This window comes from Mus musculus, chromosome 13 (assembly GCF_000001635.26).
Source record: "Mus musculus strain C57BL/6J chromosome 13, GRCm38.p6 C57BL/6J".
In the NCBI taxonomy this organism is placed as follows: Eukaryota; Metazoa; Chordata; class Mammalia; order Rodentia; family Muridae; genus Mus; species Mus musculus.
In genome coordinates this window covers 64058017-64345021 of record NC_000079.6, presented here as the reverse complement: position 1 = coordinate 64345021, position 287005 = coordinate 64058017, and the positions used below count along the sequence as shown (strand labels likewise).

Sequence of the window (287005 nt, the reverse complement as noted above, 5' to 3'; positions counted from 1 at the left end):
GGTTTAAGAAAAATGTACACTTTTTTGTGGTTTCCTTTGAAGAGTTTTTGTGAAAAATAAACTATAAAGTGAATTAGCAAAGATAATTCTAATGTCAAGTACTTTGTTGTGTGTCCCTTTATAAGGATATTGTTTAATATAATTCGGTTTAAAATAAGTGTAATATTTCTTTAAAATTGTTTTATTTTATAAGGCTGTGGCTCACTCTCTAGCCCTGGCTAGCCTAGAACTCGATGTATAGACCTAATTGTCCTTGTATTTCTGGCAATCCTCTTGTTTCTCAGAAAGCTGTGGTTAATTTTAACATTTGTATGTGCATCACACCCAGCTAATTCCATAAATTTCTAATTGCCAACCCATATTCAAATTTCTCAGCTTGTTCCCAATGTCTTGACAACTGTTTTTGTTTTGTTTTGTTTTATGTTTTTTCAGTCTGGATTTGGTGAAGGACTACGCGTTGTAGTGGGCTGAAGAACTGAAATTTAGCCCACAAATTTAGTCTGGGGGTATTCAGACAGAGCACCTTGCGACCAGTGGTGAGGGGTTAAAGTCTGAAGGTCACCTCCATAAGGCGAGGAGATTTATGGGAAATGTAGTCTGAAATGCTCCAGGCTTAACCCCACCCCCACCCCCAAAGCTGCAGTCCTGGACTGGGTCTCCTGGATTCCATCCATACCGTCCAAAGCTGTGACAAGGTGTTAGAGACCTGGAGGATGCTCAGCTGGGGTGGAATGGAGTTTGGGGACAGTTTTCTTGAAACCTGGCAGAATCCATAGCGAACTACAGGGCGGGAGCAGGAAGCCCGGGTGTACAAGCTCCAGTTCCCTAGTGTGGGAACGCTGGGGTTGAAGGTGGAAATGAGTGCTCAGGCGGTGGGTGCTATCATGTCTGCCGGACCCAAAACCTGCCTGACTTCATGCTAGGGCTTGCAGGCTCTGGTCGCCTGGAGACCCTGAGCTCCAGAGCCATAAACTCCCAGCAAATTCCGTCTCTGCTCCTCAGTAAGAATCCATTGGTCAGCCAAACACGGGGATTTTAATCATTATTGACCTCGTAGCCTTGTTTTAAAACTTGAGGTTACAAACAACCTTGTGCAGGTTCCTAAGTCCTGATTGACAACTGCTCCTCTGTTTAGAAAACACGCTGTTGTTTGCGCTGGCAGCCTTACATAAACTTCATAGCACTGTGATGTCAGCATTGCTGTCCCCATTAAGGATAACAAGCGAGGCTCAAGTGGGTGGAGGGATGTGCTCAGGCTACAGGCTGATGTTGAGGAAGCGCTGATTCAAGGGTAGGTATGATTCTAACTCTGCACCTGCCTAAAGTGGCATCTCGGTCTTCACAGAGACCGTCAGCTCGCAGGTACGCTTTCTAAAAGAATTGTGGTGTGTCCTGTCAGATCTACCCAGTGCTTTGTAAGCCAGAGTTTGTGATTCTCAAATTAGTTTCCTGATAACCACTGTTGTTTGAGGGTAGTGAGCTGTGAACTGGGAAGCAGGGAACCACCAGCATCAGACTTTTCTCCAGAGGAGAGAGCAGCCTTCTGACCATACACCTCTTTGACAATCAGGAGCAAGTCAGAGTTGCCAGGGTTTTCGATGGTCTGGCTAGGCATCCCAGACTGGCCTCAAACTTGGAATCCTCCACCTCGGTCTTCAAGTGCTTAGATTACAGGTGTGTGCCATTACACCTGGCTTCCATGATCATTACTTCTGATTCATTAAAAGCTTTGCTGAAATTGGACCTGCGAGTATGATTGACTATCTGAAGCAACCTTTCCAGTGAATGCCTCAGGAATCAAAGACTCATTGCACTGGGTGGGCCACCGGCATGATGTTCATATTTTAGCTAGCTGCTTTGATGAATGGTGATCATTGCATGGCTAATCCACAATTTATTCATATATATGTGGGTGATTTCCACCCATAAATATTGAATGTTTTCATTCTCTAAGATTTAACAATATGAAGTAAGTGGTGTTACAGGGTCTCATAAGTGTACAACTCAGGGACAGTGAGATGGCTTTGCTGGTAAGGGCTTTACAACCCAAGCCTGGCAATATGATTTGATCCCCAGAACCCACATGTTGGAATGAGAGACCTACTCCTGAGAGTTGTTCTCTGATATCTTCACCCAGACACACACGATAATAATGATAATGTAATAATAATAATAATAATAATAATAATAATAATAATAATAACAGATGCCAGGTGTGGTAGTGCACTACTTTAATTCCTACACACAGGAAGAATCACATGGATCCCTGTGAGCTCAAGGACAGCTTTGTCTAAATACTGGGTTCCAGGAAAGCCAGAGCTACAAAATAGAACCTGTCTCCAAAATTATTATTATTTAATATTTTAATAAATTATTTAGTATAAGTTTAGCAATAAAACAAAAACCAGTCTGGCTGTTCCTTTTTACTAAATTGCAAAGTGACTATGCCATTTTGCATCCCCAACACTGAAAATTCTAAGGATGCTAAGGCTCTGCATATTTACAGTTGTATATTTGTCTATTTGGTGTTTTTTTTGGTTTTTTGGTTTTTTAGTTTTTTCATTTTTTTTTCCAAGACAGGGTTTCTCTGTATAGCCCTGGCTGTCCTGGAACTCACTTTGTAGACCAGGCTGACCTCAAACTCAGAAATCCGCCTGCCTCTGCCTCCCGAGTGCTGGGATTAAAGGCATGCGCCACCACGCCCAGCTTGTCTATTTGTTTTAAGGCAGATCTCAGGTAACCGACTGAACTCTTGGTCTTCCTGTCTCTCTCTCCCAAGTGCTGCAATTGTAGGCATGTGCTGCCAAACCCAACTGAACTCGCCACTTTTTTGTTAACTTTATTTATCATCATCATCATTATTATTATATATTATTGTTATTATATATCTTATTGTGTGTGTGTATATACATGGTTGGGTGCATCCATATGGGCTTGTAGAGGTCAGAGAACAACTTTCAGGAGTAGATTGTCTCCACAGTGGGTTGCAGGGATCAAACTCAGGGTATAGTATTGTACGGCAAGCACCTTTATCCATTAAACCATCTTGTTGGCCCAAGATCTACACCTTTACTAGCATTCAATAATATCGTTATTTCTTCTTTTTACACTATTTAATCTACTACATTAGGCTTTTTCACAGTATTTCTATTTGGTTTAAATTTGCCTTCCCCTAATATTTAATAATGAGCATGTTTTTACTTGGAGAGAAGTGCCCATTTAACTCCCTCTCCCCCATATCTATTACTGATTTAGAGAACTCTTTGTTCTATAAAATATTCCTTTGGGGATTTGTGACTTCTTTTCTCACGTGTTTTTCTTCATAGACTTCCTTCCTTAGACTATCTCACTATGTCCCCTGATAGGATCCAAAAGGTCTCATTATGTCCTCCCCTCTCACCTCCCTGAGACCAAGGCTTATAGGTATATGCAATTACACCAATTTCTTCTATTCTTGTTTGTTTGAGAGAGACAGGGTCTCACTATACAGCCCTGGTTGGGCTAGAATTCACCAAGTAGACCACTCTGGCCTCGAACTCACAGAGATCTGCCTGCCTCTGCCTCCCAAGTCCTGGAATTAAAGGCATGCACCACTAAGCTGGGTGCCTTTTCAAGTCTTAATAATATCTCCCTCAAATCAAGAGGTGTGGATCAACATAGATTGATTTTTCATCTTTTTTTTTTGCCTTTATGACTATGTTAGTCTGCTCAGATCACAGCATACCACAGACATATGACTTAAACAACAGATAATTACTTAGTCCTTAGTTTTTGAGGCTGGAAATTCAGAGTTGACGTTTTACAAGATTGGTTTCTCTTGGCCTCTCTCCTAGCTGGCATTCAGGCTGCTGCCTCTCCCTGGGTCCTTTCCTCTGTGCTCACAGGGAGTGGAGGAGGAGGAGGAGAAGAAGAAGGAAATAGAGAAAAGGGGAGCACTGTCTGGTGTCTCTCTTATAAAAACACTAGTCCATTCAGCTACCTTGTGGCCTCATTAGCCTTAATTACTCATACTCACAAGCCTATCTACAAATAGAGTCACACAAGGGATAAGGGCTTCAAAATATAAGCCTTATTTATGCACACCTATAATAACAACCCATTCAAAAATAGGCAAGAGTTTTACATTGTCAGTTTTGTAAAGAAGATACACAAATAATGAATCAACTCTTTTAAAAAGAAATGCTCAGAACTGATAACCTTAAAGAAATATAACCCAAACCACATTGAGATGCCACCTCATGTCCATTAGGATTGCTTGTATGAGAAGAAAATATAAAATATCAGCTGCTGTGGGCACCCTGAGGCAGTGCCTACATTAAAGGAAGCTTTCTACAGTACAGCAGCTCCACTCCTCAGCACACATGGTCTCCATCTTAGCAGTTCTAATCACATCTTTAAAATTTTTATAGAGGGGCTAGAGAGATGGCTCAGTAGTTAAGAGCACTGACTGTTCTTCCAGAGGTCCTGAGTTCAATTCCCAGCAACCATATGGTGGCTCACAACCATCTGTAATGAGATCTGATGCCCTCTTCTGGTGTGTCTGAAGACAGCAACACTGTATTCATATTCATAAAATAAATAAATCTTTTTAAAAAATTTTTATAGAGCTTCAAAAGTGCACATTAAATGGGAGCTATACTTTGTATGCAGTGGTGTGTTGTCTGTGTGCACACGTGTGCACATGTTTGTGTGTATGTGTGTTCATGTTTGTGTGATTTCATGCATGCAAGAGTCAGACGTTGATGTCAGCACTAGGACACCTACCTTTGTTTATTTATTTTTAAAAAAATTATTTATTTATTTTATGTATATGAGTACACTATAGCTGTTTTCAGACACACCAGAAGAGGGCATTGGATCCCATTACACATGGTTATGAACCACCCTGTGGTTCCCAGGAATTGAACTCAGGACCTGTGGAAGAGCAGTCAGTGCTCTTAACTGCTGAGCTGTCTCTCCAGCCCTGTTTGTATACTTTTTAGTAGGTCTTAATACTTATGTGTTATGCACTTTACTCTATCAGCCATCTACCCCATCACAGGACTATACTTTGAATTTAAATTTGGTTCTTGTCCTGAGCTAACCATATGTGAAGTGTGCTAAATAATACTCTCTTGTGATGCTGGGAGAAGGCAGAAAGCTGTATCTCCTAGTAAGCCAGAGGATCATGAAGATATACAACAATCACTATACTCTATAGTGGAGTCCACCTAACAAATTATATGAGATACTTGTCACAGTGTTATGTTTTGTTTGAGTTTGATTATTTTACTCCTCTGTCAGCTGATACAAGTATTCTGAAGGATATTTCACGTAGGCTAGGCCCAGGACATGGCTGAGTAGATAAGGGCACTTGCTGCTGAGACCAATTGTCTGAATTCTATCCCTAGACCCATATAATAGAAGGAGAGAGCTGGTTCCTGCAAGTTGGACTCGAACCTCCAAATTCATGCTGTGGTATGCACATGTGCACACAATTATACAGATACACACAATAATATGTAGCTTGTTTAAGCATAATAATAATGTAGGCTAGACTATGATGTTTGCTGGATTGCCAATATTAAGATGAATTTTGGCATACACTATTTCAACTTAATATGGGTTTTTCAGGACATAACCACAAGTCAGTGAGCATCTGTGTGTACCAAAGGAACTGAAAACAAGGATTAAAATAGTTACTTCTGCCCAATGCTTGCACCCACATTGCTTAGCAGAATGTGGGTGGCAGGTGTAATACAAATGACCACCAACGCATAAATAGATTTTTGTTATTGTTTTTGTTTTTTCATGCCAAGGTTTCTCTGTGTAGCCCTGGCTGTCCTGAAACTTGCTTTGTAGACCAGGCTGGCCTCGAACTCAAAGATCGGCCTGCCTCTAACTCCTACATGCTGGGATGTGTATTATGTCTTCCTGGCTATAAGTAGATTTTTTTCCCAGTGGCACATACATATCATGGTGTATCATTGACCCTTAGAAGGAATGATATTCTGACACATGTTGCAGGATATTTGATCACATTATGAACACTGAGGTTGTGTTATTTACTGAAAATACCTGTTTCTAGTTACGATGTGGCTCAGCCCTTACTTAGCACACACCTTTAATCCCAAACAATAAAGGTAAAGTTAGTTTTTTTAGAAGGAAGCACTCATGTTTGGAAGTGATGTCTTTGAAAGTCCATGAATGACTATAAAGGTTTCTTGAGCAGGATAAAATTTATAAACCTTAAGCTTCTCACATAGATAATTTTTTTAAAAATTACTTTCATGTTTGAAATTGAGTGGCTGACAAAGTGATGGATCAGAAAGATTTGATAGGATAGGATATGCCCAACTCTCATGAGAAGAGAGGAGAAAGAAGCTACTTAAGAGAGAGCAGCTTGGGGAGAAGAGAAGGAAGCAGATTTTTTTTTAAAGATTTATGTATTGATTATATGTAAGTACACTGTAGCTGTCTTCAGACACACCAGAAGAGGGCATCAGATCTCATTATGGATGGTTGTGAGCCACCATGTGGTTGCTGGGATTTGAACTCAGGACCTTCAGAAGAGCAGTAGGTACTCTTAATCACTGAGCCATCTCTCCAGCCCAGGAAGCAGATTTTACTGGGAAAGTTTTACAGAATCAGGTTGCAGAGAAAGAACAAACTAGACACTGATAAAGACAAAAAAAAAAAAAAAAGCCAGAGAATGAGAAAGAACCAGATTAAAATAGATTGTTAGAATTAATTTGAGGTCACAGAGAACAATTCAGGAGAGGCCCATAGAGAGAGAAGCCAGGTTGAATCAGTTAGTTTAGAGAGGAGTCTGAGCCAGAAAAGCTCAGTTGAACCAGCTAGCCAGCCAGAGATCAGAAAGGACTAGGAAGTGGTGAGCCTTCTCAGCAGTAAGTCTCAGAGACTGAAGACACTCTAGGCCTAGATCAGACTTTATAGAAGCTCGGAACCTCCAGGAGTAAGCTTAGGTTAGCAGATAGAGGTGTGAGCCTCTGAGAGGACAATTACTACAGGAGAATAGAAGTTACTTTTACAGACACATTCTATACCTCTGCAAGCATGCTAAGTGAAATAAGCCAGACAGAAACAGACAAGCATTGCATGATTCATTGATATGAAGTACCTGAGTCATGCAAATATGCAGTCAAAAGGAATAGAGAGGTCACAGAGGCTACAGGGAAGAGATCATGGGGAATTATTGTTTATATATATTTAACTCGAGAGACAGCTCAGTATTAAGAGCACTGGCTGCTCTTCCAAAGGACATAGTTACTCACAACCACCTGTAACTCCAGTTCCAGGGGGTTCCTAGACCTTCTCCTGGCCTCTATATGCACCAGGTTCTCTGATGGTGCATATACATGCATGCTATCAAACACACACATAAAAATAATAAACCTTAAAAAAAAACAACCCAGAATTATAATCTGACCTAGAACCTGGATCTATGCACAGAAGAATTAAAGCAGACTCACAAAGAGAGCATTGTACCCATATTCACAGCAGCGTTGTGGCTGGAAGGTGGAAACAAATGTCTTTGGATGGACAGATAAGCACAATGTGTGTAGACACTGGAGTGTGACGCACCCTCTAAAAGTAAGAAGATTCTGAGGAGCTTTGAGAACCTTCCTCCAGATGGAATGAGCCAGTCACAGATGAGTCCTGTGTGGTTATGCTGACGTGATGTTGCCACACTCAGAGTCAAGAAAGCTGAAGAGTGGTTGGCGGGGCCTTGGGGGGAAAGAGCAAGAGATAATAACTGTAGATGGTAATCTTGTGCCATTTCAGAGAATTGATTTATTTAATCCTTTGTGTATTGGCAAATTTTCTTCGAGTTGAGGACCAGCTTCAATTTTTAGCACAGGCCTGACACTCTTCGTGGACTGCAAGAAAAGTTGTAATCACACAATTTTTTTTTAAGACAAGTCTTGTGTGTCCTAGGCTCTTCTTGAACTTGTTGTATAGCCAAGGAGAAGTTTCAGCTTTTGAGCCTCCCAGTTCCACCACTGGAGACCTGGGTCAGCAGATAATTCATTTCACACCTGGTTCTTGTGGTGCAGGACATGGAACCCAAGCGTGTCATGCAAGCACTGTACTAACTGAGCTGCCTCCACAGCCCTAGATATAAGATTTTTACGATGAATGCCTATAAAGGTTTTTTTTAATATTTATTTATTTATTATATGTAAGTACATTGTAGCTGTCTTCAGACACTCCAGAAGAGGGCATCAGATTTCGTTATGGACGTTTGTGAGCCACCATGTGGTTGCTGGGATTTGAACTCAGGACCTTTGGAAGAGCAGTCGGCACTCTTAACTGCTGAGCCATCTCACCAGCCCCTATAAAGTTTTCTTAAGCAGGATAAAAATCTATAAGCCATAAGCTTCTCACATAGATAATAGAAAAGTATATGCAATGAAGTATAGGAACATCTGTGGATTAGACAGGAGCAAGGCAGCTTTGGGAAAACAGATAAGCACATTAAAAGTAAGGAAACAAGCTAGGTATGGTGGCACACATCTTTTGTCCCAGCACTCAAGAGGCAAAGGTAGGTGGATCTTTGAGTTTGAGGCTAGCCTGGTCTACACAGAGAAACCCCATCTTAAGAAACCAAGTGGGGGGGGGGGAGAAAAAGAAAACAAAAAAAACTGAGGCAGGAGGATTGACATGTACTTAAAAGCAGCCTTGGCAACAAAGTGAGTTCCAGGCCAGCATGGAATATATAGAGAAAGCCTGTCACAAAAGAAACAAACAAAGGATGAAAAAGATAGCTCAAAGATTAAGAGCCCATACTATTCTTACAAAGGACCCAATTTCAGTTTATAGAACTCACAGCACATGACTCACAATTAGAAACTCTGATGTCTCTGGCATCTGCAGGCACCTTCTCACACACACACACACACACACACACACACACACACACACACACACACACACACACACACAAACTGCACACACTGTTATGATTTGTTTATTCTTAGCCCAGGGAATGGCACTATTAGAACATGTGGCCCTGTTGGAGTAGGTGTGGCCTTGTTGGAGTAGGTGTGTTACTGTGTATGTGGGCTTTAAGACCTTTATCTTAGCTGCCTGTGATGAAGGTGTTGAACTCTCAGCTCCTTCTGCACCATGCCTGCCTGCATGTTGCCCTGATCCACCTTGATGATAATGGACGGTAAGTCAGCCCCAATTAAATGTTGTCCTTTATAAGACCTGCCTTGGTCGTGGTGTCTGTTCACAGCAGTAAAACCCTCACTAAGACACACCCTAAGTAATAAATGAGTGAAAGCTGTTATGAGCCAGGCTTCATGGCTTTCTCTGGGTCCCTGATGAATGGAGAAGGAACACAGTTCTATGTCTAAAACCAGGAACGTGCTTGAGGAAGCTAGTAATGAATGTCCTAGTGCCAAGGGCCTTGGGGGAGCTGCCATTTCATATCCTGGGAACCCAACTCGTCCCCATTCAAGGGTTGTGGTTATCAGTCCCAAGGCTATTTGGTCTGTGATGCACTTGACCTGTGTTGCTTTTGTACAACATTGCTTAATTAGATTCCTGTTGACTTCTTTATCCCATTGTGGATAGTTTTCTGTTAAGTCTGTTCCATCCCCTCTTACCCCCTGCAAACAGATAAGATGCTGTACTTATTAACAGACATGCTGACATGTGTCATCAGGTCATGCAGACCTCCGGATTCCAACTTTCTGACTTCTCTATTTGCTCATCCCCGATTCCTCCCCTCAACAGCATTGCTATTCTGGACCCTTTTTCCTTCAAGTTCAGGTTAAAAAACAAAGCATCCCCCCCCAAAAAAAACCCTCATCTCTTTTTGTACATTTTTTATGTATCGTTTATGTCAAGGATCGGTGACCCACACAAAGACGCTTTCTAAGTTAATTTTGGACCAGACATGGTCAGGCACATTCAGAGTGGCTCAGCCTTATACCTGGTTAGTTCATTTTTATAGGCTTACCTTTATTTTTTTTTTAAATTATGACTAGGTGTGTACATGCCCTGTAGGTATGAGCACATCATACAATTGTCCTTGGAGGCCCAAGGCATCAGATCCTCTGGAGTTGAAGCCACTTCATGTGAGTGGTGGGAACTGAACCCAGATTCACTGCAAGAGCAAAAGCTCTTCTAACTTCTGAGCCATCTCTCCCTGCCTTCACTAAGTTACTTTTAATAACAAACAGTATTTGTGCCTTTAGAATATGTTTGCTAAAATAGTCCCTATCTCATTATCTAGGAAGATATGTGCATCTTTGTTAATTTAATCTAGAAGAGTTTATTTTGGGGCTGGGGAGATAGATGGCTTAGTGGGTAAGAGTACTGACTGCTCTTAGGAAGGTCCTGAGTTCGAATCCCAACAACGACATGGTGTCTCACAACCACCCGTAATGAGATCTGGCACCCTCTTCTGGTGAGTCTGAATATATAATAATAATAAATAAATCTTTGGGCTGGAGCGAGCGGAGTTGACCAGAGCAAGCAGAGGTCCTAAAAATTCAATTCCCAGCAACCACATGAAGGCTCACAACCATCTGTTCAGCTACAGTGTACCATATACATAAATAAATAAGCCGGGCGTGGTGGCTCACGCCTTTGATCCCAGCACTTGGGAGGAGAGGCAGGAGAATTTCTGAGTTCGAGGCCAGCCTGGTTTACAGAGTGAGTTCTGTTTCTCAGGTGAGATCTTTGTTCATTCCCTACGTTGTAATGTATTGAATGTGTGAGGCTTAGAAGAGTCCATGCACTAACTAGAAAAGGAAACGTGGAACCCAAGTCTCTGTAACCTCTGTAACCTTTTCCACCTGAGCCCCAGTTTCTAAATAACAACTCAGAGGTGTTGGTCCACATCTGCTCCACCGTTGGGCACAGCTTCTTGGCGAAGTGGAACAGGGGAGTTTGACTGGGCCTATCCCATACTACTACCAGGGAAGTGCCGGGCTATAGGTGCAGAGACACCACTCAGGGGGATGGGAAGCTGGAGCTGGTTCGGGGATCCCTGAGCCTGCAGTGAGGCCAGGGCTGTGGGGTTCTCTGACCCTTGTCTGGGAGTCATGGAATAGCAGAGAACAGAGTCAGGGTGAGTTGGGGACAGCGTCTAGCCCCGGGGGCGGGGGAAAGGGGAGCTCTGGCTTGTCCCAGTGGTAGTTGTCCTTAGCTTAGAGGAGGCAAGCTTAGTTGTGGTTGTGGCTGGGAGCACAGAGAGGCCTTCTACTGGAGAATTAAGCTGCAGCTCTGAGGTCGAATGCCTTCTCCATGGCTCCCCACAGCGGATCTTGATGAAAGAGATAGTCCATGGTTCTAAACAGTTTACTGGTTATGACAGAAAATGGATGTATAACGTACCATACCCACTTCTGAGATTAAATACCTTTTATTGGGAGGAATGTCTGGGAACGGAAGCTTATTGGCTAAGCCCTCTGGGCCTCTAGGTACCTCATTAGCATGGAGAACTCTGTTTTGGGCTTACAAGACCACAGGACATATTTCTTTTATGTGAGAAGCATGGCATGTGTTTCAGGTCAGGAATCTGGCAGGGAGCAAGGAATCACCTAAATCTCAGGTGCGTGGCCACTTAGTCTCTGGATCTCAAATTGCTCTACCTTACCAAACTTCCCGGCATAGTTTTACCATCCTACACTTATGAGTATAATCATTAACTACATTTGATCTGTGGTGTGGTCTATTTTACAGAGCATAAGGTTTTTGAGGTTCATGTGTGTTTCTGTCTGGCAGTAGTTTATTCTGTTTTGTCAAGGACTCCTTTGCTCAAACATTGAAATTTGTTCTCATCAGTGGGTCGATATTTTTGTTTGTTTGTTTTCCAGCTTGGGGCTATTGTGAATAAAACTTCTGTGAACATTTTGAGACCATGTTTTTAAAAAAAATACATAAAATAATTAAAATGGGAAAATAGATTTATTTATAGCTCAGTCTACCTCTGCATTACCTGTGGCAAGGTTAAAACTGACAGAAAAGCAGCTGGTGAGTGCTTTGAGTTGTCTGTTTTAAGAACACTTAACAGATATAGTTATATATATGATATACATAGCATTATATATATCATTGATAGATATCGATATTTATCATATATACTAAAACTCATAGATGTAAAAGAATTATGTCTCTCTTGCTTTATAAGCAATTCTGACATTAGCTGCAAATTTCTACATGTGTATTAATGACAGACCTTTCATGGGAAATTTGGAAATTCATAGTACCCTACCACATTCCTTTTGTCCTGGTGCCTTCTGATGTACACACTTCTGAAGGGCCAGTTTCCTTCCTAAACACTTTTGTGTTATTTTTGCGTGGCTGTTGCATATAACATGGTAAACCCCTGTTTTTCCCTCAGCGATGTGGACTACACTAACAGCCTCTGGGAAACACTTCCTTCACTGATGACACTGTACTTTCTATCCAACACTTTAGCTCGTATGAGAGGTTCAGTTACTTAACAATCATGTCCCAACAGGTTTGGCACTCTCTGACTCTACATTGGTCAGCTTTTGCTCTATGACTCATATAACTCGCATATTTGAGAAAAGCTCTAATCTGCTCAGGCCTTATCTTGCTTTATGTGAAACAACATGTTCTTTCCTTCTTTAAACCCTCTGTGCTGCACCTGAAAGTCGTCATTTGTTCCGTGGTAATAGGATGGAAAAGGATAAGTGATTTCAAAATTGATGCTAAAATAACCAGATATTCCTATATCTCAAGAAGTCCAGGCTGCCCTTGAACCTGCTATGTAGATAGAAATGACATTGAACTTCTGAGCCTCCAGCCTCCAACCTACCGAGTGCAGGGATTACATCGTTCGGGCTGCTGAGATATCTCAGCAGGTGAAACCACGAGTCATGAGAGCCCGGCAACCCAAGCTCCCATCCCTGGAATCCAGTAAAAAGCCTGATGTGGCATCTGTAACAGTGAGGTGGGAGATAGAGAGGGAGACAGGAGAGTTTCCTGGATGCTCTCCAGCCAGCTATCCTAGATTGCAAAGCTCTGCAGCAGAAACAAGAGAGCCCTGCTTCACCAAGATGGAAGGTGAGCACTGCCTCCTGAGACTTGTCCTCTGACCCCTCACAATGCTGAGGTATGTGGGAACCTGCACACACAAGCACACACACAAAGTCTGCTTTACAAAAGGAAATAATCAGCCAGGTTGGCAACACATACTCCTTAATCCTAGCATTCAGGGTTAGAGACAGGTCGGTCTCTGTGAATTCGAGATCTGACTGGTCTACATAGTGAGTTCCAGGACAGCCAGAGCTACATAGTGAGACCCTGTCTCAAAACAAAACAAAATAATTAGTATTAATTATTAAAGAAATTATGGTCCTTTCATCTAATATATTTAAGGTTTTCATTGAGGTTGTCATTAAGATTATACTCACCTCGGGGGCTGACCAGATGGCTCAGTAGTTAAGAGCGCCGACCGCTCTTCCGAAGGTCCCGAGTTCAAATCCCAGCAACCACATGGCGGCTCACAACCATCTGTAACGAAATCTGATGCCCTCTTCTGGTGTGTCTGAAGACAGCAACAGTGTACTTACATATAATAAATAAATAAATCTTAAAAAAAAAAAGATTATACTCACCTCAACAGCACTTGGTTCTTTTCTTGATAATTGAAACTTATTCTCTCACTGCCATATAAAACACTTGCCATAAAATAACCAAAGTGTGTGTCTGCCTGTGAGTGTGAGTGATGAGGCTGTCGTCAGATTTGGTCAGAGGTTTCCGTTGCATTGCACTGAAGTTCCATTGCAATGTCAGAAGTTGCATGTGTAAGAGTTCTGCAGTCTCTGGGCCGGGCGTGGTGGCGCACGCCTTTAATCCCAGCACTCGGGAGGCAGAGACAGGCGGATTTCTGAGTTCGAGGCCAGCCTGGTCTACAAAGTGAGCTCCAGGACAGCCAGAGCTATAAAGAGAAACCCTGTCTCGAAAAAAACAAAAAAAAAAAAAAGAAAGAAGAGTTCTGCAGTCTCCAAAAGAGGCAGAGTGTGCAGTTAGTGTTCTTATTTGAGTTTGAGCATGCTTTCAGGGGTTTGGTTTGGTTTTATTTTAGTTTTTTTGCTTTTATTTTTGTCTTTATCTTTTTTTCTACTACTACTACTACAACAACAACAACTCTTCCTACTACTACTACGAGTTCTACGAGTAAATAGCTTTTTTATTCTCCTTGAGACAAGGTTTCTCTGTGAAGCCCTAGCTGGCCTGGAATTCCCTCTGTAGACCAGGCGGGCCTCGAACTCACAGAGATCCACCTGTCTCTGCCTCCCAAATCCTGGGATTAAAGGTGCGGGCTATCACTACCCAGCTTTAAAAAGCTTTTATTGTTTTTTTCCAGAAATAGGATCACAGGTGTTATTCTCATATGACGATAGTGAACTCAGTTTTCTAAATATTGTTTCAATGTACAGTTTTGTTCACAATAGTTGTTCCTCTGTGTCTTCTCTTGGCCACCCTGAACTCAAGAGCACTTAGAAACCGTGTTGCATGACTTCCCAGAGAACATGGAGTGTTGCCAACTACATGCCCCCCCCCACAAAAAAAAATTCACACATAGACAGTATAGCCTTCCTTCCTCGAACAATTTTTACTCCAGAATTTTGTCAGTCTCTTGAGTCTGAAAGATCTGGAGGGAACAGCTATACGACAAAACGACAATCCAGACTTCTCCCTGCACAAGCTTCATATTAAAATATTTTGGCAAGGGCCAGCAAGATGGGGCTAGATTGGCTCAGAGGGTAAAAGTATTTGCTGCCGAACTCTTGACACCTTGCATTTGATCGCAGGACCCATATAGAAGGAGAGAGCCTCATTACTAACCTCCACTTGCAGACACTCACATCAAAACACACAACAAAATGCTTTACAGTTTTCTTCATATAAAATGTGGAAAGCATGAAAAATACATAGATTCAATAGGTACATATGTATATGAGATTCCCTAGCCCTATAGGTACACTTGAAATACTTTAGTATACATCACTTAAAAAGTGACTTCAGGGGCTGGTGAGATGGCTCAGCGGTTAAGAGCACTGACCGCTCTTCCAAATCCCAGCAACCACATGGTGGCTCACAACCATCTGTAATGAGATCTTACGCCCTCTTCTGGTGTGTCTGAAGACAACTACAGTGTACTTACATAATAAATAAATAAATCTTTTTTTAAAAAGTGACTTCAATTACCTACATAATCCTAGTACAGTTACAAGTAATAGGAGTCACTATAACTTTTAAAAATATAAGTTTATTGATCCTGGATGCATTTTTCAGCTTGGTCCCTGCAACCAAGATGCTATCCCAGACACACATTGCATTTGCTCTTGTGTTATAAGATATAAACACAGTCTCTGGTGCTCGGCAGAACTTGGGTTTCAGGTATCAAGATAGACTTTCCATAGCACTGTACTATTCCCTAAACCTTCCAAGAACAAACACCAGGATGAGCAGACTGAGCAGAGGCGAAGCATTCTGGGAGATGTAGTCCGAGATAGCTAAGGTTATTCTGCAGCCTTCTGGGAACTACATTCTCACTTAGCTTTGCGCAGGAGCAGGTGTCACCAGGCCTTATGTCTTGCAGTGGAATTGAGATCTCTGGAGGGTGTGGAGCCCGCCCAGGCCAGCTTGGTCACTGGAGAACTGGTCCTGGTGGGAAGATGCTCCCATGCACCCGAGGGTGGGAGGCAGACACTGCAAGACCCGGATCACACAGCTCTCACATGTTTTCTGTCAACAGGGTTCTTCATTTCCAAACCAGATGTGATACTCAGGTAACAAGAAACACCTTGGCTCTCAGAGGAGAAATTCTCAAACTGCATTCACCCAGGTGAGCAGCTAAGCACCAATAAACAGAACTTGATGGTGGTTAGGCTGCTGATAGGGGCAAATACCTTTGTTTTTCAAGGCTTGTGTGAAAATGCTAAAAACACCCAAAGTCCAAATAGTGAGAAATTACTGCTAAAGTTGACTCCATCAAAAATTTAAATTTTGTAATGCTGGTCATGATAGCACACATCTGAAGTGTCATCTACTGGGAAGACTGAGCTGAGAGAATTTGCTTAAGTCCAAGAGTTCAAAGCCAGCCTGGGCAACATAGCAAGACCCTGGCTCAAAAATAAATAAATAAATAAATAAATAAATAAATAAATAAATAAATAAATAAATAACAAAAGTTTTCAAATTAATTTGAAGCTAAATCTCATTATGTAGCTTTGGCTGACCTAAAACTCACTTTGTTACCCAGGCTTTGAACTCACAGAGATCCACTGGCCTCTGCCTCCCAAGTGCTAGGATTAAAAGCATGCATACCACACCTGACCAAAATAATTTTTAAAACTTTGATTATATAAGATAATATTAGAACTTTTGGTGAGGGGCTGATGAGATGGCTCAGTGATTAAGAGCGCCGACTGCTCTTCCTAAAGGTCCCGAGTTCAAATCCCAGCAACCACATGGTGGCTCACAACCATCTGTAACGAAATCTGATGCCCTCTTCTGGAGTGTCTGACGACAGCTACAGTGTACTTACATATAATAAATAAATGAATCTTTTAAAAAAAAAAAAAGAACTTTTGGTGAATAGGCATGGCCCCTATAGAATCATGTGTTTGAATGCTTGGGCCCATAGGGAGTGGCACTATTAGGAGATGTGGCCTTGTTGGAATAGATAGGGCCTTAGTGGAGAAAGTGTTTCACTGTGGAGATGGGCTTTGAGGTCTCATATGCTCAAGCTAGGCTTAGTATAACAGTCTCTCCCTGCAGTTTGTATATCAAGATGTAGAACTCTCAGCTCCTTTTCCAGCACCATGCCTGCCTGTGTTCTGTCATGCTTCCTGCCATGATCATAATGGATTAAACCTTTGAACTGCAAGCCAGCCCCTATTAAATGTTTTCTTTTATAAGAGTTGCCATGGGGGCTAAAGTGGTTAAGATCACTGAATGTTCTTCCAGAGGTCCTGAGTTCAATTCTCAGCAACCACATGGTGGCTCACATCCATCTGTAATGGGATCTGATGCCCTCTTCTGGTGCGTCTGAAGATAGCTACAGTGTACTCATATAAATAAATAAATCTTTGGGCTGGAGAAATGGCTTCAGCAATTAAAAGCACCGACTGCTCTTCCAAAGGTCCTGAGTTCAATTCCCAGCAACCACATGGTGGCTCACAACCATGTGCAATGTGATCTGACACCCTCTTCTGGTATGTCTGAAGACAAAACAACTATAGTGTACGAATATACATAAAATAAATAAATAAATAAATCTTTTAAAAAAAGAGCTGCCATGGTGATGGTGTCTCATCACAGTAATAAAACCCTAACCAAGACATGATTATATTAGGGGGTTTTGTTGCTGTGATAAAACACCATAACAAAAGCAAATTGGAGAGGAAAGGGTTTATCTGGTTTATACTTCCACATTGTAGTCCATTCTTGAAGGAAGTCAGACCAGGCAGGAACCTGGAGGCAGAGGTCATGGAGGCATGCTACTTACTGGTTTGCTCCCCATGGGTTACTCAGCCTGCCCTCCTCTAGAACCCAGGACCACCAGCCAAGGGATAGCACCACTTACAATAGACTGGGCCCTCCCCCATTAATCACTAAACAAGAAGACGCCCCACAGGTTTGCCCACAGCCTGATCTTATGGAGGTATTTTTCCAATTGAGTCTCCATCCTCTCAGATGGCCTCAGCTTGCGTCAAGTTGACATGAAAACGATCCAGCGCAGGCTTGAGAAATGACTCATTGGTAGGAGCGGTTGCCATACATGCATGAGGATCTGAGTAAGAATTCTGAGCACACAAATTACATAGCTAGGCATGGCTGCATGTGCCTGTAACCCTTGCACTGGAGACATGCAGATTCTAGTTCTCTGTTTAGCCAGCCTAATCAAGACGATTAGTTTCAGGCTCATAAGAGACTCTGTCCCAGAGGAATAAACACTGATTAAGGAAGACATCTATATATCACATATACCCCTGACCTCTGCATGTACATACCTGTGCACAAACCGCACACAACAAACATAAATTAAAAAAAATAATAAAAATAACATTAAAGGGACAAAAAAGGCCAGAGTTACAGGGCAGGTGTATAGAGCAAGTAGTGTAGAAGAGGTCAGCTTACTAAAGATGTTGGGAAAGGCAGACAAATTAACAAAAAAGTGAGTAAAAGACTTTGAACAGAGGACCTTTCAAAATGGCAGGTAAGTAAGTCTAAAACTGTACTGACTCTCTTTCTTTTTTGTGGAGCACTAGATTAAAATATACAATGAAATGCAAGTTGAACAAAGAGAAAAGATCGGGCAAGAGTAACCAACGTGCCACTTAAATCCTAGTAAGGCTATGGAGTGCCAGGGACCCGTCTCTACAGACAGATATGCAAACTCAAAACCACTGTGAAATCAGGATGCTGTCCTACATAACCATGTGCTCGCTTTGCTAGCTGTGCACACTACGAAGGTGTAATTATGTTCTCTAGAATGTAAAATAGACTAGAAAGGGGGATGTTGTTCTATACTGGGAAACATTTGGCTAATTAGTAGTGGATCAGAGAAATAGCTCTGAAATAGATCTTAAAAAGGAATTATAGAGCCACATAACATTTTTATAATAATTATAAACATATTAAAACTAAAACCAAGGCTGAGAATGGTGGCACACACTTTTAATCCCAGCACTTGGAAGGCAGAAATAGGTAGATGTCTGTAAGTTAGAGGTCAGCCCAGTTTATAGCTACTGAGTTCCACTTCACCCAAGGCTACATATAGTGAGATCCTATCTCAAGAAAGTAAAAAAAGTAAAATAGAAAATAATTACATAGAATCAAACTATAAGGGAACATGTGTGGTTACATTTATATAAAGTTTAGGAACAGGCAGAACTCAATTATATTTTTAGAAACATATATATTAGTTTATTCATAAAGAATTGGGTTTGGTGGGGTTTTGTTTTTTTGTTTGTTTGTTTGTTTTTGGTTTTTTTGTTGTTGTTGTTGTTGATACAGTGTTTCTCTGTGTAGCCCTGGGTGTCCTGGAACTCACTCTGTAGACGGGTCTGGCCTCAAACTCAGAGATCTGCCTGCCTCTGCCTCTCAAGTGCTGGGATTAAAAGCGTGCGCCACCATTGCCTGGCAACATTTTTTTTTTAAGCAAGCTATGAGCATACTGGTGCCTACATTAATCCCAGCATTTGAGAGGCAGAAGCACGCAAATCTCTGAGTTTGAGGCCAGCCTGGTTTACAGAGTGAGTCCCAGGATATCCGGGTCTATACAGAGAAACCCTGTCTCCAAACAAAAGAAAACAAAACAAAACCCAAAGCAAAAAAGCAGGAAAAAAATGATACTTAGATTACACAGAAAATTCAGACCTTCTTATTTTATTTATGTGTATGTGTGTGTACCTGTGTGGGTTTATGTGCGCATGTATTTTGAGGTGTTTGCAGAGAACAGAGAGCATTGGATCCCCTGAAACTGGAGTTCAGGTGGTTGTGAATGGCCTATACAGATGCTGGGAACCAAGCATGGGCCCTTTGCAAGAGCAGCATGTTCTCTCTAGCTCCTGATTCAGACCTTTCGTAACTGTGTCATATTTGCACAAGGCCTTCCATGATGTGACATTGAAAACTACACCTCTCATGTCATATCAAATGTGGATACTAAAGATGATATGGTTAGATTCATCTCTGTTTTAGTTCTTTTACAATAAATCAGAGATGACAGAATGGAACTACAGACCATACGGAGTTACAAAGATGGGCTTTTTAAAAATTTATTTACTCTTTATTTTATAGTCATTGGCATTTTGCCTGCATGTATGTCTATGTGGGCATATCAGATCTTAGAGTTAAAGACAGCTGTGAGCTGCCATGTGGGTGCTGGGATTTGAACTCTGTTCCTCTGGAAGAGCAGTCAGTGCCCTTAACTGCTGAGCTGTCTCTTCAGTCCCCAAAGGTGGTCTTTTTGTTTTTATCTTATGTGCATTGGTGTTTTGCCTGCATGTCTGTCTGTGTGAGGGTGTCAGATCCCCTAGAACTGGCGCTACAGTCAGTTGTGAGCTGCTATGTGGGTGCTGAGAATGGAAGCCAGGTTCTCTGGAAGAGCAGCCAGTGCTCTTAATCACTGAGCCATCTCTCCAGCCCAGGCTGGCCTTTCTTTTCATCAGAATTTACCATACTTGTTTTTATTTCTGTGAACCACAGCTCAGAGATAAGGGCGAGGTTAAGCAGTAACTTTCTCCTATCAACATAGGAAAGTTGTTGCTGTCAGGCTGTCCATGCAAACGAAATAGAATAAATGGGAAGAATGTCAACAATTTAGTATTTGACCATTATCATCAAAATAATATCTTCTATGATTTCCTTCTCCAAAACAAAAGCCTTTTGTACTGGGCTTGTTTATTTGTTTGTTTATTTATTTATTTATATTTTTTGTTTTTTGAGACTGGGTCTCTCTATGTAATCCTGGCTGTCCTGGAATTCACAGAGATCCTCTTATCTCTGCTTCTCCCAAATTCTGGGATTAAAAATCTGTTCCACCCCACCCAAATGTACTGGGCCTATTTTGTTAATAATATAATTTCCATTTTTTCCTTATTGTTCTAAGGCTTATAGCCTGTGTTATATTCATTCTTTTCTCTACTTCCCTTCTGCCTAAAATAACCACCCCACTCCCAACTTCTATTTACTTTTTTCTGATCACCCTCATATTGTCTTTGGTACTTACTATATGCCACTGCCTATGTAAGGCATTCTTTACTTGCTTCCTCTACTATATTTATATTTACACTATTTGCTTTAATGAAATCTAGGTTAGCAGTATAACATAAACTATATGACTTCAAGCCCCGTCAATAAGAGTGATAAGTTCATAAAATATTTTAAACTTTTTTCAGTTTTAGAAAATTGAAGTCGTAGTGACCTAATTCAGAAGGGAAATAAAATCAAGAACAAATACGTAGAATGGTTCTACTCCTCAGTAATGTAACATTGAACAGAGAGGACGGGTTTCAAGAAAATCATTTATTATTCATAGCACTCCATTTTGTCCAACAAAGATTTCCTGCAAATGTGACTCACAGGCAGTGAGCTTGCAAAATTCTTCTAGATCTGTCATTAATAATACAGACTCTTCAACAGGGGGGAACCAAAGCAGGTTACCGTAATGGATGTGAGAAATTGCCTTTCACAATTAGGTCTGATAGAACTCTGAGGAGAGAGCTATTAAGAATGCAATAAGAGGGCTGGAGAAATGGCTCAGCGGTTAAGAGCACTGACTGCTCTTCCAGAGGTCCTGAGTTCAATTCCCAGCAACCACATGGTGGCTCACAACCATCTGTAATGGGATCTGACACCCTCTTCTGGTGTGTCTGAAGACAGCAGCAATGTAGTTGTATACAATAAATAAATAAATAAATAAATAAATAAATAAATAAATAAATAAATAAATAAATCTTAAAAAAAAAGAATGCAATAAGAGCATGAAAACCCTCAGCTATAAAGATAATCTTCCTGAGCACCCGAAGTTTCAAACATTGGAACAAGATTTCAGTGGTAATGGAACTGGAAAATCTGTGTTCAGGCTGCGGCTGCCACACTTAAGTATTCTCATGAAGAAGAGAAACCCTTTGGCGACTGTGAGTATAGGAAAAACTGATAAGACACTTTCTCTGACCACAGAATTAGCACAGAGAAACATCCTCTTAGTAGTCAGCTCTGGACACTTTGAATATAATGCATGTGGGAATGGCTGCAGGCAGTCACTGTTCCTTTGACCTCAGAAAACTGCCACAGGAGAAAATCTGTTAGAACCTAATAACAGGGCTCATACTGAAGATAAGTCATCCGGAGGTCATGACAATAGGCCCTATCAGACATTACACAAAATACACCAAAGAACTCACAGTGAGATAAAACCCTAACTGTAATGAACTTGTGGGAAAGGACATCCCAGCACTGGGCGTGGTGGCACACGCCTTTAATCCCAGCACTCGGGAGGCAGAGGCAGGCAGATTTCTGAGTTCAAGGCCAGCCTGGTCTACAGAGTGAGTTCCAGGACAGCCAGGGCTACACAGAGAAACCCTGCCTCAAAAAAAAAAAAAAAGGGGACATCCCAACATCACAGAACTCACACAGACGAGAAACCATCTGCATGTAATGACTGTGGAAAGGCTTTCTCCCAGAAGTCAGTACACAGCAGGGAAACCATGTAAATGTAATGGATGTGAGAAAACATTTGTCCAGAAGTCAGCTCTCAGTGGACATCAAAGGATGCACACCGGAGAGAAACCACATGAATGTAGTGGATGTGGGAAACCATTTGTCCAAAAGTCAACCTTCAGAGGACATCAGGGAATCCACACAGGAACAAAAGCCTTTCAATGTACTGTATGTGGAAAACCTTCTGGTCAGAAATCAAACGGGAGAATACATCGAAGAAATTAAGGTGAGGGGTGGGGACTTACCAATGTAAAGAACGTAAAAATTCCTCTGGCAAATGGATCATCTCCTTCAACATCAAAGAATTCACACAGGAGAGGAAACTGTTCAAATGTCATGACCGCGGAAAAAAATTTGCACCGACATCAACCCTCAGGGTACACCAAAGAATGCACACTGGAAAGAAACCATTTTCGTATAATCAACATGGAGAAACATTTGTACGACAGGAAATCCTTAGTGGCCACGAGAGAATTCATACGGGGAGAAATCCTTCCAATGTAATGAATGTGGGAAAACTCTTAGCCAATTAGCTGAAGACTTAGAATCTTAGTCAAACCTTAGAATACATCAGAGAATTCATTATGGGAAGAAATCTTATGAACTCAGTGAATATATTTATTTATTATTATACATAAGTACACTATAGCTGTCTTCAGACACACCAGAAGAGGGTGTCAGATTTCATTATAGGTAGTTGTGAGCCACCATGTGGTTGCTGAGATTTGAACTCAGGACCTCTGGAAGAGCAGTCAGTGCTCTTACCCGCTGAGCCATCTCACCAGCCCCGGTAAGGTCAGTTCTAAAGCTATACCAGAGAATTCAGAGAGAGGATATCTGAGGATAAATCTTTCTTACAAAAGAGTCATCCATTCGACCCATGAAGACTTTGACAGGAAAAAGCTCTTCCAAGTCTGTAAGAAAACAGTTCTTGGTGTCAGTACATGTACAGAAAAAACAGGATTCAGCAGGAGAAACCATATTACTGACTATGAATATTTGAAAAGCTTTGTTCTAAGGCTACCTGCAGAATATATCAAAAGAATTCACAGATGCTTCTGGCTCTATGAAAACTCCTTTTATATGAAACCGTATCTTGTTAGATAAGGCTCACAAATCACAGCCTGGTATTCTGTTCGTAAGTCATAATTTCATTTTTCCTCCAAGCAATAGCAACTCCAGAATTTCCAGTCTCCAGTTTATGTAAGCCTCACTCTGTGACTGACTGCTAGAACCGGGTGCCTACGATTTATGACATAACCAGGCCTGACAAATACAAGATTCCCCTGAGATATGACAGGGCCCTTCAGAATAGAACAAGTATGAGCACCCCAGGGAAGGCGTATCTGATAAAAAGAACTTGCCACAGAAGCCTAATAGCTTGAGTTAGATCTCCAGAAACCACGTAGATGAAGGATATGGTGGCAAGGATCTGTCATCCCAGCATTCCTACTGTGTGTGAGATGGGAGCTGGATAAAGGGAAATCAGCTAAAAGGGTCAGCTACCCTGAGTACATGACCAGGGGAAGAAACAATAGAAATTCTACCTCAATCTAGGTAGAAGGAGAGAGGTGCCCCCTGACCTACAATTGTAGCAGACGACACCTCCGACTCTACCCCTCCCCGATACTAAACAGATGGAAAAGTAGTAAAATGCATCTGGCTTCCAGGTCAACCTTGGATGCCATGTATTAATGCCATTTTTAAAGATGATAAGAAGGAAAAGTGCCTGTATAAATATTGGGAGTAAAACTCTCCATATTTTTAGTAGTTGAACATTTTGTGAGCAAAAGCAAACCTTTATTGTATTTCATTGTTTTGATCTGTTTGTCTCTGTGGTTAGTTTAAATGCTTCTCTGCTAAGAGGCTGAAGACTGCTGTCAAGAATATGTCAGCCAGAGCCGGGCGTGGTGGCACACGCCTTTAATCCCAGAACTTGGGAGGCAGAGGCAGGTGGATTTCTGAGTTCGAGGCCAGCCTGGTCTACAAAGTGAGTTCCAGAACAGCCAAAGCTATACAGAGAAACCCTGCCTCGAAAAACAAAACAAACAAACAAAAGAACATGTCAGCCAGAATGCACAAACTTTATCAGGAGGTTGTTGGGTTAAGAAGTCCCACAAAGGTCATCAGAAAATTCATACAAAGGATATCTGAAGTGGAAATCTCTGGCTTTTGTTCGTTTGGAGACTCGGTTGTGTCACGTGATGTTTTCCAGGAAACTGTCTTAGGAGAGGATGTTTTGCTGAAGCAGGCACTTGGGGGGATGTTTCGCTGAGAACAGACACATAGTGTTTCTCTGGAAGCTGTCTGGAAAAGAGCATGTGATGTTTTGCTGGGGCAGATGCTTGGAAGGGCAGGTAACGTTTGGGAAGGCTATAAATATAGCCCAGCAGACAGCGGATGATGCTGCACAGGCACTGGCTCACCTGGCCTTCCTTGCTGATCGTCGTTTGCTGTGACTTTGTAAAGAGAAATGTACCAAAGAATTTCCAGTGACTTCTTGCCACTTCTGTGTGGGCTCAGGCTGATTGGCAGGAGCCTTTCCGTCTCTCCTGGATAGAGCTGCTGATTCTGACTCATGTGAGCTGAGCTGCTGGTATCCTGACCACAGAGACTGGATTTGCCCCCAAAGAACTATTTCTAAACAGCTCCACATCCTTCTTTGCCCAGTTAACTTTTCCACTACCTCTGGTGGGCTAGAAGGGAGGTTAAACCATTTAACAACCCTTAGTAAAGTAGAGTTTGAAAAATCTAAGCCTACAGATAGCCTTTAAAAAGAACTATTTTGAGTATACTGTGGCTGTCTTCAGACTCACCAGAAGAGGGCATCCTATCCCATTACAGATGGTTGTGAGCCACCATGTGGTTGCTGGGAATTGAACTCTAGACCTCTGGAAGAGCAGTCAGTGCTCTTAAGTGCTGAGCCATCTCTCTAGCCCTACAGAGAACTTTTTGATATAATGAAATAGAAGGTGCCAACAGATTCAGGACTTTGGATGAACCTAAAATATAAGAAATAGATTTTGTTGATTTTTTTTTTTTAGTTGAGTGATAAGCAGTCTGCTTGTCTGGGGTTTCTATACTTTTGGTGAAGTAATTTGTCTAGAAGTACTTCTTTCTCAGGCTCATAGCACTTTCTTATAGCCAACCACAGCTTCTTTAAAAATACAAATTTCAGCTGGGTGTGGTGACGCAAACCTTCAATTCCAGCACTTAGAAGGCAGAGGCAAGTGGATCTCTCTGAGTTTGCGGCCAGCCTGATCTACAAATTGAGTCCAGGACAGCCAGGTCTCTGTTACACAAAGAGACCCTTTCTCAAAAAACCAAACCAAACCAAATCCCTGTACCTAGAGGGAACCGAATGGCCATTAGCACTAACATGGATATTCTGGGTTGGACAGGAACTAAAATGTTTATGATTGTTTTGGATCCAAGCACCCAAGTAACATGTCCAGCCTTTGCAGAGGTAGTGAGCGCCTAGATTTGGATTGTGGGGATTGGGCAGGGTTTCCTGGGGAACACGGAAGCATTCAGATGAATGCTTTAGGCCAATGCAAGATAGTGTGGCTTTCACATACGAATGTAGTGTAAGAATTTATATGCGAGCTGACAAGATGGCTTTGCCGGTGAAGGCCTACTATGCAAACTCAACGACTGAGTAAAATGCCCAATTGCCAGATGGTGGAAGGAGACAAAGACTCCCCCCAGTTGTCATCTTGACCTTCACACATGCACTGTGACAGGGGCATACATATCCATACCTATGCAAAAAAGTAAACAAATATGTAACCTTACACATTACAATGTAAAGTCCTCCCTGCCTGCTTAACATTAGATTGGTCTCAGTGGGTCAGAGAGGGAACAGAGAAGAAATGGTTTCTCTCTGTCTTACATTCCCTTGGCTCCAAGCCTGAGGGTCTAAAGCAGTGCTTCTCACCCTTCCTAATGTTGCCACCCTTTAGTACAGTTCCCCATCTGTGGTGACCCCCAACCATAAAACTTTTTTCATTGCTACTTCATAACTAATTTTGCTACCGTTTTGAATTGTACTATAAATGTCTATGTTCTTCAGTGATCTTAGGTGACCCCTGTGAAAGGGTCATTTTGCCCCCAAAGGGTTACTTCCCACAAGTTGATAATTGCTGGTCTAAATGTACTTAGAGACTAGAGCAAAGCCAGAGGCCGGCCTTCCGGAAGCTTGCTCAGCCATCTGGCAAGGTGCCTCCTCCACTTGGCTGCTCCCCACACCACAGGGTGTTAATGAACCCTCAACTGGAAGAAGATTTCTCTTGAGAAGTGAGCCAAGTGGAAACCACTCTTTTAACCTGTTGAAAGCTACACAGGGATTAGGGAAATGGCTCAGTGGGCTAAAGCACTTGCCAGTTCAGCCCTTGAGACTCTCCTGAAGAAGGACAGCAACCCTCCATGTGAATGACATGGTACATACTCTGACCCTCTGCACAAAGTGATTAATTAATTTAAAAAATTATCCTTGGGACTAGAGCGATGGCTCAGCGGTGAAGAGCACTTGTTCTTGAAAAGAGCTAGAATTCAACTTCTAGCTCTCACATGGTGGCTCACAACTCCATAACTCCAGTTCCAGAGCATATGATACCCGCGTTTGACCTCCAAGGGCACCAGCCATGCATGTAGCGCACAGACATACACACACAGGCAAAAACAAACAAACAAACAAACAAACAAACAAAACCTTATACACAAATAAATCTTGAACCAGGCATAATGGTGCATGTTTTTAATCCCAGCATGAAGGCAGATGGATGTCTGAGTTCAAAGCCAGCCTGGTCTACATAGCAAGTAGACAAGGATGGCCAGTACTACAAAGAGAGACTCTATCTCAAAACAAAACAAAACAAACAAAACAAAAAACAAACAAACAAAACAGTTGGGGGCTGGAGAGATGGCTCAGAGGTTAAGAGCACTGACTGCTCTTCCAGAGGTCCTGAGTTCAATTCCCAGAAACCACATGGTGGCTCACAACCATCTATAATGGGATCTGACACGGTCTTCTGGTGTATCTGATGACATCTATGGTGTACTCATATAAATAATAAACCTTAAAAAATCAAATATTAAAAAGTTTAAAGCTATGCAGATTCTGTTTTTATTTTGGTTTGGTGGCTGGAGATGATAGCATTTTTGTGTATAGTCCCAATCTGCCTTGAACTTTCTGGCCTATAATTCAGGAAGGATCCTCCTGCTTTCAAGTGTTGGGATTACAGATATGCACCACCACACCTGGTCTTATGTAATACCACTTTATCAATTGAGCTGTATCTCCAGCCCCTAGAGAATATATTTTTTTAAAAAAAGAATTATTTAGCCGGATGTGGTGGCGCATGCCTTTAATCCCAGCACTCGGGAGGCAGAGGCAGGCGGATTTCTGAGTTCGAGGCCAGCCTGGTCTACAAAGTGAGTTCCAGGACAGCCAGGGCTATACAGAGAAACCCTGTCTCGAAAAACCAAATTAAAAAAAAAAAAGAATTATTTTATATAAAAAAGTACACTGTAGCTGGCTTCATACACACATCAGATCCAATTACAGATAGTTGTGAGCCACCAAGTGGTTGCTGGGAATTGAACTCAGGACCTCTGGAAGAGCAGTCAATGTGCTCTTAACCACTGAGGCATCTCTCAGCCCTGAGAATATATTCTTTATAAAATTTTCTTTCAGGAGTTTGGGAGATAGTTCAGTTGATAAAGAGCTTGCCATACTAGCATGAAGACTCGAGTTTAATCCCTAGAACCTTCCTAAGAAGATAGGTACATATAATCTCAGTGCTTGGGGCTTGCTAGCTGGCCAATGTAGCCTTCCTGGTGAGTTCCAGATCTCAGAAAGAGAGAGAGAGAGAGAAACCTTGTTTCGAAAAACAAGGTAGATCACTCCTGGGAAATAACACCCAGGATTGACTTCACATGTGCACACACATAGCAAATAAAGTAAAACATGGATATCAAGTCTGTTCTGTAGATCACTTTGTCCCTTGTGATTCATTGTCCCAACACAATCTCTAACCTCGATTCCTAAGTGGAAAGGGTGGAATGTGGTATTGGTTTGTCTTGCCATTTGTTTAACAAGAGCCCAGTGATGCCCATTATGTACCAACTTGTATTTTAGGTGCAGTGGAAGGCAGAGCAGTGACTGAAATAGATCCCCTCAGAAAGGTGTCATATTTTACCGGAGACAGAAATGGTAAGAGCTGAAGAGATGGCTCAGTGGTAAAGAGCACTGACTGACTCTTCCAGAGGTCCTGAGTTCAATTCCTAGCAACCACATGGTGGCTCACAACCATTTGTAATGGGATTGGATACCCTCTTCTGGTGTGTCTGAAGATAGCTAGAGTGTACTCATATAAATAAAATGAATATTTAAAAAATTTTTAAAAAGTGAAATGCAGTTGGGCAGTGGTGGCACACGCCTTTAATCCCAGTACTTGGGAGGCAGAGGCAGGTGAATTTCTGAGTTGGAGGCGAGCCTGGTCTACAGGGTGAGTTCCAGGACAGCCAGGGCTATACAGAGAAACCCTGTCTAGAAAAAAGAGAGAGAGAGAGAGAAAGAAAGAAAGAAAGAAAGAAAGAAAGAAAGAAAGAAAGAAAGAAAGAAAGAAAGAAAGAAAGAAAGAAAGAAAGAAAGAAAGAAAGAAAGAAAGAAAGAAAGGAAGAAAGAAAGAAGGAAGAAAGGAAGAAGAAAGAAAGAAAGAAAGGAAGGAAGAAAGAAAGAAATGCATTAGTAAATTATACAGTTATTCACTGAGGAATAACTGAACCAAGACTTAAGGAGAATGACATCAGCACCTGGTCAGTACCTTCCCAGAAGAGAGGCCATGTGTCAAAGGCTCTGAGGAGGAGCAAGCAGGTGAAATTAGGCAAGTGCAGGATTTCAGTATGGTCAGAGGTCAGCTTCAAGGAAAACAGGAAATGATGTCAGGGGTGACAAGACTAGAGTCCATAAATTCTAGGGATCTCTGGCCTATCTGGATACCAGAAATGTAGAAAGGAACTCGTTTGAATGGGTGCAAAGCAGTAGAGGAGCTACCCTGGTCCCACCAAAATGTAACCAAACAAATAAATGTGCGGTTATAAGTTTTCCACTTATATGTAAACAGTGCCCTCTAGTGGCCTTATCTCTAGTAACACCAACAAAGTTCTCTGTAAAACATTCTATTCTCACACACATGTGTAAAGGTCAGAGGACAACTTCTGGAAGTTGGTTTTCTCCTCCCATTTGGGTCTTTATCAGCTCAGACATCTCGCCAGCCTCTTTGTAAAATATTGCACCTGGCAGTTGTGTGTAAAAAGCTGGTTCTTCATACCATGTTGACTGCTATCTTTTCATTAAGTGAGCCACTCTGGTATGTGAAACAGAACAAGAATTCTTGCAAAAGTACAGTTTTTTATGCCCTCCTTTGTTTGGAGTAATGACACAGAGACGTGGCATATTTAGGAAAATCTTCAGGCACTAACTTGGGCAGATTTCAAGCTATTCTAACCTGACTATGCTGGCCTGACCTACTTCTGAGCCACATAGCCTGTTACCTGCCATCTTACTCCAATTCTCTGTCTTCATTCATGTCCTGATAGAACTCTCCACCTTCTACCTGAGACCCCCTCTCTCTCTTTGTCCAGGCACAGAAATCCCACCTTATCCTCTCTCTCTCCTTCCCAGCTATAGGCTAGTCAGCTCTTTATTTAACCAATCAGGAGTTGATAGAGAACAATGTTTTACAAAATACTGAGTCATTCCAAAGTCTAGACTGCAGTCAGATCTCTGGGTACAGAAATCAGCACATGAATACACAGTGCACATGAGTACAATGCACATGAATCACAGTGCACATGAATCAAGTGCACATGAATACACAGTGCATGAAAACACCCCCAACAAATTCTGATCCATCACATTTTCCACCATGCTGGATTAATTCACATAAACCCATATAATATTTTATCTGACTTCTGAACAGTAAGTTGTGATTTTGTTTTGTCCTAACATGTCAGCTATCTTTGGGAAGACTTCATGATTTGGGGTTATAGAGAACAACACACAGGTCAATGTCTCCTTCAGAGTTAGTGCAACAAGGACAGCACCCAGAGTCCAGACAGTTTCTACTATTACTGTGTTCTTTTCCACCCGAACCCTAGTTCCAGAATAACAGCTCAGATGATTATCATTTATTTTTAAATGCCTAGGCCTTAAGCTCATAGCTCAGTTATCCAGTTTATATTATCCTATGTCTGTCACCTGGCTCGTTACCTCTCCTCAGCTTTATACGTCTGACTTCCTCCGAGTCCACGTAGTGAATCTCTTACACTTAACTCTTCCCCAGAGTTCCTCTCTCTCTGTCAGATGTCCCATCTTCTAATCATGCCTCAGCTTTTTATTGACAAGTGATACTTCCACAGAGTACATGAGATTATCCCTACATTCTACAGTTAAAGTGCTTTGTTTATTAGAAAGAAACTGGGTCAGGACATAGCTCTGCTTACCTACTGCCAAGCCTGACAACCTGGATGCAATCTCTTGTGCCCCACGTGATGGAAGGACAGAACTGACTCCCACAAGTTGTCCTCTGATCTCTACACAGGTAGTGTCACAATGTGCCCACATGCGCACATACAGTAAGTACAATACAAATTCTTAGACAGAGGAATACAGAGCTGACTGAAGTAAAAATGCAAAATTTGTTACCGAGATCAAAGGTTGACTCAAATAGAACCCACCTACAGGATAGAAGCCTTAACTGTGTTAGGAATTCTTTCTTGTATGCACTCTTTGTGCGTGCTTTATTTGTTTCTGTGGTCTCCTTTGAAGAAACAGGCATAGAAGGGACTTACTGCTCTGCCTACAATGACTGGTCCTGATTACTGAGGAGAACAGGGGACTAAGGAAGTGTCTGGAAAACAGGCTGTCCCATAGAATGTTTAAAGACAATGGAAATGAGTTTGGTCACTGTATCGGGTAAAGACCCACAACCAGCTGAAGTGGCTTCTCTGGGAAAAGGGAATACAGAATGGGAAATGTAAGGCGGTGATTACAAATGCCAGGTGCTGGGCCTGGGAGATGGCACTGTAGATAAATGCACTTGCCATGAGTTCAATATTTGGGATCCACACGATGGAAGCAGAGAGCCAACTTCCAAAAGTCCTTCGACTTCCACACACAAGAGGAACTTGTATATACCCACAAAGAGACAACACACACACACACAAAATAAATAAAATGTAATTTAAGTTTTATTTGTTATTTTTTTTTTTTTTGAGACAGGGTTTCTCTGTGTAGTCCTGGCTGTCCTAGACCTGTCTTGTAGACCAGGCTGGCTTCGAATTCAGCCATCTGCCTGCTTCTGCCTCCCAAGTGCTGGAATTAAAGCGTGCACCACCACAGCCTCAGCTATTAATCTAAAAATTTTAATGAACTGTTATTTTTAATTTCTTCCTCCCCACCCACTCCTCCTCTGTCTCTCTCTCTCCATTCCTCTGTCACTCTTTCTGTGTGAGTGCAGATGCCTGCAGAATCCCCAAGAAAGTGTCAAGAGTTACAGGCAGTTATGAACATTTGATGTGGGAACTGAGAATCTAACTTGGGTCCTCTTTCAGAGCAGTAGGCACTCTGAACAGTGCCTACTGTGGGTGCCAGAGTATCAGATACCCTGAGACTAGAGTTGTGAGCTGCTATGTGGATGCTGGAAACTGAACCCCCTGGTTCTCTACCAGATAAGCCAGGGCTGTTAACCCCTGATCTATCTTTCCAGTCCTTCTTCAGCATTTCCTGTGTTACGACTGTAAAGAATATGATTTTTATTGGAAAGTGTTGTAGGCAGTAGAAAGAGGGAGTGCCTCAGCCGCACCTCCCATAGCACTGTCCCCTCCCTTGGTATTCAAACTGGAAGAACGGTTTGGAGTGTTTTCCTTCTGTAGCTCCGTAGCGTCCCTTGTGGCCACGCCTCCGAAGGGTCGGCCCCGCGTGGCCCCGCCTCCAGTCCCCTCCTCACCCTCGTGACCCCGCCTTTCCAGTCTCAGCCCCGCCCCTCCCCCTTAACCCCGCCCCCCGCGGTCGGTGGCTGACCTGAGCGGTCGCCCTCCTCCGCGATGGCCGCGCCGGTGACGCGGCAGGTCAGCGGCTGCGCAGGCCGGGTCCCGAGCCCGGCTGGCTCGGTCACAGAGCGCGGGCAGCCGCTAGCGGCCGCCGTAGCGGAGCTGCCCGTGCTGGACGCGTCTGGGAGACGGGTGACGTTCGGAGCGCTGTTCCGAGAGCGGCGAGCCGTGGTGGTGTTTGTGAGGGTGAGCACGGGTAGGGCGGGAGGGGAAGTGCCTCTCGTTGGCCGCCCAGATCCTGGGCCGCGGCGGGTGCAGCACCTCGCCTGGAACCGACCGCCCGGACCTTCTGGAACCTGGCTGCTACCTTGTTGACGTGCTCTTCTGCATGGTTGCCTTTCAGCATTTCTTGTGTTACGTCTGTAAAGAATATGTCGAAGATCTGGCCAAAATCCCCAAGAGCGTCCTCCGAGTAAGTTTCCCGAGTGAGCAACAGCGGCCGATGCAGTGGGGGTGAGCTGTGGGTGGGTGGCCCCTCCTTCATCCTCTGGGGCTGCTGAGACCCACGGGGGTCTATTTCTGTCCTAATGCGCTCTTTTGCGCCCTCTTGGGATCGGACTACCATAATTTTACCTGGTAAAAATGCCTGTGTCAAAATGTTGCGTAAGAACGCAAAAAATCAAAACACAGACAGCAACTGTGTTTACAACCCAAATAGTAATCCATTATAGGAAAATGTAACGTATATTAAAAGTGCAGCTTTGCGTTTTTCTTCAGTCGCCAGAAGAGCTTTGTAACTGAAGACACTGGGCATTTGTAAAACTAAGATCTATTTTCAGCACACATTTACAGGATGAGTGAGGAAAAAATTAAAAACTTCTGCCTGCCCTTCTATTCCTTTTGTTTATAATACACTGAAGCATCTTTGCGTTGTAAACATTTTTAATATTGTTGGCATAAGTTACTCAGCATAAAGAGAAATGGGTCTCGTGATATTTTCATACATGCCTATTCTGTTATTATATGTGGTCACCCCTTCTTGCTGCTTCCCTCCTCCAGAGCCACACTGGTCATCTTTGTCTTCTTAATATTCCTTTACCCTCTCATTCCCTCATGCATCTAGACCTCATCCTCACAACACCCTTTCTACTCTACATAAATATGTGCATATAAACTTAAGCCTAGTTCTGCATGTGAGAGAAAACAATACTATATTTGTCTGTCTGTGGCTTGTTTGACTTGGCATAATGTCCATTTCCACTCATTTCCTGCAGTTCATAAACATTACCTCATTCTTCATAACTGATTACATTTCCCAGTGTGTGTGTATGTGTGCGTTTATGTGTGTATGTGATGTGGGGGGTTGTTGTTGTTGGGTTGTTTGGGTTTTTTTTGTACATGCATCTGCTGGCAGATACCCACACTGGTTCTGTATTGTGAATAATGAAGCAATAAACATGATGTGTATGTGCTTACAAAGAACATATAAAGATTATTTTATTTATATGAGTACACTGTCACTGTCTTCAGAAACACCAGAAGAGGGCATCCTATCTCATTACAGATGGTTGTGAGCCACTATGTGGTTGCTGGGAACTGAACTCAGGACCTCTGGAATAGCAGTCAGTGTTCTTAACCATTGAGCCATCTCTCCAGCCCTCACAAAGAACATTTAAAGTAGATGGCTTTTGGTGATTTTGGAGTAGCACATTACTAGTAACTGTGTCACTGTGCTGGACAGCACATTTCTAAAAGGATCCCTCTTGCTCATGTCTCCCTGAAATTGTACCCTTTGAGCACGTTTCAGTGTGTTCCACCCCCTTTCTCCCAGCCCGTGGTAGCCACTGTTTTGTTCTCTACTTCCATGAGTTATAATGTTTGACTCCGTATGTATTCCGTGTGAGGTCATCCAGTGTTTGTCTTTCTGTCCCTGGCTTATTTCACTCAGCAGAATGGCCTCCATGTTTTACAGATAACAAAAACAAACAAACCCCTCAGCCAGGCTTGCTGGCCCATGCCTTTAATGCCAGCACTCAGGAAGCAGAGAGAGGCAGGAGTAGCTCTGAAAGTTAGAGAGCAGCCTGGCCTACAAATCAAATCTAGGACCGCCAGGGCTCTTACACAGAGAAACCCTGTTTCGGAAAAACCAGAACCAATTTCTTTTTTATGGTTGGATGCTACTTCTTGGGGTACCACACTTTATGCATTTGTCCACTGATGGACACCTGAGTTGCTTCCTCACCTCAGCTGGTGTTGACGGTGCTACGGTGAACATGGAAGTGTGGGGTTTCTTTGGCGTGCTCATTTTAATTCTTTCGGCTGTGTCACCCACAGTAGCAGTTCTGAATCACGTGGCAGTTCTCTTTAAGTTTTGGAAGAACCCTTGTACTGCCCTGATTGTAGAAGCTGTTCAGTTCATTCTTACCAGCACCGTGTAAAGATCCTCTTTGTTCCATGTCCTCACCGATACTTCCTTCTGTTTGATTAGTAGCATCTCTCCTAGGGTGAAGGAATACCTCATTTCTGTTTTCATGTCTCTAATGATAAGCGATGCTCAACAGTTTGTGTCGAGAGTGTACAAATTTGTGCACGTGGGTGTACAAGTTTGCACATGCATGTGCGTGAAGGCCAGAGGGTAAACCACAAGTGTTGCTCCTCAGGGGCTATTCGTGGTTTTTATGTAACATCTCGCTGGTCTGGAGCTTGCTGATATGAATGGACTGACTGGACGGGGAGCGACAGGATCCACCTGCTTCCTCCTCTGTCTTGCTGGGGTTTTGTGGGGTTTTGCACACACGTGCAGCTGCACTAGCCTTTGTGCATGGATTCTGGGGACAGAACTCAGATCCTCAGCAAGCACTTTACCCCCCCGAACCATCTCCCCAGCCCGAGAATGATTTCACACGGCTTCTGGCTTAGTCCTTGGTTGTTAGAGGTCAAATCTCAGAACCTGAGAGTACTAGACAGGTCCTGATCCCTATCCCATTTTTGGTCCATTTTTAAAAACTGGATTGTCTTCTTGCTGTATTTGAATTTGTAACATAGACTTCATAGGTCTTTTTGACAAGTGCCTACTTTGCATAGGTTTTCTTAGTCCAGTCAGTGGGTTGTGTCTTTTCTCTGTCGTTTTCCTTTGCTATAAGGAATACACAACCTTCTTGGTGTGTTAACTTTCGTTTCTGTGTCTTATTGACTTATATGTGCAAGTGTGGAGGTCAGGCAGCTCGCAGGAGTCAGTTCTCCCCACCACGTGGGTCCCTGAGATGGAACTCAGGTCAGCAGGCACAACAGCACCTTTACTCACCGAGCCAGACCACTGCTACACAAGTGCTACTGAGCTTCCCTCTGCGTTTCCTTCTAATAGTTTTATGTTTGACTCTTAGGCCTTGAAATTCTTACCTAGAGAAAACAAATCATCTGAGTTACTCAAATATCGTAGTATGCATTTCTTTCTACTCAAGCAATTTTGTTTTCTATTCTCTTCGAAGCCTATAGGTGGCATTAGAACAAAATGAAAGAATTGCTTTAGGGAAAGTTCTTTCGAATACACATAGTTTCTAATAATATGTACTTGTCCTTCTTCCTCCCAAAGGAAGCAGATGTCACCCTCATAGTGATTGGACAATCATCATACCATCATATTGAGGTAACTATCTAGCAAACTGAGGGGCCACTGTTTTAAATAGGTTTCAGATACAAAATTACATTTGTTGAGCTGAGTATAGGCTCCTTGGCAGAAAGCTAGGTTGTCCTTATTTGTCTCTCATTTGTTCTCATGAGAAATTCCAATTATTTTATTCTCTTTTTTTAGCCTTTCTGCAAACTGACTGGATATTCTCATGAAATCTATGTTGATCCTGAGAGAGAAATTTACAAAAGATTGGGAATGAAAAGAGGTGAAGAAATTTCCTCCTCTGGTAAGACATGTTTCACTTGTGATATGATTCTCTCAGACACATGTGTCTTCTCATACTAGGAGTTGTACATGGCAAGGCTGTGTTCAATAGTCTTTGTGACAAAATAGTTATCCAAGGGGCTGGTGAGTTGGCTTAATGGTCAAGGGCACGTGCTGCTATTTCAGAGGACCTAGGTTCAGGTCCCAACACCCACACACTGGCTTACAACAACCTGGAACTCCAGTTCTGAGGGATCTGACACCCTCTCCTGGTGTCCAAGGGCTCCTGTACACATGAACACATATACACATACACACCTCTATATGATTTTTTAGATAATAATAAATAATCCAAAGGCTTTTCTGAGATTCAGGCTTCGAACTGTCAGCTCCCTGTAAAATAAATTATTTTTAAAATTTTACACATTTTCAATATACAGTGGTGTAGAGTAAATACTTTCATTTGAGAAAAAAGGAATGATAATGGGTGTCTTAGGGTTTCTTTTGTGGTGATAAACACCATCACCAAACATAACTTGGTGAGGAAAGGGTTTATTTTGTCTTATACTTACACATCACAGTCCGTCAATGAAGCAAGTCGGGGCATGAACTTAAGGCAAGGACCTGGAGGCAGGAAGTGAAACAGGAGCCATAGAGGAGCACTGCTGACTGGCTTGTCCCCATAGCTTGGTCAGCCTGCTTTTCTGTACAGCCTAGGAGCACTCACCCAAAAGTAGTCCCACCCACAATGAGACAGACTTTCCCACACCAATCATCTATTAAGATGTCCTACAGACTTGCTTACAGACCAGTCTTATTGAAGAGGGATTTTCTCAGTCAAGATTCCTTCATCTCAGATATTTTTTTGTGTCAGGTTGATAAAAACTAACCAAGACAGCAAGGAAAGACCAAATTACAGCAGGACTAATACCAAAAGCCAAACTCCATGTCCCTCACCTGGAACTCTTGGTGGAGTCCTGCGCTCCAATAAGCCTAGACAGCCCCACCCATCCATTTCTGCTGTCTGCAGCATGTGTTGCCCTTCTGCTGAGCTGGCTCCACTCTATGTGGGAGGCTTTCTTTAGCAGATGTCCCACAGTCCTGGCGTCTGTAGTATCCTGGGATCCCCATTGCAACATCGTAAGCTTTACCTTCACAGCTCTATGGGGTGGCCTTTCAAGCCACTTGCAGGAATGTGACACTGCTACACATGGCCTGGCCCCAGCAGCTCTGTGGGACATTGGTGCAAGCTGTCACGGTCCCATAACTTCTGCATTTCTCATGTTTACAACCGCCACAGTCAGTGCTGCCCAGTTCTCTGCCAGTTCACATTGCAGGCTGACTCCCTTCTACAGTAGTGATGATGACCTGAGCCTCAGTGGTTGAACCAGGTCCCTAAGCCGTTCTTTTAGGGCAGAGAACCCCTCAGTAGTACTGTCAGCGCGGGCTCTTCTTCAGGTGGACTTATATCTCCTTAAGCCCGAGCCTCCAGTCTTGGGGTCCTGTCCTCCAAGCACCTCACCTCCTTAGCAGTCACATCGTCCTTCTCTGCACAGGACTTGTCTGTAGAATTTGCTCACACCCTCTTTTTTGCTATGTCATGTCTCTGCCCTCCCTCTGACTGCACGGCTGATGGGGAAGAGTGAATTGTAACCATGCACAGCTTGTACTAACGTTACCTGTGTTACCTGTTGTGAGACGGCTTCGGCCTGACAACCTAGTCCATTACCTTTGAGTTCAACCTTGCTTTTTTTTTTTTTTTTTTTTTTTTTTTTCTCCAGGAGGTGGGCATAGTGTAGCCAGATTCTTTGTCAGAGTGTGACACTAATGGTCAGTAGCCCTGTTCCCACTTAAGTCCTGTTCTCCTTTATGCCTCAGGAGCCAGGCTTCCACAGTTTGTGTGTTTCTCCTGGCATTCTGGTCTTCCTGGGTTTTTGTTGTTGTTTTGTTTTTTTCTTTATTTCATTTCAAATGCTATCCCCTTTCCTAGTTTCCTCTCTGAAAATCCCCCCTCCCCCTGCTCCCCAACCCACCCACTCCCGCTTCCTGGCCCTGGCATTCCCCTGTACCGGGGCATATGATCGTCACAAGACCAAGGGCCTCTCCTCCCACTGATGGCCGACTAGGCCATCCTCTGCTACATATGCAGCAGCTAGAGACACAAATCCCACCATATGTTTTCTTTGATTGGTGTTTTAGTCCCAGAGAGCTCTGGGGGTTCTGGTCTTCCTGTTAAGCTCCGATTCTTTAGGAAGTTCCTTATAACCCACAGCAAATAACGTGGGGGCGGGGAGGGGGGCATTGGATGAACAAGCAGCCAGGAGAAAAGTGTTCTCTTTAGTCCTGTTTTTTGTGAAAACAAAAACAATTTCCACAAAGACTTCTAGTATTTATTTTTATATTTAAGGGAAAAGGTTCTAGAAGATATTACAGTATTCACCTCAAAGTTGAAGTGAGAAAATTGGCATTTTGAGAGGACCAGAGAAGCCTTGTATATGCTAGGCAAGCTGTCTGCCACCAGGTGGCACCCTAGCCAACCTTTCATCAGGGCATCTTACTTCCATGATTAATATAAAAACATGGTGAGTTTACATGCTTTTGTGACTCAGTGCCAGTCAGCTTCCCAGTAACAGTTGAAGCAGAGAGCGAGGCTTCTCTTCCTGTACTGTAATGATCCCTTGCAGCTCACTGTATGCCCACTGGACCACGAGTTATAGAGTTCTATGTTATTCAACGTTGCATTGCCCACATTCCCTACTCTTGCTATAACTTCAGTGTGCTTAGTAGACCTTAACAAGCATTAGCAACTCCCAATGGAGGAGCTAGAGAAAGAACCCAAGGAGCTAAAGGGATCTGCAACCCTATAGGTGGAACAACATTATGAACTAACCAGTACCCCGGAGCTCTTGACTCTAGCTGCATATGTATCAAAAGATGGCCTAGTCGGCCATCACTGGAAAGAGAGGCCCATTGGACACGCAAACTTTATATGCCCCAGTACAGGGGAACGCCAGGGCCAAAAAGGGGGAGTGGGTGGGCAGGGGAGTGGGGGTGGGTGGGTATGGGGGACTTTTGGTATAGCATTGGAAATGTAAATGAGCTAAATACCTAATAAAAAATGGAAAAAAAATAAAAAAGAAAAAAAACAAGCATTAGCAATATTTTTATTTATTTTGATATTGGGTCTCACTGTGTATGTAGCTCCAGTCTGGACTTGAACTTGTGGTCCTGCCACATCTGCCTCCTGAGTGCTCACAGCACTAAGCCCAGCTGAGTTAACCTGTCTTTTGTAGACTGAAGTTGCTTTCCAAATACTAGATATGAGAACTCTATTGCAGAGCTTTCTGGGGGCCCGCTTGAGGTTTAATTATAAAGATGGGGAGACATCTGTATAGTACAAGGCAGTCTCTCAGCTAGCTTCTAACCTACCTCTACTTCCCTGCCATTGCATCCCGCTATGCATGTCTCTCTCTTTCTCTCTTCTTCCCTGATTTGTTCCTGACCATGCTTTTGCCTTCTGCCTGTCCTTCTGCTCAATTCTAGCCAGCCTCCAGCTCTTTATTTAAAAGCTATTAGCTATTAGCATAGTGAGAGAGGTTCCATCACTCATTCATTCATACTGAGCCAAACAGCAGCAGGACTACAAAGAGTCCATATCTTAGTGTTGCTTTTGGCTAGTTAGAGGGCAACATGACCATCCATGATTTCTCCCGTGGCAGCTTGCCCTCTTTAGGGGCAGGTGGGAAGGTGACAAACATTTAAATTATAGAAAGCAGGTGATGATCCACAGAAGGGACAACACCTTTGAAAATACATGGCCACACCTACATAACCATGTGATACAGCTTGTATGGGTATAGATCATCCCAACAGAACTCACACTCCAGTCAGTAATTCTCAACAGTTCTTATCTGTGATGCCCACAGTGTAGGATGCTTCACGAGGGACGGTGATAAAGGGCAGCCTCTGCCTTCCCGAGATTTCAGTGCAGCTTAGCAAACTGTGATGCAAGAGAAGCGGAAGGGACGAGTGCCTGTTTGGGGGATGTGGGAGAGGGGTCTAGAGGTAACTGACTTTGGAGATGAAGTCCCAGCTCACCATGAAAGTTACTGGTGGTATCAGGGTGGGAAAGGGGTGCTCTAGACAAAGAGGAATGTACAAAGGCTCTGGGAAATGCCACTCGCTTGAAGACAGGCAGGTACTGGTGTGGGCCACTGGATAGGCTGGACTAGTTCACATTTAACTCGGAGTTTGACTTTATCCTCGGGGAATCCTCAGGGGTTTTGTGGCAGCTAAGTGAAGGAGTCACAGTGTTGTGGAGAAGGAATGAGACCTGGGCAAGCTGAAGCCAGTGATTGTGGCAACGATGTTGTCAGCCAAGGAAGTCTCACTGAGATGGGGCTAGAAGGGGCTCGTGAAGCTGACGTGCCATGGCCTTTTTATTGTTTTTTACGTGTATGAGCATTGGCCTGTAGATATCCTCTTACTCTGCCTCCCTGGTGCTGGGATTAACGGCATGCACCATGGCCACCCAGCAACATTTGATAAAGTAATTTTTTTTTAAATATTTATTTATTTATTATATGTAAGTACACTGCAGCTGTCTTCAGACACACCAGTCAGATCTCCTTAAGGATGGTTGTGAGCCACCATGTGGTTGCTGGGACTTGAACTCAGGACCTTCAGAAGAGCAGTCGGGTGCTCTTACCCGCTGAGCCATCTCACCAGCCCCCGATAAAGTAATTTTTAAGATTTATTTTTATTTTATATGTATGAATATTTTGCCTGTATGTGCCTGTGGGACAATGGAAGACAGAAGAACTGGTAAGGTAGTAGCAAAAATTCAGAGCCCCAACTCTTAATTGAGAACGGCAGGAGTTCACTAGCTCCTGACTAGAATCCTGTCCTGGAGCAGGTGACCACAACACCCTATTAAGATGACCATGACAACTGACCATGTAGCATAGAAACCCAGAGTTCTCCATGAGAACTAGATGGTACCTAGATGGGCCCCAAGGGTTTAGCAAATAAGCTTCCCTTCCCAGGCATTCTTCCTGCAAATTTAATCTTTGTTCACCCTGAGTAAATCTTAAGCATCTTATTTACTTATTTATATATATATATATATATATTTGTTTTGTTTTGTTTTTTTTTGAGACAGGGTTTCTCTGTAGAGCCCTGGCTGTCCTGGAACTCACTTTGTAGACCAGGCTGGCCTCGAACTCAGAAATCCGCCTGCCTCTGCCTCCCAAATGCTGGGATTAAAGGAGTGCGCCACCACGCCTGGCTCAATCTTAAGCATCTTTCTCCACCATGAATAAAGAGTTTGGACAAGCAAGGACTGTCTCTCTCATCACAGAGTGCCTAAGTATCCTGTAGAAGGCCTCTCTCTCCCCACTCCTGGCACTCACCCTGAGCTAAGCTGTCCCCCATCCCCAGTTTATCTGAGCCCTCCCTAGTCTCCCACCCCCTACACCCCCACCTGGTTTTCAACTCTTAGAGGTTCCCAGTGGTGTCTTGAGTATCCAGGAATTTAAGAACCACAGCCCCAGCGTCCCCCCATCGCCCCCCCTGTCTCTCACTAAGAGAAACTTGAGCTGGGGCCCCTATCTTAGGCTATGTTTTGCCTCCCCTAAGTGCCATGTTGGTACCACAGTGGTGAAGGGACATTCAGAACCGCGTGAGCCATGTGCAGTGGCCATGAGGATAGGAAGAGGGAGTTGGATCCCTGGAGCTGGAGGTTTATACTGTTGTGACCTACTTCGGGTCCTGAGAATTAAGCTAGCTCCCCAGCTTCATATTTCTTTAAAGGTTTCTCCTTGTGAGGCAAGTGTAACTCTGAGAGTCATTCTTAGGATACTCACTTAAAAATTAAAGCATTGGCTGCTCGTCTAAGGGACATGGTGTCTTAAACTGTTTATAATCTGGTTCTGGGAACCGGATGGATGCCTTGTGAGCACAGCATGCACGTGGTGCACAGATGTATATGCAGGCAAAATGCCCATACTAGTAAAATAGAATTCAACATTTTAAAAATTTGGGGCTGGATATATGGCTCAGCAGCTGGAAATACTGTTTCCTATTCCAGAGGACCCAGGTTCAAATCCCAGCACCCATATGGTAGATGTCTTAGTCAGGGTTTCTATTCTTGCACAAACATCGTGACCAAGAAGCAAGTTGGGGAGGAAAGGGTTTATTCGGCTTACACTTCCATGTTGCTGTTCATCACCAAAGGAAGTCAGGACTGGAACTCAAGCAGGTCAGGGAGCAGGAGCTGATGCAGAGGCCGTGGAGGGATGTTTCTTACTGGCTTACTTCCTTTGCCTTGCTCAGCTTGCTTTCTTCTTTGTTTGTTTGTTTGTTTGTTTGTTTCGAGACAGGGTTTCTCTGTGTAGCCCTGGCTATCCTGGAACTCACTCTGTAGACCAGGCTGGCCTCGAACTCAGAAATGCGCCTGCCTCTGCCTCCCGAGTGCTGGGATTAAAGGCGTGCACCACCACGCCTGGCGCTTGCTCTCTTATAGAACCCAAGATGGCAACACCCACAAAGGGCCCTCCCCCTCCTTGATCACTAATTGAGAAAATGCCTTACAGCTGGATCTCACGGAGGCATTTCCCCAACTGAAGCTTTTTTCTCTGTGATAACTTCAGCCTGTGTCAAGTTGACACACAAAACTAAGCCAATACAATTGACCCCTTGTCAACTTGACACACAAACACATCACTATTAAGCCTCAACCCTTTCTTTCTTATTCATCCCCAAGATCTAAATAGCTTTAAAAGTCCCAGTCTTTGCAAATTCTTACACATTAAAATTTCAATCCCTTTAAATTATTCAATCTCTTTTAAAATCCAAAGTCTTTTTACAATTAAAAGTCTTTTAACTGTGGGCTCCACTAAAATACTTTCTTCCTTCAAGAGGGAAAAATATCAGGGCATAGTCACAATCAAAAGCAAAATCAAACTCCAACTGTCCAATGTCTGTGATCCACTCATGACCTTCTGGGCTCCTTTAAGGGCTTGGGTCACCTCTCCAGCCCTGCCCTTTGTAGTACACACCTTGTCTTCTAAGCTCCAGCTGCCTGTACTCCACTGCTGCTGCTGTTCTTGGTGGTCATCTCATGGTACTGGCATCTCCAAAACACTGCAACTAGGTTTCACCAATTGCCTCTCATAGGCTCTCTTCATGGTGCCAACCCTCAGCTCCTTTGCATGACCCCTTCAGTCCTGAGCCATCTATTGTAACTGAGGCTGCACATGGCGCTCACAGTGCTGAGCCTCAGCTGCTCTTCATGACCCCTTCATGCCTTCAAACCAGTACCACCTGGGTGACTCTTACACATTACTAAGTCCTGCTGCAGCACTAGGTACAACCTTGGCTATCTCTGGAACACAGCGTCTTTGTGTTCTCAGAAAACACTTTCCAGAAGATTTGACCTCAGTGATGCTGGTCTCCTTCTCCTCCTCCTCCTTCTTTTTAATTTAATTTTATTTGTAATCCATTTTTTTACACTCCGTATTCCATTCCACCCCTCACCTACCACCCTCCAACTGCTCCACATCCCACACCTCCTCCCCGCCACACCTCGTCTCCACATTGATGCACCCACCCTCCACCCCATCTGACCTCTAAACTCCCTGGGGCCTCCAGTCTCTTGAGAGTTAGGTGCATCATCTCTGAATGAACATAGACCTGGAAGTCCTCTACTGTATGTGTGTTGGGGGCCTCGTATCAGCTGGTGTATGCTGTCTGTTTGGTGGTCCAGTTTTTGAAAGATCTCAGGGGATCCAGATTAATTGAGACTGCTGGTTTTCCTATAGGATCACCCTTCTCCTCAAATTCTTTCAGTCTTCCCTAATTCAACAACAGGGGTCAGCTGCTTCTGTCCATTGGTTGGGTGCAAATATCTGCATCTGACTCTTTCAGCTTCTTGTCGGGTCTTTCGGAGGGCAGTCATGATAAGTCCCTTTTTGTGAGCACTCCATAGCATGAGTAATAGTGTCAGGCCTTGGGACCTCCCTTTGACCTGGATCCCACTTTGGGCCTGTCGCTGGGCCTTCTTTTCTTCAGGCTCCTCTCCATTTCCATCCCTGTAATTCTTTCAAACAGAAACAATTCTTTCAGACAGAAACAGAGGTGTGACTGTGGGATGGCAATCTCATCCTTCACATGATGTACTGTCTTCCTGCTGGAAGTGAGCTCTATAAGTTCCCTCTCACTACTGTCAGGCATTTTATCAAAGGTCCCTTCCCTGAGAGTCCTGGGAGCCTCTCACCTCCCAGGTCTCTGGTGCACTCTCAGGGGGGGGGTGGTGGGGGGGTGGGGGGGGCGGGTAGTTCCTCCCCCTAACCTTCTATTTCCTGAGGTTGCCTGTTTACATTCTTTCTGCAGGCCCTCTGGGCTTCAGTCCTTTTCCCTCACCCAATACCAGATAAGGTTCCCCTCCTCCTCATCCACTTTCCCTCCCAAGTCCCTCCCTCCCTCCCTCCCCACTTAATGATTGCTTTCTTCTCTCTCCCAAGTGGGACTGAGACATCCTTACTTGGGCACTTCAGCTTGTTGAGCCTTTTGAATTTTTGAAATCTGTGGGCTGTATCTTATGTAGTCTGTATTGTTTTTTTTTTTTCCTGGTCTCTTCTTAATTACTGCTAATTTCTTAGCTCCAGCTAACCAGCATCAGTAGTCCCAGTAACACAAAGGTTTGTTTTAGTATGTCTGGTATCTTTTTAATCACAGCTGAATCTTCAGCCCCAGCTAACCAAAACCACAGAATCTTCACAATCAAAACATGGCCCTGATAAGAGTCTTTAATCTTCCCTCTGAAATTTCACAAGCCAGGCCTCCATCTTCTGCACTGTTCTCAACATTATCTTCCAAGCTCTTACAGAACATCACACAGAGATCTTAACATTCTAATGGCTCTTCTAGCTCAGAATTCCAAAGTCCTTCCACGGTCCTCCCCAAAACATGGTCAGGTTGTCACAGGAATACCCTCCTATGCTGGTACCAGTTTGTCTTAGTCAGGGTTTCTACTTAGTCAGGGTTTCTATTCCTGCACAAACATCATGACCAACAAGCAGGTTGGGGAGGAAAAGGTTTATTCAGCTTACAATTTCTACATCGCTGTTTATCACCAAAGGAAGTCAGGACTGGCACTCAAGCAAGCCAGTAAGAAACATCCCTCCATGGCCTCTGCATCATCTCCTGCTTCCTGACCTGCTTGAGTTCCAGTCCTGACTTCCTTTGGTGATGAACAGCAATGTGGAAGTGTAAGCTGAATAAACCCTTCCCTCCCCAACTTGCTCTTTGGTCATATGCAGGAATAGAAACCCTGAGACAGTAGCTCACAACTGCCTGCAATCCCTACGTCAGACATCCTCACACACATACAAGCAGGCAAAACATCAATGCACATAAAATGAAATAAAATAAAAACACAAGGCAGAAAAACATTTTTTTTATTTTAAAAAGTTAAAGCACTTAGATATTTTATGCTAAGTCTAAGTGTTAAGTGATTATGTCATGGTTTCATTTCTGTTGCTGTGATAAAAAACATCCTGTGGCATGCAGCTTAAAGGAGTAATTTTACTTGGCTCACAATTCTGGGTTACAGGCCATCACTACAGGAACTCAAGGCAGCAGGAATTGTATGTATGTATGTATGTGTGTGTGTGTGTGTGTGTGTGTGTGTAATGTAGGATCTGTATGATCACGTTACATCCTCAGTCAAGAGCCAGGGCCTTGAATTAACACATGTATGCTTATGCTCAGCCTCCTTTCTCTACCAATAATACAAAATCTCCTAACCAGAGGATGGTGCCACCCACAGTGGGTACACTGATCAAGGTGATTCCCCACAAACTTGTCTACAGGCCAATTTAATGTAGACCAGTTCTTCACTGAGACTCCCTTCCCAGACGATTCTAGATCATGTCAATTTAATTTATTTCAATTCAGTTTAATTGAAAGTTAAAATTAACTATCATAGACTGCTTGGATTCTGTTGAGCCACTCAAGAAAATTCATTGTATCCCAATAGGGTTTATGAGAATCCCACTTTATAGCCAGCCACAGTCTTCTGCTGTGCAGACATGCATGCAGACAAAACACTCATCTACATAAGCTGTAAATAAATATTTGTTAAAATTAAGCAACCCAGGCTTGTGGTTAGTGTCTTTGTTAAGTAGGGCCCCAACATGCGACTTAGCTTCCCGCCTGTCTGACCTGACATTATCTTCTGGGAGAATATATCTCCACTGAGGCTCTGCTTAGTTGGCACAGGTAGCTGGAGTCAAACTGACCAGAAGGATGTCAGGATGGCGCAGTAGGGGAAGGTAAGCTTAGGCCTGAGTGTTTTTCTCTACAGTCATCAGTTTAGAGCTTAAAGTCTGGTGTAAACAAGGCAAGAATAAGAGATAAAATAGTTCTAAAACGAGCAGATACCGAGTTTCTCAGCTCAAATGGAGCAGGAATGTTAGTCACAGAGCAGAATCGTCGTCAGTCATTGTGAAAACAGTAGAAAATGACAGGCATCAAGCAGCACTTGTGAGGCCCGTGCCCTGCCCTCCTGTGGCACTGTCATTTCCAATCCAAGCTTTCCAAGAACTTGGAGGGAGATTTGGGGATCCTGGCCAGGAAGCAGCTACTTTACTCACTGGCTAGAACATCTCCAAGGCTAATGGGAGTGAACCTGGAGGGAGCAGCCTAGTCATAGGCCCAGGAGGAGAAAAAGGTGAAAATCATTAACTGCCTGTGTAGCAGAGTATGTCCTGGAGAGGAGCATGCGGTGAGAAATCAGCAAGTATACATGGGAAGTTAAGATAGAAGGGGTACAAATCTGAGAAATGGGTCACCGATGTCCTTTCTGGCAGATGAGTCAGGTCTGTTGCACTTCTTCCTTTAAGACAGTGTCCTCAGAAGGGACATTACCCCCTTCCAGTATGTTTGTCCTGGAGATGTTTTTGGTTGTCCAGCTCGGCGACCAGTGTTACTCGAATTTAGCTGGTGTAGAAGGCAAGGATGTTGCCAAATGCCTTTCTGTGCAATAGAAAAGGACATCTGAGCCAGTGTGAGTGACAGGTTTGCCAGTGTTGCAAAGAAGGAAAAGGTCAGTGGAAAGTTCAGTGCTGTGATCTCCATTGCAGAGTAAGGAAAGGAGGGCGGGGCACAATAGAGAAGGTTTGCGTGGCTGGAGAGATGGTGGCTTCACCATTAAGAGTTCACGGTGTTCTTGCAAAGGACCCAAGTTCAGTTTGCAATGGGAGACTCACAACTGCCTGTAACTCCACTTCCAGGGGCCTCCAGCGGGCACAGCATGAACATGCAGAACCACACACAAATACACACATAAACACATAATGCAAACATGTTTTAAAGACTGTTTCATATAAGAACTGGCACCATATCTAACTGGAATATAAAATGATAACACCTAAAGACAGTTTTCAATATTTTCAGGACAGAGCCCCCACATAAAGTCCAACCTGCTCTCGGGAAGCCTTCAGAGCCTGTGGCGGGCAGTCACTGGCCCACTTTTTGATTTCCAAGGAGACCCAGCTCAGCAAGGAGGAACCCTCATTTTAGGTCCAGGTGAGCATCAAGGGCAGGTTACTTTCCAGTCCCCCTATCCAAGTCTCAGAGCCACCCACTTGTCTTGCATCCTAGAACAGCGTGGAAGTGGAAGTCTTGGGCTAATGAGGTGGCACGGCACGCTTTGGTAAGAGGCATCCTCATCTTCAGAGGCTTCTGTGTATTGATGTTTGTGTTTGGTGAGGAGTCCCCACATTCCACTCCTGAGGGGCGGACAGCAGGGATTTGAGACCCAGAAAGTAAGCTCGGAGTTACTGATACCTGACTATTATGGTCTTTAAAAAGTGCAACAAGGGGGGGCTGGTGAGATGGCTCAGTGGGTAAGAACACCCAACTGCTCTTCCGAAGGTCTGGAGTTCAAATCCCAGCAACCATATGGTGGCTCACAACCATCCGTAACGAAATCTGACTCCCTCTTCTGGAGTGTCTGAAGACAGCGACAGTGTACTTACATATAATAAATAAATAAAATCTTTAAAAAAAAAAGTGCAACAAGGGTCAAAGAGATGGCTCACTGTTTACAGGCACTGGCTGCTCTGTGGGGTACCGACGTTTAGTTCCCACACCTATATCAGGTGACTCACAACCACATGGAACTTTTGCTCCTTGGGGATCTGACTGCCTCTTCTGGCCTCCTTGGGCACCCATACTCATGTGTAAAAACCTCCCCCCTCACACACACAACCACACATAAAAATACACATAATTAAAAACAAAGTAAATCTTAAAAGTGCTCACTTTGGCAACACATATTCTAAAATTAGCATGGTCCCTGCACAAATGATGGCATACAAATTCACAAAGTATCCCATATTTTTCCTTGGGCGCTCAAAGAAATCTGGAAATTTCCCACGAAGGAGATGGGGGATCCATATGTGCATAGCAATGCCAGTCTCAACAGAGCCATCTGGCCCAAAGGAATAGGAGTGCACGAGAGCAGATCCCTGTACATTTGTCCAGGAAACATAATGAGGGTGAGGATTCACCCAACAAGCTCTGCATGTTGATAACCAGTGCCTCTGTTACCACATTCAAAAATCTTCAAACAGAAAAACAAACCGACAAAAAAGCCAGGCAGTGGTGGCAGCTCATGTCTTTAATTCCCCACAGTTGGGAGGCAGGTAGATCTCTTGAGTTTGAGGCCTGCCAGGGCTACAGCAAAAACTGAAGCAAAATAATAATAATAATAAATGAGAAGATAAATCTACAGACAGTGTAGATGAGAATATGAAATAAGTTACAGAAGTTCAATGGGGCCAGCTAGATAGCGTCCCAGGAAAGGACACTTGCTGTTCACACTTGGAAAGCTGACTCCCTTTTGTAAATGAGAAGAATCCTTAGTTTTACTAACCAAACCAGGAGAACCACACAGTTCAAGCCATTGCCAGTGTGTACCCTTTCCGAAGTGAGAACTGTCACATACCACAGGCATCAACAACTTTATTGACTGTGTCTGAGCCAGAGATGTCTCTAGCTCCATCCTGGTCAGTGGTAAGCTGGCTGTCACCACATTCAAGTTCTGCATAGGCAGATTTTTCGTCATTCTTAATAAACATACCTTCCAAGAATCACTAAGTTAACGCTTCTTTAAGTCCCAGACTGCTGGAAGGAGAGGTCTGACTGAGGGTTTTGGTTCTTTACAGCAGGCACAGCTCTTAGCCATCTCTCACAAATTTAGATCAGCTTAATTTAAAAGATGCCCTTTGGGGCTGAAGTTGTTTATCAGTGGCAGGTACATGCTTCCTGGGCTCAGCACCAATAAGTAAGTAAATAAATGAGCCCGTTTTATGAGTCGTATAAATTTACCCAAATGCCACTCATCTACTTGGAAGCTTGTTTTTGGTGCTGGGGATTGAGCCCACTAGGGCATAGCTGTGTGTACACACCACACACAGTTTAAAGTCCCTTCCCTTCCCTTCCCTTCTCCCTTCCCTTCTCCCTTCCCTTCTCCCTTCCCTTCTCCCTTCCCTTCTCCCTTCCCTTCTCCCTTCCCTTCTCCCTTCCCTTCTCCCTTCCCTTCTCCCTTCCCTTCTCCCTTCCCTTCTCCCTTCCCTTCTCCCTTCCCTTCTCCCTTCCCTTCTCCCTTCCCTTCTCCCTTCCCTTCTCCCTTCCCTTCTCCCTTCCCTTCTCCCTTCCCTTCTCCCTTCCCTTCTCCCTTCCCTTCTCCCTTCCCTTCTCCCTTCCCTTCTCCCTTCCCTTCTCCCTTCCCTTCTCCCTTCCCTTCTCCCTTCCCTTCTCCCTTCCCTTCTTTCTCCCTTCCCTTCTTTCTCCCTTCCCTTCTTTCTCCCTTCCCTTCTCCCTTCCCTTCTCCCTTCCCTTCCCTTCCCTTCCCTTCCCTTCCCTTCCCTTCCCTTCCCTTCCCTTCCCTTCCCTTCCCTTCCCTTCCCTTCCCTTCCCTTCCCTTCCCTTCCCTTCCCTTCCCTTCCCTTCCCTTCCCTTCCCTTCCCTTCCCTTTTTTCTCTTTTCTCTTTTCTCTTTCCTTCCCTTCCCTTCCCTTCCCTTCCCTTCCCTTCCCTTCCCTTCCCTTCCCTTCCCTTCTCCCTTCCCTTCCCTTCCCTTCTCCCTTCCCTTCCCTTCTCCCTTCCCTTCCCTTCCCTTCCCTTCCCTTCCCTTCCCTTCCCTTCCCTTCCCTTCCCTTCCCTTCCCTTCCCTTCCCTTCCCTTCCCTTCCCTTTTTTCTCTTTTCTCTTTTCTCTTCCCTTCCCTTCCCTTCCCTTCCCTTCCCTTCCCTTCCCTTCCCTTCCCTTCCCTTCCCTTCCCTTCCCTTCCCTTCCCTTCCCTTCCCTTCCCTTTTTTCTCTTTTCTCTTTTCTCTTTCCTTTCCTTTCCTTTCCTTTCCTTTCCTTTCCTTTCCTTTCCTTTTCTTTCCTTTTCTTTTCTTTTCTTGTTCATTTATTCATTTATTTCTCCTTATGTATCCCTGGCTGTTCTAGAAATCAGTGTGTAGACCAGGTTGGCCTTAAACTCACAGAGATTCACCTGCCTCTGCCTTTTTGAAAAAGATTTTGTTTTGCTTTGTTTTGCAACATGTTCTTACTTTGCGGCCCTAGTTGACCAGTCACTGGCTCTGCAAAGCAGACTGGCCTCAGACTCACAGATTTGCCTGTCTTTGCCTCCTGAGTACTGTCATCAATCATTTTGCATTTCTTTGTTTATTTAGTATGTATATGGGTGAGCATGCTTGCATGGGGGCAGGACATGTGTGCCTTAGTTCATTGGAATGTCCGAGAACAACTTGCAGGAGTCGGTTCTCTCCTTCCATGATGTGGGTCCTAGGGATCAAACTCAGGTTGTCAAGCTTAGTGGCAAACACCTTTACCCCCTGAGACATCTCATCAACCCATAATCTTTTCACTCTCTGTGGTGCTGGTATTTTGCTGGGGCCTTGTGCACACTCTGTTGGTGCGTCTATCACTGAGCTACATCCCATCTTCCAGTGTCATATTTTTCAATAACTAGTTTGCATCCTCAGACCTGGAAGGAGTGTAGTTGGTTCTTTTGTTTGTTTTGTTTTTTTAAAGATTTTATTTATTTATTATATGTAAGTCCACTGGAGCTGTCTTCAGACACACCAGAAGAGGGCATCAGATCTCGTTATGGATGGTTGTGAGCCACCATGTGGTTGCTGGGATTTGAACTCCGGACCTTTGGAAGAGCAGTGGGTGCTCTTACCCACTGAGCCATCTCACCAGCCCAGTTGTTTTGTTTTTAACTGTGTTTCTCATCTCATGTCACTGAGTCACATGGCTGTTGTTTTTGTTAGGGTTCAATTACTGTGAAAAGACACCATGGCCACTGAACTCTTAGACAGGGAGACATTTAATTGGGGCTGTCAGTTCAGAGGTTTTTCAGCATGACATGCAGGCAGATACGGTGCTGAAGAGGTAGCTGAGAGTTCTACATTAGGATGGGCAGGAAGAGTCTCTGGGCCTCTTCTGAAACCTCAAAGCCCACCCCCATTGACACAATTTCTTCAACAAGGCCACACCTTCTAATCCTTTCAAATAATCCCACTTCCTGTGAGTCTGGGGGGGGGCATTTTTATTGAAATCACCACAGCCAAGTCTTCAGGGGGTGAAGAATTAAACCTGTTACTATAGGTGTTGCCAGTGGATGTAATGCTTGAAGCAATGCCATTTGATCGAAGATTTCAAGCTAAATTTTTGTTTTGAGGATATGGTTGCACACATCTTGAATCCTAACACTTTGGGGGCAGAGACAGGAGGATCTCTTTGAGGTCAAGGACAGCCTGCTCTACATAGTGAGTTGCAGACCTGCCAGGGCTATTTAATAGAGAGATCCCATCTCAAAGCAAACAGAAACTCTGGTTTTGTGTTTAAAGTGGAATTAACAGGACTTAGATGATAAATTATAACTTGAGTGGATATAGGAGGATTGTGCATACTAGGTATTCTGTAGTAATTGGTTTACGCTGTCTCTTAGGTTAGTTATAGAACATCCTATGAAGTCAATGTTTCGCTCCCCTCTCCTTCCCCGTCTCCCCTCTCTCTCTCTCCCTCTTCCCCTCTCTCTCCCCCCCTCCCCCCCCCTTTATTTTGGCAGTGCTAGGGATGACCCAGATCCTCATGAGTGAGGTAGCCCCTAGCCCAGGAGTAAATATTTTGAAGCAAGCAAATTTTTTGAAGTGAGATTTATTAGTACATGTGCTTAGAAAATAAATGCAATTTCCCAGCTGATACATATGTTAGTCCCAGATTCCATCTGTCTGGTTAGATGTTTTATTTAATTCTACTTGATGAAGCTGAATAGAAGGTTAAATTTAGGATGCTGTCCCCTCGGAACTCTAACATATTAAATAGCACTCTTATTCAGACATTGTCTTGTCGTGGTTAATTGCCACGATGCAGAATTACGGTGGCATTGTGTAGGGAACATAAGGGACTCCAGGTAATTAATTTTCCCTCTGGACTATTTAGGAGTTGAAATGCTTCCTTGATCCTTATCAGCTGTAACTCTAAAGACTAGTGTGACGTTTGCCCTCAGCGGTCTGTCCTTGTTCTCTTCCAGGTAACAACATCCACTTTGTGCACCGAGACAGGAATAGGTTGGATCACAAACCCATAAACTCTGTTTTACAGCTTGTGGGGGTTCAGCCTGTGAACTTCATGAGCAGACCTACAGTCATCCACGTGTGACTTTACGTGGCATCTTCCACTTGTGAATGGGCCCTTAAAACGTGAACCAAAATGCCAGGCACCATGGCTTCATAGGGCTATGAAACACAGAACTTATGTGCCTATAGAACTACATGCTGAGGGACATCAGTTGTCAGAAATGGAACAGACAGTTTAAATTTTATAACTTCTATAATTTTATACAAAATATATAAAAGTCAAACATTATAAAACTATCATTGTTAATATCATTTTATGAGTATCCACTCAATAAAAGATTTTTGGCAACTAAAATATAAGAAGGGGGCGCTAGAAAAATCACTCAGTGGTTAAGAGCACTTGCTTCTCTTGCAGAAGACCCAGGACCCAGGTTTGGTTCCTAATACCCACATGGTAGCTTTCAATCATCTGTAACTCCAGTTCCAATGGATCCAACACCTTATAGCCTCTGGTACACATGCATACATATAGGCAAACACTCATACACATAAAACGACAGATCTTTTAAGAAATACATATGTGTGTATAGGGAAGAGAATCGAAGAAGGGGCCAGATATGATGGCACAGGCTTGTAATCCTAGCCCTGAGAAATGGAGACGAGTCAGGCCTGAGCTATATAGAGAGAACCTTTCTGAGAAAAAGTCAGGGCTGGTGAGATGGCTCAGTGGATAAGAGCACTGACTGCTCTTCCAAAGGTCCTGAGTTCAAATCCCAGCAACCACATGGTGGCTTGCAACCACCCATAAGATCTGATGCCCTCTTCTGGTGCATCTGAAGATAGCTACAGTGTACTTACTTATAATAATAAATAATTTTTTTTTAAAAAGAAAAAGTCAGTTAATTGCAGGGAGGAATACATAAAGGGAAAGAAAAGCAGTTCAGGAAAGTTACTCTGTAAACAGTGTAGCCACAGATGTGTATGTACTTGGTTTTTTTTTTTTTTTTTTGGTATGCTTGGAGAAAAAATGGCAAATAAACACAGAACAACTTTATGTGTCTGTGGTGAAAGTTTCGGTTTTTTTTTGGTTTGGTTTTTTTTTTTTTTTGGTTTTTTGAGACAGGGTTTCTCTGTATAGCCCTGGCTGTCCTGGAACTCACTTTGTAGACCAGGCTGGCCTCGAACTCAGAAATCCACCTGCCTCTGCCTCCCAAGTGCTGGGATTAAAGGCGTGCGCCACCACCGCCCGGCAGTTTTGGTATTTCTGCTTGCTTTCCAAGCTCTTTATTTCCCGTGCTCTCTCATAAGCTTGGCTGAGTTGGGGGTGAGTCAGGAAAGAATCTTTAAACATTAAAGTGAAAATGCCTGCCTACATCAACTTCTTTGGAGGTGCAGGTAATTTCTTGCACAGGGGTTATCTCCCAAGTGAGGATTCATGGAACCTCTTACAGACAGCAGATGCCTGCTACCGATTGCCCTAAGCTTGTTTTGGTGGAATAAGTTGAAGGAAATACTACTTGGTTTGGTTTGATTTGATTTGGGGACTGTGCTGGGAATAAAAAACCAAAGTTTTTATGCATGTGAGCACATTCTGTTACACTGAGCTACATCCCCAGCCCTGATCATGTTTTAAATATCTAGGACAAAGGGGACCTAGAATATGTATAACTCTAGATACTTCTCCTAGCAGTTCACATGGATGTGCACGCGCGCGCGCGCACACACACACACACACACATATTCTGCTTTTTAAAGGGCAATATTAAGATTTTTTTAAAAACCTTTGTAATGAAAAGGTATGCTGTGTGATTGATTGGGTATGTTAGCCCACACTCATGATCTCAGCACAGGCAGAGTCAGTAAGACAGGGGTAGATACTGAGTTCCAGGCCAGTCTGGGCTATATATGGTGAAATTGTGTCTCAAAAATAACAAAAAGAAGTGTGCAGCCAAATATGGTGATTCACGAGGAAGCAGAGGCAGGAGGGTCTCGGTGAGTTCCAAGACAGCCAAGGGCTACATAGAGAGACGCTGTCTCAAAAACAGAACAATTAAAGACAAATGTGCATTGGGTTAGGTTGTACAGTAGTAAACATCTGCATTTTCTCACCCCAGATCTGTCTTATTTGGAAAACTATTTTCATATTTTACCTCTCAAAAATCTTACTTTTGTCCCAGAAATTCTCATGAAATGTATCATAAAATCAAACCACTGGTAATCCTTAGTAACTGTAGTACTACTAGGACCTTATACTTTTATATAAAACATATTAAGGCACAAAAATGTATTTCAATGTACTTTTACACGAGTATATACGGACAGTCACGTTTTTAAATAAAAAAATGAATATTTTCAGAATTTAAAATTAAAATTTTTTGTTTGGGTTATTTTGTTTGTTCTGGGTTCTTTGGGATAAGGGAGAAGAGTGTCCATGGAGAGGGGGCTCAGGTACTAAAAGCACACACTCCTCTTATAGAGGTCCAGAGTTTGTTTTCCTGCACCCATATCAGGCCACTCACAAATGCCTAAAACATCAGTTCCAGAGCACCTGGTCTCATCAGCAGGTCACATGGTGTACATATCTGTACTCTGATACACATACGTAGCATAAAGTATAAGGAATAGATGTTAAAGCAGCAGCAAGTACAGACTTTTCTAACATAGGCTGGCCTTGAACACTCAATTCTCCATTCCCAGCCCTCTAAGTGCTGGGATTATAGGCATGTGCTGTCATACCCAGCCTGTTCCTTTCTGAACATAAAAGAAAGAGTAATAGCCAGATTCCTTTTTTTGCCCGTTCTAGCTAAAATTTAATGCCAAGGACCAGCGTCAGCCTGGAGAGAGGTTCCTGAGAGATGGGGTTGTCTGGGAGCAGCAGCGAAACAAACCACTGGAAGTCAAATGGTGGGTTATAAGCTGACAGCCTGTGTTCTGCTCAAACAGCTTCCAGACTGTTCCTACCGAGTTCTGCATTCTCTGGAGATCTCCAGACAGCTCTCCGCTCCAGACAACCTTTTTTTTTTGCAATTCTAAAAACTCTGTACCTCTCATCTCTAGCAGGCCCAAAGCCGAGTCGTTTATTTTATATCAACTCAGTCATCCCCCCAGGTTCTCTTTTGATTATCCCATGAATCAACAACACATGACCCCAGCTCCTTGATTCTTAGAGGGAGACAGCAAGCACAAACACAGACAATAAGCTAGCTGGTTGGGACCCCCAAAACCTCCCTCCCCACACCCTGAAATTGCTGTTACTACCAGCCCCAGGCCTGGATCTAAACTCCCTCTGCCCCAGGCTGACCTTGAACTCAGAAATCTGTCTATCTTTGTAAGCATAAACAAAAAACTTAGCTGGATGAGATATTGTCCTGCGATCACCACTTTCTAAATCTTTTTATCTCCTTCCTTAGTATTTTTCTGACAAGCTCGCTCAAGGTGCAGCTGCCTCTGTTCCTTTAGATCCATGAAGCTCCTTGCACAATTCATATTGCATCCTTATTATTTTTGCATAGTTGAGAAATTACGTATTTTCAAACTCATGTTTTTAGCTTGCTTCCCCACAGCCTTAAGGGCTGTCCTGAAGGTCACAGTGTTCTGCCATTTTGCTGAGACACAGACACAGCCCTGCCTCCTGGACTCAGTGCTGTCTCTGATTATCATGGAGTCATTAATCTTGGCAAAGAAGACATTCCTTGAAGGAGGAATGTGAAAATATGTACACTATTATACAAACCTTATGCTCATAGCAACCATCAACACTCGTGGAGGCCCATGCCCTGCTGGCTCTGTTCCAGGAAGCAGGAAGCATGCCATTCCGACCCTTACATGCCCTTGCCGGACTCAGCAAATTTATATATTTGAAAGTCTAAATAAGTGTTCTTTATGTAGGTTTAGGGAGGTACAGTTCCATAATGACTGTGCAGGTGATTGCCACCCAAACAAATACATGTAATACCAAGGCACTAGTTCTCCTGTGCAAGGATGACACAAATTTGTAACGCATTTCATATTTTTGGTAGAATATACACTAAAAAAAAAAGATGCTAAAAAGGCATTTGAGTAGCTGGGTGTGGTGGCGCGCACCTTTTAATCCCAGCACTCGGGGGCGGGGGTGGGGGGGTGCAGAGGCAGGCGAATTTCTGAGTTCGAGGCCAGCCTGGTCTACAAAGTGAGTTCCAGGGCTACAGGGCTACACAGAGAAACCCTGTCTCGAAAAACCAAAAAAAAAAAAAAAAAAAAAAAAAAAAAAAAAAAAAAAAAAAAAAGGCATTTGCGTGCTTGCTGAGAGTTTCAGATGCTAAGGGGATTAGCATCATGGTTGGGAGCATGGTGGCACATAGACAGGGGTTGGAGCTGAGACTTTTACATCCTGGTTTGCAGAGAGAGACTCTGGGCTTATGAAACCTCAGAGTCCACTCTCAGTGACACAATTCCTCTAACAAGGCCACAGCTCCTAACCCATCTAATTCTTTCAAACACTTCCATTCCCTGGTGACTAAGCATTCAAATATATGAGCCTATGGGGACCATTCTTACTTAAACCACCACAGGTAGTGTGTACCTGTAGTCCCAGTCCAGGTACTTGGGAGACAGCTCACTCATGGGAGCTCAGGACCAGCCTGAGCTTGTGTGTGTGTGTGTGTGTGTGTGTGTGTGCGTGTGTGTTAGTGTTAGTGTTATAAAATTACCTGTAGTACACTAATGCACACTGAACTTCCCAGGAGCAAGTCAAGATTATACTAGAATTGAAATCCTGAAACCCTTTTGGTAGAATATATACTTTAAAAAAAAGGGGGGGGGTGCTAAAAAGGCATTTGCGTGCTTGCTGAGAGTTTCAGATGCTAAGGGGATTAGCATCATGGTTGGGAGCATGGTGGTACATAGACGGGGGTTGTTTCTGTGAAGAACATAGAAATTTGTAGATACAATGCATTTTGTGATGCTCTCTGTGTGCACCAGATCTTACCCATACAGTCTGCACACTGTGTGGAATTGCTATTATAACCATCATCGATAACACACATTTCACAGAGAACATTTTTTTTACAAGACATTCCAGAAGGGCCACAAACAACCAGAGAGCAGGCTAATGACAGTGTGTAAATCTACTGGCACCTGGAAAACAAGAATTCATTCCCGGCTTATGAGAAACCTGTACTTTAGCCAGTTCAAACACCCGAGATGGTAGAGTTAAACTATGACCTGGGGCCTGAGGCCCACAGGCTGCAGCCTTCTTAGAACAGTCAGATCTCTCCAGGGGTCATGACCCCATGAGGGAATTCATTAGGAACTTTTTGCAGTGAACTGCTGTGAGAAGAAAAAAAAATCTCGATAATACAGCAGCAGATTTGTAAAAGCATGGCTAAAAGAAAGAAACATCAAGGTTTCTGCAGTTCCAGCTACTGAGAGTGCTGAGGCAAGAAGACCTCTTGAGCCCACAGGTTGCAGACCAGCCCTAGCTACAGCAGACCTCAGTGAATAAAGGAAATCAAAATGAATCAGGCTGGTCTGTGTACAAATATTTTAATAAATCACAGCACAGGGTTACTACCTACCTCAATGGTTTATATTCCCGGATGAAAGACACACACACAGCCTTTATATTTTAATATGCCTTATCAGCACAATAGCTGGGCCACTGCCTAACCTCAGTGCTGTTAGAATCTACCACCCACCAACTCCAAGTTGCTACTTACTAATCTCTATGTTCCATCTTGGCTGGCTGCTCTTAACTCCAATTAGTCAGCCCTCTGGGCCACATTTTCTTGGCCCAGAGTCCCAGAGCGCTTTCTTTGTTTCTCTACCCCATGGCAGCTCTTGTCTCATCCGTCCTGCACTCTCTTAAGGTATGTTGACTCCGTTTCCTCAAGCTTCCTGAGGTCTCCAGTCCGGGAACCCTATATCCTCCCTCTCCATCTCTCTCCTCCCCAGCTATTGGCTGATGGCATCTTTATTTACTAATCAGAATTAACGGGGGCTGGGGGGGGGGCAGGTTCCCAGAAGGTATGTGCAGACCCTCTCGTGCAAACTAATTTGGGGAACCCAAATTAGCGTTAGAGTACAAGCAGCTACACTGGTCTGTAGCTCAGTAAGAGTTTTTGTCTAGGAAATGTGAGACCCTAGGTTCTTCTTTCCTTCCCACTGGGGGGAAATGTACAACGTTCCAGAGTTCCATCCTTAGAGGCAAAGTAAATTATTTAAAAATAGAAGAATGACTGCCAAGGAGACTGGGGATAGACTAGTAGTCCACACACATTTGCTCTGTACTGCACAGCTGAGATAGACTATATAGATCTGGGAGAGCAACTTTCTAAGAATGTATCATGTCTACTTCAAAATCTAAGTTATTTTAAGCGGTGTGTTCTAGGGCCGGGGCGAGACTCAGTTGTAGAGCTCTTGCCTGGCAGCACAGGCAGATGGATGGATGGATGGATCATTTAAGACATGCACTTGACGTACAAACATTTTGTAAAAGGTAGTCTTCAAGTTAGATTAAAGAATTCATTTTAGCTAGGCATGGTAGCACACACCTTTAATACCAGCATGCAGGAGGCAGGAGGCAGAGGCGGGGGCGGGGGCGGGGGCGGGGGCAGGGGCAGCTAGATTTCTCTGAGTTTGAGGTCAGGCTTTTACATAGTGAGTTCCAGGATACCTAGGTTACATAGTGAGACCATGACTCAAAACAAACAAACAAACCAACCAACAAAAAACAAAACCAAAAAAACAAAACAAAACCAACCAAAACCAAAACAAACCAAACTAAACAAACAAACAAACAAAAATTAGAAATAAATAAATAAGGAAAAAAATACCCTAAACTAAACAACCCAAAACCCCCACAGTTCCTAAGGGGCTAGTTAAGATGACTCAGTGAGGAAAACATGCTAGTCACCATGCCTAAAAACCTGGTTTCAGTACCCAGGACTGACAGTAGAAAGGGGGAGTCAACTTCTGAAAGTTGTTCTCTAACCACCCATAAAACTGTGGTGTGTACAAACACACATGCACATACATACCCTAAATATTTTTTTAAAACACACACACAACCAAAAATGTTTCTTAGAAAATTATCAACGATGTTTTGATTTTAGGCACAGATTCAGACAAAAGGAAACAGACTAAATAATAAAAATGTTTAAAAATAATTATTCTGTTTATACTTAGCTAAGAATTAGTCAATACTAATAGCACTCACTGATCTTCAGAGGACCCATATCCAGTTCCCATACCATGTCAGAAACTCACAAATAAAGGTAACTCCAGCTCCAGAGGACACAGTGCCCTCTTAAGGGCTCTTTGGGAACTGCATGCATATGTGCATATACTCAGACACGCATAGTTTTAAATAAAGTCCCAATAATAAGCCAGGCGTGGTAGTACACACCTGCAATACCAGCACCCAGTACATCTCCAGAGTCCACCTCACACAGAAGCCAGACAAGAGGCTGGAGATGGCAGCAGCTACACTGTTAGAGCTATGAACTGGGGATGACCCAAATGTCTAGCACTAGGAAAATGGATGAGGACATTGTGGGTTATCATGTACACCTGTGAAGAATAAACAAGAAGTGTGCATATCTGAGAGGCTGTGTCTCAGTTACTTTTCTATTGCTGTGAGGAGATATCATGGCCAAGGGAGTTTATGAGAAAAGCATTTAATATGGCTCATGGTTTCAAAGAGAGTCTGCCACTGCCACGGTAGGGTAGGGAGTGTGGCAGCAGACAGACAGGCATGGTGGTATTGGAGCAGTAGTTGAGAGGTCACAAGTTGAAGCGATGTGGCAGAGCCAACTGGAATGGTATGGGCTTTTGAAGCCTCAAAACCTTCACTTAGTGACATACCTCCTCCAATAAGGCCATACCCTCTTCAGTAGGCCACACCTTCTTATCCTTCCCAAACAGTTCCACCAACTGGGGACCAAGTATTCAAATATATGAACTTATGGGGGCCACTACCACACAACACAAGCCCAGAAAACAAAGCAGTTACAGAAAAAAAATCCTTTATATACATACAAACATGGATGCACCTAAACATTAATATATAAGTTGCTATGTGTGTTTGTGTGTGTTGATTTTGTGTGTGTGTGTGTGTGTGTGTGTGTGTGTGTGTGTGTGTGTGTGTGTGTGTGTGTGTGTGTGTGTGTGAGAGAGAGAGAGAGAGAGAGAGAGAGAGAGAGAGAGAGAGGATCTCACTCTGTATCCCTGGCTGGCCTGGAGCTTACTATATGGGTTAGACTGGCTTAAAACTCACAGATCTACCTACCTCTGATTCCCAAGTGCTAAGATTAAATCCCCATGAACTGAGTTCAATTCCTGGGACCCATGTGATGGGATGTGAGAATGAATAATGCAAGTTGTTCTCTGACAGCCCCTCAATGCACACACACACACACACACACACACAGAGGAGAAAGAGAGAGAGAGAGAGAGAGAGAGAGAGAGACTGAAATAATGCACATAACTACACGTTGATATGTACTCACACATAAAAACAAACAAATGTAATTTTAAAATATTGGGTTAGGGAACGGAGCTCAATTGGTAGAGTAGTTAACATCCGCCAATCTCAGATGGATGGTGGTACATCTCTGTAGTTCAAACCCTTGGGAGATGGAGGCAGGAGGATCAAAAGCTCAAAGTCTGAGACCACACTGGGCTACATGAGCCCCTGACTCAGGAAGAAAGTAGGAAACAGGACAATAGAAGCACCAGTTCTCCTTTACATGGTGTCGACGGTGTCACTGGAGCTGGAAAAAGATGGGGACTATAGCCAGTTGAAGCACTCCAAAAGATTTGCTCTGAAGTACTTCAAAGCAACTCCCCAAAGCCACAGTGTGATTAGCCTTGTTCATCACAATGAGGTATTTGATGAAAGCATTTATGGAAGTCAAATGTGTTTCTAGAAAAGAACTTCAAATACTACGCCACTCTTCGTACAGTGACGTAAGAATATAAGTAGGTAGTCGGAGTGCTTTAAAAGATGCTTTAGCAATCATTACAACTTGCTGTTATTTAGTTTTACTCAACTAGCAGTCTGGAATCCATGAGTCACTGACATTTCCAGATCTCAACCCGTCAGGACTTAAAATGCCATACAGGAACACGTTTACTGACTTAATGTCAATAGGGATTAGCTTTTTATTTCCAAGCACTGTGTGGGAACAGGGGCCTGCATTCTCTTCTATCTAGAAGACAAGACAGGGGGATGTCAGCTCAAGAGCAGACTGTGCCGCTTAATGAGACCCTGTCTTAAAGTTGACAACGAGGGTTGGTACTGTACCTCAGTGACTGAGTTCTTGCCTAGCTTGCTTGTGCCTATCGATTTGTTCCCCCAGCACTTCAAATGCATCTACCCACACAAACGATCCATATTTGTTAGGATTTTAGGAAATTAAAATTGAGCTCCAGAGATATATCACCACATTTAAACATAAGCATCTGACACCTTTGCAGGAGAGGGAAAAAATTTATCACTTCCCTACACTGAGAACTGAGTTTGTGGATGGAGAACCCCAGGCTTTTAAATCAAATCACACAAAATCCATTAAAATCCCAGCACTTGGGACAGAGGCAAACAGAGCTCTAGGGAGTACCAGACCATCCAGGGTTGCAGTGATACTGTCTCAAACTAAACAACATACCCCAAAGATGGGGATATAAGTTAGTCGTAGAACATTTAGAACATGGGATCAGCTCATGTACACACACACACACACACACACACACACACACACACACACACACACACGTTTGGCTGAGTGCATTGGTACATGCCCTTAGTTCCAGCACTCAGAAGGCTGAGTCAGGTGGATCTCTGTGATAAAGAAACAATAAGAGGTATCTGTAGAAGGCAATGTGTCTCCTAGAAGGGAATGTAAGGGTGGAGGCAGATGGATCCCTGAAGCTCATTAGCTAGCCAGCCACTGAAACAGATGAACTTCTGATTCGATTCAATAAGAGACTCTGCCTCAAGAAATAAAAGTGGAAGGGCTGGAGATGGCTCAAAACACCAGCTGCTCTTCCAAAAGAACAGGGTTGTATTCTATATGGTAGCTCACAACTATCTGTAAATCCAGTTCCAGAGGATTCAATATCCTCTCCTGATGTCCACAGGCACCAGGCATCCAAGAGGGTCCCAGTCATATATGCAGGCAAAACACACACACACACACACACACACACACACACACACACACACACACACACACACACACATTTAAAAATTAATTAATATAAAAAAAGAAATTAATTGGGGAAAGACATCTGTCAACCTCTGTCCACCACACACTGGCACAGGTGCATGTGTGTAACACACGCACACAAACACAAAGTCAGGCACACACAAGACATGAGTCACTTTCATTAATTTTCAGAAGTAGATTGCCTATGCTAAGGGTTCCTTAACCTTTGGGGTTTTTTCCCCATAACCTCTAACTTTGGATTAAAAGATTCACTGCTCTGCTGGGTGGTGTGGCGCACACCTTTAATCCCAGCACTCGGGAGGCAGAGGCAGGCAGATTTCTGAGTTCGAGGCCAGCCTGGTCTACAAAGTGAGTTCCAGGACAGCCAGGGCTATACAGAGAAACCCTGTCTCAAAGAAAAAGAAAAAAAGAAAAAGAAAGAAAAAGAAAAAGAAAAAGAAAGAAAAGAAAAGAAAAAGAAAGAAAAGAAAAGAAAAGAAAAGAAAAGAAAAGAAAAGAAAAGAAAAGAAAAGAAAAGAAAAGAAAAGAAAAGAAAAGAAAAGATTCATTGCTCATGGGCTGGAGAGATGGCTCAGCAGTTCAGAGCACTGACTGCTCTTCCAGAGGTTCTGAGTTCAATTCTCAGCAACCACATGGTGGCTCACAACCATCTGTAATGGGATCCGATGCTCTCTTCTGGTGTGTCTGAAGACAGCTATATTGTATTCATATACATAAAATAAATCTTTTTTTAAAAAATAGGATTCACTGCTCACATGACTGCATTTAAAAATAGAATACGGGCTGGGGTGGTTCAGCAGTTACGTGTCCAGAGTTCATTTCCTCATTTCCCAGAGCATAGATGGTGGATTACAGCCTCTCAGAGCTCAGGCTCCAAGGGATTCGAGGCCCTCTTCCAGCCTTCGTGAACAAATGGAGACCCAAGGGTGGCTATGATTTCCTCCTCAATAGGAGGCTTTAGCCAGGAAGTGGTTGCACACACCTTTTCTTTTCCTTTTTTTTTCTTTCTTTCTTTCTTTTCTTTTCTTTTCTTTTCTTTTCTTTTCTTTTCTTTTCTTTTTTTTTTTAAGCAGGACCTTTGGAAGTGCAGTTAGTGCTCTTAACTGCTGAGCCATCTCTCCAGCCTGGTGCACGCCTTTAATCCCAGAACTCGGGAGGCAGAGGCAGGTGGATTTCTGAGTTCAAGGCCAGCCTGGTCTACAGAGTGATTTCCAGGACAGCCAGCGCTACACAGGGAAACCCTGTCTTGAACCCCCCCCCCCTCCAAAAAGGGCAGGGGGGGGGTTAATAAAAAAGACACAGAGAAAATCACTGTAATTCAAATTCATAGTTCTCTTCTCAAACTAAAAAGTTTGCATGAATGTTCCTCCTAGCCACAACAGTTGATGAAGAATAAGTTGCTTTAACGTTTCTACAACTTCAGAAGAGACTTGAATCTATGCCTTCAGTTACTTCCTTGTCAATAAGGAGTGAGACAAGAACATCTTTCTTGTTCTGTAATAGTTGGCAAGAAAAATGTGTGAAGTGTGGGTTATAAAGGAGGTGGTTAGCTATCTCTAATTACCTGATTATCTTTGCTGATTAGGACTGTGAAGCTTGTTGTGTCCTGCCCTAGGGGCAGGAGGCCTGGTTTGGCTGCTGCCACAGGCAGCATCAACTTGGATCTCTGCAGCCACTTTTGCAGAGTTCAAGAAAGACTGTAGGAACCCGGTGTGTTTAGAGGACCAGGACTCAGCCAGAATTGCTGATCCAACTCGGTCAGGAGGAGAGCGCCAGAAATAAATTTCAGAAGCCAAAATATTATGCCAGAAGATGCATCTTGACGTGGAGAGCAGCGAGCAAAGCAAGGAGCAGCAATCAGAGGCAGGGAAATGTCTAGAGGACAAGGTCTCCACCGAGGTCTGATATAGGAATCTTGCCCTTGTCTGCATGGAGGGGTTTTTAGCTCATGGTCTGTTGTTGTAACATAGTACCAGAGCTGGGGTACTTTATTTTATTTTATTTATCGAGATAGGGTTTCTCTGTGTAGCTCTGGCTGTCTTGGAACTCACTCTGTAGATCAGGCTGGCCTTGAACTCAGAAATCCGCCTGCCTCTGCCTCCCAAGTGCTGGGATTAAAGGCGTGTACCACCACTGCCGGGCTGAGCTGGGTACTTTAAAACAAACAAACAAACAAAAACCAAAAAAGGTTTGTTTAGCTCACAGTGTTGGAAGTTCACTAGCACTGCGCCAAGCCCAGGGTAGTGGCACATAACTTACCTTAAACCCCAACACTTGAGGCATAGCACCTGTATGGATTGGAGAAGTGGTGAAGGACCTCATGGTAGACAGCTTAACAATGGCTGCAGTGTAAGAGTGGTAAGTGTCACATGCAGAAGAGATGGGGGAAGTACCAACCTCTCCTATAATAACTTAACCCTTTTAGGGGCTAACCTCTTCCAGGAGATCTGCATTAATCCTTATGAGGGTGGTGCCCCCCAGACCTCCTGAATTCCACTAATCTCTTAAAGGTTTCATCATGTCAGTATCCCTGAGGAACACCAAGCTGCCAACATACAAATTTTGGGGTGATATGGTCAAATCATATTTAAACCACAGTGGGTGGTATTTTTAAAAGGCTTATTGGGAGCCCCACATGATATCAAATGCCTTTGATACCAGCACTCAGTAAGGAGAGGCAGATAAAGCTTGAGGTCACCCTGGTCTATATAGTGAATTCCAGGACAGAGCTACATAGAATCTGTCTCAAAACAAAACAAAAAACCAAACCAACCAACAAAAAGAGAGGAGAGAGGGGGGAGAGAGGGAGAGAGAGATTAATTGGTTCTATAACTTATTTTGGGCAGTGGTTACATACCATGTGTGATTTTATAACTCGCTGAACGAATATCTATTGTGTTAGATTTCTATTCCTGTAAGAAAATACCTGAGATAATCAACTTAAAAAGAACAAAGGGTATTTTGGCTTTCAGTGCTTAAGCTTGGTTGGCCCATTGCTTTGGGGCCATTGGTAAGACAATAGATCATGGCAAGAATAAAGTGTAGAATAAAACTGCTTATGTTATAGCCAAGAATAATGAAAGAAGAGTCCCACATCTCACAGTTCCCTATAATCATGCATCCAATTACAGATCCTTTGACACATGGGCCTTCAGAGTACACTCAAAATCCTGTGCAATCTTTGTATTGATCATGTGCTGATTATACTTTTAAAAAATTTTAGAAGCAGGCTGGTTTTTGTAAATTTAAGGGCAGCTTGGTCTACAAAGCAAGTTCTAGGACAGCCAGGGCTATTCTACAGAAAAAAAACCTGTCTCAAAAAGAAAAATGAAAAACAAAAACAAAAACCAGTTACTTTGAGCCAGCATGGTGTTTTCTTCCCAGCACTTGGAAGGCAGAGATAAGCAGATCTCTGTGAGTTTGAGGTCATCCTGGTCTACACAGCAAGTTCCAGGATCCAGGACAATTAGAACTATGTAGTGAGACCCTGTCTCAAAAAAAAAAAAATAATTCTTTTGGATTTTGAGATAATGTCCCTCTCTATATCCAGTTAACCTGGAATTCACAAAGTGGCCCAGGGTGGCCTCAGATTCACAGTGTTTCTCCTACCTCATCTAAGGACTGGGATTAAAAGTGTGTGTCCTTATGACCAGCAGGAACAAGTTTATTTATTAAAAATTTTTAAATGTTTTTATATGCCCTGTTTTTCCTGCACGCATGCATGTCTGTGTGATATTTCAGATCCTCTGGAACAGGTACAGGTAGTAGTGAGCTGCCATATAAAAATTTTAACCTGGGACATCTGGAAGATCAGTCAGTATGCATAACACAGGGCCATCTCTCTAGCCCCCAGGGGGCCAGTTTGTTTTTAACAGATACAGAATACCACCAGCCCCTGACAATATTTCTATATAAAAGAAATACATTCTCCAATTTGGAACCTTTACAGCAAGTAGCGTGTTGGAATTGTATATGTGTGTGTGTGTTCATGTAGGGACACCTGTTAGGCGTCTCCCACTGATTAAGCTAGACTGTTGCCACTCCACACTAGAAACCCTCCTGTTTTTGTGTCCCCAGTGCTGGGATTATGCATACTTACTCAGTTTTTTACATGGGCACTAGGACTCTAGATCAGGTCCTCATTGTTACAGGGTCGACACACTACCCACTGAGCCACCTGGAAGCCAGCCAAGCCAGAACTCTTCTGTTTTAAAAAAAGATTAATTTTATTTCTGTGCACTGGTGGGTAGTTGCGTGTGAATGCAGGTGTAGCCAGATCCCCAAGCTGGAGTTACAGGCAGTTGTGACCAGCCTGACCTGGGTACTAGAAACCAAACCGAGGTATTCCACGGTAGCAGCATTCACCGGTAATTGCTCAGCCATCTCTCCAGCCCCAGCCTGAACTTCTTGATTCTCAGCTTCGGAGAGATGTCAGTCATATTCCAGAGTGAGGGGCTTCTCCTTCTCGGGCCCCCATGCTTTCAAAGGCTACAATTCTATGATCAGTGACCAAACAATGAACAATAATGTACTCAATGCACGCAAACTCAGGTTCTTTCCCAAAGAGCCAAATTCTCAGAACTCAGAGGTCAGCTTGCTGAGGAGAGAAATCAGACAATTCAAAGGAAATGTCACACATATACACAATGAAAATCAGCTAATGTATTTTCCGCCACTATCTAAACATGACAGGAAAACAAAACATAAAGAGAGTTTGAGGTTACATTTACTTATTTCTTTAGTATGTGTGGAGGGGATGTGTGTCAAAGACAGCTTGTAGGAACTGGTTCTCGTCCAGTGAGTAGATTCCTGAGGATTAAACTCAGATTGTCATAGCTGCTGGCTAGTGCCTTTCCCCCTGTGCCACCTGACTGGCCTTTTTGGTTTTTGTTGTTTGTTTTGAGGCTGGATCTGGTTGTTGCCTTGGCTAGCTTCCAACTCCTTCGGTAGCAGAGGGTGACCATGAAGTCCTGTTCCCCTAGCCTCCACTTTCAAGTACAGATATTACAGGCAGTGTGGCCACACCCAAGTGAATATGTTTAGCACATGGACTTCTAGTTCCCAAGACATGTCTGAATACTTAGGAGTAATAAAAAGCCTTGCTTTAAAAATATTACTTCAGCAGGATCATAACTATGCATCTGCAAAATAGGAAAATGCGTACACGGCATAACTATGTACACCTAAGATTTTTCCCTTTATTTAAACCATGTGCATTTTGTTAGACTTTCTAGTGGCCAGAATCTAGCCAAAGCATTCTATTTGAAGGTGAGAGAAAAATCAACTGACGTATGGAAAGTACTTGGCTGTTAGACATTCAACTAAGCCAGTCTCAAAAAGTAACGAATGTGGGCCAGGAATGTGGCTTGCTGGGGTAGATCATTTGGTCCAGCACAAGCAAGGGTTGAGTCCCAAAAGCTCAAAAAAAAAAAAAAAAAAAGGAACATACTAGACACACACACACAAGAGAGAGAGGGGGGGGAGAGAGAGAGAGAGAGAGAGAGAGAGAGGGAGAGAGAGAGAGAGAGAGAGAGAGAGAGAGAGAGAGAGAGAGAGAGAGAGAGAGAGAGAGAGAGGGAGGGAGAATCCAGTAAGGTGCCTGCAGTGGCTCACACCAGGAATCCCAGCACTGGAGAGGCAGATGCCATTTTCAGCCCAGTCTGGGCTGTGTAGTGGAACACTTTCTTCCATGTAATCCTATGGATTATAGTGGTGGTTAAAAAAAAAAAAAACAAACCAAAAAAAAAAAAACTTTTCATAAAATTTCTGATTGTGACATTTGGTGGCCCTTCTACTGTGAGTCCTTGGAACCGTGTGAAGGACTTTCTCTTCCTGGGCAAAAGTTTTTGCTAACACTACAGACATTTTAAATGTAAGGCCTTCGTTGATGTCCTATGGAAACCCGAAAGGTGAACAAGCAGGTTCTTAAGGGCCCCTGGCTAAGGAAAGCCAGTCCCATATCTTATCTTTTCCGAAGCAGCAGGCTTAAGGTAGGGCTTCAAAACAAAAGAAGCCTTCCCTAGGGGAAGGAACTTCGTGAAATCTGCATTTCTGAGAGGTTCTTTGGGGGAGGGGAGGAGGGACTGAAATTTATCCCTCTGACTCTTGACTTCCCTTTCAGACTAAATCGCTGTTGACTACAGTCCTGCCGATGGGGACTTTGGGACTACCGACTGCTTCCAGTCTCCTCGCCCAAGTAGATGCTACCGTGAAGCTGGGCTCTTCAAAATGGCAGCTATGGTCAAGTTCCAGAAAGATCTGATATCTTTTTAACCCAGTAGCAAAATATGGGGCGGTACCACTGCAGACCCAAAGGAGAAAAGGCCGTTTGCTCAGCTGGCCACATGCTCCAACACTTCGTGCTAAGTCGGACCGTGGCCACCTCGGCTACCCACAGCGAGAGCTAGCGCGCTCCTGGGTTCCGAGGTGAGGTGTCGGAAGGTTCAAACCACCGCGGTAAATCGCATCTCCAGGTGGTTTCACCGACGCTAAGAAGCCCTTATCGATCCGATCCGATCGGATAGGTGGGAAAACGGCGCTGGTCTGAACTTCTAAGTTCTGAGGTCCACTCTGCCTTGCGTCCACAGAGCTGAGGACCGTTTCAGCAGCCTACACACTCTCCTAGCAGGCGGCCATGACAAGGCTCCCTTGGCGCGAATTACAGGGGAGACCCAAGAAACACTTAAAAAAGAAAAAAATTCCATCTCAAAGATCCGAAGTGGAGTTATTAGGGTAGGGTTGTGCAGGAACTCGGAGACTCACTCGAGGAACTGGGGACTGAGGCGTCAACACCTGGACACAAGAGACAAAAGTTAGAGGGGTCCCACCAAGGGGGTCGCCAGCACGCTTTCTGCCCGATTGGCGGAAGCGCTCAGACTTTTCTTTATGGCGTCACCGAGTACCTGCCTGTAGGAAGGCTCCAGTTGCGTGACGTCACGCCGCACTGACCAATGAGCGGCCCGAGCCGGTAGGCCCCGAGGAGGGTTGTGGGCCCTTCTTTTTGTGAATGAAGCTCCACGGAACATCCCTCCTGGGGGTCCCCGGGAGCCGCGGCCCGCTGAGCTCGGACGCCACGGCAGCAGCGTCCCAGGGAGCGCGCGCTTTGCTCCAGCCACCGGCCAGCGCTGTGGGGCCCCCGGGTCGCGGGCGGCGGGAGACGCAGCGCGAGGACCCGGGCCGGGTTGCCGGGCCATGGTCGCGGTCCCCTGACGGGCCGCGACCGCCTCCATGAAGCGTAAGAGCGAGCGGCGCTCGGCTTGGGCCACCGCGCCCCCCTGCTCACGCCGCAGCTCGTCCTCCTCTCCCGGCGTGAAGAAGAGCCGCAGCTCCACGCCGCAGGAGCTGCACCGCCTGGAGCAGCAGGACGACCTGTACCTGGACATCACGGGTGAGCCCCGCCACACCCCCACGAGGCTCGCGCCTCCTCGAGCCTCTAGTCGCCCGTGCGCCCGCGGTAGCAACTTTACCGGAGATGGGCCGAGGGGTCACTCCTGCAAGTGAGTCCGGCCTCGGGAGCGGGGCGGCTCTGCCCTCGAACCCACCTCATCGCGGGATGAGCCGGCGCGGTTGTTCCCACGCGAGTCCGAGCCTCTGCTGAGTCCCGCTGGTCTTTGCTGTCCCGAGGGCCCAAAGCCTCGCTGAGCCTTAGCAACGCGTGGGATCCGGCCCGAGCCCCCGGCCGTCCGACACCCCCCCCCCGCCCCCCACGCTGTCGCGCCCTCTCAGGCCTCCTGAGGGATCTTTGCCCTCCCTCTCGTGCCTCCAGAAAGGTGTCACGTTGATGGCGTTTGAACCACCAAGCGTGCTAAGAGCTCAGAGGTGTCACTTTTGAGAAATCCCCGCCAGCCGGAGCGGGTAGAATAGCCGCTTTCGAGGGTGATTTTTTTTCTTGGTGTCTCAGTTCTTGAAGACGAAAGAAATCCGTTTTGGCAGCCGCTCGGTTTGCTGGGGTTGATAGAGAAGCCAGAGCTTTGCCTTCGTTGTACTGATGTACGTGGAAAAGCGTTGTCAGCTGCATAGCTGCCTGCGCGGTTGAAGGAAGGTGCCGCGTTTTCTGGGGCGGATGGTGTCCACCTCTTGGTGGGGTTTTTAGAAAAGGTTTCCAAGACTTGAACTTGGACTTTGCTAGGTGGGCTCTCGATTGGTGACATTTATTTATTTAGGAAGTGTTTAGACAAACAAATTTAGTAGAAAGTATATTCTAGATTAATGGGCAACTAGAAAGTAAGACCGGTTTTTAAAGGAAGCTGAGAGGAGAGGAAAGGGTTTTTTTTTTTAGCGTTTGAAGGAGGAAGACGAAGGACTTGTTTTAACTATAGCCCCTGACTAGTGTCTGCCCAGGTCTACCGGTGTGTGACCCTGAAGGAGGAGACACCCTTGCCCGGGTTCCTTCCAGAGACTTCGTGCTGGTTGAATCTGCACATTATTTCTGCTCTTTTTTTTGTATGGGGCAAACTTATTTTCGTATAGCTCTAAATTGTAAAGATACACAGAGTATACTGAGAAAACTTTGTGGCAAAGACAAAGAAGTGCCCCCTAAATGTAACAGATGTTGCCAAGTTCTCGTGAATCTTTCCAGAAATATCCTCCACTGGCACACATATGTATCTATTCTTTGCAAACCCATGCAGGATGGTATACGATTGATTTTTGCATTGCTCTGCACGGTACTTCATAGCAGAATGCTAGCCTCCAATTGATGTGTTCAAAATCTCATTTGATTTTAAATGCTTTGTAAGCCAAAGGGTGTGTGGCTTTAAAGGGTTAAACTATAAAAAATGTTTATGGATTTAAACGCGTTTATAGTTTTAAATGTTTTATGAACATTTTAGGCAGTTCTCTGTTGAATATTTAGGTGATTTTCAACAAGAAAAATTGTAAGGCTGGGTGTGGTAGCCCATGCCTTTAATTCTAGTACTTTGGAGGATCTTTGTGAATTCAAGGTCAGCCTTGTGTACTTAATGAGTTCTAGGATCTATGTAGAGAGTATCTTGTCTCAAAACAAAAAGAAAAAAATTGTAAGATTTAGGCAGTTCTCAGTCAGAAAAACTGTTAGTGGATCTGAAGCGAACATTCAGGGCCTTTGTGCATGCTAGACCAGCTCTTCAGCTCTGAGCTAGGACCCACCAAAAGAATATTGACCCCAGGCGTTGGGGGAAATCTTTCTCTTTCGTGGGGATAAAGTGTAACTTGGCAAGCCTTCCTGAGGAAGTCATCAAAGAAATAATGTTTAAAAAGGTCAGTAATACTGAAGGCGCTTGTGCATTTTATGCACAAAATCAAAATACTCTCCAGTTACAAGCCTTGATAATGGAGCAATCCAGACTTAGAGCAAGATGCTGCACTAGCTCCAGGGGACAAGGCTTGCAACCCTTCAGTGAGTAAATTCAGTTTCAAGAAAGGAAAGAAAGAAAGAAAGAAAGAAAGAAAGAAAGAAAGAAAGAAAGAAAGAAAGAAAGAAAGAAAGAAAGAAAGAAAGAAAGAAAGAAAGAAAGAAAGAAAGAAAGAAAGAAAGAAAGAAAGAAAGAAAGAAAGAAAGAAAGAAAGAAAGAAAGAAAGAAAGAAAGAAAGAAAGAAAGAAAGAAAGAAAGAAAGAAAGAAAGAAAGAAAGAAAGAAAGAAAAGAAAAGAAAGACAACCAAACAAGAAAAACCCAAGACACTAAAACAGTCTGTTTCTGTGTTATTTGCTAAAAAAATTGAAGTAATTGTTTTTTTTTCTAAATGACTTACTTGTATGTGTATGTATGTGTGCCTGAGTGCATATATGTTTACCACATGGATGCAGAGCCTCCGGGAGCTAGACTTGGATCCTCTGCAAGAGTAGACATCTCTCAGCACCATGCACCTCTACACCTCTAAAAACACTGGGTCTCATTTTGTAGTCTAGCCCAGCTTGGAACTCACTAAACCACACCAGCCTTAAACTTGAGATCCTGCTGTTTCAGCCTCCTCAGTGCAGGGGTTACAGGCATCAGCTAGCTACCAGGTAAAGTCGCCGCGCTCAGATTACTTTTATTTCTTATTTTGTGTGAGGTAGTAATGGAGGCAGGGAGGTATAAGGAAGGCTCTGCGCTTAGCAAAAGGCAGCTTGGTCCCTTCATTTACAACTTTTTTCCCATCACTCGTTGTTTTATTGTTATTTGCTTTTTGAGACAGGGTCTTACTATGTATATGTAGCAGGCTGATCTGGGACTCTGGGTAGACAAGGGTGGCCTTGAACTCACAGAGATCTACTACCTTGAACTCACAGAGAGAGACAGGGATATTTAACTCTTACCATGACTGTATGCGCAAATCAGAGGACAGCCCTTGGAAACTAGTTCACTTCTTCATGTTAGTTTTCAGAATTGCACGAAGGTCATCAGGCCTGGCTGTAGGCTCTCTTAGCAGCTGAGCCACCCGGATGTTCTCCGTTTCATTGCCCAGTGCTGTCCTGTTGCATGGCTGAGTCCTGATCTCCTTAGCAGTAGTAAGTTGGGATTTGGGAATATGTTAGGTTCTATGGCAAATGGCTGCAGAAGCAACGGTGCGTGGAGTCTTCGTACTTCTTCATACATGTGTGACTCTGTAAGTGAATTTTAGAAGTGAAAATGTTGGGCCAGCATTACACAGTGGACTTTTGGACTTGTGTGCATATTGCCACTGTGCACATTCATTCATGTGCAGGCCTTTGCAGGGACAGGCTTTCATCTCCTTTGGATGCGTAGCTTGTTGCCATGTGTGATAACTCCATATTCTCACATCTCGCTCGGGTGCTTTCACTGTCAGCTTTCCTATCTTTGAGGTGCCAGTCATTTCTACGTCATCTTTACTAACACTTGTTCCTGAGCAGGAAGACTTTTGTAGTAAGACATGGTTTGGAAATATTAAGGCATGCTGTCTATTTTGCCTGCTCTTCCCCTAAGGCTTTCCTAAAACTTACTGTGTAGCTTTGAATGGCTAAGCCCTTTGCTTCCACCTGAGTGCTGCGGTTATGAACACGAATCATTGTGCCTGGTGTCATGTGATGCTGGGGACTAAACCAAGCTTTGCATGCATCCCAGGCAAGCCCTAGTCCCCACACTCTTTTACCCCAAAGACCCTTTTTTAAAAAAATATTTTTCAACAGGATTTCTCTGTGTAGCCCTGGGTATCCTGGAACTAGACCAGGCTGGCCTCCAGCTCACAGAGATGCGTCTGTCTCTGCCTCCTGAGTGCTGGGATTAAAGGCTTGTGCCACCAACAAACACCCAACAACCCTTGATTTGTTTGGTTTTTGTTTGTTTGCTTTTTGTTTTTTGTTTGTGTTTTTGTTTTTTGAGATAGGGTTTCTCTGTGTAGCCCTGGCTGTCCTGGAACTCAGAAATCCGCCCGGGATTAAAGGCGTGCACCACCACAGCCTGGCAACCCTTGATATTTTTATAGCAGCCTGTTAAAAATGTAAATGAATTTCTGCCAACACCAGGGTCTTTTGACTGTGCGCTGCTTGCTCATTGTAGATGTTTGCGTGATCACTCTTGTTCTTGACTAACTATGACTAGCCTCATTTCTGTGGGGTTTACTCCTATCAGAAGCAGACCTACTCAATAGGGGTAGAATTCCCACCCCAATCCACTCAGCGTGCTTTGTTGTTACTGTTTTTGTTTTGTTTTAAAATTGAACTGTATTTCTGATGTACCATGAAAACCAAATCTAAAGACGGTGAACTGTGCACCAAATGCCCTGAGATACTAAAAATGCCAGAGGAAGCTTCAATTAGTTAAGGAACCAGGGAGAAAAGAGGTCTTGAGTTTTTAGTGTGTTGAAAACTGTAAGACTCGGAATTGGGGGAAATCAGTGAGAAAAATCAAAGGACAAAGGAATTTTATCTTTCTATGAACCTCTTTGGTGCCAGAGTTCCAAAGCTTTTTTCAATTATCAAATAATTAAAATAGAGCCTTCCTTAAATGAGCATGCAAAGGTTCCTTATTTTGTTTTCTTGGGTTTTTTTTTTTTTTTTTTTTTTTGGTCTTTTCTTTTCTCTGCTTCGATTCTCTTCTCTTCTTGTCTTCTCTTCTCTCTCTCTCTCTCTCTCTCTCTCTCTCTCTCTCTCTCTCTCTCTCTCTCTTTCTTTCTTTCTTTCTTTCTTTCTTTCTTTCCGAGACAGGGTTTCTCTGTGTAGCCCTGGCTGTCCTGGAACTCACTCTGTAGACCAGGCTGGCCTCGAAGTCATAAATCCGCCTGCCTCTGCCTCCCAAGTGCTGAGATTAAAGGCATGTGCCACCACCGCCTGGCTGGCTAACTGAGGACATTTTTAAGCAATTGAACACAGCTACAAATCTGATCATCTCATAGTTGATACAGAACGTTGATTTATTTCACTGTTTTATCTTTTAAGTTTCTAATTATTGAAGAAAAATAGTAAATAGTTACTATTGGCTGACTAAAGACTTTGTTTTTATTTTATTTATGCTTGTTTTTAGAGGCAGAGTCTTTACTCATGTAGGTCAGTATATCTTGAAATTGATAGGTAGCCACGTATGACTTTGAACTTGTGATCCTCATGCCTTCACCTCCGTAGTGCTGTGATTACAGGCCTGGTTTACACAGTGCTGGGGATTAAGCCAAGAGCCTTCCACTAGGCAAGGGCTTTACTGACAGAGCTACATCCGAAGCCCCTGTTTTAAGTTTCTTTATTCTCCCTCCTTTTAAGTTTCCTAGGATCTGCCATGGTTTAGTGTATATCATAATAACTTACAGGATAATCTCTAGTTGGGGTCATGCTAGTCATTTCCAAGCACTGGGTGTCTTATGGGCAGCACAGGCTCCTCAGACAAATGAGAGCAACCAAAGCAGCACTCCCCTCTCCCCTCTCCCCTCTCCCTTTAGGATCTTTAAAATTCACAGCAGATGCCATTGGCTAGGGACGTTTATTCATTAATTCAAGAAGTGTTTATTGAATGCTTACTATGTAAAATTCTTTTGTGTATTCATTGTTTGCCCTGTGGGAGTGTATTTTTCTGGATAGAAGAGGAAATACTGTGTGACACAGAACACAGAGGACAAAGTAAATCCATTTCCATTGCTCTTGTTGTAGCGGAGGAGAATCTCCTCGACGTGTCCGTTTGTCTTTGCACCTGCAATGTGCCTGTGCACTCTTACCTTTGCTGCATCCTGAACCCGTCTTGATTTCTCTGCTTCCTAGCTCTAATGCATCTTCTAGCTCTGGCAGTTCCACCGCACATAGGCAAAGAAGTTAAGCCTCAAATGCTATTTCTTTTATGGCTTTATAGTGGCAAATAGGTGAGGAGGGAGTGGTGCAGGACCAGCCCTAAAGTCAGGGAATCACCAGCCAGCGGTCATCGGCTATGTTCTGTGTTTATAAATGATATTGGAGAGAGCTCAGCCAAAACCACACTGAGAATTCTTAGGATGTAGGTAGACGGCATGGTGCATGCTGATAACAGTTCTGGAAAAATTCTGATTGTGAGTTTTAGGAAAGGTGCTTTGTGGGTGTGCAATTTTTAACATTTTAAATTATGTTAATTCTCTCTCTCTCTCTCTCTCTCTCTCTCTCTCTCTCTCTCTCTCTCTCTCTCTGTGTGTGTGTGTGTGTGTGTTTGTTTGTTTGTTTGGGAGTGGGTGGATGTATGGCAGTCAGAGGACAACTTGCAGGAACTATTTTTTCCCTTCCACTGTGTGAGTCCTAGGGTTTGAATTCAGGCGGTTAGGCTTGGGCAGCAAGCACCTTTACTGATCTACCCATCTTCCCAGCCATGTGTGTGTTTTAAATAATTTCAAGTGATTATCTAAAGATAATATGACCCTTCACTTTCCCAAGAGGATGCCATCAAATGCTGGAGATTAGAGATTTGGGCAAATGGATGGTCTCTGTTTAATAAAGCTGTGACTGCCCAACTTTTCCTTTTTCCAACAGATACAACTGCTTCATAGTTGTATAAAAATTACTCGGCACGCTGGACATTTGCCAGCTCATCCCTTGCCACTTAGGCAAGCAGGCATGTGATGACGGTCTCTTGGTGAACAGTACCTGCAAATCGAATTTAGAACTGAGAAACTAGTGAATTTGGACAAATACACAACACAAATACAGTATGCAGGTCGTCCTCCATGCGTGCTGTTTCCCAAATTGACCACTAGCACGGGCCCAACTTTCGGACACGTCATTTATTCAATAATGCCCATTGAATACTATCCTCAGGTGCTAGAAATAAAGACCCGGTACCAGGACATCTCTGTTCTCCTGTATTTGTTTTTGTGTTGAGAAAACAGAACTTGGAAGGTGAGGGTGAGAGACAGGGGATGGCAATCGAGTGCTGTGCTTGAAATCTGCGGGGCAGGTTTTGAAGAGCGAGGTCTCAGGCCAAGCTTTTGGGAGGCTGAAGGACTCAGGAGGAACCTTACTTGGTCTCTGCCAGTCACTTGGACTGATTGTTCACAACCTTCTGGAGCCCCGATTCTCCAGTGTGTCAAAGATGAAATAAAGGGACATGCATGGCCTGGTCTTCAAATGCCTGGATTGAGGCTCCAGGGTTACCCAGGTAACAATGGTGGGGTGGCACCGGGTGACAGCAGTGAGGTGGAGGTCATTCTGCTCGAAGGCTCCTCCCAGCTGAGAGGCGCACAGTCCCCTCTCCGTGAATCAGCACTGAGGCAGTGAGTGCAGTTGAGCTGACAGCTCTCAGCTGCTACACTGCTGGCACACGATGCATCAGAGTCAGCGATGAGGCCAGCCTTCAGAGACACCGAGTGTCCTTTAAAGACTTCAAAGAGCACCAGTACACCAAAGCTCCAATTTCACATCTGAGCTGTTATCCTGGAGTGCTTATAGGTTGTTAGTTTACTCGTGTCTCAATGCCGAGGCTTCACTTGGGAGCCACAGAGGTGAAGTGGGGGCCTTACAACGACAGACATGGACAACAGAGGCCCTTCCATTACTTCATCCGTAGCAGAGACATGTTATGTGCAAGGGTCAAAGCTGGAAATAGATTTTTTAAAATTATTATGAACTAGACTTTTCCCTTTACATTTATCTGTGTGTGAATGCACATGCCCTGGGTATGTGTGAGCCTGTTCTCTCCTACGTGGGAGACTCTAGTATACCAGTTCTGAGGTTTAACTGCTTAGCCATCTTCCCAGCCCCACATTAATGTCTTTATTTTTATATTTATTCGTTTGAGGTAGGATATTCCTATGTAGCCCTGATTGGCCTGGAGCTTATCACTAAGTGGACCAGGCTGTTTTCAGCAGACACACAGAATTCCACTTGCCTCTGCCTCCCAAGTGCTGGAATTAAAGATGTACTTAGTTGCTATAATTTCCAATCCCGATAAACCCATATAAAAACACACACACAATCCAATTATAAATATAAACTATATGCTTAGATTGGGCAGATCTAGACACTATACTCACTTATTCCCCAGCTATAAGACCCTTTGCTACTTACTGTTTCTCCTGGCCATGTGGTTCAGGTCCATGGAGGCTTCCTCCTCTTCTGTCTTCTCTCCTCCTCTCTTGCCTCTTCTCTCTTCTTCTGCCCCCACTCTCAAGCCTCCTGAGAGGAAGGTTCACATGAGATCAACTGAGTATTCGAAGGACTGCTCTTCTGGGGGAACCCCTCTTGAGGAAGCAGAATTAACATCAGAATACAAACAACAGCAGGACAACCCACAACCGGTCTTTTATTATTTTGGCTAAGATTTAAAAATTAATGTTTGGGGAAGTTCACTTCCGTAAACAGTATTTTACCATAGCTACAGAATATTTTTGCCTAAGTCAGTCCTCTAAGATGCTTTGTTGGATTTTTTTTTGGGGGGGGGGAGCAAAGAACTGGACATACTGTTTATGTGAACATCTCAAAGCCGTTTGTCACCTGGAAGGCACCTTTACCAGTTGCATAAGCAGGATCAGAAGGTGAAGAAACTGTACTAGACATAGAGAATTGGAGTCTGTAGAAGCCAACCAGTCTTCTAACATGGCTTCTTTTAATCTCATGTTTAAAGCTTCCAAACTTGGTCATTTAGCTTCTGGTTGGTGTTTTGTTTGTTTGTTTTGGGTTTTATTTTGTTTTGTTTTGTTTTTGAGACAAGGTTTTTCTGTGTAGTCCCGGCTGTCCTAGAACTCACTCTGTAGACCAGACACTGGCCTCAAACTTAGAGATATACCTGCCTCTGCCTTCCAAGTGCTGGGATTAAAGGCGTGCGCCACCACTGCCTGGCTGTTTGTTTTTAAATTAGTTTTTTTGTTTGGTTTGTTTTAAATTACTTTTTATGTGCATGAGTGTTTTGCCTGCATGTGTGTCTGGTGCCTGCTGAGGCCAGAAGTAGGTGTCAGATCCCCTGGACCACGAGTTACAGAATGTTGTGGGGTGCTGGGAATGGAACCCAAGTCCTCTACCAGTGCACTAAGTGCTCTCAAGCCCCCATGGTGTCTATTGGTATTTGTTTGTTTTTAGGTGACCTGGCTTCAATATTATGCAGAGATTATTGTAGAAAAACGCTTCCAAAAACAGAGTTGATTATAAAAACAAGGCAGGAGAGATGGCTTAGCAGTTAAGACTATATACTGTCCTTATATTTTCTATCTAAAATTTATTTATTTATTTATTTATTATATGTGAGTGCACTGTAGCTGTCTTCAGACACACCAGAAGAGGGCGTCAGATCTCATTATGGATGGTTGTGAGCCACCTTGTAGTTGCTAGGATTTGAACTCAGGACCTTCAGAAGAGCAGTCAGTGCTCTCAACTGCTGGCTGAGCCATCTTTCCATCCCCAGCTTTCAGCTTCTTATAACTTCAGCTCTAGGTGAATTCAGTGCCCTCTTGGCTTCGTTTAGAACCTGTACACATTTGATATGCACACATAGACACACAATTAAAAAGTAGAAATAAATCTTAAAAGCTGGTTTTAACCTTCCCAAAGTAGAATATATATATTCTAAAGATTTTAAACTTACATTTATTTAGTGTGTATGTTTGTGTGTGAGAAAGAAAGAGAGACTCTGTGTGTGTCTGTGTGAACAAGCATAGATGCTGGCGAATTGGTTTTCTTATTTCACAATGTGTGTCCCAGCTATCGAACTCAGTTTTTTGGGCTTGGTGGCAAGTTTCTACAAGTTATGCCATCTTGCTGGCCCTTAAAGTCAAGGCTCTTGACGTGTGATACGTACAACTCATTTGGGCCCTGTTTTGTAGAGGTTTTATGCCCCGCCCCCTTTTAAAGCAACTTTTCATGAATATTGCTCCATCAAAGGTAGTCAGGTCCTTGACTCCTTTATGGTTCTTTCTGATACTTGTAAATAGTAAAATCTAATCTGTGAGTTGTGAGTCTCGGTTGTGTCTATTTCTGCTTGTCCTTGGTTTGGTTTGAGGTGACAGCAGCTCTGACTATAGATCACCTTCTTCACAACTGAAGCTGAAACTGCCCTTCCTGTGAAAAGAGGAGTTGATCTCTGTATATGCGTAATACCAAATGTGATTTCCGGGTATTTTTTTGTTATGAATGTTAAATGATGAATGCTTTTGGTAGTACCAAATTTGTCTTTTAAAATTGAAGTACCTTTTAAAATGGTGCTTTCTGAAATAATATTTACAATTAACTGATGTAAGAGTTATTCTTTTTGGTTTGTTTGTTTTGAGAGAGGGTCTTTAAAATAATAGTTTCTTTCTGTTTGGGCATTTCTGTGCCTACCTGGCAGGTTTATGTAATTTTTTAATTCTGTGAAGCACAAGGGAAATTTCATGAAATGCTAGTTTCAATTGGGTCTCTGGGAAGGGCTTTTATGTTCTGTTTTGGATTCAGACAGGAAATCAAGCTGTGTGCTAGGGATGGGACCCAGGAGGGCCTCTTGTATGATTGTCAAGCTCTCTCGCAAAACTACAGTCTTAGTCACTTTTTTTTTTAAGTATTCTAATTTATTTTGATTTTCAAGTTAAATAAGGGAACCAGTGGTCCCAACCATATAACATGTTTCAATAATTATTCTCTCTCTCTCTCTCTCTGTGTGTATGTTTTGCCTGTATGGAAGTGCACTCTATGTATTCGATAACCTGAGAAAGGCCATCAGATCCTCTCAGTGGAGTTACAGATGGTTGTGAGCCACCACGTGGGTGCTGGGAATGGATCGTGGGTCTCGGCGAGGGCAGCAGATGATCTTGGGCACTGAGCCCCTGCTCTAGGACTGTCCAGTTCTTCCTAGTTCTCAACATCAGTTATACGCCAGAGGAGCAGGTCCCTTAGAGGGTGCATTGTTCACCAGTCAGAAGATTTAGTCCCTCTGTCTGGAAAGCAGAGGAAAGCTGTGCTGGAATTAATTCTAGACCAGCATCACACATGACTCCATGACTTCCCAGGTAGTTCATTTTTATCCCATTAAAATTCTGTTGGCAGCCTGCTTTTCACAAAAGCAAAACATCTTGTTCCTGATGTCACTGGAATTTGTTGTTCCTTCAGGTTCTCATTTGAAAGTGAAATTACTCTCAGCTCTGCTGTGCAGTTTACGACATTGATCTCTTTATACCCAATCCATAACGCTTTAGCATCGTTTACGAATTTCGAATTCTGCAAAGCTCTCTATTTTAGGACCATCTCTGCTGAATCATTCTCTGAGTTTTGCTCTTCTGTATGAATTATTCTATGGAATTAATTAAAGTATCTATTCAGTAAGGAATTATCACACAATTGCTATGAGCAAGAAATTGTACCAAGAATTTATTCCTGAGGGAGGGGGCAGAGGACTGGAAGATTTATAATATTGTGTCCCTATCTCTAAACAGGGAGAACAGTAGATTTTTAGTCATCTCAGAGAAGACAGCTAACAAGGACTTAACCATGTGGCTGTTCTCTTTAAACTATCAGTTTGAGATAGTTTTATGTTTGAAGTGTCACTTGACAGTTCCTGCATGATTTCAGTTACTTTCCCCAGTAAGTTGTCGGAAAGGATCCATTTTAATGGTGTATCTTTGTGTGTCTATCTGTGTGATGTTTTATGTTTGTTTTGTTTTGTTTTGTTTTTTAATTCTATGCTTTACCTTTGTTCTGTTTGGACACAAACTAGAGTCATCTGGAAATAGGGAATCTTAATTGAGGAATGTCTTTTATCAGATTGGCCTGTGGGCATGACTGTGGGACTTCTGGGATGTAGAAGTAGATGTAGATGTAGATGTAGATGTAGATGTAGATGTAGAAGTTTCCCTTATCACAGAACATGGAGCAGAAAATTAGTCATCCTAGGGAAGACAGGTAACAGGGACTCAACTGAGTGGCTTCAGATCCCACCGCCAGGTTCCTGCTTGAGTTCCCTTGGTGATAGACTATCACCTGGAAATGTAAGATGAAATAAGCCCCCCTCTACCCCAAGTTGCTTGTGGTAGAAGCCACTGAATATTTAGTTGCTAAATATTTCAGTAGCTACATTAGGTGTGTGAGCTGAACTGAAAAGCACACTAACTTTCACATTCTTTTAGGGTGCTGAGGGAGAAATGCTTTGACAAGGATGTCTGATGTAATTGAAAATTATGTTCTTAACTCTATGAAAGATGTTCTCAAACTGCATTTGGAATTAATTGTTGAAATAATAAGTAGCTTGTTGGAAGTGCCTCACACATGAGACTGAAACATCCTAACGTGCGTTTCTTCCCCTTTTGGTATTGAAATATCAGCAAAGCTTAGTTTATGAAGGTAATGTGTTCTTGTTTTAAATCATTGACTCCGAAAGGGCCTAAAGCACAAATTCAGTCAAGACACATTTGGATACATTTTCAAGTTGCATCCTTGCCTTGGCTGCAGGGAGAACTGCAACAGGGATCTCAGGAAGGGAGCTGGGAAAGGTGTGGCTGGTGTATGTAGCCTTTGCTGCCTGCAAAGGGAGGACACTTAGCAGTGGATGCCTTGGGATGATGGGATACCTAAAGTTTGAACTGAGATTTTTAGAGTTTCCTTCCTTTCCTTCCTCCCTTCCTTTCTTCCTTCCTTATTAAAAAGTGTTTTTTTTTTTTTTTTTGAGTCCAGGTCTCACTCATTATGTGTTCCTGGCTGGCTTGGAACCTGCTTTGTAGATGAGGCTAGTCACAGATCTGCCTGCCTCTTATTCCTAAATGCTGGGATTAAAGGTGTTTGCCACCACACCCAGTTACATTACTTTTATTTAGTTTGAGCACCTGCACACATGCCAGGGACAGTTATATCCTGCCCTGAGGGTCTTGGGGGATCAAACTCAGGCTGTCAGCCTTGGCAGCAGAATACGGACTTTTCTTATTTTCTCTGTAGAGCAGGAACTGACTTTATTTGTTTATTTGAGCACTTCATTTAATTTTTGAGGCAGGTTTCAAGTGGCCAGGCTAGCTACGATTTTACTAGATAGATAGTCACGGGTGTTCTTGAACTTCTGATCCTTCTGCCTCTAGCTGGTGCTGGGATTTCAGATGTATCTCCCCAGGCATTTTTCCTTAATTAAAACATTTTCATAGTTTCCAAAATGAAGATGTCCAGGGGTTGCAGGCATGTTTATTAATTTCCTTTTTTTTTTTTTCTTTTTTTGGATTTCCAAGACAGGGTTTCTCTGTATAGCCCTGGCTGTCCTGGAACTCACTTTGTAGACCAGGCTGGCCTCGAACTCAGAAATCCACCTGCCTCTGCCTCCCGAGTGCTGGGATTAAAGGCCTGGCTCTTAAAACTTTTTAATTGAAGCTTTAAGAACTCCTACTTAGCATGATATACGAGGGCCCAAGCCCTTGAGCAGAAATGACTGGAAGATGCTATATCACCAATGGGGTGCTGCCCACCCCATTGTGAGTGAACTTACGAATATGGCAACCTGGAACACATAAGCACAGCCTGCCAGCAGCTGAAATAGGTTGGAGAATGTCCTTTCCAGGTGCCTCAAGTTGGCCAAATCTCTCTCTCTCTTTTTTTTTTTTTTTTTTTTTTTGGTTTTTCGAGACAGGGTTTCTCTGTATAGCCCTGGCTGTCCTGGAACTTACGTTGTAGACCAGGCTGGCCTCGAACTCAGAGATCCGCCTGCCTCTGCCTCCGAAGTGCTGGGATTAAAGGCGTGCACCACCACGCCCGCCCGGCTGGCCAAATCTCTTTCAGGCACCTCAGCTAGTTTCTTCTGCCAGACCGCTTATCTGGTTTCAGTCTTAGCAGCTTTGTATGAGAATCTTTGCAGCTTGGCTTCATTTTGTCTGAGAGGGACTCTTCAGCCTTTCTTTATTCTTGAAAAGAGGGGCCTAGTGAATATGATCAGTTTCAGGGACTTCCTAGGTTATTTGTTTGTTGTTATCATTGTTTTGAGACAAAGTTTCTCTGGAACTAGCTCTATATAGACAAGTCTGGCTTTGAATTCAGAGATCTGCCTGCCTCTGCTTTCAGACTGCTGGTATTAACGGCAAGATGCGACCTTTTACCTTCCTGTTTTTAAAAGCTTCCCTGCAGGACCTGATTTTTCAGTATGGGAGGAAACTGTTACACAACAGTGCATTCAGGGGAAGGAGGGAAAAGGGGAAAAAAAAAAAAACCAATCTGCAGATTCTAGTCATCTGGGGCTGAAGAATCAGCTGTCATTAACAAGAAACCAGAGCCTCTGAAGTGAAACATTTGGCTTTTGGAACAATCAATGCTGGTGAGCCAGGCTGAAGAATCAGCTGTGATTAATGAAAGCATCAGGTCTGAGGCTCATGAAGTCTTCTGCGAGGTGAGGTGCGTAAAGAGTCAAGGTCAAGACCTGTAGGCAATAAGGACTTGTGTGGCTTTAGGGTTCTATTGGCGGTTGTGTGAGGAGCATCCAGAAGGCCGACGGGCAGACAGATCCTGACTGTGGTGAATGTGTTAAGACTGGAAGAATCAAAGCATTGCCAAGGTGCAATGCCAGGAATGGATCTCCATGGAGACTCAGCGGATTCAGAGTCAAGTTCCATTTCCAGGAACTCATTGTTCTCAACTAAATGGAGCGTGTCTGAGGGTCTGAAGCCAACTCTAAGTCTGTTTTCTAACAAGCTAGGTAACAACTGTTAGGAATTCTTGAGACTACTGTAAGATTGACACCGCCCCCTCCCCTGTCCCCACCCCCATGTTTAACCACTCAGGACTTTGATGGGCTGTGTGCGATAGCCTTGTATGAAGTCATTTAGCTAGCAAGGAGGGAAGTCATGGGTTACAGGATGTGATTACCCAAAGTCTTCAACCAGTACCTTTTGGTTGCAGTCTCTTACTGACCAAAGCCTTGCACTGTATACCTTGTTTCTTCAGAATTCTTCTTTTGGTTTTTCGAGACAGGGTTTCTCTGTGTAGCCCTGGCTGTCCTGGAACTCACTCTGTAGACCAGGCTGGCCTTGAACTCAGAAATCTGCCTGCCTCTGCCTCCCAAGTGCTGGGATTAAAGGTGTGCACCACCACTGCCCAGCTTACTCTTTTTTAGCACAGGGAAAAGAAACTTGTTACCACTCACCCTGTCAGATGTGTAATTGAACAAAGCTGAATCTTTCTTCTGGGACCCAGAGTTAGAGATCGTTCCTTTCCTTAGCCTACTGAATATTGGTTGGCAACATTGGAATTTAGTGGACTAATTAGTTCCTCTCATCTTACCCAGCCCTTTAAGCCCGTTCCTCAACTAAGGGTGTAGTTACTATTCTGGGTTCTTAACAAACTGTGTGTCAGCGTTCTGGTCACACTTGATGGTACTGCCTTGAGAACCATTGAAAAAGATAAAATCATCCCTAGTCATTTAGAAATATTTGCCTTTTTCAGGGACAAGTTTGGGAGCAACAGTGGGGACAAAGGTGGCAAGTTACGGAGCCTCAACAACTTGGTATCTGAACAAAGAGGGCCGTGGAGAGCTCAGTGGTAGAGCACTTGCTTAGCATGCACAAGGCTCTAGGTTCAATTCCCAGTACCATATACATAAAATTTTCATGTTTACTCTTAAAAATTAATTACACTTATTTGTTGTTGGTCTCTGTATTATGGCATACCATAAACCCCGAGGCCTGATATTATTTGATGTCACTCGGACATTGCTGGGTATCACAACTCAGGTGTCGAGGTGTTTCAGATGGGCTACCCCCATATTGTCATAACAACTTGAGAAATATATAGAGAACGTTTGTTTGCTTGAGACAGGGTTTCTTTGTGTAGCCCAGGCTGACCTGGAACTCTGATCTACCTGCCTCTGCCTCCCAAGTGCTGGGATTAAAGGCGTGCGCCAACACTGCCCACACCAAGAGCTTTTTGCCCTCCAAAAAAAAAAAAAAGAAAAAAAAATCAAAGCATGCACAGCTTGTCCTGAGAGACCTTGGCTTCCCACTTCCCGTGGAGCTGATGCCAGGCCTGTGCAGCACAGAGAGCATAGAGGCTGTGGCACGGAGCTAAATGACACTACAGGGAAATCAGATGTAATTAAGTGACCTGTAAGTAAAGGTGTGGATGCCTGGCAGAGCAGTGTGGCTTGGCCATCTAGATTGATGAATACAGGGCTATTGGTGGGCACCCCACCTGCTCCCTTCTGTTTTCACTCTGCTGGGCAGCATTCCTCAAGATGCAGAGCTTCGGGGGAAAGCTCACTTTTATGGATTTCGTTGCTCCTAACCCACCTTGTCCTCTTAAACAAATAAAATCTTGCACACCATCTCATCCAAAATCTGCAGTTTGGTGTGGAATTCAGTTCCCTGAGCTACTTAATTACTTCCCACCAGGCATTCACAGAAGTCATGCTGAGATGCAATAATGAGAAATGAGCTGAGGGCAGTCGCAGCCAGTAATGCTTGCCCAGCACGCACAAAGCCTTGCATTCTATCCTTAGCCCTGTCAAGGTGATGCATGCCTTTACTCAGTGCTGGGAAGGTAGAGACTGGAACAGAGAGGCTTTTCCTCAGTCCTAGATGTGTCTGCACATGCCCCACCCCTGAGTCAGTTCTAAGTCGTAGACTGGTTCTGTGGGGTCAGAGCTTGGAATTACCCAGATGCCACAGCCAAATGACATTGTCTCCCTTGATGCTCTCTGCTGTCACTTTATTTGTTAGGTTCAGGGTCTGAGGCAGCCCAGAGAAATCAGCCTTGGCCACCTGTTCCTAGTAGGCCAGTCAAATGAGGCATAGTAAAAGCATACATGAATTTATTTAATGTGGCCACTTTGAGAAGAGGAATGAATAAAGAGATCCAGTGCCCATCCCAAGTTCTAGGGTTCTGATGGGGAATTTAGGTTTAAATAGGCGTCGGAGCTTGCCATAGCTGTGCACACCTTTAGTTCCAGCACCTGGGAGACAGAAGCAGGTGGATCTATGTGAGTTCCAGGCCAGTCTGGTCTATGTATCAACTTCTACTAAGTCAGCCAGGGCTACATAGTAAGACAAGGTATCTAACTAGGCAAGACTGGCTGAGGTATGGCCCTACCCATCATTGGCTAGGCTCCAGAGTTTCCCAACAGGCAGTTTGGTTATCAGAAGGTTGCTCCTGGCTGTTACCAGACTTCCGTGTTTCCCTTTTTCTCAACTTGGAATTTCTGAGGAAATCCCAATCTCTTGGAGTATATAGTCTGATGGCCAAAGGGAGGGGCACAAGGTCTCTAGACTATTTCCATTCCTGCCAAGATTGTGACACTCCCTGTGGTGAGGTGGGGATGACTGCTGGACGCCGAGAGTCTAGTGCTTAGGTAAGATGGACCCTGTTAGCGTTTCCTTTTGTTCTGCTTAGCTTGCCTTTCCTTCAGGTCATTTAACCGGTGACGGATGAGTGCCTGGTGTGTGTCTGGCCCCCATCGGTTCACGTGTCAGGATGCTTGGCTCATAGGGAGTTGCATTATTAGGAGGTGTGGCCTTGTTGAAGGAAGTGGGTCACTGTAGGGGAGGGCTTTGAGGTCTCATATATAAGCTCAAGCTATGTCCACGCCCAGTGTGGAATCAGAGTCTCCTCCTGGCTGCCTGAAAATTAGTTTACTTCTGCTGCTTTTGGATCAAGGTGTAGAACTTGCTCCTCCAGCACCGTGTCTGCCAGCACACGGCCATGCTTCCTGCCATGCTTGGTAGTGGTGGACTGAACCTCTGAAACTAAGGCAGCCCCAATTAAATGGTTTTCTTGTGTTTTTGTTTCGTTTTATTTTATTTTATGAGTTGCCTTGTTCATGGTGTCTCTTCACAGCAATGGAAATCCTAAGACATAGAGTATGTCTAAGTCTAAGAGGCTTAGTGCTGGGAAGTCGAGACTGAGGCCACTCAGGCATCCACAGTGGAGGGAAGCCTATCTCCTAGTATTTGCTTTGCTGACCAGGGAGGCTGTGGGTCTCACTTCTCAGCAGTTATGTTAGAACTGAGAGACCGATTGCCTATAAGCCTGCTGCCATGCCTGAGAGCTGCCAGAGTAAGCACAGGCACCCTCTCCGCAGAGGGCCGTGCTAGACCGTTTCAGAAGTGGAGCTCTGAGGAGCAAAGCTAGTATAGATGGAGCCATGTGGTATGTCATCAGCAGAGCCACTCTGTCTCCTTATTCTTAATCTACTTTACCTTTTAAATAGTAAATAGATACATAAATAAATGTGGTTAGCATGTCAGGAAGGAACAGATAGTCCTCCTAAGAAAACATAATTTAGAAGCAGTCGGCATGTAGTATGAGCCAGTCCTGGCTAAGTCCCTCCCTACCCACCACTGCCCAGAGAACAATTGGCTTCTGTACTCTTTCCTTTGTGAGACCTCAGCACCGCAGTTCCTACTTTTTAAATTTTACTACTACTACTACTATTATTTTTTTGAGCAGTTTTGACTGAAAATAGGTAAAAATATTATTTTTGTTACTTTATTTTGAGACAGGTCTCTATTTTGTAGCTCTGGCTGTCCTGGAACCAGAATGGCCTCAAACTCAAGAGAGATCCACCCGCCTCTGCCTCCCAAGTGCTGGGATTAAGGGTATACACCACTACCACATCTGGCAGATAAAAATGCTATTTAAATTCCCATGTTTTCTGGTGAATCTTTGTTATCAGGGTCTCTGTAGCCCAGGCTAGCTTTGGACTTCAGCTGAGGATAACCCTAACCTTCTGATCATCCTACCGCTGCTGTCCACAGTGCTGGGATTGCAGGTTTATATCCCACACCAGTGTTAGGCAGTTCTGGGGAGCCAGCCAGTCTCTGAATTCCTGCGTCCCAAGCTCATTATTATCTTCTTCTTCCTCTTCTTCCTCCTCCTCCTCCTTCTTCTTCCTTATCTTCTTTTTTTCTTCTTCTTTGAGACGGGGTTTCTCTGTGTAGCCCTGGCTGTCCTGGAACTCACTCTGTAGACCAGGCTGGTCTCAGACTCAGAAATCTGCCTGCCTCTGCCTCCCAAGTACTAGGATTAAAGGCGTGTGCCACCATGCCAGGCGTGGAGTTGGTTTTGATATCTGCTGGGCCCAAGCTCATTTTCTTTTCTAATTTTAGGTTGCGATATAATTATTTATGATCTTAAGGTAATTATATTAAGATTACCATTCATTGTGTTTCAAGTCCAAAGAAGTCAAGATTCTTTTATTTTTTTCAATTTAATTTTTAAGTTCATGTGTGTGTGTGTTTGGCATTCCCATATTCATGTGGGTATCCTTGGAGGCCAGGAAAGGACATTAGATCCCCTGGACCTGGGATTACAAGTGGTCATGTCCCACCTGAGGTGGGTGCTGGGAACAAACTCAGTTCCTCTGCAAGAGCAGTACAGCTCTTAACTGCCGCACTCACTGTCTCTCCAGCACCCGAGATGCTTTCTTCAGCTACCTATTCAGCTCTGGCTCCTTGAAGTTATAAAGTACAGCTTACATACAATCAAATGTTTAGTTAGAGTTTATCAAGTGTATGAACCACTGCTCTGAACCTTCTTTCCGTGGGGTTTCTTGTCTCATACCCACTCCATGAACAAGTCAATTTGTGTCTGGGCCAGTTTTGCCTGCACTTGAACTTTTGTGTACACAATCCTGAAGTGTGAGCTTCTCTGCTTGAGGTCAAAGATGCAGGTGTTGGTCTGAGCATCATGCACTTGCTCTCTTTGGTTGGCGTTTCACTGGGGAGTCTGCTCATTGACTGATGGTCTCTAGTTGTTACTGGTTGTTTCTAGGTGTTGTCTATAACAAAGCTGCTGTGCATATATGTGCACCAGTCCTTTTGTAGACACTTTTCTTGGGTATATGGAGAGGTCAAAGGGAAAGTTAACTTGGAAGAAATTGCCAACCATTTTTATTGGGGTTTTGTGTATTTCTGTGCCTGCAGGTGGGTGAAGAGGCCAGGGTCAATGTTGGGTGTCTTCTTGATTCACGGGCAGTTTCCACCCCCCCCCCCCACTAGCATATGGGGTTCTAATGTATGGAGGCTTCTTTTCTGTGTTTTGTGTCTCCCTTTTTGTTAGGAGTAGGAAGGGGTGAGGTTAGGTTCGAGAGTGTTTTAGTTTGCCTCTCTGTTGCTATGATAACACCACGACTAAAAGAAACTTGGGGAGCAAAGGGTTTATTTCACTTACAGGTCACATCTAGGACGACCTAGGGCAAGAGCTGAAATAGGAACTGAAACGGGGGTGGGGGGGTGGGGAACGGGACTCAGACTTGCTTCATGGAGGGGCTTGCCCAGCTAACCTTTTTATACAGATAAGGGATGGCACTACTCACAGTGGGCTGACTCTTCCACATTCATTAGCAATTTTTTTTTTTTTTTTTTTTGGTTTTTCGAGACAAGGTTTCTCTGTATAGCCCTGGCTGTCCTGGAGCTCACTCTGTAGACCAGGCTGGCCTCGAACTCAGAAATCCGCCTGCCTCTGCCTCCCCAGTGCTGGGACTAAAGGCGTGCGCCACCACGCCCGGCTTTCATTAGCAATTTTTAAAAAATGTCTCAAATATCACAGGCCAGTCTGATTGGGACAGTTCTTCAGTTGAGGTTTCTCTGCCCAAGTGACACAGAAAGGCACAGAATTGAACTGTCCTTCTGGCAAAAGGGACTTGGGAGGACTGAAGTAAAACTAAGCCAGTCCAGGAAAAACAAAGGATGTTCTTTTAAGGTCTTCTAAGGTTTGCCTGTGTGTGTGTGTGGTGTGTGTGTGTGTGTGTGTGTGTGTGTGTGTGTGTGTGTGTGCTGTGCCCTGAGGAGTAAGTGAATCCAAGGTCAGTTGCCATTATCAAGTTAAGTTAAGAAACACTGTGTTCTTTGCAATTTAGGGTAGGGCAGGTGTTTGGAAAGTCCCAAGGACACTGTTGGATAAGGAAGGGGCTTCTTAAAATTCCACAGAATAATGAGCCTCATTAGTGTATGACTTATAGGACATGGCCATAGTCAGTCAGCTTTAGGTCTGCATGTGTTCTTTCCCTGCCTGCAGTTTTTCTTTGAGGCCTTTATTACTTAAAGTCTTGTTTGCAGGAGGGTCAGGCTTCCACTTTGCCACTTTTCTGTGTTAGTGGACCGTTAATATTATTTTATGGTTCTTAGGAGTATAGGCATATGCTCATGGCTCTATTTCTTTCCCAACAAGCAGACGTAGTCTTTCTAATCTTAGCCATTCTAGCAGACGGACCGTGCTGCTTCCCCGTGATTGAATCTGCATTACTCTGACTTTGCATACTTCTTTTTCATGAACTACAGGCCATTTATTTTCTTTTGTTAACTATCTTCAAGTCTTTTGTTCCAGTTTCCATTTTAAAAAAATATAATGTATTAATCTATGTGCGCCACAGAAGAAAAACACAACAGTACTACCGTAGTAGTGTTTTTTAAATCACTCTGAATTTTTCTAAAGGAAAATTATCAGAATGGACTAGAATTGTGACTTGTCCAAATTGTTGTTTTGAGAGACTTTAAACATAGGAGATAAAGTATAATTAAGACCTTGCTTCTGATAAAGAAAGGCTCAGCTTTCTAGTCTGTGGGTGCAAACTCATATAGAGCTGGTGACTGAATGTGGGGGTTGGCTAATAGTAAAACGTTTCTAAAACGTGCAGCGAGTGAATATTGTAGTCTTTGCTTGTGTTGCTGCCTGTGTAGCTAGCTTCATTGCACCCTTTGGTTCTGAACTTGCAGTGGGACAGAATTGACAGTTTTTGAAATCTCCTGAAACTTATGCCGTTATTTATGTAAAATAGCATGTGTTCTTAGCACCAATGACTGTAAAATCAAAATGACTCCGAAGAAATCTTTCAGATGCTTTGTGTCCTGTAATATCAGATTATTTGCCCCCAAATCCTTTTTTGTTTGTTTGAAGACAGGGTTTCTCTGTGTTAAGCCCTGACTATTCTGGAACTCTCTTTGCAGACCCGGGTTTAAAGGTGTGCACCAGTATCACCCTCGCCAACAGTTTATTCACGTGAATGTAAAGAAGCACACCCAAAAATCTGTGGGCAAAGTGGTTTCCTGTAAGAAAGTTTAAGAGGGTCTGAAGTGAAGTTCTTTCAAAATGTTCCTTTAGGCAAGTCTTTATTTTGAAATGAGGTAAATATTGACATCCATCTTTCCCCCCCTCTGAAGTTATTACTTAAATAGAAAAATAAGACTCTGTTCAAGTTTCTGGCTTATAACTGTAGATGAGCATCCATCTGCCTAAAGTGCCCTGTATGTCTCTTCTGTGACTTCTCCCTGGGTCAGCTCTGACAGTTGTGCCTGATGGCCACGTGACATGCCTGCGGTAAAATCTGACCACACCCTCCTGCCCTACTATTCTGTCCGACTGAGTCAGTGTCCTCAGACTCGAGGATCCACCAGACTCTGCCTCCCCAGTGCCAGGAATGAAGGCATGCGTCATCACTGCTAGATTTTTATTGCTGTGCCATGACCAAAAGCAACTTGGAGAAAAAGGTTTATTTTAGCTTAAAACTTACAGGTCAAAGTCTTATCACTGAGGGAAGCCAGGGCAGGAACCTGGAGGCAGGAACTGAAGCAGAGACCGTGAAGGAGCTCTGCTTACCGGCTGCTGCTCATGTCTGTCTGTGTGTCTGTCTGTGTTGGTAATGGAGCCCCAGGCCTTTACTGAAGGGCAGCAGCACTGGGCTATACTTTTGCCGAATACTAAGGTCTTGTTTGTTTCTGAGACAAGGTCTTGTGTATCCCCAACTGGCCTGACCTCAAAGTTTATGTGGCTGAGTATGTCCTTGAACTCCTGTTCCTCCTGATCCCACTTCTTAAGTGCTGAGATTGCAGGTGTAGGACACCATGCTCAGTTTTCTATGGTGCTGGGCACAAACTCAGGCTTTTTGCACAGGCAAACAGCATCTCACTAAGCTGCATCTGCAGCTGACACTAGGATATGAACTGGACTTTTTCACATAGCCAGAATGCATGTGAGACGTGTTGGATAGCTGCAGTGAAGCTTCAGGGCCCCTTGTTTAAAAGATAAAAGATAGGGGAAGTCAATGTTTTTTCTCTCAGTCAGTGGTCATAAACTTCAGAAGTCACACAACAGGGCTGAAGGAGGGGACAGTAAGAGGTAGCTGACTAGAGGTAGCAACTGGCTAGAGAGACATTGTCCATTGAGAGTGAGTGGCTGATCTTTGGCCTTGGGTCTGTATGGGGAGATCTTAGTGGAAGAGCTGCTGCTGCATATACTATACTGAACAGGGGAGCTCAGCACACACAGGCTGACAGGGAAAGAAAGCTTCCTTTCTACCCAGAGGAATATGTTTTCCCGTGGTAAACTAATTCCAAGATGTTCTTAGTAAGTCCAAGTCTGTCTGGGTATAGATCCCTGGCAGAGCTCTCACTTGACAGTGCTTGCAACTGTTGGTTGCAAGTTAACTGGTTTAGTTCTCAGGCCTGAAGAAACCAGAAATTTGCAAAACCCAGGACTTTTTGTTGTTGCTAGAGACAGAATCTAGATGAGTACTCTGTACACCCCCAAGCCCCAAAGACTCGGGCGTGGTGGTACATGCCTTTAATTCCAGCACTTGGGAGGCAGAGGCAGGCGGATTTTTGAGTTCAAGGCCAGCCTGGTCTACAAAGTGAGTTCCAGGACAACCAGAGCTATGCAGAGAAACCCTGTCTCGAAAAAAAAAAAAAAAAAAAAAGGTTGTGTGAATCTGTGTGTGTTGTGGGGTCAGAGGATGACTCAGGAATTCATTCCGTCCTTCCACAGTGTGGATCCCAGGAATTGAACTCAAGTTGTTAGGCTTAATAGCAAATGCCTTAAGCCATTGAGACATCCTGCTACCCTGCTTCTTTTAGTTTGTAAAAAAGGTTTGTTTTTAAATCCTGAGGCTAGGTGTAGAGGCACACCTTTAATCCCAACACTCATGGAGGCAAAGCCAGGCTGATCTGTGTTAAAGGCTAGCCTGACCTACCTGTTAAGTTCCAGGACAGCCAGGGGGATATAGAGAGACACTGTCTCAAAAAAAAAAAAAAAAAAAAAAAAAAACAAAGCAAAAAATAACCAAAACAAAGTAAGCAAGCAAACAAAAGTCAAAATCGTGCAATTTCCAAAGATTAGAGAGTGCACACCTTTCAGTGTGTGGAGAGGGCCCTCTTCAGGCAGCCTCATGAAGTGCTTCACATCTCAATATGAATTTAGCTTTGAATAAACATTACCCTGCAAGCTTAGTTTTCAAAATCTTGCCCTTTTGAATAGATAATATGTAACCAAAAGTTCAAAAGCTATAAAAAGGCATAAATCTTTCTTACTCTCCTTTGTTTCATGCTGGGTCATCTGCTCTAAAAAATGCTAAAACTGCTTAACAATTTTCTGACTTAGGTGTCAGTAGTTGCAGGCACACAGGTTTTAAGGCACACATGGAAGGCATCCTCACGGGTAGGGGTGCTTGCAAGACGGCCTGATGACTTTAGGTTGGTCACTGGAACTCACAAGGTGGCAGGAGATGAAAGGACCTCAAAGAGTGGTCCTCTGACTGCCACACACACATAATAATGAAAAGAAAAAAAAAAACCTCAAACTTTAAAATGGCATTTCTGTAATTTTTGTAATAATATAATTGAAACTGGGTTTGCTTGGTGAATTTAGAATATTCTTGACTTGCTTATTGTTTATTACTGTGAAAACTAAGGAATGTATCGCCAGGGCGGTGGTGGCGCACGCCTTTAATCCCAGCACTTGGGAGGCAGAGGCAGGCGGATTTCTGAGTGTGAGGCCAAACTCAGGTCTACAGAGTGAGTTCTAGGACAGCCAGAGCTACAGGTACAAGTATAGAAAGAATCCGTGCCCCATACTGACTGCTGTGGGGTGTGTGTGTGTGACAGAGAGAGAGAGAGAGAGAGAGAGAGAGAGAGAGAGAGAGAGAGAGAGAGAGAGAGAGAGAGAGAGAGAGAGGTAGGTCATGATCTCAGTCTGATACATCTGAGATTCTAGAATAAGGTTAAGAAATATGCAGGTCTTTGGGGATCACAAATAATGTGTCATTTTTAGGAGAACTTGCCCTTTTCATTTTCTTTCAAGGGACTTTCATTGGCGACTTTTCACTTCTCAGCACTTTTCTGTAGAAAGTTTGGGAAAACTTGGGGAGGTAATAAAGATCTACAGACTCAGCACCATATGACACCCAACAAAAGTGGGGTCAACTCCATCCCATCCTGTGTGTTAACTTGTTCCCTTGAGATTAAGAACATAGACTGAAAACTGTGAATGGTTGCTAGGAAGCACATCAACTGTTTTGCTTTTAGACCATCCCCATACCTTTAACATAGCAAATGACCGGAGTATTACATTTATTTTAATTAAAAATTTGTGCGCCCTACCCCCACTGTGTGGGGAGGTCAGAGGATAACTTTGTAGAGTGGTTTCTGGGCATTAAACTCTGGTCCTCAGGCTTACAACATTGAAGGGCAAGTACTTTTACCTGATGAGTTTTCTTTAGGGGAGACTGACCTTGAACTCTTGATCTTCCTTCCTCTTTCTGCCTCCACGTACTGGATTATATTCATGTCCAACTCCAGCAGAGTCACTTGGCAGTTTCCGAACTCTGGTGCAAGAGCCCAGGTGCAGGCCTGTCTGATCTGAGCTGTGACTCTCCGTTGCTTGGGTCGGGGAGTGCCCCCTGGTGGCAGGCAGCGGTGGTGGGCGGGAGACCGAGTTTGTGGGGAAGGTTGCGCCGGCCTGGCCTCTAAATCCTTTATCACGCGTGCCTGGGTCGTACCGGCCAGCCGGTTTTGAGCTGGCCCAGTGTACCCAAAGCTAGCTTAGTCGCTCCCTTTTCAAGACATCTGGTCTCTGGCCGCGCGTGCCTGTGTGTCTGCTTTCTTCCTTTGCAGGACACTTGGACCTAGTTGCGTGTGCTCGTGGGCCAGGTCTCTTTCCTTCTCTCTTTCTCCCTCTGCAGGGCGGCTGACCTCTGGTCGCGCCTGCCCGTGGGCCTGGCCCCTTTTGCAGGAGACTGGCCCCTGGCTGCCCCAGGGACGTCCTAGAGTTTGGACTTCCGGGGTTGGCTCCCAGTCTGCTGCTTGTCACCCGCCAGGGCGTTTCCGTGCCCATGCATGGGCGCGGCCCTTTAAACTTCACTGTTTTTTAGACTTTGGGGGTGTGGTCACACTTTCTTTTTTTTTCTTCCCGTCCGTCCGTCGCGGTCATCCCAGACTCGCGGGTCCTTCTCTTGCCCTGCTTTCCAGATGCTTTGGAGTCATGAGACGGGAGGGCGCAGGGACCCCTCTGATGGCCGAGGTGATCCGAGGTGAGTGCACGGGGCAGGACTTAGGATGGCTGGAGGAGCGACTTGCTGCCCTAGGAGCCCAACTGGCCTCCTTTCTGGGTCCACTGACTTTGGGGGTAAACCTTAATGTGCCTTAATGTGCTTGTGACCCCTATGTCCTACAGCCTCTCCACCCACCCTGTGTGGGAGCTGGTGAAATTCCCAGTCCAGCCAAAGATCAAAGGTCATTTGTGATTAGAAAGGACAAAGCCCTGTCACCCATTTGAATGCGGCTGCAAGAAGTTTGTTGCATTTACTAGGAGATATTTGCAGCTGTTCTGAGAGAGGAGATACAGATTGGAAAGTTTAAAGTACCATTTGAGAAAAGGACGTCTCGGCTCTTGTTTCTTACCACTTTGATTTTTGCCATGTTTTGGGTGTAGGTATCTGAGTGCTGTTAAGATGTTGCCTTTTTCTGGGGGTTGGTGGGAATAAAGATGGATGGAGCCTTTGAACATCACTTCCCTTCTTGCTGAACTCCACAGCATCTGACTCATGCAACACAGATTCTACCCCAGTCTGGCCTCCCCTCACATTCACCTTGATTTTAAACAGCAATTTATAAGAAACCCAAAGCAGTGATTCCAATTTAAAAAATACGTATCTATGAGATTAATTGTATAAACATACCACCTTGTGTTCTATAGTTGTAAACAGCAACATGTATTTTCATGTATTGCTACATGTATTTTCAGTGTGTCATCGTAAACTTAATGCATGGTTATAGGCTAGCTATCAGAGGTATGCTGAATTTCCTGAAATTTCTTAGTCTAGTTGCTGCAGAAACTGAAACAGTACCACTACATGAAATAATCACCTACCACCATGGTCCTTACTAAGATTAAGACAATTTCTTCTTTAAAGCTTTGCTTATTTATTAATATTCACCAAAGAGACTTTTTGAAGTTACACATTGTCACCTCTGCCATCTGAAACATGGGGTGGGGTGGGGGGGACACAACAAAATCAAACAAGCCATCTTTGAATTCATCAGAAAGGAGTTGGGTCTTGGCTGGGGACACCTGTTTAAGAACTTGAAGAAAAGAACACTGCTGTTTTCCATTGCAGATCGCCTTTGTTTTGCCATTCTCTACAGCAGACCAAAGAGTGCAACAAACGAACATTATTTCAGCATAGATAACGAGCTAGAGTATGAGAAGTAAGTATTGCCTCTTGGAAGACTCAAACTTTTGAAATTTCCTCTGAGGAATCTCTAGGTATGTGTGCAGATGACATAGGCTTGGAAAAATTGTATATCTGAAAAACACTTGCAGCTGGGTGCTGTTTCAGATTCTTGGTTAAAAAAAAAAAGATCTTTGAGGATACAAAGAACCTCTATTTAAACCCTGATTAGTTATTCTTATAGTTTATACTATAGAGCTGTGTAAAATAAGAATGTGTAAAATACTGGTTTTGCTAGTGGATAATATGTCAAGAACAATTTTTTTTTTTAAATTGAGGTTAGTTATTCTACGATTGGTGTGTGTGTGTGTGTGTGTGTGTGTGTGTGTGTGTAGGGCTATGTTAGGGGGAGGTAACAAGATCTGGTGCAAGTAGCTGAGCTCTCTGCTAATGAGGTGCATAACTCTAGCTCACTTGTTGAATAATTATGTAGGTATTGTTTACCAGAATAATTCCTTCTGTTAGTATTAGTAGGGCAGGACCTTAGAATTGTATGGCCAGTGTTAATTTGGGTTGGTGGATGCCCTCTTGCCGTAATTTTAGGAGCGTTTACATTCAGAGCAGCTAAAACATGTATACTTGTTTCTATTTATTTTTTTTAAAGCTTCTATGCGGATTTTGGACCACTCAATCTGGCCATGGTTTACAGATATTGTTGCAAGATAAATAAGAAGCTCAAGGTAAATCTTTTAACTCAAGGTTTGACTGAAGTGATCAGATTCAAAACGGGAAAGAGTGCTTCTTCCTCTTACAAAACAAAACCGTTTGAGACCAGGTGTGCTGAGCACTCAGGCGAGAGATCCCAAGTTCAAGACAAGCCTGTGCTACACAGCAAGATCTTATCTTTAGAAAACAGAAAAAGTTTACCAAGACACCAGTTGCCTACTGAGTTATGTTTTAGGATGCTTTGAAAACGTAGCGAACGTTTAGAAGGTGTGGCGGAGCGCCCCCGGTAGTCTCAGTACTTGGAAGAAATAGCCGTGAGATCACTTGGTGCACAGCGGCTGTTTAAGACTGTACAGCCTGACCGACATTGTGAGATTTTCTAAGTGGTGTTTCTCATTGTGGGAGTATTTATTTAGATTGTGTACTTTTATTTTTCTGAGTCTGCAAAAAATGGCTCTGTAATCAAGAGTGCTGGATACTCTTTCAGAGACCCACACTGTACATCATGACTATCTGTCACTAGAGTTCTAGAGGACATGACACTACCTTCTGGCCTGTGTGCCTCTGCAAGCACATAGTACATTCATACGTGCATGCAAGCAGAAACACATGTTAAAAATATTCTTTTTCCTAAACTTATACTGCCATCTATTTGTTTCCTAGAGTTTTTTCTGGGCTTTGAGACACACTTATATGCAACCCCGGCTGGCCTAGAAGTGTCTGCATCCCCTCATGGATACACCAACACATGTCACTTGTGTTTTCTAATTTTAATGGAATGGGTTATATTTGGGTTCTTTGGTTCCGGTTTGGGTTGAAGAAGCTCAAACAAAACAGTAACTCACAGCGAAAGGCAGCTACTTAACTAAGTCCCTTGTCTGACCTCATGGGAACTGAAGCAGACAAGGGAAACGCTTCCCTGCTTTGGCCAGAGTTTCTCCTGCCTCCCTTTCAAAGAGAGTGCTGGTGAATGGTTGGGGAAAACATTGCCCTCTCTGAGCTGGAATCTCACTCTTCAACCATGTCTCAGATTTTTACAAAGTACCTAGTCATTGTAAACTGTTCAGCAGAAAATACTAAGTTTGTTAGCAGGAATTACAAATAAATAAAAACTTCGGATGGATTTCCTACCAGAGAACTATGTGAAACAAGTAGCATTTATTTTTGCTTAACACTATTACAGATTTATGGGTAAGGGAGATAGTCTTTTTTTCCCGAGCATCAGCTGCATTCACTATACATTTAGACACAAGTGTAGACTTCTTCCTAGGCCTTCTTAGCAAAGTAAACATCCATGGCCTTCTGTCTTTGAGTCCCCCTCCCCTTTCCCCTTCTTCAGTGACAGTCTTGTTCCCACAGGGCCAAAAGGCTAAATATAATTCCCTCTCCTCCCATCTATTGTTCCTGTGCTTTAGTTTTGAAAGGGTGAGTCTATGCATGTGTGCACCTGTGCACACACCTTCATGCCTAACCTGTCGGAGTCTTTTATTCTTCAGAATAAATGAGTGTGTTCCTTTCTAGTGACTTGCTGGAGGCACTGACAAGGTGTTGAGCAACAAGCCTAAGATCTCACTGTCCGCTGAGCTAGTGAGATTGACAGTGCCCCGGTCGAAGAGGGTGCCCATGGCTGGCTGGGTTTTGTTTTTGTTTTTAATTGATTTAGGTCCCTTAGTCCATATAAACCACTATGGGAAAATACACTCACATTGATTGATGATGGAGACACTAGAACATTCAAACAAGCATGGGCCAGTGAGATAAGCAGTGCATTCAAACATGCTGAACATACTCTGTTGCAGCATACTGATACATTTCACATTAGTGAACCACTGGGGACCTGCTGGGTGATGGTGTCTTCCTTTTCTTTTAACTTCTTGTTGAAGTATAACATACTTAAAGAAACATTCACAGATCCCAAGTATATACTTAATTTTCATAAATTAAGAAGAGGCCTTTCAGTTGCTGTCTCACGGACTGTCTTTAACTAGTAGCTTTAGGACTAGAGATATTTTGTTGTTGTTTTTGTTTTTGTTTTTTTGAGACAGGGTTTCTCTGTATAGCCCTGGACTAGAGATTTTTTTTTCCAAAAAGATTGTTTTTATGTGTGTAAGTGTTCTTCATGCATGTATGTTCATGCATGTATGTCTTTGCACCATGTGTGTGCAGTGCCCTCAGATGTCAGAGTACATGGAATCCCTGGAATAGGAGTCAGAGACTGATGTGGCAGGTGGGCTTCTGGGATTTCAAGGCCAGCTTGGTGTACCTAATGAGTTCAGCATAGCCAGGGCTAATAATGAGACCTTGTCTCAAAAAAATAGGGCTTCTTCAGGTGACTTTCCCAGCTTGTTACATCTCCTGTTATAGGAAGCCCTGCATTGTTGGTTTCTCATATTGGCACATCTATCCAGTTTCTTTTGTCACTAGCTGTGGATACTTCTGTGACCTTATATCTCCTCAGAAAAATATGGCACTGTTGAGGGACAGTGGCCTCCAACAAGAACTTTAGTCCCCACAGGCTCTGGACTTATCAGTCTTCCTTCTCTCTTGGCTCTATCCAGAGCTTTCTGAACTGATCCGAAGGTTGCCTGTCTTTAGGCCTGTATCTGTTCACATTTCCCTGCCTCCCTTTTATTTTAAATAATTCTAGTATCACAGAATGGCTCCTGGGATTTCAGGGCTTCAGGGTTGTTGTTCTCAGAGTTTTAATATCGAGGTTGCTTATGCATGTGAGGTGTAGAATTTGTCACAAAGCAAAATTTTAGGAAACTTGAAGTGGTCAAGAAAATACTAACAACAGTTTGTTTTGATGCAGTCCATTACAATGCTGAGGAAGAAAATTATCCATTTTACTGGCACTGATCAGAGAAAGCAAGCGAATGCCGCCTTCCTTGTCGGGTGTTATATGGTAAGTGTCCTGCTCTGAAGGTCAGTGAGCGCAGCCGTCCCGCTGTACAGGCAGGCCTGGGGTTTCGAAGCTACTCTTTCCTAAGATGCTGTTTCTAGAGGCTGTGCGCTTGTTTGCTTTGAAAATCATTCACTCCAGGAAGACTTGCACCCGTGCTGTGGGGAGCATGTGCGAGTCTCTGTGTGCTCAGTGATTCGCTTTGTTTTGTAATTAAAGTTTTTTGACTGATTACAACGGAGAAAGTTGATAATCTGTTAAGCCTTTAAGGTGAGTGGATATGCCTTCCAAAGCTGCTGCTTTTATTAATTCATAATTTGTTTAGAGAGTTGTAAAGTCATTTTACTGGGGTCAGGCCCCCTCTCTCTCTCTCTCTCTCTCTCTCTCTCTCTCTCTCTGTGTGTGTGTGTGTGTGTGTGTGTGTGTGTGTGTGTGTGTGTGTGTGTGTATGATAGAAGATGGCTTTCAGGGTTTTCAGATTATCAAGCTTGGTGACAAGCAGCCATACATGCTGAGCCATCTCTCCAGATAACTCTGTTCTCCTTAAAGATGTATTTATTTGTGGAAAGTATTTCTTTGTGAGTGTATAAGCATGCATGTGTAGCTGTGTGCACATGTTGAGTGTTAAACCTGGAATTAAAGGTCTCCCCTCTCCCTCTCTGCTGTTTTGTTATGTTAGTACCAGAATCTGAACTCCAGTTCTCATGATTGTGTAACAAGGCAGCAAGAGCTCAAACTCACCCCTGCTTTGATACATTTGTTTGCTTACACTTGTGACCTTGACCCTAAGCTTATGGTATCTCTACACTGGGCTTTGCCCCCAGCACCTTATACCTCCTCATACTCTAGGACCTGCATGATAGAAGGAAAGAACTGACTCCACTAAGATGTCTTCTGACCTCCACACATGTGCCATGCTGGCCATGCATGTGCACTCTCCCCTTCCCTTCCCTCTCCTCCCTCATCCATGTGAATTACCTTATACCACCTCATACTCCTATAATCTTCTGTTACCTAGTTTGGTAATCTGTAGTTTACAAAAATTGGGTTAGTAGAGTTAGTTGAAATTGCACCTCAGAATTAGATTCTTTTAGGTATGTAGGGTGTCTCATTACCAGCTGCCTAGGCCTTTTGGATTATTCTTTCCTGGTTATGCTTAAAAAAGTAGCAGAGAGAAAAGTTTCAGAGAAAACTTGACATTTTTAGTACTTCATCCTTGAAGGTCTGAGATACAGGAAGTGAATTGTGTCGGTTGAAATCTGAATTCTTCAGCTGAGTTGTTTCTGTCTCTTGGTGTTTCTTACACTGGCAGCAAGTCCTTAAAAAAAGAAAAAAGAAAGAATGGAGAACTTGTTGCTCTTGCAGGGGACCTGAGTTTGAGTTCCAAAACCCATGATGACTACCCATAACTAACTGCCTATAACTCCAGTTTAAGGGAACCAATCTCCTCTTTTGGCTTCTAGGGACACCTGCATGCAAATGTACATATGCATAATTAAAAATAAAATAAACCCCACAGTGTCTCATTGTATAGCCCTGTCTGGCCTGTAATTCACATGGATGAGGGAGGAGAAGGAAGGGAAGGGGAGAGTGCACATGCATGGCCAGCATGGCACATGTGTGGAGGTCAGAAGACATCTTAGTGGAGTCAGTTTTTTCCTTCTATCATGCAGGTCCTGGAGATCAGGCTCAGGTCCTAGGGCTTGGTGGCAAGTAGCTTTATCTCTGACCCATCTCACTGGCTGGGCAGGTGGATCCCTTAACTATGACATTGGTTCCATTATTTGCCCAACTCAACTGGGGAGGAGAGCCTCGACTAAATGACACCTTAAAGAGAAAGTGAAATTAGGATTATCAGGGTTCACAAAACATTAATGGCAACCTGGAGAATCAGTCCTCAGTGTGACAGAAAAACTTCTAAGGTGTTTGTGGGGTCTCCCCACATTCTGTCCAAGAGAAAGTCTGCAGTGGCCCCGACAGTTCCACCTCAGGGACAGGGCCCATATCCATGAATTCTTAACCAGGCTTCCCTTCTCTTTCCACTGTCAAGTAAAGCTCTACTGGCCACATTGTGTGAAGCCAGTGGCTGCAACTCCAGGGTGGAGAACTCAGAAAATGGTCAAGAGGAATGGTGGAATCACAGGGTTAAAACCAGAAAGAAAGTACTGGATAATTTTATAAATAGGAAGTTGCTCTTGCTGTGGTGGTTTTTTGTTTTGTTTGTTTTTCCAAGGCAGAGTTTCTCTGTGCAATAATTGTGGCTGTCCCGGAGCTCCCTTTGTAGACCAGGCTGATCTTGAACTCACAGATCTGCCTGCCTCTGCTTCCTGAGTTCTAGCATTAAAGGCTGCATTGCTAGTGCCCTGCTCATTCTTCTGTTTTAATTTGTTGTTTCTGAGGATTAAACTCAGGGCCTCCAGCATCCAATCAGGTGTTCTGCCATCAACTGGTACACCTAGCCCATGGCTGGTGTTTTTTCAACAGTGAATGAGAAAGATAACTTCTTGTATTTGTGGACAATATCTTGTTGTATTTGGTCCATTTTGATGCACCTTTAACTTTGCTAATGGTTATATCTGGGCACACAGAACTTTAGTTTCGTTTCTGTGTTTTCATGGTTAATATATGGGTTTAAAATTCCTCTGAGGGGTTTAGCCTTGCACATCAATGCTGGTTCCGTGGTTAAGAATTTGCCAGATGTACTGGCTGGTTTTGTGTATCATTTTGACACAAGTTAGCATCATCAAAGAAGAAGGAGCGCCTCAGCTGAGGACGTGAGCTCCATGAGACCCTGCTGTAAGGCATTCTCTCAATTAGTCAGCGGGGAGGGCCCAGCCCATCATGGGCGGTGCCATCCCTGGGCTGGTGGTTCTGAGTCCTATAATGAAGCAGACTGAGGAAGCCAGGGGTAGCAAGCAGCACCCCTCCGTGGCCTCTCTGCATCAGCTCTTGCCTCAGGTTCTTGCTCTGCTTGAACAGTGCCGAGAAAGTGTAAGCCAAATAAACCCCTTTCTCCCCAGCCTGGTCTTAGTCACAGGGGTTTCATCGCGGCAGTAGAGACCCTGACTAAGGAAACTGGATAGATTTGGAAAGTCATCAAGTTTATTACTCTCCTCATATGGAAGCCAGTTTGTGAGAAGACCAGAGTTTGTGGTGTGACAGGCGTCTTTCGAGCCACGATGGGTGGGCTAATGGGGGAGCTTGGAGTAGTTATAATGCTTTGTGGGGAAGCAGGAGAAAGACTTCCAATAAAAGAAAGTTATTAATAGTAGGAAAGAGTGTTGACATGTGATAAAGACACTTCGAAAGATAAAACACCTAAGTGAGCAAGGCTTCTTTTGTTTGAGCCAATTTAGTTCTCTGGTTAAAGTCTTGTGGAGATGAACGCTAATTCCTAGGAACTGAAGTCTTAATAACTTTTCCTGGAGCTGTTGAAGTTTAGAGGTAGTATAAAGCTTGAGCAGTAATGTTGAAACAAACCAAAGACCTGGAAAGACTTTTAGCTCAGCGGCAGCCTAGCTAGCCCTAACACTTGCCTAGCATGATAGGGACCCCAAGTTTACATTCCTGGCACTGCAGGGGAAAACAACAACAACAGAAAGGAACAGAAGGACTGGAGAGACAAAGCAGTGGGTAAGAGTGCTTACTGTGCACATGTGAGTGCTTACTGTGCGTGTGTGAGAATCTGCATTTTTTTAAAAGATTTTATTTATTTTATATATATGATGAGTACATCGTAGCTATCTTCAGACACACCAGAAGAGGGCATCGGATCCCATTACAGATGGTTGTAAACTACCATGTGGTTGTTGGGAATTGAACTCAGGGCCTCTGGAAGAACAATCTGTGTTCTTAACCGCTGAGCCATCTCTCCAGCCCCGAGGATCTGCATTCTTATTTCAGTACTCATCTGTGACTTGGAGACTTATTTTTGGCCTGTTCCCAGTAGCTCATTTCTATATTATCCCATTTATAGTGTTCTATGCCTACCACATGGCTGGTCGCCTCTTCTCAGTTTCATGTGTGGGACTTCTTCCGACGTCCAGGCGGTGAATCTCTCTCACCTGCCTATTTCCCAGAGTTGTTCTTTCTCTCTGCCAGATGTCCCACCTTCTAATCCTGCCTCAGTTTATTGGCCATCAGAATTTTCTTGGTGATGCTTTTACACATTGTACAAGAGATTATCCCTACAGTCATGTAAAAAATTGAGCATGGCTACACATTAGCCCTCGCATTGAGCAGTCAAGAGAAATGAGCCTCCAGTTCAGTGACAGACTTGGTTTCAAGGGTTTCAAGTTAGAAATACAGGAAAACAACTGATGTCTTCCTTTGGCCTCTGCATATATGTGGATAGGTATGTGCCCACACAAACATGTGGATGTAACACACACATACATACACGTTTATACACATATACACATATCCATACATAGGTACATATAATTTGCATACATTTCACAAACACTGAATTAATATGCACGCATATGTGAAAAAATAATATGCACAGCAATACTTCCTTTTTTTATTAGGTATTTTCCTCGTTTACATTTCCAGGGCTATCCCAAAAGCCCCCCATACCCCCCCCTTTTTTTTTTAATCTTTTTAAAAACCTTTATCAATACAAGACTCTTTGGTCCTCTGGAAACCAGATTTCCTAAGGAAAATGTAAAGTGAGTAGCATTTGCTATTTGTGCAAATAAAAACATTAGGCCAGGCAGTGGTGGTGTGCACCTTTAATGCCAACAGCAGTTGGGAGGTAGAGGCAGGCAGAGTTCAAGACCAGTCTAGTTTACAGAGTGAGTCCTGGGACAGCCAGGGCTAAAAAGGGAAACCCTGAGTAAACAAAACAAAACAACCCCCCCCCAAAAAAAGTATTTTTTAGTAGCTACAAAACAATTTTATTATTGGTTTTAAAGGTTTTAAACAAGGGTCAGTGGGTTTTGGACATACTTGTTCAACATTTTACAAAATGCCAATCAACTTCCCTTTAAAAAAAGATTTATGAATATGGATGCTTACCTTCTGACATGTGTGTGCTTCATGTGTATGCCTGGTACCAGATCCCCTAAAACTGTTGAGTTCTGGTTGTGAGCTGCCTAATGTGGCTGCTGGGACCTGAACTTGGGTTCCCTGGAAAAGCAACAAGTGCTCATAACCACTGAGCCATTTTTCCAGGTCTGGTGCTTTTGTTTTGTTTTGTTTTGTTATCCCTTTACCTAGGACTTAATGCATGCTGGTTAGGTGCTCTACCATTGAGCTACATTTATGTGTATATGTGTATTAGTGTTATTTGTGTATTTATGTGCTTGTGCAAACCATTTGGGGGCTCAGAAGACAACTTTAAGATGATGTTCACCACTTGGGACCCAGGGATCAAACTGAGACTGTCAGCCTTGGGGGGCAGGTTCCTGTATCCACTGAGCTATCTTGCTGTCTTGGGATCTGCTTTTTAAATTGAAAGCAGTTACCATTCTGTCTTTTATACTGTTATCATCTGTGGTTACATCCTCCTGTTAAGCTTTTCTTCAGGCTGCCTCAGCTCTCCCTTAGGTTACTTGTATACAGGGCAAAACTTGTAACATTTTTATCTGTTAAAAAAACAAAACAAAACAAAGCCTCCAAGTGTATACTTAATGACACAGCAGAGTACTTACCTGTAGCTTGCAAATTTGCTCTCTTCCATGGTTAATAAATTACTCTGGAAGAGTTGATTGTGGTAACTTGTAAGTCCCCTGGTAAATATTTATCATTGTAGTTTTCTAAGCAGTTCTTAACAGTCCTTAGAATGGCTTGCCTTTTAAGCATTCATATGGAAAATTATGGTCCTAATTAATTCCTGAGACTATACTTGCTTAGCAGTCTATGAGTAGACTCCCACAGTCTGAAAAGTGGAAAGACTTTATGTCTTTAATGGTGAACTTTTGGCCCTCTGGTCCACTTTTAAGGGATTCTGTTGATTTGGACTCTGAGCAGTCAGCTAAGGTAGCTTCAGGGCAAAGGAACTGGATGTAAAGTGGGACTGAGACCGGTGTCTGGAAGCTGAGGGCCAGATTGCATTCAGCCACCAGTGCAGATGGTGCAGTGGAGACCATAAGGGAGAGCCAGGTGGATGGACACAGGCTCTGTAAACACTCTCCTGTGTAAACCTCCTCCTCGTGTGTTATAAGAGGTAGAGAGAACAACAAGGCAACTGTAGACACAGCAGCCAGGCCCCAGACAGAAGCCACAGATACAGCACCTCAGCTGCTCATGAGGCTTACATCTCTATCCACTCCAGTAAGCACCCCAGACACTGTGGCCCCTGGGATGTTGGCCGAGCTGCCTTAACTTTGACTCTTTGACCATGTGTGATTCTTGTTTGCAAATCTGTTGCTCTTATCTTTATTTCAGTCCTGGCTTTAGGCAGGATGGTTTCTTGTCTATAAATAAGGGCTGAGCAGCGGCCTCCTATCAGTAACAAGCAGGGTGATCCCAGATGAGCAGCTAATGCCTCCTTTGGAGAAGATCAGCCTGCAAGGGTTATGTAACTCATGGGGTATTTTTAAATGGTTGTGTCCCTCCACCCCCACCCCATGTTTAAAAATTGAGATCACAGTGCTAGGGATATAGTTTGAGAGTACTTGCCTAGCATGCAGCAAGCCTTGGGTTTGATCTCTGATACTGAATAAACCTGATGTGATGTACTTATAGTCCTTAAGTCTTGAGAGTTAGAGACAGGAGTATCAAGAGTTCAGCCTAGGCTACATGAGACTCTGTTCTTTAAAAAACAAACAAACAAACAAAAAAAAATCTTTCTTTTTTAAAAAAATGAAAATGTTCTGAGCATGGTGGTATATGTTTGCCTTTATGAATTCCAGCCCTGGAAAGGCAGAAGCAGGTGGGTCTTTTTAAATTCGAGGCTGGCCCTGGCCTGCATAGCAAGTTACAGGCAAGCCAAGGTAACATAGTGAGATCCTGCCTCTAAAGACAGCATCAAAACCAAAATGACTAAACATTTTTAGAGACACGTGTGAAGCCATCAGAAAAAAGTCAGAGAAGGAATCAAGAGTTTATTTTTTGTTTTTTGGGTTTTTTTGTTTTTGTTTTTGTTTTGTTTTTTTTTATATACTGTAGCAGCGTTCAGGGCTTACCCCCAAGTCCAGCTCACTCATTTTTACTAACTGGTTTCTGTAGAGAGGAATATTTATTTATCCATTTGTTTGCTTGTTTATTTGGGGGGTGGTTGGAGGCAGTGTTTCTCTGGCTAATAGCCCCTAGCTGTCTTAGGCTGGCCTCAAACTCACAAAGATCTGCCTACTTCTGTCTCTTGAATGCTAGGATTAAAGACATGTGATGTTATACCTGGCTGGTAACAAGGCATTCGATATTCTAGACTTCAAGTTCCTGTACCTAAAGTAAGGACAACTATAATATTCAGTAAAAGTAATTAACAAAGCTAAGGCTGTTGAAGTGTAAGGCCATCTGGTGTTTTTATTTTTTTGTTTCCCTTGGAAGCAGGGCAGAGCTTTGTGGCTCAAGTTGATTTCTGAGTCTCAGTTCTCTTGCCTCAGCTTCTCTGGTACTGAGATAACAGGCCCATGCCACCATACCTGGCAATCTGATTAGTTTGGGGAAAAAAATGAGTTAGGGGCTGGGCTCAGTTGCTAAAGTGGTTGAGGATCTGAGTTTGATTCCCAGAGCCCCTGAACAGAAGCTGGGTGTGGTGGTAGGCAAGAAACCACAGTGCTGGGGGTTGGAGACAGGATTTCTGATCACCACGGTAGCCTCACTGAGCTTCAGGACAGTGAGAGGCTGGTCTCAAAGGAGGAGGACACCGGCGATTTTCTTCCAGCTTCCACACATGTGTACAACATACACACACACACACACAAAATCAAACCACACGTGCATACAACATACACACACATCAGAAGAAAAACCAACTGTGATTTTTTTGTTGTTGTTGTTCGTAGTTTTGTAGCTCTGTGTTGTGTATATTCTGCTTCTGCCTACCTTTTAGCAGCTGAATATGAACTTGTATTGATTTTATGCACATGCTGTGGTAATTTGGAGAGAGTTTTGTTTTGTTTTTGTTTTAAACTCAGTCAAATTCTTGGCACAGGAAGGACTGTGTCATCTGGCTGACATGTGAAAATAGTTACAGGAGCTTTTAAAGGCTGCAAACATTGTGACATTTTCTGCATAAAGAGTATTTGCAAATAGCTTATTGGTTTCTCCTGTGGCTGTGTTGGTTGTTGGGACCCAAATGCCTTTTGTTGTTCTTAAGTCTGGCTCAGTAACTGGTGTTCTGTTTGGTCTGGACACATTATCAGAGCCTCTCTTAAGTGTGTAGATGAAGCTTCAAAGTGTGTATAAGAACAGAAATGAGAAACACATGTTTAGTTGGGCTTTGCTGCTGGAGGCCAGGCTTGTCAGGATTAAAACCATGCACGGTGGGGTAGGGATGCTTTTCTGGGTTACGAGTCCTTCTGTCTGTCACTCAGGTGCACCTTCGAGTATTCAGGGGTCACAGGCCCTCACAAGGCCCAGAACCTGTTATCACAGACCTAAAACAAAACAAAAACAAAACAGTGAGGTTTGTCTAGAAGGGACCCTCATGTTTTGGTTTTCTTCCTGTACCAGAGAGTTGAGTACTCAAGGTGGCTTTGTGCTCCTGGCCTTATGCTTTCTGCCTCAGTTCCCAAGTAGCCTGGACCACAGTCTCTCTGTCTGTTTATCTGTCTGTCTCTCTCCCCCTCCCCCCCAGACTTGCGCTCATATTCTCTCTCTCTCTCTCTCTCTCTCTCTCTCTCTCTCTCTCTCTCCCTCCCTTACCCATACACCACCATTCTTGGCTGTTGTTTCATTGATTTAAAAAGGATCTTGAAAAACCCTACCATCTTTTCCCTACGATATTTTTATGTGTATTTATTTCACATGTATACATGGAAGCCAGGCAACCACTTTTGAGATTTAGTTCTCTCCACCTTGTGAACACCAGAGATCAAAGGCAGGCTTTGTAGCAAGCGCTTTCACCTGCAAGACCATCTTGCTACAGGTACTTAGTTTTTCCTTTGTGACTTCTGTTTCTGCACAGACATGACTGGCCGCATCACATCTCTGCAATGGCCATGTAATTTTTCAGTTGTTTAGTTTGTCTGGTTTTATAAACTGAGTTGTTTCCTTACTGCTGGGTGTGCTGCTACATGACCTACTGATGCCTAAGTCACCTCTAGAGTTAGTGACTTAACACAGTAAATAACCAGGTTTTTTCAATGTTTATTTATTCACTTTATATCCCAATATCTGCCTCCCCCAACCCTGTTTATTTTGTAGCCCTTGCCATGTTTTATGTGGTGCTGGAGACAGAAGCCAGGACTTTGTGCATGCTGGGTGATAACTCTTTCAGCTGAATTACATTCCCAGCAACTCCTTAGGTTAGGAGTTGCAGTTGCTTCTCTTTAGTGGGTCAGGTTCTCAGCCTCCTGGTGTTTAGTCATCTGGACGATTGTCTTCAGAGGTGGCTCACACACATCCCTGAGAAGCCACTGTTGAACTTTAGCAGAGACACTCCTCCCTGTGTGGTCTGCTTAGGATTGCCCCCACCATGACAGTTTACATTACCCAGGAAGAGCAAGGCGGAGACACCTTCTCTATGATCTCATCCCAAAAGCCCCACTCTGTCAGGTCGTTTCCCCCTCCTTTTATAATTAATTAATTAATTAATTAATGTGCATGGAAGTTTTGTCTGCATGTATGCCTGTGCACCACATGTGTTCAATGCCCTTGGAGGCCAAAAGATGGTGTCTCATCCCCTGGAATTGGAGTTACAGACCATTGTGTGGTATCATGTGTATGTTGGGAGGAAAAACCTCTGAGAGTGTGCTTGAGATCTGGCTCAGATGTTTAAGAGCACTGGGCAATCTTTTAGAGGTGCTGAGTTCAATTCCCAGCAACCACATGGTGGCTCAAAACCAACTATATTGGAATGTGATGCCCTCTTCTGGGATGCAGGCGGAAGACTGTGTACATAATAAATAAATTGACAAATAAATCAGTAAATCTTGAGGAGGAGGGGAAAATCTGGAAGTAAAAAGGGTTCTCTAGAACAGCAGCTCCTAACCACTGAGCCAGCTTTTCAGCCCTACACTCCTTCATTTCTGACGCTGTGAGAAGGTAGGTTAAAGGTGGAAATACAAGGAGCTCATTGAGGCTGTCTTGGAATCTGGCTGTCATAGTAGCCAGTCTTTGTCTGGGTAATCATCTGTTTCTTAGCTTCAGAATAGCACCATGACATTCGAGTGGGCATTCTGTATACATAGCTGCTGATATAAATATCCTGAAAGAATTTGCCGAGGCATTTCTTGTGTCTAAATAAGCAGCAGTGCTATATTATAAAATTGTGTTGATTTAGAGTTTGCTAAACTGAACACTTGTTTTAGGATAGAAATCACTTAATACGATTCCTCCTAAGAGCCACATAGAGAAGAGCTTCATGTGGGAAAGTCTTCTCATCAGAAAAATGAGTTGCTTTGAAAGCAAAAGCTGCAGATATTTTTTAAAAAGATTTATTTCCAAAGTTGAGCATGTCTTTAATTCTAGCTCTTGTGAGGCAGAAGCATGCAGATCTCTGAGACTGAGACCAGTCGTATACAGAGCGAGCTCCAGGGCTTCCAGGATTACACAGAAACCCTGTCTTGAAAAACAAACAGAAAAGTATAAGGGTTTGCCTGTATGTAATTATGTGCACCACACTACATGCACACTGCATACAGTGTTTGTGCGTGGAGTGTATAGAGGGTGTGAGATCCCCTGTGTTTACAGTCGTACATAGTTGTGAGCTACCAACTGGGAACTGAACCCAGTCCTCTTCAAGTTCAGCAGCTGCTCTTAACCACTGAACCATCTCTCCAACCTGCTGACAAATACTTAATAGTTATGTTCAGAGGTTTAGACTAAATCTCTCAGTTTCTTTCAGGGTTAGGATTAAGTCTTATTTTTTTGTATAGTCATTCCCCAAACAGATTTAAAACATTTTTTAAAAATTCATCATTGGGAATCTGGAGTGTTCTCTCACCACCCATTGTGGGGGAAAATGCTGTATTACTCTAGTCTTTGAATTGAACTTGTGTTCTAAGACTAGCCCACAGTTATTAATGAATTAAATGCTACTTTGTTTTGAAGTTTAGAAGGAAATAAGGGCTTTACCCTTTTGGTATTTAAAGAAACCAAGAAGCTACGGTCTTGTGGAGTAAAAATTGCCTTAAATTGCTGTTTAAGGAAAAACGGGTGTATTTGTATAAAGGAGATGATGATCTTGGAAAGCTAGAGAAATTCTGAATTATAGGTTCTCTGGATTTCATTTGAATTATATACACACGTTCATGGACACACACACAGCAAATCCAGCTCTTTCGTCTTATTGACTTACAGGTACTTTGGTTTTACATTTTGTTTTGGTGATTCATTAAGAAATATACTGTCTTAGAGGGTTTTTTTTTTCCTTCTTGACGGTTCTGTTTAATATTTTTTTGTAACCTTCAGGAGATCTCTTGTCTGAAGTGTTGCACACATTCAGGAGTTTTATACTATGATGTCTGTTTTGATCACTATAATGAAAGTTGCAGTGAGTGCTCTATATAGAGTTCCAGGCTAGCCACACGGCCCCATGGTGAACTCTGATCAGTCAGCCAGTCAGTCAGTCATTCAGTCATAGTACTACAGGTGTACCCTTATCAATCAATCAGTCAATTAATCAGGCCAGCTAGAAGATACTTGGTGAACTCTTATCCATCAGTCAGTCAGTCAGTCAGTCAGGCTAGCCACAAGGCTACATGGTGAACCTTTACCAAAAAAGGAAGGAAGGAAAATAAGCAGTTTCGATGAAATAGTGGGTCTGATCATCATCCTCTTGTTACCTGAACAGGTGATAACTGTCCATTTGAAAGCAAGATGTTGCCTTTTCCTAGGCTCACCAACATGTTTGTGAGTCTCTGGTATGACCCCATGGGTGGCATCATTGGTTTTCTATTGCTTTGGGCTCTTTACATATATCCACCAAGGCTTTTTACCCCAAAGACATTGCAAAAGGACCCAGATGACCGTGAACTAAACCTCTCTAAATTGAACCAAAATAAACCTTGCCCCCCCCCATGTAAAATTATTATCCTAGGCATTATGTCACAGAGATGGAAATCGAACTAACACAGTTGCAAATTGGGGCAAAACCTAGGAATTGTAATTTTTCAGCCATAATTCTGTGGCCTTCCACACATAGCCAAAACTATATATCTTAAAGAAGGCTACCAGGAAGTTTATGGGTTGGAGAGACTCCAGGAATGCAGTGACATGAACATAAATGCTGAAGTTCTCAGATCTTTTTTAGTTTTTCGAGACAGGGTTTCTCTGTGTAGCCCTGGCTGTCCTGGAACTCACTCTGTAGACCAAGCTGGCCTCGAACTCAGAAATTCGCCCGCCTCTGCCTCCCAAGCGTTGGGATTAAAGGCCAACACTGCCTCAGGTCTCATCTTGTCCTTTACTGTTGTAGCCAATAGGGCTGGTATTGGAAAAAGTGATAAGGCCTGGTTCTCACACAACCAAAACCTGATTTTGATTAAAAAAAAAATTTTTTTTTTTTTGTTAAGACATCAAGCATATGGGGCACTCCCAGGCTTTATTTTGTTTTGGAAATAAGTAGGTAGAGAATTTCATGGTGTTCACTTGCGTGTTCAACCTCCACAATGCTGCTTCACAGGAAATATGATTCAAAGTCACTTTTCTCTTCTTGAGTTGCTACTTGCTGTTTTGTCTGTACCAGCTAGCAGGTGATCCACAGGAAGAAGTGGCATTGTGGCAGGATTTTTAAATTTAGTTTTGGGTTTTGGTTTCAGCAGTCCTTTTTTTTTTTGTTTTTTGTTTTTGTTTTTTTTTAATAGAGTGGAGAAAAAAAACCAAGATTTTATTAGAGTTATTGGGTTTTAGTCAATTTTCTAGCACCGAAACATACCTGAGATCATACCTTGTGCTAAGGGGAGCTTCATGATGGGCTGTGCTTTTGTGTTTATGCCTGTGCTCAGTTTGTGCTGGGGCTTTTGGGGCCTGTGACGAGGGGACAGTGCATTAGGGCAAGGATCATGTGGTGGAGCCACCTGCTTACTTCATGTATATTCAGAATGGTTGAAAGAAGAAACTGCAAAATCCCAAAGCCTCCTTCAAGGACACCCCCAGTGACCTAAACCCTTTGATTTCCCCCCCCCCTTCTCCATGGCAACAAGCTGAAGACCAGACTTTAATACCCAGGATGGTGGAGGCCATGCCAGGTCCACATTAGAGCAAGGGGCAGGAGACACCTGGAGGTTATAAGGGTATTCTAGTTTCATGGCCTAGTTTCTGTGGTTGTGATAAAAGATCTCAACAAGCAAGAGAAGAAACAAGCAAAGAGAGAAAGGGGCTTACTTGACTTACAGTTGCAAGTTACAATCCATTATTGAGGTAGGAACTTATATCACATTTACAATCAAGAGCAAAAAGAAACAAATACATGTATTCTTGCTTGTCTGCTTGCTTTCAGCTAGCTTCCTCCTCTCTTTTCACTGTTTAGAAGCCCTGCCTAGGGAATGGGTGTCTTCCATAATGAATTGAGTCTTCCTATAAATTAACAACTAGGGTAATCCCCATAGGCATGCCTCTCAGCAAGAATCTCTTCCTAGGTGATTCTAGGTCTTGTCAAGCTAATAGCATCAACCAGCATAGCAGGAATGAAGTAAAATATAAAAGAAAATATTTTTAAACCGGTTGGATTTTTAAAATTTACACTTGTTTTTTAAAGATTTATTTATTTATATGAGTACACTGTAGGTGTCTTCAGACACACCAGAAGAGGCATCAGTTCCCATTACAGATAGTTGTGAGCCACCATGTAGTTGCTGGGACCTTTGGAAGAGCAGTCAGTGCTATTAACCTCTAAGCCATCTCTCCAACCCAATTTATAGTTTTGTTTTGTTTTGTTTTGTTTTTTAAAGATGTATCAGTTTATTTTATATATATATATACCAGTGCTCAGGCTTCACCCATACCAGGAGAGTCAGATCTCATTATAGACAGCTGTGAGCCACCATGTGTTCGCCAGTCTGTAGTCCTAAATTATAGTTTATATGAAGCAGTGGCATCTTTTTTTTTCCCCTAAATAAATAGTAATAGAACTGTTGTTAGGCTCTGCTTAAAAGATGTATGTGTTGAATGAGAGTATAGATGATATATGTAAATTCGTTCATTTTACTTGAAAACTTGATAATGTAAGCAATTTGATAATTAGGTAAGACTTCTGAGTTCGAGGCCAGCCTGGTCTACAAAGTGAGTTCCAGGACAGCCAGGGCTGTACAGAGAAACCCTGTCTCGAAAAAAATAAAAAACAAACAAACAAACAAACGTTTAACAACAACAACACATTTCTTAGCTAGGTGTCAGTGGCGAGAACCTTTAACCTCAGCACTCAGGAGGCAGAAGCAGGTGGATCGGTCAGCCAGGGAACACATTTCTTTCTTTGGGGGATTGATTGACATTTTGCTGGACCTTTTTCCTTACTGCCACTGAGGATAAATAAATATTTGAGCATTCTGTTAATTAGTGTATCACTTTTTCCATTCTGTGACTAAATACCTATTAAGAACAACGTGATAGAAGGATTTATTTTGGCTCATGGTTGAAGATAGGTGAACCCGTCATGTAGGAGGATGTGGCTGGCATTCTTCTCAGCTGTTAAGGAAACAGGGAATCTTGTCTTGTCTTCACTTTGCCCTTTTTATTTGATTTAAAACCTCAGCCCATGGGAAGGCAAGTCATTTATCTTTAGATAAACCTCTCTGGAAATGCCTTCAGACACTCACAGAAGAGCATCATCGAGATTACTCCAATGCAATCAAGTTGATAGTGAAGGTTAACTATCACAGCTGTAGTCTGTGGAGAGAGTAAATGGAATTAAATTCCAGTAAGAAACCATTCAGACCTTGGGGAAATGGTCCATTTATAACTGTTCAAACAGAAAATAAGTGGAATGTCCTCTCGAAATTGTCAAATCTTTATAATTAGTTCTAAGATCTAGCTTTATGTTTAAAAGGTTGTTTTTAGGTTTGTTTACTCTGTGTGCCTGCACACACATATATGTATAGAGACCAAAAGTAGACATGTGTGTCTTCTCAGTTATTTTCCACCTCTCTCTCTCTCTCTCTCTCTCTCTCTCTCTCTCTCTCTCTCTCTCTCTCTCTCTCTCTCTCTCTCTCTCTTTTGAGGCAGGATTTCTCACTGAGCCCAGGGCGCCCCAGTCTGGTCAGGCTGTTCTGGCCACTGCACTTCAGGCATCTGCCTGTTTTTTGTGCTCCAGCCCTGGGGTTAGACACCTGTACTATTACCTGATCGTCTTTTACATGGAATCTGGGGTCTGACTTGTAGTTCTCATGCTTCTATTGTAATCCCTTTATCCAAGCCCCTCCCCTTCCCCGGCTGTGGTCTTTTAATCCTTGTTTTGTTGTCTTATTTCGAGACAAGGTTTCTCTGGATAGCCCTGGCTGTCCTGGAACTAGCTCCATAGTCTTGAACTCAGAGATCCACCTGTCTCTGCCTCCTGAGTACGGGCCCAGCAGCCTTTGTTGAGGCTACAAAAACAAACATTTCTCAGGAGGCTTATAAAGGAAAAACCCACAATGAGCCCATATGCAGGTGCAGGAAGTGCTGCCCAGTGGTCAGCTCTGACTCAAGCCATTTTAGACATAAAAGCACATATTGGCCTTTAATTTGATAGGTCCTATGTAAAGCTTTGTGGAGAATTCTTAAGATTAACAAACCTCATACAGAACACACCAAGGGTTGTGGTCAGCATGACCCTGTTCTATGTCAAGTTATATCAAACATTTGCATATTACTGCATATTGCATAAATAGCTGGCAGGCATGGAACAGCTATGCTGGGGGTGTAGACCTCAACAATAAGTACATTGAGTTCAACGTAATAGGCAAAACCTTAGAGCCCATCCATTTATGCTTGGACCAGGAGTTAAGAGATTGGAGACAAAGCCTTCACTTCAGAGTGCCTCCTGCCATGAAAACAGCTTCCACATACAGTATTAAGCACTGGAGGTAAGAACCCTGTATAGAGGTAATGGTAGTGGCCCACACCTTCAGTTGTAGCACTAGAAAGGCAGAGGCAGGGGCATCTCTGAGTTCAATGCCAGCCTGGTCTACAGAGTAAGTTCCAGGCTACACAGAGTAACCCTGTCTGGAAAACCCAAACCAAACCAAACCAAACCAAAAAAACCACAAAACAAACAAACAAACAAAAAACAAAAAAAAAAAAATAGAAGTTCATAATTAACTTGGTAACGTTTTCTCCCTTTTCAGCCATGTCTTGGCTCCAGGGATGAAACTCAGTGCCACGTGCACTGTAGAACCTGTGCTTCTGAGTTACAGTTTTAACCTAGACTGGAATTATTCTATTGTGATCTAAAATATATTTTCCATAGATCAGCTTTGGAATTTAATTTAGTTTTGATCTTTTTATGTGTTTAACTGAATGCATGCGGGTCCCTGGCTCCTGCGTGGGAGCTGGGAACACCTGCAGCCAGTGGCAGATGGTAGGTGGTGAAAGTAGCAACAGCTTGATAGATACAGGTGACTGACCTCTCAAGTGAAGAGGCCTCAGAACAATAAACACTGAGGAAAACACTGCAGGGCACAGTTGGCAAAGCAGGGGGTTTGGCCAGGTGTGATAGGGAGTTCCTGGGGCAGGTGGATCTCTGCAAGTTCAGAACCAGCCTGGTTTACATGGTGAGTTCCAGGTCAGCCAAGGCTATGCACACAGCTCATGAAAACTCTGTCAACAAAAAGAAGAAAAGAAAATACGTTTTTGAAGTATTTTACCAGAGGAAGACCGAAACACACCACAGTTGTGAAGACAGAAGGAGCAGATGAGAGTAGGAGCAGATGTAGTTAGTCCAGTGGCAAACGTTCACTGTGGAGAGAGTGAATCAAGGCCTTTGTTTTGGAAAAGAGTGCAGTTCAGTGGTACACCTCCTCCACCCCTCCACTCCCACCCTGTGGCCTTTGCAGATCTGGGTTCAATTCCCAGCACCCGAATAGCCGTTCACAACTGTCTCTAACCCTGATACCTCCTCCTGTCCTCCTCAACACTGCATGTACACAGTACACTGATATACACGGAGGCAAAACACTCATAGCATAAAAATAAATAACTTAAAAAAAATAGCTTGGGATCAGTGAGATTGCTTAGCAGGTAAAGCCACTTGCTGCATAGGTCTGGGGACTTAAAGAGTTTGGCCCTTGGGGGCTGGAGAGATGGCTCAGTGGATAGGGGCACTGACTACTCTTCCAGAGGTCCTGAGTTCAAGTCCCAGCAACCACATGGTTGCTCACGACTTTAATGGAGATCTGATGTCCTCTTCTTGTGTGTCTGAAGACAGTGGCAGTATACTCACATACATAAAATAACATACATTAAATAAATAAATAAATAAATAAATAAATTCTTTTTTAAAAAAGCTATATTAAAAAAAAAGTTTGGTCTTTGGAACTGACATGGTAGAAAGGAGAGAACCAACTTCACAAAGTTGTCCTGTGACTTCCACAAGTGTCCTGTTGGCCATTTCACAAGTACTAAAATAATAAATTCATCGACTCCAAGTTCCACTTTACCCCACTCCAGTCAGCAGCTCCACCTCCACTTGTCCACTTCTGAGGATGCTCAGGAAGGAGAATTTAAAGCATGTCACTCTAACATCTGGATCTGGAAAATGTGCGTTTTAAGACGCTGCATTTCTGGGCACAAGTTGTTTGAAGTGTTGGTGTGGCAGGGAGAAATCTCTGACAGGTTGAGACAAGCAGTTACTTGTGAGAACATGGCTCTGCAGATTGGCTGCAGCTTGTGCAGAAATGGCTTCTTGGTGACAGAACTGTGTCACTGAGAAGTAAAAATGCCCTTTTCTTTTCTTTCCAAATGTAGGTTATATATTTGGGGAGGACACCAGAAGACGCGTATAGAACATTAATCTTCGGAGATACAGCCTATATTCCTTTCAGGTAAATGTGCAGGTTATGTGGTAGATGTATTTGATCAGACTCTTACCAGGAACCTTAAAAGAAACAAAACAAAACAGAAAGGTGAAGCCCTGGCAGGAAGGCATGTTAATGATTGTAACACCATAGATCCAAGAGTCTTAACAGTGACACTGTTGGAATGTTGTCACTTCTGGCCTCTGTTTGGTAGAGACTGGTGACTCTGACTACACACACACACACACACACACACACACACCACACTCATGCTCCACTTGTGTTATCAGAATGTCAAAAGTCTCCCAGTTTTGCCTTTTAGCTCTTCGAAATGGTAGGGGTGGAGTCGGACTTTGCTGAGAACCACGCTGTGATGTAGCTAGGGGAGAATCCTCATGGTACTGTGCCCATTGCTGCCCCAGGTTCCTGTGCAATTGATCAGGGAGTTTCCCTACTCAGCAGAGTTTATGGGACATCACCTGACACCTTTTCCCAAGAGCACCACCAGAAGAGGTGGTGGGTGCGGTTGAGGATGTCGACACAACCTGTAACAGCCTGTCAAACAGCTCTGTGTGGAGGCGTCAGGCCTCGATGCTCCAACTCTGTGAGTGGATAGCAGCCTTACCTCCTAGCTAGTGTGATGATCTTGAAAGAATTGTAAAGGAAAAAAAAAATGTTTTAAAAGCTGTGTGCTGATTAATTTGGTGTCCTATAAATGAACTCTGGAATGTCTTCCTAACTGAAGACAGTCTCCCCAGATAGTTCTGTGGAACCCTCTCCATTTGAAACAGGGCTTCCATTGTTGGGGCAATGTTCAGATTATGGTGAAATGGTGGTTGAAGGCCATGACTGAGCCAGTGTTTCTTCCCTGCTGCCTAGCAGACTGTCCCAAGTGTTCTGCGATTTGAGGTGTGTAGGAAGAGAGAAGGCGCTGAGGTGAAGTGAGCCAGCCACTCATCTTTTCAACTTGTAACAGCACCCATTTGTGTCTGTTAGGAGCAATTTTTGCATCTGTGATCCCAGAGTGAGCAGTAGGCATATAGTTCTGCTGCTACAACACAGCTGTGACCTTGTTTGGAGCGTTCTCTCCAAAGTGTTAAGCCCTTGTTGCCATTCTCATAGCTTAGAACACAAGGATGCATAATGTGAACAAGCTTACTTGCTAGAACATAGCACAGACAGCCTCAAGCTGGGTTCCGCTAAAGCCTCCCCAGATAGTCCTTAATTTCCCTTTCTCATATTTTATCATTTTATTTTTTTGAGACAGGCTCTTACAGGCCTTGTGTCCTGGAAAACTCTGTGTAGACTAGGCTGTCCTCAGACTCAGATCTGCCCCACATCTGCCTCCTGAAGGCTGGAATTAAAAGTGTGTGCCACTGCCAAGGACCAACCTCAGCTTGGAGAGGGGGTTCTGAGAGATGGGATGTCTGGGAGCAGCAAAAATGACTGGTCCAAATCATGGTCCAAGCTGCTGACGCCTTTGTTCTGCTGAGATGGTTTTCCAGACCGACCTCCCCCCCACTTCCCATATCCCCCCCCCCCCCCGTGTGTGTGTTCTTTGCTCTAGACAGCTTTTTCTTGCTATTCTAAAAGCTCCTAGTCGAGATAGCTAACTTTCTGCTCGAGACAGTTTTCTCTGTGAGTGAAAATTGCAAAAGCTCTCTGGATAGCTCATGAATTTTCTAACCAAAGTCAGAAAAACCGCTATAAAGAAAATCCTTGGATCAACTCAAAATTCTAAAAGTAATTCTTGGGCTTTCCAATCAAAATCAGAAGTCAGAAAGTGTTTAAAAGAACTGTGTTCGCTCTTCAAAGAGCCTTCTCTGGATAGCTGCTAGAAAACTATGAAACATTCTAAAAGAGCTGTGCTCATTCTCCATGGATTTTCCTATTAAAATCAGAAATCCTGTTAGAAAAAAAAAACAAACCTTTATTTATTATTATATGTTAGTATGCTGTGGCTGTCTTCAGACACACCAGAAGAAGGCATCAGATCTCATTACAGGTGGTTGTAAGCCACCATGTGGCTGCTGGGATTTGAACTCAGGACCTTCAGAAGAGCAGTTAATGCTCTTAACCACTGAGCCATCTCTCCAACCCCAGAAAAAATTCTTGAAGGCAGAGATCTCCAGATAGCTCAGCTCTTGCTAGAAAAAAAAAATTCTAAAAAAGAACTGCTTTCACTTTCTTCTAGCTCATCTCATGCAGACCCTAAAAGCCCACTCTTATTTACATATCAATTCAGTTATTCCAGGTTCCCTTTTAACCATCCCGTGAATCAGCATTCCATGTCTTTAGCTCCTTGACTCTTAGAAAGAGACAGCAAACATAAGCACAGACAATAAGATAGCTGGGTGAGACCCAGCTCTGGAATCAGCATTCTACCTAAGCCTGGACCTAAATTAGCTCTGTCCTAGGTTGGCCCTGAACTTGGGAATCTGCTGGCATTTGTAAGCATAAACAATGACAAAACAAAACCTTTTCTTTCCTTCTTTAGCATCTATCTGACAAGCTGGATCATAGTGCAGCTGCTTCTGTTCCTTTAGATGGGTGATGCCCCTCATATAATTCATATTATGTCCTTAGATTTTCGAATAGTTGAGAAATTACATATTTTGAACTCGTGTTTTTAGAGTTCTTTTCCATTGCCTTAAGGACCGTCCTGAAGGTCCCAGTGTTTACCATTTTGCTGAGACAATAGCCACATCTTTGCCTATGCTGTCCTTATTATCATGGAGTCATCAATATTAACAGAGTGGACATTCTTCAGAGGAACGCCAAAATACACACATTATTATACAAACAAGCTTAAGGCCACAGCCGCCATCGACACTCATGGAGCCCATGCTTGCTGGCTCTGTCTCGGGGGCAGGACATATTATTCTGTCCCTACCAAGGCCATGCTCGACTTGGCAGTGACACCGTGACCAGCCTATTTCTTTTCCTTCCTTCCTTCCTTCCTTCCTTCCTTCCTTCCTTCCTTCCTTCCTTCCTTCCTTCCTTCCTTCCTTCCTTCCTTCCTTCCTCCCTTTCCCTCCCCTCCCCTCCCCTCCCCTCCCCTCCCCTCCCCTCCTTCTAACTTCTATTCCTCTCTCCCTTTTGAGACGGGGTCTCTCTACAACTCTGGCTATCCTGGAACTTACTATATAGATCAAACTCACAAAGCTCTACCATTCTCTGCCTTGCTAATGCTGGAATTAAAGGTGTATACGACCATACTCAGTATCCTATGATATCTTACTAAATTGTGTCAGTTATCTTCTATCTTAGTGAGGGAAATAGTCTGAAAGAGCACACTTGTATTACTGTTGTCTGTAGTAATGCTCTGCTTCTTAGATTTGTTGTACTTTTTGTGAGAGAGTTTGCATTGTCCCCTGACTCTCTTGTTTCTACCTCCCAAATGCTAAAGTTACGGGTGTGCACCACAGTGCCCATCACCAGGTTGTCAATGGTTTACTTTGGTTATCAGTTAGAGAAGTGACTCTTAACCTTTGCTGTTGCTGTGTCCTTTACAGACTTGAGCCTTACTCTGAAGAAAAATAGCAGTACCTGTGCTATTATAATAGGAGTTATGTGCCCAAAAGAAAACAAGCAATAAATAAATAAATAAATTTTAAAAAGCCTGCCCTCACATAGTTTGTACAATATCCATAGCCCTTTTTCTCCTTTTTAAAAATTGATAAATACAATTTGTTAACAGTCAAACAAACATCTAATACATGTGTGTGGAGTGCTTAGGGAATAGACTCAGGACATTATACAAAGGCACACACTGTACCATGGGGCCTGTACCCCAGCTGAAAACACTAATCTGACTTGTACAGCCAGGTCTTACACATGTGTTTGTGTATGTGACTACCACACTTTGGGATATAGAACATGGCTATCACCCCAAAGATTCCCTCCTGCCCTGTGCAGTCAGTTATCACCCTCCCATAGAGACTGCTCTTAACACTCCCTTTCTACTGTCACTTAGGCTTGTTTGCTTTGGATCTTTGTGTGTCTGGAACCATCTAGTATGCATTGGATGGCTCAGGGGCTAGAGCACTTTCTGCACAGGTCGGGGGACTAGGGTTTAGATTCTTCACAGCCCACATAAATGGTAGGTGGGTATGACAGCCCAACTATCATTTCTGCCTTGGTAGGCAGGCACAGTGCATCCCTAGAGCAAGCTGACTAGCAAGGCCAGTCATACTCATACTGGTGGGCTCTGGGTTTGTTGAGAGATTTTTGCCTCAGTGAATAAGGTGGAGGAGCAATTGAGGATGATTCCCTATGGCTCCAGTGGGAGGACTGGGGTGTGTTGGGGGCCTGGATCTTCAAGAAGCAAGCTTTTATGTTAGGATTGTGTAAGGCAGGGCTTGAGTAAAGTAGGCCTTGAGCCATTATTATTCTTGGAAAAAAAAATCTATGCATCAAATTCTTTGCATGGTTGAATTGGTGTGCCTTTAACTAGGTTAACTAAGTTGGAGAAGTGTTGGCCATGTTAAGAAGTTAATGCAAGTAGTTAACTACTTTCAAAGTTATGCATTACTTCAGTTTGAGAGTTCACTCTCTGTTGATTGCTGATAGGGCCGATACAGTATTTGAGTGGAACTATCTGTTTTGTAGTTATAAGCTTGGTGGGATGCGGAGTGATTTTACTGGATGCTATTGGAATTCTAACCCTTAAGAACAGGAAAAGGTTACCCAGTTAAATTTATTCAAAGTTCTACTATAACTATGGGAGCAGAATGCTTGTTTCTGTAGTGAACAGATTATCGAAGCAAGTTTGGTTTTGAATTCTAGTCAGCTTTTTCTTGGGGTGAGTGTGGTGTAGAACATTAACGGAGTAACACTTTGGGAATTTCAGAGATGCTGCCTATGGAAGCTGCAGTTTCTATATTACACTTCTCGACTGTTTTCACGCAGTAAAGAAGGTGAGTGTCTTGCAGAAGATGAATTCTTCTCCACAGGGCTGTTAGAGTTCCTTCAGCTGTGTAAGGTACCGGTTAACATTAAAGTGATCCCAAACCAATAAACAGCTCGTTCTAAATTTCTGATTGTTTCTATGCTTGAATGGGATGGAAAGGGCACTTACAGACAGGAGGCAGGCTGGGGTTGTCATTCAGTTGGGTGAGCACTTGCTTAGCATGCGAGAGGCCAAGGGTTTAATACCAACACCACAAAAACAAGGCACAAGAGAGTTAAGTAATTTGGTTTTAGCTAGAGACAGCGTTAGCTTTGAGTGTACCTCATTTAAAGAAAAAAAAAGTTGAATACTGTTCCCCTCCAAGTTATTTTTATGTATATACAACACAGTAACTGTCAGGTGCAGTGGCAGTGTCAGCTTAGCACATGCAACGTCCTAAGTCCCTCCTGGGCACCAGCAATACAGTAAGTGTGAGGCTCAGTTTTGTCTCTAGGTGCTTTACTTTGAATTCAACAGAATTTGGACAATTAATTTGTTACAAAGTTTTATATAAAACTAAGTGTGTCACAGTTGCAGTCAGAAAGTTGCAGGAATGTGGGGGGTGTGTGGCATAGGGGCTTAGCCTTTGAAAATGTTCAGCATTGCATAGAGTACTTTCTAGGATACATCCTGGTTCTTAATAGAAAATTGGCATTTTCCTTATGCCTTTGTTCATAAACATTTTCTTTTGGATTTTAGGCAATGCAGTATGGCTTCTTTAATTTCAACTCATTTAACCTTGACGAATATGAACACTATGAAGTAAGTTCTAGGTTACTGATTTCAGTCTCTCTACTCTGCACTTTACCAAGGTGTCAGTGATCAATATATCTGTATTTCATCACCGTTTTGTGTGTGTGTGTGTATGTGTGTGAGAGAGAGAGACAGAGACAGAGACACAGGCATATTGGTGAGTTTTTGAGGTCAGAAGACATGTTTGCAGAGTCATTTCCTTCTCTTCACTTCTACATGGGTTCTGGACTCAAACTCACACCCTCAGACTTGCGTAGCGAGTGCTTGACCTGTCAGATAATATTTTGATGGATATATGCTTGTGAAATGACTTGCAGATTCAAACTTGTTCACACATGTGCTATCTAGATATGCTCAGGACATTTAAGATGCAGGAACAACCTGCATGTAACACCCAGAACTTATTACTGGAAGTTTAGGCTCTCATCAGAATTCTATTTGCCCATATACTTTTCAATCTGTTATCCTACCTAAAGAAATAAGGAGAAAAATATTAAGCAATATGACAAGGTGCTTCAGAGGTTAATGGAATTTGAATACCCCAAGCCCACAAAAATATTAGGTGGGTATGATGTCCTGCCTATCTATCAGTCATATTTGGGCTCAGCTGAATGATCCTGCCTCAATATAGGAGGTGGAAAGAGAAAACAACTTATGTTAGCCTTGGGCTTCCACATGCTTATACCACACATGTGCACCCAACATACATACATACATGCATGGACACACATGCACATGAAGAAAAAAATAAAATAAGATTGTACAGTAAGGAATAGCACACCTTTAACTCTTAGTTCCGCATTTGTGATTCTTAGTGGTAGTTTCTAAGAATGATCAGGTACATCTTTATAAAGCTTAGTTTAAGTTCTGTTTTTAGTGTTGGTGACCTTCCTATTGTGATGTGGATATAGGTTTGAAGTCCACAGGGTGGACTGCTAAGGTATACTTGGTTGTTATAGCCCAATTGTACTATCTGTTTAAAGTAATTAAAGCTAAGCAGAAATAGCCAGGCATGGTGGCAAACATCTTTAGTCGGAGCACTCAGAAGAGATAGAACTCTGCAAGTTCGAAGCCAGCCTGGTGTACATGGTGAGTTTCAGGCCACTCAAGGCTTCACGGTGACACCCTGTCTTAAAACAACACACCCAAATGTTTTAAACAAAAGAGTGAACATTTTGTTGGATTCTGCAAGTTAAAAATCTAGGAGCAGAGCTGGGGAGGTGTCTTAGCAGACAAATTGCTCTCTGCTCAAGAAAGAGAACCTGAGCTGGGTGTGGTGGCGAACGCCTTTAATCCCAGCACTCGGGAGGCAGAGGCAGGCGGATTTCTGAGTTCGAGGCCAGCCTGGTCTACAAAGTGAGTTCCAGGACAGCCAGGGCTACACAGAGAACCCTGTCTTGAAAAACCAAAAGATAAAAAAATAAAATAAGGGCTGGTGAGATGGCTCAGTGGGTAAGAGCACCCGACTGCTCTTCCGAAGGTCCAGAGTTCAAATCCCAGCAACCACATGGTGGCTCACAACCATCCGTAAGAAAATCTGACTCCCTCTTCTGGTGTGTCTGAAGACAGCTACAGTGTACTTACATATAATAATAAATAAATCTTTAAAAAAAATTAAAAAAAAAAGAAATGTCAATTTAAAAAAAAAATAAATAAATAAAATAAAATAAATAAAATAAAAAAGAAAGAGCCTGAATTTAGATCCCCCCAACACCTGTGGAAACAGGCCAAGGTCGCAGTAAACTCCCGTCATGGGAGGTGCAGAGAGCAGTATCCCTGGGGCTCACCGGTCAACTAATGTAACTGAATCAGGTTCTGGGAGAAAACTTGTTTCGATGAACAAGGTGGATGGCCTATGTATACACAGCGTGTGTTCAAGCACGCATACATACACGCACATGCACACACACTGTGTGTGTGTGTGTGTGTGTATGTGTGTGTGTGTGTGTGTGTTAGAATGTGGAATGTTATTGATAGACTGAATTCTCTGTCCCTGCCAAGAGCTCTGGTCCTGGCCTGCCTTATCAAATGAAACAATGGAGCAGGAGAACATGTCCAGGCAGGCAAATTCATAGGTATCTTCTATATTTTTAAACATAAATATTAAGAAAAACAAAATTTCTAGGGTTCCTTCCTCCAAATATATGGGTAAGGCGCTGTATTAAGGGCCCTTGTAGGGAGGAAAGCGTATAGATTCTTTGTGTTCTGCTGTGGCTATTTAGAGCGAGGAGAGGCTCTGTAGACAGCACTCCATGCGTTCATATCCCACATCCACAGATAACTAGCTTTGGCTGTTATTTCTTTTTTTTCTTTTTTATCTTTTGGTTTTTTGAGACAGGGTTTCTCTGTATAGCCCTGGCTATCCTGGAACTCACTCAGTAGACCAGGCTGGCCTTAAACTCAGAAATCTGCCTGCCTCTGTTTCCCGAGTGCTGGGATTAAAGGCGTGCGCCACCACTGCCTGGCTTGGCTGTTATTTCTAAAGAAGACCTATGATTGAAGTCTGAGCTATTTTCACTGCAAAGATAAAGCACATCCTGGGGTTCACTCCTGTCAGCGAGCGGTATCTTGTAATACCACTGTCTCTAAAGTATAACTCCTTCAGTGACTGTGTAACCGAATTACTAAGATCTTTTTTTTTTTTTTTTTTTTTTTGCTTGTCCCTATGTCTTGGGGCTAGGTAGAGAGCTCAGCGCTTAAAGTAATTGCTGTACAAGCATGAGGGCCAGAATTTGGATTTTCTAGAAGCCACATATGCCAGGCAGCAGGCATACATGGCTGAGGCCTCTAACCCCAGCACTGAAAAGAAGAGACAGATGATCCCTGGGGTGAGCTAGACTAGCCTGAGTTAAAGTCTGCAAGCTCTAGCTTCAGAAATAGTCTGTTCCAAAAAAAAAAATGGTGTAGAAAGTAATTGAACATCAGATACACACGCACACACACATGCACACACTCGCACACGCGCAGAATATAAAAAAAACTGAAAATGGCAATTGGTGCATGAAGTACAATGTTTCTATTACCTCAATTGTTAAAGTGATTTTTTTCTCTCCTGGCACTGATTCCGTCATAGTCCATTGGTTTTTACTTCTTAAAAGTATGTATCATGCTGGGCGTAGTTGGCCATGCTTGTTACCCCAGCCCTTGGGAGGCAGTGGCACAGAGCTTGGTTGAGTCCAAGGGAGAGCATCTTAGCAACTTAGCATCACAGCAAGTTCAGACCTGCCAAGGTTACATGGAGAGATTCTGCCCTAGAAAAGAAAAAAAGGAGGGTGGCTAGCACCTGAAGAGTGACATCCATGGCTGTATCCTGTCCAGTGTGTGTGTGTGTTGTTGTTTCTTCTCTGTGGAGAGAGTGCTTCTCTCTGACACTTTTATTCTCCAGGCTAATGACCCAAGCAAAGAAACAGTTTTAAAGTGATTGACACCAGGGAAGTCACCCGTTCCCTGGGGATACTCAAAGCAAAATAGAGTCTCCCTCTGTCTATTAATAAACAGCAGACACGCTAAAGACAATGGCTTTGAAATGAGTGTTGACAAGGGAGGTGGAAGGAGATGTGGTTCAAAGTTAATTGTGCTGGTCTCTTCTTTGCAGAAAGCAGAAAATGGAGATTTCAACTGGATAATACCAGAGCGATTTCTTGCCTTCTGTGGGCCCCATTCAAGATCCAGGCTGGAAAGTGGTATGCAAAACTCTGGAATCCAAGTAGCTTCCTCTTTTTCCTTTTGCAATAGACTTCTGAGCTGGGCACTGCGGCATTTGCCTGTTGTCCCACATCTTTGTGAGTACGTAAGGCAGGAAGACACGTTGAGTCCTGACTTCTGGTGTGCTGTAAGGTTCGGGTGTCTGCTGGGCTCAGCCTTGTTCTGCTTGCTTCCTGGGAAGGAGGCCTTTGAGCCGCCTGCTGGGGGAATGACCCCACCCTGTTTAGAAAGAGACCAAAGAATTAAGCTAAGCTTGACTCAGTCTTCACGATTTAACCACTCTTGGTTATTTGAGCACACTTCTGCCTGGATGTTAACTTTTTAAACTTTTGGCTTTTACAGTTATAAAATTGGTATTCAGTCCCTAGTCCAGACATTGTTTCCACCCACTTTTGGGTGGGACTGTTTTCCATTGTGTTCTTCCTGTGTGTTCCAAGCTTTGTGCATCTCTTTATGTAGGTTACCACCAACATTCTCCGGAGACTTATATTCCATATTTTAAGAATCACAATGTAACTACCATTATTCGTCTGAATAAAAGGATGTATGATGCTAAGCGCTTTACGGATGCTGGATTCGATCACCATGATCTTTTCTTTCCGGATGGCAGCACCCCTGCTGAGTCAATTGTCCAAGAATTTCTGGATATTTGTGAAAATGTCAAGGGTGCCATTGCTGTGCATTGCAAAGGTAAATAAGCAGCTAGGTTGGGCAGTGTGCATGTGAGAGTATATATGTAGATACGGGTTATATCCTTTTATGTTACATGGCAAGACAACTGTGTTTTTGAAAGAATAATTTAAGGGTTTTTTGTGACATCATTGTGGCATGTGTGTTTTAGAGAGAGAGAGAGAGAGAGAGACCAACCAAAGACAACATGTGGGAATCACTTCTCAGTTCTCTTCTACCATGTAGTTCCCAAGAATGGAGCACATAGTATCAAATTTGGCAGCAACTGCTTTTACTAGTTGATCCATCTGGCTTCCCAGAAAGAGCGATTTTAAAATCCTTAATTTGTATATAGAGTATAGTAAATTATCTTCACGAGTAAGCCTACCACAGCTTTGTTTTGAGGCAGGATCTCATGGAGCGCATGCTGGCCTAGAACTCCCAACGCAGCTGCAGACACCACACCCAGATCCGCCTTTTACAGCTGTGTGCCATCATCCTCAGTCCTTATGCCATGCTGGGGACTGAACACATGGATCTGTGCTTGCTAGGCAAATGCTTTACAAGCTTAGCCACATCCCCAGCCCCCAGCCTACCACAGCTTATTACACTGAAATGTGTATATTTATTTCTTCTGTCTGTCGTGTGCCCATGAGATGAGTTCTCAGGTTGTCAGCAGTAGACCAAAGTCTTGCAGCAGCTTGGTGTAGACTAAGATGTGTTTCAGCAGTTATAGCAGTTTCTGAATCTAAATGTTCCAGGAATAACTGTAATGATGCACTGTGTGAATATAGTAGAGTGTCTTTAACTTTAATTTAAAAATAAGGTAATTAAGAAAACAAGGGATATTAAATGGCAAGGTTAAAAAGAAAAACCACCAAATTAATTTCCAGCGCTAAAACTATTTTTAGTTAGGAATGTAGCTATAATCACAACATTCAAATGTTCAGTTTGCAGTGGAAGATGACAAGGCATACCAAAAAGTAAAATGGAGCCAGGAAAGTATGAAAAACCCACAAAAACTATTCTTGACAAGGATCAGATAGTACATTTTCCAGACAGATGATTTAAAACAGCTACCTCAACAGTGTGCACAACGAAAAGAAAATGTGGGAAAGGAGGGTAAAAAATATGTGAGCAAAATCCAAGTGTCAATAGAAAACAAAAACCATGAAGTAAACCCAAAATGCAATTCTGAAAATGGATTGAAAAACGTACTGGCAGGGTTCCAAAGGAGACCTGAATAGGCAGAAGGAAGAAGCCAAGATTGTGAAGAGCAGAGCCATTAAAAAGACACCAGGAGAACAAGGAGAAAAGGATTGTCAAGAAAAGAAAGTAGCAAAGTGTACAGTTTGGGGACGGAGCTGGGCAGAACCCCCCCCCATGTGCACAGTGGGAGGTCCAGCAGAGGAGAGAGCAGAAGGAGGCACATGGCCTGGAAATATTTCCCACTTTTGGGAAAGGCATGATTGTGAACATTCTCAAAACTCAGCAAACTCCAAACAGAACAAACTCAGAAACTAACATGAAGACACTTTATGATGATACTGTCTAAAGCTAAAGACATTGAAAGAAGAGAGAGGAAACTCAGGTTACCAATTCTGCCATTAGAAACTGTGGAGGAAGAGCCCTATAAACCTTCAAAACTCCCTCAAAATAGAAGTAAAACCATCCTCAGATGGTCAAGTGCTGGGGGAATTGTTACAACTTGACCTGTACGATATCAGTTAGGACTCTAGACAGTACTCAAAGCCACATGAAGAAGCAAGTGTCTACTGTAGAGGTTGATATGTACATAGGTTAAAGTCTAGTAATTGCTTGTAAAATATTGTCACTGTTTTGATATAAATACTATAACACATAAAAACAGAAAACCATTATAGAAATCAACAAAATCCAGGTGTGGTCAGTTCTTCACAAAGTTTAACAAGAATAAAAATAAGCACAAACCTTTAGTTTTGTGTTTGATGATTGAAGATAAAAGAGAAAAAAGGCTTAAGTTATTGCATGAGAAGTGGCAGTGGGGACAATACTCGTCTGTAGACGAGGTAAGAGAACCTGAACTCGGATCCGCATGTAAAAAGGTAGGTATGGCTGCATGCACCCCTAACCTCTGCAAAGGGGATGGGTAGACTTACTCAGCTTACTGGCCTGTCCATCTGGCTGAATCCAGTGAGATCTAGGTTCATTGATAGACCCTGTCTCGAGGGGAATAAGGTGGACTGGTAGAGCTGGACATCTGTGAATATATACACGTGTGAACAACCAGTAAGAGATGACTGAATAGCCAACAGAATGTTGGATGATGGAAATGAAATAGAAAATTCCCAGGAACAAAACAGGCCAATACAGAATCACCATGAGATGTGGGCAGTGGGCACAGAATCTAGAACACTGAGAAGGTAACAGAGTTTCCCAGCTAAGGAAGAGGACCTGATGCATGGCCTGTGACTAACACCAATTCTCTGAGATTATTCAAATTTGAAGGGAATGGAGAACACTGTTCTCTAAGGCCAGGATTGCTTTGCTACCAAACACAAGCAAAGAAGCCGTCTTTGTAAAAGCCACACAAGGTAAAAGACTCATATGGAGCTGGGTCTCGATTGGTAGAGGGCTTGCTTTGCAAACGTGAAGATTGCAGTTTGATTTGCAGCTCTGGATAACCCATGGTATAGATCTGCAGTCATAGACACAAGAGGGTCAGAGATTTAAGATTATCCTCAGCCACATAGTGAGTTTGAGGCCAGCTTGTAGTTCAGGAGACCCTGTACAGTAGAGTACAATACAATTCACCGTACCAAACCATTTTCCTGGAACTACAGAACTAAAGTAACATAGGAAAGTCATTGTAAGTCTCCACAGTAACTGTGAAGCTCAAAAAACACATAATCATCTCTGTTAGTATAGGAATAGCATTTGGCAGACTTCTCGCCCCCCTTTTGTGATAAAACCACTAAGAACAAAATGGAACTGGAAGGAAACTACGTCCACACAGCCTCTCACTGAAACCTTTTCTTTGCTTGCCCTCATCTGAGGTGGCTTTCCTAACAGCTACTTCAGTCTTCTCCCATACAGTTATAGCATGTTTATATAGAGATTTATTAAAAGAAACTGTAGTCACTGAGTCTCTCATCTGTACTGTAGCTGCCTAACTGAGGCGTGAATGCAGGGTGCAGGAGGACCTCCTTCGGGTGGAAGGCTAATCTTTTTGTTCTATTTAGATCTTAAATGGATTGGAGGAGCACTGCCTACATTATGGAAAGTGATGTGCTTACTAAAATTGGCACTGGATGAAATGCCAATCTTGACCAAAATTCCTTCCAAGTTGATATAACACATTAACCATCATGGGAGTTAAGTATAATGGTCTCCATAAGAGGAAAGAAATAGGGCTGGAGATGACTCATCATATAAAGTGTTTGCCAGGCAAATGTGAGACTGCAGTTCTGGTCTCTAGAAGACACAGAAATACTCGGTGGCCTTGTAGCTCACCAGTAATTTCAGCCTAGAAGGGAGAGAGATGGGGCATTTCCAGACCAGACTGGCCAGCCAAATGGCCACAGCTGTTAGGTTCAGTTCAGAAACCCTCCCTTAGTGAATAAGGTGGAGAGCAATCAAGGACGATTCCTAGACATCTACTTAGGGCCTCCTAATGATTGTGCCCCCCACCCCACCCCATACACAATCAAAAATACGCACTGCTGGATTATCTCTGATGCACCAGCTCCCAAATAATGACACTGACACCTTTTATTAATTATGAATGCTTTAAGCCTAAGTTTAGGCTTGTTCCCAGCTAACTCTTATAACTTAAATTAACCCGTTTTTACTAACCTATGTTCTGCCACGTGGCACACTACTTCTCCTCAGCACCAGTACTTGCTTCTTCTCTGCAACTGGCTGGCAAATCTCTCCAACCATTTTTTTTCCAAAGTTCCTATCTGTGTCGGATGGCCCACCTGTCCTCTCCAGCCTAGCTATTGGCTGTTCAGCTCTTTATTAAACCAATCAGAAGGTGCTTTAGACAGGTGAGGAAGGACAGAGAAACATCTTCAAACAGTATCCTAAAAGATTATCCCAGCAAACATGCACACATACTCACATGCACACCACATTGCAGAGACACATACACAACAGAATAAAGAGTTAAAAGTAAAAATGAGGTATAGTTTAGGTTGAAGTGCTTGTCTAACATATCCCAGGGTTGGGTTCTGTCCCTAGCTCTCCTGTAAAGCGGAGTGTGAACTGATACAAATGTTGAGTAGGTAATACTGTTGGATATGGTAACAAATGCAAAGCTTGGGCAGAAAACAGCATACTTAAAAATACTTGTATTTGTGTGTGAGTGCGCGCGCATGTGCACACGCATGCACATGCATGTGCCTGAGTGAATATGTGTACCACACTTGTGCGGGTGCCTTTGAGGCCAGAGGGTATTTGATCTCCTAGAAATGGAATTCCAAGCAGTTACTATCTGGGTGCTGGGAATTGAGTCTGGGATTTTAGGTCCTCGGTAAGAGTAGTAAGTACTCTTAGCGCTAAGCCGTTTCTCCAGCTCAAACTCCACATTTCTTAGAGGTCCCTGTTCAGAAAGTGATTTTCAATCTTTGGCTTTACATTGATGTAAAATCCTCTGGGGGGACTTCAGAAGACCCTGGATTCAGTCTTCTGCTCCTAGGCTGTTACCACTTAAACCTTGAGGGTCAGGCCTGGCACCTAGCCTTTTTTTTTTTTTTTTTTTAAACTTCTTCACATTTTTATTCTTTGTGCACAAAGACTAGCATGATCGGTTCCACTTCCTAGTCAGTCGAATCCATTCAAGGTCGTTTAGTCCAACTTAATGAAGCCTATGTCCTTCGCATACTGCCGGAAGCATTGGAGGCACATGTTCACCCCGTATTTGCAGATCAGATCGTGGCGGTTAGAGCAGGCGCGGCAAGAGCAGGAACCCTGGCCGAACTTCCGTGGGTGACTCCAGCAGAGCTGCTAGTGACCCATCTTGCCTTCAGACGCCCGACAAGGGAAAAGGGGCACCTAGCCTTTTAAAACCTCTTCAGATTGACTCAGAGAACCTCTGTAGAGGGAGGCAATACCCTGAGAAGGCTGTAACTTTTTTTTTCTTCCTCCTATTCAGAAATTTCTGGAAGATGTGCAAACAGATTTCATTGATGTGGTTTGTTTTTCTAGCTGGCCTTGGTCGAACAGGCACTCTGATAGGCTGCTACCTCATGAAGCATTACAGGATGACAGCAGCTGAGAGCATTGCCTGGCTCAGAATCTGTAGACCCGGCTCAGTAATTGGGCCCCAGCAACAGTTTCTGGTCATGTAAGTGTACTTGAAGCTTGTCTTCTGTAAGAACCAGTGGCTGTGGGATGGGGGTGGAGGCGATGTCCTTACGGAAAGCTGTATTTTTGATGTTGTTTAAACACTGTAGGAAACAATCAAGCCTCTGGCTAGAAGGCGACTATTTCCGTCAAAAGTTAAGAGGGCAGGAGAATGGCCCCCTCAGAGAAGCCTTCTCCAAACACCTTTCGGATGCTGATGACCTGTCCTTAAATGGGCTTGAGAATCAAGACAATCAAGAGCCTGAGCCGGTAATGGAACCACCTCGGTCACGCTGTTGTAATTGCTGTAAATGCTTTTGAGATCCTTGTAGGGCATGGCGAAACTGTAGGTAAAGCTTAAAATAAAGTGGCTTTTAGGGGCTGATACCACACAGTCATGTTTACATATATTCATAACCTTCTCTAGAAATGTTTGACTGAAAAGAAAGTTGTGTGCTTATAGAACATTCCGTTGACTTCCTAAACACAGATGGCAATTATCAGTGGGGAGTAAGCTCCTAAGACAGAGCTGCTTACACTCCAACCTGAGTGTGCCATCTTCATCTCAACTGGATTAGTAGTTCAAATGGAGAACTTTCAAAGAACCACTGTTGTAGCAGGCAACAGTACTATACTAGGTTAAGTAGTAATGAATGGATATTCAGACTTTAACAAGTTCTAAAACTAAAAGCCCATTCTATTATGTATCTTTACCCCTTTATAGAGGGCTTTGTGACTAGTGTCCCTGAAAGTCAGCTTTGATTGTTTTGAAATATGGCTGGTAGCTTGATTTTTGAAAACTGCCGCTTAGCATTCAGAAGAAAGTGTGTGTGTGTGTGTGTGTGTGTGTGTGTGTGTGTGTGTGTGTGTGTGTGTGTGTGTATGTCTGAATGTCTGGGTAAGTAGCCACTTGGCTGCAATAGAACCTAAGTTAGCTCAGTGTTTATTTTTTTTTTGTTGTTTGTTGTTGTTGTTGTTTTAACACATGTAGTATAGTGATGATGATGAAGTCAGTGGAATGACACAAGGAGACAGACTTCGGGCCCTGAAAAGCCGGAGACAGCCGAAAGCCAGCGCTATCCCCCTCACGTGAGTGCCTCCCTCCCTTCTGATCACTTGTCTGTTATGTTTCCTGTATACTTTTCTCCATAGCTGCACACCATTACTTTGTAGTGATCACTTGTGTGGTTTAAAATCTAGAGGTGCTCTGCTGGGAAGTGCTAAGCACGTACAGTCTGAGGAGATGAATGCATTTATCTCTGTGTCCTACTGTAACCTCTAGAGCCATGATTGGTAAGAAAACAATATTAAGGAAGTTTTGTCCATAGACAGTCCAGAGAGTGACAGCAGATGTCAAGACCAGGTTAATAGATTTGTCTCTAGGTATTAAAATGGTTACTTGTTATTCCACTCCCTTATACATGTCCGTCATCAGTCTGTACACAGGAAAATTGAGTCAGTTGTCATGATGTTCTGTCATCTCAGAGTAATGATAAACTCATCCCCTAATTATGTTTTTATTTATTTATTTATTTTTGGTCTGGAGAATTGAAATGCAGACAAAGGTTTATCACAAGAATAAAAAGTTTCATAGTTAGTAGGTGTTTTTATCTCCATATGAACTTCTTAAGCACTTGTATTAATTTGGATCCAACTACAGGGAACATCCTCGATCGGCATTCAAATACAGGGAAGCAAAGTATGAAGCTGCTGTACGTTTCTCTGGGCTCTCTCCCATAGGTGACCCCCCCAGGCCATTGCTCCTGTCATTATTGGTGTTTCCCTTTCTCTGTGAGAAGGCTGATGGAGATAAGTCTCTTTACCATAGCTCTCTGGCAGTGCAGTAAATGTTAGGGATGTGGTTCTTCAGCATGCCTCGGCGTCCAGCACGTTGTGTGTGGGGGGAGGGTTCCTGACACAAAGGGTCAACATTTTCAACATAAAGTCTTTTGTGAATTCTGATTTTAAGTGTCTATTAAGAATTCTCCTCTTTACAAATAGTACCTTTTGTTTAATTTATTTTATATGAATAGATAAAAATATAGTGAAGAAATAAGAAAAATATATTGAAGAAATATCTTCAAATGCCAAGTTTTAAAATTATTAATGTTTTTATCTGAGGCCTTTCTAGTTATTTTTATTCACAAAATAATCATCCCCAAACTAATTCTGTGCCTGATAGAGGAAGGTAGGTCATACCCCACAGCAGCCACCCACAGACCTAGCCGAGCCTTGGAGTCATGTGGGAGCTTACCATATAATGCATCTTGTATGAGATTCTGATTTCCAACAAACCTTCTTGCTTGCCCCTTGCTGGTTGTGGTGGTGTTGGGGAGACTTTGACATCCTTTGAATTGCAAATTTTACGGGTTACACACACTTTTTGTTTTAAGATTGGCTGTTGCCAAGTTTACTTCTTTTTTTTTTTTTTTTTTTTTTTTTTTTTTTGGTTTTCTGAGACAGGGTTTCTCTGTATAGCCCTGGCTGTCCTGGAACTCACTCTGTAGACCAGGCTGGCCTCAAACTCAGAAATCCGCCTACCTCTGCCTCCCGAGTGCTGGGATTAAAGGCGTGCGCCACCATGCCCGGCTACCAGTTTACTTCTTAGTAGGTTGTTTTGCCCTACATTCATGAGCCAGGTTAGGAGTGAGAGGGGAGACAAATTCTTTCTGGTCAAAAGTTCTTGTTGGGGAGCTGGAGAAATGGTTCAGTGATTAAGAGCATTAGTTGTTCTTCCAGAGGTCTTAAGTTCAATTCCCAGCAACCACAGGGTGGCTCACAACCATCTGTAATGGAATCTGATGCCCTACTCTGGTGTTTATGAAGACAAAGCACTCATGAACATAAAATTCATAAATTTAAAAAAAATCTACCAAACTAAAGTTATTTTTTTAAAAAGTTCTTATTGGACTGGATAAGAGGACCGGGTTCAATTCCCAGCACCCACATGGCAGCTCACAACCCTCTGTAACTCCACTTCCAGGGGATCTGTCATGATCACATGGATTTACATGCAGGCAAAACTCCAATGTACATAAATTAATTAAATCATTAAAAAGCTTTTGTTAGCTGCTGTAAAAATGCCCGGCAGTTGAAAGTGCTGTCCATACAGAGGCCCCAAGTTTGGCTTCCACCACCTAGATCAGGTACAATACAATCAGCTGTAGCTCCAGCTCCAGGAAATTTCTGCGTTCTCTCTCTCTCTCTCTCTCTCTCTCTCTCTCTCCCTCCCTCTTTCTCTCTCTCTCTCCCCTTCCCCCTCCCCCTCCCCTTCCCCCTCTCCCTCTCTCTCTCTCTCTCTCTTTCTCTCTCACACACACACACAAAATCTTTTTGCAAAAGTTCATATTAAATAGAACTTTCAGGAAATTTTACTCTCCACTCTGTTCAGAAAAGTGTTTTTTGGAACTCAAATCATTTAGTGATCTCTTTTGTTAGATAAACTGAGATTATGGAGTTCATAGCCTGAGGGTATATGGTGACAGAAAAGCACAAGAAGATTAAAATTTAAAGACCCCCGGAACTTGCAGGTGGCTTCAGATGTCCTACCATTCAGCAGATTGTGCAAGGCTCTTTGGACTAGAAGTCTGATGCTCTCAGAAATGGCTGAATGAGAACAGCTAGATGGTTTGGGGAGAGCTTAGTGGGACCTGCACATATATGTGTGTTCACACATGTGACGACATACAGCACAAGCACACACACAGGAAACACGAGGCCAAAACTGGGTATGTGGCACAGCACTTGGAAGGTGGTGGTAGGAAGATCAGAGGTTTAAGGGCACTGTAAACTACATAGAAAGGTCAAGGCCAGCCTGAGAAGTGGGAGACCTGAAGACAGAAGGAAGAGAAGGGAAAACATACCAAACTCTAGTGTGCACTAGTTACTTTTTCTGTTGCTATGATGAAACACCATAACCAGGGCAACTTAATAGAAGGAAATGTTTATTTGGGCTTAAGGTTTCAGGGCTTTGGAGTCCCCAGTACAGGGAAGCAACAGTATACGTGTGGTAAGCATGGCAGCTGGAGCCGGAAATGAAAACTTAAATTTTGAACTGCAGGCAGGAAGCACCGAGAGCTAACTGGGAATGGCAAGCCACCTTGAAACCTCAAGGTCCACGCCCAATGATATGTCTGCCCCTCACCTCCCCACCCCCAATCTCCCCACCCCATCCCCGTCGATACCACACATCCTACACCTACCCCAGCTGTCTCAACTACTTGAGGACTAAGTATTTAAATGCCTGAGGCCATGAGTACCATCTCAGAAACATACAAGGCCACAGTAGCGAAATTGATGGCTCTTGGTCAGGTGCACTTCTGTAATCCACATTGCCAATTGTGCCGTTCACTGGACCTCCCAACTGACTGAGGAGTGTTCTGTTTTTGTTCAGAGGCGTTCCCTGGTCGCAGTCACCCCTCCCCTGATCATATTAGACTGTCTGTGGGTTGTTTCTGTGTCCGTTTCTACTTGTGTTCAGGTGTAGTGTTTTGCATATCTAAGGATGGCCAGCTGGAGTACTGTCAGTCAGTATGATGGGAGATGGAGTCTAACCATTTGTTCCTGTGTGTTGAACCTGTTTAAACTAAAGTCAGCGTTTTTGTCTCAACAGAAGCTGGACCACCACCACCCTTGTTTCCTGCCCCTTTGCCATCACAGTCGCTGCTCTGGGCCTTTTAGGGTGTCTTAAATCCACAGGTGGCTCTATGTATTTTATTATATGATTTATTTTGGCTTCCCAATGTGAACATCTGTTCTTTCCCTTCCACCCTCTCCAGATGTCCCCTAGCTGTGCTGACCTCTGCACTGTGTAGTGTTGCCATCTGGTGGATTGTGTGTGACTACATTCTTCCCACCCTGCTGTTCTGTCTTGATGGCTTCAGAACACAGTAGCCATCTGGACCCTTTGACAGATAGTTTGCTGTGTAAGTTTCCTGTTCCGTTTCTCTCCTACCCTCCCCCCCACCCCCCTGTGTCCTGTGTGGTTCCTATGGTGTATGTGTTTCTCCTTCTGGCTCTCCTAGCTTTGTTGTTTTGCTTGTTTTCCAGGGCTCTCTTTCCGAATCTCTTCAATGAATGGGATGGTACCAGCAGGGGAGGGCCTCAAGGAGCCTTCTGAGTCAAGGATGTTAAAAATAACACCTAGTTTTGAAAAGTTGTACTAGCTATTCATAAATGTGGACATTGGAATAGTTTTCTCACCTGTCAAAAAACCAGGTAGTTGAGCCAACCAGCCTGGTTTCGTGTCCACCAGGGGGCTGTATTCACCTCTCGTGTTCAATGCCTGGAATGTGTCTTCAGTCAAGTGTGTCTCTCACCATTTCTGCTTTTAGCAAAGATTGGGCTTTGTTGCCTTAGAGGCTAGTGAGGATGGTGGCCCAATCTCTTCAGGTCACCTGTCTTGAGTCTATAGAACTGTCCATTCTTTCATCACATCTTCTTTGTGTTAAGTGAGAAAAGGAGAGGGGTAGCTGGCTGTCTCCCTTGCTTGTGTTTCTATAGTCTCTGGACTCTTCCTTCTCTTCCCCAAAATAGGCAGACCATCTTTGTTAGATTCTGTACACAAGTGTAATCTCCTGACATGTCATTCTCTCAAGGGAGACACTTGTCAGCAGAAAGCAGCAGAAAACCTCTGTGTGTAACATCACAGCCCAGGAACACAGAGGGAGACATGTGCCACACCACCACCATCCTCTATCTGTTTTCTGAGACCCTTCTTCATCATTTCATTCCAAAAATTTACTTTTCTTGTACCAGCTTGGACTTAGAGATTGCCAAAGCATTCAGAATTCCCTTCTAGGATCTCCTCCAAGTGAAAATCTGTCACAGCCAACCCTTGCCCTTTGAGGTTCTGTTGAGAGTTTCATGTAGCTAAGAAAGATTTAAAAAGGAATCAAGAGTCCACTAAAGAAAACTTGCTGAATAAATACTTATTTACAGTGGTGTTTCCTTGTATATCTTAGATGAGTTTATAATCTCACATTTCACTTTTTTTTTTTGCCCCCTCTATCTATTGAAGAACAATGATACCTTTTATAGTTAGTTCTTCCCAAACTATTCTAAGTGGCCAAGATGTTCTGAATGGGTAGGTGGAGTTGCTGCTAATAATATTTGTCTTCAGGCCCAGCTTAAATGTTGCTTTAAATGTTACTTCTACTGGCGAGCTCCTCAGAGTCCTCTGCAAGAGCGTTAGATTAGTCCTGTAGCTTATGTCACCACTACGTTTCCAGACCAAAACAGGGTGTTCCGTTTAGCCTGCCTACTGACTTGAATTAAAAGCTTTCTGTGACTGAGGTAGGTAACAGTGTGGTCTTCATAGCCACTCGCTCTTGGTGTGAGACTCTTCCCAAGAGGCTTAATTTGTGGGTAACAGTTCACTGCTCTGTGGTGACTGGCCCTGCTGTGAGCTGGTAGGTGAGCTTTGCCTTGTAGTGAGTTCCATCAGCTGGTGGCCTCGAGCCTAAGACCAGAAAGCATTTTATGTTCTCTATCTACTGCACACAGTGGGGGACAGTGCTATTAGAGAATGGTTCAGGGGCTTGTGGGGCATCCTACAGAAAGCTCTGTGGCAGTGATCCTCTAGAAAGCCATCTATGCATTTTGAGGCTTGGCAGGTCACTCCTGGTCCGTAAGACTGTTTTTCTAACTTTGCTGTGCATCTCGTCATTGTCAGTGTCTAAAATCTGCAGCTGCTGCGGCTTTAGAAATACCACAGACAGGGCAGCAGTCTATGGTTTGGGCACAGGGTCAGGAGGATGAAGGCAAACTTGGTTGGGGAAGAGAGAGAGAAAAGAAAAATGTATATTTTGTGTATTGATAGGAAGAACCATGTGAGCAGGGCAGGTGGCCCTCTCGTTCTGTCTGAGCAGCTCTGGGGCTTTCTCACTTTATTTAATGGATTAAGTGTTTGCTCAGGCCAGATAACCTAAGGCCTCCCCGGTGTGGTTAATACGTACTAAATTTCCTTCTGAGTTTTAAAGCTCCACAGAAATTAGTAACCACTAATATCATTATTTCACATTTGTTTACAACTGTTTCTTAGAAAAATAAATCAAGCAGTAGTAGATCTTTGTTTTGTGTAGCATTTAAGCATTTCAGTAATTTAAGAGATCAGGAGTAGGTTTCCTGAGCAGGCATTAGAGTGTGTGTGTGTGTGTGTGTGTGTGTGTGTGTGTTTTAAAAGTTACCAAGCGTTTGCCCTCAGATGGTCTGAGATGGGGGAGTGGTGGGCGTTACAGAAGAAGCCACTCATTTTTCTCCCTTGTAAAGAAGCAGCAGAGGGAAATGAAGTACACACACTGCCAGAAGCCTGGAGAAATCAGCAGGTGGATTTGGTTGCCTTAAAGCAACATTCTAGATTCATGTCCTTATGAGATAAATATTTCCCCTGTGATTGTATTAACAGAAATTGTAACAGTTGGATAAGAGAAGTAGCATTAATACTCTGTATAGCCCAGTACAGGGTAACCCTGATCAACAACTAACAGAATTTTTTAAGGAGAGGGTCTTGGAGGTTCCCAACATGAGGTATGATGTATAAGGCTATGGCTGAGCCAGCCAGTCCTCTTATTGTTAACACATTATGTCCGTATAAGTGAGTCCGCATGCCCAGTAACTATGCATCTTGATAATATGCCTACTAAAGTGTTTAATTCATTTTAATAAGCCCTGTTTGGGGAAGGAGAGTTCCTTGGAGCAGCTCGTTCCTCCTTGAGGCACCGAGTCACATTTCTGTATGTGCCTACAGTTTCTGCTGAAATATTTCAGATGAGCTTTGAGAGTTGAGCCGATTCACCAGGGCTAGACTGCTCTTCTTGTACAGTCGGAGAGCCAAGCAGAGAGCTGTTTGGCTTCCTCTGGAAGCTTTGCTGCAGTGGAGGAGCCAGGGTTGTCAGTCACCCGGGCACGACAGCCTGTGAAGTAGATGCCTCCTTAGTTGGAATCATCTCTTTTTACTCTCTTACAGGCTGCTTTCCCAATCGTAGGAAAATTTACTCTGAAGGGAGGAAACTTTTAAGTCAGTGTTTTCTCCTTCATTGATGCGAATACATCGGTGCACATGGCTCTGAAGCAAAGAGTCAACAATTTTTGATGTTTTCTGTTATTTTTCTTCTGACAGTTTACTGAGAATTACTTACAGAGAGTGTGCTCTGTGTAGCCGATTCTTTCTGATTCACGATTTTTCTCCTGGGCAGTCTTCTGTTAAGAGAAGGCTTTTAGATTTTAATTAGGACAAGTTTCACAGCATTTAAGTAATTGTAGTCTTGTTATGATACTTAAAGATTTAGTAAGTAGTTATGATGCAGACAAAATTGAAATCTCGCTTGAACATTTAAAACTTTGCTTGCCATAAAATTATTACTTTGTTGTTTATTATACTTTCTTTCTTCGCTGACCAGTGAATATTATGTAGCTGTTTTGCTAAATTTATATTTAAACACTTTAAAAGGGTTTATGACTTGTCTTTGTGACTGTAATTTGAGACCCTGCTTTGACAGGTTTGACGAATAGGTTTCTTTGGTTTGTAAATTGTACAGAATGCCAGGTCATTCATTTTCCCCAAAGCAAAGCACCCTGGCTACCTCTGTAATAACCTTCAAAGAGAAGTGAGATGCTTGGTATAAAAATGTGCTTCAAGTTTGTTTTGTGTATAAATGGCAATGTTATTGTGAAAAATTGCCTCCTCTGTCAATTATTTAACAGTTGTTTTAGTGAATATAATCTTACCTTTTTTCAACTGTTTTCAGAGTAATTCTTCAGTCCAGTGTTCAGAGCTGTAAAACCCCTGAACCTAACCTTTCTGGCAGTGCAGGCATTACTAAACGAACCACCAGATCTGCTTCGGGGAAAAGCAGTTTTAAAAGGTGAGAAAAGTCTCTCATTCTGGCAAGTCTCATGTTTGTTTCCAGTTCACTCTTCTGGACCCTGCTTCTGGAGACTGACATGAAGATAGGAAGTTGGAGGCTCTGTGATGGGAATGGAGGCTGCTGTGTTAACTGGCTTTTCAGAGCAAATACCTCTTGTTGGAAGTGTGGTCTCTGGCATGGTTTGATATGGGGAAGCTGAGAGAACTTTGCCTAAGTGCTTGTTGCTCCTCTTCTCCCATATCAGATAGAGCTTAGTGAGTCATGGCAGAGCCTCTGGGCTCTCAACCTGACCACGGGTTCTCCTGCCGCGGTGCTTCCCGACACCTGCCACTGCTCTCCCCTTTATCTCCTTGGTTGTTACTTCTACCTACTCTAGGCTCTGAGAATGTTCTCCACCATCTCTGGATGTCTGTCATAAACCAAAGTCAGACATGTCATTCTCAAGTTATTCCTAGACCCAGCCCCTGCCAAGCAAAGAAAAGACCACACCATTGCTCCTTCCTGACCTGTGAAAAGCAGCTGCCTTGATCATGCTTGGGCACCATCACTTGACAGGGGTGACTTCACTTGTTTTTGTTTTTTGTTTTTTGTTTTTTTTGAGAGAGGGTCTCTTGGTGCAGCCATGACTATCTCATAGACCTGCTTACCTCTGCCTTCCAAATGCTGTGATTAAAGGCATGCACCACTACCATCCATCAATACTTCACTCTGAAATCGGATGGCTCTGAAGAAAAACAGGGCCAGATTCTACATTCTACTTGACTCTTTTATCAGTTCTTGTTTGTTTGTTGGACGCTTTCTCACCTTCATGACGTAGGTCATTGTAAGCTCATTGATGTGGTCCACCATCACTGTCCCAAGAGCTCTGGGCACTCTGGATTCTAAGGAATGCTTTTGAGTTTTGTTACTTTTCCTTGTTGCTGACTTTATAACATTTCACTTTGGAGTGAGAGCCTCCTGAGAACAGAAAAAAGAACAACCTACGTGGGTACTTGAGAAACTTCAGTCAGCCGCTGACTCAGAAAGTTGGGATTTGATCTTAAGGATTTTATGTGTGTGGAGTGTTGGTTACCACAGAAGCCAGGAAGCATTATTTTTAATTAGATATGTACTTAGGTGTTTGTTTCTTTTATACTGTAGTTCCAACTTGACAAGAAAAGTAGGAATGGGTCAGATTTAGGTACACTATATAACATAGTATCTGAGTTCTGACAGAAAAATAGGAGATGGGCCGAGTTGTGCCCATTTAATTTCATTAATTAATGATGAATCAGGAACCATTTATTTACTGATTGACAGTGCTGATGCTGGAACTCAGGGTTTCATGTGGACAAGACAAGTGCTTTACTACTGAAGTAAATACCAACCCGAGTTATGTCTTAAAAGATAATTTAATGACTCGGATAAATGCTTCTGAAACAAGTAAGATAAATAAATAAAATTCCTATGTAAAACTTCTGAGCTAAAACTCCAGTTTGAAAGTATACACTATGGCCGGGTGTGGTGGCGCACGCCTGTAATCCCAGCACTCGGGAGGCAGAGGCAGGTGGATTAATGAGTTCGAGGCCAGCCTGGTCTACAAAGTGAGTTCCAGGACAGCCAGGGCTATACAGAGAAATCCTGTCTCAAAAAAAAAAAAAGAGAAATTATACACTATGACATATAGAGAAAAGTGTATCGTCATAATTATTTCAATATGCAAATTTCTAATTATGCATACAATTGAAGCACAAAACCCCCCATGCTTCTTGATTCTTCTTGGTGTGACTGTTGAGGCTTTAGATTCCAACTTTTCCATTAAGTTAATAGGAAATGCAAATACCTTTTATGTGCAGTCAGACTGTCAAAAGTTCCCTGTGAATGGTGGCCTTTAATTCCAGCCCCTAGGAGACAGACAGGGAGCCTGGTCTACATAGCAAGGTCTAGGTCAAGTAGGGCTATGTAGTGAGACCTTGTCTCAAACCAGAACATTAGCTGTGTCAGAAAGTGTGGTGTCAGTGTTGATATCTAAGTGCTCGAGCTTTTGGTATAATTAATCCAGTAAGTCTTGCTCATTTGATTCTGAGTGATAGAATTTAGCCCAAGCTTTGAACGACACCATGCCTATTCCACCGAGGAAGGTTGACTATGCACTACTGATCCTTATATCTAGGTTTCTTGGCTGTGCATGGCCCTCCTGTGACCTCCACTTAGCCTCCCTGGATAGTGGTTTCTGATTTTCAGTGAGCTCCTCCTGAGGTCCTAGATTGGATGCTTTGAGGATTCTAAATAAGCTGGGTTAAATGAACTGGACCAAAGTGCCTTTCCGGAATTTGGGGTAGAGATAAGCCAAAGAGATTTGGAAGTTGAGGTAGGAGTACTGTGGCCTATATTCATAGTACTTTATTATCACTTCTAGCCTACAAAAGAAAGGCGCACGACTGTGCACGGCATTCCACCACTTCTAGGAAATAAGGAGAATCAGAGATTTCCAGGATATAGCCTGCATTTAACCTGCTGAATAATGTTCAGCTTCTGTTTACAGGGTATTAAAGGAATGCCCTCTATATACCATTAACATTGGTATATAATCTACTCCAGGAAAAATATCTCAGCTGAGATGATTGGGTAATTCTAACATACTTAGTTGAAGTCTCTTCTCTTTAAACAATAGCCCCCCCTCCCCCCAAAAAAAGCACATCAAAACAAAAATTACAATTTCTTTCAATGTCTGTCTCCCTTCAGGCTCACCAGGCCTCCTGGTTCTTTTGTGGGAAAGTCCCTCTCTGTTCCAGGTCCTTGCACTCACACATCTCCTGCGATGGCAACATTAATGTTTAATCCCCCCTCCCACACACACACACAGAGGCTTCTAGGATGGAGATTCTCGCCAACCTCCCTTTGCACTGAGTGGACTCCTGAGTTTTGACATTGTATCAAGAGAGACTTCAACTTTCAGAGACTTTCCCAGCAAAACCTCTTAAAAGATTGGCTACTTGCGCTGAGAAAATGGGTGGATTATGATAGAGGAGATGGGCGGATTTGCTGTTGGAGGAGAAAAACCACTGTGCTCCTCCTATGAGATGGCCTTCTTGTCTTATGTCATTTGGATGGAAGCCACATGCATTCAGAAGTCCTGGGGCTTCTGTGTCGGAGCACACAGCTTGTGTGGGATGGAGTCGTTTGGTTGGTGCTGTGTTTCTCATTTTCATTTGTCAGGCTCTGAAGGAAGTTCGTGGGTTTCTACACCTCTCACTTTCTACTAGGACCATAAATCTATTATAACAGCTCATAACTGACATAATGAATTGGCTTTTTTCCAGCATTCCCATACTAACTCTGAAGCGCTCTCTCAGAGCAAGCCTTGAACACTGTCACACCGGTAGAGGGCTTGCCGGTGCCTTGTGTGGGCCATTCACCCCAGTTCACAACTCTTTCTGTAGCTCTTTACTCCTGTGTTTCTGGAAGCTTGTAAAGTTTCTTTTGGGCCATCTTTTCTTTTTCCATTATTTCATCCCATTTCCTGAAAAATCTCTCTTGTCCCAATGACCTTCTTTATATTTAAGATGCATCACTCTGCTTCTGCCACGATAATGCCTGTGGCTCCGGGAAACTTGTACTTACAGGTGTGATGCTCAAGGCCCTTCATTGCTCCAAACTCATGCCTTGCGACCATCTCCGTGGAGTGCCTGCCTGTACTTCCTGGGCTTTCTCTAAGTCCTTGCTGTGGAATTCATTTCCGTCTTGCCTGTCATTGCATCATAGCTCTCTGGGCCTCAGCTCCTGGTTTCTGTTCCGTTGCTTCCGGGATTTCATATTTCATCGGCCATTATCTCCAGGAACCCCAGGATGTTCTCCCTCTATTCTTCTTAAGCTAACATCCTGTGGAATGGCAGATACATTTCCACTTGACTCGACCCAGAGATTGTCTTTGCACTCAAGACTCTCTGCTCCAGTGTGTAAAAACTATGCACCCAGTTCGGGTCAGTCTTCGCTTTCCAAGTGAGGGTCGTCTCCGGATCAGAAGTAATTTCATAGGTGGGTTTGTCTTTTCTCATTTGTACTTTCTTCTTTTCCTTTTTCTCTGAAAGTTGCTAATGAGTTTGAGGTATAACAGCACATTGTGGGAGAAAGAAAGAGAGGAAGGGTGAGTTAGGTTGATTTTGGGTGAGCCCAGAGGGGCCCTTGGCTGTCCCTGCCCAGATCTCTTTACAGACAGGCCAAGTGCTCCAAGAGGATGGGCCTGGCTCGAAACCACCCAGTAATTCCTCTTTATCTCTTCCTTCTCTCCTCTTTCCCCACAGCCTGGCTCCGTGGAGGGAGCGGAGGAGAAGGAGCGCTTTGCAGCAAATGCCCATGCTGGCCTTATGGTACCTGCCTTGCTCTGCTGCCCATGCCTGCCTGTCTTTGTTTATTTCTATTGCTTTTTTTTTCCCCTCCTTTAAACAAAATTTGAACTTTTCTCTGCCCTGCCTTTCTCTCCTGTCTGCCTTTTTATGGTTGATGTTGTATTGTCTCTTCTAAAGGATGCCATTAAAAATCACACCTAGTGTGTGCTTTTAGCATGCCGATGTTCTCCTTGTGTTGCCCTCCTTGTCTTTGAAATTTTCCTAAGGAATACTTTAGAGTCTTCATGGTAAATCTCTCTCTCTCTCTTTTTTTTTTTCTCCTCAGTCCAGCCATTTCAAGGACTAAGACAGTCTTACGTTAAAGTAAAAAAACGGTGACCAGCACTCCAGGGAAGACTAGGAACAGAAAACCCAAAAAGGATTTAGCCAATCAATCTGAGAACAAAGCAGACTCTGCAATGGCCTTAGCTTCTTACCACATAAGAAGTTCATTCAATGAAGAAAATGTCACTGGCCTCTCATCCACTCACTGACTCTGGGGTGTGGTTGAACCATTTGAGGGCCTGACTCTCCCTTTTGTTATCTCAAGTTGGACAAAAGCTGCTGTTGTGAACTTAGTCTCAGGTGTCAATATCCTGTCCTCTGCCACCAGAGAGTTGTCTGGTGAGTGTGGTACATGTGTGTGTGTCCCTGTGATGGCAATCATGTTTGCTGCTGGCCTCCAGAAGAGTTGAGGATCTGATGGAGATATCTTAGGTATTTATTTTTTGTTCAACCTTGTGACCCTGACTCGCAGTTTATAAAGATGAAAGAGATGAACATCCCACCAGTGGTACCCTCCATCTTCAGGTATGATTTGGTACAATCAGCTTCACTTTCCTCTTGTTAATCCTGTTGTGATGTTCACTGTGTGAAGTACCCAAGCTGCTTGTTTTTCACCAAAGAGTGCTTTATTAACAACCTGTGAACACTGCATTTAAACACTGTTGTATGTTGTTGTGGTTACTGAAAACCTGCTAGGAAATGTTGAGAATGTTGGAACCCTTTCTCAGTTACCTGGTTCCTACAAATCCTTCCTTGTGTCATTTTAGGATGAAGATTTCAGAGCTGGGATGTTGTTGGGTTGCTCAGCCACGTTATAATTGTGTTTACTTCATTACATCAAAACCAAACATCAACCCTAGCATTTTCCTTTGGGAAAGCATCCTAAATAATGGTGGCTTTAACAACAAAATTGTGAGCCTTGCTGTATTGGCGCACGCCTTGAATCCCAGCATTGGGAGGCAGAGGCAGGTGGATCTCCAGGTGGAGTTCCAGGCCAGCCAATGATACACAAGGAAATCCTGTCTCAAAAATAAAACAAAGCAAAACAAAAAAACCAAACCCAAAATCCCAAAATTGTTAACCCTTTGTAGAGTCTTTCTCTGTAACGCTGTGGAGTTTTTTCCTTGTGATCCACAGTTTGATTTTAGTGACAATCACTTGCTTCTGGAGTTAGGCTGTTTGTGTAAGAGATCTCACTGTTGCCTTTGGTTAGGGAATATGACTAGAAACTGTAGTGTGCCTTTTCTCTTCACCCTGCTGGAAGCCAGCAGCACCCGTGCCATGAAGCAATTGCAAAACCAGAATTTATCTGCTGCCACAAAAAAAAAAAAAAAAAAAAAGACAGAGCCCATAATTAGAAAATACTCTATAGTTGTCTTGGTTACTTCCACAATTGAGGCTAATGGTTTTTTGACTCTCCCAGTTTAGAAACTGGAGAAATGCAATATTGAAAGCCATTGACAGCCAATGCCTTCCCAAGACAGGTGAATGTGTCAGGTGAGCAGGCAATCCCACTTGAAAAGCTGCCTTCCTTGTAGTTGATATTGACAGGTTAAAGTCTAGTTAATGTAAAAATATTGAAAGACAATAGGTCCCCCCTTTCAGTGTTTCTATCCTCAAACTGCATTGGTTGGCCTTGGATTGGAGGCATGAGGATTCAATGTAAATCCACACAAAGAGCCCCCCTTCCTAGGCAGCACGTAGCTTTCAAACAACGGGAAAAAACAGTTAAGGTAAAGTTTGTTATCTCTGGATATGAATTGGATTGGATCTAGGTAGGAGGGCAAACGTTTCATTTACCAATCATGCTCAATCAAACTGCCTAAGTCTAAAATAGAACCTTCCTGGGTGGTTCTTCCTTCCCTGAACAAGCTAGGCCAGGCACCAGGAGACAGAAGGAGACTCCATTCCATCTGAACTAAGCTAGATTTGTTCGCATGGATCAGAATGAGTTGGTCAGGGCCTGCCCACACTGGCTCGTGGTCTGCAAGTTTGGGAGGAAACCACCTGGGCTTCAGAGATGACCACAGTGCTTTTTAAAAGGCACTTTTTTGTGTTTGCAGCTCCATTCATCTAGAAGTGCTGCCACTGTGGCTCTTCCCTGCATTTAACTCCCTTGCTAAAGTTACTTAGGAAACGTGAGTTGGTGAGGACACATTCATTTCTAGGAAAAGCTACTTGATGTTGTCTGGGCAGGACTGCTTAGCAACTGACCACCAGTGACATCAGGACCCAGGAAGTCTTTGATCAGACTAATGGAAAGTCCTTCCTGTTGGGAATTAGTGGACAACCTCTCCCCAAACTACAACTACCCAGAAACTTCTGGGATAGAAGACCCTGTAGCTATAAAGCATGACTCAGTAGATATGGGATGGAGGGGCCCCTTTAACTTAAGAACTTTAAATGCCTTTGTAAGTGCATCAAAGCTTCTTCCAGCAGAATGAAAATTAGAAAAGTATATTTATAGGTGCCCTTGACGCTTTTGGGGAACGCATACTATCCAGAGTCTAAGAGAAGAATGTCTGCATTAGCTGAGCTGAGGGCTTATAGACAGATTGTCTTAGGGTTTCTATTCCTGCACAAACATCATGACCAAGAAGCAAATTGGGGAGGAAAGGGTTTATTCGGCTTGCGCTTCCATGCTGCTGTTCATCACCAAAGGAAGTCAGGACTGGAACTCAAACAGGTCAGGGAGCAGGAGCTGATGCAGAGGCCATGGTGGGATGTTCCTTACTGGCTTGCTCAGCTTGCTCTTTTATAGAACCCAAGACTACCAGCCCAGGGATGGTTCCACCTACAAGGAGCCTTTCATCCTTGATCACTAATTGAGAAAATGCCTTACAGTTGGATCTCATGGAGGCATTTCCTTAACTGAAGCTCCTTTCTCTGTGATAACTCCAGGTGAGTCAAGTTGAAACAAAACTAGGCAGTACACAGATTAATACAATTCTGAGGCCCAGCTATAACTCTTGATTTGAGGCAAGAAGGACGGACCCTGAGTAGTGCCACAATCAAGGGTAGCAGTATTTGTCGAAACTAACATGGCCACATGCTGCTCTTCCTCATTAACTCCCCAGCTTTAATTGGTCCCCAAAACCTAGTTCTATCCATTGCCCTGCCCTGCCCTACTGCCCCCCTGTCGGGTGGCTTCTACCTCTTGGCTTGGGCCCTGACAGGTCACAGGGGCTTCCAAGCGTTCTCCTGAGGCTCTTTGAGCACAATCAGGTCTGTCGACCTTTCCAGCTTTCTGGGTCTGGAATTCCTCAGGCCTTTGTTAGCTTGAATAGCTGTCTGTGACAAGTGAGTATGTGTTCTAGAAACATCAGCTGTTTTTCCTCACATATTTTTTTTAAAAGTTCTTACTTGCATTTTGGAAAGCAGTTGGTCAGAAACCTTAAAACCTATTTTTTTTTTTTAAGCTGGGCAATTGTAGCAGGCAGATCTCTTGTGAGTTCAAGACCTACCTGGTCTTCAAAGTGAGTTCCAGTATAGTTAGAGCTACACAGAGAATCCCTGTCTCAAACAAAACAAAGCAAAACAAACAAACAAACAAACAAAACAGATAATACAAACTATATTTTAAGATTTCTCTCCCACTGAAGTGACCTCTTGAGAATAGCCACTGTTCTTGCATTTCTTCATAAATCTGAGTGTTCCCCATCTCACTGAGTGGAAATACTACAGATACATTTAAAAGATCGCCTATACTGTGTAAGAAATTACCTCCTGATGATCCAGTAGAACTCACTGTGGATAGACACGTCTGTCAGATTACGGTACTGCAGTTTTACATCCATTGTTTGAAGACTTTATTGTACACTCATGTGCAGATGAAGTTTTAAAATGTTACTGACGAGTCACCATTTGATCAGTCATTGTCTTGATATTTTATTAAATTGTATATTTCTAATAATATTTTTTAAAGTTGAGAGAACTGGTTGGATGTTTATTCTCCTGAAGGTATTTTTAAGATAAAGCTTCACCATAGCCTGTAAACTTGGCACATAAGTAGTTTTTGATACTTTTTGTTGCATTTGAAAAATCTTGTGTATTGTAAAATGGTTTTATACAAAATACTAAATAGTAGAAATTGTATAATTTACAATCGTATAATTAAAAATATTAAACAGTCTTTTGGTTTGTTGTATTCACTTACTGAGCATGCCTAATAGATAGCAATTTAATTATGAAATGGATCTAATTCTTAGTTTACAGAAGGCATCATGACAAAGTACTACAGACTGGGTGGGACAAGTAAAGAAAAATGTGTTCCTTCTTGGTGCCAGAAGCATGAGGCTCTGACCAAGATGTCATCAGGATGGGTTTTTCCTGAGATGTTCTGTTCTTTGCTTACTCATGGACACTTCTCACTGGACTTCATATGCCCTTTTTCCTCTGTACTGCCCATCCCTGGTCTTGGAAGCTTAGCAGTGAGCATGGATTAGGACCACCCTCCTGGCCTCATTTACATTTGCCTCTTTAAAGGTCCTGTCTCCAGATGTAGGCAACTGTATGGTACAGAGGGATTAAGGCTTCCGGAACTCAATTTCAAAGTGTCCAGGAGGGGAGGGAGTGACTTCCTGCTGTGAGATCACTCCATGTGCACCTCTGTGCCAGCTTGAATAACCTGGAGATTTGATGGTTAAGACTTAGGAGTCCTGTAGGCCATTGATCATGATTTGTAGCTTGGCCTGAGGAAGCCCTCAGGCTCCCTGGGTGATCTGCTTTATAAAGATTGATTTTAGTCCTCTGTTTCTGATATTTTTGGTATGTAGTCTCATACACCTGAGTGTGATAACCCACATTGTCTTTACCCGAAGGTGAGAACATGTTTGATGCAGGTAAGTCTTGGCTTGTACAGAGGTCTTGCCTAAGGGATTGTGAGTGGAAAGATAGGCAAAAAATGCTACCAAGATGGCGCAGCAGATAAACGCATTTCCACAACAGGCCTGGTGACTTAAGTTCTATCCTAGACCCACATAAAGGTAGAAGGAAAGAACTGACTCTGCAAACCATCCTCGGCTCTCAACAGGATGTACACGCCCCAATCCCAACACACACACCAGCCCCCCACAGGATGTACATGCCCCATCCCAACACACACACACACACCAGCCCCCCACAGGATGTACATGCCCCAATCCCAACACACACACACACACCAGCCCCCCACAGGATGTACATGCCCCAATCCCAACACACACACACATACACACACACACACACACACACACACACCAGCCCCCCACAGGATGTACATGCCCCAATCCCAACACACACACACACCAGTCCCCCACAGGATGTACACGCCCCAATCCCAACACATACACACACACACACACACACACACACCAGCCCCCCACAGGATGTACATGCCCCAATCCCAACACACACACACACCAGCCCCCCACACGATGTACATGCCCCATCCCAACACACACACACACACACCAGCCCCCCACAGGATGTACATGCCCCATCCCAACACACACATAAAACATCTCTTAAAAAGCAAAGCCAGGAGCCAGGCGTGGTGGCGCACGCCTTTAATCCCAGCACTTGAGAGGCAGTGTCAGGCGGATTTCTGAGTTCGAGGCCAGCCTGGTCTACAAAGTGAGTTCCAGGACAGCCAGGGCTATGCAGAGAAACCCTGTCTTGAAAAAACAAACAAACAAACGCAAAGCCAGTTTTCAAGCCTGTGTTATATCCTGCATAAAGGAGCAGTTTGCTAGAATCATCTGGAGCCCAGACTGTTTTGTACAAAACTTAGCTCTGGCCATTTACTTCTTGATTAGGCTTAGTCAGCCTACATAGTTCTGTTTCCACTCATGAGATGAGGATAGTAAGATTCCAGCTGGGATAGGATGTGAGTGATGTGCGAAAATGCCAGGAGCCACTCAGTGCAAGAGCTTGGCATGTACTAATATATCTGTATTATGTTCAATGAAAAAATGAAAATATTGCTATAATGCTTTTCAAATAGATGGTGACAGCTCCCATTAGCAGCTCTTGGGACATGCATGTGCTAGTTAGTAAAATAACAGGACATTGACCCCTAATACTGAGGTCATGGGGTCTCTTCCTTTTTTCCATTATCCAGTGTTTTTTGTTCTTGGTGGTTGGCACAGTATGACCTCATCTCTATCATATTTGGTGGGGCAGTTGGGGGGAGGGGTGGACCTTTCTGGGCAACCTGTACAGTGTCCTTCCCAGCTCCCTTTCTGAGGGTACTGGTTGTGTGTTGGTGTGTAAGTCCTTACGTGCTGCCCTGTACCACAACTGCTGCCTTGTCTTGTTTCTAACTAAGTCTCGTCTTTTTGCCAGCAAGTCTGCGTGGCTTTGACGAGCTTCTGGATGAACAATGTTCTGTCCAAACGGAAATGGCCAGGTAAAGGAGCCCTTGGCTTGGAGGGCCAGATCTACCAGATCTCATAGAGAGCTACCAGTGATCGCCGGGGCCTCACAGAGCAGCATGGTTTTGGAACAGAGGCTCTGGGTGGGAAGAGAAAGCGGAGGAGGAGGTGGTGCAGGTTGGTGGGTGGTGCTTGTGGAACAAATCTCAGGTCAATTCTTCCTTATGTAGGAACAGTGCCTAGAGAATGCAGGGTGTCTAGCACAGCTCCACCCACACCTATTCAGGGCCTCAGGCTCCCAGCCATTGGACAGTCCCATTCCCTTTTCCCCCAGCTTCTGCTACTTCAGGGGGTCCAGCTGCCCTCCACCCCCAGAATGGCTAAGTGGATATAGAACTTTTGTTAGAAGCATCAAAGCAGTGGCCCAAGTACTCTAGGGATCCCACTGAGATAGCGATTCCTTGCCCTTAGATCAGTGGGAAGAAAAAGGACCTCACTTAAGAGAGAGTGGAGAAGCAGAGAGAGCTTCTAAGGGCGGAGCTTCCAGGATGGACCTCAGGTTGTCTAGCCAGCTGCCTTCCTGCCTGACAGCTAGATGTCTTCGCAGTAACCTGTGCCTGTTATCCCCAGCCCCTGGGAATGGAGGAGGTCTGCTGAGGGTCCAGCGGGAAAACATAGGAAACACCTTAGGCTTGGGGTTGGCAAGTCCTCTGGCATTGTGGATTGGCAGGACAGGATGGGAAGGAGCCAGTGGCAGTTCTGCAAAGGTCTCACCGGACGTGCCTTGCCTTGAGCACAATGGCTGGCCGTGGACTGGGGATGAGAACAGATTTGAGAACAGCTTAACCATCTCCTCCTTTTCCAGTGATGGCTGGCTGTCTCGGGCTGTAACCTTTCTAGACCGGCTATTGATGTGGCTTGGGGTCCGCAGGGCCTAGCCCTCCAGCCCTCTCGAGGTCCCTTCTGACTACGGACGGTGCTGCTCTCCCCACTGCGATTCCTTGTCCTGTGCAATGTAAGCCTGATTTTTTAGGCTGGTGCCTCAGCCACCCAGCAAATGTGTCTGTCTCATTCTTCCATTATTTCCCTTGGGTGCCACATCACCTCTGTTGATGGTTGAGAGGGGGGCCAACTCCAAGCCTGGTGAGTACCTCCTGGGGGCAAAAGACCATCAGTTAACTTCAGCAGTGTGATAGGTTCTACAGGTGCACAGTAGGCCTGGGAGGTACCATGGGGTAACAACACCTACTTGCCTGGTATCCCAAGGCATTATAGAGATGTTTGGTGAACATCCCCAGCAGTGTTTTCACATCTTTCACGGTTCACTTCCCTCACAGGGTGCCTGGTATTCTTATTTCTTCCCTTTCTCCCCTTCCAAAAAGGTCTCTGTACCTATTCATTATCAACTGCATTCCCGAGCATTTGCAACTTGGTTTTGTACCATGAGGCCACCCAGCTAATGTGTCAGTGTGTCACTGGTACAGTTCTTTGTGCCTTTAGTACTTGACAACTCTCAGGAATGCCCTGAGTCTGTACGGGCTGATGCCTCTCTATTCTCCTCTAACTTACAAATGCTTCTGTGTTTCCAGTTTTAGTAACCACCAGGAACTGGGTGTTCTCGGAAAGAATACTTTGCCACTCTTTCTGGGTTATAAGCACCTCTGTGCTTTGATTGTTACCAAGTCACTAGAAGCTTGACCCCCTTGTCTACCCCAGTACCTTGTGGTAGCTAAAACAAAAGCATGCCACCCATATTCCACGGATTCCTGTGTCCCTTGATTAATAAGGCTCAGGGTCAGGCCTTTGTCTGCCTGGTCATCTTCTCATCTCTGGTTACCTTTCTGTGGGTGACCAGGCATCTGCAGGGCAGATGTCCTCCTTCAAGAAGACACCCACATTTCAGCCGCAGATAGGTGGGCCATTCATTTTAGTTTTTTTTTGAGACAGGGTTTCTCTGTGTAGCCCTGGCTGTCCTGGAACTCACTTTGTAGACCAGGCTGGCCTGGAACTCAGAAATCCGCCTGCCTCTGCCTCCCGAGTGCTGGGAGGTACCCGGCTTTAGGTGGGCCATTCTTCAGACTGCAAAGAAGCCCAGGTACCCAAGAGAGGGTATAAGTGGGGCATGGTGGGAGCAGCCATGCCTGTGGAATCTTGAGTTGTACTGTTTAAGTAATCGTTCTGGTGGGTGAGGATGTGGTGCTTTACAGAGAGGGGAGGGGGCAGCTGTCATAGCCCCTGAGGGAAAGTGTCTTGGTGTGGGCTTCTGAAATCAGGAGTTCTGCACTTCGTGTATTTAAGGAAGGTTTCAGGTGGACCTATTTTTTTCTTAATCCACTCCCTAACTCTATAAACAGGTTAGGACAGTCCCAAGCCAAGATTTTTTTTTTGTTGTTTTTTGTTTTTTAAGATTTAAAATTTATGTATATGAGTACACTTTAGCTATACAGATGGTTTTGAGCTTTCATGTGGTTGTTGAAAATTGAATTTTTAGGACCTCTGCTCCCTCTAGTTAGTCCCGCTCACTCCGGTCAACTCCTCTTGCTCTGGCCCAAAGTTTTGTTATTATACATAAGTACACAGTAGCTGTCTTCAGACATGCCAGAAGGGGGTATCAGATCTTATTACCGATGGTTGTGAGCCGCCATGTGGTTGCTGGGATTTGAACTTGGGACCTTTGGAAGAGCAATCTGCTCTTACTGAGCCATCTTGCCAGCCCCACAAGCCAAGTTTTCAATGCTTGTGGTCCACTCAGGATTGTCTCCTGGCTACCAGAGTGTCCTTGGGACACAGTGGGAGATCGGACCCTCGAAGGTTGATCCTCACAGGAAGCTAGCTGGTTGGGAGGTAGCAGGAGCAAGAGAAACATGGGCAGACCTTCCTCTCTCCTCACAGTACTGTATGTTAAGTCTGCAGTGGACAGCACTTGTTCACCAGAGGGTATGGCTGCTCCAATCTTGCTCACACCCTAGGAGAATGTTAGCTGTAGCTACTTTACAGAGCAGCCTGGCCAAGTGCCCAGACCCTCTGCTGAAGCCCTTGTAGCAAACTTCTCTAGCAGCAGCTTCTGGGTCACCAGTACCTTAAGTCATCATCACCCTGAGACAGGAAACATCTGTGCCAGCCATACTAGACATGTTGACATGGCTCATGATCATGCCCCAGCTGGGCAAGTGGAATTCCTTTGCCAGGCCATGTGTGACAGCCCATGAGCCCTCAACTCAGATGTCAGAAACCCTCTGGTTCAGATGTGACACCTCTGCCTGACCTCCAAATTCTAAGACTAGGTTTCTTTGGTGTGGCTGATCGGAAGCACAGGCTGAGAGTCCACCTCATGACAAGTCTGGGTGTCTGGAAGGGAAATCTGAGCTTAGGTCCTGTTTTGGGTGTACATCCATGCAGAATGAGTTTGCTAATAATGACTTTCTCTGCCTCTGTGACTTCTGTCTTCTCCAGAACACTCTGGCCATGGCCCATGTTACAAGCAAAAATTATAACCATTTCCCTCATTAAATCATCAAGGTGGCCCCTGGGCAAAAGCCTGTTGCAAGGGCATTTGCTGTGTGATGGTATGAGTCAAGGTTGCATTGCTTCAAGCTTTCCCAGTGTCATTCACACACTCAAAGGGCAATGAATGTTCTTAAGAGAAAGCTTGCTTCTACGACCTTCATGGAGCAGCCCTCACTGCCCCAGTGACTGTCATGACTAAAGTCGATGCAGGCTTCTTCGGTCAGATCATAGTACTCACGAGCAGTGTGCCAGCCCCAGAGAAAATGAATAAGGCAGTCATACCTTTATACTCATTCATTTAATAAACATGGGGTCAGAAGCAGGTGGTCACCCAAAGCAACATCCTCATCAACTTTGATGACTCAACCAAACCCCAAGAGTTCAGAGGGAATACAATACCAACCTTCATTTATACCTGGGTTCCAGTTCAGCACCATCTCAGACTTTGTGGCCAAGGCGGGTAGCACAGGTCTGGGGAGCAGGGTTCCATTGCAAGCACAACAGGCAAACCTCCCTTCCTAATCTCGACAGCTGCCCAACACCTTGGCTCGTCCCTCCCACATACAATGAATCTTCCCTAGTTTTGCCGGTGGGTGGGTGGCCGGCCCTAGGTCTCAAGCTGTTTGGGGTGATTGAGCCTCTGAGGTGGTCCCTAACCTTAAACCTCCACCAGAGGCCTTAAGAACAACACCGGAACTGGGGCCCAGCCGAGGGGAGGGCCCAGCCCATGTTCGCAGTCAGGAGATGTGACTGAGTTACAAGTCAGTCTGCTCAGAGTCCACAGTGCTGAATTCCAACACTAGTGTTGACGGGGGTTGGGGGGGAAATACAGGAAACCTTTTCATTTGATTATATTCAACAACCACCTGAACCCTAAGTCTGCTCACACATACTGAGGATGTGTGCACGCACAGACCACGAGGTAGTTTAAATCACTACTGAAAACCAGTACACTTCCTCTGCTTCAGAGTGGTTGTCCCTAGTGCACAATGTCTAAACCACAACTCAGGGATTTTCTCAGAATTGAGCAGTAGCAGGTGAATGGTATGAAAATTAGGGGTGGGACTGCTCTACATGAGCGGTTCTCCACGTGTCCTGAAATACTCAAGGACTTTTCTCGTCTTGTTTTTCAAGACTCACTCTGTAGACCAGGCTGGCCTTGAACTCGGGATCTGCCTGCCACTGCCTCCCAAGTGCTAGGTTTAAAGGCGTGCGCCACCACGCCCAGCAGTTCTATTTTCTAACTTACTTTACTTTGTACTTCTGTGCTGGGATTGTTAGAATCTATGTACACATTTTAAACATTATCCCTTACAAAAGTCTCTATCTGGGGAAAGGGCCTGACCTCATGGGAACTCCACAGAGCAAAAAAGTGCAATGACTTCACACGACACGGGAAAAGCAACATCTATTGTTCTTAGAGTCTGACTCTTCTCGCGGCAAGGAAAGTCTCTTCATAGTGCTGCTCTGCTGCAGGGGAGTGGCTGTTAGGCCAGGGCGGGGAAGTCCTCAGGGTCATCCGGGTTGGGAGCAACATCTTGGGTCTAAAAAAAAAAAAGAGAGAGAGAGAGGTCTTTATTCTTTACTTCTGTGCATTGGTGTTTTGTCTCGAGTGTACATCTGTGTGAAGGTGTTGGAACCTCTGGAACTAGAGTTACAGACAGTACACTGGTGTACATACTCATAAACCTAAAAAAGTAACTGTTTATTACATGCGAGGTACCCACCAAGGTAAGCAAAGGATGAAGTCACACAGCTTCTCACGGAGAGCTAGTGTTTTAGGTAAAGACATGAAGTGGGGAATTTAAGTCATAGAAGTCCAGTGTTAAGCAAGGTTTTTCTGGAAAGAGCTCTCTCTGCCATGAGCCTCAGCGTGACAGGCAGATGTGACACCCGTGGCCCGCCTGAGAGAATTGTGATTATGTCAGTAAAGTGACACTGTTCAAAATTGCTCCAGATCAGACTCTAGGAGGCAACCACAAAATCAGACCACTGTAGCCCAAAGCAGTTGCCCTCTCCTTCAGCAAGCCGTCAGGGATTTACAATACAGCCACTTACCACCACTTCTGCACGGGGGCCATAGTTCTCTGTTCTTCTCATTCTCCCTCGGCCTCCCCGGGTGCTGCCTCTGGCTCCCCGACCAGGGCGAGGGAGGTTACCAAAGTTAATCTCCAGCTGGGATGTGATGTCATTGGCAGCTTTCCGGAAGACGTGAGACTCATCCTCATAGTCCTCCTTCACCATCTGAAAGAGTTATAGGGTCAGACGGGCACAGGCGCAGCCATCTCCACAGATGCACATTTTTAATGTGCTGCCCTGGTGGTCTGTGTGACCCTGTGGACTAGGAAGACCCTGGATGTGTCCCAGCCCTGAACACTAAGACACTGTCTAACACAAGCAAAACAATACTTCAGACTGGCATGAAACTTTGGCGATCTTGCACTCAGGGTCCCAAGCACCGGGAATATATGCATCAGATCCTAGTTAGTCTATTCAGGTAGAAGTAAGTCCTGCTGGATGCGGTGGCTCGCGCCTTTAGTCCCAACATTTAGGAGACTGAGGTAGGTGAATCTCTGAGTTTATGAGTCCAGCTTGGTCTACAGAGTGAGTTCCAGGACAAGCAGGACTATACAGAGATACCCCGTCTTGAAAAAACAAAACCACAAAAGATTTGGCTCATGCTTTTTAAGAACAATCCCTGGCTAAATTCTGCAATGACCAGAAGATTAACATAAAGACATTCACTTTATTGAAACCAAACTAATGAAGCTCGGTGACTCAGCTAACTTGGTTACCTCAAATATTCCAATAGATCTCTGGAGCCAGGAAGATGGATCTGATGTGGTTTGAGGAACTGGCTTCTATTTTTACCTGTTTCCCAGCCTGATGGCACAGTGGTTTCACAGGAAGCTTTATCCTGTCTCTGGTGGAACATCCCAAAACGTGTTAGTAATGTGTCTTAGACTTTGAACTGACCAAATAGAGGACAGTGAGTATGCTGTGTCACCAGTCATGACTGACCAAAGTGCACCTGGAAACTGCCATGATGTGGATCTCAAAGGACCCATAGTGATGGTCTTGGCGGGTGGTGCAATCGTAAAGAGGTGAGGCATGATAGAGGCTGTGTTCTGGATAGAGACACTTGGACACGTGGCTGGTTTTGGGCCACAGTCTGGCAAGCAAATAAGGTTTTCTGCCATCTGTTTGCATTTTTGATGTGACAGGCCCAAAGCCACTGGGCCACACAACCTGAGGCTGAACCAAAGCTTTTCTCACTATAAATGACCTCAGGCATTTTTCAACAGTGCTAGAAATCTAACAAACTTCTGACTGCAAGTCAGGGAGTAATATCCAGCAGGGAAGACGACTGTTCATCACAGCCATCTGCATGGTTTCATGCTGTGACTGACAACAGGAATTCTTACATTCTACACCCGGGTGCTTCAGAGTTCCTTTAACTTCAGCAACAAACAAACAAATGCAATTAAATGACTGATGCTTTTCCCTGGAATATCTCGGTTCAGGCATCTGGTAAAAAGTCTGATGTTGGTCTCTGGAAACAGAACCACGTTGGTAACGTGCTTGCATAGGGACTTGAGTTTATATGCCCAACACTCAATCAAAAAGCTGACTGTGGCAGGGCACATCTATAGCTGCAGCACCAGGGAGGCAAAGACAGTCTTCTTGGAGCTCACTAGCCAGTCTAGTTGCATTGGTGAGGCCCAGGTTCACTGAGATCTTGTCTCGGAAAATAAAAGTGGAGAGTGACAGGCACACGTGTACACACACAGGGATAGAGCTGTATAGAAACCATGCAGAACAATAAGGTCTGCACAACACTGAAGTCCTTAATAATGCCTTCAGGACAGCTGGTTGTGGAATGGTGTCTGACCGTGCTATCAGCAGGCCAGGGGCTTCTCTTTTGTTTCTAGAGCTGGGCAGAGGAAGCAGGGCTATTAAAATACTGTACAAAGGGATCACAGAACTTATGTTCCCAGCTATTGCTTCAACTGATCAACTGACCCATTGGAAGATAAGCACTCATGGTGGTGCACAGCTCAGGGTGCTGAAGCAGGAGGATAGTTTTAATACCAGACCAGGTGACACACTAAAGTCTAAAACCAAAGGACCTGAGAGGATTGCATTCTGATCATCAAAAGGCAGAGCCAGTAATGTTCAAAACATCTCCTCTGTGCCTCTTTCACTGAGAGACCAGACTTTCAAGGCTTCCAGAGAATGTGTAGTACCTGACTGTGCACATGCCAAGTTCTAGTCCTTTCCATCATCCTTGATGAAGCTTGAACAGAAACAAGAATGCCAAGCGGCAGGCCAGCAAGATGGCTAAGTGGGCACCAAGTCTCTATTCCTGACAACCACAGGTTTGACATGTACTCCTCAAATACAAAATAAATGTTTTGGTGGTGGGGAGAGGAGAACAAGAATGCCAAATAGCAAGGTCCTATTTCCACACCCACTGAGACTGGGCTATTATGTGCCTCATGAGGTCAACAGTACAGATTCCCCTGAGACAAGCTTACATCGTCTCTGTATCTGGACTTGTGAATCACCACTGCCTTGGAAGGAACTGTGGACTCTGGCTTCCGAATATTGAACTCAGGCTTTGGTCTGGTTTGTTCTTGAAGGTTTTTCCACTCATCTAAGGTCATCTCTTGGACTTGGTTTTCCTCTTCTACCTCCAACTCAGGAACTCTGAAAAGATACATAATCATAAGAAAGACATTTTTTTTGGGGGGGGCTGGTGGGACCAAATGTCTACTTCAGAAAAGCAAGTTATACTTTTGTGGGACTGTATTGGAAATGTAAATAAGGTTAAAGGTGACCCCAAGCCCTCGGGGTCACGTCTTGTGAGTTCTCTCTACCATCCTATGCCTTCTGCCAACTGCAGGAACAGTCTGTGCTTCACAACAGTCTGGAAATGATGTCATCAGTCATCTCTATCACACTGCACCACCATGGACCCTTCCTGAAGGCAGATGGGCAGTATGAGAACTGTGGGAGAAAATAAGAGATGCTGTGGACACAAGGTAATTGGGAACCACCGACAGAAGTCTTAAAGGAATGGGTCACAGTGCCCACTTTTATAAATCTCTTTAGTTGGTTCTAAAAGGAAAAAAAAATGGTATTTCAGACTTTCTCCAGGCCCATGCCCCAAGCCTCTTCCTTATCACGCCTTTTTTTTTTCTACATTTGTCTGATAACTTCATCATGAGAACCTGTTGAAACGGTTTTCATGTTTTCCCCTCTTCTCTGACTCATGGTTTTAAGTGAGGTTTAGTGATTTATTTTATTTTATGTACACTGGTGATTTGACTGCATGTCTGTCTGTATAAGGGTGTTGGATCTCCTGGAACTGGAGTTACAGACAGTTGTGAGCTGCCATGTTGGTGCTGGGAATTGAACTGGGGTCCTCTGGAAGAGCAGCCAGTGTTAACCACTGAGCCAACTCTCTAGCCCTCTGAAGTGAAGTTTTAATTGTAGACTTTTTTTATATATTGAGAGAGAGTGCTAAGAGTGGAGCTCAGGGACTCCCATGTGCTAAGCAAGTGTTCTAGCCCCATCCTAGCTAACAATTCGAAATGTTTAAAGCAGGCTGGAGAGATGGCTCAGAGGAGGAATTAGGAAGACCTTAGTCCAAATCCCCAGCATCTTGTGCCCTCTTCTGGCTTCTTCAGGTATTGCATGCATGAGGCAAGATAACACAAGTTAAAAGCTTTTCAAATGTCCACTCTGTTAATCATCAGAGAAATGTGGCGCAACCCACGAGGAGTTACACCATTCCATATCCAATGGTCAGCTAGTATCAAAAGGTCAGTCAGGGTATGGAGAGATGGTTCATCAGTTAAGAGCACTTGCTGTTCTTGCTGAAGACTTTGGGTTTGGGTCTTAGCATCCACTTGGTGGCTCACAAGCAGCTGTAGATTTGGTTCAAAGGAATCTACTGCTCTTTTCTGGTGCCACAGGTACCAGGCATTCATGTGGTGCACACACACACACACACAGAGAGACAAAACATTCATACATGTAATTTTTAAAGAAAGAAAAGGGGAGTGTCTTTAAAGGCAATTAACAAGTTTTGACAAAGATTTTTTTTTTTTTTTTTTGGCTGGTGGGACCAAGTGTCTACTTCAGAAAAGAAAGTTATACTTTTGTGGGACTGTATTGGGGATGTGATTATCAACGTAGAAAACAGTCTGGGGGGCCGGAGAGATGGCTCAGTGGTTAAGAGCACTGACTGCTCTTCCAGAGGGCCTAAATTCAATTCCCAGCAAGCACATGGTGGCTCACAACCATCTGTATTGGGATGTGGTGCCCTCTTCTGGTATGCAAGTGTACATGCAGACAGAGCACTCATACATAGAAAAAGGAAGGGAAAGGGGAAGGGGAAGGGGAAGGGGAAGGGGAAGGGGAAGGGGAAGGGACGGAACAGTCTGGTCTTCAATTTTTTTTACAGAGTCGGGTGTCATGGCTCACATCTTTAATCTCAGACCTAGGCAGGCAGAGACAAGTGGATCTCTATGAGTTTGGTGCCATCCTGGTCTACACATCAGGCTCCAGGACAGCTGGGACTGACTACACAGCAAGTTCCAAGACATAGAGATCTTGTCTCAAATTTTTTTTTTCTGGGGACAAGAGAGATGGCTTAGTGGTTAAGAACACTGGCTGCTCTTCCAGAGGATCTGGGTTCAATTCCCAGCAACCACATGGCAGCTCACAGCTGTCTGCAACTCTAGTTCCAGGGGATCCAACACCCTTATACAGACATACATGCAGTCAAATCACCAATGTGCATAAGACTAAAATTTTAAAAATTATTAAATTTTCTGAGAGTTCATATATGATCCAGGAATTTCATACCTGAGAGAAATGAGAACGCGCATCCCTATCAAACACATACATGAATGTTTACAGTGGCTGTTATGTACAGCAGCCTCAAACTGGAAACTATTAGCATGTCTGTCACCTGACAAGTAGATAAACAAAACAGGGATTTTAAAATATAGGCCATAACATGACAGAAATTTAGACATATGGCAAGTGAAATAAGCTAACGTGTCTTCTCTTTTCTGTGTAAGATTCCGTTTATATGATCGGAAGAGGCAAGCTCAAAGACAAAACAGGGCAGTGTAGCAGGTGCCCTCAAACATCAGAACACTGATGAGGAACAATTCAGCTGCTGTCAGAACACAGGGAAGGATGGGTGTGACACACCAGTAAATTGGCTAAGTTGGAAGAATAAGCATGCATTTCAGGTTGTTCACTAAAACACTGGCTTACAGGACTTTAAGCTCTTCCATCAAGTTCTAAGCCTGGGAGGTGAAGGTCCACTGTGGCGGAATGGGGAAAGCCCCAGTGTCAACTCAATCAGCCAGAGCTGGGGTGGCAGGTCATCGATCGTATCAAGAAACGGAATTCTTAAACCATCAACAATGACACAGCTGCTGGGAGATTAGTGTGATTTTAAAGTCTGACAGAGCCACAGAAACAAGAATTCTCCCTGAAGAGTCCTACATAACTCGCTTTCCCAGCTCATAGAAATGAGTGTGTCTGTGACTTTAGTTAACGCAGTCTAAATAGGCACGTTAACTGTGAATCCTATTTTAAAAACACATTCTTAGTTGTTTTGAGCAGTAAATTCACAGCTGTCACAACCGTCAGTCACTGTCACTCGTGTAAGAGATGTAGGGGGCCCCTCCCTCTCTCCTATTTGTAGATAGGAGCATAGCTGAGCATAAAACACAGCCCTCACAACTCCAGTTGATTATTCCTATTAACAAATGAGGGCAGATTAAATAACTGGATCAAACTGGCTCAGTCTGCTCTGGCAGCTGAAGGGGGAGAAAGGGAGAATCAGCAGCAGGGTGAAGGGCAAGAATTCAGCAAACAGGGAAGGGGGGGGGAGGATAAGGTGTGTTCAGAAACGTGAAGTAGGGAGCCACAAAATGAGTCCTGAGAAGGCACGAGAGTGGTCAAACATGAGGCACTGGAGGGGTCTGAAGGGGTCGGAGAATGTGACACTCAGAACGCCCACATGACAGCCACTCTGGTGCAGAGAGAGGCTCGGGAGCTGCAGTGACAGCTGGACGTCAGAAGTTTAGGCTGTGCCGGTGACAGGGATGATTAGGGACACAATGAAGGCCTGAATTGGGGGTAGGAGAGGACTGAAAACTGGACTTCCAAGGGAGACTTAGAGGTTTCTGCTTGGGGAAGCTGATGAGTGTTGATGCTGGTCCGGAGCACAGACACCTGCTGAGGCCCAGGGGGTTGTGGGGAAGCAGGCAAGCAGCTCAGTCATGCTGAGCATGAGGTATCAGTGGCGAAGCAGGCGTAGGTGTGCAGGAGACAGACACACAGACCTCGGACCTCGGACTCGGGTTGAAGGATGAAGGCAAAGATCTGTATTTTGGTGTCAAAACACACATATGACAATTCGAGAGCAGGGTACATAAGATCACATAAAGACGGAGAAAGAGAACAGGCCTGAGGCAAAACTCTAATGAGTTTCGAAGGAGATGCTCAAGGCAGAGGGAACCCAGAGCGCAGTTAGCCAGAGAGCTGAGCTTAAGTCAACACAGATTTAGGTTGAAGTGGCCGCTAGGCCTGGTGAGGTGAGGGGGGAGTATTCAGAGGGTGATGACGACACAAAGCAGGCCTGGAGTTATAGAAACAAGTGATGGAGGAATGAACACAGCTCCGTGTAGGGCTAAGGGGAGACTTTAACATGAGACTGCATACACTTCAACTGTCCAGAAGACCAGAGCTGGGGAAAAAGACATGTACAAACTGAGGGTTGAGAAGGTCAGTGGGAATGACCCAAAACTGGAAGAGGTGGGAGAAGAGATGGGAAAAGGGAAGACCATCAACTTCCCAGCTGTGGAATTTCCATGAGGTGTGGCAATGATGTGGGGAAGTGCTGTCAGGGTCTTGGAGAATCCATGAAGTAGTGATGCTGGACAGTGCTGGCTGGTCTTCTCAGAAAACTGGCTATCAACACCTTACCAGATGCTACCGAGGGGGCTGCAGAGATGGCTCAGAGGTTAAGAGCACTGACTGCTCTTCCAGAGGTTCTGAGGAGTTCAGTTCCCAGCAGCCCCCGGGGTGGCTCACAACCACCTGTAATGGGACCCGATGCCCTCTTCTGGTGTGTGTCTGAAGACAGCAAAGGTGTGCTCGCATATATAAAAATAAATAAATCTTTAAAAAGAAAAAATAAAGATGTTACCACGTGGCTAGTGAGATGGCTCGGTGGGTAACGCTGCTTGTTACACAAGCCTGGTGACCTGAGATTGAGCCCTGGAACCCACATCAAGGTGGAAGGCGAGAACCAACTCTACAAATTGTTCTCTGACCTCCGCGTGCACGTGCGATGCATATACACACACAATAGTAAGAAAGTAACCAAACCAAACCAAAAACCTTTGCAAAAGTTCCAAGCACCCTGTCTTGTGACTTGCTTGGCTATGGATTCTGACGGGGAGAAGGCTGAGTGAAGAGTTACCCAGGAGGTGGCTTTGCCTTAAGAGGCAAAGCCAGGACACAGGAGGGTCCTGAGAGTTCACTGGCCAGCCAGCTCAGCTAAGATATTGAGCTTTCATTTGTGAGGGACCCTGGCTCATTCACAGGGAGAGGCGGCTTGGCTTACAGCTTAAGTGTGCGAGATATAGACAGAGATGGTTTCATAGAGATGAACAGAAAAGGAAGACAAGAATAAAGAGACAAGAGCAAGGCAGAAGAGGTAAGGGGCGGAGGACACATATTTAAATTTAATATACTCTCATTAAAAACAAAAAAACCTATCAGATTACTTAATTAGTTTGATGATTATCCACTAACAAATAAATAGGATCAACCCAGTGTGATACTAGGAAGGATTCAGCTTTTAAAACCCTTAAGAGATAGCCGGGCGTGGTGGTGCACGCCTTTAAACCCAGCACTCGGGAGGCAGAGGCAGGTGGATTTCTGAGTTCGAGGCCAGCCTGGTCTACAGAGTGAGTTCCAGGACAGCCAGGGCTATACAGAGAAACCCTGTCTCAAAAAAAAGAATGCTTGCTCCAGCTGGGTATGGTGGTACACGCCTTTCATCCCAGCACCAGGGGGGCAGAGCCAAGTGGAGCTCTAAGTTCGAGACTGGCCTGGTCTACATAGTGAGAGTTATAGAACAGTCAGGGTACATAAAGAGACCCTGTCTTTTTTTGAGAGTACTTGAAAGACAGAGTATGAATGTCCAACACCCATGTAAAAAGCCAGCCCTGGGGAGTGGAGATAGGAAGAGCCTAAGAGTTCACTGGCTAGTCAGCTTAGTTTGAGATTGTGAGCTTTCATTTTGTGAGTGACTCTGTCTCAAGGGAATAAGGTACAGAACCATATAGGAAGATACCTGGGGGTGGGTGATGGGGACATCCTCGTGGAGACAGGGCGGGGTGGGATGGGAAGGAGGTATGGGATGTGGAACAGTTGGAGAGTGGACTGGGAGGGGAATAAAATTTGGAGTGTAAAAAAATAAATGAATAACTAAAAGATTAAATAAAAAACAAGATATCTGGTATCCTGCTCTGGCCTCCACATTCACACACGCACACACACACAGACTTTGTGCTCAATGAACATAATGTCCAATCTTAGAGAGAGGGAGACAGAGGAAGAGAGAGAGAGATATGATTAAGAGTCAGTACGAGAGAGAACCCATAGGCACAAGCAGCAGCTCCTTACTTGGCTGCAGACTCCTCGTCCAGGGCGCCCTGGCACTCCTCCATCATCGAGGTCTCTTCCATGGGTGCAGGTGGCTCTGTATCACTGAAAAGCATCAAGAACATCCATCACACAATTCTCATACCCTCCAGTGCTCCTGTCTAGTTAAAGCCAAGGGAACACATTTTAGGCCCTGCTTCTTAAGGGCAAACCCTCGAAGGGACTACATCCATATCACAGGGAAACAAAGGAAGGAGTCAGGGATGCCTAAAAATATGTTATTTCAAAAATGTCAAAGGTAAATACATGAAAATTAAAAACAGAGACGAGAATGATCACGGGGGGAGGGAGGCAGAGAATCCAAATGCTTATTATAATTTCTGCTTTTTGGGTTTGTTGTTATTGTTTTTTTTTTTACTTTATATATATCTTATTTTTGAGGAAAGGTCTCAATCAATTTGTAGTCCTTTGGACTTATAACTCACTGTATAACACCAGGATAGTCTCAGACTCACAGAGTAAGCTACCTCCCTCTGCAATGCTTCCTCCCTCCAAGTGCTTGGGATCAAAGGTGTGTGCTACCATGCCTGGCAAGAATTCCATCTTTTATTTTTTTTAATGGCTTATTTTATGAGCAGAAGTATTGAGTTCACTGACTGTATGGGTCAAACAGTGAGACCCTGTCTCAAAAAACTTACATCCTGAGATGTGCAAATGTGCCACACTATATGCTTAAAATATGTGGTCATCTATCAAGTATTACTTAGCTAAAATTAAGAGAAAATAATAGAGCAGACCCAGGGGCTTGGTACGGTGGCATATGCTTTTGATTGGGAGGTAGAGGCAAGATTATCTCCATGAATTCTGGACTAGCCTGGTCTATACAATGAGTTTCAGGCTAGCCAGGCTATGTTTTGAGACTCATAAATAAAATAAAATAAAATAAAAATAAGTTCATAAACAAATAGACTTTTAAAAACAGTTTTGAGTCTAAATACAACATAACTATGTTTTAAAAAGCTTTCTCCTGACTCAGTCAATCCCAGGTATATACATGCATACATTTCGTATGTACGCACATACATTTTGTATGTATACACATGCAAGCACACAAAGTTAGCCTCACTAAACCACAACCCACATCAATTTCTACTTGACAGACACAACCAGAGAGAACATTTTTAAGCCAAGGTTCAGAGACTCCCACTCTACCCACGGCAGGCTCTCGGAGGAAACATCCTTGCGCCTTACCTAGTGTCTTTACCTGATCCCCAGGGGCGAATGCCACAGCCACCCATGCTGTCCTCCATTCTGTTTGTTCTGAAGAAACAGAATATTCATGTTAACTTGAAGTAGGGGCTGCTCCTCATCAGTCAGTCTCCCAGTCAGAGAATCCCGGGGTCTGCAGAGAAGGCTCAGTGCGTACTGCTCTGACAGAGGACCCGAGTTTAACTTCCAGTTCTCACAGCAGACAGCATACAACAGTCTGTAACTCTAACACCAAGGGATCTGACATCATCTTCTGGCCTCTGTAGGCACAGCTCATGCACAGTGTAGCCTGAACCCACTCACCCACCCACCTACCTACCTACACACATCACACACAGACACTCACCCACCCACCTACCTACACACATCACACACAGATACTCACCCACCCACCTACACACATCACACACAGATACTCACCCACCCACCTACACACATCACACACAGACACCCACCCACCCACCTACACACATCACTCACAGATACGCACAATATTTTAAAAAGTAAATCTCTGAAGAAATAAAATCCTGCTCCACAGGAATGACAGCGCACTCCTATGAAGTTGGTCACCAACAGACACACAATCCAAAGTGGAAAGAGCGCAGGCAAAGGGGCTTACTTATCATTGCTACTGTATCTCTCAAAGTCTCGTTTCCCTCTTTGGTCAAAGGAGTCAAAAGCTCTGTTCCCAGGACCGCCTCGGCCTCTGCTCCTCAGGCCTCCTCTGGGGCCTCCACGTCCTCTCAGTGGTCTGTCTCGATCAAACCTGTCAACTGGTCTGGGAAAAGATAGCTGTCATGAAATGTGGTGAAATACACTTAAAAGGTCTGAAGCCTTTTTGGAAAAAAAAAACAAAAACAAAAACAAAAAAAAACAGAAAACAAACCAGAAGGCAGTCATGGTGGTAGTTCATCAGAAATCATGGTGCTTGACTAGACTAACAGTTACCCACTGAGCATCCTGTTCCTGGCACTGTTCTGAGCACTGTACATACAGCATGTGAATTCTCACAACAAAGTTCAGTACACAGAACTGCTGCTAAAGAGATGCGAACCAGAAGCAGCATAGAGGGGGATTTGCCAGAGGTCACACAGGTGCCAGGCAGGGAGCGTGGGCCCTAGTTCTCACCTGGTGGGGCCACGGTCTGCACAGCCTCATTTCCTCATTCACATATAATGACTACGCTAATTAAATGTGAAGGTTCTTTCCTGTCGTGGGACTAACTGTTTAATTTGGGAATATTTTGTATAAGAGAAAAGGTTCCGTTTTAGAGCTTGTCCCTCCAAATCTCTCCTAAAAACATGGCCACAGGTGGCATTTGGTATATTTGGTTCATTAACATACTAAATCTTCTACCCTGTGACTTCACACAAATGCCCAAAGACAGTGAAGACTTTGGTGTTCCTAAGAATTATTTTATTTTAGTTTCTGTGTATGCCTGTGTGAGTCTCTAGATATGTAAACATGCGTATGTGGGCCCTTGGAGGCCAGGACAGGGCGTCAGACCCCCTGGAGCTGGAGGTACAAGCAGTTGTGATCTGCCTGGTAAGTGTGCTGGAAACCAAACTCGGGTCTTAAGGAAGAACAGCAAGTTCTCTTATCTGCCAAGCTCTCTCTGCAGCCTGACACACTAATTTCTTAATAAGTACAGGGAGTTCAGTTAAGTTCATTAGAGGCCCAATGGAAAGCTACTGCTTGGCTGAGAGGAACATCTGCATCTGCATCCGCGATCCACGCACACCAACATGACAGGACTCTTCTCTACATCTGATCCTGGTTCAGTCAACCCCTCACACTTAGGATGTGGCTTTGAGGGAAAACGTGTTGTGCCTGGACAGAGTCGACATCCTTGTCAAACTAGCCTAGACCAGAGCCACTCCAACTCTCTGTCTCTGTTTTTCATCTGTAAGTTAGCAGGGCCAAATTAGTCTATTTTAAGATAACAGAGATTTTGTAATTCTATCCAGTAACTTGTATCAAGAAATTCAAAGTAGCTGGGCGGTGGTGGAGCGCGTCTTTGATCCCAGTGCTCAGGAGGCTGAGGTAGGTGGATCTCTTGAGGCCAGCCTGGTCTACAGATCAAGTTCCAGGGATAGCCAGAGAGGCACAGAGAGACCCTGTCTTGAAAAACAAACAAACAAACAAACAAACAAAATTCTAAGTGAGTGCACTTTAATTCAAATAAGCAAAAAAAGATGTGGGAGATGACATTCTATATTAGTGACAAACCAAGCCAACAACACTGGTTGGTCACTGTGGGTCTAAAGCCCCCTGACCCTGATTTTGTCTGTTTTTATACAATCAGTGCCCATTCAACCTTACAAAGCCTAATGCTGAGCCAAGCACAGGCCCAATGGCACTAAGCAAATGTAACATATGACACTTCCAGATAATGGGTCACAATACAGCCATTGAGAACAGGTCTTCTATCATGTGCATTAATATACAACCAGAAACACTGAGCAAACACTGCTTTTCATGGGGGATGGGGGTGGGGGGAGGGGAAGGGAACCCTCAAGTGTGTCAAGAGGAAACGAAAGCGTACAGAGCGGTCAGTGTGACTGCACTATGTACAGAGAGGTCAGTGTGACCGCACTACCATCTGCCATAGTTGGAATGAAAATGGCCCTATAGGATCCTACATTTGAATGGTCCTTGGTTGGTGGAACTGTTTGGGAAGAAGTCAAAGGTGCGGGAAGGTTTAGGAGGTGTGGCCCTTGTTGAAGGAGTTAAGTCGGTGTGGGCTTTGAGGTTTCAAAAGTTGTGGGACTATGGAAGGTAGTGTGGTTCCCGGTTGAGCTAAGACCAGAAGCCCTGGAGACCCTGAGGGATGGTAGGAGCTTTGCCTGCTCCTGGGCATCAGGCCCCTGTCACTAGCCACAGCCCACCGCAGATCTGTGGTCATCAGCCACGTAAGGGCAACACCCGGAGCCCCTCCACGTGTAGAGAATGTGTGGTCATGTAGGCTCAAGAGATATCTCCATGCTAATGAGGTACATAGAGGCCTGGAGGGCTTAGCGAATAAGCTTTCCTTCCTAGACATTTCCTCCCTGCAAAAGATATTTAACCTCAGGCCCACCCTGAGAAGTGGGGTATGGTTTTACACATCCACTTTCCACCATGACAATAAATGCCTTAAAACCATGGACTGCCTCTTCTAGATCCAGCCCGAGGGCTCCCACTCCATTCTCAGCTCTTCCACAGTGGTGCCAGGATGTCCAAGATCCTGAGAACCAGATGATCTTGGCCTCTTCACAGGCCCCGGGGACTCCCAAGCCAGCTATAGCTGGTCCTGTGCCTTAGACTATAGTTCCCCACCACTGGACCAGTGTCCTGGGGCTTCTCTACAGCCCAACACCCGCCTCCCTGAGCAGCCATGCCCTGTGGCGGGACGTCAGACCCACAAACCCTACAAAAAGCCCTTATTATCCCATTGCTGTCCATCTCAGCCTGTGGTTATGGATCAGATGTGAGCTCTCAGCCACTTAGCTTCAACACCACGCCTGCCTGCCTGTTCCTACCATGCTTTCCAACACAATGGTCATAGATTCATACTCTGAAACTTTAGGGCCCCAGTTAAATGCCTTTAAAAAAATAAATAAGGAGGAGGAGGAAGAAGAAGAGGAAGAAGAGGAGGAGGAGGAGGAGAAGAAGAAGTAGTTGTTGTTGTTGCCTTGGTCAGGTGTCTCTTCACAGCAATAGAAAAGTAAATGAGACACAATTTTACCACCTCAGTAGATCAATAGGTGGGGAAATGGGCCAAAGCATGAAAGATGATCATCTCGGGTGGCAAGACGGGTTGGGTGTTTGTTTTTGTTTTTTCACATTTTCTTTTTATTTATTACATGTATGCATGCACACCACAGTGTACATGAGGTGGTCATGGGACAGCTGCTAAGCCTCATCATGGTTATATCCCTAAGCCCAAAATTAGTTTCCTGATCTAACGTCCAAAGATTTTTTTTTTTGAGACAGGGTTTCTCTGTATAGCCCTGGCTGTCCCAGAACTCACTTTGTAGACCAGGCTGGCCTCGAACTCAGAAATCCGCCTGCCTCTGCCTCCTGAGTGCTGGGATTAAAGGCGTGCGCCACCACGCCTGGCGCAAAGAATTTTTAATCTGTTTAACATACTTGTGTGTTTTTAAATGAGGGGTTTTCAGGGCCTGGATAGATGGCTCAATGGTTAAAATTACTGGCTGCTCTTCCAAATTGACCTGAGTTTGACTTGCAGCACCCACATGGTGGCTTGCGACCATCTGTCTCTCTAGTTCCACCCACCTCTGGCCTCCATGGGCACCAGGCACTTGTGTGGTGTACACACATACATGCAGGCAAAATACACACATACGTAAAATAAAAATAAAAAAAAGGTTTTTCACACATACCCCCAAATACTTCTGTTCTTTGAACTTTGTGCATGGTAGGCAAGTGGTCAACCACTGAGCTATACCCCAAGCCCACAATTAATTTTTAATTGTATAATCTTTTCCTGAACTAAGAAATAAGTGGCACAGCCTTCTTGTTCTACAGAAGGTAACAGGCCTTGTGATAAGTCCTCTGCAAATTACTCGTAGGGCTGCCACCATAGAAATGTCAGAAAGCCAACGAGTGATCTGGAAAGCTCAGGGGTCCCGGCCACCCCAATGGGGGACCGAGGTACGTACTTTTCATCGGTAAACTTCTCCACTGGCAAGTCAGCCTGTCTCTCAGTCTCATAGGGCCGGTATTCCCTGTAGGACCTTCGCTCTGCTCTTTCAAGCACCACGTCTGTCCCCCTGTTGTCATTCCATCCTTGCTGCTCCCCTCTTCGAGGAGTCCGCTTCTGGCCTGCCAGGAGAATGAGAGCAAAGCTGGAACACAGCATCCGCCGCAGCGTCCGCGGCAGCATCCGCGGCAGCATCTGCGGCAGCGTCCGCGGCAGCATCCGCGGCAGCATCCGCGGCAGCGCAGGTACAGGCAGGGTGGGCACGGGCTTCAGGGTTTTTCTACCAGAAACCAAAGTCACCGGAGAGTGGGGGTTTCAGAGAGAAGCGGTTATCGCCTTGTCTGTTAATTATCAACAAGACTTTACCAAGTCTTAGAAATGACAAGGTTAACCCATACAAACTACAGATTTAGAGAATGTTACTACAGAGCCTAGGCCAGCCTTGAACTGATCCACTTACCTCAGGGGCTACCATGTGTGGCTAGTTTTACTTCCACTCCCCCCCCCCAGTGCCTCCGTAACTGCAGTTAGGTACATTTAGGATGGATGGCATTTCACAAACCGCTTAACCAGTAATAGTGGTAAAGTCCGACTAAGGAAATTAAAGGATAAAAGCTGCACTTCAGACTACACTTTTAGAATCCCAGCATGCACCCAGATGCGGCCCATGCCTTTCATCCCAGGCCGCAGGAGGCAGAGGCAGAGGCAGATGGATCTCTGAGTGAATTCTAGGATGCCAGGACTACACAGAGAAACCGGGCGTTGAAAAACCAAAACCAAACAAACAGCCTCCACCCGCTTCAACCAAAATAGAAAAGAATCCCAGCCACCAACAAAGCAAGGGCGATTAGGGCCTGTCATCTAACAGGAAAATGTTTGTTTTCACACAGGGGTGTGCATGGTTATTTGGATTTTCCTATTTTTAAAATATGTGTCACCTTTATAAATGTCACACATTTACATATGTGACACTACCCCATTGCACATGTATCCTTGGTCCCACTTATGAGGCAGTCATTTCTGAAATAGGGTGGACTGGCTGGTTTTGTGTGTCAACTTGACACAAGCTAGAGGCATCAGAGGAAGGAGCCTCTGTTGAGAGAATGCCTCCGGCTGTAAGGCATTTTCTCAATTAGTGATCAATGAGACCCATGGTACATGCTGCCCTCCCTGGGCTGGAGGTCCTGGGTTCTATAAGAAAGCAAGCTGAACAAGCCAGTAAGCAGCACCCCTCCATAGCCTCTGAATCAGCTCCTGCCTGCCAGGTTCCAGTCCTGCTTGAGTTCCTGCCCTGACTTCCAACGATGTGATCTCAAGAGTAAGCCAAAGAAACTCTTTGCTCCCCAACTTGCTTTGTGGTCATGGCGTTTCATCCCAGAGATGAAATGCTAAGACACAGGAGCTTTTGTTCACTGAAGATCGATCCAGCCCAGCTGGGGCAGGGCTGCTGCTGACTTCTTCCCCTCTCCCTTTTTCCCCTTCTCTACTTTTTGTGTTGGTTTTTGTTTTTCAAGACGGGGTTTCTACATAGCCCTGGCTGTCCTGGAACTGGCTATGTAGCCCAGGCTGGCCTCAAACTCAGATATCCACCTACCTCTGCCTCCTGATTGCTGAAATCAAAAGGGTGCATGCACCGCCACTGCCTGGCCCTGTTCTCAGCTTTTTAATTTGTAACTTTTAAAACAAGTTTTAAGCTATCTGACATTGTAGTATGTTGTGCAGAGCTTCACCACATCTTACGGTCCTCAAAACACTATGTGCTTCTAGTCCAATGGCTTTCACTTTCTTAGCAGAACTTATTCTTTGCATTGATTTATAGTTATAAAAGGTTTTTAAATGTTACATTCCTCTCATAGACAACAGATATTTTATATTATATATATATATATATATATCACACTCTTAGGAGATACAGGCACACATATATATTTCCACAGTATTTCTTACTTATTCTTTAAAGTCTAGCATTTATATATATTATCAGTTCTTATTTTGAGGCAATGGTCATATCTGTGATATCATTAACATAAAACTATACAGCTTATTACTTTTTATGCAGAGTAGTTTTTGAAGGTGATAAACTACCCCACAAACCTAAACTTTAGTCTCTGTCTCCTTTTTGAGACAGGGTTTCACTGTTGGAACTCCCTATGTAGACCATTAGGCCTGGAAGCCTAACATTTTCAATGTCACCTGACTAAAAATGTTTAAATACAATTTGTATTAGTAAGTGAGATTATAATCTAAGTTTGTGGTATACTACAGTGTTTATTGGAAAAACTTACATTACCAAGAAACCAAAGCCGGGTGTAGAGATATGGCTTAGTGGTCACAGTGCTTGTCGTGCAGGTCTGAGGTCCCCAGACCCTCGCCTCTACTCCTGTGTTTTAGGAGTGCCAAGGGTGAGGAAGCATGCCTTTAACAGCAACACTCAGGAGGTGGGAGAATCCATGGCCTCGAGATCCATGCTAAGTTCTGGGTTTACTGAACGGTCATGTTTCTAGTGGGCTGGAGAGATTAGATGGAACAGTGGATGGGAGCATGGGATGCTCTTCCAGGGGACCTGGGTTCAATTCCCGGCACCCATGTGGCAGCTCATAACTTAAGGGATCTGACACCCTCACACAGACACGCGTGCAAGCAAAACATCAATGAATGTAAAATAAATCAGTAAAATTAAAAAAAAAAATCCTGTCTCATAAAAATAAGGTGAAAAGTGACAGAAGATACCATTACCTCTTGCTCATTCTCTCTCTCTCTCACACACTCACACACACACACACACACACATACATACACACACACACATTCAATTCCTCTCTTTCTCTCTCTCTCTTTCTCTCTCTCTCACACACACACATTCAATACCCCTTTCTCACACACACACTCAATACCTCTCTCTCTCTCTCACACACACACACACACACACACACACACACACACACACACTCAATACCTCTCTCTTTTTCTCTCTCTCCCTCTCTCCCTTTCTCTCTCTCTTTCTCTCTCTCTCAAAACTGGAAGAGGTGAACCCAATATCTAACACTAAGAGAACATTACAGAAGAGGTGAGAAGACTGTAAGCCAGAGGACCAGGATATCTGCTGTAAGTCAGTATCTCCTAGACATGATAGGGATGCTGTAATCATGAAACTTCCACAGGAGTTGCATGATGACACCAGATGACATGCCAATGTGGATGGGGTAAATCTCACAAAGCCCCACTCCTAGATGAAGAACTACAAGCAATCAATGGCCTCTGAGAGAGAGGGGGATCAGTTTTCTCCAGGGATAAGCCCCCTTGACAGGTTATTCAATCACAAGTGCCAGCCCAAAATACATGTACATTTGAACAACAGCAAATGGATTTAGTAGAGTGCGTGAGTGTGAGTGTGAGTGTGTGTGTGTATGTCTGTGTGTATATATAAAAATAATATAAAAGAGGTCATGAATCTCAGCAAGGGTAGGGGCGCAGGAAGATTGGGGGTGAGGAAAGAGGAGATTATGTAAATATGATACTCCTATACGGAATTCTCAAAACTTTTAATCTAAAAATATTGGAAGAGGTTTATGAAATACAAGGGATAAATTATCATTCTGGAAATTAACAAGATGAAAATGTAAAAAGGTCTATGACATCCTAGTCCTCAGCACTCGTTCCCACTTCTCCTCAGTTTGAAAAAGAACTATCAGGACTGGAGCAACGGTTCAGCTATTAAGAGGACTGACTGCTCTTACAGAGGACAGTGTGACACACTGATGTGTGTCATGTGGTATGCATACATACATACTTACATATATACATGCAGGCAAACACTCATGTATTGGCTGGTTTTGTGTGTCAACTTGACACAAGCTGGAGTTATCACAGAGAAAGGAGCCTCCATGAGATCCAGCTGTAAGGCATTTTCTCAATTAGTGATCAAGGGTTCAAGGGTGAGAAGGTCCATTGTGGGTGTTGCCATCCCTGGGCTGGTAGTCCTGGGTTCTTGCAAGCTGAGCAAGCCAGGGGAAGCAAGCCAGTAAGCAGCATCCCTCCATGGCCTCTGCATCAGCTCCTGCCTCCAAGTTCCTGTCATGACTTCCTTTGGTGATGAACAGCAATGTGAAAGTGTAAACTGCATAAACCCTTTCCTCTCCAACTTGCTTCTTGGCCATGAATGTTTTGTGCAGGAATACAAACCCTAAGTCAACTCATACACATAAAATAAAAATGTATTTTAAAAAAGAACTATTGGAGCCGGGCGTGGTGGCGCACACCTTTGATCCCAGCACTTGGGAGGCAGAGGCAGGCGGATTTCTGAGTTCGAGGCCAGCCTGGTCTACAAAGTGAGTTCCAGGACAGCCAGGGCTATACAGAGAAACCCTGTCTCGAAAAACCAAAAAAAAACTATTGGGGCTGGAGAAATGGCTCAGTAGTTAAGCACTCTGAGGCCCGGAGTTTGGTTCCCAACAACCACATGGTAGCTCAACAGGCATTTGTAACTTCAGTTCTGGGGATCTGATACTCTCTCTTCTGGCCTCTGTGGGCATTATATTGTACATATACACACATGCAGGCAAACATGTTTACACATTAAAAAAAAACAAGACTTTCTTTTTAAGAAAAGAACTATTATTTTAATTAACTTCTGATTTCCTACTAGCAACTTAGATTTTTTTTTTAAACTATGCATCTCCATTTAGCTACAGACTTGCTTAAGTGCTTTTTCTCACTTCTTTCTGCTTTCTCTAAGTTATTCCTAATCATATCAATTAAGTAAAATCTCTTCCAGGGCTCCTGTGTATAAAATGAAACTGTTAGATGCAATGTATTATAATAATTATGAGTATCTTGCAAACATTACATTTTTCTAAAACCCCAAAACAAAGTAATCAGGGACAGATTTTTATTCCTCCACCACTTGGTTCTAGGAGATCAAGATGCAGCTGGACTCGGCTTCTCTGTGCTGGATCGGCAGCTCAGAATAGGGGATGCAGGTGCTGCACTGCCTAGCCCTTTCCAGGAAAGATCTAGTCTATATGGTCTGATCGCTTCTCTAAACTAAAGCCCAGAGAGTTAACAGAATACAGTAACATTTATAGTAAGATTTCCTATAAGACAAAGCTGAATGTTGGCTTATCCACCATAACCTTGGAAGTCTAGGGAAACAAGGATGATTCAAGAACGAATTTATTCTTGGGCAAGGCTCATCCAAGGGTTATCATTAGAAAGACATAGACACTAAAATAAATATATTTCCATGGGGAAAACAATGACTTCCACACCATTTTGAGATCAGTAACTGTTTCTGTTACACAGCAAATGTGCAAGATATTTGCCTACACTACACGTTCACTCAGGACATGCAATGTTTAATTTTTTCCTGGCTGCAGAAAAGCCTGGTCTTTCACATCAGTTAGTGCTCACAATGCCTCTAGAGTCTCTCTGTAGCCCACTAGATATATTTAGAACAGGAGCTACAGGTGTTAAATTCATGTACATTTGAAAAAAGAAATCTTGTTACAAAATTCTAACATCAACTTGGTCTCAAAAGTTCGAAGTATAGTAGCTTACAATACCAAGTAGAGTATGTTGCGAAAGAAAGAAAGAAAGAAAGAAAGAAAGAAAGAAAGAAAGAAAGAAAGAAAGAGAGAGAGAGAGAGAGAGAGAGAGAGAGAGCACTGTAGCTGTGTACATGCATGTATACATGTGCAAGTGTGCCTTTGAGTCCAGAAGCCAGAGGGAAACCCTGAGTGTTCACCTCTGAACAGCCCACCTTACTTTCTGAGACAGTGTCTCTCTCTGGAACTGGGGCTCGTGGATTCAGGCAAGAATCTCAGATCCTCACGTTTTCAAGACAAACGTTTTCTGATTGATCTATCTCCCCAGCCCCACACTGTGCTGTCATTACATAAATATATGTATATAAATGCATAGCGTTAATCATAAGAAAAATAAAGGGCCCTTCTGCTAACTTCATTCGGTTTTTTTGAGATTGCTGGAAATTTCAGTAACAAGACCTGGGGGTTCAAGCTCATAGAAGATCACTTGCGCAAAATAAATAAAACCCTGGGTTCATTATAACAAAAAATATTTTTATTTTAACAAGGCTAAAAAGTAACATTTCGGTGCACACCTTTAATCTCAGCATTTGGAAGACAAATCTAGGAATATCTCTGTGGGTTAGGGGAAAGATTGGTCTACAAAGTCCCAGAACAGCACAGAGAAAGCCTTTCTCAAAAACAAAACAAAACAAAACAACCAATCAAACAAACCAACAACACTCTAACAGTAGTAACTGGTACACTTCCAAAGGCTAGTATATCTTCACTTGGTTAAAAAAAAAAAAGTAAATAGTAAAAAAATTTTATTTGATCTTTCTCAATTCCTTCCCTTCCCATTTTCCTAAATACACTTAAGAGAAACTCAATACAAAATATACTGTATGGTGCATTTCCATTTTAAAAGGAGTCCTAAATTTACTGAGGTATCCATCTTCATTAATGATTTTCTGAATCTCAACCAATGTCTCAAATTAACTTCACAGATAAAGGTAAACATTACCTAGCTGTACCAGCGAAAGCCTCAAATGTGAAGCCAGAGGTGGAACGGACAGTTTTCTCAAGTAAGAACTAGGCAATAATGCCCACATGAACATCTGCCTACCTCGTGGTCAAACTACCCTCTAATCTCAATACCCCTTCTTGCCAATCTTAGGGATATAAACTTAATACGGGAAAACCGGGCGTTCATTTGGTGAGAGCTTGGCTGCAAAAGCCTTGACGCAGCTCAGGTGACAGCCACGAAGTCTGAAGCAGCCTCCCACGCAGACAGTACACCCAGCGGAGGGCTGACCCCTTCTGATTAAGCAGAAAGGGTAACTTTGAGCATTCCGCTTGCAAAGGCTAAAGCCGCTTCTAGAAAAAACAGTATTCAATCAATCACAAATAACAAGTCCCACATACACTATTTGTTCCACCTGCAATCGATGTCAGCTAACACCTAGAGGCTACCATATGAGGATGGAGAAAAGAGCTAAGGCGCAGAGGAGCCGGAACCTCAAGCCCACCCCAACTCACCCTGGGCTCAAGTCTGCCTTCCGGGGGCTCCCACACGTAAGGGTACCCAGGCCTCCCAGGATTTCGAGGCCCAGAATCTGGGATCCCTGAAGGTTTCAGCAGTGCATCGCCTACAGAGCTGAGTCCCGCAGAGGCCGGGAGGGAAGATGAAGGATGCAGCCAGCTGCAGATGTGAGAATCCCAGCTGCGCAACTCTCAGGCTGTCAGTCCCAGCTCCTCCACGAAACCAGGAATGTCAGGAGGGTGACCCCGGAAGAGTCATACTATGCCTTTTTGCCCATCAAGAACCTCCAGCTCGGCCCACCCGTAACGGATGGATAGGGACGACCCCCAGCCCCGGAGAGAGGGTGATTCCCAACCCCTCGTGGATTGGGACCCAGGGAGAATGACCAAAGGCCCTCTGTCCACCAAGATTCACGGCTCTGCTCACTGTCCCCCATCTGGGATGAGCCCACCGAGAGTGAAACCCTGACCCTTCCACTGAGATAGGGTGACCAGGGAAAATGACCACCCAGGAGGATGGCCCTGGAGGGTCATGATCCCTCAAAAGTGGCTCCCTAGAGTGATCCCTGGAAACGTGACCCCGAGAGGATTATTATCTTCAAGGGTGGCCCCTGAAAGGATGACCCCGGGTCCTGCGCCCATAAGGACTCCCAGCTCTGATCCGCCCACGCGTCCGGGATCGGTCCCCGCGACTGGAGCTAGCGGCTGCAGGGGTGACCTCGGTGCCCACGGCGTACCTGGCGGCTGCGGGCCCCCAGGGCTGTCTGGCTGCTGTGCGCCGGACGCCGCGAGGCTCTTGCGCTCCTTCTGCGACTCCCTGCGGCCGCCTGCGCCAGGCCTGTGTCCTGAGGCCACAGCCGGGCTCCTGCCGCCACGGTGCCCGGCCCCGCTGGCCGCCGCCGCCGCCTCATCGCGACGCTTGCGCTGCAGCTGCTGCTGGCGCCGGTGCTCGGCCTCCCGCAGGATGTCGAACGGGTCCGACTCGTCGTCCAGCAGCTGATGGAAGCGGTTGGCCACGACGCAGCCGAACGTCTCCTGCATCGCGGCGCCCGCGGCGGCTACAGGGCTCCCCAGGGCCCCCTTCATGACGCCGCCGCTGCGGGCGCCGCGGGCAGCCCAGGCCAGTGAGGTTCAGCGAAGCCGCGGGCGAGGACCCATGCTGCTGCTGCTGCTGCCGCCGCCGCCGCCGCCGCCGCCGCACTCTCGGCCCCGCGGTCGGCTCCTCCCGGCCTGCGCGCCCCAGCCAATGAGCGCTGGTGGACACGCCCTTCGGCCCCGGGGCGCACGAAGACCCAATGGGAGACCGGTGTCTGTGACGTCACGCCCCACTTTATCCCCTCCCACTCTATAGCCTGTGGGCGTGGTGGTATGGGGCTTGGGCGGAGCTACCACCAGAAACTCAGGGAGGCTGCAAGCCTTCTCTCGCCGGTGTGCGCCAGTGGGGAGCCTGGTTGCACACCGCCACACTTCACCAAAATGACCTAGTCAAGAGCCTTTAAGGGCTTGCGTGTCTGGGGGAGAGCTGTAAACTGAGGGAAAGTGCCTAGAGGAGAGGCAGCGTCCTCAGCTGGGTGCTGACCCATTCAAGAAGCCTGGAGAGACTTGCGTTTCAAGAGGTGTGACAGGAACAAGAGACCAAAACAACCCATTCAAGTGCAAAGAAACAACCCCAGACCCACTGTGATGTTGTGATGAGTGCGGGAGCGGACAGGGTGAGGTTTAGATAGCGGTTGTTTTTCTTTTGAGACATTCAGTTAAGGCCTGGCTTCTGGGGAATGAAACTCCAAATTAGATGTCATGCTTGCTGGCGAGTGCCTTTGCTCTCTGAGCCATCACTCTCCTGAAAATTAATTTTGTAAGTTAGCATTCAAAGTAATGGTTCTTATGGTATGTTTGTGTGTTTATATGTGTGTGTATATATACATGTTTATGTCATTACACTTTGTTCAAAACTGTCTCCACATTGCCCTTCTCCATGATGCCATCCCTGCCTGCTGGTTCCCTCCCTATCACAAGCAGTTTTACTTCATAGAACATATGTTTTACTTCATAGAACATGTGAAAGGAATAATTAAATACAGGTGTTAAAAAAGGTCTGAGTTTTACTGTTGTCCAACTTCTCTGTGCAAAGAAATCAAAAGTGATTTTTGTCTCAAATTGTAATTTCCTGGGCTTGCCATTCAGGGACCTCAGGGGTTCTCAGTAAATTGTCAGATGGCTAGAGATTTTAAGATAGGTGGCCACTTCTTTCTTTGAATTAAAGATTAGAGCCTGTATTTTTCTAGCCAAAATTGGAAATAGGTATTCAGATGAAAACTCGTATTATTCTCAGAGGTGCTATTCACAATAGCCGGGAGGAAGAAGCAGTCCAAATGCCCATTAACTGGGTGATGGATGAATAAGATGTGCTACAACAGAAGCTAGGATGGGGTGGGGGGAGGGCAGAAAAAGAACAAGTGTTAGCACACACTACAAAACAGGTGAACCTTGGACCATTGTGTGAAGAAAGCTTAGATGATGTCAGGGATAGGGATAGTTTTAGTTACCTTCGCATTGCTGCACCCACAATACCATAATTTTGCAAATATGACATCAAAGGCACAAGCAAAATTGCACTTTATCAAACTTAGGATCCCGTCATCAACAACTTACGAGGCAAAGATTTATCTGGTGCCCAGTATCAGAGGAATTTAGTCCACCTTGGCAAGAAGACATGGTGAAGCTCCCAGTTCATATTGGGAGCCCGGCTGAGGTGAAAGCTGTTCTCATCATGGTGGACTGTGAAGCAGAGAGCAAAACAGGAATCAGACAGGGGTAACATACCCTACATTGAGGACCTCCCCTAAAGACCCCATAGTCTCTCCAGACAGCACTACCAGCTGAGAAACAAATTTCCAGCTGTAACAGAAAGCAAGTTAGGAGTTTCTTCTTTCATACTAATGTATCCAGTGATTTGTTACATAGTGTACATTCAAGGCATTTACTTTATACTGTGAATGCAATCCAGTGCTACATTATTCTGTTGCTCATGTCACTGTAGACACAAGAGCTTCTTCATTGTCTCCTATGTTGCTCTGATACATAATGAAGGCTTTGTATACATGTGAGTGTGTGTGTGTGTGTGTGTGTGTGTGTGTGTGTAAGTAACAATAATTATTTACTTCTGGCAGATCTTGCACATTTCCTGGACTGGTCTTGGCATCAGCTATTTCTCCAAAGAGACTTGGTTTTTATTACTGATGATTGATTTTCAGAGACCAAAACTGTAGAAAGGAGATAATTTTGCAAATATGACATCAAAGGTACAAGCAAAATTACACTTTATCAAATTTAGGATCCAGTCAACAAAGGAAACTGTTGAAGAAATCTAAAGACAACCTGTAGAGTGGAAGAAAATATTTGAAAATCTTTTATACTGGGGTTAGTATTTAGAATACATGAAATTAAATTTAAAAAAACAACTAAAACTAGGGGGTTTCAGTATCAGTATTCTATATGTTTATAAATGGATAAAAACACAGGAAAAGGTGTTCAATGGCATACGCTGTAAGGAAAATGGAAATGAAAACTGTGTGTGACGGTCTGACACACTTTTAAGGATACCTTTCCTACTTCTCCATTGTATTTTTCCCCATTTTCATATGTTTAGTGTGTGTGGCTAAATGTTTCAGCACATGTGTATGGATGTGTGTGCACCTGTGGGCAAATGCCTGTGGAGGTTGAAGTTTGATGTCAGGACTTAAACTCAATTCCTCTTACAACTTATTTATTGAAATAGAGCGTCTCACTCAAACCTAGAACTCGCCAATATTGCTAGTCTCCCTATACAGCTTGGTTAGAGGATCCCTGGGATGACGGTCATTTTTTTTTTGAAGGATATATATAAAGCATATATTAGTAAGGATGTGAAGAGTCTGGGACGGGACCAGCATAGATCATTGGTGGGATATAAAGTGGTGTGAGGACTAGGAAAAAAAAAGCAGTACAATTCCACCCACCCCCAAATTAAACTTCATAGCTTCCATATGGCCTTCTGCTTCATGTAGACATGTTGGAGGCTGAATTTAGATTTCAAAATTCAATAGAATCATGGAGAAAGGGAGTCAAAAGTGAAAACATATGCACCTGTACTTCATATGTAAATAACAACCTATAGGCATGAGACAGTGGCATTATTAATTATAGCCCAAATTTGGAAGCTAACACTTAGCAAGTGATGGGTAGAACTTTTAAAGATTTATGTGTGTGCGCGTGCATCTGTGTGCTTGCAAAAGCCAGAAGAGGGTTTTGGATCCTTTGGGCCTGAAGTTACAGGCTGTTGTGAGTCACCTGCTTGTGGGTATGGGAAATAAAACTCTGGGAGATTTTTGTTTGTTTTTTTGTTTTTTGTTTTTGTTTTTGTTTTTGTTTTTACCAAGAACAGTAAGTACTCTTATTATAGAGCTATTTATCCAGCTGCATTTCTGTAACATCATACTAAATAAAAGGAGCCCAGATACAATATACCAAAAGGCAATGAGTACATTTGTGGGAAATATCAATTATAAAGTTCATACAGACAGAAAGTAAATTAGTGGTTTCTAAGGGGTGGTATAATTTCTATATTACAAAAGTCTCCTGTTTAATTTTTTTTTTAGATTTAAATTTTTTGTGTATGAGTTTTTGCCTGCATATGTATGTATGTATACCATGTGAGTGCTTGGTGCCCATGGAGTAAGAAGAGGGTGTAGGATCCTTTGGAACTAGAGTCATGGCTAGTGTGAGTCATTATGTGGGTGTTGGGTACCAAACTAGGGTCCTCAGCAAGGGTGACATGTGCTCTTTACCACTAAGTCAACCCTTCAGCCTCCAAGTCTCCTATTGTAAATGTAGAATTCCATTTAGCAACCTTAAAATTTTGCACACCATCATTAATATCTCCTTTTTGACCCCTTTCCTCCACTTTGGAAAATACCTTTGTCCAGCCAGTCAGTCCTCTTTCTACTACTAACTTGTATTCTAGCTCTATCGATTTATAAGTGTATGACTTTGTTAAATATTTTTATTGCTTTTGTGGGGCCCTCACAGTGTCTGTCTTAGCCAATGTCCTATTGTTGTGAAGAGATACCATGACCACAGTGATTCTTCTAAAAGAAAGCATTTAATTGGGGCTTGCTTACAGTTTCAGAGGTTTAGTCTATTGTCATATGGTAGATTGGAGATAGGGTACTGACTACAAATTCTACAGAAGTTTACTGAATCATAACTTAGAAAGCTGCTTCTTGGGGCTGGAGAGATGGCTCAGCAGTTAAGAGCACTGATTGCTCTTCCAGAAGACTGGGGTTCTATTCCTAGTACCCACATGACAGCTCACAACTGTCTGTAACTCCAGTTCCAGAGAATCTGGCATCTTCACACAGTCATACATGCAGGCAAAACATCAATGTACATACACATCTTTAAAAAGTCACTTCTTGATCAAAGGAGCTTGCCTTTTACTATAATGTTGTGATATGAACAATAGTCAAGATTCCTCCCTGTTATTGTGCTAAAACACTCTGATCAAAAAACAATTTAGGGGAGCCAGGCGTGGTGGCACACACCTTTAATCCCAGCACTCAGGAGGCAGAGGCAGGTGGATTTCTGAGTTTGAGGCCAGCCTGGTCTACAAAGTGAGTTCCAGGACAGCCAGAGCTATACAGAGAAACCCTGTCTCGAAAAACAAAACAAACAACTTAGGGGAGAAAAAGGTTTCTATCATCTTATACTCCCAGGTCATAGTTTATCATTGAGAGAACCTGGGCATGAATTCAAAGCAAGAACCTGAAGGAAGGATCCATGGAGGAATGGTGCTTGCTGGCTTACTCATAGACTGATATTTTGCTAACCTTCTTATACAATCCAGGAACACCTCCCCCAGGGAATTGTGCTTCTGATCTGTTAACAGACAATCTACCACAGAATTGCCTCAGGCAAACTGGTCTGGACACTCTCAATTGAGACTCCCTTCTCATGTGCATCTAGGCTGTGTCAAGTTGATAGTTAAAGCTAATTAAGACAGATAGCATTGGTTCTATTCTCTCCTTTCTTCCACTTGTCCTTTCTCTGTCCTTTGCTTTGAAACTGTGACCTCTCAGATCATCCCAGAAAACAAAGTAACAAAGTTAGCCTGTAACTCTTTTGCTGGATGCTTCTTTAGTTATATTAGACCAGGCTATAAAATCAGGGCTTGTGAGTTGTTCTTCATAGATTCTTGGCTAATGTTGGTAATAGTCTGTCTAGACATAAGGTAGTTATTTCATTTCTGTAGGTATAAGTATATAAAGCATCATGTGCCTCATTCTTCTTAATTTCCATGTTCCATTTTCTAGACACCTCACAGATAGTACTTTGTTAGCCTTTATTAAATGATGCCTCTTAATATCACCAACATGAACTGTTGATTACAAGAACTGTGTAGTGTTTCAAAGCAGAAGGTTAATATTTGTTGTAAATTAGAAAATTACTTTAAAATAGGTTCTTTAATCCAGGGATTTTATTAGAATCTGTTAAGGATCAGATAAAATTGCTCGGGATTAATGAAAACAAGAGGGATGTTTGTATACTGGGAACTCAATGAATGTAAGTTGTATATATTTATGTGTATATGCTGGTGTCCCAGAGTTCAGAGGAGGATGTCAGTTTCTCTGAAACTGGAGTTTCAGGCAGTTATGAGCTACCAGACATGCATGCTGGGAATCAAACCAAAGCCCTTTGCAAGAGCAGCAAATGTTGCTGAGCAATTTCTCCAGCCCTTCAGCTTCCATTTTCAAAGCTGCTTCATGTACATTTTTAGATGTGACACTAAATCTCTCTATATATTTTAAAGATATATTTATTTATTTTAGGTATATGAGTACACTGTAGCTGTCTTCAGACACACCAGAAGAGGGATTCCATTACAGATGGTTGTGAGCCACCATGTACTTGCTGGGAATTGAACTCAGGACCTCTGGAAGAACAGTCAGTGCTCTTAACCACTGAGTCATCTCTCCAGCCCTCTCTATACTTTTTAAATTGTTTTGTGTCTCACACAGGATAAAAAATTTTGCTTTGATAGCAATAGTCATGCTTCTTGACTCTATTCAAGTTCTACATGTTCAAGTTGAAAGCCCCCTTTTACTTTCTTTTTAAGGCTTTAGGATACATTGTAAAAGATTTGACAGACTTTTATCAAGCTTTTTTTCCGTAGCTTTTTTTCATGCTGAGGATTGAGCCCAAAGCCTTACAACACATGCCTAGGTGTACCAATAAGCCACACCCCCAAGGGACTACATTTTGAACACTGAAATAGTATAGCTGGTTTTTTGCTTGCTGAGTTTTAGCTTTTGGAGACTGTTTCTCTGTGTAGCTGTAGCCCTGGGTGGCCTCAAACTCTGAGGTCCGCCTGCCTTTGACACCTGCTGGGAGTAAAGGCATGCACTAGCACCCTGTCTTTTTAGTCTCAGCAGGAGACCACTGCTCGTCTGTGACGGGTTTTAGTGTCTTCAGAGTTAGTGTACATCCTTAGGCTGTTAATTATATCTAGGACAGAACATAGACATCAGGAATATACGCACACATTGCATATAGCCCCCTGGTGGCATCAAAGTGGAGCAAGAAGCAGCTCAGAGTGACTTCAGTTCTCCCAGAATCAAACTCACCACATTCCTGGCATGTTTTTCATTCTCTTGTGGCTGGAAGCAAGTGGAGTTGCCAGGTTACCCTTCATCAAGGGTAATTTTTAGAAACCTTGTCAGTGTTCTGCTTTCTGGGTGATTCATCTTGCACTTGAGCAGGTTAGTGTTGAATAGTAATTATTGGCCAGTGTTTAACCTGTGGGCCTCTTGCCCAGCCCTTCATTCAAGTGTTCCTGATAGCTATATCTTTTTTTTTTATTTTTTAAACTTTCACTATCAACTATGAAACAAAGTATTTTAGTGGATTTGAAACAATGTAGTAAGGTTTCTGTTGTCGTTTACAATATTATCCCATTGTGGGAAACAAAAGCTGAACTTTCCGTTTCCAGATTGACTATTAAAATCAGACTGTATTTCCCGTCCCGCCCCCCACCCCCCCATACAGTAGATACAAGCTGTGGTACCCAGCCAGCCTCCAGAAAAGAAATCCAATTTAAAATGTTAAATGTATATGAGTGTTTGGCTTCCTTGAATGTGTATCATGTGCATGCATTGTCAGAGGAAGCTACAAGAGGGAAGCAGATCACCTGGGACTGAAGTCACATACTGCCACCACTGGGAGCTTGGAACCCAAGTCTCCTGGAGGAGCAGCAAGTCCTCTTAACCATGGAGCCATTTCTCTGGCTGCTTTGTTCTTTTTTTTTTTTTTTTTTTTTAAAGATACTTTTACTTGTCCCACTTCAAAGATACAAATTACTCAATGTATCTTCTTGAAACATTTCACTTCAGTTCACAAGTTACTTTCTCTCCATAAAGTCAAATTTGACTTCGGTATCTTGCTAGGTATAGTTTATTTACCCAAAATAAAGATGTGGCTAAAAATAAGGTCACACTATTGGCTGCTTTGATTTGTTAATTTAGGCAGTTTTCTCTAAAACAACACTCTGGTGCCTAAATTAATTTAGGCATAGCTTTGTATTTGATGGAGTTTAGTTACCGGTTCTATCGCTTAACCACTGGATACTCATTCAGATATAAAAATCTTTATGGAGTCTCTACTAGGAACAGGCTGCCTGGGAAACGCAGCAAGCAAATGAGCTCCAGTTGCCAGTTCTATCCTTTAGCCTCTAAAGAGATTTTTAAAAAATCTTTGAACTGCTACCACCATCAGACTGCCTGGGAAACACTGCAAGCAAGTACGACCGGGAGCTGACTACTGTGCGAATGGTTGCTCATGCGTCCCACCGCGGTCCCGAGCCTGGCAGCAAGAACCAATAGTCCGGGAACCGTAGCAGGGCTGGTCACGGGACTCACATTAAGAACCCATGCCCTTAGGCAGGAGTGGTGACTCACGTCTTTAGTCCCAGTACTGGGTGTGTGTGTGTATGGAGGGGGGGGGGCGAATGGGATCTCTGACTTCGAGGCCCTCCTGGTCCCTACATAGGGAGTTACAGGGCAGCCAGGACTCTATAGAGACCCTGTCTCAAAACAAAAACAAGCCGGGCGGTGGTGGCTCATGCCTTTAATCCCAGCACTTGGGAGGCAAAGGCAGGTGGATTTCTGAGTTCGAGGCCAGCTTGGTCTACAAAGTGAGTTCCAGGGCAGCTAGGGCTATGCAGAGAAACCCTGTCTCGAAAAACAAAACAAAACCAACAACAACCCCCCAACGCCCAAAAAGAAGTGGTGCTTTGCTGGCGCCTTGAGCAGCCGTGGGTGGGGTGGGGTGGGACGGGCGCGGCCTCAGCCCTTTAAACTGGCTGCGCGCGGGAGGGGGCGGATTGGGTGGGGCGATGGGGAGGGCCCTCTCCACTGCAACTTCTCCAGACTCCTACCCTCTTTACACCCCCTCTTCTTCTGGTGGGGGAGGGACCCAGCATGCTCGCCCCGCCCACCACCACGCCCCTTTCCCGCAGCTCCTCCAATCAACAGCCTCTTTCCCCCTCCCCACCTTCGCAGGAGTCATCCGGCCAGGGTGGGGCTCCCGACGGGTGTGTCAGGACAAGACGCGCGCTCCTACAGACTTTCGAACGCAGTTGGCCCTCCAGACAAAAAAGTATGAGAGCGGCGGCCAATGACGTGGCAGTAAGGACCCGCGCTCGAATTGGTTCCGCCCCCTCCGGACGGAACACAGCCTGGACCCGGCTATTGGCTCTCGCGACCTGTCACTCGTCGCGGTGGCCAGCCGCAGGGTCCTCGCGGTGACTGGTTCCGCCCAGGCGCGAAATGTAACGCGGGAAAAGCCGAAGCGGGGACCGCGGCGGCAGGTTGTTATTCTCGGGGACTCGGCGCCTCGCGTCCCGTTTTCCTGTCAGCAACGCTGCTGCAGCCTGATCGCCCGGAGCCGCCTGCCATGAGCCGGCGGCTGTGAGGCGCCGAGACGTAGCAGCGCGGGCGAGCAAGGCAAGCTCGGGCCGCCGAGAGCGCGAGGGCTGCAGACGAGCCAGCATGATCCGCGGCGCCCCGGCACCCATGGCGGAGCCGCCGCCGGTCGTCTTCTGCCACGACTCCCCGAAGCGCGTACTGGTATCGGTCATCAGGACCACGCCGGCAACGCCTCCGTGCAGCAGCGTGGGGGAGCCCGAGCCGCCGCCGCCGCTCGTCCCCACTAGCCCCGGCTTCAGCGACTTCATGGTGTACCCGTGGCGCTGGGGTGAGAACGCGCATAACGTGACGCTCAGCCCGGGGGCGGCGGGCGGCGTCGTTTCAGCCGGACTGCCCGTGGCGGCTGAACTCCCGACGCTGCGGGGTGCGCCTCAGTCCTCCGCCTCCGTGGCCGCCGTGTCGGGCGGGGAGGACGAGGAGGAGGCGAGCAGCCCAGACAGCGGCCACCTCAAGGTGAGTGGCTCGGGCGGCCCCGGGCGCGGGGCGGCCTGGGGCCCGTTAACGGCGCCGCTCGCCAGCGGGGCGGGGCCGGAGAGGAAAAGCGGGGTGGCGGGGGCGGTGGCTGACAGGACGCTGACGTCACTGCCGCGCGCCAAAACCGGACCTTTGGGGGCAAGGTGGTCATGTGACGGGTGCGGCGCGAAGGCCGGTCTGAGGGCAGCAGGTGCAGCGGGGTGATGAGGGGGAGGCTCGCTGTGTCCAGATGCCTTGCACTGCTGTGCTTGTAACCTCGCGGCCTCGGCCTGCTTAGATGTGGGAAGGAAGGATGTGAGCATTTGGCTCCAGCCCACATTGGGGCGGGGGCCAAGTATCGCACTGTATCCCTGGCCTGCCTGGGACTCTCAGAGTTCTACTTTCCGAGTGCTGGAATTCAAGGCTAGCGACACCATGCCCTACTATACCCTTTACATCCGGAGCAGCTGAGGGTTAGGGAGTTTGTTAAAGCGTCTTCATGAAAATCGTATGTATAGCTAGCTAGTGGGAGTGTTGGCACACGGTGACTGTGCTCGGAAGGAACCGGGAGTGTGTTTATGGGGCTAGACTTAATACTGGACATTCATCAGAGCTCAGGAAGGTATCGGTAAATCTGTGTGTCGAATACATGGTATTGCAAGATAAATATGCAGTTTTCTGTTGTTGGTTGACTGCCAGAATAACTTGATTTGCTACAGGTGTAGCAAAGCAAATTACCCAGCGGATTAAGGGATGCCTAGTTTATCAATTGAAGCAAGTTTGGTAACATTGTGTATGGGCGGTAGCCAAAAAGGTGAAACTGTTTTGTGTGAGGAAGTAGGTACTTAGCTAGTGGTATTATTATAGAGCAGTAAAGTTGAAACTTGCACCACAGTGCATATTTGAAAGAACAGTAGAGATGTTGGTAGTAGAAACTGCGTTGGTGTAAGGAACAGCTATTGTTGCTGGCTTCAGGTCGCCCCTCCTGACATGTCATCTTAGGTACTTTAGGTATCTATAACTTTTGTATTAATTCAATATTTTAGTCCTTAGAAAATGCATTGTACAGTTAAGTGACATACAAAAATACCGTGGAAGTTTCTTGTATTTGACTTTTTAAAGTTGTAGTTAATTTATATTGTGTCTGCACTTGTGTATGACTGACACTGAAGTCAGTTTTATGAACCACTTTGAGGGTGCTGGGAATCTAGCTCAAGTTCTTTGGAAGAGCAACAAGTGCTTTTAACCATTGAGCTATCTCTCTGTCCCCTTTTCCCCTCAATTTGATTTTTGGATTATCAAAAAAAAAAAAAAAACTGTCGTAAATCAGTGGTTCTCAACCTTCCTAGTGCTGCATCCCTGTAATACAGCTCCAGTTGTGATGACCCCAACCATAAAATTATTTTCGTTGCTACTTCATAGTTATAAATTTGCTACAGTTATGAATCATAACGTCAATATCTGTTTTCCCCAATGACCTTAGGTGATCCCTGTGAAAGAGTTGTTCGACCCCCAAAGGGGTCTGGACCCCGTAGGTTGAGAACTGCTGTTGCTTGTATTTATTTGTTTTTCCAGACAGGGTTTCTCTGTGTAGCCTGGACTGTCCTGGAACTCACTCTGTAGACAAGGTGGCTTCAGTCTCAGAGATCCTCCTGCCTCCGGTCTCGAGCTGGTGAGAATTGTTGTAAAGAGATGAAATCATAGGTGTGTGCTTTTGGCTTGAATCAGACTTCTCTTTCCATAGATCTGTGTACATGTTCTCACGGTACTCACGGTACATAAGCTTGAGTTTTGTTTCTACATCTTTACCCCTTTCAGAGGGAAGTATACTAGAAGTAATGTGGAAATGAAAGGGCTGATATAGATGTATATTTTCCCCTTCTCACAGAACACTTAATTTTCAGAATTGATTTGATAACAGTCTAGTTCTTTTTTTAATTATTGGAGTGGTTCAAGGGCAGCTCCAGAAATTCATTTAGGATTCTCAACTTAAGAGAGAAAATTCGAATAGGCCTTTATTTGAGAAAGTGACCTTATTTATTTATGGTCAAGATGTTGTTGGTTTAAAGAGGGAGAGGGAGCCCAGCCCCCTTTATGCTGTTTTGGCGCTGAGGTTCTTACGGTGATGATCTACTTCTCCAGGCTTTGAGTGAGTGATGATGCTGGCTTGGCTGCTGAATCTGCTCACTTTCCAGGAAGATGGAGATGAGTGTGTAGTATGGCTAGTGTCAGCAGTGCTCCCATCACCCTTCATTCTGTCACTCTAAGGCACTAACAGCTGTGAGGGAGATCAGCGTTTGTTTCTGCTTGTTGCTATGACTCCCAGGGGAGGTGTTAACATCTGAGTTGTACACACCCTATGTCAGCTTTCACCCTACACTGAGTGGGTAAAGAGCACCTATCACCTGCCAGCATGTTTTGGACCCTCGTTTTAAGGTCACTTAGCACTATTTGTGTATATATAGCATTATCGTTTGTGGTTGAATTCTAGGAGAGACCAAGAACAACTACAGAGTCCTTGTCTTCCCAGGTACTATATTCCCCTGTCTGTACCCCTGTACTCCCTGTTCATATTGTATTCATGATATATGCTGTAGGGCACCGATCTTGCCCCTGTCTGACCTGTATCCACTTTTAATATCCAAACATCTAGATTGTGTGTTCACATAATTGATTTGTATATAGTGGCTTTTAATCATCGTAGAAACATTTATTCTGTTAGCAATAGTAGCTACCATTTTTTACCTGTCGTGGAGTGGGCACTTTGTAATGTTAGGAGTAAACTACCAGGCTGTCTGTTGAGCACTCTGAATTTTTTAATTTATCTAATATCATTTACCTGCTGAGAATGAGAAAAAGTGTCCCTAAGATAAAGGTCATATGATAGGTAGCAGAACTTCTGACACCAGCAGAACTCTTGTTTTCACTCTACATTATATTGTTCCCATATGTACACGTGTAAATGGACTTTTAGGGATTAATTTTTAAAATATTAAGTTGATGTAAGCATATGTAACTTATTTATGGCTTATCCAAATCAGTTGAGATGCTTTATATAAGGGCACATAGCTTGACATTGACTATTGACGTAGAGACTTGGAAAGTTGTGAATATAGATCGGGTGAGAGTAAGCAGATCTGAGCAGCATGGGGAGTTTGGATCCAGACCCAAATGTGTCATCAAGGCTCACAAACATTTCTAAAGATCATCATCTGCTGCTGCTTCTCCTCCTCCTCCTCTTCCTCTTCCTCTTCTTTCTCCTCCTCCTTTTTCCTGATTTATTGTGCTTAAACCTATCTTAATAGGCTTAATATTTTAAATCTATCTTAGATAGGTTTCTATTGCTGTGATTAAACACCATAACCAAAAGCAACTTGGAAGGCAGGGCAGGAACCTGGAGGGCAGGAGCCGGATACAGAGCGCTATTTACTGGCTTGATTCTATGGCTTATGGTGTCTTGTTACACAATAGAAATGCTAAGTCTGGCCTTTTAGTTGAACTTGTCAAAAACATTCAAGGACTTTTTAGGTCTTCTGTCTTCATATAATTATAAATACTTTCTAGAGGTTGGGAGATTATACAAAAGTTTTTAGTGGTGTAATCATCCAAAATTTCATGTTGACATTTTTTCTTTGAGTCAATAGTCTTGACAACATTTGTCCTTCAGTCTACAGATAAACTTAATTGGATGCTGATAAACATGCCTAGAAACATTGTTTTCTTATTATTAAGACAAAAATGAGAATGGCCTATTCAAGTAATATTGCTTATTTTAATATATATGGTTGGAGCTGGTGAGATGGCTCAGGGTGCAAAATGTTTGCTACATAAGCATGAAGACTTCTGTTTTGAGCCTTAGCATCCAGTATCCACATGAAAGCCATCTGAAGCATGTTTATAACACATTGATAGGAGTGAGGGTGTAGAGGGTCTCAAGGCCTCTGTCCAGCCTAGTAGAAATGGTGAATTTTGGGTTTAGTGAGAGACCTTGTCTCAAAAATATGGTGGAAAGAGAAAGAAGACACCTGACATTGATCTCTGGCTTCTAGATGTACACACACACAGGCATGCACACAGATATGTAGATACAGCTCATTTATTTGGAACATTAGATGATTATTTCCAATCTTATTTCCTTAATTAAAAGAATGCATTTATTTAACTATTACCTATATGTGGCAAGTATGTTGTATTTATGACTACAATTTATATGTGTGTGTGTACACATATACATATATATAATTTATGCATGTGTTGTTCCAACTGGGCATGTTTTATTTTTCTCTGGTAGCAAAGAAAATAGTGGGTAATTTATTTTAGTTTTTCTTTTTTTCTGTGTTTTGGGTTTGTTTTGGTTTGGTTTTTTTTTTTTTTTTTTTTTTGAGACAGGGTTTCTTTGTGTAGCCCTGGATGTCCTGGAACTCACTCTGTAGACCAGGCTGGCTTTAAATGCACAGATCCACAGCACTGGAGTTAAAGGTGTGCACCACCGTATCTGGCATGAACGTCTTTGAAAGTGAAACATTTGACTGAAGGAAAATAGGTTAGAGCTTATCATTTTAGGTATGAGGATAAGATTTAAGCTTTAGAAACCTATAGGTTTTTACATGGAGAACAGTGACATCTCTTAGCTGTGCGTGACACTTATAGCACTGTTAGGTTTTTCGTGTAACCTACAGATGTGACAACTTACCTGGGAAAGAAAAGGAATTTTTTTTTACAAGAACATGTTTGTTTTAGATTAGAGAAGATAGTGCAGGCGTTCCATGGATAATACTCAGTTTAGTTGTTTGCTTGCATGTTAAATAAGTGTAATACATTTGTGACCATGTTGGTACGCTATTAACTATTCAAGTTGTCTTGGTTTTTTGTGTGTTTGTTTTTTGAGATAGTCTCATTATATAGCCTAGACTGTCCTCAGATTGGTTTTGTAGCCTAGGCAGGCCTCAGACTCAGTTGCAGTCGTCCTGCCTCAGCTCCTCAGAGCAGGGATTTACAGGTATATGTCTTAATAGATTGTTTATTGTTTTTTAAAGACAAGTTCTCTGCTATGAAGTCTTGGCTGACCTTGAACTCACAGATCCACTTACCTTTGCCTCCCAAGTGCTAGGATCAAAGGTTTGTACCACTACATGTGGCCTTCTCAGTTTTTAATTTATGAAACATAAAGTTAATATTTTAAAGTGTACCCTGGACTTTTTAATTTGTTTTTTAAACTTATAAGAATGTATTTTGGCTGGTGAGATGGCTCAGTGGGTAAGAGCACCCGACTGCTCTTCTGAAGGTCTGGAGTTCAAATCCCAGCAACCACATGGTGGCTCACAACCATCTGTAACAAGATCTGACACCCTCTTCTGGAGTGTCTGAAGATAGCTACAGTGTACTTACATATAATAAATAAATAAATCTTTAAAAAAAAAAAAAGGGTTAGAGCAGAGCATTCTGGGAGAGGGTCAGCAGTTAGGCCTGAGGGAATTTGAAAAATGCATTTTAATGATAGTGGTCCCTTCATATGAGCTTCTTTTAAAAAGTGGAAACAAACCAGGTATCTGCTTTCTAGTTAATCACTGTTGGCTATTCCATAGAGGTGTGTCTGGAACAGGGAGGGGGCTCTGCTTCCCTTTGGGCATAATTAGTCAGTGCACTAACAATTATGTACATTCAAACTTGATTATTTTAAATATGATCTTCAGCTGTACTGTAAATAGAGTACTGCATTGTAGTCTCCATATGTTTATTATTTCCTATAATATTTAAGAATTGCCTAAACATATACAAAATGTACAGTTACTAAAACAGCTAATTATTTCTTTCTTCCCCTATGAAAGGAAGGGGCTTTGCTGTTCTTACATGGCTAGAACCATAATAAACAATGTACTTGCAATTGTAACATAAGTATTACAATGTTATTAGTAATAATCTTGAAGCCTTGTTTTTTGAAGTCCATTTTATTTTAATCAGTATATTGCACTAATTATTTTAGGTATTTTCATTATATGAAATCTACCATGTGTCAGATGATTTAATCTATTTAAGTGTTGATCTGCTAGCAGAACTTGTACATTTTACAGTAACTCAAAACTAGTAAGGAGAACAGTTCACCGGTGTTTAGTTTTATATTGAGGTGCTCAGGTTGGAATAAAGTGATGTAAAAAGCAAAAAAAAAAAAAAAAAGAATGTATTTTGAATTACCTTAGCTTCAGTGGGTAAGCCTATTAGAACTACTTCTGTGTAGCTCCATCTATCCCCTCTTATTAATGTCCCTTTTTTAGTGCAGAATACTGAGATCAAGCTCAAGGCCACTGGCCTAGGCAAGTGCCTTATACGGGCAGGGCGGTGTGGTGGGAGGCACTGACAGGACACACACTTTGTTTTCCTTACCCAGCTGTTTACATCTCTGCTACAGCCTCCACTTTCTTTGGGTAGAGCTTCTGACTGGGTTCATGGTTTACTGAGAGCATGCTCCATTTTCTGTGAAATCTCCCTGACTTTCCCATGGGCTTTTCCTGTGTCTGCTTGCTTTAGGTAAACCCAATTTTTTAGTCCAGAGAGCAGCAAGTTGTTTGTGAACAATGCCCTCTAAATAGTTGTATGTCCTGAAAGATACCTAGATTAGATGGGGTAAACATAAGTGCCTTGTGTCAGTCCACTTAGTGGCCCATCCAGGTCATAGCAGATAGTTTTTCAGGATAGGTTCTGGTCTGCTTTCTGCATGTGGGAACAAAGTCACACACTAAGAACAGAAACCTTTTGAAGGTTTGCTACCAGGTAAAGGAAGAATGGGCAAGTGGAGTACTTTAGGGGTGTTTGCTGGTATCTGCAGAGAGGTGGGCTACTAGAACCACTCACTCAGTTTGTATCTTATGCTGCTTTAGTGATTCCAGGAAATCATATTAAAGTTTATAAACCATGTTAACAGGATGGAATCCGACGTGGAAGGCCCAGAGCAGACACTGTTCGGGATTTAATAAATGAAGGAGAGCATTCATCTAGCAGGATTCGCTGTAACATCTGTAACAGGGTATTTCCAAGGGAGAAATCACTCCAGGCTCACAAAAGGACTCATACAGGTAAGATGACAACAGTGTAGAAGTGGCTAGAAGTGATACTAGATTAAAACTTGATTTGGTACTTAAGTTGTTAATTAATGTTATTTAATTGGGTTAAATAATGTTCATATAAATTGTGTTATTTTTTTTATATTGCCACTATTACTTTGAAGTTTTAAAAATCAGCCACTGTTACTCAGTTGCTTTTTGGTGGGGAATGGTGGGTCTAGGTTAAACAAAACATTGTCAGTTGTGTCATTGTTATTCCATCTCCACCTACCTGAATTTTGTTTCCTCTAACACTTACATGTCAGACATTTTTATTTGTATATAGAAGTCCTTGCAGTCTGTATAGAAAGCAAAATACTTTGTAGAAGGCCTATGTTCTTTCTATAATGTTGACCCCAGGGAGAGGAGCCTTATAGTAAATCAGTAATAAATAATACATTAATTATGATTGCCATTTTTGAGCACCTTATCTAGGTTAGCACTATGCTGCAGTACTTAAAAATTTAAATGAAACAGAAAGTGAAGAATTTCTTCAGAAGGAGATTCCTATGTGCATAATCATTACAGGACACTTCCCAGGCAGACACCGAGTGCAGCTGAAAGCCTGCAAACTCTGAATTTGAATGGGCAGGGAAGATGCGATCTTAAGGATAAGAACCAGATGAAGAGGCATTGCCTCCTGGCTGGAATATCTTCTGGAGGAAACTAAGGACAGTTCTCCCATCTCCAAATAGATAAATGAATTTGGTGACATTTTGCATGCTGAGAAGAATTATCAGGCAACTTTTTAGCAGTCCAAGGAGCTCAGGAGGGGTTGGGATAGTTTGAGAAATGACTGGTGCTAAGAGTTTTGTGCTGGTGCCTCCATCTTGAAATACAATGTATGAAGGAGGCTAGATGCCAGCTAGCAACCCATTGGAGTATCCCCTATGGTTGAGTGAGACCAAGAAAATAGCCACAGAAAGTGGAAGTTGGAGATAGTTTATAGATCAGAAAAGAGCTCATAGTTGGACTGTTGAGGAGAAAAGTATAGATAAGCTGAAGATGCTAATAACAAGGGTTGAACCTGGGTTTCTAAATGCTCAAGACCTAGAGGAGGTAATGTGCTTTATGGAGGAGAGGCGCTCCAGTGCCACCCTTTGTCTGCCTGCCTGTGCACTGTAATGCGGTATGTCATTTCTCACTGGAGTTCTGACCCATATGAAGAGGATTTTCCTCCTGCCCCTTCTTGTTCCCTCATGTCTGATTTTGATGTCTGTCTCCTTAGGTGAGAGGCCATACCTGTGTGACTACCCAGACTGTGGAAAAGCCTTTGTTCAAAGTGGACAGCTCAAAACCCACCAACGTCTTCATACCGGAGAGAAGCCTTTTGTCTGTTCAGAAAACGGTATGGTGTTAAGGTGATATTTTAGGAATAGCTACTAACCAGCTAGTAGTTAGAGTAAGTTTTACTTATATTTTTTTGACAAGAGGAAATTTTTGATAAGCTTTTATAAAACATCATAAACTCCCATCCCCAAGCTATGCACACCTTTGCACATGCTAGACAGGTACTCTCATGGAGCTACATACCCAGCCCAAGCTTTAAGAAGTAGAAACATTCATAATAAATGTAGCCTTTGAGGTAGGCTTTTATATTGGTTGATAAACTATTTAACTAGAGTAAGTGTATCTTTTCTTTTTCTCTTTTTTTTCTTAAAGATTGATTTATTTTATGTATGTGAGTACACTGTAGCTGTCTTCACACATACCAGAAGAAGGCATCAGATCCCATTACAGATGGCTGTGAGCCACCATGTGCTTTCTGGGAATTGAACTCAGGACCTGTGGAAGAGCAATCAGTGCTCTTAACCTCTGAGCCATCTCTCCAGCCTCGTGTATCTTTTCTTTAAAAGCACTTTTTTTTTTTGGTTTTTTGGTTTTTTGGTTTGTTTTGTTTTGTTTTTCGAGACAGGGTTTCTCTGTGTAGCCATGGCTGTCCTGGAACTCACTCTGTAGACCAGGCTGGCCTTGAACTCAGAAATCCGCCTACCTCTGCCTCCCAAGTGCTGGGATTACAGGCATGCACCACCACTGCCTGGCTCCTGTGTATCTTTTCTTAAAGGGACCTATTTTTACATCCATCTATTTGAGTGTGTGGCAATAAGAGAACCACTTAGGTTATCAGGCTTGGTGGTAGCAACACCTTTTTCTTTCTTTCTTTTTTCTTTCTTTTTCTTTTTCTTCTTTTTCTTTTCAGGCTGTCCTGGAACTCAAAAATCCGAATGCCTCTGCCTCCCAAGTGCTGGGATTAAAGGCATGCTCCACCACTACCCAGCAGGTGGCAAACCCTTTACTCAGTGAGCCATCTTGCTGGCCCTCTTAAATGAATGGTTGGTTGGTTGGTTGGTTGGTTGGTTAGTTTAATCACAGACACATATACACACACATTTCAGTGTAGTCCTGCCCCCTTTTTGTAGTTTTCTTGAATATTTTTTAAAATCTTATAAGTGTTTACAGGCTATTTATTTTTAGTTTCTACATATGAGAGGAAACCTTTTTGTTTCTCTCTGAAACAGGGTCTCACTGTGTAGTATTGCATGGCCTGGAACTCCCTATATAAGCTAGGCTGGCTTCAAACTCAAAGATATCCACCTGCCTCTGCCTCCTGAGTGCTAGAATTAGAATCAGAGGTGTGTAACACCATGCCTGACTCATTAGAAAACCCTTGTTTTGTTTGTATTTAAAATTTATCTTATGAGTATGTGGTTGTGTATATGTATATTTGTATATATATTATATATGTATGTATATGTACCATGCTCAGAGAGGACGTGGGGGTGGGGGCTGGAGAGATTGCTCATCAGTAAAGAGCACTGGCTGCTCTCCCAGAGTTCAATTCCCAGCAACCCTATGGTGGTTCACAACCATCTGTAATGGGATCCGATGCCCTCTTCTGGTGTGTCTGAAGACAGCTACAATGTGCTCACATACACTAAATAAATAAATGTTTGGAAAAAATTATTTATTTATTTATTTATTTATTTAAAAAAGAGGGCATTGGACTTTATGGATGTGCCTCGGAAGCGTCCATAGAAGCTTGTATGGTTAAAGGATTCAGCATCTCTCTGCCTTCCTTGTATATCTCGAAGCTGTATATATTTCGTATGCCTGAATGGTCACATTCTGGTGAGCATTTCCTTCTGTGTTTTAAAGGGTGCCTAAGCAGATTCACCCATGCAAACCGCCATTGTCCAAAGCACCCTTATGCCCGGCTGAAGAGAGAAGAGCCAACGGACGCACTCAGCAAACACCAGTCTCCGGACAACAAGGCTGCTGCTGAGTGGCTGGCAAAGTAAGGCGGTGTTTGTGTGTGGTCTCCCAGAAGATGTCTTTGGGGCTTGGGTTTATGTTAGAGTTTGGGCATTCTTTCATTTTAAGTAAATTACTTACGTATGTTTTATAAAATAGTTCAGAATAATCCTTAATTTCCTGTAGAGTTGTCATGAGTGCTTGGGATCTGTGTGTGACAGAAATAATAGTTTATGTGCCCCAAGCACAGTGTATTTCATTTTCTTTGTTTCACTGTTGAAAAGTATGGAACACTCATGAATTTGCAACAAGGAGGCAACATGAATGGCAACAAGGAGGTCAGCATAAAAATCTTTCTCTGAGAATATTTGACTTAAGAACTTGTTTGTTGTTAACATCACTGAAGTTTCTCTGCAGTGCTGTTGGGTCCCTTATTGTGCTGCTACAGCTCTTCCTGCTAGCTATGCCACAATGGGCAGGTATTTATTGATAACCATGTCACTGTTGTTTCAGGCTTCTCTGCTCTTTACAGGAGGCCTCACTTCTTCCTTTAGCCATTCTGCTCATCTTTTTTTCTTACTTGGGCTAAATATCATTTCAGGAAAAGCTTACTTGACCTTCCCCTGGAACTCCTAGAACAAACAATCTGGGACCAACTTCATAGATGGAGGCTAGTATCATCCTGAGTGTGGAACCCAAACCTTTGCTGTAGTACTCAGAGCCCCTGTGACCCGTCAGGATTCTCTTTTTCCAGTCTTCAAGTTGTACTGAACTAACAGTTCTTTTAATGCTTATGTACTGCCAATGTTCCTAGTGTTCAGAGATAGATTTCCTAAAGGGACATAGGTGTATTTTATTTATTTGTAAACAGGGTCTTACAGTGTTGTCCTGGCAGTTCTGGAACTTGCTATGTAGAGTAGGCTGCCCTGAAACTCACAGAGATTTATCTGAGTCTGCCTCTGATCTGCAGGGATTAAAGGCATGTATGATAGGTTGTATTAAAGTGTACAGTTTGATACATGTGACATTTGTCTACATCATGGAACCCCCATAGTCAAAGTAATGGATGTGTCTGTCATATCCAAGTTTCCTCAAGCTCCTTTATAGCCCCTCTCAACTGCACAGCTTCCAGCTAGCACTCCTCTTCTGGGACAGTAAACTAGTTTGTATTTTCTAAGGCTTTATAGAAATGTTATCAAGTGGCTGCTTTAACTCAGCAGCATCATTTGAGGTTCATGCATATTGAGTGTTTCAAGAGTCTCTTCCTTTTATTTCAGGGTAGTAATTTATTGTGTAGCTCTAAATCAGCTTGTTTAGTCAGTCACCTTTTGATAGATGTTTGAGTTGCGTTTAGTATTTTAAATAAGGCTGTAAGCATTAGTATACAAGGCTTTATATTGGCACTGTGTACATGATGACAATTTAAATAAGCATTTTAGACACAGTGAGTGGACATTTTCATTTTCTCTTGTGACTTATCAAGTGGTTACAATAAGACTAAGCTAGAATTAAAACTAATGTTAAATATTTTTGGATAAAGTGTATTATTGACATTACTTTCTTGGTCATATTTCTTTTTTCTTTTATGTTTGTTGGTTTGCTTCTGTTTTTCCAGACAGGGTTTCTCTGTGTGGCCGTGACTGTTCACTCTGTAGACCAGGTTGGACTCAACTTGGAGACCTGCCTGACTCCATACCTGGCTGTTGATCTTATTTCATACGTTTAATGTTTAATCCTGTCAAAAGTTACCCTTGCACTGCCCCCTCCACCCAGCACCCCCCCCAAAAGAAACCAAAGCTGGGGTGGTGGCTATATAGAGAAACCCTGTCTTGAAAAAAACAAAAACCATTATTTTGTTAAATAAAAAGTAGTTTTCCCCCCTCCCCCATGGTTCTGAAGCTCCTGATGCTGAGGCCCTTGTATGTATTAGGTAGATACTCTGCTACTGAATCAGAAGATAAGATAGGTTCCTAGGGTTCACTCATACATAATATAGATAGATTATAAATAAAGGTAGGGTTCTTTTGTTTGTTTGTTGTGTTGGGGATTGAACTCAGGGCCTTGCTTCATACATGTTATGCAGATATTCTACCTCTGAGCTACATATCCAGGGCATCATATAGTGTAATGGCAAACGTGATTAGAGAATGCAGTGGGAGGTTTAAAACAGCAAGTGTCTGATTATAGACACGTGAACAGGAATCTTTATTCTCCAATCTAAGTTTTCCATATAAATGGGATTTCCATGTACTACCTCTGAATAGCTTCAGATACTTACTAAGGATCCATTTTAACAAAATTTCATTTTTAGTAGTGTACATTCATTAGATACTGTAATGGGTTTCATAAAATACATACAAGTACGTTGATGACAGCAATCCCTGTGTCCTCCTAGTCCCCTTCATTCCCTCAGTCTTATTTCTACTTTCACGACATATAAATAATTTAGTGTGGCTATATAAAGTCTGAAATCCACAAATGAGAGAAAATGTGACATTTGTCTTTCTGTCTCTATACAATTTCATGGCTGAATAAAATAAAATCCATGCCAGGCGGTGGTGGCGCACGCCTTTAATCCCAGCGCTTGGGAGGCAGAGGCAGGCGGATTTCTGAGTTGGAGAACAGCCTGGTCTACAAAGTGAGTTCCAGGACAGCCAGGGCTACACAGAGAAACCCTGTCTCGAAAAAACAAACAAACAAACAAAAAAATCCATTATGTATTGTTTACTGTGATGGGACCTGGGAGAATGGAGCCATTAAATGAGACAGACTGAAGTCTCATGCAATAGCTAACTTTATTCAGAACATCAGACAGTTTATACTCTGAGTAATAAGAGGAGTAACATATGCAAAGTGTACAATCACAAGGGCATTATAAACAAATAACAGCTAGTTGTAATGAATAATCTGAAGTAAACTCACTCCAGGCCACTACACCTGGGAGGTGCTTGAAAGCATGTATATTTGAAGAAACTGAGATCATAAGCCTTGCTAGGTGGCGGTGGCACAGGCCTTTAATTCCAGCACTTGGGAGACAGAAGCAGGTGAATCTCTGAGTTTATGGCCAACCTGGTCTACAAAAAGGATTCCAGGACAGCCAGGGCTACACAGAAACCTTGTCTTCAAAAACCAAAAACCAAACAAATCACGACCCTTGTCTTGGTTTCTTGGTGTTCTCTCACAAGCACTCAGAAATCTCACATGACTTCATTCTAGGACCATGTTCTCAATATTTTAAATGAAGGATATCCAGAGTAGTTTCAATTTGAGATGTTGTAGATAAATTGTCTTTTGATGCATGAATATCCTTTAAACAAATTATAAACATAGTGAATAATTTTAGAGTAGTGAAAGTAGTGAAAGTATTGTGTCTAATACTCTGCCCCCAAGAATAGGGATCAAAACTATGTCAATACTATTGATTGTATTAGTATATTGATCAAAAAAGAAAATCTAGGGACTAGCTTGAAAAGAAACTGATATGAGTAGTTGTTTTGGTCTCTTGTAGAATGGAAGCCCATATTTGCTCTTTATTAGGATCACAAATATCATGATGTCCTTTGAAAATGGGAAATTATTTAAATTCAAGGAAAAATTAAATGTGTTCCCCTTTTAGAATGAATAAGTTTATTACAGTCCCAAGGTCCAGTCATAAACACAGTCATTCATTAGTAAACCTAACAGAAGCTGGGCCCATACAATCTACGGATTGAAGGGCAAGGAGGATGAGGAACATAAGACCAATACATGAACTCAGAGATCCATAGGCCAAAGCAGCTGGCATTGCTAGAAAGATATTCTCAGGTGACATAGGGCTCTGTGTGTTTACTTCTCCCTTGGTGCATAGGGCTTATCGTACCCCAGACTGGTAGACATGACTTAGGACACAGTCTCTTTTTTTGCCCTTTAACTGGAGGTTTGCTATCTTTCTAGTGACTTCCACTGCCCTCCACCATCCTTGATGGCCTGGGGCAGGAGGAGCCACAGAATGAGAAGGAGCTAAAAGATTTAGAGCAGATTGCTAGAGTTATTTTGAGGCTAAGCAGAGCAATTCAGGAGAGGCAGAGAAAGAATCCAGATTGAATCAGTCAGCGTGGAGAAGAGTTTGAGCCAGAACAGCTGAGTTGAACCATCCAGCCAGAGCTCAGAAAGAGCTAGAAAGGGTAAGCTTATTCAGCAGCAGTTTCAGAGGCTGAAAACATTCTAGGCATAGATAAGATTGTACAGAGGCTGGAAGCCTCCAGGACTAGGCCTAGGTTAGCCCGGAGAATAGTTTACAAAGATTTTATGAATTAACCGTAATAGATGAATTAAAACAGCCAGTTCTACCTATTGGGCTGAAGAAAAGTATTACTAGGTAAATGACAGTCTGGACCATGAATCCCTCCTATACCTTTAGATGAACCATCAATAAAATAAGTATTTACCTATGGAATGGGAGAAGATTGGACACTTTTTTTATAATCACAATTCAGTTCATATGAGAGAACCCCACAGATTGCCAGCTGGACCATGATTTCCTCTACGCCCATAGTAAGGGAGTAACTGGGGTGGTTGGTGCACGCCTTTAATCCTAGTACTCAAAAGGCAAATGCAGACAGATCTCCCAAGTTTGTGGCCAGCCTGGTCTACGGAGCTAGTTACAGGATAGCCATGGCTACACAGAGAAACTGTCTTGAAAACATCCACAACAAAAAGAAAACTACCTGTAGACTTCTGTCATGCTTTTAAAAACTGATAGTTGGTTGAGGGTGATTATAATACAAGAATCAAATTAATATAATTGTTGACATTGGGTCCTCCCCTGACTTACAAGAAAAGGAAGGTAAGCAGTTAGTATTTTATGGCTCTTACAGTGTAAAGGTGGGGAAAATAGGTTTAAAGGCCGTCAAGGATCCACATGAGTTGCCTCTTTTAGTTGCCTCTTTTAGTCTGAATTGAGATAGCTAACTCTTTTCTTGCTTCTGGAGATACTATATGGGAACTAGCCAACACTGACTTTCCTTTTAGGGTTTCAAATGGATTGGTTAGTGCATTGGAAAGAAACAGCTCGTGGGGCTTGGAGAGGAATTGGTAAATGAATTTCATTTCCTTGCTGTACCCTAGTTTGCTTAGGTTATAAAGTTAACTTTTTCATAGGCTCTCCTAAATCCTCATCAAAAAAATGGAGAGAATTCAAAATTAGATTATGAAATTTCTCACCCCATTCTTCTGGGTCATTTTCAGGCCATGGATGATACACATTTGAAGGAAGCTCTGGTAAGAGTGCTGAGGGAGACATCGCCAGCATAGTTATTGGTGGAGCTGTTTTTACTTTGAATTTTGCCTGAATGGGGAAAATCCTTTTTGCCTTTTTTTACCCATTTTAAAGTTTAATCATCCAGTTTATATTCATGCAAGGAATATAATATGCAAGGAATATCTTCCTCATGATTAATATCCTCCTTAGGTGTTTTGATAACAGTCCAAATTAATGCCCAAGCAACCCATAATTGAATGGGATCTTTTCACCTTCTTTTTATGCCTTTTCAATATTCTTTCAGACTCTGTCCTATACTTCATCTAAAATTTCTTACTGTGAAAACAAGTGATTGTAATTATAAACATCTTGCAAGCAATTTAATAGTTGTGATTTTAATACTTGTGTTCTTTTAAAAAATGATGTAGACACTCAATCATGGCTCTTACTCTCTAATCTCTTAGCTGACTCCAGGTCCTTGTTATACTGCCCTTGGTGGGACCTGGGAGAGTGGAGCCAATCAATGAGGTGAACTAATGTCTCATGCAATAGCCAACTTTATTCTGAGCGTCAGACAATTTATACTCTGAGGGTTAAGAGGAGTCACTGTACAATACAAGTACAGTACTTGTACAAGTGTACAGTTACAAGGGCAGGCCTCATACAGCATAAACATGTTTTTCCATAGAGGCATATAAACAAATAACCGTTGTTGTAACTAATATGCTCACTTCTATCCACTGTACCTGGAAGGAGCTCAAAAGCATAATCCAAGAACAATTCCATATTGTTGAAGAAACTGAGGTCACTAGACTCTTGGTTTGTTTTTTGGGAGTTTTATCACAAGCACTCAGAAATCTCCTGCTACTTCAATCTTGGACTGTATCCCAACAATGTTACATACCACATTTTCTTTCTTTGATCATCTTTTTACCTAGGTTTGGTTACTGTGAACAGTGACCAGTGGCACTATGAACAGTGCTGGACTACGTGTGCAAGTATCTCCATAGTCTGTTGACTTGGGTGTGGGATATCTGGGTCATATGGCAGTTGTATCTTGAGTATTTTGATGAAGTTCCACAAAATTTCAGTAGTGGCTGAGCTATTTGTATTCCTGTCAGTTTGTAATGGGTCTGATTTAGACAAGATGAGATATCGGTGTAAATGTACATGTTTCTTACTGTTGTACTCCATCTGTTGAGAACTAAAAATGATTTTTGAAAAGTGTTTTATGTGTTTGTACTTGAGTGTATTTGTGTGCAGGAGTTCATGGGGCCCAAAGAGGGCATCAGATCCCTTGGAACTGAAGGTACAGACAATTGTGAGCTGCCACGTGGGTCCTGGGAACCCAATCCAGGTCCTCTGGAAGAGGAGCTAATACTCTTAACCTCTGAACCACCTCTCCAGCATCCACTAAGAAAATACTTGACAATCTGATATCTGCCATATAAACAATATGTTTGCCTTTTACACAGGTACTGGGAGATGAGAGAGCAACGCACCCCCACCCTAAAAGGCAAGCTAGTTCAGAAGGCTGATCAGGAGCAGCAAGACCCTCTGGAGTACCTCCAGTCTGATGAGGAAGACGATGAGAAGAGTGGCGCCCAGCGCCGGCTGCAAGAGCAACGAGAGAGGCTGCATGGGGCCCTGGCACTCATTGAGCTGGCCAATCTGACAGGGGCACCACTCCGCCAGTAGCCCTCACACTGACTCTTCACTGTACAAAAGTACTGCCCAGCATACTTACAAAGTAGATCCTTGGGCATAAGCTAAGCACCTTATTTGCTTATCATAGGCTGCTATTCTGTAGAAATTTATGAAGAATGTTGTTGCCTCAGATGGGGTGAGAGAGAATTGCACTTTTTTTTTATATGGAAATAGATTTGATGTAAAGTTTAAACTATTTTGTAAATATGGATTGCAGTTACAGGGTAGAAGCTACAAGTTGTGGGAAGCTAGGTTTTGCAAGTTTAATGCATTCATTGGAAGCAGTTCTCACAGGAAGCACTTTGTGAATAAGACATTTGTGTGAAAAAACAGATTGGTACAAATAGCCAAAGAAGGTTGAAATAGATTATTTATAAGATCATTTTTAACAGTGTATGTTAGTGTGTGTGACAGTACTGTAAACACTGAAGCAGAGCAGTGTGAGACATATGTATAAAATACATATTTTTAAATTGCAGAATAGCATGGCCAATAAGTCCAGAGAAATGGGAGGCCAACTATTTGGAAAGATGATATAAGTTATGGACTTGGAAGAAAAAAGGTATTTGAGGCTCTTGGTAAGATGGGTACTAGTTTTTAAAATTGGTATAAAATGAGTTTTATCCCATCTTCCTGGGCTTTTTAACTCACTGTAATGCTGATGCTTAGAAAGCGCTCGTCACTTGGCTTGTTGACTGGAGACTTTTGCACATTGCTCAGCTGCTGGACCTGAGTGATTAATCTTGCAAAGTCTATGTAACCTGGCAACTGGTGCATGTATGTGTACACCAGTGAGATCTATTATGGGCCCTGTAATGAGATTGGCACTTGTGTTTGTATTAATAAAAGGGACATCTGCAGGGTTGTTTTGTAGTGAAATGTTTTAGGTCTTTTGATAGTAAACACTAAATTTTAATTGTTCTGCTTGTTTAGCGTTATTAGTGGATGGAAGCCTCCATATTTATATTTTCAGTGCATATTGCCACCTTTCTGCTTCACTTCAGAATAACATGCCAAGCTATTTTGTGTTCACTAAGTTTAGCTGTCAGTTAAACACTTGAGTAAATATTGGCTACTCAAATATGCGGGCTTCTGAGATAGTTTTAGCTGCAAGTGTCTTTCTTGTCTGGTGGTTCAAAACCATTTTCTCCAAATAGATGAAGTTATTGAGCACGTTGTGTACTAAGGCATGAATAGAATTCTAGGGGCCAAGCAGCCACCTCTTTTATGGAGTCAAGAATCTATCACTTGAGCTTTTGTTAAAAGTTGAATGAAATTATATGCAGAGCATAGTGATTTATAGACTCCTTAATTGGAGACTTCAAAGTAATGGGAGGAAAGATGGGCTCCTCAGTGCCTTTTTTTTTTTTTTGAGGTAGCATCCTACAAGTGTAGATTACACATTACTGAGAATGTAGGCTAAAGTCTCGGTGGTTGCAGTACACAAGTAGTTAAATTGTGTAGCCTTGGAGAGTGGAGGGAAGAAATGTCTTGAGAAGCGCCAATGTGAAGCTGAAGTTGTGGTAGTTAGAATAATGTGTATGATGAGGACATACTTTAAAAATGGAATTCCTCTGTACAGTCAATTTCAGATCTTTAGGGGCTTTTTGTAATAAGAGAATTTATATTTGTAATGGTCTAAGAATGTTATCTGTAATCTGGTATGTAGAATTTTAACTTGGAGCACTTATAAGTATGATAAGAGACCGACCATACATAGCATCTAAATATTCTTGGTTTAGGGTTCGATATTTTCTCTAGAAATTTTCCTCAGATAAATGGGAGTGTATGAACCAAAACATAACACTCATCAGTCTTGGGAAATTTTAAATCTGATCAGCTCACCTTAAGGACAGCAGTCCAATTGAAAAATGCAATTAGTCAATTCGCAGATAAGATTTAAGGCCTTCAAAAAGTAAGGGCTTGCTTTGTTTCTTCAATTGACTTTTGTCAACCATTGAGGTTAATATTCACATGAATTTTTTATTTGTATGATTGGATAGTTTAAGAAATTATTCCAACTGCTTACCATTGGCCATGTTTTAAAGGGTTATATATTTTGTTTTGATATAAGCTATGTACTTGGACAAAATACATTGGCATCTAAAATTTGAGGTGTGTTATGACTGCTTTTTGTTTTAAAAATGTGGTTACATTCAGATTTTTGAAGTGTTTTATGCTTCATATGGCTAAGTTGTAGTTTGGCAGAGTTAACAGCATATTAATAAACATGCTGTAATTTTAAAAGATGCTTTGAATAAAATTTTATTTTAATTTAAAGCATAAAGTACATGGGTCATTCTTACAGTTTTTTTTTTTTTTTTTTTCTTCTTGGTTTTTCGAGACAGGGTTTCTCTGTATAGCCCTGGCTGTCCTGGAACTCACTTTGTAGACCAGGCTGGCCTCGAACTCAAGAGATCCACTTGCCTCTGCCTCCCGAGTGCTGGGATTAAAGGCGTGCGCCACCATGCCCGGCTTTATTCTTACAGTTTTTATCATTTGTTTCTCTATCAAAAATACAAAAACCATGATAGATAGATAGATAGATAGATAGATAGATAGATAGATAGATAGATGGATGGATGGATGGATGGATGGATGGATGGATGGATGGATGGATGGATGGATGGATGGATAGATAGATAGATAGATAGATAGATAGATAGATAGATAGATAGATAGATAGATAGATAGATAGATAGATAGATAGATAGATAGATATGATTGGATAGATCCAAAAAAAAAAGAAAGAAACAACCCTCAACCTGACATTCTTTGTCTCAGTTGTCTCAGACAGCTTTTTTGAGGTTGTGGGTTGACTTCAGAGTATCATATACACTATGCAAGCATCCTACTGCTGAGCTACATCATGTACCCAGCCTTCAGGCTTTTTTTTAAAGCATAGTATGAATTACTGTTTCTTTAAAATTATGGTTTGAAATAGGGTCTCACTTTGTAACCCTGACATGCCTGGAATTCACTACATAGATCTGCTTGCCTCTGCCTCCTCAGTGCTGGTTTTAAAGACTTGCCCTATTAACACTGGGCTGGATTGTGGATATTAATTTCCTTACTTCATTCATCACAGTGCTAACATGCTGGGCTGGGGAGATGGCCAAGTGCTTGCTGCAGTTAAAATAGGGAAAAGAGAGAAACTGAGGAAAGATCCCAGTGTCAACCTCTGGCCTCTACCTGTGCTGCTGGGATGAGTGAGTGCATCTGTATACATATATGTGCATATGCATATACTGACCTTAGATCTCAAACCAGGACAAATGGCTAACTGGGTTGCTTATTAACATATCAAAGCAGACTGGCCACTAGGTTCTCTCAGCATCCCTCAGTTCCTACCTGTTGCAGGGTCCTGGTTGGCATACCCTGCCCCTACCCTGAACTCTCCAGTCAGAAGCTGGGTTGCTTTTCCCTATATAATACAGACATTTTGGCCTTTTAGTCTCCTGGCTTTTCCCTCTCCCTCCCTCTCCTCACTTGGGCATGGTTCAGGGTCATGTTTATTCTGGACCCTCCCAGATGTCTCTGCCTCTGGCTATATCTTCCTTTTGTCTACAACAAACCATCATACCTAAGAGCACTCATGTCCTTTTTATTTTATTTTTTTATTAAACTACATTAGTGGAGTTAATTGAAAAAGAAAAACATTTGTTATGCAGTGTTTGGGTGTGTGCACACACACAAGTGCATGTGCTATATGGCTCGTGTGGAGATAGATAGCCAGAGGATCACTTTTGTAATTGGTCTCTCCTTCCAACGTGTAGGTTCTAAGGATCAAACTCAGGGCTTCAAGCTTGGTAGCAAGTGTCTTCTATACTTTGCTAACCTGGTTAGCAAAGATGAATGAGGTTCTGGTGTAGTTAATATTAAATATTGCCAGCCCTATCTCAGGTCTTAAATTAGGGTAATGAGTGGAGATTTCCTTTTATTCAAGGGTGTGGTGTTTAGAATCATCCTTCGAAGGACCCATTAGGTTTTCTTTTCACCTGAGTTGTTTTTGGTTGATCTTTCAAGGTTTCCCTGCCCTGATTGTCAGGTCCAAAGAGTACCCCAGTTTCCCTCAAAAGGGCACTGATCAAAAGGGCACCAAAATTGAGTCTAGGCCCAACTCAACCTGGACTATAGGAGGATTTTGGCAGTAAGATAAAAGCCAGCATTCCTCAGAAGGGACGTGTGGCTCCATTGACATGTTTCTGTGATGCATAGGCCTCCAGGCTCCCTCAGTCTCTACCTAGTCTCCTGCCTGCCATGTCCCCTCCAGCTCCTCATCCCCTTTATAACCTGTTACTCTCTTTTCCTGTTCTCTTGCTCTCTCCTAGTGCTCTCTATGTTCTGTTCTCTCTCTTGCTATCTCCACTATCCCCTCCCACTTCCCTGGCCATGCCTAGACTGCTTGCAAGTCCATCTTCTTTCTTTTTTTTTTTTAAAGATTTATTTATTATTATATGTAAGTACACTGTAGCTGTCTTCAGACACACCAGAAGAGGGAGTCAGATCTTGTTACAGATGGTTGTGAGCCACCATGTGGTTGCTGGGATTTGAACTCTGGACCTTCGGAAGAGCAGTCGGGTGCTCTTACCCACTGAGCCATCTCACCAGCCCCATCTTCTTTCTCCTTCTGCTCTGGGTACTTTTTTTTTTCTTCTTTTTTTTTTTTTTTTTTTTCGAGACAGGGTTTCTCTGTATAGTCCTGGCTTGTCCTGGAACTCACTCTGTAGACCAGGCTGGCCTCGAACTCAGAAATCCGCCTGCCTCTGCCTCCCAAGTGCTGGGACTAAAGGCGTGCGCCACCACGCCCGGTGTGGGTACTTTTTCTTAACCTACAACACACCTCAGTGGTACATGATGGAGAGAATGGTCATGTTGGCAGTTTTCTGTGCCCCTTCAATACCCCCAATGCAGAACACCCAGAAGAGATACACACAGATGGACCGGGGACACCTCCATGTTCTCCTATCCAAACCAAGCCGCTGATCTCCCCTAAGCTATGGATTGTTTGTTTCTGCTGGCATTTATCCAACTGCCAGGAATCTTCCCATGGTCCAGGTTGAGCTGGGCCTATACTCAATTTTGAACCAAGTCAGTGAGCCTGCGCTTTGGCCACGGAATGAGGAGCCCTTTGGACCTAACACTGGTGTGTGCAGTCAGAACTCAAAAAAACACTATTTTGGCTGTGGAATGCAAGTTAATACTGATCAAAGTGCAATACATCTGAACATGAGAACAAACTTGAGAGTCGTTCTACAGCTTTGAGCTTTTATTCACAAGAACCAGGGATCCTGGGGCTGCTGTCCTAGGGAGAAGTGGGCCTTTTGTGAGGGAGGCCTGAATTTACCAAAAGTGTCCAGAGGAAGAGAAGCCGAATACATGGCATTTATGGTGGATGCCAGTCTTAGGCATTTATGAACGAGAAACAGAAGCGTTCCGCACGAGCACTTGTCTTGAAGTATGCCTGGAAGCATTTTTAGTAATAGTTGTAAATTGGGAATTACCATCATGCCAACCACCGGGGTAGATGGGGGCGCTCTGAACACACGCAGGGAGGTGTAGCCCAGCACCACAGCTGATACACCCTAAGTACTCAGGGGGACTCTTGCCCTTTGTGGGGATGTTGTACTCAGATTTACGTGTTTGCTTGGTTCTGTTCATTTGTCAAGAACGCATCTGTAACTCACTAATCAGGCGCGTCCCGTAGGACATAAATTATACTTTTTAAAAACAAACAAACAAAAACGGAAACGAACCTCAGCCTTTCTGGGGGTGCCGGCTAAGGCAGTTTTTCGGCTTTCCCGGGAGGTGGACACCTCCAAGGAGAGAGCGCACTAGAAGCACCAGTGCGTGGTGCGGGGGTGCGGGGTGCGGGGTGCGGGGCGGGCCGTGGTCGGAGTTCGCGCCCAGGCTCTTCCTGTTCCTGCCGCACCCTCTTCCCGGGCCGCTGGGGGCGGGACCGCGGGCTGGGTTTGGGCCGGGCGGCGGAGGGCAGAGATGGAGGAGCCCAACGCGGCGCCGTTGCCCTCTCGCCTGGCCAGGCTGCTGTCGGCGCTCTTCTATGGCACATGCTCCTTCCTCATCGTGCTGGTCAACAAGGCGCTGCTGACCACATACGGGTGAGGCTGGTTATGAGGGATGCAGGGTGGCCGGGGCTTGGAAAGCCGAGTGTGCTCTGCCTTTACCAAGTCACTACCCAACAAAGTCCACTTGGGATCAAGAACATACACCAGCTGAACTTAAAAGCCACCTTTGCAAGCATTAAGTAAGTTCAGCAACTGAGAAAAAAGTGACGACTTATTTTAAGACAGGCATTCATCAGATAGTTCACGCTGGCCTCGAACTCAAATCCTCATGACTGAGCCTCTCTAGTGCTGTTATTACAGGTTACAACATCATAAACATAAATGTATTTTGAGCAAATCATTACCTTTTAATCTTCGTGGTGTTTTTGAGACAGGATTTCATGCACCCCAGGTTAACTTCTGGACTACCTAATAGTTTTCCTGTCTCCACCTTCCATGTGTGACACCACACCTGTTTTGTACAGAGGAAGCCACCCAAGGCTTTTCATTTTCACTGAGATACATCTCCAGCTCCAAGCAAAACAAACGAAACAAAACAAAAATGCATGTTCCACCGATTACATCTGGACTTGTGTGGTTTGTTTATATAGGCTAATCATCCATTCTCAAATAACCATCGTATTTCTGGATAATCAGAACAACTAGAAGTTTACAAGATCAGCTTTTTTTTTTTTTTTTTTTTTTTTTTTTTTTTTAAGATCAGAGTGGAATGCACCAGCAACTCTGTGCTTCTTTGAACTTATTTGTAAAGACTATAATAATATCCTATTTAATTCTACTCTGTGGTTGAATCCGGAGAGAACTGTGGTTTTAAATCTGGCCCCAGGGGTGATTGCTCCCTGGCCATACTTAGCATTTTCCTTAGATGCAGAACCTAGCTGACTATAAGCATGGTATTAACCTCCTAGGGCCTTGCCTGAGCTGCCACAACCCAGGGCTCTTTGTAAACCCCACAGTTCTGCTTTTTTTTTTTTGTCTTATATTTGGGAAAACTCAGATCCATATCGGGTCCACAAGTTGTAAGTCCAACAGATACTATTGAGTACCTACTATGCTGATCCCATGGTATGTTGTGGAAAAAATGGTATAGACCATGTGGAACATCTTCGATGGAAGTTCTACTTCAACAACAAACAGGTTCAAGAACTGATAAAGCATTGCAGATGTGACCCAAGAGAGAAGAGGGTCAGAGGTTGGGGCCAGAACATCAGGCAGAAGAGAGCAGCAAGAGCTTGGCTTCCTGGAAGAGCAGAGAGAAAGTCAACTTGGCTAGATGACTGGAAGGGAGTGACCAAGTACCAAGAAGACCCCCAGGAGAACTTTACAGGAGGGCGGGGACAGAGCCTTCATAAATTTAATGACAGTGTGTGCTCAGGATGTGACAGCCATATTCTCAGGCACATAGGTAACTGAAGTGAATAGAACAGGTAAACAAAACAAAACGCCTTAATTTCACATCCTAGTGTACCAGCAATAAGCCATTGAATGCCATTGAATGTGTGTGTGTGTATAGGTCAGAGGACAACTTTCAAGAGTCAGTTTTTTCCTTCCACTGTGTGGGTCTCAGGGATGGATTCAGTTTGTTAGGCCTGGCAGCAAGCCCCTTTCCCCACCAAACCATCTTCAAAGCCTAGTATTCATATGGGTTTGTTCACAGCTACCTATAACTTCAACTCCAGGGGATCTAACACCCTCTCACAAGCAAATGAATAAAAATAAATATTTATGAAAAAAACCCCACAAACAGTATGCTAAGTAAAATGAATATACACTTAAGCCAGTTAATACATATAGTATTAACATATAGTATGTACATAAAGTGTGAGGTCATAACGGAAAAAGAAAATGTCAGGGTGGTGGTGAGGCTGTTGGTAGTGTTTGCCTAGCATGCAAAAAACTGGATTCAATCTCTAGCACTACACAGTAGTGGACACCTGTCACTTGGGAGGTGGAAGCAGCAAGATCTATCAAGTTCAAGGTCATCTTGAGCCATCAGAGACCTTGGTTCAAAGTAAAATAAAATGCAAAGGGGCTGGAGAAATGGCTCTGTAGTTAAGAGCATTGACTGCTCCTGCAGAGGACTCAGTTTGGTTCCCAGCACCCGTAAGTTGGCTCACCACCATCCATAACTCCAGGTCTAGGGAATCCATTGCTCGCTTCTGGTGGTGCACAGACATATATGCAGCAGGCAGAACACCTAAACACATACAATAAAGTAAATCTTAAAACAAATCAAAATCTACAATTAAAAACGGGTGTCATGGGCATGTTTGGGAGCAACTGTGGTCCTGTCAGCCAAAGGCACTAGAGCTTGTGGGCTGCTGACTGGCTGCAATCTTAAGGCTTCTAAGAAATACATTCTTTTTGTTTTCATCAGGAGCCAGTGAACACAGGCCACTGCTGTGAGGACAATAGGTGCCCAGTGCACTGGCCCTTTCATCTTTGAAGCTTTGAGTTCCAGACTAGGGGTGTGTGTGGTCCAATGGTAACGTGGTCACTTAGCATATAAATCTGGAGTTTTGTAATCTACCTAGCACTGAGGGAGGGGGGAGCAAGGTGATTATGAGTGAAGTTTTTACTTCAGGGAAGCTAAAGGGCTTTATGCTCCTTATAAATACAAATTCCTTAGCCCCCTTCATTTCTGTAGTGTAATGTTATACATGCCAGCTCTGTTGAAATAACATTCACTCTCTCTCGTTTCAAGATTCTTGAGGCACACATTGTTGAGAAGAGGGTTGGAGTGATTTAGTTACAATGCGCCATAGCAACTTGACCCCAGCAATAGCTGTTTGAGCGAGAGTGTGTGGTAGAGGCCAGAAGGAAGAAGTTCTTGACAGTTTTCTGACAAGATTGTGGGCATGGATGGAGCTCAGGGGGCTGCTTCTGTCCCGGTTGGAGCAGATTATTTCTGGTTGGGCTATAAGCCTTGTGTGTGGTCTTAGCTTTTTTGTTAATTTAAGTTCACTGTTGACCTGGCGAGTTTATTGTCAACTTGACACAAGTAAGAAGAGTCATCCGAGAAGAGGAACCACAGTTGAGACGATTCGGCCTATAATAGCATTGAGTGGCATTTCCTTCATTAGCGATTGACGTGTAATGTGTTCATAAAAAGATAAAATGACAAGAGATATGCTCTGGTGGATGTGTGGTGAGGTGTGGGGGAAGGGGGTGCCTCAGCAGGCCCATGCCGAGGGATCCCTTCCCCCTGAGGGACCCGCCACAGATGGTAGAGTATAGAATAGAGTTTATTCAGGGCATGGGGAGGGGAGTCAAGAGGGTAGTAGAGGCAGAGAAAGGTAGAGAGGGAGAGGGAGAGAGAGAGAGAGAGAATGAGTAGAGGTCAGCTATGAGCATGTGGAAAGAGGGGGAAGGGAATGGGGAAGGGGTGACGGGACAAAGCGGGAGCAAGAAGGCAAGAGACCAATAGGGCAAGAGAGGGAGCAGGGGGCAAGCAGTCCCTTTTATAGTGGGTCAGGCCTACCTGGCTATTGCCAGGTAACTGTGGGGTGGAGTTTAGACAGAATGCTAACAACATGGAAGGTGCCACTCCTGGGAAGTTGGTCCTAGGGTATATAACAAAACAGGCAAAGCAAGCCAGTAGGCAGTGTCCTCTATGGCTTCTGCTTCACTTCCTGCCCTGATTTTCCCCAGTGATAGACTGTTTCCTGGAAGAATAAGTAAAATAAACCCCTTCTTCCCTAAATTGGTTTTGGCCATTGGATTATCACAGCAATGAAAAATCTTAACTAAGACAGGACTTGGTATCTGGTTACAGAGTATTGTGTGACAGACCTGACTATGTCTGGCCAGGTGTTTTGGGGAGGATGGTGGTGAAATTTGAACTTTAGATTGGAAAAGCCACTGAGTGCTCACAACTCAGTGGGCTGTTCTATGGAAGCTTGGAAGATAGGACTGTTGGGAATCATGCAGGCTGTAGATGTCTAGCGTGTGAAGTTTCAGAGAGAAGCAAAGATTCTATCAGGGCCATTTATGTGATTTTTTAAAATTTTTACTTAAGAATCTGTTTTTATCTTGGTCAACTAGAACTGAAGAATCAGCTGTGGATAACAAGAGACCACAACCCCTAGAGCAAAACCTTTGCTTTGCTGGGTCAATCAGTATGGGTCAGCTGGCGCTGAAGAGCTGGGTCAATCAGTACGGGTCAGCTGGCGCTGAAGAGCTGGGTCAATCAGTACGGGTCAGCTGGCGCTGAAGAATCAGCTATGATTAAGAAGGCACCAGCATCACTGAAGAAAAATCTGGAAGTTTTTCTTTAGGGTCAGCACATAGAAGCTGTAGTCCAGAGGGGACCCAGGCTGTAACTTGTGCTAGCCACTGAACTTAGTAATGTGTAGGAGTTTCCCGGGTGGTATTATTAGTTTTGAAGACATGAAGGGTTTATAGCAAGTAGCTGTGACTTGGCACCTGCAGAGGCCAGGACAAATGTAATGCTAGATTTACCTGGCAGGAGAGAGATTTTGTGAGCATGTATACTTAGAGACTTTCAAGGGCTAGAAGAAAAGCAAGACAACCTTGGAATTTGTGTTCTGGGCGTCTGTGGCCAAGTGGCCACAGTTGCTATCATAAGTGCTATACAGGTGGACTGCCCTTGAATATTCTTCTCTATGTCATTTACTAATGACATTTAACTTTAAAAGCATTGAATATAAGAGTTGGGCACACCTGTAATATCACTACTCGGGAGGTAAAGCAGAGAGATTGCTAAGTTTGAGGGCCACATGAGCTATGTAGGGTGCTCTTGCCTTAAAAAATAGAAAGAAAGAAAGAAAGAAAGAAAGAAAGAAAGAAAGAAAGAAAGAAAGAAAGAAAGAAAGAAAGAAAGAAAGAAAGAAAGAAAGAGGGAAGAAGGGAGGGAGGGAGGAAGGGAGGGAGGGAGGGAGGGAGGGAGGGAGGGAGGAAGGAAGAAAGGCCACAGTGGCTCACACCTTTAATCCCAGCACTTAGACTGAGGCAGGTGGATCTCTGAGTTTAAGGCCATCTTGGTCTACAGATTGAGTTCCAGGACAGCTCTACACACAGAGCCCTGTATCCCCCCCCAAAAAAAAATCAAACTAGTTTTATTCACTTTAACAAATATTTGCTCAGAACTTGCTATTTGTATTTGCTTTGTTATTCACCAGAGTCCTCTGTGTGTATGTGTGTATGTGCACAGTCACACTCTTGGGTGCATGTCCTTCCTTACCTTTGCTCTCACAGAATTCAATTCACAAATTGGCGAACAGGGTTTGGTGGCACCTACCTTTTGTACTCAAGTCTGAGAGTTCAAAGGTAGCTTGGACATAGCACAGGGAAGCTGTTTCAGTAACAGAAAAGCATTCCTCTGAACCCCTTCCCTCCCCCAGAAATGAACAAAGAGTGAACCATAGACAGGCAGCTGGGAGTATTGTCCTTAAATGTTTGTTTTATGATTCTGCCTTTTTGGAAAGGCAAGCAAGGAGAACCCTTAGACGGAAACCACTTTACAATTACCGTAATTACTAGAATAGTTTCACTTTACAATTACCGTAATTACTAGAATAGTTTCAGATCTGGATGCAGGGATGAATACCCAGATGTGAATGTATAGATGGAGACAGATAAGATATAGGTTGAAGTACATTTTGCAACATAGTGTTCTTTAATCCAGAAAGAAACGGGAGGGCGTGCTATTTAACTTTTTGAGGGTAACCTGTGTATCTGCCTGCCTGCCTTCTCTAAAGATCTGTTTTTCTTATTTTAAATATCTGTGTACATGAGTGCTGTGGCTCTGGAAATGGAGTTATTGGTGCCTGCCCCATGTGGGTCATGGGAACTGAACCGGGGTCCCCTGGAAGAGCAGCAAGGGCCACTAACTACTGAGCCATGTCTATTTGGAGACAGGGTCTCACTAACTTGCTCAGGCTGGCCTTGAAGTTGGGATCCTTCTGCCTAACCGTACAGCTAGCTGAGACAATGGGCCTGCCTGCACCAATAGAGTTTATTCTTCTTTAGTTTTTAATTTCAGTTTACAATTTCCTATGTAGAGGTGTCTTAGTGTTTCATTGCTATGAAGAGACACACCATGACCACAGCAGCAATTGGGGCTGGCTTACAGTTTCAGAGGTTTAATCCATTATCATCAAAGTGGGGAACAAGGCGGCATTCAGGCAGACATGGTGCTAGGAAAGTAGCTGAAAGTTCTACATACTGATTCATAGGCAGAGAGAGATCGAGACAAGGACTGGTGTGGGCTTTCCAGACCTCAAAGCCTCAGTGACACATTTATTCATCAAAGCCACAAGTCCCAATGCTTATAATTCCTTTAACTAGTACCACTCCCTGATGACTTATTTATTTATTTGTTTATTATATGTAAGTACACTGTAGCTGGCTTCAGACACCCCAGAAGAGAGAGTCAGATCTCATTATGGATGTTTGTGAGCCACCATGTAGTTGCTGGGATTTGAACTCAGGACCTTCAGAAGAGCAGTCAGTGCTCTTAACCACTGAGCCATCTCTCCAGCCCAACCATCAGTTTTTTTTTTAAAAAAAGATTTATTTATTATATGTAAGTACACTGAAGCTGTCCCCAGACACACCAGAGGAGAGCATCTGATCTCACCACAGATCACAGATGGTTGTGAGCCACCATGTGGCTGCTGGGACCCGAACTCAGGACTTCCGGAAGAGCAGTCAGCGCTCCTAACTGCAGAGCCATCTCTCCAGCCCAGTTTTTTTTTTTTTTAATGGAAAAGAAATAGACAAAAAAAAATTTTTTTTTAAATTGAAGTTTCTGTTGTCTGATCTCTGTCACAGTCTTGTTTTACTTATTTTCTTCTGGTTTTTAAATGTTGCTAAACTGATTGGTTGTTTTATATTTCTTGCAGTTTTCCCTCACCAATTGTACTTGGAATTGGACAGGTGAGTTGAGGAATATTAAAGTCCTAAATAACCTTTGTTATAAAAGCTATTTCAAGTGCTTTTGTTTAAGGCTGTGGTTGGCACAAGTTGTCTTGACCTATGCACACATACTGTGGTACACTAGTGCCCATCACAGGTAAATGAGAACCAAAGTTTAAGATAACTGTATTGAAGCAGCTCTTAAACTTTTGCATTCTCATATGAAGATAATTGTGTAGGTCCTAAAATTTGCACAGGAGATGAAGACTTTATTTCAAAAATAATAAGATGGGGTATTTCTGACATACCTATTATGTTCTAGAATTATAAGCTTGTTAAGACTTATTATCATTATTTTAAAATTGTGTGTGTCCACGAGCACAGTTGCCCATGGAGTCCGGAAGAGGGAATTAGATTCCTTGTAACTGGCTACAATGGGTTTTATCCACCCAGCATGGGTGATGGACCAAGTTTGGGTTCTCTGCATGCTCTTAACTGCTGAGCCAGCTCTCAGGCTCACAACTAATAGGGTTTAAATGAAACAATTTGGTTGTACTGGCTAAATTGAAAAGAAAGATCCTTTTAAAGAATTTTATTTTTACTTACTTTTATTTTTTGAGACTCTGGCTGGTCTGGAATACACTGTATAGACCTGGCTGTCCTTGAACTCTCAGAGATCAGCTTGCATCTGCCTCCAGAGTGTTGGGTTTAAAGATGTACATCATTACACTTGGCTAAGACTTATTTTATTTTAAATTACGTATGTTTGTGTGTATTTATGTGTGGGTATATAGGTGTGAGTGCAAGTACCCAAAAGCCAGAGGAAGTCATAGGATTTCCTGGAGCTACAATTCCCTGGAGCTTTGGACCACCTGAAGTGACCTACGCTCAGATCCTTCAGAAGAGCTGTAGGTGCTCTTGACTGCTGAACCATTTGCAAGCCTTGAGGAGAAAAATCTTAATGTTATTCTTCTCAGAAAAATGCCTTTGACTTTCCTTAGGGCATTTTTCTTAGCCTGTATTAATTGTACAAAGCAATGAGTCTTATATTTCTAGTGTGAATAGTATACTTTAATCATTTCACCTCCAACCCTCCCTCTTCCCTTCCTCTGTCAAAAAGTCCCCATCTGTTTTCATATCTTTAAATAAGTGCATGTGTGTGGAGTCTGTACCTTCCCCTTTGAGACAGGGTCTCTCTGTGTGGTCCCTTGTTGTCCTGGAACTCAGTATGTAGACCAAACCAGCCTCAAACTCACAGTTATCTACCTGCCTCTCCTGGGATTAAAAGTGTGTGGCACCATGGCTACCTAGGAGTGTTTCCTTTGTGAAAACTGTTTTCTTCCTCCCTGGCCTTGAAAAAGAGAAGCTGACAGGTCACGCTCAGTTTGTGGGAAGTGTGGTCATGCTCTGAGGCGCCCTTTCTTTTCTTCATCAGCATTTCTAGAATCCCAGAGGTAACTGATTATACATCTTGCCTGTTCTTTTGATGGGACCTATCCAGCTGTGTGAATTTTAGCTTCCACGAAATTCCTCCCTCCAGCCTGGAAAGCGAAGTTTTTAGATTACCTTTTGATAAACATTTGCTTCGGGTTCTGTCAGGGTACCTCACACTGTCTTTCCAGATGATGTTTTGCTAAGTTTTTTTTTTTTCCTTTTAGATGGCTACCACCATAATGATATTGTATGTGTTCAAGCTAAATAAAATAATCCATTTCCCTGATTTTGACAAGAAAATTCCTGGAAAGGTATGTGTTGAAAGACTAATAAATAAAATAAAAACAAAAACGCAACAAATAAATGAAAAGAGTAAGCAAACAAAAGCCAAAAGGACTTAAAAACTGACCTGCAAGCTGGGGCCCGTTCCGTACGCTTTGGGTTACACTCTCTGCTTACACTCAGTAGAAAGCTGCTTATAAACTACTTTGAGATTGGCCTTCATTATGTATCTTAGGTTGGCTTTGAATTAAAAACCCTTCTGCTTCAGCTTCTTCAGTGCTGGAAGAGAACGTTCTTAATAAATATTTTATAAGTAACTGTCTATATAATGCAGTGAAGATAAAATGTGTGGCTGGGCTGGGTTTGGGAGGTCAGTCCGTGAGCAGAGTGCTTGCTGAGCCATTGTGAGACCTGAGTTGGGATACCTTGTACCTATGTAAGCCCTACCTCAGCATACCTGCATTGAGGTAGGAGACAGATGGAAAGGTGAATACATGTGCTTAACAACCTAAATACTGTGTATCTGCCTGCCTGCCTTCTCTAAAGATCTGTTTTTCTTATTTTAAATATCTGTATACATGAGTGCTGGGGCTCTGGAAATGGAGTTATTGGTGCCTGCCCCATGTGGGTCCTGGGAACTGAACCCGGGTCCCCTGGAAGAGCAGAGTTTTCAGAGTCAGGGTTTGCAAACTCTTTGGCTAAGGGCCAGGCTCTCTCTGTTACTGTACCATAAAAGCAGCCCCGTGTGATGTGTAAATGAGTCAGTGCAGTTATGTTACAATAAAACTTTATTTATATAAACAAGGCACAGGTCAGACTTGCCCTGGTTCCTAGTTTACTATGTGTGCTTTCAGATTTCATTTTAGTTGAAACTGATAGAAGCTATGAGTAAAGAATGTAATATACAATTTGATATATTGGATACACGTAGAAATATACGTGGAAGCAGCATTAAAAGATCTGACTACCTCCTGGGGATAAGGAGTGGAAGCAGTTTTTATCAGATAGTTGCAGGGGACGAGGTGTGAGGTGGACATTAAATTCTTAGAGTAATCCTTTGGCAGGCGATATGAAAAAGCTTATGGTAGTATTTGGATTAAGAGGTTTAATTGATGTTTCTTAAGGGTGAGGCCCTTGAATGGCTTCTTCATTCACACACACACACACACACACACACACACACACACACACACACACACACACACACACACATTTAATAATCTTAGGATGCTAGGTCAGATACAAGGAGCTTGGGGTGGATGACTTTCAAAGGGACTAAAAATAGCCCAAGATAATTTCTTTTGTCTGCAATGTTTTAATTCTCCGTAATCGTGAAGTTTTCCTATTTGGCCTTTTAGAATCTTCAACACAGGGGCAGCTTCTTCTTTCTTTCTTCCCTGTCTCTACGCCACCCCCTTTTTTTTTTTTTTTTTTTTGGTTTTTCAAGACAGGGTTTCTCCATATAGCCTTGGCTGTCCTGGAACTCACTCTGTAGACCAGGCTGGCCTCAAACTCAGAAATCCGCCTGTCTCTGCCTTCCAAATGCTGGGATCAAAGGTGTGTGCCACCACTGCCCAGCCTCTACTTCCTTCTTTAGTAACTTAAGTTCAACAGTGTGGACTTAAAGTAAGGAGCATTAATGATACTTTATTAGCCTTGTTTGTTTGTTTGTTTGTTTGTTTTAATGTAGGAGCAAGTTATCCAACCAAAATTGCTTCCCAACATGCTAACTTTCCTGTCTTTTCCCTTCTTTGCTGTGGGGTACATGTTGATAGACATGACATCTTTGGTCTCAATGACAGGACTTAGGTATTTCATCATGAAGCAGGGTTCTATGGGCTTTGAGGGCAATGCTCCATTTACTTTTTGCTGAATAATGCAGTGACTCAAAACAGTAACCTTTTGATAGTCACTCATGGTGATCAAAAGGTCTTGGCAATGCTGGCTTAAGGCTCTCCTTCTCTGGGGGACATGAGGAAAACTGTATTAATTAGGGGGCTGGTTTATGCAGGTCAGAGGTGTCCACCAATCTGCCTCTTGCTGTCTCAGAACACCCTCGCACACCATACTCACCCCGCATACACGCATAGGGAGAATATGAGAATGAGGTTCTAACTGCATCTTTTTCCTTTTATTGAAGCTGTTCCCTCTGCCCCTTCTCTACGTTGGAAACCACATAAGTGGCTTATCAAGCACAAGTAAATTAAGGTACAGTTCAAGGGGACCACATCCAGTGGTTCAAAGACCCAAGTTTGGTTTTTTCAAGGTTTTGCTTGGGTGTCGTTGTCCTAATTTGCTTTCCGTTGCTGTGATAAACACCATGGCCCAAAACAGCTTGGGCAGGAAAGGGTTTATTTTAGCTTTCAGGTTACCAGTTCTCGAGGGAAGGCAGGGCAGGGACTGAAGAGGAGCCTGTTATACTGGTAATGCTGCTTACTGGCATGCTGCCTCTGGCGTGATCCAGCTACTTTTCTTCCTGGGATAGCACTGACCACACCGGCCTGGGTCCTACTCCAATTATCAATCTAGAAAATGCTTCCCAGACACACCCACAGGCCATTGTGATGGAGGTGATTCCTCACGTAGGGTTCCCTCTCCCCAGATTTGACAGCCAGCTCAGCCATCACAAGTGTCACATGAGAAACAATGATATTTAACAATTTGGAAAAGTGTATCTTTGAGTTTAATTCAAAATGTTTTTTCTTTTTTAAGGAATGTTTAAAGGCTTATATATTGCTCAGTGTGGTAGTTCATACCTTTAATCTCAGTACTTGGGAAGCAAAGGCAGTTGGGTCTTTGAGTTTGAAGCCAGCCTGGTTTACATATTGAGTTCTAGGACAGCCAGAGCTACATAGTAAGACTCTCTCTTAAAAAAACAAGACAAAAGGGCTGGTGAGATGGTTCAGTTGGTAAGAGCACCCGACTGCTCTTCTAAAGATCCGAAGTTCAAATCCCAGCAACCACAAGGTGGCTCACAACCATCTGTAATGAGATATGACTCCCTCTGCTGGAGTGTTTGAAGACAGCTACATTGTACTTACATATAATAAAAAATAAATACATCTTTAAAGAAAAAAAAAAACAAGACAAAACAAAAACCTGAAATCTAAACAAATAAAAGCTTATTATTTTTCTTGATATTCATGCCTTAACATAGAATATGAGTTTCATATCTGTCAGATAGAGATTGATTATCTGGGTGGGTTTGTTCATACTAATATGACCATGGTAACTTTGGGCTTTATCATGACTTTATAGACAGGAATATTCTGTCAGACTTGGTATAGATCATATTTGGGCATAAGGACAAAATGAATAACAGACACTAGTTATAGGTTGGACTATAAAAAATGTAGTCTTTCTTATTTCATCTGTGTTTTATTTCACCACTTGGGCTATTGTAATTTTATTAAAAGCTACTGTGAAAATTGGAATCAAATATATAGAAAAACCACACTATCTTACAAAACTACTAACTAGAAAGTGCGGTCAGGCTTGTGCAAAAGCTGAGAGATGATTGCATGTATTGTGCATGTGAGTGCATGTGCGTGTGCATATCTGTGTGTATGTTGGGTGTTGTGAATCGTGTCAGTTGTCAACTGAATAACCTAAGAGACAAGCTTTGGGTACAGTGTGAGGAATTGTCTGAGAATGTCTAGAGAATTACCTTGATTATGGTAATTGATGTGGGAAGACTCATATTTCTGTGGCTGAGACCATTTCCTGTGCTGGGATCCTGGACCGTGTGATTGGGGAAGCTGAGATGAGCACCAGCGTCCATTACTCTCCCGAATGTGTATGTGATGTGGTCGGCTCTTTCACATTTCTCTGCCAGCATGGACCAGGCTCTTGAACTGTGAGCCAGAATAAATACTTCTTCCCTTTTCATAGCAGCAGGAAAAGAAACTACACAGGAGAGAGGGGTTTTGTTTGTTTGATTTTGTTGTTGGTGGTGTTGTTTTTGATTTTGTTTTGTCTTGTTTTACCATTCTCCATCTTACTTTGGGAGACAGGGTCTTTCCCTGAGCCCACAAATCACTGATTGTCTAGACCCTAGCTCCTGTCCCTGTCCTCAGTACCAGGTCCACAGATGGTGGTACCTGGCTCTTAAATTGGGTGTTAGAGAATCAAGTTTAGTAGCTCATGATTTTGGGACAGATACTCTACCTATTGAGCCGTCTTCCAACCTGTCTGTCTTTTATTTTCTTAACAATGTACTTTGAAGCACCGCATTTTAAAAGTCTTACAAATTTAAGTAAAGTATATATAGTATAAAATTGATCACTGTATCTGTTTCAAGTATACAATTCAGGCACATTGAAGTGTTCAAAGGCAAGAACATTCATTCCCACATACAATCCTAGCATTTGGGAGTCTGATGCAGGAGGATTGCTGAGAATTCAAGGAATTCAAAGAATTGCCTTTGCTACATAATGAGTTTGAGGGTAGCTTTGGGGAGACCCCCAAAAGAGTATATGTACAGTGTAGCCATCACCAATCTTTATTTCAGAAACTTTTTCTATGTTGTGTGTGTGTCTTTTTTTGTTTTTGTTTGTTTGTTTTTTGTTTTTTTGTTTTTTCGAGACAGGGTTTCTCTGTATAGCCCTGGCTGTCCTGGAGCTCACTTTGTAGACCAGGCTGGCCTCGAACTCAGAAATCCTCCTGCCTCTGCCTCCCGAGTGCTGGGATTAAAGGCGTGCGCCACCACGCCCGGCTGTGTGTGTGTCTTAGTTAGGATTTTATTGCTGTGAACAGACACCATGACCAGTTCAAATCTTGTAAAGGACAACATTTAATTGGGGCTGGCTTACAGGTCAGAGGTTCAGTCAGTTATCATCAAGGTGGGAGCATGGCAGCATCCAGGCAGATATGGTGCAGAAGGAGCTGAGAGTTCTACATCTTTATCTGAAGGCTGCTAAGAGAATAAACCATAGGCAGCTAGATGAGGATCTTATTTCCCACACCCACAGTGACACACCTGCTCCAACAAGGCCACACCCACTCCAACAAGGCCACACCTCCCAACAGTGCCACTCCCTGGGCCAAGCATATATAAGCCATTACTCTCTCTCTCTCTCTTTTCCTCTCTCTCTCTCTCTCTCTCTCTCTGTGTGTGTGTGTGTGTGTGTGTGTATGTGTACGTGTGTGAATGAATGATGTATGTAGCAATCCAGTTTCATATATTTGTGGGAGTTATAGATGTCTTGCCACCATCCATTGAAAAAATATTTCTTTTTCCATTGTGTTATCTGACGACCCTTGATAAAAAAAAAATCAATCTACTGGTCTGGGAGAGGTGGCCCCTTTCATTTTACTTTTTCTGAGACAGAGGTGGGAGGACCACAAGTTTTGTACCAGCCTGGGCTGCATTTGTCTGCTTCCTGTGTCTAGGCAAGTTTGCAAGGATGGAGCACAGGATAGAGAACACGTAGCTAGGCCTTAAGGGATAGGAAATTACTGTTGAGCACATTCAAAGTTCCCACTAGGGAGAATGATGTTCCTGAGATACATTATAGCGAGGGGTATGCAGCACATAAAATAAAAGGAAACAAGATAAAAAAAAAAACAAACCCTGCAATTCCTGACTTTTGTTTTCCATCCTTCAGTTCCATTCCATTAATTACATGTCTACTATTAAATCAGTAATAGAAAGTCTTGGGTTTCTATAGCTTTGTAGTAAATTTGAAGTGTACTGACCTTTTTTTTTTTTTTTAAAGAAAATATATCTGGGGCTTCCAATGAAGGAGCTAGAGAAAGTACCCAAGGAGCTAAAGGGGTCTGCAACCCTATAGGAGGAACAACAATATGAACTAACCAGTAACTCCCCAACCCCCACCAGAACTTGTGTCTCTAGTTGCATATATAGCAGAGGATGGCCTAGTCGGCCATCAATGGGAGGAGAGGCCCTTGGTCTTGTGAAGATTATATGCCCCAGTAGAGGGGAATGCTAAGGCCAGGAAGCAGGAGTGGGTAGGTTGGGGAGTAGGGCTGGGGGAGGGTATAAGGGACTTTTAGGATAGCATTTGAAATGTAAATGAAGAAAATACCTAATAAAAATTGTTTTTGAAAAAAAAAAGAAAATATATCTGTGTGTGTACGCATGTGTGCACGTGTCTGTCTGTGTGTGAATGTGTGTGTGTGTGTATCTGCACGTGTGTGTGAGTCCTTTGGTCTGGAGAGATGGCTCAGTTGTTAAGAGCATTGTCTGCTCTTCCAGAGGTCCTGAGTACAATTCCCAACAACCACTTGGTGGCTCACAACCATCTATACTAGGATCTGATGCACTCTTTGGCATGCAGGCATACATGCAGCTAGAGCACTCACATACACCCAGAATCAGTTCTGTCATTCCACCATTTGTGTCATGGGACTACACTCAGTCTCTGGGCTTGGTTAGCAACTTTAGCTGCTTTGCCAGCCAAGCTGTAACTTTGTTATTTTTAAAAATATATTTTAAAATGATTTATTTTATTTTCAATTGTGTGTATATGTGTGCGTATGTGCATGGGTATGTGCATGTGAGTGCAAGTACCCAAGAAGGCCAGCAAAGGATGTCAGCTCCCTGGAGCTGGAGTTACAGGTGGTTGTGAGCTTCCATGTGTATGCTGGGAGCTGAAACTGGGTCATCTGGAAGAGCAGCAGTTCTCCTAACTACTGAACTGTTTCTCCAGGCCCTTGACTTTGTTACTCTTCAACATGGGTTTGGTTTTCTTGGTCCCTGGAATTTCTCTATTAACTTTTGGAATCAATTTGCCAGTTTCTGCAAAGAGAAAGCCAGTAGAGATCTGATAGATTTTGTGTTGAATCAGTGGCTTAGTTAGGGTTTCTGTTGCTGTGAAGAGACACCAAGACCATGGCAACTCTTTTTTTTTCCCCCCACTTTTTTTTTATTAGGTATTTACTTCATTTACATTTCAAATGCTATCATGGCAACTCTTATAAAGGAAAGCATTTAATTGGGGCTGTTTTACAGTTTAGAGGTTTCGTCCATTATCATCATGGCAGGAAACATGGCAGTGTGCAGGAAGATATAAGGAGCTGAGAGCACTACATTTTTATCCACAGGCAACAGAAGTGACTGAGCTGCACTGGGCATAGCTTGAGCACATGAGACCTCAAAGCCGGTCCCCACAGTGACATACTTCCTCTAGCAAGGCCACACCGACTCCAGCAAGGCTCCATCTCTTAATAGTGCCAGGAATTCAAACATATGAATGAATCTATGGGAGGGCCATACCTGTGCAAGCCACCACAATCAGTTTGTGAAAAAATTATTCAATCCCTATTTTATGACTTGATATGATTTGTTAGTAGGAAATATCACAATGAATGTTAACTCATGACCTTAATTAAAAACATTTATGATGGGACTGGTGAGATGGCTCAATAGGTAAGAACACTGACTGCTCTTCCAAAGGTCCTGAGTTCAAGTCCCGGCAACCACATGGTGGCTCACAACCACCCATAATGAGATCTAACGCCCTCTTCTGGTGCATCTGAAGACAGCTACAGTGTACTTATTTATAATAATAAATACATCTTTTAAAAAATGTTTACCATGTTTAAGAACAAAAATAACAACTGTGTGTCTGATGCTAGGGTTGAATCTTTCCTTCCAACAGCTTGCCGATGTTCACCGTGCTCAGGAAGTTTACGATTCCATTCACTTTACTCCTGGAGGCTATCATACTTGGGTAAGTTTTTTTGTTTGTTTGTTTGGTTGGTTGATTGTTTTTTTGCTTTTTTTCATTTCTTCCATGTTTCCCAAGTACTGTGTTTGTATGGGTGGGGAGTGTATTCATATATGTTACATGTGGGTGTGTGAGACTATGTATGTGCATGTAGAAGACATGGGTTGATAGAGTATGTTTTTCTCTATTGCTCTCTGCTGTTGTTTGAGATAGGATCTCCTACTGAACCTGGAGCCCACTGACTGGCAGGACTGGCTGACCCGCAAAGCCCTGGGTCTGCCTGTCTCTGCCTGCAAGGCTTGTGCTGAGGCACAGGTTTTCACTTGAGTTTTGGGAATCTGACCTCAGATCCTCATGCTGAACAAGACTTTAACTATTGAGCCACCTCCCCACAGATTCTCACCATGGGGTCCTCTTTCTGAATAATTGATTTGAGTTGCTCCTTGCAGCAACTGACGAAAACATTGTTTGTTCATTTTTAAAAAAAAAGTCAACTGTTTCCATGATCCCCTAGTGTCTTACTGAGTTATTTAAGTGTCTGTTTTACAGCAGACAAATGTCATTGTGGTAGGAAATTATAAAAGAAACAACGACCATCCTAAAACAGATACGAATCTGTGTGCTGAGCCGAACAGAATGAATAGTGACAAAGAGCTGCCCACAGATTGGGGGGGGGGGGGAGAGCAGGTTGGGGGGGGGGCAGGCAGAAGACCAGGGGACACGGTTCTAATGTGCCATGGCATGATGTCAGAATAAATTAAATCTCATAAATGTTGATCTACATTTGTCTTATGAGGATACTCAGGCTGACCTCTGAAAATGCAAATTTTGATTTTGCTGTAAAGATTTTTAGTTAATTTACAGTGTTTTAAGCCTTAAACTGTGCATCAGATCCTCTTCTGTATTTTTTCTTAGCGTCTTTCCCGGGGGAGGAGGAACAGCTTAAGAAGTAAGTTTGGGGCTGGTGAGATGGCTCAGCGGGTAAGAGCACCCGACTGCTCTTCTGAAGGTCCTGAGTTCAAGTCCCAGCAACCACATGGTGGCTCACAACCATCCCTTAAGGAGATCTAACTCCCTCTTCTGGTGTGTCTGAAGACAGCTACAGTGTATTTACATATAATAAATAAATAAATTATATATATATATATATATATATATATATATATATATATATAGTAAGTTTGGCCTGATTTACATTTCCAGAGCCTTCTCTACATGAACATGTTAGATGTAAGATTTTAGCTACGGAACCACTGATAATCTGTTTTCAGGGTTTTGTTTTGTTTTTTTAAATATAATAATATTTTTCTCTCTCTACATATTTCCTTTCTTTTTTTCTTGACTACAGGACACAATATTCATTGAACATCATCCTCAGCGTCTTGGCCATCGTTCTTGGGGCGTTCATAGCAGCTGGGTGAGACTTGGCCCTGCCCTGCTATTCAGTGGTTTCTTTGTGTCTTTGACAGTAGGCAACCCTGTCCTATGGGACTTTTCTCCTCAATCTTTCTGCAGCTGGATTGGGCAGCTAGGAGACAAATCTGTTGAGTTGGTGATATTCCCGTGTGTTCCTGTGAGCATTAAAAAAAAAAAAAAATGCCATGGGCAGTAAGGGTAGTTGTCAAAAGTTGCCCAACACAGCTTAAAATATTACAAGACATTTTTGGTGATTTTTTTTTAATAATTCAGTTGTGTGGGTCTTGAGTGTAAATTCTGCAGATGACAGTGTTCTGTTGTAAGCATCTCAGGGTGTTAACATAATTACCCTCGACAAAAGGCAGTGGCTAGTCTACTTTTGTCATTGAGTGACCTTCGTTTAAAAATTCTATCTGAGGTGTTCTTAGGCATTTGGTTTAAGATAACAGATTAGGGCTTGGGGTGTAGCTTAGTGGTAGAATGTGTACTTAGCAGCCACTAGGGTCCATGTTCATTCCACAGCACCCATCGCATGTGCGCGCACGCGCGCGCACACACACACACACACACACACACACACACACACACACACACACACCCCAAAACAAGCAAACAGGTTTATAACCCCACTTGTTGTTTTTTGTTTGTTTGTTTGTTTGTTTGTTTGTTTGTTGGTTTGTTGGTTTGGTTTGGTTTGGTTTTGGTTTTTGGTTTTCTTTTTTTCTGGGTAACCCTGGCTATCCAGGAACTCATTCTGTTCCTTCAAGACCATTCAAGTCCATCAAGTTCATACAGACCCAGGCTGGCCTTGAACTAAGACTTCTGCCTCCCAAGTGCTGGGATTAAAGGCATGCACCAACACCGGGGGCCAGTTGTTGTTGCCTTATTGTTTTGTGATAACTGGTAGAGTGTGGTCATTACCTATGCTGGTTGGTATGTTCCAGACAGGCCAAGGCTAACTGCTAGTTCCAACTTCTTCCTTTCATGATGAATATGTGGAAGCAGGGAAGGGGAAATGCACTTGTGTTTGCAGAGGCCAGAGGTCAACATCACTCCTTAGGAACTGTTCATTTTATTTCCTTTAATTTTTAAAAGTTGATTGTGTGTGTGTGTGTGTGTGTGTGTGTGTGAATTACATATCATGCACCCCAATCTCACCAATTTCCTAGTGCTTCCATCTCTGGCCTCCATCCTTGGAACCTCCCCCAACATCTTGTCATGGAAGCTGCGGTGTGGCACATTATGTCACACAGTATATACCTTTTGTCTAAACAGTTTGCCCATCTTGTTTTGTTTTGTTTTAAATAATTATTTATTTTATTTATGTATGAGTACACTGTAGCTGATTTCATACACACCAGAAGATGACATCACATCCCATTACAGATGGTTGTGAGCCACCATGTGGTTGCTGGAAATTGAACTCAGGACCTCTAGAAGAGCAGTCAGTGCTCTTAACCACTGAGCCATCTCTCCAACCCCCTTTCCCCCACTTTGTTTTTTGAGTCAGGGTTTTTTTTTTTTTTTTTTTTTTAGAGTTTGCTGATTCAGCTAGGCTGCCTGGCCACCAAGGCCCAGGGATCCACCTGGCTCCCTTTCTTAGCTTTAGGATTTCAATCGAATGTCGCCATGTCTGGGTTTCTAATGTGGATTTTGAGGACTGAATTCAGATCCTTGTGTTTTTGTGACAATAACTTTACCAACAGAACTAACTACCTGTTCAGCCCCCAAGAAAAAAAACTATAGACAAGTTGAGTTTAACACTTTGTTTCTCAAAGGAATCATTTGCAAATCTAGACTTAGCTCCCTCCAGCGATTCCTCCAGGCAGTGTTTATGAACAAGAAGTACAACTAGGTAGATAGATTAACCAAAACATGCCACTTGGGCATCAGGTAATTGAGAACCAAGAGATACAAGGAGGCTTTGCTCTACCCTTGGTGCCTAACAGTTGGGTTTAGCCTCCCTTTGTGGAAGTGGCCTTCTCCTGGACTAACCAGAGCAGCCGCATCTACTGCTGAACAAAGACATTTGGCACTCAGAGGAGTCTGCACAATTAAACTCTAACATAACCTTTCCCTGCCACTGCTTCCTTGTGTGTTTCCCGCTAGGTCCCAGTTTGTCTTTGGCACTGAAACTTTTGCTTAAAATATTACATAAACCTCTGTATCCAACTGTTTAGAGGCTCATTTTTTCTGTGGATTACTGTGCATGAAAAATACTAACACAATTTGTATTCCTTTTTATTTGTCTGTGAAGTTAGCAGTCCCCAACCAGCGAGATGCAATGTTACTATGTTATTATGTACTACAAAGGGGTATTGTGTGAGCTGCAGACCCTCCTGGGCAAGTGTAGTAAAATCCTGTCTCAGTAACAACCAAGTAACCAACTAGTTAGCTAGCTAACTAAATTCACAAGCTCCAGGTATTCATCCCAAGAGGGTGTATGAAAGGTTTGTCTTCTGACAACTTAGATTATGGGGTAAGCAGGAAGTGTGGGTGGGCGAATCACATCTCGGGACATAGTTGTCTGCCTCATCCAAATGTCATGTCCCTTCGACATTTTTATGTTAGTGCTACTAATTTAGGAGGGAAATTGCTGAGGTGCTCAGAGTCCTGGAAGGAAGGAAGCTTGGAAGGCTTGTATAGGCACATAGGGCATGCTTCACCCTTTGACAGACAGGGAACTGTCTGGGCACCAGATGGAGGTGTCACTCCCAGGCTGTCCCCTGGGGGTGGCCCTGCTTATAATAAACAGGGCGCCTGGTGGGTGGTCAAACGGTGCCCTCAGGACAGCCAGGGCTCACTAATGATAGTGCCAACCTATCAGTTAGCAAACAAAGGGTTTGCAGTTAAAGCTAGGCAGTTCAGGTCCCCAGGTCTTAAGCTAAGTGTAATTAAACGGAGATCGCCTGATCAGCTGTCTTGTTCTTATCTGGGAGGAACTGGAGGAGTTACTGCTAGTGGGAGAATAATTTGCCTAAGAAAAGATGATACTAGCACTGCACACAGATCTGACCAGACCACAAGCAAGTTCCGAGGTCAGCTTGAGAATGTCTTTATAACTCTCCTCTTCCTGTTCTCCCTGCCAGCTCTGACCTCACATTCAACTTGGAAGGCTACATTTTTGTATTCTTGAATGATATCTTCACCGCGGCAAATGGAGTTTATACCAAACAGAAAATGGACCCGAAGGTACCGGACCTTCCCTCCTGCAGCTTTACCCCCGTGCCATCTGGCTCCTGGAATGACATGAAAAAGGACAGTGAGCGTGTTCAGTTGGCGTGTAACTCGATGCACGTCCTGTGATCTAGAAACTACTGATTTCTTCTTAATTATCTTATTTGCATGAGACCTTGTTATTCTTGCTATTGCAAGAAAAAATGTCACTATTTTAGATGTTCAATCAGTATGTATATATATGTGTGTGTGTGTTTGCTTTTCAAAATGTACATGAATATATATGTGCATATGTATTTGTGAATATATGTGTATGTACATATGTATATTTATATACATTTTGAAAAGCAAATCCATTGTTTTAAAGCAGCATCATTAATGACCGTGACAGATTCAGAAGGAGGTGGGACAGTGCCTGTAGATTTCCAGCTGTGAGCTTCGGAAACTCACAGGCCATTACGCCTTTAGACTTTCATTTCTCCAAATGTGTTTCCTCATGAAGTGAGGTGTCTGGCGGTCATTTGTCATGTCCTCCAGTACGAACCACCTCTTCAGATCGCAAGCTGTCGGGGCTGCCTGTCGTGCTGCCCCAGACCTCACCCAGCCCCAGCTGTGACCGGAAGCTGTCTGGGGTGAGCCAGCATATGGGTTTTTGTTCTGGGCTCTTTGTGCTTTGTGAGGGAGCTCTCATTGACTGATGGGTGCTTTTCTGTGAGCTATTTTTAAAATCTGTATGCCCATTTGTTTCTTTGAATGGTGACAGTTTTACAAAAACAGGTCCATTGCCTTCCTGAAAATACAATATGTCACCCCCCCCTTTTTTAAAGGAGAAGTGGGTGGTCACTTTAGTAAAAGCAAACATGATAGGTTCCTATTCTTTAACGGATGGAGCAGATGTTTTAAAAGAATTAGTTAACATTTTAAATTTCCATTATCTCATTTCAGATTTGCTACTTTGAATAACGTGCTTAATAGTGGAGTGTTAGAGATGGGTAGGGCCTCAAGCCTTCTGTTTTCATCCATTGTACATGTGCTTGTTGGTGTTGAACAAATATTTATTCCAAAGTTACAACACAGTGCAATGGTCCATTTTACAACAGACATGGGCCAAAAGTCTTACAGTACATTGCCAGCCTTTTAAACATTCTAATTGTGCATAAATAGACAAATCAGCCCAGAAGACACGATACCTTAGAGCTCTAGAGTTGAATGCAATCTTCTTATTTTCACAGGAGCTGGGGAAATATGGAGTGCTTTTCTATAATGCCTGCTTCATGCTCATCCCAACTGTCATTATTAGCGTCTCTACTGGAGACTTTCAGCAGGTAAATATGGCCCGTGTTATAAACATGGTTAAGGTAGGTGAGGCCGAGCTAGGTGTGCTAGGGTGAGTGTGTTCAGTGTGTCATTGACTTTGTTGTATTTTTTTACTTTGTGGGTAAATTGAGAGTTAGACTCTTTGTTAGTGGAGAAGTAATTTATTAAATTCTCATATTCTAGGAGAACTTTGCCTCCTGATGTGGTGCTAGTTCACCCACTGCTTGCCCTCTCTGGCCTCTTCAGTTTAGACTCTAGAGATTTAGGCAGAAGCTCTCTGAATTGAGCGATTACCAGGCACTGAAATTGCAGATGGACTGGAGAGCTTTGTAGAATTATTATTTAGAAATATATATATATAACTAGAATAATACACTGAAAGATCTAAGAGCAATATCCAGGGCTGGGGATGTAGCTCAGTGGTAGAACACTGGCTGGCATGCACAGGACTGTGGGTTTGATCCTCAGTGCCACAAAGGGGAGTGGGGGGATCAAAGGACTTTTTTTATTCCTCTAAAATGATAAAATACAAAAGCTATAATGTTTAGAATACAATTCATTTGGGCTGGAGAGATGGCACTTGCTGCCAAGCCTGATAACCTGAGTTCCATCGCCAGGAGCCATATTACATATCGAGAGAGCTGATTCTGGCAGACTGTCTGTGAGTACCGTGTGTGTGCTGTGTCTAAACCACATACCTACACCACACGCACGCACAAATGTAATAGAAAACCTAAAGATAAAATATGAGTATACCTTTACTAAAGTATTAGATGGCAAGAGATGACCAGAGATGTAGATATACACTGTAATTAGTAATGAAAATGAGGGAGAGTCCCTAGCAGGTAAATGTGATCTGTTTTCACTCGGCAACTATCTGAAATGTTCACTGAATTACTCCAAGATCTTTTAGCTGGTTGCATGACTGAGTCCATTTTAGATTATGAACTAAATATGATAAAGAGGGGAGTTCATGTACACTGAACTAAATACACTGGAAGCTGACGGATAACACGGAGTGAAATATTCTCTCTCTGTCATTGGAGGAAGAATGAATGAGTCAACAGGGAGAGATGGAAAGGCCAAAGTTTTTGGTGACTCACTACTCTGGGAAGTGAGTCCTGGACTTTGGACTTACAGTCGGTGGATTATTAACTGTGGGAAATGAAGTCAGAGATAGCAGCCCTTCTGTTAACAAACCCCAGGTCCTTGGGAGATGCTCATTTGACCTTCCCTCTAGGAGGCCAAAATACATGTAGTGTGTTGCAACTGAGGGAGAGGGATTTTAAAATATTGATTTTTTTTCTGATTGACCCCCCCAAAGTGCAAAAGATTCATAATCTAGCATGCTTTGTATATTCTGTTTCTTCAAATGTTACCAGTATAGATTCATTCTTAAAGATAGAAAACTAGTGTTTATTAAAGTGTGCACTGGTGAAGAACATATGTATTTTAAGAAATATTACTAAATAACCCTCTCTGGGTTTATGTTGTCCAGAGTAAATAATTTTTATTGATTGTTTATATAAATACTTCTAGCTCTTGGTTTTTAACTTATTACAATTTGGTTATTTAATTATGTGTGTGTGTGTGTGTGTGTGTGTGTGTGTGTGTGTGTGTGTGTGTGTGTGTGTGTGTATAAGGATGTTGCCTTAGTTAGTGACCAAGGCAACTCTTATAAGGACAACATTTAATTGGGGCTGGCTTACAGGTTCAGAGGTTCGGTCCATTATCATCCAGGCAGGAACATGGCAGCATCCAGGCAGAAATGGTGCAGGAGGAGCTGAAAGTTCTACATCTTCATCAGAAGGCTGCCAGCAGAAGACTGGCTTCCAGGCAGCTAGGATAAGGTTCTTATACACTTATGGTGACACACCTACTCCAACAAGGCCACACCTCCAAATAGTGCCACTTCCTAGGCCAAGCATGTACAAGCCATCACAGATGTACTCATGACACGCTGCACATAGGGAATCAGAAGGCTACTCAATAAGTAACAGCAAAACCTTTTTATGATGGAAACTTTCAAACGTAAAGGTTTGGAAAGTAGTACAATAAGCCCCTGTTTAACTAGTTATTGATATTTAATGCATTGTCTCTTTGATAGAACTGTGTAATTATTGTCAATGCATCAATGGCACAAAAGGTGGTAAGGTTGTGCTAACTGGATTTAAGCTGAACTGTCACTAACCGCACGATGGATCTTTTCTTTGTCATCACAGGCCACTGAATTCAGACACTGGAAGAATGTCTTATTTATCATACAGTTTCTCCTTTCCTGTCTTTTGGGGTAAGAAACTGTATGTAAGTGGAGAAGTCGGTTGATGGTATTTCTTGACAAGTCAGATCTAATTTGTCTGCCTGTCTCTTCTGCCAGAATCCTCTTTCTTGTGTTTCTCTTGACTTTATCTGGGCAGGGCACCCCTCCCCTGTACTCCCAACACACACACAAGCCCTGCATTTGCAGGCTCTGTTGGTGCTGGAAGTACCGACTTTATATCCTGGTGGGTCCAAACACTTCAGTATCACAGCTATTTACAGAGGTCAGAGAGAGTGCTGGGTCCCCTGGAACTGGAGTTACAAGGTGGTACAGTCATCATGAGGGCAGTAAGAACCCAATCCAGGTCCTCTGCAAGAGCAGCAGGCGCTCTTAACACACTGAGCTGTGTCTCTGGTCTCTGTTACCCCTCCCTTTAGCTTTATTGGATTTAATAGTTATTCTGGTGATGGAGTTCTTAATTTAATTTATTATTACTCTCTCTCTCTCTCTCCCTCTCTGTGTGTGTGTGTGTGTGTGTGTGTGTGTATGTATCTGTCTGTCTACCCATGTGCCACAGCACACGTGTGGAGGTTCAATCTTGGATTTGACACTTAACTAGCTCTGGGTCTGTGGACAAGCTGCTTAGCCTCTCCGAGCCTCATGCTGCTTTATCTTTGAAATGGGAATGTTGAGCTCAAGAATCACATTCATGGGGCTGGGATATGCAAGCTGGAGGATTTAATTGTAAAGTGGACTTGGGACATACTAAACATATAGAAGGGGGTCAGTAAGAAATGCTAAGCTGTGCACTGTGGAGTACGCCTGTAGTTCCGTCACCCGAGAGGTTGAGGATGGAGATTCTTAAAGTTCACAGCCTGACTGAGTTAGAAGGAGAGGAAGAAGAAACAAACAAACAAACAGAAACAGCCTGAGTTGCAGTTGTCCTGACTCCCACCTCCCAAGTGCTGGGATCACAGGGTCACAATGCCACACTAAACTAGTAATGCTCTCTCTCCTCTTGAACTCCGTTGAGCTCTGCTGTCTGCTTTCTTTTCACGGACTTCGTCAATAGTTTTTCTTCTCTTCCATGTACTAACCTTCTATTATTAAGTTTTAATTCCAAAGCCCTGTTAGAAGAAAGTCCCAGCTTTGGCATGGTGGACCCTCTCTAAGATCTACGCCCTTGTAACAATGCCCCAACCACTTCTCCACAGCCTCAGAAGTCACTCTTCAGGATGGCTGGCCACCAGCTCCTGCTGTTCACTCAGCAGGCAGCTCAGGGGTAGTGTCAGGTGCTTCCCAAGGCAGGAGCCAGAGAGCCAACTGAAGCCTCTTAGTTGATGTCACCACTTTCAAGTTTGTATCCCAAACTTCTTTTTCTCAACCTCCAGACCTCTATTGGATTTACTGAAATTATAACCTTAAAATACAATATATTTAAATTTTTTTCTTTACAATTTTTCTTAATGTTTATTCATCCGTGTGTGTGTGCGCATATGGGTGCACACACACACACATGCATGCTGCCTTAGTGTGCATGTGGTGTTTGTTCTCTTCTATCATATTGATCCCAGGGGTTGAGCATAGAGTTTCAGGCTTGGAGGCAAGGACCTTTATCTGCTGAGCTGTCTTACTGGAATTTACTACATTTTTAAATAAGCTTATTACAAAGCCAGTAGAGTGTTGAAAGGGCAGGTGTTTAATTTCCCTTTGGGTTATGGTGAGGTTAGACTAATCTTCTGGAATCCTAAATGTGTGACTAAAGGTTTGCAAACAGGTTGTGGGGGCTCAGTGCTTCAGGAAGATGGGATAAACAACGGAGCTCAAATAATCAATGCCTGTATGCAAGGTAAAACGCAGACGGAGCTGCAGGCTGGCTTGAAAAAGGCCACCATGCTGGCCACCATGCTAAGAGATCACAGGTTCTAGTTCACTCCTTTTACAGCTGAAACCCTAATCTGTTCCTAACCTGTCCCAGGACCTTTGATCTCCCCAAGGAAGCAATATTCTCCTTAATAGAAACACAAAGGTATCAGACTTCCCAACTCAGGGTATCCAGAGTTGTTTTGCATCTCTCTCTCCCCTGTGTGTGTGTGTATGTATGTATGTATGTATGTATGTATGTATGTGTATGTATGTGGGCTGTGTGTGTGTGTGTGTGTGTGTGTGTGTGTGTGTGTGTGTGTGTATTAAATGTCCAAAGGTCCACAAAACAACCTTGTTTTTACAGACAGGGTAGATGTGGCCTGGAAGTTGCTGACTCAGCTAGGTTGGCTGGCCATCCAGCCCTAGGGATGCACCTGTCTCCCAGTGCTGGGATTATAAGTACACCACCATGCTCAGCTCTTTTTCCCCCTCTACATGGGTTTTGGAGATTGAACTCAGGTCCTCGAGCACTGTACCAATTGCATTCCAGTGTTTCCAGAGCACTGCCTAAAATTGGGTTCTTGAGACCCCCTTCCTCAGGGCCAAGCCATTTGCTAGAGCATCTTGTTAAATGTGCAGACAAACACTAGATACCCTGAGGCTTGTTATAAAGGATAGTTCTAAGGATGCAGATGAGCAGTCAGAGTCTCAGGAGGGTGGACAGTGGAGGTGGGGTGCTGCTCGCCCAGGGATCGGAAAGTTCATTCTTGATTCCCTTCTTGTAATCCAAGCGCACAGTTGTCATGGCGTAGACATGGACTGCGGTGTGAAGATGCAATTGAGCAGACAGAGTGTGTTCTCATGCTGATGGACAGGATGGGGAAGTCTGGAAAGCCTTTCTGTTCAGACGCTTCCTGGTCTCTCTCTCTGTAGCGTACTTTCCTCAAGTCGTTGGATCCTGCCTTTCAGAAACAGGGCTCTTATGGTCATTTACAAGACGAGATCAGTCAGAGAGTTTATGGCCAGCTCCAGGTCAGAAGTGGGAGAAACATGAAAGGCTATACCTCCGAGGAGGAGGTTCTGGTTTCAGTGACCTACCTGTGACTGTGGGCATGAGCCTGGAATCCAAGATGAAACATGCGTGGTAACCTTATGTTAGTTGCTTTTTTCCCTCACTGTGACAAAGCAACTTCAGGATTCACTTTGGCTCACTGAGAGTGCAGTCCGTTTGGCAGGGAAGGTGGCAGGAGAGAGGCAGCTGACACTTTGTATCCGCAGTGAAGCAGAGAGAGGTGAATGCTGATACCCAGCTTACTGTTGCTTTTTCATTCCGTCTGGGATGGAAGGCGGTGGGATTGTGCTGCTTCTGTTTGGGTGGGTCTTCCCTCTTCAGTTAAACTTTTCTGGAAACTCCCTCCCAGCTATGCCCAGTAGAATTTTTCCATGGTGATCCTAAGTTTAGTCATGTGGACAAGACTGACTGCCACAGTACCATTACATTCAGTAGCAGATGTGTAAATTGGTTTTTATTGTCTAAAGGTGGGTACTGCACTCAACTATGTGCTGGCATGTGTTGCATGGAACTCAAAAATATATAAATAAATAAATACAAACAGAAACCAAGTGATGAGATTTCCCATGTGTGGGGGATAGTTTTATGTCAACTCGATACAAGCTAAAGTTATCTGAATGGAGGGAACCTCAACTGAGAAAATGCTTCCATAAGATCTGGCTATGGGACATCTTCTTAATTAGTGGTTGATGTGGGAAGGCCAAGCCTATTGCAGGTGGGGCCATCCCTGGCCTGTTGTTCTATAAGAAAGCAGGCTGAGCAAGCCATGGGGAGCAAGCCAGTAAGCAGTATGCCTCCATGGCTTCTGTCTCTAGGTTCTTGCCCTGTCCTGACTTCCTCCATGATGAACAGGTGAGTGCCGTGGAGGCCTAAGCTGAGTCGTCCTTCCCTCCCTAAGTTTCTTTGGTTGTGCTGTTTCATCACAGAAATAGTAACCCTAAGATACCACGTATGGAATTCATGAGGGCTCTTTTAGATCAATATCTTGGTCTTATTCAATGCCCTTAATAAGTAATTATCTGTATGTAGAAATGCTTCTTTCAAAATAACTTAGTGTGTATGTGTCCATGTGTGTACATGTGTGTTGCAGCCATAAGTCAATATCAGGTATCTCACCTATCAATCTCTGCCTTGCTTTTTGACATGCGATCTCCCACTGAACCAAGAGCTCTCTGATTTGGCTAGACTGGGCAACTAGCAATCCCAAAGACCCTCAGTCATCTATCTCCTAGTCCTGGGATTACATGTATGCACCATCCAATCTGGCTTTTAAAAAAACCAAAAAACCAAAAAACATGTGCTCGAAAGTTAAACACTAGTTCTCATCCTTGCCTAGCAAACACTTTACAAGTTTAACCCCATTTAAAAATAATTTTTATTTTCTCCCTCTCTGAGGACATCTAGTGGGCACATTGAGAAATGCAGCCTCTCTATCTCCAAACCCTGTGTTAGTCAGGACTGGGGTTCATTCCCAGCAGCTCCAGTTTGTTAGCCAGGATCCCCTTCTCTAGCTAAGCACAGGTGATGAGTAACTGTCCTGGCTGCCCATACTTCTGGCAGATGGTACTGAGATCTTGGGGTCCCAGTTACGGAATCTGCAAGCAGGCCAAAGTGTTTTTCAACGTGGCCTGATGGAACCTGGGTTTGGGATTTTTCAGCAGAAATAAAAAAGAATATCCATGCTTGTCCTTGTGGAAGGCTGACCTTAAGTTTGGAAGCCACAGGATGCAGCTTGGCGTACGCTGTGTACTCTGAGCTCCTGCTTAGGTGGTGTGGGTCAGATCACCAGAGTCAGGCAGAGCTGCACTTGGTGACAGGAACATAGGGCTGAGTGTTAGAAACTGACGCAGGGAAGTAAGTAACATTATTCATTGAGTTCATTAAAATTATAACAATTGAAGGCACACATTATGTATTTGGGACATGGGTGGTCTCACGTGACCTAGGCTGGCCTTGATGCAGCCAAGGCTACTCTTTAACTCTCGAGCCTCCTGCTTCTAGTACTGTAAGTCCAGTGCTGAGATGATGAAGGGCAAACAGTACCATGTGGGGTCCTAGAAACAGATTTTTCTGAAGTGTCCAAGTTCAGCATTTAAATATTAGTACCTCATTTACAAAACTAGTAACATTTCTATAAAAGCAAGGACACTTGGCAGGCATAGTGGTGCATGCATGCCTATAATCCCAGCACTTGGAAAACACAGGCAAGTGTTTCTCTCTGAATTCAAGGCCGGTTTTGTCTATATACATGAGTTCCAGGTCAGCCAAGGCTAGGTAGAGAGATCCACCCTCAAATAAATAAAATCCTTTTCTTTCCCTCACTTTGTGGACACACCATGAGAAACGCTTATGCGCAGGCTGAACCTCCCCCCACCCCGTGTAAAACGCCCAATGACGAAAGTCTAGATCTGGGTTCTAGAACCTTCATGTTACCCAGAGCAGGCCGGCGCTCACGCTCTCCGTCTTCTACCCTCAGGTTTCTCCTGATGTACTCCACAGCTCTTTGCAGTTATTACAACTCAGCTCTGACCACAGCGGTGGTTGGAGCGATCAAGGTAAGAGATGGAGCCTTGCGCTTAACACCAGGGTGGGAACCAGATGGAAACCATGTGCTGAAAGCTACTTTTTGCTGAGGCTGTGACTCTAGGGGGCGCTGTGTAACCCTGCTGCTGATCTTGAGTGAAGTTGCTAACCCCCAAAAGAAAGTGTTTTATTACTTTAAAATTGGAGGCAGGTGAGGGCATAATTTGGGAAAAACAAGTAACAACTGGAAAGAAAAATCAAATATCTGTGATCACTTCGTTATCTGGAATTAGTTTTGCTGGGAGGACCTGCCCACTAAGAAGACAAATCCTTCTGAAGGAATGTTTTTAGTACTTCCACTCTATGATAAAGCAGTGACATTGGATTGGTAGGTTGGTGCAAAGGAGTTTGTGTCTGCCTGTGTGCATTTGAGGACACAACTATTGAACAGAGAGTGGTGGTGGTCTGAATTCTAGTCCACACTATTTTTCTCTTCACGTAAGCTCCTAAAGTGAGTGAGAAAACCTTACTTGCTCCACCCGGTGGCTTCCTCAAATGGCTTGCATAGAGTTCTACTTAGAACTTAGCTGCCTGCCCTATTCAGGTTAGGGGTGATAGGGTTAGAATTTGGTGTGCCAGTGATGATATAAAGATGGAAGCAGCAAGCAAGCAAGTTACAGCTGTACTGTCCCACCTATTGCCTGGAACTCGGGGAGGGTGAACAGTACAGTTTTCAGTAACTACATTTTAGTTATAAAATGTATTTGCTTATAAAGCCATATGTCATTAGGTATTCCATGCAAGCCTCTATGCAAAGTAACCCAGCATCAGGCCTCAGGTGTCACGTGTCTGCCTTTGCCCTGAAGTTCCTTACTCTTCAATGATGAGCCCCCTCTCTTTGCAGAATGTATCGGTTGCCTACATTGGGATGTTGGTTGGTGGAGACTACATTTTCTCCCTCTTAAACTTTATAGGGTTAAATATTTGGTAAGTGAGACTTTTAAATGAACTCACAGTAAATAAGGGATTTAACATGATCACTTGGTATATAATAAGCAAAAAAATCAAAGAGAAATGGTTTTACTAGTTGCCACGCTCAGGATGGAACCAGGGCCATGTGCATGCCAGGCGAGTAAGTGTTCTGCCACTGAGCTGCATCCCCTGCTCCAGGCCTGTTGTATTTGTGACCTTCATTTTTTTCACGTGGTCTCTGGGGACATGTGTCATAAAGAATCTCAGGGCTTAGGCCTAAATTCAGTTCAAACATCTTCCTCCCACTGTGTGGATCTCATTACCTGTAGCCTTTTGAAGGGCTGCGTCTCAAGGATGCTGTTGGCACCCTGATGTTTTTAAACACACTTTTGGGTTCTAGGCCTGGGTGTTAGTTGTACAATCATTACACTTTACTTTATCCAGTAAAAATCGAGCACTCGCTTTCTTTTCCTGTCTCCAAACATTTGCAGAGAAGAAATTTCTCAATCTACCTACCAACCTGTGAGGGAAAAAACCCCCAGAGATCTTAATAGTTGTGTTGAAATCAAGCTGACTGCAGTTATATTGTATTACATTAACAGTGCCCATAGGATTTTTTTTAACCCCTTTCTCTTCTCTCTTCAGCATGGCAGGTGGTTTAAGATATTCCTTTTTAACACTCAGCAGCCAGTTGAAACCTAAACAACCTGTGGATGAAGAAAGCATCCCTCTGGATCTGAAGAGCTAGGCTGAAGACAGAGTTGCAGGCCTAGGCTGGAAAGAGCAGCCTCAGCAGGAGTGGGTAGACCAGAGGTCCCACACATGGGGCAGTCACCTGCTTGGTCAGAGCACAAAAAGGAATGTCTTCGAAATACAAAGAAAGCTACCTCACACGTCACTGCACAATGAGCCACGAGGAACCCACGACTCACAGTACAAAACCTTCCAACTAAGTGAATTTGCTAAAGTCATCCACAGGGCCCTCACTATGTGCTGGGGAAGATGTTTCAAGGGTGACTTTGCTTATCAGCACTGTGGCCTTAATTTTAAAGGCCTCATCCAAGGAAAAAGGGAAAACTTTTTGTTGTTGAACCATCTCTTTGTCTTTGTAAGAGTCATTCAGTTTTGAATGTGTTGGTATTTTTTTTCCAGGTCATTACAGTGAAATAAAGTCCTGTCTATATATGCCGCACAGTGTGATATTACAGTATGATAGAAAATAGTTAGTTATTCAGTGTCCAGGAATATTCCTGGGGTTGAGGTGTATAGAGTGCTCACTGTACTCAGGAGACAAATGAGTTTGATCTCTGCACTCATATAAAAAGTCAGGCATGGAGCATATCAATTATCTCAGCTTTGGGTAGCAGAGACAGACATGTCCTGAGACTCTGGCTTGCCAGCCAGTCTTAAATGGCAAGCATCAGGTTCAGTGAGAGACACTGTCTCAAAGAATAGGATGGAGAGTGACTGAGGAAGACACCCATCATTAGCCTCCGGTCTCCACATACACATGCACACACATACATACATGTGTGCACACATTACTCCATCTTTTTTTTTAAAAAGATTTTATTTATTTATTATATGTAAGTACACTGTAGCTGTCTTTAGATCTCATTACGGGTGGTTGTGAGCCACCATGTGGTTGCTGGGACTTGAACTCAGGACCTCCAGAAGAGCAGTCATTGCTCTTAACTGCTGAGCCATCTCACCAGCCCACATTACTCCATCTTGAAGGAACAACAAGATAGCCTTTTAAGGACAAGTGTTGGAAAAACTTTGCAAAAACCCAAAGCCATCAGTTCATCTCCGTAGTCTTAGACATTTGAATGTGTGGTCCCTGGTTGGGTGGCATTGCTGGAGGAAATGTGTCCCTGGGGTGGGCTCTGAGGTTTCAAAGTCTCCATCCATTTCAGGTTTGCTTGCTCAGTTTCTTGTTTGTGGTTTGACGAGCTCTCAGCTGTTCCTGCCACACTGATCTCTCTGGAACTGTAAGCCCAAATAAACTCTTCTATACATTGACTTGGTTATGGTTTTTGGTTTTTTTTGTTTTTGTTTATCACAACAGAGAAGTAACTAGTACAAATGGCTCATCTGTCTTGTTCTGCCCAGCTCCCTCCAGGTTTGTTCAAGGGATTTTGAAAGTTAGATGTGTGTGATAAGTACTTACAGAGTTAACTCCCCAGCCCTGCCAGCAACATCTAGGTTTCTAGAAGTAGAGCCAGAGGTGGTAGCAACTGAAAGAATGTTTCCAACTACTTAATACATGTGTGTGTGTGTGTGTGTGTGTGACAGAAAGAGACAGAGACAGACAGACACAGAGAGACAGACAGACAGACAGACAGAGTATGCACCATGACTATGGCAGTAAGAAGAAAACTTTGTGGAGTTAGCTTTCAAGTTCTTTCACTTTTCTGTAGGTTCTAGGGATTGAACTTGGGTCAAGTGCCTCTTCCCACTGCCCTCTTGTCAGACCAATGACAGCCTCACTGTGTAGTCTGGCTCTGTTGGTATGATGAAATACCCTGATAAAAGCAACTTAGTGGAGAAGCACTTTGTTTTGGCTTACAGGTCTAGGGAACAGTCCACTCTGAGGAGACAGTCATGATGGCAGGAGCTTGAGCTTGTCATGTGTCCATAGTCAAGGAGCAGAGAGCGATGGATGGAGGTATATGGCTTGCTCGCTCCTTTTTACAAAGTCTGGTACTATAACCCATGGAGGGGTGCCATTCATATTCAGAGTGGGTCTTCCCACCTCAATTACCTTAATCTAGATGATCCCTCACGGGCACGCCTTGTCTCCCAGTTGACTCTAGATCAACGTTGAGAACCAAGTTGACAATGTTAATGGTCTCAGAATCCTGTTTTGCTTACTTGCTCACCTGTTGACGGACCCTTGGGATATTTCCATCTTCAGGCTTCTGTGAATGATGCCACTGTAAATATAGAAGTACAAGTACATCTCCAAAGCCCTGATCACAATCACAGCACTCAGGAGGTTGAGGCCAGTGTGAGCTGTGCTGAGTTCAAGGCCAGCCTGGGCAGCATGCCTCAAAAAGTAGAAGATCCTGCTCTCAATTATTTGGGATTTATACATAGTAGTAGAGTTCTGATCTTATCTTTTTTCAAGATAGGTTTTTTTTTTTTTTTCTGTGTAGCCCCAGCTGTCCTGGAACTCACTGTGAAGACCAGGCTAGCCTTGAACTCTGAGATATGCCTGCCTCTACCTTCTGTGTCCTGGGATTAAAAGTGTATGCCAACATACCCAGCTGTAGTTCTAATTTATTGAGGACCTGATATATTGTACTTTTCCATAGCTACTGTCTCCTCATCTTTCACAACATACATTAAAAAAAATTTTTTTTATTAGTAACCATCTTTATAGAGGTTTGGCTTAGACCTTCCTTCCTTCCTTCCTTCCTTCCTTCCTTCCTTCCTTCCTTCCTTCCTTCCTTCCTTTCCTTTCCTTTCCTTCCTTCCTTCTTCCCTCTCCCTTCCTCCCTCCTTTCTCTCTCTTTCTTCCTTTCTTCCTCCCTCTCCCCATCTCTTTCTTCTTTCTTTCTTTCTTTCTTTCTTTCTTTCTTTCTTTCTTTCTTTCTTTCTTTCTTTCTTTCTTTCTTTTCTTTTCTTTTCTTTTTTAAAAAAGATTTATTTATTATATGTAACTACACTGTAGCCGTCTTCAAACACTCCAGAAGAGGGCGTCAGATCTCGTTACGGATGGTTATGAGCCACCATGTGGTTGCTGGGATTTGAACTCCGGACCTTCGGAAGAGCAGTCTGGAAGAGCAGTCGAGTGCTCTTACCCACTGAGCCCCAGCCCCCTCCCTCTTTCTTTCTCTCTTTCTTTCTTTCTCTCTCTCTCTCTCTCTCTCTCTCTCTCTCTCTCTCTCTCTCTCTCTCTCTCTTTCCTTCCTTCCTTCCTTCCTTCCTCCTTCCTTCCTTCCTCCCTCCCTCCCTCCCTCCCTCCCTCCCTCCCTCCCTCCCTCCCTCCCTCCCTCCCTCCCTCCCTCCCTCTTTCTTTCTTCCTTCCTTCCTTCCTTCCTTCCTTCCTTCCTTCCTTCCTTCCTTCCTTCCTTCCTTCCTTTCTTTCTTTCTTTCTTTCTTTCTTTCTTTCTTTCTTTCTTTCTTTCTTTCTTTCTTTCTTTCTTTCTTTCTTTCTTTCAGAGAGGGACTCTATCTAGTCCTGGCTGGCTCGAAACTCCCTATGTAGCCTCAAACTCACAGAGATCTGTTTGCCTCAAAATTCCTAATGCCGAGATTAAAAGCATGCACCACCAGGCCTGACTCTCCATTTCTTAATAATGTTGCCTCTTTTGTTACTACTACAATTTAGAGTGTTTTGTTTTAGAGACAAGGTCTCTGGTCAAGGATGGTTGAATTTATGATCTCCTCTTCCATCACACAGTGCCGGGACTAGTTACGTGCTTCTACCCCTGGTTTATGTGGCTATCAAATCTAGGACTCATGTCTGTTAGTTGGGCACTCTTCCAACTGAACAGCACTCTTTACTTTTTAAGACTTCTAGAACATGACATCGGGGGCTCCCAGACTATTGTTAGAACATCCTTTAGTGTCTCTTCTGAAACCCTGAGACCAGAAACCACTCACTTAGAGAAGTGAAAAACAGTTTTTGCTGTCTTTCAAAGTTGTTTTCCTTATCTCTAAGTTTGATTCTTGGAATTCTTTCAGAAATGATTTTAAGACTTTTCCTCCTCTTCCACATTTGGCCAGCAGAGGGCACCCTAAGAGCAGCATTTGTATCTGGTTGGAAAGTAACCCTTTTCACTCTAGAAAGGTACCTAGGAAATGGAATCTCCAATCAGTGTTCTGAATTACGGTAGGGAGTGGGGTGTTGAGTGCATGAGGTGGCAGTAACTTCAGCTGAGGAATTGCCTCTATTGGACACTTCTGGGAAGCACATTCTTAGCTTTGGGTAAAGATACTTGCTCCACAAATCTGAAGAACTGAGTTTGCTCCTCAGAACCTATGGTGGAAGGAACAAACTGGATACTAAAGGCTGTCCTCTGACCTCGACATTAGCTCCAGAGACACTTGGGCCCCTTCCTTTGGCTATCAGACTATTAAAAGAGTGATCCTCAGCGAATTAGAATTTCCCTGGGAATCACATGTTGGAGAGGAAAAAGCTGAAGCCAGCCAGAGGAATTTGTCTCCCAGGAAGAGATTTTACGCATATATAAGATGAGGACCGACTTGCCCTGGGCAAACTCTCTGAGACATTATTCTGAGCGCTGGGCAGAGTGGTGGTCTCACACACTAGTTAGGCCACCTTGCAGGATAGACTAGAGCCCAGACAATGATGTGTCCAGGCTGGGCAGGATCACTACGTAACCAGGACTTCTTACCTATGTGTAATCCTTGCTCTCTACTTAAGAGTAAACCTGCTGGAACTGCTGAGATCAGCCGGGGAACAGTGGAATGAAGAGGCTTTGAGGATTCCTGGCTTAGCCCCACTTCCTGTTCTCTGTCTCTCTCCAGTTCTCACCCAGTGTGTGAATAAAGTGTGATCAGTCTGCTTCCTGACTGCCAGGCTAGTATCACACTCCTGCCTGTACGTTTTCCCTGCCATGATGAACCACAGCATCCCGTCTGGAACTGTAAGCCAGAACAAACCCTTTCGTCTCTGGATTTCCTTTTGCCAGGGAATTTTTATCACAGTACCGGAGAAGTAGCTAATACAGGCTTCACGTGAATTGTGTGATTTCAAACATTTGCGATGTCCGAAAGAAAACACAATGTCCATAAAAAGAAAAGAGTCCTGGCTTAGTTATGGTTTCCATTGCTGTGATTAAACACCACGACCAAAGACATTTGGGGAGGAAAGGGTTTATTTAGCTTACTCTTCCACATCACTGCCTGTCATCAAGGAAGCCAGGACAAGAACACAGAAAGGACAGGAACCTGGAGACAGGAGCTGATGCACATGCCATGGAGGGGTGCTGCTGACTGGCTTGCTGCCTAAGGTTGCTCGATCGGCTTTCTTGAAGAACCCAAGGTCACCAGCTTAGGGATGGCCCCATCTACAATGGGCTGGGTCCTCCCCCATCAATAACTAATTAAGAAAATGCCTTACAGGCCTGCCTGCAGCCTGGTCTTATGAAGGCATTTTAATGGAGTCTCCCTCTTCTCAGATGACTTTAGTGTGTGTCAAGTTGATGTAAGACTATCCAGGACAAATCCCAGAGAGCTCTTCAAAGGAGCTGACACTGCTCGAAACAATTTGGAAGAAACACTCAGGGACACTCTTGAAAGTTGTGCTTCTTTTTATTTAGAACAACAAGCCAAATCATAGGCCTTGAGCTTTGCAGGGGAAACCAGAGAAAATACAGCTAAGAAGAGGTTTCTTAATGTCTGAACAAATTGGTCTCAGTCAGAAATGAAATGATTCAAGCCAATAAGCATAGCACAATTATAAAGTACGGCAGTCACCTGGAAACTGGAGCTGGAGTGTGTGGGGGGGCATTTTATACCAAAAGACACAGAAAGTTTGTAGCAAAAAGCAGGAGCGATGTGTGGCGTGCACACCTCTAATCCCAGCTGTTCCAGAGGCTAAAAGAGTGATTCAGAGCACTAGTGAAACAGTTCTTTGAAAAGTTAAAATTGGCCAACCCTGAGACAAATTAAGCAAAAAGAGGGAAGACCTCACAATTTAAAATTAGACAAAAAGGGGATGTTAAGCAGATATCACTAAAACCCAGAGGATTATTGAGATTTTATATTCTGATGAATTATAAAACCTAGAAAAAAATGAAAAAAAAAAACTTTAGACACATGCTGTTTCACCTACAGAGTTGAACCAAGAGAATATAAGCAATCCAAAAAAATGCCAGTGAGCGATGAGACTGGAGGGGTAATCGTCTCCTGACAAAGAACATCAAAGTACTAGCTGGGTTTCGTGCTGAATTGTACCGTATCTCTAAATGCACACCATCCCACCAAATCGGGAGGGAAGGAATGCTTCTAAACTCATGGCAAGAAGCTAGCTCCACTCTGATGCCAAAACTGGGTGGTGATGTCACACAAACAAGCTATAGACAATTTCCCTGATGAACACATATTCAAAAATCCTCAGTAAACGACAGATTAAGATGGTAAAACCGCAGGAGCCAGAAGGTTTCACTCCAGGGGTGCTGAGATAATTCAGTGGGTTCAAATGAATTAATGTAATACAGCATGGTAGTGGAATGAAGACAAATTGCATAATCATTTCAACGGACATAGAAATGCTCTTGACATGGGCTGGAGAGATGGCTCAGCGGGTAAGAGCACTGACTGCTGAGTTCAAATCCTAGCAACCACATCGTGGCTCACAGCCATCCTTAATGAGATCTGATGCCCTCTTACGGTGTGTTTGAAGACAGCTACAGTGTACTTAGATATAATAATAAATTAATTAATTAAAAAAAAGAAATGTTTTTGACAAAATTCAACATCCTTCAGGGCTGAAAACCACAATTAGGAGCAGCAGGATCAGACCTCCCCACGCTGACACCTGTCTGTGAGAACCCAGCAGTGAATATTATACCAAATGGGGAAAAGCAGAAAAGATTTCTTCTAAACCAGAGATGAGAAAGAACGTCTACTTGGTCTACTAATTAGTGATCACAATAAGGTCCTGAGCTATGTTCTAGTATTTTCTTCCTTCTTTCCTTTTGTTTTCTTCCCCCAGATAGTCTCAAGTAGCCCAGGCTGTCCTTAAATCACAACATAGCCTAGGCTGTCCTTGAATTCACAACGTAGCCAGTAATAACCTTGAATTTCTGGTCTTCCTACTTCCACTTCTCGAATGCTGTGATTACAGCTGTGTGCCCCATGCCTGGTTTATGCAGTGCAAATGATCAAACATAGGTTTTTGTGTGTGCTAGGCAAACACTCCACCAACGGAGCTATGTATTTAACCCTGGAAAGTATGGTCTAAAAGTGAGTTTATCCTTTTTGCTTTACTTTTGGTGTTAATGAGTTATTGGGTCATCGTTTTGGCAACAGTAAATTCCTCGAAGGCCTAAGTGGCTTGGAAACTTTGAGTGTCTAGTAGAGCTTCCTGCATGAACATATATGTAAATCAGGAATAGTACCAGGAATAGCTGGTGTAGTTCAGGAGATAAATTTTTAAATTAAGTTATATTAAATTTAAATATAACCATATATAGTGTTGGTGGCTACTGTGTTGTTTCTCCAATGTCTTTTCTACTTCTTGTCCGGGAGTATCACACAAAGTTTAATATTTAACAGCTCATAATCAATTTACTAAAATGATTAGCTCAAGCTCAGGTGTTTGCAATGGTGACTTTAATATCTATCTATCTATCTATCTATCTATCTATCTATCTATCTATCTATATCTATCCATATACATACATATACATGTATATATATACATACATATACATGTATATATATATACATACATACATATACATGTGTGTGTGTGTATATATATATATATATATCTTAGTTTGTATAATTTTTTTTGTTTGTATGTTTTCAGGGCTGACCATTTGGTATTAGATAATCAATTGGTGTGCTCTTCCCTGGGGAAGAGTCCTTATTAGTTGCTTATAGTTCTTGTGTAGGGTTGAGGCCTAGTGGACTATCCCAGGCTTACTTTGGCAATGCCTACTGATGTTGTCCTTGTTTTGCCAGTCATGCTGGGTGAGACTTTATGGTGTAGCTTTTGACATTAGTAAGGAAAGACTCTTTCCAAGTGGCCAGTGTTTTCCTCTGAACACTGCCTTCCCATGGGACTGCAGGACTTCCCACAGGCTCCATCGCCTCCCACATCCCCACCACGCAGGGGATCAGGCTTTTAATGCAGAGACCTCCTTTGGAGATCAAGTCACAAGACCAAGTCTCTTTGGAGACTCCCAGAGTGCTCTGTTTCCTCTCTCTGGGTTTCACTTGTCTTCAAGTCTACTGTCTTCTTTACCCAGTACCTCCACAGCCACAGAAGCCCTAACCATGCTGTAAAGATATTATTAAGAATACTTGATTCAGATGCCTGCGAATCACAAGGTTACATAAAGAAGTTCCTCTAATCTAAATGCTCCCAGATACATGGAACACACCCAGAGCCTCCTCAGAGGAGATCTGGCGGGCACCCAGGCCACTTGCCCTGGGAATCACACGGGGATAAAGACCAGGTCCAGCAGCATCTCCAGCAAGACAGCTCCAGAGGAGGCCATGGAGAAGCTCTTCATTGCTGCAGGGCTCTTCGTGGGCCTGGTTTGCCTGGTGAAGTGCATGAGGTTCTCGCAGCACCTTTTTCTGAGGTTCTGCAAGGCTTTGCCAAGCTCTTTCCTGCGATCAATGGGACAATGGGCAGGTAAGAAGATTCTCCCAGTCTTATTCTCTTATTCTTACGTCTCAGAATGCCTCTGTGACTCCGCACAACATGTAATGGTGTGACTAGACAGCATGTGTGGAACTAGAACTGTCTGGAAAATCAAGGTATGGATCAGGAGATGGGGAAGGGGACTGCCCCCCAGGTTTCCCTCGTGTCTGTTGCTTTGCTAGATTTACTTCTTTTTGGAGTCTTTCTAATAATACCAATAATAAACCAGGCAGAGGTACCGAGTTCTCACCTATAGATTTCCAGATTTCTAAACTCTTGGCTGGTGTGCTTACATTTTATTAAAGGGAGTTTCAAAAAATTTTTTAATCCAAATGTTAATTTATTTTTTTAAAAATGCATTCTGTGCCTCTATTCACTAAACTTGGCAACTTTGTAAACTTTCTCATGGATTTTTTTTTTTTTAATGACCATATGAGAATTGTTTAGGATGGACCCATGGATTTCTAACGGATGCTTCTTACACTTCCACTGCGTATGCACACGTGTACATACGTGTGTATGAATATATGGTATGTACACACGTGTGTTTGCTGCTTTTATTACTTACTAAGCCACTGAGCTTGTGTATTCTGGATCTGAATACCCTACCAGGCACAGTCAAATGCCCGAGTATCTGTGCAGCTAGAACCCTGCACAGCTGCCGCCCATGAAATGCCCGAGTATCTGTGCAGCTAGAACTCTGCATAGCTGCTGCCCACGTAGCCCTTCTAAGAACACTCCCCAAAGAGCAGTTAAGATGCAGCCAGAAACTCTGTGGCTTCAAAGTGAGAGGTACAATGTTAGCTTGTTTGAGAGTTAGGAATGAATAAGATAACCATGAGGAAATATGCGATGTCGTCAGGAACAGACAAACCAGGGAGGGAACAGATTTCACATAGAGAACAGGAAACTCTGGGAACAAGGCTGGAAGATACCCAGAGAAAAAGTATACTGATATCTATGCTCAATAAACGTGAATCTTTTTGTTATTTTTAAATAAAAATAGTGGGTTTTAATGAACATTTTAAAAACTGTGTCTAAAAAAAAATGTGTGCCCTTTAATGCTTGGTGCCAAGGTCAGCTGCAGGTAGGTATATTTGTGGTGACTTGTGAAACTTGTAATTGTGGTCGTCTGTCTCCAATTTTGGAAACGAAGGGCTTGAAAGCCTATGAAATTGTTGGGTACTAGTAGATAGTGGTATTGGGGGCTAACTATCCAAGGTCCTCAGGTCCCTGCATCCCCCATACACATTCCTGTATCCTCTTTGCCAGGTTCCCTATCTTCCAAGGCATTGAGGGCCACGGACCTATGGGGTGAAGGAGGGGAGGGGCCAGATTGCACTTCTCAGAAGGAACCCTGAGGTGTTCTTAGGGTGAGCAATGGGCAGGAATGAAGCAATGACAGTGTACATGCTTGCCCTTGAGTTGCTAAGGTTGTACTGCCCCAAGCCTGGATAAAATACTTGTTGGCTTAGTGCTTGGCTACATTTCATAGTGTGTTTTCTAGACTCACAGATCCCTCCAAAAGCGCGCACACACACCCCCACCTACACACACACACACACCCCAAAGACAAAACAGAAAAGCCCTTCACCCTTCACTTGCAGTGTTCTAACCAGGTTACCAAAGGCTGGAAACCTTGGAGTGGAGCAACGTGGCTTTGTGGTATTGAGCATTCTAGACAGAGATATACAAGAGACTGCGAGAGAGAGGCTTGAAGATGTGTCCTCTTGTTTCAAGGCTGCCACTGTTTCTTTCAGTGATTACCGGAGCAGGCGATGGCATCGGGAAAGCCTATTCATTTGAGGTGAGGTGGCTCCTTTTTGTGGTATGGATTTTGGAGACCGGTTCTTGCCATGTCTCACAGGCTGACCTCAAATGGATCTAGGTAGCTTTCTAGGTAGCTGAGACTACAGGTGAGTTCCACCAGCCTAGCTTTGAAGCTACCCTCCAGGCAACGATCCCTCCCTTGTGATAAGCATCCACCCTACCCAACACTTTCCTGTGTACAAAGATTATAGACATTCATTTAAAAAGTAAAATACCGGGGCTGGAGAGGTGGCTCAGCGGGTAAGAGCACTGACTGCTCTTCCGAAGGTCCTGAGTTCAAATCCCAGCAACCACATGGTGGCTCACAACCACCTGTGATGAGGTCTGACGCCCTCTTCTGGTGCATCTGAAGACAGCTACGGTGTACTTACATATAATAATAAATAAATAAATCTTTAAAAAATAGATGAAAAAGTAAAATACCTTTAGTATGAGAGTAGACTGAAAAAGATCATAATCCCATCCCTTAGACACTTAAAAAAAGGTTTATTTTATAGGTGTTCATGTTTGTGTGTTTATATGTGTATGCCACTTACATACCCAGAAGAGGGCATCAGATCCCTTTGAGCTGGTGTTACAGGTGATTGTGAGCCACCAATGTGGTGGCGCACGCCTTTAATCCCAGTACTTGGGAGGCAGAGGCAGGAGGATCTCTGTGAGTTCAAGGCCAGTCTGGTCTACATAGTGAGTTCCAAAAAAGCCAGGGCTACATAATAAGACCTTGTCTCAAAATAAGTAAGAAAATAAATCCCTTTTATTTATCCTATACTAGTAGGAAACATACTAATTCAAAATTTATTTCTGTAGATTAGATGTATCAAGTATAGCCGTTGTTTCAAAAACACTGGGGAGGCTGAGACAGGGGATTTCCCCCGGCAAACTGATTAACTAGACTAGACAATTAATGAGGTCTGGGTTCAGCGAGAGTTGTTGCCAAAGTCAGTTAATTGGAGAATGATTAAAAAGGAAACTTCAGGTCTCCACACGCACAAGCAGCCACATGCGTGCTAGGCTAGCCTGCACATACATGTGAGCCCATGAGCATTTAAACACTCTCACACACACCACATGTGTGTACACAGAAAAAAAAGTGTGTAAGTCTTGATAAAGAATACTGTAAAACCTCAGTGAGAGGAGCCAGTCTCCTAAACAACGGAGACAGACAGATATTCAGAACTTGCCAACTTCCCCCAAATTCCTTTCAAATCCCATGTCATATACATCATTGCTTTTTAAAAAGCTATATTTAGTTGTTAGCATTTCCTTATATCAAAAATATTGTCTTTAGTTTTACTTATGTTTTTTTCACATATATTTATTTGTGTGTGTGTCTGTCTGTCTGTCTATGTGTGTGTGTGTGTGTGTGTGTGCACCATGGTATGCATATAGAGGTCAGAGGTCAACTGCAAAGTCCATTTTCTCCTCCATCAAGTGGGTTCTGCAGATTGAACTCAGGTCATTGAACTTGGTGGCAAGTGGTGCTGCTCACTGAGCCATCTGTCCAGCCCCCCAAAATATTATCTTTAAGAGGCAACCTGATATTCTCTCAAAGGAAGGCCTGTGACTCAGCCATATTTTTTCCTCACCAGAAATTTTAGGTTAATTCCCTAATTTTTATTCATTCTTTATAAAGCTGGAAATGGGTCTCAGCGAATGTGGAGGGGTGGAATTGTGAACACACAAGCTCCTGTGGTCTTAATGAGTTGTAGAGATTCGCAGTAAGCTCTGCCACTCTAGCTTATCCCAGTTCTCATGTCGTCTGCTATAAGCTGGACGGTCCAGACATCTCACTGTCCCCGAGGCTCAGAGGCCCCATGGGGGGATGCTCACTTCTCCTCCTGGAGGGCAAACTTCTCAGTGGGCCGTCAGCGACCAAGCTCTGGGAATATTCTAAGGGCGCTAATACTACAACATGGGCTCTACCCTTGTGAGCTGATTTACAGCATGTGAAGACATCACCTATGGCTGTTTTCAAAGTTAAGGGTTAGGATTTTGATATGTACGTTTTGAGGGGGTGCAAATATTCAGTGCCTGCAAAGCTCAGAACAGCAATCCTACCTCTCCATCCCAAAGGCTAGAGTCACAATAAACCACACTGTGTGAAATGGCTGCTCTAGGTGTCCTGGATGCACTATATATACACCTTGGGCGTGACACATCTTATGTACACCACTTAAAAGGCTCCAGATGCTGGACTGGAGCATCTGTCCCCATTTTCCACCCCGAGAGGAAAATGTGTAGCCTTTGGTCATCTGAGTTCTTTGTACTTATCCTAATTCATATAAGGATATTCTCTCAACCAGTACAGGCTGGCTCTTGAGGAGTGGTCACATTTGACTGCAGAGAATAGAAAGAGGGCCCAGCAACAGCTTTCCAAAGCAGGGTGTCTTCTGTTACCAAAAACTGAAAAAGAAAGGGTTGGCAAGGTAAAAGCATGTGATGCCCAGCCTGGCAACCTGAGTTTAATCCCAAGATGCAAAGAAAGAACCAGCTCAAGCAGGTTGTTCTCTGACTTCCACACATGCATTCTATGACTCTCTTTGTGTCTCTGTCTCTGTCTGTCTGTCTGTCCTCTCTGTCTCTCTGTCTCTCTGTCTCTCTGTCTCTCTGTCTCTCTCTCTCTCTCTCTCTCACACACACACACACACAAACACACACCCATCCCCCACCCTTCTACCCCAACATCTCATACTCACATCCTACCACATACACTCCATACCATCATCCCACACACACACACACACACACACACACACACACACATGCATACACACTCTACCCCATCCCACACTATCCTATACCACATACACACACATCCAAAGCACACCAAACACACACCTGCACAGGTACACAGACACCCCCCCCCCATACACTCACAATACATCAAACATACACCCATACAGACATAAATCCACACCTCGCACTACATCACACATGCACATACATCTACACACACTCCTCCCTACCCCCATCACACACACAGCACACCAAACTACACCACACTCATGCACATACACTAAATATAATAAAAACTGTTTACTCAGAATGATGTCTCTCTCACTGCTTTGACTTGGAGCTTGACTGCCCCGTAAAGGCACATTTATGACCTGTGGTGCTACTGGGAGGTTGTAGAACCTTGAGTAGACCTAGAGGGGAATGGGGCTTTTGAGATGTGGTTGTAATTTCCAGCCACCCTGAAGTGAGTAGCTTTCCCCTGCTAAGCCTGCTCACCACAGGTCTATAACAAGGGTTCTCGGCCACTGCTAGGCACTCCTGTAACCTTGGGGCAGAGTGAATCTTGAAGCCTTTTAACTTGTTTATCTCAGGTACTCTGTCACAGAGACAGAAAACGGACACACTGTGTCACATTTTATACCTTGATTTCCTATTTCAGATCTGTGGCCTTCCCCTCTGAGCTCTGTGTCTTGAGGAGCTACCTGGATTCCTTCAGATGTCCCCATCCTTCCCTCACATCCATGCTAACCCGGCTGACTTAGAGATCCCAAGTCAACGCTGCCTGAGTCGTTCATTCTTTTACCATCTTATAAAGCCAGGGTCAGGAGTCAGGGACTGGGGGCTGGATGGGAAAGTCAGTGCTCACCCTGACCAGATCTGCTGACATCATCTGGCAGATGAAATGATAGATCATCCCATATCATCCCTGGGCTTCTGAGTCACTGCCAGCACCAGGGAGCTCTGTGAGCCTTGTGTCCTGATGTTCTGTTCTGCCCTTGCCTAATTCTTGCTTTCTTCTTCTGTACAAACCTTTTCATTTTTCCTTGTGTCTTATTTAAAAGTTGATTTTTTTTTTCTGAGCCCATGCAGGCTTTTCTTCCTTCCAGAGAGTCCATTTTTCTCTCTGGCTAACCGCTGCTTCAGAGAAAGGGGTTCAGTATGGGATTATCTGGACCCCACAGCTGAGAATCAACCAGATATTCTGACCTCTGACCATCATTGGCTGAATCTATGTCAACCAATGGAAGATGGTAGCATTCTCACCTGGTCTAAACAGAACGAGGAGGGCAGAATGCTGTGTAGAGAAGACTTTCCAAGTTTACCTTCTATTTGCATTGAATGTTTAAATTGTGAAGGGGTTGGAAAGATGGTTCACTCATTATGAGTGCTTGCTGCTCTTGCCAAGGACCTGAGTTTGCTTCCCAGCACCCATGTGGTGGCTCATGAACATCTATCACTCTAGTTCAAGGGGATCAGGCATCCTCCTTTTGGCCTCCAAGGGTGATGTGTGCACATGATGCACAGACACTAACACAGGCCAAATGCCCATACACATATAAGAAATAAAATTTAATCGTGTTTCCTTTTCAGATATTTTCAGACTATTTCAGATATTCACATATATTCTCTGTCTCTGTCTCTGTCTCTCTTTCTGTGTGCGCGTGCGCGTGTGCGTGTGTGTGTGTGTGTGTGTGTGTGTGTGTGTGTGTGTGTGTGTGTGTGGTCTGTAGACAAAGCCTTCCCATGGCTTTTCTTCACTCAAACTCAATGTGATGGTCTTGAATGCCTAATCCTCCTGCCTCCACTTCCAGGGCAGTAGGATTATACATGTGCACTACTATTTCTGCCTAATTTTACTCAGTGGATGGAGCTTAATAGTAGAATGAAGTGGACCAAATAAAGAACCGGTGAACTTGTAGACGTTATCTTAATCTAAGCAACAGACAGAAAAATACGTTGGAGCAGGGGAGGAGGAATCTCAGAGATGTCTGTGGACAGCTCACTGTGTTCATTTTTTTTTCTTCCAGCAATCTTTCTGACCTTGACCATTGTGTTTCTTCTCGTGGAGTTCCTGAAATACCTGTCTGGCTTAAAGAAATCTCCCTTTCCCTCCCCCTTTCCTCCCCTCTCTCCCCAAGGTCTCTCTTGGAACCTGGAGCTAGCAAGTTAGTCTTGCAGATCCACCTGTCTCTGCCTCCCCAGCTCTGAGTGCCGTGCGGGGGCTGGGAATTCAGACTGCGCCCAAAGCACCTTACCCACCGAGCCCTCTCCCAGTCCCTGCGCTAAACTCTCGCCAGGCTTCCCTTTTTCTGATCCTTTGATTACAGAAAGTGAGCTTCCTTGGGATTTGGTTCACATTCTGATCTATCCGCTGCTCCAGCTTAATTAAATAACTGGAAATTTCAAAGTAGTGCTTAATGGCAGGAATGGGGAGTGGGGGTGACGGTGGGGTGGGGGGATGTGCCTCTCTGGCTTTCCGGAAGCCTATTCTGCTGCGCACATTTTAGTTTAATCCACATTCATCTTCAAAGTGGTCGGAGAGGCTTTGCCTCCTGGTAAAGGAATTTCAAGTATCAAGCAAAGCAGGTGGGGGGCGGCAAGGACACGTTTGAAAGGGCTGGGCTGGGAGGCACAGGGTGGGCTTCCACCTCTAAGGCCCTTGTCTCCTCTTTCTGCACCTGAATTCCAGCCCTGTCTTCTATTCTCTGCCACAGAGAGGAAGCCCTGTCTTGCTCCCACCACCGGCTGTAGATTAGCAGCCACAAGCACCTTCCTTGACCCAGGCCCCCATTCAAGCCAGCATGCGATGCAGAGATCCCGGACCAGTGGGCAGTGCATTCTGGGAAAGGCCTTGCTTCTGGGGGCTTAACTCTCTGAAAAGGGGCTGAAGACCCGCATATGGGGCCCGTCAGCCCCGACTTTCTCAGAATAAGATTGAGTCCTGCTTGAGCAGACAAAGGGGACAATGCTGCCCAGACAGCACAGTGCTGTCTGAGCCGCTTTTGGCCCAAACCACTTCACATGCCTCATGGAAACTCTCTCCAGGAAAAGGCGCCACCAAGGAGAGGCCGGAGCTCAGAGGCAAAGAGCACCCTTTGTGCTGAAAATGCAAATTGTTTTTCATTTAATGGACAACTTCCCCTTTGGGAAGCTGATGAAGTAAACTGGGAGACAAAAGTCCTTCATTCTTAAATCACCTTTGTGACAGATTACAGCTCTCAGAAGTGGTGGGGGAGGGGACTCCGTCGGCCCAGAATTGCCTGGGTTTATGGTGGTTTTTCTCCTAATTGATATTTTATTTTTGTCAATGCATCTTATTTTTAAAACTGCTTGGTGAAATCCTATTTTAATTTGCATTTCCCAGAAGAGTGGCGATAGTTCTGTGTATGTTTAAGAGTGGGAAAGATATAAAGAAAACAACAGGAACGCCTCATATACATGAAATAAAAATAAGTAAGTCTCTCTCTCTTTTTTTTTAAGAAAACGCAAAGAAAAGCCTTAATTATATATAGATACAGATGCTAAGAATGCGACTGACAGTATTAAGGGACTTTGATAACATTCAGAGAGTTCTCAGATGATGGGGGCTGGAGCTCTGCTGTGTGTCCTTCCGTCTGGTGTGCCCTGCAGCCTTGCACCACAGCCCCTTACCAGCCACAAGCAGACTGCTCTGCGTAAGAGAAAATGAGAGAAACCACCATTCGCGCCGGGTGGTCCAGGATGGGTGTCTCACCTTCTCCTGGACAGAGAACCAGGTCCCTTAAAGGGTGTGGCATCCTGCTTCATCACGTGCTCAGGAGAGGACCGCCATTGTCAGGACCTCTGGTATCTGAGTTTTCCTTGTAGGTTTAGCCTCCGCCCATTGAGCAACAGTGAGGGCCTGTGATCCTATACCCTGCTCTCAACTTCGCTCTCCTCTCCTTCCCAGACAGTGTTTCTTTGTATAGCCCTGGCTATCCTGAAACTGACTCTGTTGATCAGGCTGGCCTCAGACTCAGAGCTCTACCTGCCTCTGTCTCCCTAGTGCTGGGATTAAAGGCGTGCACCTCCACTGCTTGGGCCAATTCATGCCTTTGGTGGTGGTGGTGGGGTATCCTAAAGGGACTCTTTTCCTTCAGAAGGCTGAATATTTCAGTAAACGAGATAGACTGACAACAGTCAATAGCATGTAAAAGAACATAGATTCCATACCATCCTAAGCTATGCGCGTTTGAGACTCACAAGGGGGCAAAATGGCTGAACTTTATGTAAGGCATAGAGAGAAGGGGAAGGCAGGGAGGGGCAGGAAACCAGTGATACAGATGAGGGTCTCCTAAGAAGCAGTCACTGTGGTCCCTGCCAGGCAAGTGTCACACTGCAGCCTGTTTGAGTGTGAGGAGAGAAGCCGTTCTGCCTGCATCTTACGTTCCCTTTATGGATATTTATGTGTGTGTTGTGTTTGTGTACACATGAATGTCCCTGAATTGGAGCTGGAGTTACCGGTGGTTGGAGACATCCAATGTAGGTGTTGGGAACCGGAGTCCAGTTCTCTGCAAGAGCAGTGTGAACTCTTGACCACTGAGCCATCTCCTCAGCCCTCTGTTTTATTTTGTAATAATTAATGACTTAATTACTTTGTCTATTTTTACAAAAGGATGTTTTTGTTTGTTTGTTTGTTTGTTTGTTTTTTAGAAATGTTAGTTTTCAAAGGTCTGCAGTTTCTCTTAGTAACTAACTCAAAATATGCCACAGGGTATATTTAGTGTGAGATATTCAACACACCTCTCTCTGGGGAGCTGTGATTCTAGCATAGACATGTGGACAGCTCTGCTCTTCATAAAGGTTCTCAGGGAATGAAGCCTCATGCCTGTTGCCAGCCCTCAGGGGTGGTCATGAATGTCGACTTCAGTTCTTGTGATGTGGTGTGTGGTGTGTGTATGTGTATCTGTGTTAAAGTACCAGTTAAGAGTACCACCTTAGCAGGAAGCCTGCTAGCAAAGCTAGTATTGAATTTCAATGTTGGACTGCACTGCCAGCTTGTTCTTTACGAGATGGATATGGTCTGATGTCACCCAACAGAAGTTGAGGTCTCTTATTCACCAAACTATAGCCCAAAATATAGTATAGAGTCTAGCTTCTTGTTAGATTGATGGGAATTCTTGGTTGTTGATGGCCAGAGAATTCCAGAAGAAAAAACTACCACTCAAGGTCATTATTTTCATTCCTTTTTACCTGGCAGTTTGGGGGCTACTCCCCAGCATCTAGGAAGACTCCCGACCCACAGTCTAGCAGACAAAAACAGTCCTCATTCTGAAGGCAATGTTCCTGGTGGCTGCAGGAAATGGCCCAGAGTCCATCCTTGCATTAAAGTCACCAACACAAGGAAAAGAATTGTCCTGGCCTGGCCTTTGAGATTGCCTTCTCTTCCCCTTGCTCTGGGTAGGTCTGTCTTATCCCAGCAGGGATGTTCTCCTTAATATGTAGCCTGTATGATGCCAGTTACCCCAATCTTCAGCTTACCTTTTCCATCTGGCCTTGTTTTAAAATATTCGCCCTTGCTGAAAGTGGTCCACTAATTTTTCAGTGTTGTAAGGGCGCACCATTATCATGCTACTATAGCATTCCAGTATGTTCCAGTTTTGTTATGCCTTTTTCTGTCAGCAGACACTCATGTTTCTCTTATGTCTGTCCCTGTCTCCGAGAGGACAGGCATGTAAATGGACAGTATCTGTAAGAACAGAACTGCCAAGTCATGGGCTGTTTCCTGATGGCCAGCATTATTACTAATTGACAGTGTTTGTTCTCTAGAGAGTCTGAAGTGTCAAGGTTATAGGCTTCCCATAAAAAGAGAGAACTTGTCCTCCTTTTATTCTTTATTATGCAATTTTGGAATGATTGATTTTTTTTTGGAATGTTTTGATAGAATTTACTCAGAGGATAATCTGTGATTGGAATTCTCTTTGTGGGACAATTTAAAATACATGTTTATATCCTTATTGCCTTATTATAATATTTTTGTTTGTTTACTATCTCTCTTATTTGATTGTTTGTTTGAGCAGGGGTTCTCTGTGTAACAGATCCCTGGCTCTCCTGGAACTCACTCTGTAGACCAGGCTGCCCTCAAACTCACAGAGCTCTGCCTGCCTCTCTGCCTTCCTCGGATTGAAGGCATGCACCACCATGCCTGTTTTTTTTGGTTGTTGTTTTTGTTTGTTTGTTTTTGTTTTTTGTTTTTTGTTTTGTTTGTTTGTTTTTTAATTTGGAACAGGGCCCCTCTACATAGTCCTGGCACTATGTTGATTGAGCTGGTCTCAAACTCACAAAGATCCATCTACCTCCTGAATGCTGAAACAAAAGATGTGTGCCATTATGCCTGGCAACACTTGCTTTTTGTTTTTTTGTTTTTAAGTGGTTATAAAATTCTTCAAGTTATTTCTCTTGCATCAGTTTTAGAAATTTATATTTCTAAATTCTAAATTATATTTATAATTCCCTCATTTTAAAACAAGATAATTTTAATTTTATGTGTATTAATGTTTCACATGTATGTGTCTGAGTGTATCACATGCATATCTGTTGCTCACAGCGGTTAGAAGAGGATGCTGGATCCCCCGGAACTGATGTGGTTGTGAGTCACCTGATGTGGGTTCTGGGAACTGGACCTGCGTCCTCTGCAAGAGCAGCAAGTGATTGTAACTGCTGAGCCATCTCTTCAGTTCCTGCAACAGCCTCTTAATCAATTTTAAAGAACTTCAGCAGGAATTGTGTTTATTATAAGGCTGTCATCTAGTTCATAGGAGTTACGAGGAAGGCTCCGCCCCCATTTCACAAAGAAATTGAAAAGAAATTCAGAGAAGAAACTTAGAGAGACAAGATAGCTGGGCCCAGCCAGGCCCCAAGGGCAGTGTAGTTAGATGTTTCTACAGCCCTCAACTGTCCAATGGTTGCTTCTTGGGACTCTTGTGGTGAAGACATTTGCTGACGTTGTCCCTAGAGCTATTCCTCAGGTTGTGAAGCCTCCCTTTCTCTGTCCCCTTTTCTGCTTCTACCAAAGCAGTGCCATGACTACCTGCCATCCTTTCAACTGATGTGTTTATTTCCTTAATTAAAATAAAATGTAATGGCTCTCTGTGTGTGTGTACGCACGCGCGTGTGTGCACATGCACGCACAGATAAATGGAAAAAGAAGGAAGGAGAACAGTAGCTCATGTTGAATGACTAAGGAATCACTTCATTGCCAGGGAGTAAAACTTAACCCTGTGGAATTTGCAAACAGGTTCAGGGGCCATGGAACTCAAGGAAGATTGTAAAATGCATGTGTATTATTAGTGAGAACATCCACAAACAGGAGTCTGATAGTCTCTGACATGCATCTTGAGTCTATGGGTCTGTAGCTCTTTGAGATGCTTTGTCAGAAGATAAGCAGAGCTCATAGTGCCAGGGTAGCCAGGCATTGTAGGTAAGCCCTTCTACCCTGATGGTCTCCCAGTAATGGTTGAGGGATAGCTCAGTCCTTGCAAACATAAGGACCTGAGGTTGATCACAGAACGCACATGAAAACGCTAAACAATGCTATGCATGCTTGTGAACCCAGCACTAGAGAGCTAGGGGTAGGGAGACCCTTGGGGCTTGCTGGCCAGCAAGTTGAACATAGTTGATAAGTCCAGTGACTACTCTCTGTCTCAAAAAGTAAGGTTTACAGCTACTGAGGTACAATCCCCCAGGCTCTGTAGTTGGTTACAGTGACTCCCACCAGTTTCAGATAGGAGCTCTCAGATAGCGGGCCCACATAAGAAGACTTCTTAAAGTGGCTCTGGCTATGTAATGTACACACAGCATGACTGTTACTGTGGGCTTCAGTTTCACCCACAATGGCTGTTTCACTCATAGCTCAGGAACTTCCATCACATATTAGCTCTGGGGAGACGACTCACACTGCAAACAGGTATGTAACTCTGAGGCCTCCCCTCCATTTACCATCTTTCTGGTCTTTTCATTCCTGCCCGCAGTTGGCCAGACATGGACTCAATGTTGTACTTATTAGTCGGACACTGGAAAAGCTACAGACCATTGCAGAAGAGATTGGTGAGTGAGGGAGATGTGTGTGCAGAGCTGGCCAAGCATGGCACTACCCTTCCTGTTCACGCCACATCTGCTTCCTGGAGCCTGGGTTTTCTGTCATCTCTCCTCTGTACACTGCTGGGCACAGGGTACAAAGGCAAGGCCAAAGTGTGAGGCATAGGATGTCACTTACCCTGAATGAAGCTGAAAGAGACTTAGGCACAGGAGGGCCATTTTCTCTGGACTTTCACACTCGGAATCAGCCCTGCTCAGCCAGAGCCCTTGGCTTCTGTTCCTTCCTTCAAAGCCAGAAACCAGGCCACTTCTTTGTGTGCATGCTCTGCTCCTTGTACAAGGGTGAGAGAATGCTAACTGATGGTCATCAGATTCAAAAACGAAAAAGATGGGGCTGGAGAGATGGCTCAGTGGTTGAGAGCACTGGTTGCTCTTCTAGAGGATTAGGGTTCAATTCCCAGCACCCACTACGTGGCAGTTTACAACTGTATGTCACTCCAGTTCCAGGGAATGCAATACTCTTATACAGGCATAAATGCAGGTAGAACACCAATGCACATGAAATTAAAAGTAAATAATTAAAGAAAAAGAAAAAGACATGACTCAGGGATGCCATATACAGTCACAACAGTTATACATAACACAACCTTAAAAGACATCTTTTTTTAAAATTTTATTTTAGTAGATATTTTCTTTATTTACATTCCAAATGCTATCCTAAAAGTTCCCTATACCCTCCCCCTCGCCCTGCTCCCCTACCTACCCACTCCCACTTCTTGGCCCTGACGTTCCCCTGTACTGGGGGGCATATAAAGTTTGCAAGACCTAGGGACCTTTCTTTCCAATGATGTCCGACTAGGCCATCTTCTGCTACATATGCAGCTAGAGACACGAGCTCTGGGGGTACTGGTTAGTTCATAATGTTGTTCTATCTATAGGGTTGTAGACCCCTTCAGCTCCTTGGGTACTTTCTCTAGCTCCTCCATTGGGGGCCATGTGTTCCATCCTATAGATGACTGTGAGCATCCACTTCTGTATTTGCCAGGCACTGGCATAGCCTCATACCCTAAAAGACATCTTTTGCAGATAATGTTTTGTTAGTTTAAATTGTTTAGATTATTTTAGTAAAAAGGACCATAATCCTTATTTTTAGGTATTTAACTTTTAATAATTATTAAGTTAATAACTAGCTAGTTATCAATGCAAAGACATGAATCTTTAATTATGAAGACCTTTAAAGCCATATCAGGCTGCTCTGGGCCAGCCTTGTTTCTTTGGGGGAGGTTCAGAATAGAAAATGGTTGTGGGGATGGGGGTTATGCAGCCAAACTGTGGAGGTCTGATGCCCTTGAACTGATGAATTTGGCTTTTGTTCTGTAGCTGGATTGTAGAAACCCCTCCGATTAGGACCAGACATTCCTGAGCATTTCCCTCATAATGTTAAATGTGCTTCTTATCAGGTTATTGGAAAGCAAGTCATGTCTTTTATATTAAAGAATCCCCAGCTGTTATGCTGTGTGTTATGACTGTGTGTCTGCTTGATCCAGAGGAACTGAGTCTAGACACAAAGCTAAGGCATTTCTCAGGGAGACTGGAGTGCTCTACCTGTAGCTGTTACTGCTGCCTATAAATGCCTTCACTGGGCTAGTCAGCACAAAACAGTCGATAAGGCACTAAACAAGTTAGGATTGAAGGATAGGTCCCTTGCACGAGTTAGTCAGCTGCTCTGATCCTCAATTTGCTGCTCTGGAAAATGGGAAGAATGCCTGTTCCCTCAGGGTTATAGAGAGGCAAGCTGTCATGTAGGGTGGATGTAGAGGACACCTACAAAGGATCCTTGCATCTGTGCTTAAGGGATCTGAGTGTCCTGAGGTGTGAGTGCATCAGACTAGTGTTGATCGCCTTCTTCCAGGGGCTCTTGTGTATGTGTCAATCACCTGTGACTTGTACAGACCAGTCTAGCTCATCCCAGTGTGTCTAAGAGACAGAAATCTATGAGTCTAAGAAGATTCCCAATGATTTTGATATGACTTTGGGGAACACAATCCCAACTCTTTCTAAAACTGTTTTGTTATTGTCAGTGTGTGTGTGTGTGTGTGTGTGTGTGTGTGTGTGTGTGTGTGTTTGTGTGTGTGTGCGCGTGTGTATCTGTGTGGGAGTGTACACATGTGTTCAGGTGCCTGAAGATGCCAGAAGATGCCGTCATCCCTGCAGCTGGAGTTACAAGAGTTATGAGAACATGACATAGGTATTGGGAACTGACCTCAGATCTTCCTTAAGAGCAGAAAGTACTCTTAGCGGATGGACCATCTCTCCAGTCTTGCAAAATCTATTTTTAATGCTGGGAACTTCAGGGTAAAGAGGGCTGATTGTACTCCAGCTTGCTAGAAATATCTGTCATCTCTCACGCAGAGAGGACCACTGGAAGCTGTGTGAAGATTGTACAAGCAGATTTTACCAGAGAAGACATCTATGACCATATTAAAGAACACCTTGAAGGCTTAGAAATAGGAATTTTAGGTGAGTAAGTTCAAATATCGGTGTTGCATGTAAGTATGATAATCACCAGTGACATTTTATTTTGTGACAGTTTATATAAAACCTGCAACTATATTGTAGTATTAAAGTGAATAGTGAAGGCCCTTTTGGGAGTGGGCTGGTGCATAGATACTTGTCACCAAGTCTGACGACCTGAGTTCAATCCCTTGGATCCATATGGAGGAAAGCAAGAACTGAGTGTTTCAAGTTGTTCTCTGAACACCACACGTACATTTACTCATACTCACACTCACACTCACACTCATACTCACAGACAGAAAAAAAAAAGGGCCCACTTCTTACTCAAAAATCAAGATGTTTTTCTGTATTTATAGACAGGACATCTTGCAATCGCACGCAGGGCACACTGTCAGCATTAACAGAAGAAAGTAAGATTTGAATTTTAAAGTTCCCATAAATTTAAGCCATAGTTACATTTTCACAAGAAAAAACATAAAAAATATGTCATCTTTGGAAAAATTGGAAAGGATGGATAAACCACACAGAGGATAAATTTTTAAAGTCCCCCCAAACTTGTGACAGCATTTTGGTGCCTCTCCTTACAGGTATGAACAGGGATTTTCAAAACTGGGATTGCATCTGCGTTCTGTTTTGTAGCATTAAAGTAGAAACACAGAGCTAGAGTGCTGCTTGTCTGGTGGAGGGCTTGTCCATCCCCAGAGTCTTTCAAACCAAGCATGTTGGTGCACACCATCATCCAAGCACTCAGAAGGTGGAGGAAGAACGATCAGAAGTTTAGGGTTATCCTCAGGTGCATGGTTAAAAATCCTTAAATCACAAATGTTGTTTCTTTTTCTTTTTTTTTTTAAAGACTTATTTATTTATTTTATGTATATGAGTACACTGTAGCTGTACAGATGGTTGTGAGCCTTCATGTGGTTGTTGGGAATTCAATTAAGGACCTCTGCTCACTCTGGTGGACCCCGCTCGCTCTGGTCAGCCCCACTCGCTCAGTCCCTGTTCGCTCCGGCCCAAAGATTTATTTATTATTATAAATAAGTACACTGTAGTTGTTTCCAGAAGAGGGCGTCAGATCTCATTATGGGTAGTTGTTCGTCACCATATGGTTGCTGGGACTCGAACTCAGGACCTTTGGAAGAGCAGTCAGTGCTCTTACCTGCAGAGTCATCTCACCAGCCCCCACAAATGTCGTTTCTTAATGTCTTTAAATTCTAAATAGCCAATGTATGTGTGTGCGCGCGTGTGAGTGTGTGTGTGTATGTGCGTGCGTGCACATGTGGAGGCCAGTGTCCAATGTCAGGTGTCTTCTGTTACTCTCCATGTTATCTTTTGAGCCAGGATCTTTCACTAGAACTGGAGTGCACTGATTCTGCTAGGCTCACTGTCCAGTGAGCTCCAGCAGTGCTAACATTGTAGATGTGCACGGCCATGTGTTTGTGAGTCACCCGGTGTGGGTGCTGGGAACTGAACTCTGGTCCTCTGCAAGAGCAGCAAGCTCTCTTAATCAATGAGCCAGCTCTCCAGCCCCCAGCTCGCTTGCCTCTGTCGCTGCGTTCCTCTCTCCCCTCTTTTCTGTTTTCATGTAGGTACTGGGAATCAGACTTAGGTTCCCATTTTGTGCCATAGTCACTGTATAGACTAGGTCTTCTCCCTAGCTTGCAGCCATTTTCCTTGCTATTGAGTCATATTGCCATGAGCACTCGTGTCACATATCAATTTGTATGTGTTTCTGTAGGAAGATTTCCTACCTGCTCTCATACCCTTTGCTTTGACTCTTTCTGCCAGTCAACAACGTTGGAATGCTCCCCAGCTTTTTCCCAAGCCATTTCCTGAGCACTTCCGGTGAGAGCCAGGTGAGCCTCTGCCCTTTCTATCTGCTTGTCTCTCATCCAGATAGGAACCCTGGCTTGACTGCCAGAGCTGGGAGGAGGGGGCGGGGGTGGGGAGGAGATGGGAATTGGGTCAGGCCAGACTCTGCTGCATGGTGACCGGCTGGATAACTTTCTTTTCACCTCCGAACTTGACACACAGTCAAGTGTGTACCTTTTAATCTCTGCTCTTCTCTGTCCATCAAACACTTCCTAACCATGATACCTTTCTTCTAGGAATCTGTGCTCCACCCAACAAATTTATGACTTCAGTATCATGGGAGCAGCCATCTCTATCTTCCTTCCTAGGTGATAAGATGTAGCCAGCTTTCAGTGAGAGGGAAGTTTACACATCTCTCCGTATCTGGGGGATTAACTCTCCTTAGATACTGAAGCCCATGAGCCTTCAGGTTTCTGGTAAAATGGCATCATGGTCTCTGCCAGGCTTTACGTATTTCTCTCCAGGTGACTTATCTCTAATATGACATAAATGTGTGAGAACAGTTGTTAAGTTATAGTGTTTATAGAATAAAGACAGAACAAATCAGTACTTGTTCAGTTCAGTTGTGATTATTTTTGGAAAAAAAAAGTTAAATTAAGTGAACATATTTTAGTAAATATTTTTTTTCTTTGAAAATTTTAAGTTTTACTCTAACTTTAAAGTTTGCCATTTGACAACTTCTTAGATGTATCTATGTGTCTCTTAGTCCCTCTTACTCTGTCTGGAGCCTTCTTCCCAGTAAATCTCCCTCCTACTTTTATGTCTTCAAATGTTCTAACATTTTTATTATTTCTTGGGAAACATTCACTTTCTCCTTCTTAAGTTCTCCTAGATACATCTCACAACTCCCATCCCTTTCCAACTCTGTGTCTTCTTTGTCTTCATCTTCTTTCTCCTCTTCTTCCTCTTCCCCCTCCTCCTTTTCCTCTTCTTCTTTTTAAAATAATGCAGAATCCAATTTGTGTTCCCCACAGACCACCATTGGAACGTGATTGACCTAACAGGGTTACCTTCTTTTAAAAAAGCCAACTCTCCCTCTACCAGAAGCCATCATTTGTCAATAACTCCTCATCTTGCACTGGGGACTCATTAGCCTTTAACATGCCATGTTATAAACTTGGCTGGCTTCATCTTGTACAAGCAACCACTGCTGGGTTCCTGAGTTCGATGGCCATGTTATACCCAGAAGACATTGTCATATCTTATTCTTCTCTTTTAAATGAACTACTGAGTTTTATTAGGATTGCTTGTATGAACAGCCCTTTAGGGTGGACTGCCACTTCCTAGGGCATGGGTAATTTATCAGTGGCTACATTACTGAAGAAAAAAAAATGACACTCCCCACCACCAGCAGCCAGTAGCACCACAGGGAGGTATGTTTTTTTGAAGGTTTTTAATCCATAGTTAGTTGAATCCAAGTGTGTGGAGCCTGTGGATGCCCAGGGCTCACTGCACATGGCCTAGACTCTGTGACTGGAGGCTCTGAAAGTTCAAAGAGGTCAGACTCAAACTGACATTTAGGGCAGGAGAAAAAAAAATTTTTTAATGTATTGAACAGCCCTCGAAGGCGCTTGCTTATGACCCTTTCCATAGTCCTGATCTTGAGGGGTGTGTATGTGTGTGTGTGGTTGCCTCAATCTGAGCAGGCTTCATGCTTCCATGCCTCAGTTGAGCAGGTGTCCCTCTGGTCCATTTAAGCCCTGTATCTGCTGCTTGGCCTATGATGCCAGCTGGCCTAGTTTCCTTTCTGTTGCTGTAGTAAAAGACTCTGACCAAAAGCAACTTGTGTGTGAGATGGGTTTATTTGGCTTGTACTTCCAGGCTCAATCATCAAGGGAAGTCAGGGCAGGACCTTGAAATCTTGGAGGAATGCTGCTTGCTGGCTTGCTCACAGGCTCATGTTTGGCTAGCTTTCTTACATAGCCCAGGACCACCTGCCTAGAGATAGTTCCACCTGTCATGTGCTGAGCCCTTCCTACATCCACCATGGTCAAGGCAATACATACAGATATGCCCACAGGCCCATCCAACCTGTTCAGTCCTCAATTGAGACTCCTTTCTCAGGTGACTCTTGGCTGTGTCATGTTGATCATTAAAACTCACGAGAACCCCAGGTCATTGATGCTCAGCCCTACCACACACCCCTCTCCAAGTGTGATCTCTGTTTCACACTTTCTATTTCAAGATTGTCCTTCTCTTCAGTGGCTTCCATGATCACGCTTCTCTTTGTGTCTGTGTTTGGGCTCCTGTCTGTGCCTTCCTCTTTCCCTATTTCCACGTGATGATTCTTGTATTCCTGAGGGAGTTACTGTCTGGACCAGGTGTTTTCAGGTTCTTGGTTTCTTGTTCAAAGACACACAAGCACACACACACACCAACTGAAGAAGTACAAACAGATTGCAAACTGGCAAGAACTTCTTGAGAAGAAAATAGACAGTGCAGATCAGGTATGCGGCACGAGTATGGCCAGCACCTTGAGCTGGAGTACTCGAGACCTGTCATGTTTGGGGCTTCGTTTATGGGGTTAAGAAGAAGAGGGCAGTAGTGTCTAAGGGGCATCATCCAGGCAATTCTCAGTTTCATCAACAAGGCTTCAACAATGTCAACCTTTGCTCACTGGATATACTTTTCCCACGATGCATCTGATTTTAATCACATTCATGTTTGATTATACATAGATAGAAGATGGCAAATAGTGCCTTTTCTCCAAAACTTTACCCAGAGGACTGATTTTACTGTGCATGCATCCATAACTGACTTCTGCATCTTAATTATATCTTGGAGCATACCTGCATGGAACTTGTTAAAGGGCTTGTTAAAGAGTACTATATTCCAATTTGTGGAACAGGGTGTGCTTGCAGCCCAATTCAGCTGAGAGTTCCAGGCAGATAAGTGCATCTCTTAATAGAGAGCTGTGTACATAGTCTGAGCCATGGTTCCAGGTGCTAAGTCATCACTATGTTTGCCTGCTCTGCTATCATTTTATTTTCCTGTCTCTTGTATTATCTGACTGTTTACCTTTTCATCCTAGACCCCCTGAGCTCATCATTCTTCCTCCAGCTGGAAATTCAACTCTATCCTTCATGTGAAGAGATTCCTCTCAATAAACCCATATGTAGTTGAAAATATCCTGAGTAAAAACATTGCTCAATGCATCTAACCTCCTGGCCAACCCAGCTCCACACTTGGCACACTAGGGAAGGATGCTTTTTTCTCAGGGAAGAGAGGCTGACTGGGATGTAGTCAAGGGCCAGCATGGCAGAAGGGCACTATACCACATGCTACCAGCCCTGGAGAAACAACCCATTCAAAATTTGAAGTGTGATTTCCTTTGTATGTACACTGATTTTGCTTTATCAGAAGCCAGTCCGACCATCAGAAATCAGGAACCATCTATCTTCTGTTGACACCGATGATCTTATTATTTCCTGAATTTTCAAGGCAGCTCTCCTGCTGAGGCTGAGACTCACATATAGGTAGGACCAGAGAACGGATGTCACTGAGCCTCAGCTAGGAGTAGGAATGTTCAAGAGCACGCGATGGAACCACTGACACTCAGCTTTGGCCCACTTGATTCTTTAGCATCAACTTCTTCCTGGGGGTAATTCTTTGAGGACCGGGCTGACCGTGTCTAATTATTTATTGCAGAATCTCATCCACTGCAACATTACCTCCGTAGTCAAGGTACGTGATGAATATGTGTGCTAAACACATTAAAATACAGAGGCTGAAACATTCCTTAAAATTAAACTGTTCTTGAGCACAGGCTGGGCCTTATCTTCCCCCCGTTTTACCCTGTTGTTAAGAGCAATGCACCCTCTTAACCTCTGAGCCACGTCTTCAGCCCAGTAATTTCTTCTTATTTGTGGTTTAGTTATCTGTGGTCAGCCATGGTCTCAGTCTCTTCTTTAAGAAAGAGGCTAGAGGCCACATTCACATAACTCTTGTTTATACTATATTATTATGACTGTTATATTTTATCATTAGTCATTAATCTTTTATTATGTCTAATTTGTTTTTTTTTTATATGTCTAATTTGTAAGTTAAACTTATCGTAGGTTGTGCTGGTTTCAGGCTTTATACTCAGGATTTTAGAATGTACCTTAGGCATACCATTGTTGAGGGTATGTTCTAAGCTCAGCTCAGCAGCTGACTAACTGAACAGCATAGGACACGTTATCCAACCAACCTGAGTTTCCAAGTCTGCATCTGTTACAAAAGTGCTAGAGTGAGAAGCTGGGGAGATGGCTCCGTTAGTTGTCTTGCGGGCATGAGGATTTGAATTCCAACCCCAGGTATGATGATATGTTCCTATAATTCCAGCGACGGTGAGACAGGAGGCAGAGACAGGCAGATCTCCTGAAGCTTGTGAGTCAACTAGCATGACAAACATGGTGAAGTCCCAGGCAAGGAGAACTCAGCTTGTCTCAAACAAAAGACAGAAGGTGCTGAGGACCCCGAAATCATCCTCTAACTTCACTTACATGCCATGCCCCTCCCTTTACATAGAGACATGAAAATAGCATTAGCTGAAGCAATGTCTTAGGTATATTGAGCTGTCGAGTCCTTTGCTTTGGGTCAATTGCAGACTCATTTATGCCATGATTCCCTCAAAGCTAGTCCATTTATACCTCTGTGTGAAGAAAAAGAGGGCCTCCTGCCTGGAAAGACAGTTTAGAAACTGGTACTGCTTAAGAATGGACACAGCCGGGTTCCATGTGACATGGTGAGGAGTTAAAGCTTCAGTGTGAACAAAATGTTTCCCCTTCCTCTGAGCCCATAGGACCTCCACCACATTGCGCAGCTAATGAGTGAGCTCTGAGCTCTCTGCCTATGCTTACCCCACAGCTGGTCTCTCAGCTCATCCTTGAAGTTCACATCTGTATGTGGCAGCCTTGCTGATCTCTCTTGGCAGTCAATAGACCTGCAGGGAGCAGCAAGGTAGAAACTCTGATTTCAAGTTGATGGGGTGAGTGTGGGGTCCAGTTTCAGGGTCTGGAACATAAGATGGCTGAGGAGGACCAGGTTTCAAACATCAAAAGGGAAAGCTGGCTAGCACCCTTCTCCACGGGCAGTTGTTTCAGGTGGATAAGCTCCCTGGCAATAGTTCATCATTGGTTGTTTTTCTGTCAGCACACTGGAATGTTACAGCTTCCTGCTTGGTTATTATCGAGTGCTCATGGGGTTTGTATGCTAAGCAATCTGTGGCTTTTTAAAGCTCCCAGCTGATGTGGCTTTAAGGTTTATGTGGTCAACTGTTGTTGAAGCTTATCATTAAAATCGTTTTACATTATTTTAGACATTGATCTTTCAATCGTGGGCTGTTTGATCATCTAGATTTCCTCAAAGGGGATTTGATAACCTTCTGATTCCTTTACTACAGAAGTGCTTTGATTTGAATTTATAAAGTTTTATTTATTATAGACACTGAACTCCCTAAGCAACAAAGAAAATAAATGAAAAGTCAGCTTCTAAATATACCGTGCACTCGTTAGCCTGGCTGGCTGGAAGCATGACCCACAACTCTTAGTGATTTCAAGGGTGTTGTCTGGCAGCAGTGTGTATAGGCAAGCACATGCTCTTGCTGGTCAAGGGCAGAGGTAGGAGAGAAAGTCTGGGGGACTAGGAAGGTGGGAGAGTTGACTTTAGAGTTAATTTTCTTGTTACTGTGCAAATGGGGGACTTGGCAGATAAGACCCATGTTTGGATCCCTAGCACCCACATAAAAAGGTTGAGTGTGGCTGTAACTACAGTGCCAGGGAGCAGGGACAGGGTTTCTGGCGCCTTCTGGCCTCCAACCTAGCAAAAAACAAGTGGGCTCTTAGTTCAGGGAGAGGCCTTGTTTTAAGGGAATAAGGTGAAGAAAGATAAGAAAGACTCCTGGTGTCCTCTGGTTTCTCTGTATATGAGCAAACACTCACACATATACACATACAGACACACACATCCACACACACACATATACACATACATGTGCACACACACATCCACACATACACACACACATAAACATATACACATGTGCACACACACACACATCCACACACACACCCACACACATATCCACATACACACACATACACACACATACATCCACACATCCACATCCACATATACACACGTGCATACACACACATCAACACATGCACAAACATCCACACACATATACACATAGACACACATACATGCATGTATACAAATACATACATGCACACACACACACACACATATATACACATGTGCACACACATGTACACATACACACATGCACATACACTTACACACATACATACACATACACACATGCATACATATACACACATGCACACATACATACACACACATACACACATACCTACACATATGCACACACACACACACACACACACACGATAGAAGCAACTTGACAGAAGGAAGGATTCCTTTGGCTGTCATCCATTATGGTGGTGAAGGAGGGCACAGTGCATTAGTCCCAGGAAAGCAGCATGGAGGGAGCATGACACAGCTGGTCATGTTGTGTCCAAAGTAAGGGGCAGAAAGAGAGGAGTGCCGGTGTCTAAGTTCCCTCTCTCCTTTTTATTCAGTTCAGGACTCCAGCGGGGGGATGGTGCCACATTCTCAGGGTCTGCCTTTGTCAGTTACACATTTCTGGAAACACTCATAGATGTACCCAGATATGTATATTTAGGTGACTTCAGAGCCTGTCAAACTGAGTATGAAGATTAACCACCACAGACGCTAAATACTGGGAACTTTGGGGCAGGGACGGATGCTGCACAGTGGTGTCTGCATAACAGATAGTTTGCCCAGTAAGGCTAAGAGAGCTCCTGTGGGAGACATTGAGGATGATCAAGTGTGTCCAACAAGATGAAAGTGGTGCCCTGGAGTGCATACCACTCAGTCTAACCTCTCATCCTTCTCTCTTTTCCCTCAGAGGCAGAGGCAGTTTTTACAGAGGTGTGAGTCTTCCTCACTACAGTCTCCCCCTGCCCCCCAGCCATAGGAAGACCTCTTAGAGACTCTATGGGCCTGGCATAGAGGCCTGGTGCATGTGATGGATGGTTCAGTGGCAGGAGAGTCTCTAGAAGCTGCTGCAGGAACCCTGGGCAACACAGAAACAGGGACACATTTTATCTGTGGCTGTTGGTCTCCTTGCTTCCTCTTGCCTCCTTTTGCAGACCCGAGTAGGCTGAACTGAGGAGAGGCTATATTCTCATTCAGTGTCCTGGTGGTTCTCAGTTCCACCTCATGGGGGAGGATGCCATGGCTGGCATACTTCATGCGATGGCTTCATCCCTGTAATAGATCCTGCCACCTTAAGCCAAGGCTTCTGGTTCTAGTGCCCTTGTGTCCCAGGAAGACTTCACAGGGAAGAAGTCAGAGGCTGCTGGACAATTTGCCATCTGTCTAGGTTGCTTGCTGTGGCTTCTAGCCAGATTCTCAGGTTGCCAGAATGGCCTCTAAGGTTTGTCAGCAATTTTGAAGGTCACCTAGGAAGATTAAGCTTCTCCAACTTCTTCCAAGGGCCCTGTTCATTGCTACTTAGTTGCTTTGTCAAGGTCTAACCTTGGCCTTTTCTTCTAGATGACACAGCTTGTTCTCAAACACATGGAGTCAAGGTAAGGCCTTTCCCAGAAGCAGTGTGGAGCAATGTGGCTGTCCTGCCTTAGCAGTCATCTTGCTTGGGGACTTAGTAGTGGAGGGTTCATCAAGTTGCTGATTTAGTTGATGGTTAAAACCTGTGAAGACCAAACACTGTGATTATTGGAGAAAAAGAGATCATTCTGGGCCAAGCCAGTTCTTCCCATGTGCATATGTGAAGGTCAATGTTATATGTTTTAAAGGGAGATTGAGAGCAGCCATTTCAAAACACATGGGCTTTAAAAGAAAATTAACTCATGTTGAATACAAAAGAAGCAAGTTGGCCTCAGACCAAGACCATGTCCTTTTTTACTGTGAATTCCATCTTCTGTCAGAATGAGCACTCTGTTTCCCTAGTAACTGCCCCTCTTCGTCTCTCCAATAGTCCACATTTGGGTCACCTTATTACAACAACTGTTAGGGTCTGGTTTTCATCAACTGTTACTCATTAAGAGCAAATAGTTGATAGTTTAATTTTTCTAGAGTAGGAAGGGGGTAGCTTTGTATTCTAATTTGCAGTTTCTTGCTACCCAACTCTGGGCATCTAACTGGGAAGATTAAAGATAATTTCTCCCAGTAACTGAGAGGCTGAGGCAGGAGGATCACCACAAATTCAAGATCAGTTTGGGTTCCATAGTAAGACTGCGGCTAGCCTTGGCCATATGCAACATAGATATGTTTCAAAAAATGAAATGAATAAAAAAAATTGAATTTCAAAAGATGTCAGCAAGAGCCCTGAAGAGCATAGGGGTGTCAGAGTGAAGACATTGCATCTAGGATGGATTGCACTATGTGACACATGTCCCTGCTGTGACAGGTTATCCCTGTGAGTGCAAAGGGACCCAGGTGGTTCCATTGAGACCAAGAATCCCTTCCTCCTTTCCTCTTGTCTGAGCCAATTTGCCTTTATTTTTTTTATTTTTTATTTTTTTTTTTGTAGCTTGGCAGGGAGACCATTGTCCTGTTTGGAGTACCAAGCCCTTTACGCCGCAAGACTACAGAGTGACATCACCACACAGTGTCCTCTTTAGGCTTTGGGGAATGTTTCCCTTGCAGTTCATGAGCCACAGAAATCCAGAGGGTGGGTTCTGACAGCTCCAGCCCTCGGGTGTCTTTGCTGTGGAATGGAGGGCCGCCTTTGCACTTATGTCTTTCAGGAGGAAAGGCCTCATCTTGAATATTTCTTCAGGCGCAGCCCTTCGTCCCTGGCCTCTTTACAGCCTGTACTCAGCTTCCAAGGTGAGTGACAAGTTACCCAAGTCTCTTCCTTCTTCTTCCAAGCGGGTAGTACCTGTGATACTAGCAGGAACCCGAGGGAGCTGTCTATAAGGCAGGAGGAAGCAAGCTCCAGGACCCTGAGTGTTTTTTCCTCTCACTGCAGGCTTTTGTGTACACATTTTCCAAGGCTCTGAGTGTGGAATACAGAGATAAAGGAATCATTATTCAGGTGAGGTGAACAACCATGGGCCCTCCCAAGTGGGGACCTTGATTAGGTGGGTGGTAGTCCATCATCTCTTGCAAAACAGGTTGTGCATGTGAAGATGGGCTGGACTGGGCTATTGGGTTCCCCTGACCAAGACCAGGCCAACTGTTGCCTCCACAATCCCTCCTGCTGCTGAGATTTCTGGTGGTTTCCTTCCATTCTGGATGGAGAGGGGAAGTGAGTATGGATGTGGTTGCTCAAAAACATGTGAAGGGCTTGCATCATGTAGCTCAACTGGTAGAATGCTTGCCTAGCACACAGAAACTCTGAGTTTCATCCACAACACTGAATAAAAAAATGGATGTGGTGGGGTGGCTGCAGAGATGGCTCAGTGGTTAAGAGCATTGACTATTCTTCCAGAGGTACTAAGTTCAATTCCCAGCAGCCCCATGGTGATGTAATGGGGTCCGATGCCCTCTTCTGGTATGTCTGAAGATAGCTATAGCATACTTATATACATAAAATAAATAAATAAATCTAAAAAAAAAGGATGTGGTGGTACATGCCTGTGATCGTAAAACATGATATATGGAGGCAGGAAGATCAGGCACTCATGGTGATACTTAATACACAGCAAGTTTAAGGTTAGCCCGAGCTACATGAGATATCTGGGGGGGGGGGGGATGCTGTGGACCCTTTGCTGCATGGTGCTGTACTAGAATAGACAATGAGGGTTGGTATGATATTGTTTCCTCTCTGATATGTGGAGAAGTAGCAAAAGGAAGCATTTGACCTAGGCTGGGACGAGGGGAGGGAAAGAGACCGTCCCTAGAGGGGTGTAGACCTGTGAGGGGTTATGGGCACCCCAACACTCTGGTCTTAGATGGTGGGGAGAGGAACAGAGTCATTATATGGAGACTGCTTGAACTAACTGAACCAGGTTGTTACTGCCGTCCCTGGGCTGAGCAATGGGACAAGCTGAGTGGCAATGATTTACATGTGCCTGGTTTAATAGTACAGTCTGGGAAGGAGATACTATTAGAGATTAAATGGGCATACTTGAAATTATGTGTGTGTGTGTGTGTGTGTGTGTGTGTGTGTGTGTGTGTGTAGGTCCATGTATGAGCAGGTATGTGTGTGTGCATGTGAAAGGAGAGTCTGAAGACAACCTTAATTGTGCTTTCGACAAGGTCACTCATTACCAACTTACTTATCAACTGAATGTCAAGTACTTATCAACTGAATTGACTCTTGCTCCCTTGGTTACGAATTTCATCCCAGCTCTGTGGCATCACCCAAGCAATATTGGGTAGGTATCTTGCTTAATCCGTGAGCCTCAGTTGTTCCATCCATGAAATGGGCCTTTATTATCACCTTACTTTTTAGGTTACCATATAATATCTAATAATAAAATATTTACTGAGCCCCTATTTTGGCCACAACGGTGTTTTCTCCACCAAAGTTAACTATAAAAATGAAAACATTATTATCATTTTCTGCTAGGGTTGGAAATTTTTCTCAAAGGGTAACCCTTTGAGATCCTGGAGGCAGAGAGAGTGTTAGGCATTTGAATCACAGCATTCATTTACATAAGAACCAGACCAAGTAGACCAGCTGGCAAGTAATTAGATTTAGTTATAAAGCAACATAATTACAAATGAGATGTGATGAAACCAGGAGAGCTAAAATGGATTTTCTCAAAGAATTTTATTATACCTGAGAGAGAATGTGAGCAAATGAGAGAGAGAGGGGGAGAGAGCGAGAGAGGGAGAGAGAGCGAGAGATAGAGAGCACGCAAACGTGTGTGTGTGTGTGTGTGTGTGTGTGTGTGTGTGTGTGTGTGAGTATGTGTGTGTGTAGATCAGAAGAGTCAATTTCTTTTTGTAGTATGAGAGTCCCAAGAGAGCACCTTTGACAGCTCTGTTTTTGTTTTTTTGCTATTGTTGTGTTTGTTGTATTTAGTTTTGTTTTGTTTCTCTCAATAAAGATTTGAAGGTCTCTGCACCTGTAGCAACATCAGAATAATGGTTTCAAATCCTCCATCAGGTTGCAACATGTTTAGACATGAATCGAAGCACAGCACTGGACGCCCAGAGTGCCATCGGTGTGATAGTTTACATTTCTTACTACCATAGAAAAGATCATGTGTATGATCCTAACTGGAGATCAGAGAGGGAGTCCAGGGTGCCTGAGGTGGCTCCAGCTTTGTTTCAGTGTATTAGAACAACACACATAGAACCTCACTCATTTAGCATCAATAGACTTAATATAGGGTACACACTTAAATCTGATTTTAAAAGGCATGTGAATACACTTGTCTGTTGAGTCATAGTTTTACTAGCAGCCCAGTTGGCCTTGAACTTTTAATTCTCCTGCCTCAGCCCTAGGACGATAATAGGTACGTGCCACTGCTCCTGGCTGATTGACTTTCTAGCATAAATCTCTTCAGTTCAATACTCGGGGTATAATTATGCTGAATGATTATGCTTGTCTGAACTTCAGTTTTGAGTTCCTCTTTTTTTTTTTAAGATTTATTTATTTTATTATCTGTAAGTACACTATAGCTGTCTCCAGACACTCCAGAAGAGGGCATCAGATCCCATTAGAGATGGTTGTGAACCACCACGTGGTTGCTGGGATTTGAACTCAGGACCTTCGGAAGAGCAGTTAGTGCTCTTTTTTTTGTTTTTTGTTTTTTGTTTTTTGAGACAGGGTTTCTCTGTGTAGCCCTGGCTGTCCTGGAACTCACTTTATAGACCAGGCTGGCCTCGAACTCAGAAATCCTCCTGCCTCTGCCTCCCAAGTGCTGGGATTAAAGGCATGCACCGCCACCACCTGGCCAGTTAGTGCTCTTAACCACTGAGCCATCTCTCCAGCCCTCCTCTTTTTATTTTTTTCCAAAGCTGAGGACTGAACCCAGGGCCTTGCTACCACTGAGCTAAATCCCTAACCCTTAAGTTCCTCTTATTTGTGTATGCAGTTCTGGGAATTGAACCAGGACCTCCTGCACACACCCTACTACTAAGCTTACCCAGAGCCCTCCCTGAGCTTCTGCAATAACTTGTCCTGCACTTTTTTTTTTTTTTTTCCTGAGTCTGGCCATTGCCCTGCATGCTCTGGAGGGCATTTGAGCACCCTGAGATGAGCAGTTAAGGCCTCATCTTGAACAGTCAAATCCCCTCTTCTCCAGTTTTGTACCAGCTTTGGGTCTTTAATCAAGGAGCTTAAGACATTTTCACAGGCAGAAGGGAGCTAGACATGCATGGTGAAACGTGTGTCCATGCTTCCGCCTCTGCTACAGTAGATGGTTGTGTGTCATATCCTACTTTTCTCTGCAGGTGCTGACCCCTTATTCTATTTCAACCCCAATGACAAAGTACCTAAATAACAAGATGACCAAGACCGCCGATGAGTTTGTTAAAGAATCCTTGAAATATGTCACGATCGGAGCTGAATCCTGTGGCTGCCTTGCTCATGAAATCATTGTAATTGGTGACCTCTTTTGAAGCAAGGGGAGACAGAGAGGGCTGTATGCTGGCGTCCTGGGCAGGGTGGTGCTTGCTCTTCTGTGCTAGTGGGACAGTCAGTCATTTTCTTTCACAGCGAGCTCACGGGACTAGCATGCTGCAGTACAGCCAGGGTAAAATAGTAAGAGTCGAGGCCTATGTGCTCAGCCTATAAGTAACCCCAAGATTCCACTTCTCCACTTAGAAAGGTTCCACTTAGTAGTTACTGGAAATTCTTTGGTAGGAAAGACAAACACCTGGACCTTTCATGTAGTAGTAGTTCCTGCCTTCCTCGGCTCTGTGTTTCAGTAAAGTTGGGCCTCTAAAGAAGTGTTCATCATGTTCCCCTTCGAATAAACAGGGAAGAAAGCATGGTAGGAAGAGTAAAAAGGTATCTTGGAAATGGGGCTTCAGGAAGGAATAGCAAATGACCTATAGGGCAAAAAATGAGGTGTAGCGAGGGGGGTGACACTGAGTGAGTTCTCTTGATTTAACATGTACTTCAGAATGACCAGGATGGCCAAAGGGCACTTAAAGTGACAACTTGGGCCTCTAAGAAGTTCACCTTTGTAAAATATCACAAGACCTTAAACATTAGAACTATACTTGAACTGCCTATAGTAGTCTGGGAAAACGATCCCTAAACGACTGACCCCAGACTGTCTGACATAATGTCTTTGCTCTGCTCTTCTCTCAGATACACATTTTTCTGTTCCAGGCAATAATTCTGAACCGGATCCCTTCCAGAATCTTCTATAGCAGCACCGCTCAACGATTCCTCCTGACACGATACTCAGATTACCTCAAACGCAACATCAGCAACAGATAGTGGGGGAAGGGTGTGTGTGGGGGGGTAGAGTTAGGGTTGGGTGGGGGTAGGGTGAGGTGGGGCTGGAGGGAGAGTTGAGAAGGACATCCAGAGCTCTTCATTGGTAGTAGTGGCCAGAGGGTGGTGACCCTTGACCTCCTGAAAGGGAGCCTTCCATGCCACAGGCACAGTGTGCAGTTGTTGGAATTCAGAGATCTTAGGAAAAGCTGGGGTGTAAAGGCTGTGTTTCTATAAAAGGGAGGCTGGCATCAAGGGAAATGCTGGAAGAACCCCTCCCCCCAAATAATAAATATACTGAAAAGAAACTGCTGTGCCTCAGAACATTAAGAAGAACCTTACCTAGAGGGTTGCTTTACAGATGTACGTAGAACTTAAAACTCAAACTATACCTGATGCTGATAAACCTTACCAGGATCTCTGTGAGCTCAGAGCACAGTTCCTCAAATATGGTTTCTCACAGGTTCAGGAAACTGGTCGGGGCAAGTGTTGGGGCAACAACTGGTTCAGGCAAGTCTCTTGTCTTCCCAAACCTTCTTTATTTCAACAATGAGA

General features: G+C 43.6%; 6 protein-coding genes, 2 long non-coding RNA genes and 1 pseudogene across 19 annotated transcripts; 6 read left to right on the top strand and 3 right to left on the bottom strand.

Moving 5' to 3' along the window:
• Window positions 1-1234: 1234 nt before the first annotated feature.
• On the top strand, window positions 1235-28472 carry Gm31128. Its single transcript, XR_382570.2, has 3 exons — window positions 1235-1362; window positions 15752-15841; window positions 28367-28472. It is a non-coding gene; the product is annotated as a predicted gene, 31128 (long non-coding RNA).
• A 3839-nt stretch (window positions 28473-32311) lies between these two features.
• On the top strand, window positions 32312-55224 carry Prxl2c (peroxiredoxin like 2C). Its single transcript, NM_025370.3, has 6 exons — window positions 32312-32529; window positions 32687-32755; window positions 35876-35929; window positions 36095-36200; window positions 47636-47767; window positions 52794-55224. The coding sequence occupies exons 1-6, from the start codon at window positions 32338-32340 to the stop codon at window positions 52919-52921; spliced, it is 681 nt and encodes a 226-aa protein (NP_079646.1). The 5' UTR covers window positions 32312-32337; the 3' UTR covers window positions 52922-55224.
• A 14809-nt stretch (window positions 55225-70033) lies between these two features.
• On the top strand, window positions 70034-152477 carry Cdc14b (CDC14 cell division cycle 14B). 7 transcript variants are annotated; one of them, XR_873438.3, is made up of 16 exons: window positions 95235-96617; window positions 97704-97794; window positions 98422-98497; window positions 101296-101388; window positions 119374-119450; window positions 124276-124342; window positions 125074-125136; window positions 128723-128810; window positions 129292-129522; window positions 134689-134827; window positions 134937-135096; window positions 135818-135915; window positions 139605-139751; window positions 143574-143690; window positions 147977-148042; window positions 148347-152477. XR_873438.3 is itself a non-coding variant. In XM_006517219.1 (15 exons), the coding sequence occupies exons 2-15, from the start codon at window positions 96569-96571 to the stop codon at window positions 148194-148196; spliced, it is 1569 nt and encodes a 522-aa protein (XP_006517282.1). In that variant the 5' UTR covers window positions 70365-70431; window positions 96523-96568; the 3' UTR covers window positions 148197-148237. The 7 variants fall into 7 exon arrangements, 6 of the variants coding, with proteins under 6 accessions (NP_766175.3, XP_006517292.1, XP_006517282.1 ...); XM_006517219.1 differs by lacking the exons at window positions 139605-139751; window positions 148347-152477 and adding an exon at window positions 70365-70431 and having other exon boundaries at window positions 96523-96617; window positions 147977-148237; NM_172587.3 differs by lacking the exons at window positions 95235-96617; window positions 143574-143690; window positions 147977-148042 and adding an exon at window positions 70034-70431.
• On the bottom strand, window positions 76877-96322 carry 1810034E14Rik (RIKEN cDNA 1810034E14 gene). The gene is made up of 3 exons (NR_045798.1): window positions 95819-96322; window positions 78473-78645; window positions 76877-78001 (listed from the first exon to the last, which is right to left on the bottom strand). It is a non-coding gene; the product is annotated as an RIKEN cDNA 1810034E14 gene (long non-coding RNA).
• Gm46424 lies at window positions 134309-134499 on the bottom strand (annotated as a pseudogene).
• Window positions 152478-158484: 6007 nt separating the features above from the next.
• Habp4 (hyaluronic acid binding protein 4) lies at window positions 158485-183156 on the bottom strand. Its single transcript, NM_019986.3, has 8 exons — window positions 182688-183156; window positions 174846-175008; window positions 170801-170959; window positions 170164-170232; window positions 168934-169017; window positions 162744-162915; window positions 160264-160449; window positions 158485-159749 (listed from the first exon to the last, which is right to left on the bottom strand). The coding sequence occupies exons 1-8, from the start codon at window positions 183034-183036 to the stop codon at window positions 159693-159695; spliced, it is 1239 nt and encodes a 412-aa protein (NP_064370.2). The 5' UTR covers window positions 183037-183156; the 3' UTR covers window positions 158485-159692.
• Window positions 183157-191822: 8666 nt separating this feature from the next.
• On the top strand, window positions 191823-212000 carry Zfp367 (zinc finger protein 367). Of its 2 annotated transcripts, NM_001361047.1 has the most exons (6): window positions 192649-192930; window positions 194914-194952; window positions 199342-199492; window positions 200748-200867; window positions 202676-202814; window positions 209486-212000. In NM_001361047.1, the coding sequence occupies exons 1-6, from the start codon at window positions 192922-192924 to the stop codon at window positions 209706-209708; spliced, it is 681 nt and encodes a 226-aa protein (NP_001347976.1). In that variant the 5' UTR covers window positions 192649-192921; the 3' UTR covers window positions 209709-212000. The 2 variants fall into 2 exon arrangements, with proteins under 2 accessions (NP_780703.1, NP_001347976.1); NM_175494.5 differs by lacking the exons at window positions 192649-192930; window positions 194914-194952 and adding an exon at window positions 191823-192422.
• Window positions 212001-215640: 3640 nt separating this feature from the next.
• Window positions 215641-248714, top strand: Slc35d2 (solute carrier family 35, member D2). 4 transcript variants are annotated; one of them, NM_001001321.3, is made up of 12 exons: window positions 215692-215836; window positions 222670-222703; window positions 224341-224427; window positions 226539-226606; window positions 232021-232092; window positions 233438-233506; window positions 236595-236697; window positions 237915-238007; window positions 240222-240289; window positions 245674-245752; window positions 246625-246707; window positions 247338-248712. In NM_001001321.3, the coding sequence occupies exons 1-12, from the start codon at window positions 215715-215717 to the stop codon at window positions 247438-247440; spliced, it is 981 nt and encodes a 326-aa protein (NP_001001321.2). In that variant the 5' UTR covers window positions 215692-215714; the 3' UTR covers window positions 247441-248712. The 4 variants fall into 4 exon arrangements, with proteins under 4 accessions (XP_006517435.1, XP_006517436.1, XP_006517437.1 ...); XM_006517372.4 differs by lacking the exon at window positions 246625-246707 and having other exon boundaries at window positions 215641-215836; window positions 247338-248714; XM_006517374.4 differs by lacking the exon at window positions 226539-226606 and having other exon boundaries at window positions 215644-215836; window positions 247338-248714.
• Window positions 248715-255759: 7045 nt separating this feature from the next.
• Hsd17b3 (hydroxysteroid (17-beta) dehydrogenase 3) lies at window positions 255760-286748 on the top strand. 2 transcript variants are annotated; one of them, NM_008291.3, is made up of 11 exons: window positions 255821-256035; window positions 257805-257851; window positions 268599-268674; window positions 271078-271185; window positions 272971-273038; window positions 276703-276738; window positions 280639-280673; window positions 281853-281934; window positions 282077-282142; window positions 285457-285603; window positions 286343-286748. In NM_008291.3, the coding sequence occupies exons 1-11, from the start codon at window positions 255894-255896 to the stop codon at window positions 286451-286453; spliced, it is 918 nt and encodes a 305-aa protein (NP_032317.2). In that variant the 5' UTR covers window positions 255821-255893; the 3' UTR covers window positions 286454-286748. The 2 variants fall into 2 exon arrangements, with proteins under 2 accessions (XP_006517171.1, NP_032317.2); XM_006517108.3 differs by lacking the exons at window positions 285457-285603; window positions 286343-286748 and adding an exon at window positions 282222-282510 and having other exon boundaries at window positions 255760-256035.
• The last annotated feature ends 257 nt before the right edge of the window (window positions 286749-287005 follow it).

What these genes read in the sequence shown, in the direction of transcription:
- Habp4 (NM_019986.3), bottom strand. Translation starts at nt 183,036, where the DNA reads ATGAAGGGGGCCCTGGGGAGCCCTGTAGCCGCCGCGGGCGCCGCGATG. An exon ending in TGGGGGCCCGCAGCCGCCAG is followed by an intron (nt 175,009 to 182,687) that starts GTACGCCGTGGG and finishes TTCTCCTGGCAG; the next exon opens with GCCAGAAGCGGACTCCTCGA. An exon ending in GAGAAGTTTACCGATGAAAA is followed by an intron (nt 170,960 to 174,845) that starts GTACGTACCTCG and finishes ATCTTTTCCCAG; the next exon opens with ACCAGTTGACAGGTTTGATC.
- Hsd17b3 (NM_008291.3), top strand. Translation starts at nt 255,894, where the DNA reads ATGGAGAAGCTCTTCATTGCTGCAGGGCTCTTCGTGGGCCTGGTTTGC. An exon ending in GACCATTGCAGAAGAGATTG is followed by an intron (nt 268,675 to 271,077) that starts GTGAGTGAGGGA and finishes TCTCTCACGCAG; the next exon opens with AGAGGACCACTGGAAGCTGT. An exon ending in GCCTGTACTCAGCTTCCAAG is followed by an intron (nt 281,935 to 282,076) that starts GTGAGTGACAAG and finishes CTCTCACTGCAG; the next exon opens with GCTTTTGTGTACACATTTTC.
- Zfp367 (NM_175494.5), top strand. Translation starts at nt 192,033, where the DNA reads ATGATCCGCGGCGCCCCGGCACCCATGGCGGAGCCGCCGCCGGTCGTC. An exon ending in CAGACAGCGGCCACCTCAAG is followed by an intron (nt 192,423 to 199,341) that starts GTGAGTGGCTCG and finishes CCATGTTAACAG; the next exon opens with GATGGAATCCGACGTGGAAG. An exon ending in GCTGCTGAGTGGCTGGCAAA is followed by an intron (nt 202,815 to 209,485) that starts GTAAGGCGGTGT and finishes CCTTTTACACAG; the next exon opens with GTACTGGGAGATGAGAGAGC.
- Slc35d2 (NM_001001321.3), top strand. Translation starts at nt 215,715, where the DNA reads ATGGAGGAGCCCAACGCGGCGCCGTTGCCCTCTCGCCTGGCCAGGCTG. An exon ending in GCGCTGCTGACCACATACGG is followed by an intron (nt 215,837 to 222,669) that starts GTGAGGCTGGTT and finishes TATTTCTTGCAG; the next exon opens with TTTTCCCTCACCAATTGTAC. An exon ending in ACAAGAAAATTCCTGGAAAG is followed by an intron (nt 224,428 to 226,538) that starts GTATGTGTTGAA and finishes CTTTTATTGAAG; the next exon opens with CTGTTCCCTCTGCCCCTTCT.
- Prxl2c (NM_025370.3), top strand. Translation starts at nt 32,338, where the DNA reads ATGGCCGCGCCGGTGACGCGGCAGGTCAGCGGCTGCGCAGGCCGGGTC. An exon ending in TCCCCAAGAGCGTCCTCCGA is followed by an intron (nt 32,756 to 35,875) that starts GTAAGTTTCCCG and finishes TTCCTCCCAAAG; the next exon opens with GAAGCAGATGTCACCCTCAT. An exon ending in AACCCTCATTTTAGGTCCAG is followed by an intron (nt 47,768 to 52,793) that starts GTGAGCATCAAG and finishes GTTCTCTTCCAG; the next exon opens with GTAACAACATCCACTTTGTG.
- Cdc14b (XM_006517219.1), top strand. Translation starts at nt 96,569, where the DNA reads ATGAGACGGGAGGGCGCAGGGACCCCTCTGATGGCCGAGGTGATCCGA. An exon ending in TCCTTGTCGGGTGTTATATG is followed by an intron (nt 101,389 to 119,373) that starts GTAAGTGTCCTG and finishes TTCCAAATGTAG; the next exon opens with GTTATATATTTGGGGAGGAC. An exon ending in CAGCAACAGTTTCTGGTCAT is followed by an intron (nt 134,828 to 134,936) that starts GTAAGTGTACTT and finishes TAAACACTGTAG; the next exon opens with GAAACAATCAAGCCTCTGGC.